We start from the raw sequence: 262,514 nt of genomic DNA, 5'->3' as shown, positions 1-262,514 counted from the left end.
GCATGAATTAAATGGAAAAAGCTAAATCTGATACTCAAACACACAATAACAATGACATCTTCCTACACCAATCAGAACATTTTCTGTGGCTCCAGATTGTGGTCAGGTAAACCATCTTTCTTCATGATTGGTTGCACTTTGATTAGCAGGTGGGTGAAGTCAAAGCCACCATTGCTATAGCTCACCAGGATGAGCTGGCATCCCATATCCCGAAAGCTCATCCTGAAAGCTATTGCAGTGTCCTGAGTCGGCCTCAGACCATCTCCTGCATGTCATTTCCCTGCTTTCCTGTCCTCTGTGCTGTACTATCAGTAAGTATTAAACAGAGAGCAAGGTTTTAAAAGGATGTAAACTTATTGCGGCTGAGTTTTTAATTTGTAATCTTTTTATTTATTTATTTTGGTGGTTTGAACATCAGAAGGCGAGCACCATCTGGTTCCCATATTGAAGCAAAGGCAGGCATCTCTGGAGCTGATATCTGTAAAAATGGAGCACCACTTATACCAAAACAATTTAGATGAATAAAAAGCACTAGGGGACAGGGGGAAAATATGTAAATTTGGCAAACTTTGCCTTTAAGTAAAACGCAAACACATCAATACTTCACTTGAAAAGCTTATGCAAGTAAATACTTCTACACAGAGAGCACTTTCAGCACTTTCTTAGCCACATACTAAACAGGCAAATAGAGGTTAGAGGATATTACATTTCAAGTGAAGTCTTATTCATTTGACCTTGCAGTTTTTCCCCATTTGGGCCATGCGGACAGGTGAAAATCATTTAAAACCTGAACAGACATGAACCTATCCTAAACCCTAAAACCTTATCCCTATAACCTAAACGCTAAATGACCTGCTGGATGCAAGGAGGATTTAAAAAAGGAACAAATGGGAATCGATCAGCTTTACCTGCATATAAACTAATGTGTTTAATATGCGTTATCTTTATTTGCTTTACATGCACACGTGTCCACTTTTCTTCTGTCTACAGTCTTGTGCAGACCTCCACCAGTCTGCTCTCAAAATAACTGCTGATGTTTACTTCTCTGTGTGCCCAAAGGATGGCAGTGCAACACAAAGCAGTGGAGCTGCACCTTTAATAGTCTTCTCTCTCCTGTTTTGGGGCCCCGAGCTTTCATCTGTTGGCTTCAATTTATTTCATCACAGTATACTGCAGCTGATCTAATAGCATGTACGTTTTGTTGTCACCTAAAGGGAATTTCTTGTCATGCTCCAAATTGATGTACCTGTTTGTCGCCTTGGACAGTATTTGTGCTGCACAGTCACAAGCAGTGTGTGAGCAGCATACGGCTCAGTCGATTTCACCGATCAGGCACCGTGAGGTACATTTAAACAGTACGTTATGGATCTATATTTGGAAGGTGTGCTTTATGTACAGCTTAATTTGATTATCACCCAGGGAATATTGAGCCCTTTGATCATTCGACGCCCCGAGGTCACTTTGTGCACAATGGAGCCTGATTTCATCCTGGATACATCCATGTTGTGTTTGTTGGGCTATTCAGCGTCTTTCGTTAGTGTTAGAATACCATCTGATTTTGTAAAGGAATTTCATTACTGTGCCTTGGCATCCTTCCCAAGCCATACCTGAGACATCATCCCAAAGTCTTTTGATATGAGCAGATGGATAGGGGGTCTCTTAAGGGGAGGATGTAATCTCCATAAAGCCCCATGTCCTTCAACCCATCTGATTGTCTTCCTGCACTCACAATCTTATCTTCAGGTCCAAGATGGTTTTAAAGCAATTTGACTTCACTTAAATAAGACAGGAAAACAATTAAGTGATGCTGTTGGGGGGTCTAATTCAATCAGAGGAATTCCTCTCCGATATTGATCAGAGACTATTGATTTTCTCTGACATTTCCTTACTCTTAACTCTGCACTGTGCTTCATTTGAGAGATTTTCCTTTGTATTAACAAGCAGTGTCTTTCATACTCCGCTATCATCAGCTCTGCATCAACTAACGCCAGAATAGCCAACATACTGATCCCCTTATTTTTTTTTCTGGGACACAGACTAAACCAGACTTGTGACTGGCCTCATTATGAAGGTTTGCCACCCCCTGAGAGTGCCCGACCTGACCCCAAAAATTGCCCAATTGGCTTTTTCCATCTGCGCTTATGTGTGGTGATGGGGAACCATGACATTTACATTTGCACCACTCCAATATGATCCCTTGCTCTGCACGAGTTTTCGACACAGACTATAGCTCAAAACCGGTCACAGGATCAAAAGTGTCTCTTGCCTGAAGGAGCCACTGAGTCGATCCTTTCCATTTCTGCACCAAATGGTGTTTTCTCTTTCCTCCTCTCTCTCTCTCTCTCTTCTTCTATCTCTCTCTCTCTCTCACCAGTAACTTGCTGGAACACATTTAGATCCTGAGTAGAACTCCTCAGTGCCCACTCATCACTCTGCGTGGTGTTTGAAGATTACTACGCTCAGAGACATCCTCACTGGGCATCCAGGCAGCTTAGAGGCCAAAATCCATAATCCCTTACCCTTCATGGGAATTCTCCATGCACTTCAACATGCTGAAATACAGCCCCGCTGCAGCAGCCACTCATGGCCGAGGAACTACTGCAGCCAGAGGCCCAGATAGATGGATGACATGTCTCAATGAATGTGGGAGAAGTGGAGGAAGTTAGATTTAAAAATAAGTTATATACCACAGATAGTTCCTTCTCTGAAACACGCCGAGTAAAGGGATCTTTTTTGCAAGGTGTTTTATTTCCAAGATATGCATGCACACAACTTAAGTTGGTCCACATACGCCGCTAACTGTTTTATGCATACCATACCAGCCCAGAAGACATTATTTACTGAAAATATAGGTGCCGTTCTGGGACTCAGCAGTTCCACGGCTTTTCTAGCAGTCGTCTCAATAAAGAATTTCCTCTGAGGCTTTGGTGCCTTATTAAAAAGCGTAAATAAGTGTAGTTCCTTGATTCGGTAATCTGCATGAGCGGGTAATATGTGAAGTTCAGCTGTTGTAGCTGAAGGACCAGTGGGGTTTTCCTCCTCTAGGCTACACGCTAATGCTTTGTTAGTCTGCTGTGCTTAAACCTGTTTATTAGCTTGGGGACTTTGTCTTGCAGCAAACGAGAACAATAAAAGTAATCTCACATTCACATTTGGTATTTTCTCTTTATGAAAGTGTTTCTTTGCTCTGAACCTTTTTCCATTTTCCTTTCTCACCACATAGGTAAAAATATGAGGGAGACGAACAGAGCTGTTCCAGCGTTTTTAAAAATTTTTTATTTAACAAGGCAGGACCAAACCACCAGAAAATTGGTTGAACTCAGTTGTAATGAGTTTAATTGCGGACAGAGCTTGTGCTTCCATGAAAATGAATGACCAACATAATAGTGGCTGCGTTGGAGGACACGATTCAACTACGAGGTCAAGAAGTTAACAAAATGCAGTCTGATTATATCTGTAAATATGTTTTTAATATGTTTTCATACTCTACCGAAATTAGTATTGTTGGTTTTGAATCCTAATGGATAAACTAAGCATAATGAGATGTTTCATTTTAGTTTAATATTTTATGGTTAAATTAGTATTTTTCTACTTGTTTCTTTGTACCCTTACTTTAATACAGGCTCCACAGCTCTAACTAGCTGTGGAGTCGTACTGTGTACGGTGGCAACGAGCCAGAGAGTCCTGTGAGTTAAACCTGTGACCTGCAAAGTGGTCTCTTGTGGATTATTTTAACTGCACGAGGGACGCATGTAAGTGCAAGCTAGTGCTTTCTGCTGTAACATCATATATATATTGTTTTGTGCTTTTAAATGAGCTTTTAGTGCATATTAATTGATAGACTGAGGTGGACAACACTGTTTTCCCAGACAACAGGGATCTGAACACCATCTTCTATACCCTTCATTTTGTTAAGGTTTAAAGTTAGAGGCGTGGCTGCGTTGAGTGACAGGTGCGCCAGGAGCAAACCCCTTAGGTGTCTGTTAGGTCTTACCTCCATTAATTACACTTGCGGAATTAAACCTGTGCGCTGCCTTTGGAGCATTCTTCGTTGAATTACCTGACAAATAATACGGCCTGCAGCACTGATGGTTCAAGAGGTCTTTGCTTTAGCTTTGGTGAGTAAAACGTTACTGTTTTTTTAGTGTGTTAGCTTTAATTAGCTAATATGTGTGCTTTGCCCCTATACAGTCTATGGATGGAGCTGTTAATCACCTGATAACTCAGCACTAAACCCATTCACACATGGTAGTCTTAAGTCTGGCTCCGGAAAACCAATGTTAGCTGAAATGCTAACACAGACGCTTCCAAATTCAGAATCCACAACCAGGGTGTGACGTCAGTGCGCCCGTGCAGTCTTTTATCAACAGCAGGCGCGTGAAACATAATGCCCGGGGGCCACAATCGGCTGGCGAAGAAGCCAATTTGTCCCCAACAGATGTGAAGGAAGGCGTAGTTTTGGACCTTTTTCTGTATTTTCATAAGTTTTACCGCTTTATCTTTAATGATAAATATCTCCCATGTGGCTATTCATGCAATACTACAATAATTAGGTAATAGATAAAAAAAAAAAAAGTGAAATGACAGGAAAGTTCCTTCTTTTGTTTTGGGGTTTTTCTCTTTTGGTTCTGCTATAGAAAATTCTGTGAATTAACTTTGTGTTTTATAATTACAGGACAGTCAATGAGCTGCAGCTAACAGATGTTAATTTAATTTATTACAGCAGCATTTCTTTATCATGTATAGATGAAGTTGAACTTCTTATATTAAGATATCTCTTCGACTAAAGGTGCAAACTTCTTTAGCCTGGGTTTCACTGATCCAGCCCACAGCACGTGCTGATGATAGTTAGTTGAACATCATGTAGCAAGTCTGCACTGCAGCTGTAGTTTTTGTTTAAGGATTAGAGGAAAGCAAAAAAACCCAAAAGACAAATCCTCACCCAGGAAACTTTGAGCATCATTTATTTCATTACTGGAATCTGATAAACCTTTCTGCACCAGTTTTATTATTTATGTAGAAGAAAATGCGTCACATAACAGTTCAAAGCATGCTGGAGTACAATGCAGCGAGGCTCTCGAACATTCTGTGCCACTTTCAAATAATTAATCTCAGCTTTTCTCATTAGCATTATCACTGCTAAGTCAACAGACATATAGACATAGTTTACTGTTCTGTTCTCTCCCGTGTTTGCCTGGTTTCAGAGGTGGGGAATCAGACTATAACAAGCTGACAGGTTTGTCTGATATCATCCTGCTTTTATGGTTTTTCTTTTGAGAAGTAACCTGCACAAATGTGCATGAAACATCTTTTCATCTCACTGAAAATGACACTGATATGCTTTAATTTATCAGCTCCTGCACTTTAATAGCTCAGACGTGTTTCAGCAAGATTTCAGTCGATGTATGAATATAAAATCTATCACACGTCCTTTTTTGGGGAATGATTTTAAAAGTCTCGTCCATCTTTACTGTGTTTTTGATATTTTTAGAAAACCAAAGGCAACATGATAATTAATATCTAGTGTAATCTCACATCACAACGTGAAATAGTAACTGAGAAAACAAGCCTTGAAAAAAGTGGCCACTGTTTTATTTTAACCATAGACAATGTAAAATATGGACAGAATCACTGAGACAGCGGCGACTGGTTTGTGAAGTACGGTTAAGTTAAGTGGTGTTACCACAAGCCACTGACTGTGAATGCTCATTGGCTAAAAACTTGTCAATTTCAAGTACTGGCAAATCCCAGATAATCCTCCTTTTTGATGCTTAGAATGACCATAATTTACAGAATGAACTTCATATTTTATTCAGTGTGATTTGAAATTAGCGACTGAGTTCAGAAACTTAGCAGAAAAGTGTTTAGTGAGGTTCGAGATCAGGGGAATGAGGGGCTGCTTTCTCACAAATATCTTGATAATCAAAATCACAAGGGTCTATGTGATGGCCCTCTGCTGGCCATTACACAGAATGTATATTTATGGCACTATAGTGTTCGCTTTACTTTTCAAGATGAGATACTACATCAGTCTTATACAGGCTATGATTTTAACCCTAACTAAGATCATTATCTACACCTAATCTAAAGCGTAGCTCAAGAGTTGGGAGTTCGCCTTGTAATCAGAAGGTTGCCAGTTTGAGCCCCGGCTCCGACTGTCTCAATTGTTGTGTCCTTGGGCACGACACTTGATCTGTTGCCTACTGCCAGTGTCCGGCAGCCTCGCCTCTGTCAGTGCGCCCCAGGGTGGCTGTTGCTACAATGTAGCTGCCATCACCAGTGTGTGAATGGATGTGTAAAGCGCTTTGGGGTCCTTAGGGACTAGTAAAGCGCTATACAAATACAGACCATTTACCATTTAAACCTAACTAAGTTGGTTTTAGTCCCTAAACCTTTTTTAAGTGTTTTTAAATGCTTAAACCACATTGAGTAGTTTCTAATAATAAGTGTGTGTAAAACACAGTTGAAGTGTAAAAACCTTCCATTTGTTGGATTCAAACCACTAAATATGTTCTTCCATTGCTAACTTACCCAGCCTCCAAACGTGGACTTTTTTTCTTGCTTGTAAAAAATATTCGGTTTCATATTCGTGGACACAAATCAGCACGTGAAACCAGTTAGATGAAAATTTGTGTCCGGGAACACAAATTGATGGATTAAAAGGTGCAAGCGTTTCACGAAGTGACATAAGACAGCGAAGCAATTTTGGACCTCATCTTCTTTCTCCCTTCCGGCTCCTCCATGCATCATAACCTGCCTGCGTGCTAGAGGAGGGGAGGAGATGCTGTGCAGCTGCTGAGTGAGATGCGTGTGTGTTTGACTGTGTTGGGGATTATTAAATTTAGCAGAAAAGATTCAGTGGCTGTAAGAAGCCTAAGGAATAATTCATATTTCAAGAGTGAAAAGGTCAATTTTTGGACATCGGCTGCTGAGGAATGTGGGCGTTCTTACTTCATATAGCGGGGTGGGCGTTTAATCGATTAATTGATGTTATTTATTTTCAGTCAACCTTTTGAAGGCAGTTTGCAAGGACATGCTTCAGACTCATTCGTTTTCCCATAACAGGTTGCTCCAACTTGGACAAAATGCCTGTGTAAATGCCCTTGGTCAGCAACCAGCCGGACTGCTACCCAGCACTACAGGCCCAACCTGTATCAGAGCGCTGCAGCCCTCTCTCTCTCTCTGTCTCTCCTCCCCCCGCTGTTTGGCATGCTCCGTGGCACGGCGTGCTGAGGGCAGATCGTGTCACCGAGCTGGCACCGGCCTGAACTCGTTCAAGGTTACTCTTTGATTTAATGGTGATGCATTTTTTAAAACAGCATCATCCCTCTCTCTCTCGCCACAGCTCCTAGTCCATCTCTGTCACAAACACTGGCTGTGCATCTCACCTTTAGCAGTGGAAGCACCGGGAGAGGTTGTTTAAGATATAAATCAATGGCAAACGAAGCGCGAGCTCCAGAGCAAGCTGGCCCCGGTTGTTGTACCTGCCAGCCTGTTTTAAAGGCAGGACGGTGAAGGAAAATTCTTCTATATATTTAGTCTATGACATGGGAAAATGGTCAACTCATCATGCAGACAGCTTTCTGTATGAGAACTTAAAATGAATGCTGTCTGCAAAGCCTTGAAGGTTTGATACATAACCAGATGCTGTGTAATACCTTTATGGTTTTCTCTTCCCTTCTGGAGATGTAAATGATGGAGAAAATGATCGGTTTGTTCTTTTCATTGTGTCCTGCCCATATAAATAGCGTTACCTATCTCTGTTCTTCAGTGATGTTTTTGACGGGGTGATATTCACCAATCATCACGTCTTCTTGCTGTTGTTTCAGTAAACGTTGCGTATCATAAAAATAGATTTTCAACCAGTTGCTCGTTTCCTCTGAGGGGTAGCTGTTTGTGAATTGTTGGGGGCACACTCGAAAACGTTGACAAGATCAAATACACTTTTAACTTTTCTTCTCTTCTTAACTGAAATTGAATCTAAACTATTCAGGCACGAGAGCATCGGCCTTTGTGCGGTGTGGCAGGCTGTTAGGGATGGAGATGAGCGTTTTTGATAAAGAGAAAAAAGTGATAAATCAGAGGATAGAAACGGGGCATATTCATGAGCTCTGTAATCCTCTTATATCTTGTGTCATTTTGAAAAGCAAACACATCTTTGAGATCAGTACTTGACTGTGTCAGGTTCGATAAACCTCACCTCCACCATCTGAAAAATGTTAACATGATAAGAAACCTGATGAGCAGAAATTTCTGGAGCTCTAATCACTTCACTATAAGACTCTGCAGTCAGAGGAGCACTAATGCAATGCTTTTTAAAAATTTGTAAATAAGTTTTTGATGTATTCCTACAAAGTTTTGCCCCATCCGTCACACTTGCCTACAGACTAGTTGGTGACCCCCTGTCAACCACTGGAGAAAAATATTTTTTCCCTGAGTGGTTGCTGCCAAAGATGGCTACTGCACCATCCTTGCAGAGGTAATCTGCTACTGGCTCGTTCCCTGTAGCTTGCACAAAAGATGTGAAGTCGCCTGCCAACTTGAGCAGCAGTAAAACTGTGAAAAATGTGAGCGAAATCAGAAAGAGGAGACCATTCCCTTCAGGAAGACTTAACAGTGGTTGGTTGATAACTCTCAACACTGCAACCAGAACATTTCAAAAGAAGCAACTTTTATTATTAAGGTGATGGTTTTCCATTCTCAGTTTGCGTCACGCTTGCACCAATCACTACTGCTCGAGAAGCTGGCGAATGTCTGCAGACAAGTCAGTCTTTCATAAAAACTACGAGTAACCATCCTGATCTGCTGGTGAACAAAGTAATTGGTTTTCAGTTCTGTATACACCTTTGTGACCTTTTTCAGCTGTCAGCAATACCGCCAAACAGTTTTTGCATACGTATTTTTCCTTAGTGGTCTATGTGTTACCAGGAGGTGCCAGCTGGTCTCCTGACCTGTGTGACTGGGCCCTAATAAAATAAATGGAGAAAGGGGGAAAAAATGAAACACGTAAAATTTAGGTAAACATATTAATTCATGCTAGTTTTACCTATTTATACTGAGTTATCTCTAAATTTGGGTGTTAGCCATAGACTGTATATAAAAGCCAACACAGAAAAGGTTTGAACCTGCATTTTTTTTTTCTAATGGCCAGCAGAGGGCATCTTCTCTGGTTGCAAAAAGAAGTTAGATTGTGCAGAGGTCATTAGAAAAACGACATCTGGTGAGTTAAAATAACTCGGGAGTCTTATTTGAACACAAAATGAAGCTCACTTTGTGAGGCCTAATTGACAGATAGACGAGAGAAGAGGGCAAGTTTTAAAAATAATGCTAATTAAATTATTAATTTTGGACACAAAGCTCAATTTGAAAGTTTATTGTAATTTGAAAAGTGTTTAGTCTGACAGATCAAATCTTACTAACCTACTGTATGTTTTGTTTTTTGTTTTTTTTAATGACCCGACAGTAAAATAATGAAATGGCAAAACCAACACTGTTGCCTTTGTTGGTAATCTGAGAAGTATAGTTGTGTCTACTTGTTTCATTTAATAAGCTATTGTTGACAAGCTGAAATGGGGAGTGTAAATATTCATGGGACTTTTAATATTTAACCTCAGAGCCTTTGCAGCAAAAAGTTTTGGTATAAAAATTCTGGCACAACTTCACCTGCTTCCAAGGTGCATGAAGAGGATAAAAGAATTCACAAAGCAGGAACTCCAGCAACACTTGAGGGAAGATGAACAACCCTGATGACGGCCACAAGCCGAAACGCGTTGGTCTATTATTAAAGTTGTTCATCTTCCCTCAAGTGTTGCTGGAGTTCCTGCTTTGTGACCTCAGAGCCTTCAGACAGTGTTGTGATAATTATTTCACTTATTTTGTGCTTAAACTTGGATTAGACTTTGATTATCGTGTCTGTAGTTTGTAATGTAAAGGTTTAGCTAGGTCAAAAAATGAACAATCACCGGGTTTGTGTTAATGTTAACGTATTAATAAAATCAGCGTTTCTGTTATTGGAAGGTGCACAGGTAACAGGAAGGAGACTCGAACTGAGAGCTCTGTTTCTAAAGTACATAGATCATGAAATATGTGGACATAAAGTGCATGCCTTCGGTTGTGTTAATTGCATTTTATCCTTTGCGTTGTTATACAATACTGAGTTCATGTAACTTATTCTCCTTACAGCACGCTTGAAATAAAAAAGTCCAACTTGTCACTCTTAATTAGGCATTTTAAGTAAAGCCAGTTAATCAAATTTCAGTAACCTTTAAAGGTTAAATGGGAAGAATAAGTCTTTTTTTTTTGTTTGTTTAATTAATCTACGTTTAACTAATTATTTTATGAATTGTGGATCTGTTTATAAAGCACGAAGCCCCTTTCTGCATATTTGATTGCACATATTTAAATAAATAAAATCTTGATTTTAGTTGCATCTGAACACTTACAGAAAGAGAATCAAGATTTTTGATTATAGTGTGTCTTCAGTGTTATAAATGTGTCAAAACAAGCACCTTGTAGACGCTGTTATCAGCTACAAGATGGTTTTTCAGCTGAAACTAAATGAATATTTGGTTAATTAAATGTAACCGCCCCAAAATAATTGCTACTCTCTGTCCTGCACGCAGATGAAAGGATTAATTGATCTAATTCCTGCTCTCTCAGTTCAGAGGGTCGCTTGACTTGGCGTTGAAGTCAATAAGCACTAAAGGAAAACTGCTGCTCAGTTGATCTCAATAAACACTTTCTTAATGAGTCAACTTACTCGAAAGCTATTTTGAAGTCTTTTTAGTGCAGTATGATGTTCATTTTGTAAATTATGGCCTCGTTTAGACTCAAACAGACAATAAAACGGTATTCTTTGTGACAAGCTCGTGCTTGAGTCACTTTCATATGAGTATGCAGCGCACTTCTCAGTCTAATCCATCCCCTCTCTGTGATTTTCACTTTAAAAGGGAAAAAATTACTAACACAAGAAATGTTATATATGGTTTCTGGGACACGTATAGAAATCTTTGGGACCCCAGTGGAGTGTTTTGATCCAGCTTTTTAATATTACCATTCAAGCTGGTTATTTTCAATATATTTCATATGCATTAAACTCATACTGGCACTCACCTTCCTATAATTTTCATATTAATAATAAAAAAACTAATACTGGGAAAAACAGCTAGTTGGCTTTGATGCTAGTTGATTTTCAAACACAGGTAAACTAAACCCCACAGTGACTGAATCCAATATAAAGATGTCGTAATTCTGTAATACTGATTTTATTTGATTTTATGTATCTTTTTGCATCCACTGTAACATAATGAGAACTTTCCCATCACTCTTTGTGCATGCGAGTGTGAAAATCATGACAATACATGAAAGGAGGGCTTAGCGTTCTGGTTAAGTGTGAAAATGACTCTTGTCTTATCTAATGGGATAAAAGGTTGGAGACTTGGGAGACATTTGGTGTTGAAAGCAGACACCCAGCAGACAGACATTTGAAAGCAGCCTAATTTCTTTCAGATTCATGATGAGCTCAGCGGCATTAGATCATAGATGCGCAAAGAGCAAAATGGGAGAATTAGACAGTCGCTGCTGCTGCTGCTGCTGCTGCTGTCAGCCATTATCCACTGAGGTAAGAATTGACAGGGCTGTGATGCTAACATCCATTAGAGCAATTAACTGCGGCACATAGGTGTCCTGCATTTTAGGTGTGTGAGGTGGTCTATTAAAAGTATTCTAAATTTTTATTCCTTTTCAAAGGAAAAAAAAAAAAAGAAAACAGTATGGCAAATGTATTATAAGCAGTGGGACAGAATTAAATAGAGCGTAAACTTAATTTCATGTTGCCACAATTCATTCGATTCATATGGGCTTAATAGTATTGTTCATTTTCCTGCATATTTAGGGGTGAAGTGTTCGTACCTGGTTATGTCTGGGGGGCATTAATTCTGACTAATGAAATGACTCTATCCTCTGTGGCGTTTTAATCTATTCACTGTGAAAGTAATTGACAAGCCCACAGTATGTGCATTAGGATAGCTCCGGCACCAAAGGACAGCTGTCACTAAAGCAATTAAAATGACAAAGGTTAATTAATTCTCTGCAGTTTTTTACCTGATATGAGACATTCACAATGAATGAGTTTTCATTTTCAGAGGAGTAATAGTGTTTTGAGGAGGGTAATTTATTTGTGGTTTAAAAAAGAAAAACACCAGTCATTGTCTGATGGAGCCTTTAATATGTCAATACCTCACACAAAACTGTGCCCTCAGGACAGCTTCAGCCCCAGATTTGAAATGCATTCTGCAGAAGGACATGATCTGAAATGACAATTGCTTGTTTTTGCCTCTTTTTTTTTTTTTCAAAGCAAGCTCCTTATTGTTTGTCCTGTAGCAACGCAAACAGAATGTGATTTGTTTTTAAATGAGGCGCATGAGGATGTTTTACGCTTTAATTTGAGCAAACGTCTGTAAGTAAGTGGAAGCTCTACATTTTCGCTGCGGTTGGGGGTCAAGCGGAAGAAAAACCGAGACGCAAATAATTACTATGCCAACCACCTCTGACACCACGAGAGCAGAACCCAAGAACTTTCTAATCCACCTAAATGTCAAAGCAACGTTCACAGCCCTCCCTCCATGTGAATCTCCACAGGCTGCCAAAAGGCCAGTGGTTAGTCATCTGTTTACTCCTGCAGCTGCTGGGTGTCATTGGGACTCTGAAGGAGAAATCCCATGATTCTCTCTGCCATTTCTGACAGCTCCCGCCCAGACCACATTAATCAGGGATTGTGGGCGAGCTAGGGGATAGAAGGCAGGCATGGATGGCTCCGGCCCAGCATAGCTGAACCGAGGGAGAAGATCTGGGCCCAAAGATAACTTAGACGTCCAAACACTGCCGCTCTCCAACGCTGTCGGTTTCATTCATACGCACAGAATTCGTTAAACGGACAAAAGAAATGGGCAGATTTGCTTTTCTTGTAAAACAGAGCTTGGAAAAGGACTCAAAACATCTCCTAGTTGTGCATATTGGTGTCTACAAGAGATTAATTCCTGAAAAGCTGCATTCCTTACATTTTAATTATTTAACTCCGCTTTCTCCATCTTCTCTGTTAAATTATTTTTTCACTAAGCTGTAATGAAGGTGTAATCTGTGATCTGAAAATGTTTTTTTTAAAGCTGAAATACAAAGCAGGAAACGGCTTTCATTTCCAAAATGAGGAACATTTGTTACAAATATATATTTATTTAAATCTAAGGACCGTTTTAAATCATTAATGTTCTTATATAAATGAGTAACACAACTCCCTATTTGCAATTACAGATAAGAAATCATCGACTGGTATATAAAAGAAGAATGTAGTCACCAGTACTGTACTAACACTATGTTTTTTCTGTAATGCAACACACTGCTGGATGGAATTCAGTAATCAAATTACATTTAAAACTATACCATTACTTACATTACAAAGGTTCTTCATTTACCTGCACGATGGGCACAGAAAGGAAAAAACTCAAACATGTTCAGTCCTGAACATTTATACCACAATCAGCTGATTTCAGTTAGTATGCAGGGAAAACAGTGAAATGGTCTACAGCTAAAAAGTGGATACGTGGACATTACTTTTGTTTTTACTACATCCATGGACAGTAACGTGAAGGTACAGTGCAGAAAACTGAAGCTATAAAATCTGCACAGACAGCATAGTGACACAAAGGTAGTGTGGAAGAACCTGAGTATATGCCAAACCCAGCTAAGCAGACAGCCTGATCTTCAGCTGAAGCAGTGAAGAGCAGTCAGGCTCGTAGCATTTCAGCCTCCATTTCTCCAGCCTGCACCTGTTAGTAGAATTACTGTGAAATGCCTTTTGAGCTACTTTTTAGTTCAAACATTCTTTGCTGTTGTCTTGTTCATACTTGAACACTAAAAGGAAGATCTCGCATGTGTCCTCTTCAGAGGAGGGATCTGTGTTGGTGTGCAGGATTGTAGTCTGGTAATTATGTACTTGTATTTATATAGCATTCCATCCATCCATCCTTCCATCGCCTGCAATCTCTCCAATGTGTCCTGGGTCTGCTCTGGGCCCTCCTTCAGGTAGCACGTGTCTCAAATGCCTTACCCAGGAGCTGTACTCTAAACTCCACCTGAATGATTGAACTCCTCACCCTACTGCTAGGGTGATGACCTTTTGGAGGAAACTCATTTCTGCTCATTTGCTCAGCTTTCGGTCACTACCCCCAGCTTGTGGCCATAGATGAGGGTAGGAATGTAGATTAGTTGGTAAATTGACAAATTTGCGCTCATTCTTTCTTCACCACAACAGATTTGTGAAGCATCCAAAGCCCTGAGAATGTCTCCCCCACTCGGTCTGTGAATCTCCTAGTCCACTCTCCCCTCACTCAAGAAATGGGATGCTGAGATACTCCTCCTTTGACTCCAATAGGAACCTAGTAGGAGGAACTACAAACTGAGTTTATAAACTGAGTGAGCAGTAAGGTAATTAGATGTGAAACCAGAGGATTTGCCCCCTGCTGGCCATTAGAAAAAATGCAGGTTTATGCACTTTGCATTGCAGCGTTTGTTCGGTAAGAAAAATACAAAATTGAAATTTTTCATCAAATACTTGAACTTGCAATAATGAATTTGCTTTGGTAATTTGGGGGCAACAAAATAATTTGTAGGCAGAAGACTGAAAAAAAACCACCTCGTTGTGTTGATCTGGACTAATTTCTAAATAGAAGAAAATTAGTTTTCATTTGAATCCATTAGGGGTTTAATGGTTCCAAAACAGAGACGGAATTTGTCTTCCTGTCCCCCCAGCTCCTCCATCCGACCCACTGCTCATTAACTTACTAATAGAGGAGTTAATAGAACATAAAGTTCCTATAAAAGTTAAGTGCAGCAACTCGGTGCTTGAATCTAATCTCAAACAAACCAGGACGATTATGTGAAAGTTGTCAGAGAAATTTAAGGATCGCTGGTTAAAGCTGCAATGTTTAAAGGTATCACACACGAGCTTCTTTAAATGAAATAAGTTTAAAATAGTCACAAGCTATGATGTTATGTCCCACACCTATTGCAAAGATATCAGCAGATGTTATGAGCTATTGCTGGCACATCCCATCATGTAATGATCACTGAGTCAATACGGCATCTAGTTTGCCCGAAAGGAAATCTGTAGATGTTTTTGCACATATCAGTGGTGAAAACGTCTTTTGCAGGAAATAGCAGAAAATGGAAAGTCTGTTTGGATTGGTAATAACATGAAATTCCAAAATAACCTGTTGTTAAAGGTTCTACACCTGCTTTGTTCTAGTGTGTGCTACTTTTGCCTTATTGGTATGCATTCAAACACAAATCTGTGTGCTGCAACAGCCATGTGTCGTCTTGTTCCTTACTCTAGGTCTAGTCAATAAAACCTTCCTGTGAAGCTCTTTATTCGAATGGTGAGAGGCTTGGTTATTTACTAAAAAACAGGGCAGGTAACTACCAGTTAAAACTAGGGACTACAACATTGTTGCAGTCCCTAGTATACAAATATACGAGGGACTGCAACTACACAAATATAGTGTATGCAGTTGAGCTCCTGAGACCTGAACTCTTGTTAGGGATTCATCACGTCTGTGTTGAGCAGAATGAAATGTAAGGTTGTGACGTCTGGTTATGAAGATGCAGGGTCTCTGGAGGTTAAGAACCATTTAAACACTGTTTCAATTCTGATTTTTTGTGGAACTTTTACACATGTACAATGACTGACTTTTTTTGCCTTCTTTCTTCGGGACCTTCTTTCTGTGACGCAGCAGCGCTAACCACTGCTCCACCATGCTCCCCTGGTTTGGAGAAACCAAATTAAATTTGTAATCTGTGCTCTATCAAAGCATAATTCTTTCAGACGGACGCCCACTGTAGGATGGAAAGTTACAGGTGATTGTGTGCAACCTGGCCAATCACCTACGTTGTGTATGGTCACTCTGGTGCTTGTTGCGCTCGCCAGCCGAGAAGTCATCACAGTCTATTAATACTGGTTAAAACCATTGATCATTTATAGCAGTTTATGAATAGCACAGGAGTCACTGAAGTCTTCTTCTTAATATGGTACAGCATGTGTTGTCTGTCTGTAGCCATATCCAGTGGCATGTAGCATATGCACATTGCCCATAAATCATAATTTAAACCAACTAGGTTAGTTTTGCCTTCCTTTCGTCTTTACCGCTCACCCTGTAACGCCTGTGTTCTTCTCCCTGTTGAGGTCCTCCTTCTAATGTTGTTGGCACTTGTACTAGTGTAGTATAGAGTGTCATCACTAGTAAATATTTCACCTGTATGCTGATGCTCGAACCTGCTTTAAAAAATACTTGAGCGAGCTGTGACTGTAAAGATGGGGGCAGTAAATTAAGAACAATACGATGAAAAAGCTAGAATGCTCCACGGAGCTGAACGGAAACTGTAGAGAAGAGCTGTCTCAAACACCATTTTATGGGCCATGAGCTTTGGGAGTAATCAACGGCAAATGATCACTGAAAGGAGTTTGGGAAGGAAGTTAGGCGGATAATGTGAGAAGGGGGAAAAAACAGCCCAACACTTCCAAAGCAGATGAATCCTAAACCCGAAAAACCAAATACCTACCCGGTATGTCTCCAGTAGTGTTTGACCCCTTTCACATCGGGCACTTGACCGATGTCAAGTTTAGTTACTGATAAATACTAAACGGAGCATAAGTTATAATACACGTGTAATTGAGGCTGAAACGGTAATTTCTTCAAAACAGTCAGCATCACAATATGTTGCATTTAGCCTCAGATGACATTAGTCAGGGAACAGATCCATCTCTCAGCAGCTCTCACACCGAACACTTTTGTGCCAGACTGTTTACACTTGTAAGATTATATGCATAATGAGGCTGCATTGTCTTGGGAAAGTGCTGCTTTAATTCTCTGAAGCTGAACAAACTGTCCCTGGCACATTTGGGTAGGGGTGGAGAGATATCAAAGTCACTTTATTGAGATGAAAGAACTGGCCCAAACAGCAATCTGACACATTAGTCATTCCTTCTTCTTAGTGACAGAAACATGCTCTCAATTTACGAGTCAGGTGCTTCCAGTGATTTCTGCCAGCCTTGTTCCTCCGCATCATAAATTCCTCTTTATGCTCACTCATCCCAAAGGCAGACCCCTATTCTTCGACCTGCCTTGTCAGAAAATTCGCCCCATGTTGGCATATTGGATGTCATCCAGGCTGCCATTAGCAGTTACTGCGTTGCGTATACCATGGCATACACTGTGAAAGAGCACTGAATTTAAATAGACAGCAGTGATTGTGCCTCTAGGTGCACATTCATACTTTTTTACAGGTTTTCTATCGGCTCTTTAATTCATTCTTTCTGTGGTGTTGACTCTGCAGAGCTCCCACTTATACTGTGTTCATTTTCTCTAAATGCTTCACGTGGAGCCACTGGCTTCCAATCTATGTAATGAAGGTTTAATAGCCAATTGGAACATCCAATATCATTAGCAGCCAGCGTTAGGCTCATCTGAAATTTTCTTCTTTTTTTTTTTTTTGATAACCAGAAGTGCAAGCGTTTGACATGCAGGATGTGTGATTAGCACCTGCTGTTTAATGTATGTCCTGCCTCTTCTGGAGCTGGAAAGCTCTTTTTACCAGTTTTCGCATTTTAATAGTGTTTTTGTTCTGCTTAAGCCTCAAATGCACTTCAGGAAATCTTCCTCTCTACAATTTCCATGTTCTCTTGCATTCTTGTTCTATGATCTATTTTTAAACAAACTTTTGACCTACCTTTTTTCCTATTATCAATCACTTTTCGATACAAATGATTATTCCAGTGTTTACAAATGGTTATTTTTGGTTTCTGCAGGGGCACTATGGCTCACTACTGGCTGCTTGTCATGTCAGTGATGCAAGGAGTCACCAGAAATAAAAGCAATGCTTAAATGTCTAAAACGGAAATGCAGTTCTGAGAAAAAAAGAGAGCAGAGTAATGTTTGGTTATTTTTAAAGAAAAGCACAAAAAATGATCTTCTGTATCTCTGTCATCTTGTGCATCTTGTGCAACTTTTATTTATTCATTGTGACATTTACTTGCTTATGTTTGATCTGATGAGAGCCCTCAATTTGGTGTCATTTACCGAGCGCCATCCACGGCCTTAAAACTGCTAAACACACAACACAGAATTAAAATAGAACATACTTTTTTTCCCGTCTTTGTGTCGTGACTTGGTGAAGATTATTTTTGACAGCTGCAATAACAGGAAAATATAGATGGACGTTATTAAGTTGTTTACCACATTCGGGTTCATGCATGGGACATGGACGAGATTCCAACAACAATATCAGAGAGGTACATTCACTCTAACAATCACACTGCAGAAAACAACACCACTCAAAATATGTTTGATTTTTCCATTATGCCCTCTAATGCATACTGACAGATTCTTCTTATTTGCATTGACATTTACGTGTTTGCAGTGATTACCAGAGACTGATTGGAGGAGACAGAAAGCATGATTGAGACGGAAATACACCATCAACATAAACAACTAAATTAGCAGGAGAAAACACTGATAAAATTGTTCTCTGGTCTTTGTGTGGAATCCACGATATTTACATAAATACAATCAGCATATTTTTATGGTTGGCTTGAGAATTTCCTTTCGATGTAAGCAGCTATGCATATAAGATGAGTATTGCAAGCCTATAAATGCTTCCCTAAATGCTCTCTTAATGACCTCAGGCTAGGTTTGTTCATTGGAGCAATATCAGTCTTGTGACAAGGATAGGTTATTTGTAATAATGCCTGTCGACATCTCAAGTTGGAAATGTCTTGACTCCATTTTCTTTCATATAATCTGACATTGCTCAGGACCCTGTAGCCTATCTCTGTGTCTTTTTTTTTTTCTTTCCCCCCCTTCGTCTGGCCTTGTGATCAACCCGTAGGGAGGTAGGGGGTGTCACTGTGGTAGTTGTAGTCTGGGCACACCTTCTGCACCAGCTTGTAGTCAGTGCTGTAGAAGGTGATGAAGATGCAGATCACTTTGAAGGGTTTGGAGCACAGCCAGGACACGTGGCTCTGGGTCTGCTCCTGAGGGCAGCTCTGCGAGGGGTCGTGGGCACACAGTGAGTTCCTGGTGCCTTTCTCCACCTTTTCGTACTCCACCCTACAGTTGAACAGCTTGGTTTCTTTGGTCTCCAGGGCCGTCTGCTGCTGCTGCTGGTGATGGTGGTGGTACTGCTGGTGCGGCTGGTGGACCTGGAACTCCACAGCCTTGGTGGGAGGAACAAGTCCCACGGAAACGTTGCCCTGACCGGTTGAATTATGTCGAAAGTAGACGCTGAAGGTGCCGTTACCGTGATCCACAATTTTGCCGGTGATGAGGAGGTTCAGCTTCACCGTCTTGATGTTAGAATGGAAATCACCCCAGCCGAACATCTTCTTAAACTTTCCAGTCTTGACGATGGGGCGTCTTTTCGTCCTTGATCGGGGGTCACGGGAGGCTGAGGTGTTGTAAAGCCATTTCCAATGCTCTTGCTTAGAGTAAGAGTCTCCTTCGTCGTAGTTCAGATCCATAGAGGTGAAGTTCTCTTTGCCGTAGAGGCTTTGAGACAGCAGACGGCTAATGGACACGGCCTTGCTGCTTTCATCCCAGTAGGTCTTCACTTTGGATTTTGAGTTATATCTCAAGTCGGAACTTGGAGAGTCAGCGCTCGCAACCTGGAAGATTAAATAAAATGAGTATTAGTTAAAATTTTACACAATGTTACAATGTTACATACTCTAAAGTATGTGATGTTTTGCCTCATAATACTTATATGAATACAGCTGTTGATGTGTTTTGGGGTCACACGTTTTAAATCGACATTGTCAATTGGACAATTATTTCCTTCCAAAGTACATTCCATACCTATAATCAGTTGGGATCTAACACAAAGTGTTGGATAAGCAAAAGAAGTTGGATGGATGGATGTCATTCATCGCTTTTTGATGAATGACTTTTGATGAAAAAGTCATTAGTATAGTGAATCCGATACATTAAAGATGGTGGTCCCCATCTTTAAGAAAGGGGACCGGAGGGTGTGTTCCAACTACAGGGGGATCACACTCCTCAGCCTCCCCGGGAAAGTCTATGCCAGGGTGCTGGAAAGGAGAGTTTGTCCGCTAGTCGAACCTCGGATACAGGAGGAACAATGCGGTTTTCGTCCTGGTCGCGGAACACTGGACCAGCTCTTCATCCTCTCGAGGATACTTGAGGGTGCATGGGAGTTTGCCCAACCAGTCTACATGTGTTTTGTGGACTTGGAGAAGGCATTCGACCGTGTCCCTCGGGGTGTCCTGTGGGAGGTGTTGCGGGAGTATGGGGTGTCTGGCCCATTGCTACGGGCCATTCGATCCCTATACAACCGTTGCAAGAGCTTGGTTCGCATTGCCGGCAATAAGTCGGACTCGTTCCCGGTGGGTGATGGGCTCCGCCAGGGCTGCCCTTTGTCACCGGTTCTGTTCATAATTTTTATGGACAGGATTTCTAGGCGCAGCCAAGTGGCGGAGGGCTTTCACTTTGGTGGCCTCAGAATCTCATCTCTGATTTTTGCGGATGATGTGGTTCTGTTGGCTTCATCGGGTGATGGCCTGCAGCTCGCACTGGAACGGTTCGCAGCCGAGTGTGAAGCAGCAGGAATGAGGATCGGCACCTCCAAATCTGAGGCCATGGTTCTCAGCCGGAAAAGGGTGGAGTGCCCACTCCGGGTCGGGGATGAGTTCCTGCCCCAAGTGGAGGAGTTCAAGTATCTCGGGGTCTTGTTCGCGAGTGATGGGAGAAGGGAGCCGGAGATCGACAGACGGATTGGGGCTGCAGCTGCAGTAATGCAGACGCTGCACCGGTCCGTCGTGGTGAAGAGGGAGCTGAGTGTAAAAGCGAAGCTCTCAATTTACCGGTCGATCTACGTCCCTACCCTCACCTATGGCCACGAGCTGTGGGTAGTGACCGAAAGAACGAGATCGCGGATACAAGCGGCGGAAATGAGCTTCCTCCGAAGGGTGGCTGGCCTCTCCCTTAGAGATAGGGTGAGCAGTTCGGCCATCCGGGAGGGGCTCAGAGTAGAGCCGCTGCTGCTCCACATCGAAAGGAGCCAGCTGAGGTGGTTTGGGCATCTGACAAGGATGCCCCCTGGGCGCCTCCTGGGTGAGGTGTTCCAGGCATGTCCCACCGGGAGGAGGCCCCGGGGCAGACCCAGGACACGCTGGAGAGATTATATCTCTCGGCTGGCCTGGAAACGCCTTGGTATTCCCCTGGATAAGCTGGAGAAGGTGGCTGGGGAGAGGGAGGTCTGGGCCTCTTTGCTTAGGCTGCTGCCCCCGCGACCCGGCCTCGGATAAAGCGGAGGAAGATGGATGGACTTTTGATGAATCATGTAGCTCTGCCTGCAAATGCCAACAATAGACTTGTTCTTCATATCAGAATTTCAGTGGCATCAGGTGAATCTACAGCCTGAGAAAACTCCCAGCTGATAGGCTTTTGCGACACAGCATTAAGCAAATTTTCTTTGCTGAAGTTAAAGTATGTATAACTTGCATGGACGCATATTAAGTTCTTGTAATGGGCCCTTGAGGGTGGCTCCAAAAGCATCTTATTTGCCATAGACTGTAAACCCAACATTAAAAATTTTAAAGCAGGTTTATAGTCTGGTCTAAAAGACTGTTGTTTTCTATGGATAGTTTCCCCCTTTGTATGGATAATAAAATAAAAGGTACTTTCGGCTGCTCTTATTTCCCAAGGGGTTGCTTCAGTGGATGGATCTGCATATTTGATTTGACACAGATTTTAGCTCTTCCTGACCACCCCTCCCATTTATTCGGGACTGGAATTCTGCTCTAGGAATACACCAGTTTGTATCCCTCTTGATATTGCACATACAGGTGGATTAACCAAAAAATGATCTTGATAATTACCAAAACTGGTCTTTTAAGGAAGATGTGGCATAAACCTTACATTGGATGGTGGTCTGATAAACTTGTATTTGTATGATTGTGTATACATGCTCTGAAACTGCACAGTTCTCTACATGTGTGTTTGTCTTTTAAACAACAGAAAATGACAGAAAACATCAGAATCTATATATCAGTTGGAATGTGATGAGTGGAGACTGGCCCATCTTAATTTTTCTGAGCATGCATTTTCCTGTGAATGAAAGGAAATGTGCAAAATTTCAAGCAAGTCAGACTCAGCCCATAGAGATATGTCCATTTAAATTAGACTTTCCTCCCAAAAAGGCACCAGTCATTTTCTGCAAATCCCCCAAAACAACATAGTTTACATTCTAGAGACAAATCCCTCCAGTGGTGGTTGGAGTTATGAATTTCGTCTGTGAGGAGCAAGAGGGAAAATAGTTTGTTGCCATTTTAACCATGACGGCAAAAGTCTGAGACAGTCCCCACTTTAAACAAACCCAATCGAAGTTACAATTTTAATACAAATTAGAATGTTTTCCTAATCTTTCCAAAGCTGACTCTGTCCCTAAACTTTGAAAGATTTATTTTCTGCAGCAACTTGTCAAAGAGTTTTGAAAGGCACCACAAAAAGCATTTATGCATCTTGTTGGAGGGCATGAACAAATGTCAGGTTCGAGGGCTTGTTTAATTACAACTGTCATGTAGGTATAGCACCAGCTGAAGGTAAAATGGCATCTAATTTCACAGAACTGCTGTTGAAATGTGCATGTGTTAGTAAATCGTGTAAATATAAGGAATGGAATTTGTTAATAGGTGGGATATTTTGGGGGAGGTTATCTGACATTTTTATATTCAGAAGTTGGAGAAACCGGTGCAGAAATGATGAAAAAACTTGGTCGGGATGTAGATAAAAACATTTTTTTGTAATTATGTCTCTCTATAACCTGAATTGATACTCTGAGGGAGACATCTGCAGCTATGGTGGACCAGACCAACATCCCTCTACATATTACATTCATTGCCAGTGTTCAGTTGGAATACAGCAATCAGTCGCTGCTGCATATGCACATTTCTTTTAATTATGATTGAAGATTTGTGGTCAGCTGTTTATATAGGCTGCTATTTAATATGGTCTGGTATTTGCACAAGCAGTGATGCAGTTAATTGCAGTGGTGTGGAATTGAAGGGATAAGATATACTTTATTTATCACTGAATTGACTACATTTCTATGTTACCGCAGTCAAAAGGACAAACACAATCACTAAGAAAATAAAAATAATAAAGGTAGAGTAGGAAAAAAAGAATATAAACAGAAATCTGTGTAGTAGCAAAGAGATTAATTTAACAAGATAAAATAAACCTCTAAAATGAAATGAATATGAAATAAAAAGCTGACTATAATAGAAGAAATTGGCTCTATCAAATAAAATATCTCACTAAAAGAAAAGAAAATGAAGCAAAGCAGTACGCTTGTGTTGCATTGTACAGCGTTAAATATATCCTGCTTTCACCGGCTTTGGGCTCATGTTTGATCAGCTCCTGGAAGATTGATATCTACTGTTTGTTCAGCACAGCAGTTGTTATTGTGTTGCTCTAAATTCTTTAACAGTTTGTATTGAAAACAAACGCTCCGAATCAGCCTGGAAGCCGAGTCTTCTGATCACTTTGTGTTTCTTCACTTTGAGATGTTTATTTGGAGAGTTTTTATTCTGCTTTGACTGTTTCTAATTTATTATTTGAACATTAGAGAATAGCCTCTGTGCTTCTATTATATGAAGTAAGTGGACATTCGGTGGTGGTGGAGTTAGATTTTTATGGTAGAAATCACAGATGCTGGGATTAATTGGATTTTAATTTCAGTCCCTAAGTTGTCTTTCAACACTTCTGAAGATAATCACAACACAGTGATTACTACTTCTTTTTTTTTCAATTGTTTTTGTTTTGTCTTGTGTTATAAATCAAGCACAATGCTTTCACCTCTCTCTAAAAGCCAAAACTCGCTCTTAGTTAGTCAGCCAAGATGGCAAAAAGGTTTCTGTAGATGAACCTGTGGAAGGATCATTAGTGGTTTCCTCCAGCTGCCTTTGTTGGGCTTGTACACCTCTGCCAAAAACACCTGCTAGTCTGGACTCACCACTGATTACTGACTGTTAACGTTTAACTTCAGCTCATTACTTCAATACGGCTGCGATTATTTTGTTTATGTCGTGTTTAGACTTTGTTCGTCGTGGATGTGTGATGTACAGTGTCTAAGGCTACGTTCACACTGCAGGCGAAAGCGCATCAAATCCGATTTTTTTGACCCTATGCGTCCCATATCCGATCATGCTATGACAGTGTGAACAGCACAAATCCGATATTTTCAAATCCGACCTGGGTCACTTTCGTATGTGGTACTGAATCCGATACATATCCGATGTCTTTTACGTCACTGACACAAGACAGACGCCAATTATCAGCGTCCGAGAAGACATCGAGAACGCTTCCTGGCCATCCAGTGTAGATGTCAGTGAAACTGTTGGGAAGACACGTTGGAGAAACGTGAACATTTTATTTGTACTGTTTGTTTTTTTTGTACATTTATTTTATTTGTACTGTATAATCAGCAGATTCTGCAGAACTATCCTTTGAAGCAGCGCTCCTCTCTAAAACAGCAATAAGGATAATTATTAGGTTATCTACATTATTATGTAAATAACAAAATAACTTAAAGCAAAAATTGGGAAACGTAAAATCCAAAGTCTTTATATTAAGGGCCATCGGTCAAACAACATTGTTTGTTCTGGGTCTAAACAGAGCGCGTTGTGTGTGACGTCTTCTTTTACGCATGCGGGCCGCTTTGAGCGTTCACACTAGAGAGCGTTTGCTGTCGCATTTTATTTGTAGTGTAGTAAAAAAATCGGATTTGATCAAAAAATCGGAATTGAGCATCAAGACCTGCAGTGTGAACGTAGCCTAAGTGCGGCATAGAGAAGTGTTGGGGTGTAACTGGCAAAAGGCCACCGTGGCTAAAACTTCTGCATTAATAATGAATCCCATTCAGTGTTCACATTCAGGGCAGTTATTCAAATGTGCTCCTGTAACTGTGCAGTGTATGGGCCACAGTATTGCAGCTGATGTATCTATCTTTTAGCATATAAACTGCAAATATTATGTACAATTATTCCTAGTTTACTTTCTATAATAATTGCAAAACCAATACTGCATAAACTTCCTTTAACTCGTAATTTTTGAGCTCTTTATCCACTTAGTTCATGTGACTTATGTTCTGTGTTAGTTGGCCCATATTTAGCTTTAAAAATATGCTTTAAAAAAAGTCTGATAAATGGTAAGTTCATGAAAAATGAACAATTATGATTTCATCCTTAATCAAGCATCCTTACTGCAGCTACTATGAAAGTATTTTATTAAAGGAATATATTAAAATGTTTTATTAAGTATAATCCAGGTTCTCGTAGAGTCGTCCAATATCAGCAGTCTGCCTAGCAACAGCTTCGAGTAGACGTGTTCGTGCTGAGTGCTTGCTAACAAGATCAAAATGAATATCCTTTGCAAATGCAGGAAAACATCAACAAATCTATGCACATTATCCATGTACAAATACGTCTGTCATAAATGGTTTTAACGCTGTGAGAAAGTCTTACAGTGTGTGAAATGTCCTTATCAAGATTAAGGCTATTCCTGTCATACATCGAGACGAATGAAGCGCTTCTCAGGAGCAGGCGTGATGCAACAGCAGACTATTACCTGCTGAATGTACCCTGAATGGATGATTGATGATTCATTCTGTTCTCTCCTCTAACAATCACACAGATGAGAGAGCAAAGATTTCCCGCGCACCCCACAGTGGCTTGTGACAGTGATGTCCAAGCCCCGTCCGAGGAACGTGACAGCAGATCTATCTGGTCGAAGCGTTTACATTTTGTACCTTCACCCACGATCAATACGCTGAAAATAAGGTCTTCTCTCATTCAGAAAGTTCACCGAATGACATTGTTGTAGTGTAAGCTGGAGTTTGTACGGCATTCTCTGAGTAAACTGCAAGTGCTGAGATCTTTCTCTGAAGCTCCTGCTCATTTTATGCACTTGGATTGAGAATGGAGGAGTTTGAAAGGATGGCCTCCAGTTATTTTGAAGAGGCCTCGTTGATGAATGACCTGATGTGAACGAAGCGTTACTGGCATTGTGATCTTTCTGCCTCTCTGAATAAAGGAACGTAGCCAGAGCATTTTTTTTAAAAGCAACATGATACTTCAGAGTCAAATCAATACCTTTATATTGAGCAGAGGTTCAAAGGTAGCTAGACCTTTGCTTCTAGTTAGTTTTAATAAGTATAAAGGGAAAAATGCAAGAACCTTGCAGCAAGATGTTTAGAGTGACAAGGTGAAGAGAAAAATTTGAATTTCAGCAGTTTCCCTGCGCAGTGGGGCAGTTAAACCACATTAATGAACAGCCCTTTTTGTCTTTCATTGCTGGAAACAAAAGTCTGTCAGTGGTGATGCATTGTAAAAAGATAAAGTGAGTGCGAGGATGAGGGAGACTTCCTTTCCAGGATTTATTGGCACCATTATAGTCAAACATAAAGCTCCTTAGGATGTAAAAGTTCAGTGAAATAGTATCTTACAGACTGTCAGCCAGGGAGCTGTAAAGTCTATTATGCCATTACAGTTCAGTCCTTTTTCTTTGGTTTAAGAATATTCTAGGTTTGCTCTTGTTTCAGTTGTTAAGTTTAAAAGCACTGTTTTTTTTTCAAGACTTTCATACTTATTGTTACAAAGGTGGGTTTTCATATTAAGCATGACCAAAGTTTCAGTTGATGAGGTCAGAATATGTCCAGCTAACCCTAGTGAGCCAAAACCTCAATCTTCACACTGCTCTGAACACCAGTGTTACATTTGTTAACCAAAAACTTGTCATCATAGTTTTCAGCAACAAGTTGTTTTTTTTTTCTGACAAAAACATTAATTAATTAAAAACTGATGCATGAGGACAAAAACTATATTGGCACTTGTGCTGACAAATGCAAATAAGAGACGAGATCCAATCAGAACTAAAATTAAGCTGGATAGAAAGGCGGGACCAGTTTGGAAGTGATCTGCTTGTGCAGTGAGGTTGATCCGCACATTTGATCTGCCCCAGGGAAACGGTACAGCCTCTTCTTTTTTCTGTCTTTGTAATCGTACAGGTAGCTCTCATCCTTCCTGTTTTTCGTGAAAATGGGACAAAATGTCAGCGCTCGGGAAGAAGCGAACAGTAGACATATGACACATTTCCCATTTAGAAAATAAGACTCTTGTAAGCCGTGTGGAGAAGCTCTCACGGGTAAAAATATGACAAACTGTCAACTGAATCAACTTTGGAAGTAATCGTGTGATAGTTGGTCGACTAAAACTAAATGAATTCAGATGCCTAAATTATGACTAAAACTTAATGAGATGTTAGTCAAAAGAATTACTAAAACTAGATCAAAATTTGCTGTCAAAATGAGCTCTGCAAAACACTCAGTTAAAGGCAGTTTGTCTACTTAAACCTCTGCATGATGTCCTTGAGAGTGGATTTCTTATACAGCGCAACAGTGACTGTCCACTTTGTCTCCACTGTCAGAAGACTTTTATGCTATGAGGTAAATCATGACCATAAAAACATAATTCTGATTTTAGCAAAAGTCTAAAGTGCATGACATAATTACATAATTACAAAGATACATGATTACTTCTAATGATTTAGGAACTACTCATCCCAATGCCCACTGCAAATCCCAGATTCCACAGTGAATGACTGTCAGCCTTTTTAAGTTTAATCCGTTACTATAGCGTCGGTATGGTTAATAACAGTGTAAGTTTGAATATATATCTACAGTTTGCGATGCATGTGTGGGGGTTACAGTGCTTTGTTCCTCACTGCAACCACCGCTCTTGCAGTTTCAGAAGTTTTGCGCTCACTTAGCAACCCGACATTCATGGGTTTAAACATTTCCATGGTAACAGCGACCTCCACCAATCTGAGACATCACTGTCTGAATTTAAGGTTGCAGGTAGGGTAGTTCTTTTTCCAGAAAAGAATAAAAGACATTTTTATTAAAACAAGGTTCTTATCATATAGACTTGTGATTTCTACAGAAGCACATATTATTATTTCACAATGTTGCACCTCGTAACAGGTCTGCTTTGGATGGTTATAACCTTATGGCTCATAATCAAACTCCCTATGGAGAATGTCTTTTGTTTTTTTTTCCTGGAACCTCAGTGTTGAGCTCTATTTGGTCATTCTGTGTGCACAGAGGTGCTGCCGTTCACATCTAATGTTCAGCAGAGAAAACCAATCAAAATAAAGCTGCCTGAAAGGGAAAGGTGCTAAATCAGCTTGTTTTCAACTATGAATGAACTGGGAGTAAATTATTATTTTCAGCTGAGAAGCACGCAAAGATACTTTAGCAAAGTCCAAGAATAGTAGCATGTATCAGAAATGAGCATAGTAGGTCTGCTTCAGGCTATGCAAGCAGTATGTAAATTTTTACCAGTTCTATGTGGATATGCAGCCTCAGCCATAACAATTAGGGGAACACTGATTGTTAAGTGGCCAGTAATCATTGGCTGATTGGCTCAGTATGTTTTGATGTTATATTTTCCTCCATTTAGAAACCTAAAAGATATACTGTATATACAATTTGAAACCATTTCAAAGTCTTTAAGCTGATCCAACTGTGAAAAACACCACTGAGCTACATGAGAAAACAACACCTTATTTGCAGATACTCTGATATCAAGGCTGAGATGTTTAGAGAGTCGTGTCATCACATGTTTGTTCCCCTTATTTAGCCAGTATCTTGTTTCACAGTGAATTAAATGAGGGGCTGCTCCATAAATGAGCAAAAATAAACAGGAAGTAAATAAGGATTACGTTAGTGCAAGACTTAAAATCATTGGAGCTTTCCCCTCTAAGGAAAACCAGTGACTTGGTTAGACTTGAACCAAGGCCAGTTTAAACATACATTTATTTGAAGATGCTTCCAGTAGTAAAATGAATTAATTGAGTCTAAATGACCTTTGGCCAGTAATCCAAACTGTAAAGCCCATTAATTTTTCTATTCTGAGTTGTTAAAAGACTGTAGTCTCTAATGATCAAATGAAATATCATTTTCAGAGTGCAGTAATTACTGGTGCTTCTCAGTTACTCGGTTTCAGTCTCAGTGGAATCCCAAAACCAGATCAAGGGATATTAGCAAACTGCTTGGTTAAATGCCTGTCTAGCTAATAACTCAAAGTGTGTGTGTGTGTGTGTGTGTGTGCTCGTGCAGCTGCTGCTGCTGCAGCATTTTGAGGAGTAAATGTAAAGAATATTTTCCAAACAATGAAAATCCAAGCGGGTTTAGGATCTTTATCATTTCTTCAACCAGGAAATTAAATTGCACTCAGTGAGTTTTGAAAAGCTTCATGATTTCCTGCAACTTCGTGTTATGAATAATTTTCTAAGAGGATGTGTCACCGGAATCAGATTTTTTTTGAGGGATTTCTTTACTATTTTCTTCCAAGATTATCAAAATTACACAGCGCATCTGAAGTGCGTGCCCAGTCATCGTCAGACCTAATTCCTTGTTGTGGAAACTCTGCTCTGTTGTCACCAGCGTTATGTCTGGTCCCCAAACTGTGACATGCAATTAGCTTTCATCTAAAGCACCTGACAGTCTCTGGATTAGAGCACTCGGAGGCACATTCACAGAGACCCCACTTCACGGATTAGAACCCAACCTGTAATCCAGCCTGGGGAGATTAGGCAGATCAGAGGCAGTCCTGACTAAAGCAACGTTTATATCCAGAACCCCCCGACTGACTGCACCAACACTCGGAGGGCCAAGATTTACCTCTCCTTGGCTTTAAAAACATGCAAGTGAGGCACAAAGGGAGTGTGTGCTAGATGCATGAATGTGCCTGAAAGAGATAGTACAGAGAATAAAGCGCAAAACTAGAAGAAAGAGACAAACAAACATGGCAGCGTAAAGGTCAACAGTCACACTTTGATGGCTTTGGCTTTACCAGATATTGGTTTGTCACTACTGTGTACTGTGAAATATCAAAATGACAAATAACATTGCTCATGACTAAAGATGGGGTTTATTTTGCACTTGTGTTTATTATTAGCAAAGCAGTGGCTCACAACCCTAAAACGACGAGGCAGCCACTTGAGACGCTTGTTTCCAAGTGTGGCCTCAATCAACAGAAGGAACTGATCATCATTTAAATGCAGGACTATCAGATATTACGTGAATGGAAAAACAAAATTAAATCCAAATCTGAAAAAAATCAACATATTTGTCTTCCTTTGTTTAATTTCAGATGTATGCTGTCACCCATTTAGAAGGTCATCACCCCCAATGTGGAAACTACTGGTGCAAAGGACCGCGCCAAAGGTTTTGCAAATCTTAAAGTCTGACATAAAATTAAAGACGTTCATTAGACTGACTTGCAACCAAAATAAGCTTTTATAGAGAAATTATATTAAAGATTAGTTGAATAATAAAATAGTTGAACGTATAATTAGTTCAGCTATTTAAAATCAATTTGTAAATACAACATTTTTAAGAAAAGTAATTTGAAAATCTCACATCAATTTTGTGAAATGCCTTTTTAAAATACCAAAAAACCAAGAAAATATATGTGAATGACATATATGGGTAGTTATCATAAAGATACCCATAACTAATGTTTACAATCTGTGAGACCATTGCTCCCAGTAGTGCTGAGTAACACCATCTACTATTCCTCAAGAAGAGAAAGAGCAGTATTATTTCAAATTAAAATAGTAATAAAACAATAAAAACAATAAACAAAATATTGGAACATTTTGGATAAAAGTATGTTAAATTTACTAAAAACAAATCTTAGACAATCTATAATTTACAAATATCACCAGAAACAGTTTCTAAATATACAATAAATTATTCTGCCTTTAAAAACAAGTTTTAATAATGAAAAATAAAAACAACTAGCAGTGAGACAGAAATATTAAATAACTGTAAAGTATGTAAAAATATATATGTTCACATAATTTAGCATTTATTTATTTCAGATATTTTAATAGGTGACTATTGACTGTCTGTTATATGACTTGTATAGAGTGGGTCCCATATTTTACATTGTCCTCCTCATCAACATCCTGCAAAAACACCAAAGCCAACAATGAACCGATCCCACTGACAAGTCCTCTGTCCACAAACTATGAAAACCCATCCTGCCTCACTGGCTCATTTCTCTCTTCCTTACAATGAACACACACTACAGTTTATTTTGGGCAAACCCCACATACACCATCCCGCTGCTGGAAACAAACACTACATCACCAAATGTGTCAACTTTCAGTTTTTTGAGCGATTCTTTGCGTGGGATTTCTTAATGATAAAAATAATTCAGGATATCAGACGTTATCGTTTAAAGCTCAGTGTTAGTTAGTTAGTTATATAATAATAATTAGTAATGGACTATGATGAACAATTGAATAAATCACATTTTAAAGGTTTGCTGATACATTTTCCAGCAGCACACAAATAAGGGAAGTCGATGGCTAAAAATCTAAAACTGTAGCTGAAAATGGTTGGAAAAGATGTCGATAATTCTGAAAAAGTTATTAAAATATTTTAGTCAAATCTAAAAATAACTGAAACTAAAAATAAGAGATATTGCCTATCAGCAGATTTAACTGTGTACTACAATTTCATAAAGTCTGAGGACTCAGGAGAGTGAAGCTTTGTCTGCAATATCTGTGTAGCGTCTGTGTTTCCCATCATTTAAACCAGTTAAACCCTCCTTGCTTTTCTTCCAAACCCCTTGATGGAGGCTAAAAAAATATTTTAAATATATAAAGGGAAGTCAGTCAAAGCCTTGAGGAAAATCTGCAGTAAAAAAAAAATAATTTGTGAAATATATATTAAATGCAGTGTTTCCATTCAGGGATACTGTATCTTTCAGTCACGTTCAGATGCTTTTATTTCATAGCCCAACTTTTCGTTTTACAGTTTGTCATGCAGGAGCCTCCCACCCCCTCCCCCCCAAACCCCATTTAACTGTCTGTTAATATAATAACCAGATTCGGCATATGAGGCAGAATCCCTCAACAAGATAACGCTAACAGCATCGCTATGCACAAGTCCTTTAGGAAACGACTCTGATTGCCAGATGCAGCATATAGGCAGGCTGTTGGACAACTTAAATGCTATCTACTCTTGGCGAGGCTGTGATAAGGCGCAGGCGTCCGCTCTTTGAAACAGGAAGATAAACAACCCCCCCGTTCCCTCGGGAGCTCGGAGGATATTCTATGGGACTGGACCCCCGAACAGCCGACAAATTCCACCTTTAATAGAACTACCGGAGGAGCCAGATGACTCTGCGGTGGGCTGTACACAAAACCTTGTGAGGAAGAATGAAAGTGTGTGTCAGTTTTCATTTACCTGAATGCTGCGGCTGCTGCTGCGACTGCTGTGCGGGGAGGATTTGTGGGTACGACAGTTCTGGTTTAACAGAGGGAGAATGGAGAGCGGCCGGCCTGATGGCAGACGTGGGTTTCCACTTTGCAATCTTGCTTAGGTGCTGTGAGTTCAGCCGCAACATTAGAGCTGCTGCTTAACAGCGATTTATCATTATTCTATTTTAATAAACAACAAAAAGATGGAATTTATTTTGTACTCATTTGCCTTTTTTATCAAAGGTGTGGTTGTTGTGGTTCACCCTGCCTCAAAACACTAGTTCCTAACCTTAAAACGAACCGGTCCCTACTTGTGATGCATATTTGAATTGTGAGCAGTTCAAGTCGTCTCAGATTTAAATATTTTCTGTGATAAAAGGTAAAAGTACTGAGCATTAGAGAAAAGAAAAGCAAAGACCTGTTGGCCGGGTCACCAACCCAAGATTGGAAAAAAGAAGATCAGGACTGTGATGTAATAATGTTAAAGTCCAGCAGAAAATTACAAGATGATCATGAGTGTTTTTATATAGAGTTGTATTAGAGAACGTCCTTTTTTAAAAAGTTTGGAAAAGGGAGCCCTGCAGCTTTATTTTATTTTAAAATTTAAGGTATTAAAGTGATGCTCTTATGGAGAGAAGCTTAAAATATGAGCAGCTATTAAGGGGTTAGGGTTTGGCTGAAGGACATGTGGATGTTGTAGGATCAGACCTGTGACTTTTCAGGTGTGAGACTAGTCTCTACAAAAGCTTATTTTTAATCTAATTTACAACTTCTAGACGCCATGAATCACAGACAATTCTAACATAAGACTCCCACCAGTTGGTTTATGAAATATCATCTTCCATTTAGAGCCACTTCTCTGTGTTTGACAGTAGACGGGAGAGTACTTTAAGAGTCCTTAGAGTGCTGATGCTGTCTTTGGATTATTTTCCAACTGGGCGCTTGTCGTCATAGTCATTTACAATGAATTTAACTTGTCTCGTCTTGTGAGGTCCCCGCGCAGTTGAGCTGATGGACCAGCTGAGGGCATTTGACGCCCACTAAGAGTTTAGATCTGTTTTCTCCCAGTGATATCAAAGTGTTACCTGAGGGGGGTCAGAGATGATGACAAATCACAAAGTGTGTCAAGACATCACAGGCAGCTGTGGATGGAGTTGAGTCCTATCACTGCAGCACCGCTTTGAGAGGCCAGGGCACAATTATTACCATGACTTCTGAGGAGGATAAATACTGTACGCGGACAGACTGCGGGATTTTGTGGGAAGGGGGGTGGGGGGCAGTTTGAAGAAGAAGGAAGGGGGGGGGGATCTAGCCACCAGTTTTCCAACTTACCCAGAGGAAAAATGCATAATCATATTATTTCACACACGACTTGGTTCAAAGGCGGCCAAAATAAGTTTGTGAGGTTCCCATGGGTCTGTCAATCTGTTGAAGGAGCTGCAGGCAAAAGCTTAGGATGCACCAAGTACGAAACAATTATGATCATCCCATTAAAGCATAGCGAAGCAATTTGGCAGCTCAGTCTGGAAAAAAACACACTCCTGTCAAGTGATGCTATGAGATCAACTCGCACTACCATGATGCTGTTGTACATATATCTCACATAGTTAATGATTGTTTGTCTTTACATCATGACGGGGTGGTGGGAATCCGTGTTTGTTAATGTTGTTGCTTCTGAAATCGATGAATTGTTTTCCTTTAAAGCAGGAAGGGCTCCATAAAGCCAAAAAAAAGTGGGAGGGGTGAAATGATTAGTGCGCTTAGTCAGCTGTGAAATTGAGTTTATGGTTTTCAAGACGGTGAATTCAATTCGATAATGGGTATTAAGTTGTAGAGAATAATTAATAGTAATTGACTTCTTTCCATCACTATGCAAATTAAACACAGATAACACCATGGGAGCTTTTTAAGGCCAGTCAAGTTTGTGGGGATTAAGTTTATGGAGTTTTTGTTAGAGAGAGGAGTGGCTCCTGTTCTGCTTTGATTGCTTTGTTGACAGATTTATCAGCGGGTGAGGGGTTACTGTCTCTTCAAGGATTAAAGGAATTGGGTTGTCACAAACTGTCAAGGCATTGAGTTGGGAGCATTCTGGTATGTTTGCCATAATGGGCTCAGGCTGTTCCCTGCCGTACTGCCAAATATATTCTTATTGGACCACATCTGTAAATGGGAGGAAAAAAAAAGGGGGGGAAATGCAAAGCGAGGATTGAATGAATAGTGCTGAGGGAGAAATATCCAGCGGGACTGTGTGCGGGTGGATTTGTCAAGATGCAGATTTGGATTTGCATAGTTTGTGTTTGTGCTGAGATTGGTTAATTCATCTTGATGTTAATGAGTTAATGCATAGATATGTTAGAAAACTGATCATCCCAGGACTTAAAAACTGTACTAGAAGGCAGATCACATGTGTCTGAAATGACTATATTATTAGATTGGTCACATTATGAGACAGCAACGTGACCTCAAAATGATCAATTCCAGCTTGTTTGATGATTTAAGTGAAACTCACTTGTAGAAATGTCTTTTTATGAAAACTGCAAACATTAATCACAGAGATATTACACAATGTGAGAATTTAAAAGAAGGTCAAATCAAAATATTTAACTCACCAGAGAGATGACTGACAGCAGCACGGCGGCAGTCCACAGACATGTGGTCTTCATGCCTCTTTGTGGAACGTCTCTCCTCATGTCAAACAGTCCTTGATTTTCTCAGCTGCTGCAAACAAACAAACAAATCTCCTTCTGATTGAGCCGTTATCAGCTGCCAAACTTGAGGAGAAATAAAGAGTGAAGAAGACGGTCCAGAGATGCGGGAGAAGAAAGGAGTCTTCTCCAGCTCATTCAGGAAGGGTCAGGTGTCTGCTGTTCAAACGCTTCAAGTGAGTACTGGGGTATTTTCTGACGCAGGGTTCGGAGGCGCTGTGGTGGGAACGGAGGTGTTTGTATATCTGAGTGTGGAGGGATGTTTTATATAGCGCGCTCTGAGGTTCAGAGAGAGAGAGAGTGGGGGGAGTGGATGGGAAGGGACAGAGAGAAAAAATATGGAATGAAGAAGGGGGAGGGAGAGAGGAGACTGGGGGAGAAGAGAAGGAGGTTCACACTTCTGAGAAACAACTTTTAACATCATCAAGGGCTGACATCTAGTGGCAGTCAGCTGCACTGGATTTTCCTTCCTTTCACTGTGAGCAGCAAGCCCAGTGAGATTCAAGAACATAATCCCTCCTCTTGATGTGTTAATGTTGTGCATCCTCTACTCTGACCTGGAATCAAGCATGAAAAACTGCATTTTAACCCTTTGACGCCCAGCGTATTGTATTTGATACAAGTGTTTTTGTGAGTTTTTGAGACTTCTACATCAGCGGTCCTCAACCCCCGGGCCTCGGACCGGTACCGGTCCGTGAGTCGTTTGGTGCCGGGCCGCGAGAGTTGAGGCTCAGGTGTGAAATGTATAGTTTTCAGGGTTTTTATCGGTTTTCAGTGTTATTTTGTTATCGTTTTTATCGTTTACTCGGTTTTCCTTGGTCTTTTCACGTGTGTTATGAATAAATTTTCTTTTTTTCGGTACCGGTACTAGTTTTATTTTGTTGTATTTATCCGCGACACCTTAAAGGCCGGTCTGTGAAAATATTGTCGGGCATAAACCGGTCCGTGGCGCAAAAAAGGTTGGAGACCGCTGTTCTACATCATCAGTGTGACTTTTTTTTTTACCCTCGTAAAATGATATAAATTGCATGACACATTTTTAATGACTAAACTGCAAAAATATGGCTTATGTAGCAAATGTGATGCAAATGAAAACTCATATATATGCAGATTAAAATTTGATATATTTTTATATATTTTCTCTTAAGGTTCAACAAATACTCCATTATCAAAAAATTAAAGATTTCTGGCAGTTATATCATGATTCAGGTTTTAAGGGGTTAACACTGTTGGCGCTCCATAATGGTCAAAATACCAGCCACCTTTATGAACCAGGCATCCCTATGATCATGAAGAAATTATGTTAAATTACGCCTAGGTACTAAATAATGGTTTCCACACACAGTCATTGTAAATGGCCAGAAGGGCCGATGGCGCAATATGGCAGCCTCGCCTCTGTCAGTCTGCCCCAGGGCAGCTGTGGCTACAACTGTAGCTGCCTCCACCAGTATGTGAATGAATAGTGGAATTGTAAAGCGCTTTGAGGGGTCCCGAAAAGCTCTATATAAATGCAATCCATTATTATTATTATTATAAATGTGCTGAGAATAAAACTAATAATATTAATTAGTCTGAACTTGGAGAAAGTTTTGGACTTCAGATTAAAAAAAAGACAAAAGCAGTTGAGATTGAAGCTGGAGAGGCTGAGATATCCTAAGTTTTAATCAGCAGGATGGGTCAGACTCTAAAATAATTAGATCCAGTAAAGCAGCTTGATACAATCTACAGCAGACGCTCTCTGTCCGGGAAATGCCAATGTCTTTGAAACTCCACGCCCCCAGTTTGTAGGACAGGCTATCGGTCAAAAAGTCTTTCTTGCAGCCACAGATGACATCTGTTTGGACCCACACTGAAACCTTATAATTATTCCTACTACACAAGTTACGTTTAAACGTTAACATGCTTGGATTGGAAATGTTTCCACTGGAAGTGGAATGGAACAAACCCACAGTGCTCATTCTGAAGGTGGTAAGAGGCTTCAGTCGGCAGACTTAAACCAAAATCATGCAGATATTTACAGAGTGCTGCAGAGGGCAGATAGGAATACAAAGGGAATTTCATACAAAAATGCTAAAACTTTATTTAATTAAAAGCTTCTTAGCTTCTTGTTAAACCTAACCAAATTCTGTCCCCTGTTACTTACATTAAGATGAAGTGAAACCTTTCCCTCTGTTCACATGGGCTTACTGTAAGAGCAGACAGAGCTATATTTGAATTTACATGATGGTCAAGCTGTCTGTATTGTGTCAAAGAGGTATCAGCTGAAGTTTGAGGCTTGGCTGTACTTTTGAGTAATACCACGTTTGACCTCAAGATGGTGCAGTGAGTCAGAGACTAAAGCATAACTAGTCAGGGTAGCTCCCAGTCTGAGACATGCACTGCATTAGCTCAACATTTGTACAGAATTCCCGTCACTATTACACCTAGAAGATGATCGGAAACGGGTAAGTTAAAAATAAAATGAGCAAATACACACAGAAATACTAGAATAGTTGGAAGTAATTCGTAAATAAATTAAATAAAGAAATAATTCAGATGTAAATAGGAGGAAAAATCTGCCATGTTGTGGTCAAAATCTTTCAGTTAATTTAGCAATTATAAAAAACAAAACAAATAAAAAACAGCTGTTTCAATAATTTAAGCTACTTTTATAAAGACTGCACTTGTGGCTTGTGATGGTGTCATTTGTTGGAATTAATATGTGTAAAGAAAACAGCAAATACAGCACTGTTGTTATTCAAAACTGTTGGGTAACGTTTTCCTTTAATATTTTGAGCAAATGCAGGACACTCTGTATTGCACCAAAAATTTATTAATACGCAAAAATTTATTCCCACTTGAGTAATGTTTGCAATTAGCTCAGCATCCAGCTGTTAAAGAGAGTTACTGAGAGTTTTACACTAACAAATCATTTATGTGTCACCTGTTATTTCAGATTTATGTCGTCACTGAGTACGAACAGGGCTCAGTCTCATCTGACTGCAGCGGAGAAACAGGAAACTTGATTTAACCCGTCTCTGCAGTTGTTGATTTGGACCAGTTTTCTGCCTGATTGCACATTTTCTCCATTTAATGCTTCGTAACTAATATAATGTAGTTTCTCAGAGAACCATGGGAAATGAAAGAGGACGGCTATTAAATTTACAAGCGTAATTTCCATAATTACTTATCTCCATGAAAACATAACACACTGAATGCACATTTTAATTTAAATAAAAGTCTTAGGAAGAAAGTAATAGATTTGAAATTGTAAAACTCTTTATATACTTTTTTATTTCTGGGTTCTGACAGACCTAAGCTTGTGTTTGAGAAATTTCTGTAAGAGTTCATGCTGCAGAAAAACACTGTAACTTAGAAAGTGTGCACTTCTATCATAAAATGCTCAGTTTAATATTAATCTTGTCAGAATCAAAAAATTACAAACTAATTAGATTGACTGCTAAGAATTTAACTAAAACACACAAACAGATTTTGTTTCTTGTTTAAGCCTCAGTTTCGTCCTTTTTTCTACATTTTTTACAGTCTGAACACAATGCACTATATACCATTGTTATTATCCATCTATTATCTTGGTTTACTCAAGCATCACTTTTGATCATGAAATTGTCAAGAAAAACAGTAAAATGTAGCTTTTTGTCAAATAAGAGAAAATACTTTTAATGGACAAAATCCCAGTGAGCTAGTTATGTGTAGTTCGGCCGCGTATATACACGACTATTTGTTATATAAGATCTGATGGAGTAAAGAGAGTCGTACCTCCTCTAAGTGTATTGTAATCCGACTGTCAAAAACAGATTACTGTGTGTTTTAATGTCTTGAGAGGGTAAAATATTTACCTACTTTATGTGCCCCCGTTTCATTTCAGCTCAGTGTAAAGTTCTGTTGTGGTCTCTCTGCTCTCCTCTGTTTCGTTACATTTATGTTCCTGCAACCTACATTCTAGCCACCAGGGGGCAGAATAAAGACATTGGTCCTATAGGAAAATGGCTCAGACCGAAGTTAACAATTCCCTGATGGGTTTATTGTCTCAGTCACTCATTTGAGGTCATGTTCAATAAAACCACAGGTGATCTAAAAGGTCAATGTAGCTGCCATGAAGTCCCTGGATAAGATTTATATGGGCGTCATGTTTTGGTTAGTATGACTACAGATATCTGTGTTTAAGGCCCTAATGAGTAGACTTCACCTTCCAGACTCTGAAACATCCAGGGACTGTAGGAAAATTAGCCTGTATGGCTAAATCTGACACATGAATTTAAGAAGTTTTGTTAATTAATATGCATTATCCCTCTTAAATAAGTATAAACATAAACATACATTCATCTTTTACGCACACAAAGAGGAGCAGAGGAAAGGGGATAGGGTGAGATGACCCACTGTGGTGAGCCCTAACACACTCAGCCTATAGAAAACAACAGGACCCGATATGAGCGACAGAGATCACATACTTGGCAGGATAGTGGTCAGAGATCAAATCTGAGTGTTTTCCTATAGATTTCTATTGGATCTGAAGGCATTTTGCAAAACAGGTATCGCCCCCCAGTGGCCATTAAAAAGAATGCTGGTTTGAGGTACTTGTAGAGTTTTCAGATCTAGAAGCTATGCCTGACTGAAACTCGAGTCTATAACAGTAAAGGTGGCTACATCCATCTGTTTTGTACAGTTTATGCACTGAAATGTGTTGTTTCCATTAGAGTGCTAGCGAACAGGAGATGGCTGTGATGATGGCTCTCTAATACAAAATCCAGCCTCTAACTCCTTTAACGCCAGTTTGAAGTATTTTTATTTGAAGCTTTTCTTCCTTAATGAACATATAAAGAAAGCAATAAAAAAAAAAGACTCCATAACTTTTCTCTTTGTGTGTTTACAACCGTGTCCGCATTTATTTTTAGTATTTCTTCCCATACATATAAACAACCTGTACAAAATGGCCGACTTTTCCGCTTCTTTTTGCTTTCCTTTTTTGTTTGTTTGTCACAACATACAACTTGCATCATGGTAACAACAATCAGCAATATCATACACCCACTTTGCAATATTCAAACTAAACGTTTTCTGTGCAATACAAAATAAATGTACACATACTTTGATTTTTTTTTCTCCAAAAAAATAAAAAAATCGCTGTTATTTACAAATCCAACAAAAAGAAGTAAACATTCTCCACACCAGTTTTGCTTTTACGTTGAACTCAGAAGCGTGTTCTCTTATTATTAACATATTGTATACTTGTTTGTACAGATTGTTTTCTTTTTAATATTTCGTCTTCGTTTCGTGTGACTGAAAACAATAGAGCACCTATAATACTTACTACATGAAAAAGTTTAAAAACTGGTTCGATCCATCTACCTAACCTCGAAAGAAAATTTTGTTGTTTTTCTTTTTTTTTGTCTAAACGTACTGTAGTGTCGACGTTTGCCCCATTCAAGTATTAACCTGTATTAGAGGACTGTTAGTATTCAGTTATCGTCAGTAAGGCAGAAACGACATTTGCATGACATGAATGATTAAAATTTTGCAGTGTCCATTTTTTTTTTTATTACTCACTGCAAAATTTGAGTGTTTGCACATGAGCTGTTGTATGTAAAGAGTTAAAAAAAAAAAGTATTTAAAAAAGAACTTGTAAAGCAGGCGATCAGTTAACACCTGCTGATATCGTAGTTGCATCTGGGCAGAAATAAAGTGATGACACCAGACGAAATCTACAAACCACAAAAGCGACTTTACTACAACCAAAAAGTCTGACGTTTGTGAGAAATAAAATCTATACATATATTTACTTGAGATTCACACCTGTTTTATCGAACGTGACACGTCTAAATGTCCCTTCCTGTCGCTGTTGCTTCCCTTGTAATGTTCTCGTGTTGACTGAAGCTGTTCCTCTGCTTTATGTTTTTGTTTTTTTTTGTCTGTGGAAGAGGCAGTGTTTTATGGCAATAGAAAGTAGAAGTCACATGTGCATATCATGCTGCACTAATATAGTGCAATGTAGTGCCTGAAACAAAGCAAGGGTGGAGGCAAGCAGGCAGGCAGGCAGTAGTTTCCATGAACAACTGATTGCAGGCTACTCCTCCATCAGCATCATACAGATCGGTTTATCCCACAAACACAGGCCTGTGTGCCTCTGAATCAAGCCGGAAAAAAAAGAGAAAGAGAAGTAATGCCTCCCTTTTGTTCAAGACCGTAAAAGAGATTTGAGTCAAAACCCAGTTGAGGATTGAGAAAAAGGAATCCAAACCTTTTTATGGAGATTTTCCTCTCCCTCCTCCTCTTCCCTGCGGTGACTTTTGGCAACGTGCGAACCGTCAGAGCATCCTAAGCCTCCAGCTACTCAGCATTTTTAGGGACAAGCAGAAAAAGCGTGGGGGAAGAGCTGGAGCCTGCGCTGCCATGTTCAAAGACAGCAGGAGAGCTGGTTCTGTCTTCTGCGCCCAGCTTTTCCAGTGTCTCAAACAAGTCTTTCAATACAGAAATACTGGTGTGTAGGGGGCGAAAAAAAGGCATTTCCTTGAACACGCTGGAGGTCATAAAAGCTCTGCAAAAAGAAAATATTCGAGAAAACAAAAGAGGAGTGAATGAAGCTCTACTTGAAATGGTTAAACCCCACCAGTGTCTCTGCTAAGAGGATTTCCCGTCATTTCTGCGCTCCGTGACGTGTCCATTCACGCTGCAAACATCCATGTCGCTCACTGTAATGGCGTGATGAAGTGGGTCTCTGTGACAGGTGAAGTGCTGGGTGAAGCAGCTCGTGGAGGACTACATGTCCGTGTCCCCGTCGTAGGCGAGAGTCAGAGGTTTTAGTCGGTTATTCTGTTGTCTCTGTCTCTGAGGTCTCTTTGGCTTTTTGCTGTATGGAAAGATGAAAACGGGGTCAGAGTGGCACTTGAAACACAGCTCTGCTGTCACTCTAATCATGAAGTGTTTGGGTAAATGCGATGGCAGTTATGAGACACACAATGCAGGTGAGACGATGTCACAAACAGGGGAGGGAAAGTGTTTTGAAAAATGCAAAAGATGTCCATATGAATTGTGTTTTGCTTCCTAATTTTGGGGTTTTAGGGTTTTTTTGATCATCTAAAAAATAGCTGTTCCCAGTTTTAAGCTGATAGTGAACCTTCTCAAGTATCTCTAGTCCACAAATAAATTATCAATACTTAATGTAACGATAACCTTGATCTCTTTTGTTCTGAATCCCATGAAAATGACAAAACCAACGAGACTTCCTAAAAACCATTAAATTATTATTTAAGTCTTAATAAAAACGTTAGCAATTGTTCAAAAGTATTTCTTCACTTAAACTGTGTGTGTGCTTTTTTTTTTTTTTTTTAGACAATCATGGTGATATCTGACATAAGTAATGCTAAAAGTTCTGCAACACAATCAATAAAGAAAAAAAGACCCACACCTGATTAAATGTGGCTAATTTACCCATATAGACAATTTCCTTGGGAACGGCCTTGTTTTGATGACTCCCTGGAAGTCCCACTCTGACCATTAAACTGGGCACTCAAATCACATTTTACTACAAGCCTCATTCACCCAATGGAGTAGCCTGATCTCTTTGGTAGAACGGCTCATCTACCAGATGAGCTGTTCAACCTACTGAGCTACCTCTGCAAGTGTTGTGATTTCCTTAATTTTTGGAGAAAGAGCACTGAGTGGCCGGGAGCCAAATCATAAGATTAAGGCAGTTGGTGAATGTTTGTGGCTAAAATAGTCAGTATGCTGGCCCAGGATAGCATGTATCACAGCTCAGGTGGTTTGCTTGAATGCTTTCGTGCTTTTTTTTTGGGGGGGGGGGACCAGGATCAGATTACTACTGATGAACCTTGAAATGAAATTTAGGTCAGTTTGAAAAAAGCTAGTGAAAAATTGCAGAAGAGCAATTTAAGTTGTCAAAACAGGACTGGCCGATGATGATTTAAAAATGGTCCAGAGTTTAAATCAGGTATGGTTTTATTTATATAATATGGTTCTACTCACTCAATATTTGATTGCACCTCATATTAGGCTTCTGTATTTCAACCATTTCATCACTGGTTCTGATATTTCATGGGATTCAAATTCTGACAGAGCTACAAAAAAACCCTACGAATCAGGTTACCTTAAAAACTAAAAAGCTGTAGAGCCCAGACTACAGTCACTGTACTGGTTAACAGGTTTTACACAAACAGTTTTTTTTGTTGTTGTTGTTTTTGTGAGAAATGAGACTCATACATCTCAGTTTAAAAGCATGAAGAGCTATTAGTGAGTTAATATGCAGAGACGATCACATGCCCGACCTCTTCTACCAGAGAGGGAAAAAGCTTCTAGATGAAGCAAAGACACAAAGCTTTTCTCTGAGCTGTCAGTGCTGCTTAAACATCAGGGTGTGTCAAAGTAATGAGGTGTGTAATATTAGACATTTTCAGAAGCATCTGATATCCCATAGAGAACGGCTTTTGAAATCATTAAAGCCAATATTTAGTTCTGCTGTGTATTCTATCATTTAACTTCTATTGTTAAGATTTTTTTTTAATCTAGTTTTAACCAGAAGAAAAAGTCTAATTAATATTTCCTCCCAAAGCCAGAGTACGAGACATGTACCGAAATGCTTTCTGAAGCACTGGATTTGGTGAGGACAATCAGAGGAACACTCTAGGGAATTTCCTGTGAATAGTTTTTCTGATGAAGAGCTGATAAAGTCGCTGCAGAGTAAACGACAGCAAACGTTCAAGCAAGCAGCAAAAACGTGTTCATCAAACACCTCATCTGTAGTGATGCGTGATCACACTACAGCTCTAGCTGTTTGTTCTTAATAACAAAGAATCTTTTTCAGTTAAACGATTATTTAAAATAAAAAGTAAGAAGGTTAAAAAAAAGTTCATTAAAATTTCCTGATGTTAAAAGTGACGCAGAGCGTGTTTTAGGCCAAATCGAAGCAGAGTCAGAGTCAAAGAAAAGCACCAAAGGTTGATATTAAATTTATTTAACAAAATACTGATTGCTATTTGAACTTCTTATCTTCTTATCCTACTTTATAGATAATGGTCTTTTAAAGTAAAGGAACACAGAGGAACAAAGAGTGTTTATCTTGTAACAATAGTTGATTGGGAAGGAAATAAAGGGCATGTGTTACTATGGTTCCATCTTTGGCCACAAGAGGGCAGCGTGACATCGTCTTATTAAAGCACTTCAGCCTCGTGGAGATCTAAACCTGATTTAAACCTTGCCTGAAGTTAATACTTAAATGTCTCTTTAATGTCATCATCTCAGTCTGCTCATATTCTGCTTGGAGTTTAAACAAGATGATTATTCCCACACATTAACCCTCGTTTAAAAAAAAATTAAATGAGAGAAAAATAATTTTACACGAGCTCTGAGAAGTATGATGAAAGTATATGATGGTGAAGAACATGTCCACTGAAGCAATGTTATTTTTAATGTCATTTTTTAAACATTTGAAGTGTAACTTTTTTAATTTTTAACTTTTTTCCGCTCTGCTAACAAGTATTCACACATCCCACTAAATAAAACGTTTTGTTTTTTTTATATACATCACAGTTTTGTGATGAACACAATCTCTCTAAGTTGAGTTTATGATATGCATGAATAACTTTGTCCTAAAACAAATCAGCTGTAAAATAACTGCATTTATTCAGCAGTGCGGAGACTGCTGAATAAATTTACCCTACAGGAAATTTCTAATTTCCTGTATTTCTGTGAGGAATCAAATATTTTTACTAGTTGAAGTGTTCAGTTTTTCATACAAACATGTAACAAGCTTATGAAACAGGTAGGGATTTAAACCTAACTGTGTATTAAGAAAATTATCTATATTTTTGTCCATGTTTTTATTTGAAGTTGGGTTTTGTTTTGTTTTTTTACTTTTTGAGCCCTTATTTTAGTTTTTACAGTAACTTTATTGTCTGGGTCAGATTTAAAATGAGTTCAGAAAAGCACAATACAGCCATATGGACATCCCAGTCTCATAAACATAGCATTAATGCAGATGTTATTATTTATTTAAGCTGAGTAAAATGTTTTTCACGACTACTTTCAGTTGAGTTTAGTAACAATGGTGACTGTAACAATCGTGGCTTACGTCGCGTGAATGTAGCCGCTGTAACGCTTTTCTTCTTTATTGAAACCCTGATGTGAACAGTTGAACTGAGTGTTTTTAATGTTGCCATCTTGGTGTTTTAAAACTCTATTTTTGACTTTCCAAAATAAGCATCCTATTGTATTCACTAAGACTTGAATCTGGAGCCTTAGAACAAAAAACGAGTGTTTTTCGAGGTCATATAAGAACAGAGCGAAAGGTTTTTCTCCCAAAAAGTTTCAGTTTGTCTCTTTGTACAATCAGAGGAGTCGCCTCCTGCTAGCTGTTAAAAAAGAACGCAGGCTTAAGGCACTTACACCATCACTTCACTTATTTGACCTACAAGCTACGTCCGTCTACACCAAGTCTGTGGGTGGTAGCTGTAATTTTGAACTTTGGTCAGAGCTGACCTTTTCTCTGCAGTTTTTCAGTGTAAGCTGACTGCCTGCTGGCTCTTACTTTTTGTTGAGTACAGACACAGAAGTGGTTTCAAGTTCTTATTCAACCTCTTTACTCTCGAGCTGTCTTTTGGGATTCATGTTTAATATCTCGCTATTAGAGATTAGCTGGACCTGATAAGTATAAACGTCATCATTTAACAGGAAGTCATTATGTTGTTACAGATGTTACGTTCTTTGTTACTAAAAAGTGATGTCATATGGCGATAGTAGGCTTACTTTACAGCATACAACAGGGTAACCTGTCATCAAACACCAATGTTTCGTGGACTCTTTCTTGTCCTAAACAAATGGTTGACATCACTCTGTCATGTATCTTTTAGAGAAACACTATGGTTTGCAATCAGCTGTAATTATAAATTGGCTTTGTGATGTGTGTAGATTTACTTGGAGTGTGTGATTATAATTAAAATGAGGCGGTGGGTAGAGAAAAGGTCAGGGTGACTTAACATCAGTTTGTCTAAGAGCGCTAAAAGATCTCTACGAGAACTGAGAGAAACATATTCTGGGTGGTTTGCCCTCACCTGGACCAGCACCTTCACTGAGCCAGTCAGGCAGGACATGTGACACCTTGACAAAGGTCACAGGGAAAGCTCAGGGACTTGCAGGTACTTATACTGAAGGGTGTGTCGGGGTGGGGGCGAACCCTCCACATCCTCTTTAGCTGCTGCTGCTTTGAGCTAGGTCTTGGCAATCAGGGCAGGTGTAAGTCATCTCGTGTGCATTTTGGCCCATCCACACTGCCGTCCCATTGGCATCAGACTCTTGGGCCTTAAGTGAGCGATGCACCATAGCACAGTAGCTGCTGCTCTCACATGGGAAGGGCATGAAGCAAGCAAAATAAGTAAAGACAAAAAAAACCCAAAACAGGAATGATGTGAGGGAGGGGACGCTTGAACTCAGAGTGGGTGGGGGGTGAAAAATGTTAATAGTTTCATGAATGAGGATGAGGAGGATGATTATAGGGGAGATTAAACTCATCAACTCACCAAGCTAGGTATATCATAGACACTATGAATATGAGGAGCACAAAGGCTCCAGCTGCTACACCATACACCCACATCTTCAGCTTCCCATCTGTGGAGGAGGAAGCTCGTCAGTTTGTCTGTTTACACTTTGACATGGAACCAGAAGCCATTAAAAGGACTCTGTGAAGATTTCTGCAGTACTTTATAACAGTTAGGGACACACTGATCCAACTTTTTCCAGTTCCAATATGATAGAGAGACACTGGCTCAGAGTATCTGCCAAAACAGTATTGATCCTGTGACAAATTAATAAGCTATATTCCTCACTCTAAGGAAGAGACTTGGACTCATTCTTTTATGCGTAAGGGAATTTAATTTAATTTAATAGCCTAAATAAAAAAATAATATTTTTATTCATCATGCACTAGTCTCCCTTCAGCTCGCCGTGAGCGTCATTACTGTGATTTACAGCTGCACCAGCTTCTGCTTTCCAGCTCTGATGTGAGTGCATCACCTCTCATACAAACACGAGCATCCTGAGTGGAGTAAAGCTGACAACTGCCACTTCTTTTTGCTGCTTCCTTTAGAGGTCTCCACAACGGCTCATCTGTCTCCATCTCGCTCTCTCCTTCGCATCCTTTTCTGTCACAGCAGCCCTGCGTCTCCTCTCTCACTACATCCATGAATCTTCTCTATGTTCTTCCTTTTCTCCTCCTGCCCGGCAGCTCTATCTTCAAAATCTTTTGTCCAGTATATCAACTATCCCTCCTCTGCACATGTCCAAACCATCTCAGCCTTTCCTCCTTAACACGTGAAATAATAATAATCTGCTTTACCACACTGTGTTAGATTATTGTATTAATAATAAAAGGCTGCCAATGAGAAGGTGATACAGAAAGCACTGTCGATGTTGGAGCTTTTCAGTCGTGTCAAATCACTCAACCACAGTTTGAGGTGAAATATGTCTAAACTGGTGATGCTTTGCTGTTACTGTTGTAGCTCTCCTGCTAACAGCTGCTGATGTGTGCTGTAGTAATCGCAGACAAACATAGAATTATTGAACAGACTGGCCCACTGTCAACAATACCCGATCCTGCTTTTTGAATTAGGATGAATTAGGACTGATATAACATCCGATTCAAGTATTGGATCAGTGCATCCCTCTAATATCAATAAATAAATAAATCACATAGCTTGTGGTTTACAGTGTAATATCCTGAGAGTCAGGTACTTAACTGGGGGCATAGTGGAAGAGGCAAAAAATACCGGGAATGAGAAACCAGCGGAGCATGTTGTTATCCATAAACGGTGCTCTGTGTATTTTCTCAGGGTGCAGCAGCTTTTGTCAGATGGGCAGCGAAGTGCCAGAGCCTGACGGTTAAATGGGCCAGCCGCTGATTTCACACAAGTGATCTGTGATCATTGCTTACAGACTGCAAAGTGTACTAGTGTCCATTTCCCAAACTACTGTCATGTAAACATGTTGTTTCTTATTTTTTTTGTAATTAGTAGAATGTGTCAGAAATAATGGAGTGGTAATTTACTAACTCTACACGGGGTAGAAATGGACTCAAATAGACTGAAATATTAAATGAAATCTGAATTTTTCCTTTATAGAGACCATGTCTTAAACAGAGCTGGAGCCAAAATAAATCTCAGCACTGTAAGAAAATATTTTCAGCCAGTTTAGTCATTTCATTTAGAATAATAGATATTTTGTCAGATTACGTTTTGTTAAAACTTAAAGAACCCCAGTCGTTTTCTTTCCGAGCTCCTTAGACGAGCACAACTCTGACGTCAGACCAGAAAACCGAAGCTGGCACATACAGGACAAATCAGTGACGCCGTGGGGCATTATGACTGTCAAACACGTACCCATCATCTGTTTTTCTTTTTCCAGCTTACAGTCGTGTTTATGCAATGTCATTAGTACCCTGTAAGTACTCTGTGTGTACTCAGTAAGCATGCGGCACTTGCAGAAAATATTGAAGTGTCGATTTCTCAAACATGCCCGATTGCTTTTCTCTTGTTCCCAAAGTTGACCTGATCACAGTGCAAATCACAAGCTATATAATCTAGTTGCATCTTTATTTATATCTTACTGTAGTGAAGTATAACAGCAAGCATTGTATTGCAAAACAAGCAAGCATATGGAAGATAAACAATGCAAAAGTTACTGTAAGTGATGGTTTGTGGATGTGGAAGTGTTTGCTCCTGAGACACTTTAACTCAATCTGTTCTGTGCTCTCGCATCCTAAATGGTTCTCGCATGCATCATCAGTCACAACGCTCCGTGCAGACGCCGCTCTCAAACGTTAATGTAGCGGAAGTCAAGAGCAGGTAGGAAAGCGTCATCAGTGCATCCAAAAGGACTCGTGTGATATTACATATGTTGGGTTTATTTCATACAAAGCTGCAAGTACAAGCTAACATTAATTCAGCACTGTCAACACTAAATCCGCCCAAACATACTGAAAGTAAAGCACGTCCCGCTGTTGTCATGTGAAAACCTCTCAGCTTTATGTCTTAACTTCACTGCAAGGATTATGTGGAGCTCTGTAGGTTGGAAAAAGTCAGACACTGGACTCGGAAATCTTTTCCCTTCAGCCACGCTAACAGAAACTTGAAACGGAGGAGTTTTTATTATTCTCTGCACATTCTTTACTTTACAGATACATGTCTACCATCACTGTAAGCAAAGGCTTGCTTTGGAAAGGATGCAATAGTTGTGCCTACATTCACTTTTCTGTGGAAAGAAAAGCTTGTAAAGCAGCACTTTAAGTAGTTCCCCAACACATGGCATTTTAAAGATTAAATGGGGGTGCTGTTATGGTTTTTCTTATTTTCTGTCATATCACTGCATGTCAAAGATGGGGGGAGTTTTCATTATTAAAACCAGCTCTGGCTGTGAGCACAGCAGCCTCATACATCTGCTGTTTGTGAGAAGCCGTCAATCAGACGAAAACTGGCTGAAAGTGCAGGTGGCCTAAAAACAGGAACCAGAAAGGTTGTTTTAAGACGGCGGATGAACTGAGGGGCTAGACAGAGGCCATGTATAAGATAAATACGGATCATTTTGACCTGTGAAACATACAAAATTACTCTAGTAGAGTCCAAGAAATACAGTATAGAGGTGCAAATGAGCATTGGAGATGCCTTTTAAAGGTTTTCACTTGACAGCAGCAAAACAATTGTATTCTCCTTGCATTTGTGATGTTTGTTAACACTGACGATAACCTGTAGTTTGGTAAACAGTGATATGAATCTGCATAAGGTGTGATGAGTGTGTGATGGTCTGACCTGGTCCATAGGGCTGCAGGTACCAAGTTCGCCCGTTGCGTCCGGGCTGGATGGTGGTGGGCAGTGTGGGGTTAATGGCACGACTGGTCTTCACATCCCCTTTTTTGTCCCCTGCTGTGGGGATCTCCAGGATGGGGATGGGGGCACACTGGTCCAGCTGCCCAGTGGATGACAGCACTTCTGTGAAGCCTTCCTCGCACATGCAAATACCAGCCTGCAGGGGGCAGCGCAGATTCATATATGATTTAAGCTGGAGTGACAGTACAGTGCTTGGAGGGATGTTAAACAAGCTAACCTGAAAGTGAATTAATTCATGAGGAGTGTTCAGAAGAGTCCTGGCTGGTATGGCAGCATGGCCGACCTGTTACTGTTTGAAGACGGGTTTAACTGCTGCACTGAGGCCACCACGTGTTGACATTTCTCATTCATTTACAGTCAATCAAGATAAAAGCAACCATTTCAGAGCTGTTTGTGACTTGCCGTAGCCTCATTCCCATATACCGTATTTTCTGCTAATGCCTGTTTCCAATTCAGCAGGAACAATAATAGTCTGTGCTGCAGTTTGAGGGCCATTTAAGCATTGCTTTGCACTCAGAGTCACCTGCTGTATGTTCACCGAAACACTTACAGTCACATGTATGACCCCAGGTTGGGCATTAACCCCTTAAATCCAAGTGTGTCATATTTGATGCATTACTTTTTGAGAGCTTCTACATCATCAGTGCTAATCCCCCTCCCCTGAAAAACCTCAATAAATTGCACAATTCATTTTTAAGCAATAATTTAAAAGATGTAGCAAATATGACAACAATTAAGAATCTCACATGCAAATTAATATTTAATTCAAAATGTCAGAAGGTTCAATAAACACTATTTTAATGCCTTGCTCAAAGGCTTTTTAAATGTGGTAAATTAACAAAACTTGTACTGTGGATGTGGATGATTCGCCAACTAGACAATTAAATGTTGCTGCCCTCACTTGTCAGCAACAGAAATACTACTCTGTTAATTATTCATGTTTTTTATTAATGCACACAAAGTAGAGAAAGAGAAAACCTGCAGAGCTCTATAGTATTATAATGTCAACAATGAGCATTTGTATATGAGCTGTGCTGACTAAACTGGCAATGCATAGATGCATTGTGCATGGACGCGTGGAAGGAAAGAAGGCTGCTGTCGTCACTGCTAATGTTAGGTTACGTTGCCAGGTGTAGCTAACGTCATGCATGTGCAGTGTTATGCACAGTGGCATTTGAAATAAGCTGTGATTAATTCCTCTTAAATATACACGTGATTTGTGTACAGACAAAGTTTAACTGCCATTAGATTTTGCTTAAACTGGACTGTTTTCTGATATGTATGGCATCAAACTGGGTATGTTCTTGACTATGTTCGACCCTCAAAGTCCAGTTTATTTGACTGGTGTAACTGGTGCGTACGGGACTGTAGCCTGGCTGGTTTGAAGAGGTGGGCCAGGTCACAGTGAGGTCAGACACTTGCACACCTAGTGCGGTCAGCCAAGTGTGGAAGTCCGATGATTTCTCAACAACTGCAGGCTCTGTGAAATTCGCTCCAGTGTGGCCACATAAAAATCACAACGTTTGAGATGCTTAGACAGACTGTACTCAGGACTCGGATCGTTAAGCGCAGTGTGAGCGCAGGCCAGCAGGAAAGTGGGGACGGGGCACAAGGCAACCAAGCCTAGTGTGAACACAGTCTTTCACTTGGCTAGTCAGATATTTGTCGAGGTGTAATTTCATCGTCGTCTTGGACGCTGCAGTTTGTGACACCACTGAACTGCCTTCTCCACACACAGAGGTGTTTTTGGTATTTAGTATGCCCTCACTCATATTAACAGGGTTACAAAAATATAAGAAACACCCATCAGTGTTATGTAATCCATTCCCACAGCACAACAAACCTTCAGAGTGACCATAAACACCTGTCTGCACAACTGAACATTACTACCACGATGAAGAGAGGATTTACTGTACGACTGTTGTCTTACACTGCATTAGGTTTTAGCTGAGTGTACCTAATAAACTGTGTGAGCGCAGTTTTTTTCACCCTCGTCTGGGGATTGAATGGGTGACCTCAGAAGTCCTGACCCTGCTTCTCATCCGATCGTTTTGACCTGATTATTCAGCGGTTACGTAAGGCGGCTGGCTGTACGAGCTACTACAGCTGGTAACCTGTCTTCATTGCTAGGTCAAGAGTTGTTTCTAAAAGCTATTCAAGCCTGGAAAATAGATCACTCTGTGATTTGCCAGCTGCCGTGTCTGTGAGACAAAAACTTTACATGATTTTGATGAAGTGTAGTTGAATTACACAGTGGAGCAATGGGTTTTACATCTTCCTGCTGCTATCATTTTATTCCCTGCTGCATTCAAATTTAATTCAGTGTGTCACAGTGTTTGCACAGACTACCATTCATCCAGGAAAGCTGTGCTTTAGGGTTTAGGAAAATTGATCTTTTATTTTTGAGTTTATTGTGATATGAGGACAAAATCCACTCACCTCGCTGCAGAAAGACTTTGGCATGAGGCAGGGCGGGTCACAGGAGCTGTTGTCCTCTGGAGGGTTCATTGGAGGACAACCTCCTGTGAAAGAGACACCAGCATGAGATTGAGTACATTTTAATACGATCACACGAGCATAATCGCTTCGTCTCCACGTTTAGAACGTAACACTTGGGGTTATTTCACAGCATGTACTTTCATCTGCAATAATAACTCAGTAAATCCAATGTTTCCAGGTTTATTTTAAAAACAATTTTATGTGTTGATGTGTTAAACGGAGATGAAAAGCTGTACCGGCTTGCCATCGCCCACCACCTTAGATCAATATAGAAATAAGCGCCTAGGTTTTTTTTTTTTCCTTCAGTTATATTTCTGACATTTTGTGTAAATTTTACCTCCTACATAAAATTGCCACCAATGGTTTAGGCTTACAGTTGAGCTTAAGAGCGGCTGCAACCTCCAGTTTCTCACTTTAAAGAAAAATTCAGCTGCTCTATTTATTATTCACACTCCTGTAGGACAGTGTTTTCTGATCTTTTCTAGCTCGAGACCCCTTTAAAGAAGACTAAAGCGTACTTGCAAGTCCTTGACAACAGTTTGATTTCTTAAGCTCAAACATAATGTAATTTTAATGTGTTTTTTCATTTTATTTATAGACGTGAAGTTGAAACAATTCTAATCAGTTGTGTCATTTAATAAGAACACATCCAGGAAGTATGTATAATATAACAACATGGGTATTGAGAAGTTGCAGTTAGTTTTTTATTTATTTTTTTAAGTTTTATGGGATAAAAAAAACACTTGATAATAAAATCATCAGAACAAATAATTATAAATGTGATCATTAGTTGCAGAGACTCCAAAAAGTCAAATGGTGAAAAAATATGACAAAAAAAAAGGGGCAATTGAACCTTCAGCAACTCTGCTGCAGACCTCCAGACTCAAAGTAGAGCAATTATGCTTTTTACCCCCCACTCCATCCATATTTGTATTTTATACTAGAACATTTTTTTACATGACTGTCTGTATAATGGTCATAATAATGCTTATCTCTCCCATACTGCTTCAAAGAGCTTCAAAGCCATCTACTTGTCACTGCTACGCTGATGATACACAGATGTGCTTCTCTGTTGAGACTAACAACCTCAGCAGCCTCGTCTACCTCAGTGAACGATTTGAAAAACATACTAATTGTCACGGTTCTGGGTCTGTTGGACCCAGTATTTTGAGTTTATTATGTTTTGGTTTATTTTTGCATCATGGATTGTTTCTTGTTCTCTTGTTGTGGTTGTGATGATTATTATTAGAGTTTCATGTTTCTGTTATCCATGTTTTAGGAATTGTATTCATGTATAGTTCAGTTCCATGTGTCGTTTTCTGTCTCTCTGTGTTGAGTCCGTGTCTCTGAGTTGTGATTCATGTTTCCTGTTTTATTGTGAAAGTCTTTGTCTTGTTAGTGTGTGCAGCTTGGTCCCCCCCGTCTCGTTAGCTCTGATCTCTCCTAGCTGTGTCTCCCTCCTGTTGCCCATTCCCTCATTACTACCCTGTGTATTTAAGCCCTGTGTTTTCCTGTGCTCGGTGTCGCGTCGTACCCTCAGATCCTGCCTGTGTGTTCCAGTTAGTGTTTTCCTGTTTGGTTTCTGTTTTGTCGGTGCCAGCAATAAAGCTGTGGTTTTCAGTTATATTTCCGTCTCAGAGTCCTGCACTTGGATCCACATCTCCACCTGCCCGCACACAGAGCCCTGACACTAATATTTACTAATGTTTCAAAATTCCTCAATCTCAGTCCTAGCATAACTGAGCTTGTTGAATGAAGTCAATCATGTGATCGGTCTGCTCATCAGAAATGTCAAATCTTCTGCTAAAACAAAACAAACCTTTGTATTATTTTGGCCATTTGAATTTTGCATTCGCTCTTTTTTTCTTTCATCTTAAGCAAAAATCAAAACTTTAATGTTCTCATTTAATCCAAAGGTGAGCACACTTTTGAGGTTGCAACTCCTAAACAGTCCTCCAAAGCCCACCAGGTCAGCTAAATCTGTGCGGTTTGTTATTATTTCTAAAACAAGCTGTTTTCGCTCCTCTCCCTCAGTCAGCTTTCTTCTGATTGTCTGCCCCCTTTAAAAAATGGGGTTCAAACAGCGGGTGGGGGTATTTGCTGCTGCGCTCACAGACAGCAGAAGCAACTGTGTGAAACAAATGTTTGGAGCAGCTTTTTTGGAGTTCCTTACCAGTGACATTGAGTCCATCTGAGCGCTGACACCAGATCAACGGCCGGGTGGAATTTGGGCCAATGCTGCTGAACCATTTGTAGTCGAAACATTCACCTCCTGAAAGCAAAACACAAAAACAGTCAACAACTGTGAAGGCTGTACTGAGTCAGGCAGTGGTGACCATTAATCATGAGAGACACCAGATTAATAAAGCAGCTGCTAAGTTGTGGTTGTATAATAGGCTGCTGACACATAATATGACCGTGTCGTCTCAAAAGGGTCCAGTTCAATGTTTTAATCTTCAGTAAGAGCTTTTGCTTAATGACTTTTTATCAGTGCTATTATGACTTTATCAATATCTCCATCAGTGCAGTAAATGACTGTATTTCCCTGCGGAGTCCTGTGTAACCAATCATCAGTCCAGCCAATTCAGCGGGAGTAAATGAACAATTTAACCTTGAACAAAAGACAGAGCTATTCTCCACAGACGTGGGTACAGTATCGCTGCTCCCGTCAGTGGTACGCCTCTATCTGCCGCCGTACAGGATGAATCCTCTGCGGCTGAGAGGACTTCACCTTTTATGTACTTTACTCTTCTCATTTCTCTCTTTCTTCCTTGCTCCGCTAGAGCTGAAGTCATTTTTCACACGTGTTAAGTTATCATTGAATCACTCACTTCGGCTGGCACTTCCCACCATCTTTTATGAGCAGACTGGAGTTGTACTAACACAGAAACATTTCTCAGGAGAAGCGCAGAAGTTTTTTTTCATCCTTTTTTTTCTGGAGGCAGAAATAATGTCAGTAGTAGTCCCAGATATGAGAATATCTGTAAGAACTGAGAAAGGCGATGGATGATTTTCAGCCATATTAACTGAAAAGAAGAGTAATTACATTCAAGCTTTTTAAACTTTCATATCAAACTGTGCCAATTGCACACATTCACTCTACAGTGGCTGCTAAGCCGCTAAGCGAGGTGCTGTCTATACCTGGCAAAATCACAGCACCATGGTCACTAATAAGAGGGGAAGTTAATGTCATTCAGGTTTGCTGGGGCGTGCTTTCGGCTGCTCCCTTAATTCCCAGCAGGTCACTAAAGCAGATAGATCCACATATTTGATTTGGCACAGATTTACACCCTCCCACTTATTCAGGGTCGGGGACATCACTTGGAGTACCTTCTTGTGACATCCTGAAACTGGGTTTGTGGTCTCCTCCCACTCTTGAATCAGGCTCTTTGGTGTGCAGTGCAAATGTCTTAACTACAAAAGCATCTTTCAAGCTTGCTGGTTGTGGGCCGTATAAACTCTAGTAACACTTTTAAACCAGCATTCATTTTTAATAAATGGATTTTTGTGTTCATAGAACTTTTTTTTACTTCTAATAATGAAATGATAGACTCCAGCACACCTCTGCTAGCCCGAATTGGAAAAGCAGAACAAAAAATGGATGAATATTTTACACTAATTATTGCTAATGGTAGAATTTGTTACTTTGTTTTATCTTTAGTGATATAATTATAGCTTTGCAAATAACACATTTTATAATGAGATAACATTTAGGTGTGCAGGATTAACTTTGGCACATGTGAGGATATTTGAACCCAAATGTTCCCTTAACCCTTTAAGACCTACCATAGAACCAAGTCCGCCAGAGCTTATATTATATTTTTACATGTTGTAGAGTCATTTTTGGGAGCATTTCAATTTGCTATACATCAATACAACCATTACAGCCCAAATTCTAATAATATATATGCATTAAGTGCATAGTAATTACATAAATTGCAAAAAAGTGCAATAAACTACAAAAAAATTGAAAATCGTTTTTGTTTTTTAACATATATTTGTAGTTAGAGAAATTTAAGAGGCTTATCCCTCAAAACTGTAAATACAAAAAAGTTGCACAAAATAGTTTCCCACCACAGGAAATTTATTTTGAGTGTCTTCATAGTTTTATTTTTGAAATACACTAATTTCTATACACTGCAGGAAAAACGAAAATAAATATTATAGTGCAAATTTGCAAAAAAGCAGCATATGCATCAAAATAAACTATTTCCAGCAGTGCAATATGAGTCCTAAGCATCCCAGAAACGACACAGAAAGTCATAAAGTCAAACATAACTTTTAAAAACACCAGTAAAGGCTCATGAGGCCCTGATGGTAAAAAACTACATTTCCGCGAAAATGACGTCACTTTCGGTTTCGGGCAGGTCATGGCGGACATGCGATAGTTCGCGCTGATGGACTAGGAAGTGTTATGAACAGCTGATTGGATCGGCAAAGCGTGTTTCTGGAATATTATGTTTTTGTTGCTGCATGTGCTTTTTATGCAGCGTTTGCAAAGCTTTATGTGGAAGGAAACTGTGACCGAGGACAAGCTGATGGCTTAAGATGTAAGTACAACTCCGGTTTCTTACGTGGTTGCAGAGCTACCGGGATTTAAAAATAGTTACGCAAAACGGAGCGTGCCCGCTCTGACCGGTTTGAAAGGGTTAATGGACCTCAGCAGTTTTTGATGTACAAACTGAACCAATCAGCTGGTGGTGATAGAGCACTATAGCACTGAAATAAAGTATAACGTGTCTAAAAATGCTCGTAGGTGTCTTAAACCCATCATGTACTCTATTTACTTACTGAGATTTTAAACTTTTAAACGTGTCCAAAGTTAAACTTGTAATGAGGACTTTGTGGGATTTAACAAACATAAAAAATGTTTGTTTGGATGCTTAAGCAGAAAAATGTTGCAAATATGGATGTTTCTGCAAATAAGCTGGAATGGCCACAAAATCCCTTATACACGTGTTCAATCAGGCAGCACAAAACAAATCTATATCACCACAGTGTGCACAGTGAGCACCCAACATCATTGTTGCCTATTTATCCATCCATAACCGCTTATCCAGCTAGGATCACGGTGAGCCTGAGTCTATCCCTGCCACTTTGGAAGAAGGTTGCACTCTGGACAGGTCGCTGGTCCATCATGGATACAGATACTTTCTATCTCTGGTACACTAAGAATACCAGAGATATAAAGCCAGGCATTGGCATTGCAGCCAATTTAGAATCACCTATTAAACTAACATGCCCAAAATGAACAAACGATCTCTTTATTGCAAAATTTTACCAGCTTAATGAGATGATGAATTCTTGAGCTACAGCCAAAAGTGAATTTTGCGAGATGAGAATGCCCTTTGATGAGTGATCAATAAATCTACTGAAGAAAATCCTTCTAATAGTTTTGAACATAATGAACGTGTCGATGAGTCTCACATGTTTCTGGTTTCCTGGAGAATAAATGTCTGATTTTTACCTTCTTATAAATTCAGATTCAAGTTGCAAATTTCAAATTTAAATGCCTACAAATGGAGGGACTCGTGTTTCATTAAGGTTTTGCTTTTATGTCTCTGGAGCTGCTGAAAAGCAGTCAGCAGCTTTGTTGCTTTTGTTCTTCAAATGATTGTGATTATTGCATTGAAGTAAAAGTGCTGGTCATTCCGTCATTCTGCGTATACTGGAGACACGAAGCACAGTAAGAATTACTGTAAAACAGAACGACTTTAACAGCAGAACAACAGTGTTGTTTTTGTTTTTCTCAAGCCTGGAGCCTCACATCAAACCTTCCTGTCCCTCCATCCCCAGCCTCTCTTTCTCCATCACCGCCTTCTCCTTCCCTGCCTCCACTCTCTCATCCTCCTCCGCCTCCACTAGTCTTGGCTGGGCCACTCCTCCCCCCGTGCCTTGAGTGAAGCTGTGAAACCAGGTCATGCTAGCGAAGACTGCTGTGGGGCTGTGTACAGTAACGAGGGATGTAAGGGGGAATTACAGTACACTGTGTGTTGAGTTTTGTCGTAGTGATTCACAACGCTGGGTCTAATGGGTGATTAATGCAGCAGAGGGAATCGCAGAGATCACTACTGTAAACGAGCATCTGGGTTTCAAACGTTTGAAAATCTGACTCGAGGAATCCCATCTGGGAGAGCAACAATTGACCCGGCATAATGGGAAAGACAAACAATAGCAGTTAGTGTCTTTTTCTTCTCGATTGTGTATCGGGCATGATAGGGAAGCAGCCCACTGGTTAGCACTGATGCCTCCCAGGGAGGAAAATCTATGTGACTCCTGTGTCAGATCTGTCTTTCCCACAATGTCAGCATGTTGTTGTTCAGTAGGTTTCTTTCCTCTGACAGTCCAAATGCAGAGAGATAGAAGCCTAAACAGCCTGCGGGTATGACTCTGAAAGTAAGTGTCTTTTTGCGTTAACCCTCTGATGCACTGACGTGCTCTCCACTGCCTTCAACCAATCACACCCCGAGACTGACTTCAGTTTACCCTCACCGTAAATATTACGAATATGCGGATAAATAGAAGGAATAAATGCGTCAAAGTTTGGAGCTGCTGGGCTGCAGCAAGCTAATTTGTATTCATAGAAAGTTCACTGTTCAAATAGACTTTGCTTCTGTTAATTTGTCAAACTTTCTGGCCAGGAGAGGTTGAAGCCGTCATGTTTTTCAAAGTGTTCTCCACCTGTGCAGGGCTGAGACTCCCACTCCTGGTCAGGACAGAGCTGCAGGTTTTCAGGCTCCTGGGCCAGCACGGCTCGTGAGCGGACCTGAACCGAGGCGAAGTCGACGCCGGCCTCTTTGGCGCAGATGTTGACGCACGAGCTCCAGTCTGACCACTCCATCAGGTAGCATTCACCTGCAGCAAAGAACAGACGACACGTGTCGCTTTCCTGTGACTGCTTCGCTTTAAAAGGAATTCACCTTAGACTCCATTTAATTAACAGATTATTAAAACAAGCAATGATTCATCAGAAATAAAAAGAATTCCCACTTCCCTTAAAAAACAATTAACTTGTACTGCTTGTGTTTTTATTCTCTGATGTACATTTCTGGCACATTTTAGAGTTAGAAAACTACCTAAACACACAGAGTAATATCATCATTACATCATTCTTCATCTGTGAAAATAAATTCAGATTAACAGATCCATCCATTCGCTTCCGCTTATCCTTTTCAGGGTCGCTGGAGCCTATCCCAGCTGTCATAGGGCGAGAGGCGGGGTACACCCTGGACAGGTCGCCAGTCTGTCGCAGGGCCAACACACAGGGACAGACAACCATTCGCACTCACATTCACTCACACATTCACACCTAGTGGCAATTTGGATTATCCAATTAACCTATCCCCACAAGCTGCATGTCTTTGCACGGTGGGAGGAAGCCGGAGTACCCGGAGGGAACCCACACAAACACGGGGAGAACATGCAAACTCCACACAGAAAGACCCCGGCCTGATGGTGGAATTGAACTCAGGACCTTCTTGCTGTGCAGCAACAGTGCTAACCACCGTGCCACCGTGCTGCGATTAACAGATAAAAATCTGAATTACAAGGTTACATTTATTTACTGCTGACCAGTCAAGTGGTAATTTGCATCCATGGCATTTTAGGCTATGTAAGATAAGATAAGATAATCTTTATTAGTCCCACACGTGGGAAATTTGTTTTGTCACAGCAAGAAGTGGACAGTGCAAAAGTTATGAAGCAAAAATTAGAATACAATAAGAATAAATACAGTACACAACTGTACAGAATAGAATGAAATACTATATACAGTAGAATAAAATAGAATAAAATATACAATAGAATGCAAATGCTATATACAACTGAGTAAAAATACAACGATGCCAGAAAAGATTATTGCACATTAGTGTTATTGCACATTTGTGGATGTGTGTGTTTGATCAGTTAAAGTCTTTGTTCTGGAGTCTGACAGCAGTGGGGAGGAAAGACCTACGAAATCTCTCCGTCCCACACCGTGGGTGCCGCAGTCTCCCACTGAAGGAGCTGCTCAGTGCTGTCAGAGCCTCCTGCATGGGGTGGGAGATGTAATAAATAAAGTGAAGACTCTGGAGAACGACCTGGGGCTACCTTTCCCATCTCAGTGTCTAACCAAATGTAAATGATGTCACAGTCTATGACATCATTCGTTTTGGCAAGAAGTGTTTTTTTTTTTGTGCTTTTATGATAAATTGAACTTTTCGCGACCACAAGAGGCGCCCCCTGCTGGTAATTAAAGGTAATTCTGGTTTAAGGGCCTCACTGGATCTCATCATCATCTTTGATCTGGAAACCATCCCCATCCCTTATGCACAGTCCAAAAAATTAAACCAGTGCAGAGAAACTACTTCCATCTGGCAGCTCATCTCTGTTATGTGGATTTTTTTTAAGTAACTGCCAAATGACCTGTGCAGTATTGCAAGTTATGACCTTGAGCCAAATCTCGAATTGTTTTTTTTCCTGTAAGGCCACGTGCAGGGTCACATCCTCAGGCAGATGGCCCTTTTTGTATATTTTGAGTGAAGAGACTAAAAGGTTACCGTGTTTTTGCTATCTGGGCCCTCGACCTGCCTCAGGCTGAGGCGGACAGGATCAGTAATATCTCAAACTTCAGCTCCAGACTTCACTCCTCACTCCAGTGTTTTGTCTTTCATTAAATGTTTACTATTACTTTAGTTTTTATCTTAACTCTCTTATTGAACCACAACTTATTTTGACTGTAAACGCTATAGAAAAATATCTGCATTGCAGCTTAAGTGTGCGTGTCTGCAGCAGAAATCTGATCCTTCTCTCTGGCAGCACGGAAGCGACGCTTTAGCTATTTATCTCTGGATGATCTGGGTGAGATGTGTGCTGCTAGGATGCATATAGAATATGTATATATATATTTAAATATATCATATGGCAGTCAAGATGCTTTGAAGAGTTTAGTGAGAAGGAAGGCGCGAGTTTGAGATGCAGGGTGGCTTGGTTTTGATCATAGTTGACAACTGCAGCTTATCAAACAGTGGGGGTGAAACAGAACGTGGGTCAAAGGTTGCAGTGCACGAAAGTGTGTGTATTTGTGACTGTGGAGATGCAACCTGCTTAGATTCCCATGCCAGTCTGGGTCTTGCACAAGCAAGTCCTTGAATTTCCTCCCAAATCACACTACAGTACCTCCCTGAACAGAAAACAGGCTGTGCTTTTGATTGCTGTTTGATACTTCAGTGCTCCTGCAGTTTGGCAAAAGAGGCTGGACTGACTTGTTATCTAGGGCACCGTTTCTCAGTGTTTTCCATCTCAGGGACCAGCAGCCATCTGATGAGTGCTTTTTCCCCCTCCCCAAATGGAAAAAAAAATCCCACTAGCGAGAAACACACACCACACTTAGAGTATAAAATTAATTCAAACGGAGATACTTTAAAATTAGTCATGGGTTGAAACAAGGGCTGCATGTTTCTTCCACTGTATTGTAGAGATATTGAATGATGAATGATCAACGACGAGCCAAAATAGACACACAGCACTTTGGAAATGAACTCCACGTTTGTATTTTGTCTCTTGGCAGACATGAGGAACAATAATCCCCCCTTCAGGGACTGCTGACACTGAAAATAACAGATTTATGTTTAAGCTGCACCATGTGAGAATACACTCCTGTTATCTGGCTCAATCGTAAATTGGGGCTTCGGTTTCTCATCTCTTCTTATTGAAATGTTGTAGATTTGCCCTATTTAGCCAAAAGAAATGCTCCTGTTCACTTCTGCGTGCAGCGCGATATGAAGACTGCAGCTTCACAAAATGAAGAGCACTGCTGTGGACGTGGGAGGGACAGCAAACTGTTGAACCTGCAGACCTGATGGACAGATGGAGTCCAGCAGCTGCTGGGCAGAGCACACCTGTCTGCTTTGCTCCACGTTGCAAAGCTACATCAAACCCAGCATCTGACAAGCCTCCATCACCAATCCTCAAAACAACTGATCAGACTCAAGCTTTTGAAGTGATAATCCCATCTGTGAGATTTTTTTTTCTTACAGTGAGGGGTGACATCTTTGGCCCTAAGCTGACATTCTGCTGTTTTTGTGCTGCGGTGCCGAGACATCAGCTGTCAGTCAGAGAGTGGTCAACAGGCTCCTGTGAAGGCTTTTCTCCTCAGAGGTCAAAAATATCCAGCAACAGGCGCTTTATATAGAACGGTTTTATTGCTTGAAAAATATGTTTCAGCTCGTAACCCTCACAAAAATATTACAAAAAACTATTTAAAAGGTAGAAAACTATAAGAAACCCGCCCCCTTTTTTAATTTTATTGGTATACAGATATTTTTTTAACTGTAATGACAGACATAACTGTTTGAAGATGTAGAGGCAGATTTGGTTACATCTCAATCCTCATGTTCAAATTAGAAACAATAACCATGTGACTAGACAGGATTAGCATTTCATCTGAGTTGGTGTTTTTTTTTCCTTTTGTGCCTCCTCATCTCCTCCGTCCTCCTGCCCTGACCTGGAAATCTATCTCGGTCTCAGTGAGAAGACTGAGGAGACAGGGGGGCTCGCCGGAGGAGCTATAACCAGGTGTTTTTTTTCTTTTGTTGCTGTGCTTTCACCTGTGACGCATGAAACAGAAGTGCCACAAAACTGAAATGTGCAAATCACGTCAAGGAGAGTTCGGTATAATCAAACTTTCTAACCTTCACTTCTTTGTGTAAATGTAATAAATAGTAGCACTAAATTTAGGTTTTCGTGACATTGCTATGCTGGTGTGGCTGCTGACATTGTAAATTACAGCAGAAGCACAAAAGGCAGCGAAGCAGCCAGCTCACACATTACATTTACTCGCCGTTGCTTTAAAATGCAAAGCGAGAAACGGAGGACGTACAAATAGGTATACTCGAAATATTACACTTTTATTTATGGTGCAATAAATAAGCACAGCTTGTGCCCTGCAGTGCGTGAGCTGTTGATTCCCCCCCCTATTGTTTTCAACCCAGCACCTTCGCTTTGTTGTTGTGGTTTTGTCTGCATTTTTCTAGTTTCTGTAGTAGAAAAAAATACCTCTTCAGACTTTTATTTACTTCCTGCACCTTGGAAGTAAGTAAAGTTTTGCCAGAAACTATTTGTCTGTTGTCTTACACTTTGTTTTGATGACTCCTTTTGTAGACAAATGGTTACTGCTGCTTATGTTAAATACCCACTTCTATTTACTTCCAGGAAAAGCGCTTCTAGTGCAGCAGGAAAGGACCCACCACTGGTGAGGCCTGGGATACCCAATCTTGGCTTTTAAAACAACACTCTGCAGAAGTGTTTATGTGCTGTATACACCCTAAAGCTGTGTTCTCAGACTGCTCGCAAGGCTATTAGGCGGCCCATGTGTTTAGAATTTATCAGTTTATTTCCATACTGCAAAAATTAGATCACATATTTGGATTTTTTTCTAACAGATAACATATTTGGGACAAAGTTTTGTTTCCTAACATAGCAAAATGTGTACGAGACTGGATTTATTGCTGATTAATAATGTAACCGTTAACACCAACACACCTAAATGTTAATAAAGGTTGATCTCTATTAAGAAACATGGGCAACTTTTCCCTTTTATGGATACTTTATTGTGACAAGTGTGTCACAACAGCAAAGCTCCTAGTTTATGGGTATTTAAGCCCAAGTGATAAAATTCTTTAAACATGCAGAGCGGTGTATACGTTATAAAGGAGAGGGAAGGGAAAGCAAGCTACTCGACTTCAAAATACCCAGTGTGTCTTTTCTGTGCTCTATCAGAACAACTTTGCCACTGGACCTAATTTAAATCAAATTTAAACAAAGTGATTTTAAATTAACCGGTACTGTACACATACAGTAGTCAAAGGAGCTTGCAAAGAAAAGCGTCTGGACTTCTTTAAGTTGCTTGAAGACGTTACATCTCTCATCCGAGAAGCTTCATCAGTTCTAAGGTCAAATGGTGGAGATCCCAGATATAAACCTAGTGGGAGTTTCCCCCCACAGAGGGACAAAAGGACCCCCTGATGATCCTCTAATCGCCTGAGCCAAGGTGTGAAAGCGGGTGTGGGTCCCAATCAGCCAGGGTTTCGGGTGAGCTCATTGTGAAACCTGGCCCTACCTTCCATCCATCCATCCATCTTCATCCGCTTTATCCGGGGCCGGGTCGCGGGGGCAGCAGCCTAAGCAAAGAGGCCCAGACCTCCCTCTCCCCAGCCACCTCCTCCAGCTCATCCGGGGGAACACCAAGGCGTTCCTAGGCCAGCCGAGAGATATAATCTCTCCAGCGTGTCCTGGGTCTGCCCCGGGGCCTCCTCCCGGTGGGACATGCCTGGAACACCTCACCCAGGAGGCGCCCAGGGGGCATCCTTACCAGATGCCCAAACCACCTCAGCTGGCTCCTTTCGATGTGGAGAAGCAGCGGCTCTACTCTGAGCCCCTCCCGGATGGCCGAACTTCTCACCCTATCTCTAAGGGAGATGCCAGCCACCCTTCGGAGGAAGCTCATTTCCGCCGCTTGTATCCGCGATCTCGTCCTTTCGGTCACTACCCACAGCTCGTGGCCATAGGTGAGGGTAGGGACGTAGATCGACCGGTAAATTGAGAGCTTCGCTTTTACACTCAGCTCCCTCTTCACCACGACGGACCGGTGCAGCGTCTGCATTACTGCAGCTGCAGCCCCAATCCGTCTGTCGATCTCCGGCTCCCTTCTCCCATCACTCGCGAACAAGACCCCGAGATACTTGAACTCCTCCACTTGGGGCAGGACCTCATCCCCGACCCGGAGTGGGCACTCCACCCTTTTCCGGCTGAGAACCATGGCCTCAGATTTGGAGGTGCTGATCCTCATTCCCGCTGCTTCACACTCGGCTGCGTACCGCTCCAGTGCGAGCTGGAGGCCCTCACCCGATGAAGCCAACAGAACCACATCATCCGCAAAAATCAGAGATGAGATCCTGAGGCCACCAAAGCGAAAGCCCTCCGCCACTTGGCTGCGCCTAGAAATCCTGTCCATAAAAATTATGAACAGAACCGGTGACAAAGGGCAGCCCTGGCGGAGCCCATCACCCACCGGGAACGAGTCCGACTTATTGCCGGCAATGCGAACCAAGCTCTTGCAACGGTTGTATAGGGATCGAATGGCCCGTAGCAATGGGCCAGACACCCCATACTCCCGCAACACCTCCCACAGGACACCCCGAGGGACACGGTCGAATGCCTTCTCCAAGTCCACAAAACACATGTAGACTGGTTGGGCAAACTCCCATGCACCCTCAAGTATCCTCGAGAGGATGAAGAGCTGGTCCAGTGTTCCGCGACCAGGACGAAAACCGCATTGTTCCTCCTGCATCAGAGGTTCGACTAGCGGACGAACTCTCCTTTCCAGCACCCTGGCATAGACTTTCCCGGGGAGGCTGAGGAGTGTGATCCCCCTGTAGTTGGAACACACCCTCCGGTCCCCCTTCTTAAAGATGGGGACCACCACCCCGGTCTGCCAATCCACGGGTACTGCCCCTGATCTCCACGCAACATTGCAGAGGCGTGTCAGCCAGGACAGCCCTACAACGTCCAGAGCCTTCAGGAACTCGGGGCGGACCTCATCAACACCAGGGGCTCTGCCACCAAGGAGTTGTTTAACTGCCTCAGTGACCTCGCCCCCAGAAATTGGCGGGTCATTCCCCTCATCCCCAGACTCTGCTTCCTCCTTGGAAGACGCGTCAGTGGGATTAAGGAGGTCCTCGAAGTATTCCTTCCACCGCCTGACAATTTTCTCAGTCGACGTCAGCAGCGCTCCGCCAGCACTATACACAGTGCAGGTAGAGCACCGCTTTCCCCTCCTGAGACGCCTGACGGTTTGCCAGAACCTCTTCGAGGCAGTCCGAAAGTCTTTTTCCATGGCCTCTCCGAACTCCTCCCACACCCGAGTTTTTGCTTCAGCCACTGCCCGAGCCGCATTCCGCTTGGCCTGTCGATACCTGTCGGCTGCCTCCGGAGTCCCACAGGCTAACCAAGCCCGATAGGACTCCTTCTTCAGCCTGGTGGCTCCCTTCACCTCTGGTGTCCACCATTTGGTTCGGGGATTACCACCACGGCAGGCACCAACCACCTTGCGGCCGCAGCTCAATGCAGCAGCTTCGGCAATGGAGGCGCTGAACATGGTCCATTCGGACTCAATGTCCCCCGCCTCCCTCGGAATGCTGTTGAAGCTCTGCCGGAGGTGTGCGTTGAAGATCTCGCGGACTGGGGCCTCTGCTAGTCGTTCCCAGCACACCCTCACTACGCGTTTAGGTGCACCAGGTCTGTCCAGCGTCCTCCCCCGCCACCTGATCCAACTCACCACCAGGTGGTGATCAGTTGACAGCTCAGCCCCTCTCTTTACCCGAGTGTCCAGAACATATGGTCGCAGGTCTGGTGATACGATTACAAAATCGATCATCGACCTACGGCCTAGAGCGTCCTGGTGCCACGTGCACTTATGGACACTCTTATGTTCGAACAAGGTGTTCGTTATGGCCAAACTGTGATTAGCACAGAAGTCCAATAACAAAGCACCACTCGGGTTCAGATCAGGGAGGCCGTTCCTCCCAATCACGCCCCTCCAGGTCTCGCTGTCGTTACCCACGTGAGCATTGAAGTCTCCCAGCAGGACAACAGAGTCTCCAGGTGGAGCACCTTCCAGCACCCCCCCCAGGGACTCTAAGAAGGCTGGGTACTCCGAACTGCCACTCGGCGCATAAGCGCAGATGACAGTCAGGACCCGTTCCCCGACCCTAAGGCGCAGGGAACAAACCCTCTCGTCCACCGGGAAAAACCCCAACGTACCGGCAGCAAGCCGAGGGGATATTAGAATACCCACCCCAGCCCGCCGCCTCTCACCAGGGGCAACTCCAGACTGAGACAGAGTCCAGCCCCTCTCCAGGAGACTGGTTCCAGAGCCCAAGCCGTGCGTAGAGGTGAGCCCGACTATATCTAGCCGGTACCTCTCAACCTCACGCACTAACTCAGGCTCCTTCTCCACCAGAGAGGTGACATTCCATGTCCCTATTGCCAGTCTTGGCAGCCGGGGGTCAGTCCGCCAGGGCCTCCGCTCCTGGCCGCCACCCGGCACACAATGCACCCGACCCCTATGGCGCCTCCTGCGGGTGGTGGGCCTGCGGGAGGATGGGCCCATGTCTCCTCTTCGGGCTGTGCCCGGCCGGGCACAGCCCTACCTTATCATGTGAATTCCTGAGGTCAGATGGCCCAGGATGTGAGTGGGCGTTAAGGCGTCTGGGAAGGGATCTCAAAACTGGATTATAGATGGCAGAGAGTTGGTGTCGTAAACCACCGCCTCTGTTCAAAGATGGTCGCTCACAGTGGACATAGATGGCTTCTTTCACTCCTCTTTCAAACCATCTGTCCTCTCTGTCCAAAATGTGAACATTGGCATCCTCGAAAGAGTGACCTTTATCCTTAAGATGCAGATGGACAGCTGAGTCTTGTCCTGTGGAGGTGGCTCCCACTAGGTTTAAATCTGGGACTCTCCACCATTTGACCTTAGAACTGAAGAAGCTTCTCGGATGAGAGGTGAAACGTCTTCAAGTAACTTAAAGAAGTCCAGACGCTTTTCTTTGCAAGCTCCTTTGACTACGATGACCTGGATGACTGAGAACCTTCACAGACATACGCATACAGTAAGCATAAACAAAATTCTCCCTCAGTTTTTGATTGCTGCTAAGCTCCACGACTTCTGCAGATATTTCATTTTAAAAGCCATCCAAGAGAGGAAATGGCAGACCGTGCCCTTTCAACAGCTGGGAAACATTTATGAGAACATCTGTCCAAAAAGTACTAAAGTTCATTGACAGTCACAGTGAACAAAAAAGGGCAAAATGCATCAGACTATAAATACTTAATCAGTGTTTTATGATATAAATAAAAGTGTCAGCGTGATAGGGCATGGCTCTATTGTTACAAGGAAACCTTTAAAAGCTGAGCTCTACATTAGCAGCAACAATCATCAACCATTTATTAAAATGATCAAATCAACAGGAAAATATACTAAATATACATTCACTGGCCACTTTGTTAGGTACACCTGTTCAACTGCTCATTAACACAAATGTTTAATCTACTAGTCACATGGCAGAAGCTCAGTGCATTTGGGCTTGAAGATGTGGCTAAGATGACCTGCTGAAGTTAAAACTGAACATCACTTTGGTGTATCTGAGAAACTGTTGATCTGCTGGGGTATTGCTGCACAACCACTGGAAAATGGTCTGAAAAAGAAACTAACTAGCAAGCTTCAGTTCTCTGGGTGTGAATGGCTTGTTCACATCAGGGGTAAAGACCAGACTAAACACACAGAAGGGCAACAGTAACTCAAACACTTGTCAAAACCAGGGTATGAAGAAGAACATCTCTGAACAAACAACACGGCGAAGCTTGAAGCAGGTCAGCTACAGCAGCAGAGAGTTGTTGTTAACCATGTCCATCCCTTTATGAAGGATTATGTGCAGTGTTATAAAGGGCGCTGTACTCTGCAGCAACTGTGTGATGCTTGCTGAATATATGTCATAAAGAATTAAGGCAGCTCTGAAGGCAAAAAGGAGCAGAACCCAGGTCTCACAAGGTGTACCCAATGAAGTGGCCGGTAAGTGTATATTCCCAGTTCCTTCTTCAGCTAAAGGAAATAAAGCATTATAACTATAAAAAAAACATTGTTTTGTCACTTTAATTAGAAAAACACCACAGAAAAATCAATTTTAATGACTATGCGATGGATTGTGACTTTAAAGCTGGGTGGGCTGAGTCTTTTTTTTTTTTTAAAGGTGGTTAAATCACACCTGACTGCTGGACTCTGCACTAACCAGACAGGAATAAAACATTCAAGGTCCTATGGTAATTATACAAAACCTTGCATCTGTGTGTAGTTTAACATTTCACAGGTTTTGCTTTGTACGGCCGTATATCACATAAATCACAACAGATGTCCAGCACAGCATAAAGACTGTGCAGAGACCTAATCAGTCACCGAAATTAAACAAGTCATCCTGTGCAGGTCGACTGTGGGCTGACACTGCCAGATTTGTGGGGTTGTTACTCGCTGGGGCTACCCATGCTGAAAATGCATGTGCACATGGCACACTAACGAGCGTAGTGTGCAAGCATCCTCCAAAGCTTCAGAGCCTCGGTCTTATTTTTGGTACACTTGGTCTCGCTCTGCTTGATAACTATTATGTTAGGTATGGCTGTCGCAATATCACATTTTCATTACATAATTATCGTGGCCAAAAACATTTAACAATGACTATAAATACTGTTAAATCTTTGTCACACTATCAGTCTAAATAAAGGCTTAACTCTCTTCCTATGCGGTGGTTACAACTTGCATATGAAGTGATAATAAACACCAATACAACAGAGTGAACATACTTTAATTCACTATTACCAATAAAACCAGCACAGACAAATGCCACTGAATGAATGCACACCTAAAACAAAGCACAAACTGCAGTGACTTAAACAGACCATCCACAGACTGAGTCAAAGCGCACATAGTAGTGCATTTTAACCAAAGACTGTATAGAAAAGATGGAACCACTGATTTTTCTGCCCAAATGTTAACAATTTGGCCTCTGCATTGTTGGTGTTTTGGAGTCAAAAGTAACCATATTTGCATGAGGTGATGTTTTAAGTTATCAGCTGACAAGGAAGCAAGCTTGGTGACCTGCATCCAAAAAAATGTGTGTGTGTGTATGACACAGAGACAGCAATCCCTGCTCATTAGCACTACGTAACAACCTTAAAAGTACTTTAATGTCACCCGTCAACTTCCCTTCTTTGACGGGATGTACACACAGAATTCATTTTGTGTTGCACCAATCAACCACTGCTGCTTGTTTAAGTGTTTGCCTATAAATCAAAGAGGTGACAGCCCTAACTTTAACTTTTAGGAGGGAGAGTTATAAAAATAATCCCCCCACATAGTTATAGGAAGGCTACAGAGGCCAAAAAACAATTCTTTTGTCAGGCTCTAAATATACTTTTATACACTGTAAAAGTGGACAGTTATACAGTATTTACACTCCTGGTGTAAATACTAGAAAGAAAGATGACCCTTGTAAATAGGAAAGTGAGTCTAACTATGGCCGTCCTGGCATCAATCAATCAATCTTTATTTATAAAGCACTTTTCATACAGAAATGTAGCACAAAGTGCTTTACATGGTTAAAAGCAGCCCACCCCGCCCTCCAACTCACTCCCCACACTCTCATTAACATAAACGATCATGGATACATACATACCCCCCCCCCCCACACACACACACACACACTTAAAGAGTAAAATTGGGCTGGGCACACATGAGCCAGGTGAGGAAACACTATCACAGGGAGTCGTCTGCACTGGGAGCCGGTCACAGACCGCAGCATCCAGGCTGGGCACACAGCAGGAGGGAGGCAAAGAAGCCCCCCAGCCAGGCTGAGAAGACCCACAGAACCCCAGCAGCCACGGTCGATCACAGCCCCGGTGCAGAGAGCCCCCTCCGAGGAAACACTGGAGATACCCAATAAGGATATATACAGGATAAAAAGATAAAATAAATAAGAATGGGATACAATATAAATATAAATCGAGTAAGAAGATAAAAAATGAATAAGAATAAAATCAATAAATATTAGGTAAAACCTAAATTAATAATATAAATAGAATAACAGGATGGAATAAATAAGCATAAAATAAATAAACGTTAGGTAAAAGCTAAATTAAAAAGGTGGGTCTTGAGCCTGTTCTTAAAAACATGTACGTTCTCTGCGGCCCTGAGCTCGTCGGGCAGGCTGTTCCACAGACGAGGACCATACCACTGAAACGCTGCCTCTCCGAGAGTATGTGTCCTGACTTTAGGAACAATCAAAAGGCCAGTACCAGAGGACCTCAGGGTCCGCGAGGGTTCATATGGTAAAAGAAAATCTGAGCGATAAGAAGGCGGGAGATCGTTAAGACATTTAAAAACCAACAAAAGAACTTTAAAATCGATCCTGAAACACACGGGGAGCCAATGCAGCGATTCTAAAACCGGTGTAATGTGGGCCCGCCCTCTGGTCTTCGTCAGCACACGAGCTGCAGAGTTTTGTAAAAGTTGTAAAGGTGAAATATTCTTTTTGGGGAGACCAGAGAGCAGGGCATTACAGTAATCAATGCGACTGGTAATAAAAGCATGCATCAACATCTCCGTGTTGGCCCGAGAGAGAACAGGGCGGACTCTGGCTATATTTTTTAGATGATAAAATCTAATTTTGGTTACATGTTTAATATGTGGGATAAAACCAAGCTCAGAGTTAAAAATAACACCCAGGTTTTACACTTGTAGCGAAGGACATAGTGAAAATGCCTGTAATTTAGACAAGAGTTTCTCTCTCTGAGCCTTCAGTCTTTTTCCTCCATCTCCTTTCTGCTGCCCTGCAATTTCTTTTGAGTTTTTTGACTCCTTCGTTTCTCCAGGGTGATGCATGTTTTACGTTAATCTTTTTGGTGGTGAGTGGAGCAACGGAGTCAAGGCTTTTCTTCAGTTTGCTGTTAAAATTATTAAAAATAAAATCACAGGGTGCAGGTAAAATCACAGGGGGGCATTCGTCTAAAACCTTGGTAAAATTTGCAGCCACTTCAGAGGTTAGATAGCGAAAGTGGTAAAATGGTCAAATAAAATTTGTTTGGTGGTGTGTTGTTGGTTAAAGATGCAGTCCCACCACCTCTCTTACCACTTCTAATAGAAAAAGAGAAATTAAAATTTGGTGGGGAGGCCTCAGTGAGAAAACCTGGTGCATCTGAATCCAGCCATGTTTCAGTTAAAAATAAACAATAAAGTTTATTAAAATTAAATCATTAATAATAAAAGACTTGTTTAGCAGAGAGCGGACATTTAAAAGTGCCATACTGATCGAGACTGGTGGATTTTTGACAGTAGAGTTCAATGGATGTTGACGTTTTGGAAGGGGCCGGAGGTTATTAATGTTTTTGGAGTTACTGGATTTATGATAATTCTGTTGCTCTCTGTTAGTGATTATGACGGGTATTGTGTTGACTGTGGGAGAGAGCGGTCCGAGTCCAGAGTTTTGTGTATTACTGTTAAAAGTGGAACAAATATAGGAGCTGGGACCAGGGGGACATCAGTCAGTGGCGGACAGATCAGCAGGTAATGTCGGTTTGGGGGACAGGGCCGTGTGCAGAAGTGCTGTACGCCAAATGCCAAATTGGCGGACAGCAAACGCCGTCCCCAGGCGTTGAGGTGGAGCCCGTCTGCCCCAAAAAGATGCCTCCTCTCCCAGAAGGCATCAAAATTGTTAATAAAACCCACACCGTGGGAGACACAGGCGGGGGAAAGCCAGGTGTTAAGGCTGAGCAGCCGACCTCAGCGACACAGCGGGATGGCGAAGGCTAGCGGCCAGAGGAGGAAAGTCCACAGGATCCAGGACATTGAATTTATTCTCCAGTACTACCGCACCAGAGGGTTGAGGGTGCTCACTGGCCTCCTGGCCCCTCTGCAGCCACCGCGCGTCTCGACCACAGTCAATGGCGCTGGTTGGAGTGGAGTGGAGCTGACCAGAGCCTTGGGTCTGGCCCCTAGTTGAAACTAGAGATGGCACGATACCACTTTTTTATGTCCGATGCCGATACTGATAACCTAAATTTGGATATCTGCCGATACCAATATGAATCTGATATAGTGTGTTTTTTAATCAATAAAACTGTTTTTTAATATCTTGTTGCATTTTGTATAAGTTCATACTAAAGTTTAAATAAACAACAACACTAAAGCTATTCTGTTATACCTGTATGTAAAAAATACACTGCACCCAAAATATTTCATAGTTTAGCAATACTGATCAATCTAATAAAGTTAAACCTACTCCATCCTCCCTATTCTGGTATTTTAAAGAGTACTTAGCAGAAATATTAAGCAACCTAACTAATAGGGTTTCAAACTCCCAGCAAAAAAAAAAAAAAAAATAGGGAACCACCCTCCACCCTCCACCTCATGATGCTTAATCGACGTAATCAACTTTAATTTGATGCAGTGTAAAAAAAAAATGCACAGAAATAAATTATTTTTCAAGAATAATTAAATAGATTCAACATCTTTCTTCTACAGAACTGCAGACTGCACAGATGGTATCTTCCCAAAGGAAAAAGTACTATAGCTTACTAGAGTATATTAGACTTAATAGTTACTATATACAGTAATGGACTTCTATACATTTTACATCAGATTAAAACTTTGGGTGTAAGAGTCAGATAATTATTTATTAAAAGCTAGACATTTTAAATGAGAATAAGAAAGAAAAGTATGTCTTTGTGCCCCCTTTTCCCTGTTAATGCCCTATCGGCCCCCCTGCATAACTTTGCTAGATCCTCCCCTGCACAGTTACCAGCGGTCAGCTGCGTAGAAAAAGATCCTGGTGTAGAAATAATATTAAATACATTCTAACAACAGCTTATCAAGCTTAAACGTGCTGCTGTTGTTCAGCCGCTGGTTTTCTCTTTCTGGCGCGAAGTGGGTGATAAACAAACAAGAGAGACAGAGTCGCGACAGAAAAGCCGATCAGCTGATCATTAAGCAGTTTCACGATTGAAGTAGCAGCAAGAAGAGGCAGTTGCTCCAGGTATCGGTTGTTAAGCTTAACGCGGGAATGCTTTACAAACATTCAGAGATGAACTTACACACTTGCTTTACTTCTCTCTGGGATAACTTTCTCGGAGATGAAATGCTGGTTTGGTAGCAACGCTACAAATACACACAGCTGCTCTATCACGTGAGCACACTGCTGCGACGTGCTACGGTTATGAGCCGAGTTACGCCATGTCGCAAGTTTTGTGAGGTGCTTTTTTTATATTTAATGGATCGGATTACATTTTTTTTTATTTCTCTCCGATATCCGATCCAGTAATTTACGTCAGTATCGGACCGATACCGATACGTAATATCGGATCGGTCCATCTCTAGTTGAAACCAGCAGTTCTCGTCCGTGGCAGAAACACCAGCGACGCAAGTTGAGAGCCTGGGTTGACTGTTGGTGGGATCTTGGGACACAACAGCTGGGTGGTGCACTGTGTCGGCTAGCTCAGCGCTAGTAGCGGTAGTTTGAGCTTTGCCAAGGAGGATTGTGTCAAGTTCGCCTTCAGCCCCCTGGATTTGGTATAGCGTGGATATCCTTTGTTCCAGCTCGATCACTTTTTGGCTCAGGTTGATGCAGCTTTCACAACTGGATGCTGAGGTCTGCCAAAAACTGATTGCTCGTATTTAAACTGCTATAAGTAACTTGTTTGGCTATAATATGTGAAACATATGTCAAATGCATCCCTCATGGATGACATAAAGTCATCTTGAGCCACAAACAACATTCGTGTAACAAGGTAGAAGCCACAATCAGTTTGTGGCAGTGACTTTTATATAACCTTTATTTATGCAGTTAAAAAAAAATCTCATTAACATTAAAAATGTCTTTTGTAAGAGTAAGTTGGCCAAGACAATGGCAGGAAATATTACAATAGTTCAGTAAAAATATTTTAAGTGGGGATAAAGGACCGGATTGGTTATAACACAGTTATAAAGATACTTGAAAAACAGATAATTTTTTAATTCTATATACAACCCCTTTGTAAACCCTGTTCACTGAAGTCTATTTACCAACATACGTAAAGATATTACACAGAAAAAACACACAGAAACATTGGAAATCACTTTTTGGCACAACACCGACGACAGCGTCAAAAACAAAAACTGCCACTTTAGCTTACGTTAGCTAGTTGTGGCAGTTGCTAGCATGCGTGCATGCAGTCAGGACGCTCCGACACATCGGATTGTTTATGATATTATCACATGAGAGATACATTTTTCATGTTAAAATAAAGTGATTATGAATACAGGTATAATCACAAAAGCCAAATCTACAGTTTCTATGGTAAATATTACACAAGGCTTCAAAATCCTGAACAATACGTGCAAATGAGCACAACACATGAGTGTGGTCTAATGTTTATAAGCTAAACTGTAAGCCATCTTTGAAAACAGCTGTGTTTTGCTCGAGTTACATTGGAAGGATTTAGTGGGGTTTGCCATTTTGAATTCTTTCCTGAACTAAAACCTTGACAGAATAAGGAGTAAGAATAAACAGTACTGCACTTCGAACTCTTTGCCGTGTGCATCTAATTAGCTCATGGCCTTAAATAGGAGCCACTTGTCACTTCCAAATCATTATTCAGCTAAGTCCATTGTGAGATCAGAGGTTATATTAAAAAAGGCCTGTTGGTCCTGGATGCAATCGAGGTCATGGTATGATTAGTTCCTCTCTCCTGCTCTTTATTGGATTTAGCTAAGTTTACAGCTCCAACCAACATAATCAGGGATAACAATACACTTGGCAAACTCATTTATTTATCATCCAGAGTGCTGCCTTCAAGTAATCAGGGTGTCTACAGGTATAAGCAAGCAATGTAAGACTTTTTAATGCCACTTTAAATTAAATTTCAGACCAAAAGGGCAGTTCGATCGTCAAGCGTTTCCAGGCACCCGCTTTAACCACCAAGAGTAATTGAGGATTTCCAGCTATTTCCCGTTAAACTTGATCTTTCCATTTTTGTCGGCTAATGAACAGGCTGCCTAAGAAGGCATTCGTCTTTATCAAGAGGATGCTTTCTGCCTCAGATCTGTTCTCTCACAATGCCCCACCCTGTATCTACTGTGTATTTAAGTGTGTACAAAGCCACTTTTGTCAGTTGGAGCAGGAGATTTGAGCCCACTAGTGAAGCTCGTGTTGCCCTTAATGCCTCAATAAAGGCCTTATTTGTTTCTCTCTTTTTACTCATGGGTTGAATTTTCCTGACCTTTTATTTTCTGGACTTATTTAACAATTTTAAGCGGCGTACATGAATCAATTCGAGCAGCCTTTGTGTATGAGATGCACCATTTTAGCTGGCTCATGCCTCTGCTGCTGCACCACGTTTCACCCGAGCCTTTCTTACAATCAAAACACAAATACATCTTCAATCTATTCTCCTCTTAATCAGCATCTCCATTCATATGTGAGGTGAATAAATGAATAAAATCTACACGTCTCCGTACAGCAGATTGTTATTCAGTGCAGTCGTATCTTGGCTTGCCATCTTGTCTTTTTATTTCAAGCCCTGAGGATTTTTTGTTATCTCGCCCACACAGATTATTGATTGCACCTTTTTTTTTTTTTTTACTATTATTTTATCTCTCTCACTGTATGTGTGAGTGTGTTCGAATCATTTTTGCTTCTAGGTTTCTTTGCTGTACAAATGGAATCAATTGAATTGTAGGGGTCACAGCTTTCATTTGGATTCTCCTCTCTGTCTATTTCACCGGAAGAGCAGGTGGTCCAAATATTTTGTGCGTTCCACATGAAACAGTTCCTGACGGCTGTGCCTCTGGCTTGGCCGGACACTTCAACACACTAGCAGGGCTTTGCTCTGGGGAGGACTGTGAGCGATCGCCCTTTGACTGTTGTTCTAACGATAACCTCAGCGTGTTTCACTCTTCTCGTGTGCTGCGAGAGGTGAAAAGAAGTAGCTGTGACTTACAGCTTGAGATAGACACCTTGTGAAATTGGAGAAAATGATAGAAACTATGAAGCGAATCGAAACCCACACGTATGCAGAGTAGAGCTGTCATGATTTGAAAAAGCAGAGAAGACAAGAGTGCTGTCTAAGCTGATACAGGCGATGAAATGGAGAACCCAAAAGTAAATGAAACTTCCATAAAAAAGCACAGTTAGACAAAGCTTTGGTCATAATGTAGTCCATTTATTCTGCCTTGAGCTTTGCTGCTGCTTCTCATTTTAGAGGTCATGATAGATGGTGAACTCTGTTAGAGTTTCGAGGTAATGCTGAGACCAAACGCACACGCAAAAGACCAACTTTCAGCACCTCAAATAACAACTGCCAAACTGGCTTTTAAACGTTACAACAAAGCTTGTTTTAATGTGTATTTAAGTGCTCATAATGGCTTCCCTGTAGTATACACCAGACTGCTGAGAAGTGTCGACTGTGCTGTGTATGGAGAGTGACTTGTTGAAGCTGAGAGCAGCGACACAAAACAGTTTCAGTGTCCACATGCGCCACTTTTAAACACTCTGTGCACCGTCTTACAAACACAGCTCCTCTACCATTTTTTAAAAATGCTGATGTCATAATTCCCACCCCTTCTTGACTCTGATTGGTTTGTGAGGAAGAAGTGACATTACATAAATTGTAAAAGCTGAACGCTGAGGGTGTTTTTACACTCGGAGCTATGAGCATTGATCACATTGAGCTTCATAGGATTTGCATAGAAAACTGCTCTGTGGATTAAAGCCTAAAATCACTGCTTTAATAGACAGATAATTAGTAAACACTAGTCTCAAACACCTTCTACAGATGTGATGATGTATGAGCATGTATTTACCTGAACGCTAGATTAACTGACACATCTGTATCAGCATCTTCAGCGCACGACAACCGATCCAAGTACTCAAGTGATGTTGATGTTAGCAACTATTGCTATTTCTAACTCTGTCTCCTGCTAGCAGCATCTGGGGTTGAAGTGCTGAAAACTGCAGCTCCTCTGGTGGCCACTTGAGGCTGACGCAAAAAGTGTAGAGCCCCCGTAGGCTCCTATGTCAAAATGCCCAATTTCACAGATATGAAATTAACATGTTCACAGCATAGCACACCCCTTCATATCAACCATCCAGGTAAAGTTTGGCCTCTAACCGACAGATGTTATTGCTGTCTGCTCGGTCTCACAGCTAGACTAATTCCAGTCATTGAACTGGACCTCCTGTTTGCGGTGTTAGTGCTTTTGGGAGTTATTTTAATGAAACTATCTGAAAAATATTGCAGATTGCTGTGCGGTATAGCCCTTCCAAGAATTTGTGCTCCATTTCTGGTTAGTGAAATTGCTGTTTTATTACTCGGTTAGCACTAATTAGCACTGATAACCGTCTGGTTTAAAGTTGATTACTCCTGGATCCAAAAGAACAACCTAGCAACCATCTAAATGCTAATAAAAAATAAACCCAAAAATCAAGGGGCTCTTTTACATAAAGTCTATAGACTCCTTGTGGGTACTTCATGCCTGATCAGTTTTACTGACAGAGACTGAGGTTAATAGTATCCAGCATATTGCTGCCATAGCTTACTATTACTTTGTGTGGCAAAAAGCTGATTTAGAGGAGCTATTTCATTCACAGAATATTGAAGAAAATTAAAGTAAAGTAAGAGTAAAGTCATAATTGATTTAATTTTTTTCATTAGAGAACTTTTTTTTAATAACAGTGGACTGTGCATCGAATTGCTTCTATTCAGTGTTTGGACTTTCCAAGGTTGCTCATGCAGCCCAAACAACAAATAATTACCACTGAAACCTTGAAGTCAGCATTATTACCTGGACACGGGAGGACACAGCTCTCTTTCAGTCTGATCTGCTTGTCTCCATCGACAGCCACCTCCAGGCTGCTGCACAGCTCCTCGTCCACCAGGCTGCCCTCGCCATCGCTGGAGCCGTCCGACACGAAGCAGGACAGGTTCCTGAAGCGCATGCCGTGTCCACAAACCACATTCTGACAGGACGTAAACACCACAGAAGAAGACAGAAGGTGATGAGTTAACACAGTGAGGGAAACCTGCAGCAATCTAATTAAAAAAATAATAATCACAAACAAAAACACTTTGGAGCATTTAAAACAAGAGGTGGGGCAATATTTTCAATCACATTAAAAGACAACGAAGTGTAAAATAATCTGCACATTTGTAACAGCCACCCTTCTGTGCAGACAGGAAGGGTGGCTGCACAGAAGCCACCCTTCCTGCACAGAAGCCACCAATAAACCTAGTAAATTCAACTTCTGCCATTTGAATTGATGGAAAGATCAACTAAAGTCAAACAAATACAAAAAGTGTTTATGCATCTCAGACATTTTAAGAGAAGAGGAAAAAGCATCCCTGAGCTGAGCTGTAGGATGAAAAGCTGCAGGCATTAAGCTGCACACCTCCAGCTTCTCAGCAAGGCAGCATACCTGACCTGGAAACGTTTTGTTGCTTAGAACAGAATATGTTCTATATATTTGCAATATGTACAGCGGTTTGTATTTTTACAGAAACAAAAGAGAGCACAAATACAAACATGGATGAGTTAAACCTCTACTTTTTAAGCTGTCATTCTGGAAATTGTGTGAACTGTAACAAATGATTAAAGGGGACCATTTTCCACACTCGGATAAAGGCAGAAAATTAAGGTCAGGGATAGCATCTCATGCAGGACTGCACATGTAGACCACTTGTTAAAGTGCCCTTGTGGATTTTATTATGTGGGTAAGACTGGTAGGGCGTTGAAAACACAAAAGCAGTATTGGAAATAACCTTCTATTGGCAGACAGGCAGTAGAGTGTCTGCTGTTCTTGTTTTGAAGTTATTGGGACACTAAAGAGTGGAAGGAATGGAGAAAAAATCCTGGTGGATTAAATGAAGAATTGTTACTGTCCTGTTTTGTTTTACGAGTAGAGATAGAGATCTATTAAAAGGGATTTTAATAGATAAAAGGATAAGGAAGATAAGCTTCCCCATATATTTTCAGTCTCTTTCCTGTGTGGGAGTTAAATTGTCCTTTATATTTGTTCATGAAAGAACAAAATATCTCAAAGGATCATTCTATCTGATACATTTTCTGCTAATATTTGCATTTGCTTAGTTAGCTAATATCATTTGGGAGTCCTCCAGGCTGGGTCCTGAGTTTGATAAGAGGTTACCACCCACAGGATGGTTTGCCTTTTTCTGAAGTGAATGCAGAGTGCATTTAATAAAATGTCGACTGTCTCTGCCTCTCATACAGCCGAGGAAGGCAGAGGTTATGAGCGCTTCCTTTTTGAACATCTTAAGTGAGGGGCAGCAAAGGATGTTAGTAACAGATGACATTACCTGTCTCTGTGTGTCCCCATAAAACCACATTTACTCTTGAAAAGTTTTGCTTTATGTCATAAAGTATTGCACTGGATGCTTTTAATAATCTGACCCGGTGCCACACGATGCAAAGTTGAGTGTACAGGCTGCCAAATTTCTTGGCAAAGGTATTGGTTTACAGTAATGCATCAGCATTAAAAATGCATTAGATTGATTTTTTTTTACTGTCTATCTCTCAAAATAACCGTATGAGTTGGGAAATGATGAGCTTGTTCATCAATACTAAAGACTCTATTATTTTTTATCAGGTTCTTAGACTTCACCCTCCTGAAATCCACCTTCTGGCTCAAACTGTTTTAGAGTATTGATCTCAGCTGTGCCTGAGCTCCATTTCTTGTAGCTGACAGAGGTCGATACAATTATTAATGTTTAATGTACCTGGATTATGGTATAACTTTTATATGTATTGACATACCTCTACCCGACACTCAGACCAGGGGCTGTACTGCCAGCGGTAGCAGGGTCGGACAGGACAGGGTTTCCACTGCTCCATCTGAGAAGGGCACGGTCGGCCGTCGCCCTGAGAAGCCTGAACCACCGACCGCTGTCGCCACATCTTACCTGGAGAGAAAAAAAAAAGGTTAAATTTATCTCTGGCTTTCATCATCATCATCATCATCAACTTTATTTATAAAGCACTTTAAAACAACCACAGCTGACACAAAGTGCTGTACATTGGAACTGTAAAATAAAATTACATGAGATATAAGTAAAAACCAAATAAAAGAAGAGTGAAATCATTAATTAAATAACTACTTCAATTAAAAGAGAAACTAAGTCTCACTGAGGTTAAAAGCCAAGGAATAAAAGTGGGTTTTAAGACGTGATTTAAAAGTGGACAGTGAAGGGGCCTCTCTAACGTGCATGGGCAAATTATTCCATAATTTTGGAGCCACAATAGAGAAGGCCCTGTCCCCTCTGAGCTTCCTCCTGGATCTCGGTACCTCCAGGAGCAGCTGGTCAGCTGACCTGAGAGACCTACAGGGTATGTGGGGATGAAGAAGCTCAGAGAGGTGGATCTGTGGATCTCTCATTAGACTTTTATATAAGCAGGATTTTGTTACTTGTTGATCTAGTGGAAATAGGTTAATGTTGCTCTTGAACCTTTATAAATCTTTACTGAAAGTCTTTTTGTTCTGTGATTTTTTCCTAGAGCATCTCCACACACATAAGCACGTTCAATTCATGATTTTTTTTAAGACTTTCTCCACTTCAAAATGTGTTCCCTACTGTGAAAGAAAACAAGATTATCATTGTTATCCTGAATGGAAAATGAAACCCCTACGGCATACAGCGCAGTTTTTCCTTCTAAAGATGTCCAAGTAATGAGCTTAAATCACCAGGAGTAACGATATTGTTCCAACCATTTAATGTTAATGTTGTGCGCTGACGTTATGCAGAGTTTTGCAGCATCGTCTAAATGTTGCTGCTGTGTACTATCACCAGGGGGCGGTCTCAAAATTATATGGAACCACCTTTAATGTGGGTTACTCGTGCTTGTGTTTGTGCTGTTGTTGTTCCTTTAGCACAGAAAACTATTCACTCTTGATTTTTGGAAGATTTGACAAAGTCAGTGCAGTAACATAATCTTCTCAGTTTTACAACTGCCATGAACAAATGTTTGTGTTCTGGTTTGGATCACTGAAGGCAGGTATGTTTGACTGTGCTTCCACTTATGGTGCACACTGCAAACACTGCTGTCACAGTCACACTGCTGTTTACCATGTCCTATTTCTCTGAGCAGCCCAGGGCCTACTACACATGCTGCAGCGGTGGGCTAACTGGGGTTGGGGTGGCGGTCAGCCTGATTGGGGCAGGACATCCACTGGACCCTTTCCTTCTGGGAAAAACAAAGTTCCTGTCCCTTTACTGTTTTGCTTGACATTGTTTCCCCCTTGAAATGTTTTCAGCAGCAGACAGTATAGGGAAAGTGAGGCTTATAGGGAACCAATCCAAAGTTTAACAATGTCAATAGTATAAAGACGCTACATTATGAAGTAAAGATTTACTTCCTGTGAGAAGTTGAAGCAAAAAAGTCACTTTTACTTGTTTGAGTAGAACTGAAGTTAGCTAAAAACAGGTTCCTGTGTTGGAAACTCTCCACCCCAGCACTGAAATCTGAGCATTTTGTTTTACCAGCATGAGAGAAAATTAATATCAGGAGGGTTTTTCTTTTCCTCAAAGCCTCTGGAGCTCTTGGTTTCTTGATAAAATAATACAATTAATGCAAAGTTCAAAGAGACTTTTTTTCCCTGAACAATAAGCTAAACACAGAAACACATGCAGTGACCATTGTGGTGTACCACACAGCAGTCATCCATTCCTTCTATAAACAGCTCATTTAAATTCATGTGTATGCGTTTGTTTTGAATGTATTAAATTAACCCTACTGCGCACAATAGCACTTCACTTAACAGAGCAGGAGTTTCTAAATGGCATGAAATACTGCACCTTTTTTCCCTTTGCCATCTTGATTGGTTCTTGGTCAACTTGAGTAAAAAGGCTTTTATTCCACATCAATCAGAAAAACCTCTTTAAATAAATCCAATTCATCGCAGAACCCCGGAGACCGTTTGATTTAAGTGCAGAATTGATGCTATGAATTAACTGAAAGACTCGACATAGAAGCCCTTCACACACGTTTCTAAAAGCAACCTTCCTGTCTACCTGCTTTAAACTGCCCACTCTCAACTCTTACAGCCCTCCATTTGTTGCATATTCCACTTACATTTTCACACTGACAATCCAGCAAAGTGCTCACCTCGAAATCCACCTTTACCAACCTACATTGGCTTTCAACACATAAAACAACCAGCGTTCCCACACATTCACACGCAAACTGTACAATTTCATATCCCACTCCAATAAAAAAAACCAACTTCCCCCACACATACACAGATAACACGCACATCAAATAAGGTCCCTGCCTTTGCCCTTTTTTTTTTTTGTAAAAAAACCTTTTTATCTTATTCCTTTTGATTTACCAACTATTGCTGTAGCGCCCTTTCTTCAAAGGGCTCCCTCGGCCCTGAGGAGCAGGAACATATAATGGGACAGAATCAATTGTGTGAACTGCTGGAACAACAACCAGGCAACAGGACGACAAATTTTCTATGGTCATTTGGAAAGACTATGTCAAAGGAAAATTGTTTTTATATAATGTGATCAGCTTCATGAAATGTGCTTTTTTAGGATCACTAAGCAACCAAATGTCTACGTGACTTTTGACATGAACTCTTGTGTGATAAACAACTAACAGCTTCCTCTTTTCTAAGAACATGCAGACTTAGAAAAGGGGAACCTCAGCTCTGAGTTCTTAGAATAACGTTGTTACCTTTGTACACACACACACACACACACACACACACAAACACACACAGATAAGTATAAATAAAGCACGCAGACAGTGATGAGACGCAGGTCGTGCGTCCATGACTGCCCTCGCGAGTGAAAGACAACTGCAGTGTTTGTGTTTTCTAACTCAGGTGTCTCAAGCTGAAGAACTGCGGGGTGATTCTTAGAAATCCCCTGTCAGACTATAACGCAGTAACTTTGACTTAAATAAAGACTCCCTCTGCTTTCTTTGTGGGTGTTTTTCTAGCTAGCTACATTTCCTGCTGCAGTGGGAGCAGCATGTGTACATAACATGTATGTAGCCCACAGTAACAAACAGAAGAAGAAACCTTTTGTTGGAATTAGTACTAATGTGGTTTTTGTTATTTATTTATCGTTAGTTTCTGACCTGGATGGATAATTTAATTTTCAATCAATAGGATTTTGTGTCCCGCCTTTAACTGGTCCCATTTTGGTTATACTGGTAAGGCTGCTTAGTCCCACATCAGCATGCATGTGAAATAACTCCTCCTTGCTCCTAGGTCAGGTTTCTTTTTTAGTTGGAGATTAAAAAAACCCCAAATTAAACAAACTGAGAGTCCACAGACCTTCTGGAAATCCACAGAAGTACGCTGATCTTTTATTGCAATGGGTGTCGAGCCACAGCTCATATGGAGCTCAATCTAATTCCCTAAATGGTGGTAGGACAGACTGTGCAAAACATCCATCCTTTGTTTGGCTAATTTCACACTAATAAACTGCCCTTATAAGCCAGCAGGCCTGAACTGGATAGCACTGACATTTAAAAGACCCCGGTCTGACTTTATTTTACTTTCTTGGTCTCTGTGCATGCACGCCATTTTGATTATTGTCGTTGGTTGTGATACAAAACACAACATTTTAATACAACCAGAACATTGTTCCATCATTTCTGTAGATGTGTCTTCATTGTGGTTACCCATCCTCCTTTTGCAGTTTGGCATCCTCTAGTATTTTTGTCACACACTGGTTACATATAGTTACATTTGGGGACATTAAACATGGCCAGTTTTAAAGCTCAGTGTTTCTACAAGTAATTCCCTGTTTCAGACAGTTTATTCCTCCTGACTCTGTACATCAGTGAGCATACATTTCCTTCACATGGTCACCTCATAAACACTTCTTCTCTTCTGTTTGTGGGAGCCAGTAAATCATAAGAAAGCCCTAAATGGAGGAGGAGAAGCTTAAACGGCTTGTTTCAGATGATGTGTGAGGACCTAGTATGAGATAAATAAGGAATATCTCAAACTCTGCAAGAAAAAAAATCCTCTCCTACAGTTAAATTTGTTTTAAATGCACCACACACATGCACACAATTGACCACACTCCAATATGTGGTCACACCAGCTGTGGGAACAATGAGTTTTTAAGACTACACCTACCAATAAACTTGGCCCACGTTTTGATTTCAAATGCACACCTGTAAAGTTTGGTAAAGCTGCCAAGAGTTTACATAAAACTGCATCCTGCACAGACAGACACACAGATGGATGGGTAGACATAGTACAGTCAACCTACCAAAGTACTAAAAACTGCTTGTTTGGCAGTTCTTGCTACAGTAAAGACGGACTAAGGAGGTAAAAACTATAATAGCTCTGTTATCACAGTTGGATCTTGTTTCAACAGATACATGGTAAGTATAGATAAAGCAACAGGAATGTGAGGTGGTTGGAAATGGTCATTATTTTTTATTTGATAGGACAGTGTAGCACAGACAGAAAAGTGAGGGGAGAGAGGATGAGTGACAGACAGCAAATGGGATACATGGTACCTGGGCCGCCTGCTCTACCAGGTGAATTACAAGGGTGCGTCAGGAGCCCGTGTTTCACCTGTTTTAGCTTTAGTCGTCTGTTGCAAATTCAAGAACCTATGTTTGGCCATTTGCCATGAAGACTGAAGTGCAACTTTACAATCTGGCATCCTCTTTTATAACACGTCTTAAAACATTTATAGACCATCTTAAACGTATATGTGCTTCATTATTTTGCCTGAACTTATTTATCTCGTTTACTTGTTTATGTTGGCATTTGCCTTTACTCCAGTGTAATCTCAGGCACTTGAAAAGAGCAATGGAAGTAAATCAGTAAGATTAATGTGCAATTAATGATGATGCTTAGAAAAGTTGTCTTGTTCGTGAAAGGTTACCGATTTCATACTCCTGGATTTTGATGGCACTGGAAGCTGCTCGGGACAAAAACGTGTGTCTGAAATTCTCACCTTCTAGACCGCAGGTCTGCGAACACTCTGACCAGGCCGACCACTCCGACAGCTGACAGTTGACAGGACACTCGACCACGCAGGAGATGTTCATCTGCCACTTCTTCTCCAAATTCATCTGCAGCACATGTTTCAAACAACACATCATCAAACCATTCACATAACAGACAACCAATCATTACGCTGCAAACTCAATCTGCCATGGTCAGACCCCGACTTGACCTCTCAGTACTGCAACTCCCAGAAGTCTCTGTTCTGGCAAAGGGCAGGCTTCCGGCCAGCTGAATTGGATTATAAAGGCTGCTGTGAAAACCATCCCGACACAGTGCGTTTTTGTGAATGAGCCAGATGATGAAGTGGGCCAAGGGTTAAATAGCTGTGGGGAAGGCTCTGCCACAGCCCGCCGGCTACAATTACATGGAGTTGACACATTATGAATGAATAAAACGCCCAGCCAGAAGCAACGACAACAATCTCTGCATGGGAATATTCTTGAATATTTCATGTTGCTTCGGGCTGAATAGTACTGGAACGGTGCGATAATATATTTTAATGCGTTATGTGATCACGTCATTAAGAAAAGAAATTAGTGCGTCAAACAAAGAAAGTAAAATTGGATTTTTCCAAGAAACAAAAAGGGAAGGTCCAAAAGCAAACACCTGAAGGATTTTCCAGTCTCACCTCTTCACAGAATTTTATATCCACCGATTTGCCATCGCTGCGAACGCAGTCAAGCATCCGGGTTTTGATGCCGCCGCCACAGACAGCGTTTGGACTCAGCTGACACGTACTCCAGTCTGAAGAGAAACAAAACATATTCACAATTTTACTAGTTTTAACACTAAAAGTACCAACACAAATATTGAGAATCACCGCTGAAGACGGCACTGCTCTTTGTGCCTACGAACAGCGATTTGCCATGACCCCCTTTGAAGAAGTCACCTTATACCCAGTGGCATACCTCTTCCTAGTGTTTGGAATGCCCAGTGGCAGTCCTGTTATATAAATACCACCTGCAACGTAAGCTGGATTTTCTTGCATTGTCAAAATGAGGATCTTCAACTTGAAATTCAGAAGTTAAATCTGCCACGAAAGGCAGGCGAGCAGAAGCCAAAAGCCAAAAAACTTGCTTGTAAAACAAGCTGTGAGCTGCCATGTTGGTTCATGTCAAGAAGTTGAATCCAAAGGGTTCTCTTTAGACAGTTCAGGGTGTTAGGAGTGAAGCTCGAAAATGACAGTCTAGTCCTGGAAGAGAAATTTGTATGTGTAACAGTGAGAATGCAGAAGTGCTACAGGATGCTCCTGATCTGATGGCTGTTGATGGTTTGTTCATGGTGAACGGTTACATTTGGGCCTGCTGAATAGCATGCTTGGAGTATTCGACACAATGCAGATTCTAAGGATGGTAGTGATTCTAACACAGGTCCTGATGTTTGTTTGTGCAACTTCATTTTCAATGCTGACTCCAGGCACATTTTTTCTGTGCTGCAGCAACAGCCCGAGAACTTCTTGTACTTTGTAGTGATGCCCAGCACGATGTTTTTTTTAATACTACCAGGATTTATTTTTACACAGTACATGTAGCCTGGGACATAATCGGAAAAGTCGTATAGAGAAACAATCTCGCTTTGTTCCTTTTTCTTTATCGCACTCACAAAATGGAAAATGTCAAGCTTTCGGAGCAACAATGGCTCTCTCACAGAAAGTATAAATAAAACCAGATAATAAGTTGAATAAATATGCAAAGACTTGGCATCTGCTGTGGTTTAAATAACTAATTTAAGTTTGTTTTCTGCAAATAACTGAAAATAAACACTGTTGAATAATCCAGCACAAAGACAGCACTGCAACGTTGCCCTGAACGTTAGGAGTGCAACTCTACAAAAGGCTCACCAACAGCACTGGCAGTAAAACAAAGAGCTGTTCTAAAGCTTCAACAAACAAATCAAGCATGGCATCCAGATCTTTAAGGAAACTGTAAATAAGTTCTGAAATATGATCTGAATAGATATGATTTGCACTGAAAGCATTAAATGTGCTATTTAATTGAACTGAGACTGTGTTCTCCCAAATGTGTCAAAGTTGGATTATTCCATTATGCAAATTCTTCCTAAAGTTGATTACTTTTATTATAGCGTACCACATCAACTTGAATAGTTCTTCTTTGATTCTCAAGTGAATTCTTGAGAAAGTCTTCATTTAAGTCCTCAATTTGTAATTGGAGGCAGCAGGAAACGATCACAGATGCTGCGAATCAACAGTAGCATTTATTTGGAGTTATATTTGTTGACAAAACCACAATTTTTTAAATATCATTTTAGCACAGTTTCTATGGGCTCAAAATGTGGTCATAAATATTTTGTACTTGTAAATCAGGATTTGTATGTGTAAAAAGAATTTGTGTGTGCGTAAAAAAGATTTGTGTGTGGACTTAGCCAAAAAAACCCTGCAAGTTACAAGTACGAATTTTGACCCTATTTTTTCTTCCTTTCATCTGATTGTAACAATGTAACAATCCAATCAGAGAACAGATGGGTTTGGCTGTCGGAGGGGCACTTTTTTGAACTGCAGGTCCTTGAAGGGTAATACAGTTTGAAGCTGGAGGATCTCTATATAAATATCCGATAGCAGTTAGGTCTCCTAACTTTCAGCAGCTGTTGAAAGGATAAAGTTGTGGTATATCAGTGGTTAGAAATACCATTATTACTTTAGGATTAGTTTAACACAAAGTCAGGACTGACCCGGGACCATTGCTGTGAGTCACAGTGCGCAGCCTAAAAGTCCTTTCACATTGGATGCATTGGATGTGCTGCTAATGCTAACTAAAAGCAAAGGATCCAGAATTTGTTGCACTGGCTGCTGAGTTCTGTGGGTTTTTGCAGCAGCTCTACCTGTACTAGATGCACCTGCTCCTTGTCGTTTCTATCTCTGACTTTATGTCCTCTACAAGAGTTTGTTTTTTTTGCTAGTTCTTCAAATGTTCAATAAAAACATCTATGCTAATTCATAACGAAGAAAGCTTTGTAATGAAGACTGTCATTTCCAAAACACTGCCCGCCCCCACCCCGCGGTCCGCAGCGCTGTTGAAAAGGCTGTGGAAGTCCCTGTATTAAACACGTAGACCTGAGCCACAAAAATCACCAAACTCGGACGACCACAGACTGTTTTCCTTTGTGGTGATGAAGGAAAACGCTGGGTTGGCATGTAAAAGGGCATGTATTCCCTTCAAAGACCTGCAGTTCAAAAAAAGCACCCCTCCGACAGCCAAACCCATCTGTTCTCTGATTGGATTGTTACATTTGTGATTGACATGACATTGACCAATCAGATGAAAGGAAGAAAAATAGGGTCAAAATTCGTACTTGTAACTTGCAGGGTTTTTTTTGGCTAAGTCCACACACAAATCTTTTTTACGCACACACAAATTCTTTTTACACATACAAATCCTGATTTACAAGTATAAAATATTTATGACCACATTTTGAGCCCATAAGTTTCATTTTACAAATGACTTAAAGAAAATTCTGGCTGTTTAGTACATTTGCCTGCTAGGTGCTAGCTCTGTGGTTCTGCAGCTTTTCAAAGGCTTTTTTGGCACCAAAAACAGCTGCTCAGTCTGCAAATAAAACCTTGATGTGAGCTCTCTGAGTGCACAAACACAGTTGGAGGCTGGATACCAAAATAATGAGCTGAAAGATGCTAAACGCTCCGAATAACTGAGAGGAACTGCTAAGTTGGGTGATAAGGATGACCACATTTTGTGACATTTTGTGACGGGTTTGTGACAGGAAACAGCGCTTACTTGATTAATGATTATTTAAAATAGTTAATTCTAGCTGTTCTAGATAAATATACAGCATTCTGGATAAATTCCAGTCTGGTTTTCGTAAAGCACACTCTACTGAAACTGCACTTATTACAGTCTCCAGTGACATCCTGATGAATTCTGATGCTCTGTCCTGCTGATGTTGGACCTGACGCCTGCCTTTGATGCTGTTGACCATCACATTTTGCTAGATAGGCTGAGACATTGCGTGGGTATATCAGGGTTTGCTTTGGACTGGTTGACATTTGCCAAACCTTCTATCAGGAACCTTGGTGTAACTTTTGACTCAGCTCTGACTTTGGACACTCATGCTAATTTATTGGTTCGCTCCTGTTTTTATCATTTAAAAAATATTGCTAAGCTGAGTCCCATTGTTTCACGCTCAGAACCAGAAATGGTCATCCATGCATTTGTCTCATCTCGTTTGGATTATTGCAATTCTTTGTTCACTTGTTTAAGTAAAGCCTCTGTGGATCATTTGCAAGTTGTTCAGAACGCTGCTGCAAAGCTTCTCACCAAATCTTCTAAATACTCCCACGTTACACTCCTGCTGATCCAGTTGCACTGGCTCCCCATAAAATTCAGAACCAACTTCAAGATTTTGACTTTGACATTCAGGGCTCTGCATGGACAAGCACCAACCTATATCAGAGATCTTTTACATCAGTACATCCCCAGCAGGTCCCTGAGGTCATGTGATCAGGGCTTGCTGGTCGTCCAGCATACGAGGCTGAAAACCAAAGGTGATAGGGTGTTTGTAACTGTGGCCCCCAGACTCTGGAACTCCCATCCTTTAAGCCTGAGATCTGTGGACTCAGTGGTTTCATTTAAAAAACAGCTAAAAACCTAAAAATCTTTTTAAACTTGATTTTGGTTGATTTTTGTTTTTATGTTTTAGCTTTTCATTCTGTCTTGAAAGATGCTACACAAATAAAACTTTACTTACTTTACTTACTTAATTAATATAGTTATTAAATAGCAGCGTTCACTAATAAGCTATCACGTAAAAGGCAATCCTGGCATCAAGTGCGCTGTGTTTTACAGCATTAAATGACCCTTACAACACAACTGTTATCTGCCTGCTTTGAGAGCACATAACTTTACCACATATCAAATATTTGCCAGCGTTCAGCAGGTTGCAGCTGTTGATTTTACCACCCTGAGTGCGCGCAGAGCTGAAAGGCAGGTGAGAGGGTGTCATGATTTAGATGAGAGCAGGAAGCGAAAAGAAGAGGAGGAAGCATTGAAGTCACAAGAAACCAGCCTTTCACAAGTGTTCTGCCTCTGTACTTGGATGTATTTTCAGTTCAAGCGGGATGATGTGGAGGGGACAAAACACAAGGAGACGCTGTTTAGAAGTGTTCGAATGCCTCAGCTGTCACGAAGTCTTTACACTTCACAGAGAATAAATCCCAAACAGTGAGAAACAACCGTAGTGTGTCTTCGGCTTTTTATGGGGGAGCACACAAAAATGCAGTCGCTTTATGTCGTCTCATTCTTCTCTGAAAGTTGCTTACCTTAGGCTTTTATACAGTACGCTCATACACAGAGTCTCCCAGCAAGGACAAGAACAAGGCTTTTTATATAAAACATCAATTAATTGGTAGATTTTTTGATATGACGTATTGACACAATGTGACACGATCAAGTTAATTACCAGCTCCACTGCTGACACACTAAAATTTCCCAGCCATCAGAGAGCAGAAACTACATAGACCTTTTAGGATACACATGCCAAGCATATAAATGAACCATTTTAAGCTGCCAGATGACTCAGCAGAGCAGTGCGCACGCCTTGTACTTGCCACACTGTAAGTTTGACTTCAGCTCATTACCTTTGTGGCATTACATTCTTCGTCTCCTTCTGCCACCTCTTTAAAAATAATCAGTGTGGCTTTGTTGTATTTCTGGAGTCTTTATAGCTTCTGGCTGTTGAAGATGACTTTTAATAACAGATGCCTGCAAAGAAGTCATTTAAGATTTCTAACGTCTCACTTATATCCAATAAATCTGGCTGCCATCAGTGTCTTTTTATGGCGGCATTGTGTTGTGTGGCCATTTGGTCTGATTTGAGTCGCCTCCTTTGAAAAATAAGCAGAATTTAAAAGCTGCTTCAATACAAATTCAGTCCAATGAATATGAACAGAAAAATCCAAAGATTTAGGAAGCAGAACTTGGCACCCTGAGAAAATTATTTCTGTGAAGGGAAAAAGCAGCATTTTATTCCAGACTTGGGGTTTCACTGCCTTTAAACAACCACAGTGCTGCTTTAAAAAAAAGAAGAAGGAAAAAGAAAAAAACTTGCAACAACGGGGAGGCTGAGGTATCACTCACGAAGAGCGCCGTGCGATGAGCGGCTGTTTTTAGCTGCAGTGAGCTCGTTTGCAAGCTCAACTCGGGAAATTGTGTCTCCTTCTGCTGAGGAGCTTTGTGGCACTCTGGGGACTGGAAACAGGGAGATCGCAACAAGAAAGACTGACAGTAAGAGACAGAGAGAAAGGCAGCAAGAAAAGGAGAGACACGTTGCAGGAAGGAGCAGCTTGGATGATCTCTGCATCGACAATGGAAAAAGAATACCCAATAATAATTTCTGCTCATATATTAAGTACATATACCCCAGGATACCTGCATGCCACTGTGAACTCAGCAGTTGGGATAATATGTCACCTCTTCCACAGAGCAGAGGGAGCAGGAGGGTGGGCTTCCAAACTAAGTGAGTGCCAAACTCTGCTTTTATTCACTTCTATTGAAATTGTTTCTTACAGTTTCCAAAATGAAACATTAATGCATAACCTCAGTGACATGTGAGGTGGAGCTGTGATGTCCCGAGGATTCGAGGGGGAGGCTCGGGTAGGCTGCCAGCTCAAATCTATTTTGGAAATCTTTCTGTTTACAGTTAATCAGAAATGTTTTCTGTTCTAAGCAGTCGCACACAGAGGTGCCACTGAGCAAGGCATTTAACCACAGTGGCCTGCAGCCAACTGGTTTACTTGTACTCTTCCAGGCTTTAATGGTTGTAGCTGCAGAAAAATCAAACATAATGTTTGCCTATTCAACCTCCCTGTGCAAACCGGCGCTAAAGAGATAAACAAGCAACCAACAAATAGCCGGCTTTTAGAGACGAACATTGTGAAGACCAGCTGTGAGCTGGACTAAAAACAGTCCTATTAACGTTACATTGCCATTATACAAGGTTTTGATAAGACCCCGCATGGTCTGCAATTATCCTACTAGAATGAAACAAAAGCGATAAGGATAATGAAAAAAAGAAAATAGATGAGCTGTTTATTGATCGCTCGTCCCGCGAGGGGCTCAATCTGAAATGGATGCTGCATTTTAAGGCTTACATTTAAGGGGCTGATTTTCATGTCACTGATTTGGTTCATATCACTGACAGCAGCCCAAAAATCACACAAGCAGCAGCAGTGCTGCCATTTTCAGGAAATACGTGATGATACAGACTGCCAGGGGGCCACAATCCCCGTGTTAATCATCCTCATCCACTCAGAAATGTAGTGAAATAACACAGACAAACCTAAAAAGGCCAGAATACTTCTTTTTACTTCTCACAGTAAGGAATTGATGATTAATAGCACATCTCTACTATTTTAAGGAACTCCTGCATCACCATGCCACCACGCACTTACATCACCATGGCGTTGTTAAACATTCACATATTAACTGAACATTAACACTGGTTAGATGTATCATCGCCACAGCAACTTCAGGTGTGAGACACCCACCAAAATCCTGAACATGCATGAACATGAATTTTATTTATACAGCGCCAAATGACAACAACAGTTGCCTGTCAGTGCTTTATATTCTAAGGTAAAGACTAAAATAATACTAAGAAAACAGGGTAAACCGCAACAATCAGATGATCCTCTATGAGCAAGTGTTTTGGCAACAGTGGGGAAAAAGAACACCAGGCTCAGGGAGGGGCAGCCATCTGCGTGAGGGGAGGAAGACACAGGAAGTCACAAACCTGCTCTTTGTATGTGGCTTGGAAGGAGTCTAAATAAAAGATACGGAAAAAAAACAGCTATTAGCAGTTCGTCTGGGCTGGCTTTTATAGTCTGGAAGGCTCAAGTGAGCCAGGACCTTCTCCAAGACAATGTGTGGAGCGTCATGCTGTTCTGAGCCATAAAAACATATTGTACAATCACAATACTCAAGGAGCAAACACAACATGACTGCAGCAACTACAACAGAACATTAACAGTCCCAAGAGTCTGTGCCTTTCCTGCCATGAACTGTCTGTAAGACACTTTTCTTTCTCCACCTGATTATTGTCAAAAGACAGCTGCTATAAGCTGATTGTTTCTCGATTAATAACCAGCAAAAGAGCCCTTTGACTTTTATATCAGCACATCCTTTTTGGGGAGATTCAGTGTGCCATTTTAAACCAACCAATGAGTGTGGGTTAGGCTATAAACCTGGGCTTCTTCAACATTTCCTTTTACCTGTGATGTTGTAGAAGTAGTTGAAACAGTTGAGGTTAAGGCTGCAGGGTTCCTTTTCGGTCGTGTCTGGACACTCTCTTCCCACGCTGGGGGGTCGAATGGTGTATGCTGTCCGCACTCGATAGTTACTTCTGATACAGGGCTGGAACAGAGACTTCCCATTAAAAACCTGAGCCATTAGAATGCATAAATGATTAAACAGGCCATATTGTAGCGAGTGATAAGAAGTGAATGGAGGCATATCCTTGACCCGGAACAAAGTCATAGCGTTCCTGCAGCCATGGTGCTCATGTGTTTTGATGATTGAAGGCACTAAATGTGTTAGAATTATTTATGAAGTTATTGGGCCGCGGTTCATTTAAAATGTTAATGTCAAGATGTTCTCCGATGGCTTTCCTACGCCTGGAGGAATGCCTTTAAATAAGACTCATTCTTTCCCAAAATGTGGAATTCGATGTTTTTGTTCCAGCAGGAGTTGACAGAAGGGCTGAAACAGATATTCTGCTGGAATGGTAAATCACCAGACTCTACACGGTCATTGCTCGCAGAGAAGAGAGTTGGGGGAGAAAATGACAGCCTTTTGAATAACTCCATTGCTGGCATGATGAATAAAACATGTGAGAGGCCCTGCTGGTGCCACTGCAGACTCCACGTCGAGACTGGAATTGTGGGAAGATGGTGCGCGTCAAGCACTTTGGGAGAGAATGGGGTGTGATTAACAATGGCCAGGGTGCTGCTGTGAGAACAGCGGGTGAAACCAGAGCAGTTAAAGCGGCTTTTTACCATCAAACGGAGGTGTCGGGCGGAGGAGTTGAACAGGATGTTCTGACACCTTTGGAAGTTTTTGCAAAAAGAATGAACATTGCGTGTGTGCTGCAGCATGTAGGTGTGTGCTGATTGCAGGGGCCGCTGTCTTTTTACAAATCTGAAGTCACCGTGGAATAGGAAACTGTCTCAGCTGTAGACCAATATCAGTTATATTTAATTTACCATAACTTTTTTACAGTGATGTAATTTTTTACAAACTGAATTTGTGGTCTTGTGTAAGACTATTTTTGGTTGTCTGCCAAATCATGTTCACAAATTAGCTGCAATATTTTTAGCCTCAGCTTTTATGTTTGCTGCTACATTACTGCTGAAATATATCCAGGGGTGTGTGTGTGTGTGTGTGTGTGGCTCTACATGCTCCTGAATCTTTATCATAAATCACGTTCCCTCCCTGCTGAATGCACAGTGAGTTCAGTGTAATATAGGTGATATATAAGCCATTTTTCTCCTTCTTCCCAGTTCATATATCTCTTTTATTCCTCCTTGGTGGATGAGAAATAACCTGTTGACAAAGATTCACACACTGCTCACAATGATACAGTGCAGCCACGCTTTGAATTCCTGAACCTCAGAAAAAATTTTCCAACAAGAAAAACATATCAGTGGACTTCACAGAAATCTGACGCTGCCATATCTGCTCTGTGCCAGACAGCTGAGCTGCTGCTTTCTGATGTGGGTTCAGCTCTCACCAGGGTGCAGCGACTCCAGGGGCCCCAGTCGCTGAGGACACAGTCCTCCGGGCAGGGCAGCCGGCTTTCCCTGGCCCCCAAGGGCATCTCCTCCGGGTCGCACAGGTAGTCCTCGACGGACTCAGACGGGCCGTCAATTGTGTTGAGCATGCACCTGTGGGATCGGGCAAGAAACACCCAGAGTTTGACCTTGTTTTAGCAATTCTGCTGTCGTGGTGCAAAGAAAGAAATAGTCAGACAGTGTGTTTTAACTGGACAGGGAGCTGGCAGGTACATGAAGTACCTGACAACCTATGTGCTTCTCACACGGCAAGGTGTATCCCCCAGAGTAGGTGAGGTCAGGTCTATAAAAAAAGTCTAGTTTCACCTTTATTTTAACTTTTATTGTAAGTTTTAACAAAAACATTTTTTACAATAAGTAAAAAGTAAATTGTTTTTTTCAATTAAACCAGAACCTGGATTTCCTCAACGACCTCAGTCGGAATATTTTATTTAAATTGCAGCTCGTTACACCCTAGTAGGCCATTTACAGTATTAATTTCACCTGCTCTAAGGAGGGACAACTCAGCTGAGGTCATTAGCATTTTTACTCACTCTGACTGTACATTAGCCGCTCTAGCAGCTTAATGGACCACCAACAATCATGCTAAGATGCCAGGTTGGTTATTATCAGGACTGTATATGTTGATATCTTTTCAAGCAGAGCTGCTCCCATGTATGTGTGTTTCAATCCACTGTTTTTAAGATGCTTTTGTTTTGAGTAATTCAATCTACTTCATCAGCTGATCAGTACCAGATAATGATTTTACAAAAACAGAAAATGTGCATATGTTTGTGTACTTTAATGGTGTGTCATAGGAACACCAAATATCGAATAACTGAATTAAGAAGAGCAGCATCAATTAGTGGAGTTGTAATTATTTAAACTCTAAAAGACACAAAATAAAATTCAGTCAGTAAAAATAAGATTTTTTAAATCTGCAATGATTTTAACAGGTGTTATGGGTGTGTGGAGCCTCTATGCTATCATTATGTCAAACTCCAGTCCTCGAGAGCTACCGTCCTCCAGCTTTTAGATGCATCTTTGTTCCGACACACTTGAATCAAATGAATGGCTTATTATCAGGCCTTTGTCAAACTTGATGGCATGCTGAAGAGGTAATTCAACCATTTGATTCAGCTATATTGGAGTAGGGATGCATCTAAAAGCTGCAGGACAGTAGCTCTTGAGGACTGGAGTTGGACATCCCTGCATTAAGCTTTGCATAAGTAATGAGAGCCTCATATGAAACAGAGCATCAGTGACAACATATAACACACTGAATAAGTCAGGCATAGAATGAAAGGAGGAGCTGGAAGGTTTGTGGGCTGCAAAGTGGCTTGCATAGCAACCGTAGCCACTCCAGTGCAGCTTAAATAAAAAACCCTATATGAGATTTGCTGTGAAGCACAAACAGCTATCAGTTAATGCTGGCTGCAGCTGATATCTGCTGATCTGCCAGGATTGAGGCTGAGCTTAACTTTGTGGCCTGCCTGAATAAATGCCATGCTCAATTACAATAAAAATGTTTTGGTAAACACTGAAAACAAATAAGCAAAGCCACAATGGCAGGCAATCTGACAAATACCTGACTCTTCTGGTCTGGACACCTTCTCCACAGTTTTCTTTCAAATCCACGTTGCTGACTTTCCACACACTCCACGGCTCGGCCACCCACACGTACTGTTTGCAGTCACTCTGACACGGCACCACCTCATACACCTGAGAAAAATAACAAACACTCTGAAGTTGATAGAGCAGCAAATCAAGTGTAGCAGATTGCAGTTTCTTTTCTAAACTTTTTTGCTGCAGGCAACGTCTCAGAGGCTAACAAATATGATCCTCGTGGTCAAAATGAAAAAAGTCGCCTCTACAAATATATTTCTTTTTTAATATTTCATCTTAGCCATGCAAGTTTGTCAGTTGAGGTTTGCCTAATACACTGTGATTCTTTAGCTCAGCTCTCTGAGGTTTAACTCAGCCAACGAGATTATTTCTGCCCCCAGAGAAGCTTTGCCACTGAGAAATGTCTGCATAAATAAAACTCAAGTCTCCTATAGGACCTTGTTTAGCTACATTCATGACATTGTGAGTGTGTACATTTATCTGTCAGTGACCTACTGACACTGGTGACACTGTGAGTACGTTACAATTAGCTGAGGAGAGCAGCTCTTACCTGGGCCTGTAGCAATGAGTCACATCCAGCGAGCATCGGGTTGGATTAAAAGGAGACAGATGGATTAATGAGCAGATGCCAACTGTTCATACAGTGCAAAACCTATGATTAATGCAACATTCAAGAGTTCATAATCAGAAAAGCCTGTGGCATAAATACCTGTGTGAACTTAGCAGATTCACACACACTGCCAGGTGTACTTGCTGATACTCTAAGGCCTGGAAAGCATTTCATTTGAGCAAATCATAGAACCTTAAGGAATCAACTGGCACATTTGGGGGCATTAATTCAGTGGATGGGATCCATTTATAGCACCCGTTGCTTTTTGCAGTGTCGCTGCTCAGAAAAAAATGACTGCAGCAATAATGAGTGGAAGGTAAGAGAAAGCTCTGCAGACTCAAGTTTATTGTCATAAATAATTAATTTATTTCTTTCTCTCTAGTGCTGGATATGTATAATGTGCAGCATACTTGTAATAACTACAGATATATTGTAGCTCAGCTCATAAATATTAAACAATGGTGAGCTGAAAAGAGCTTCAGCTTTGACTTTAATCTCCTGCTCAGCCAGCTCGCATGTCTTAGCACGTAGATTAGTTTCGCTGTCAGTACCTGGTTGATGTGGTCCAGTTTAGGACACGGCCGACCTCCATTGTAAGGCTTCTCCCGAAGCCATTTGGAGCGAACTTTGACTCCGCTCCCACAGGACTTGCTGCAGCGTGACCAGTTGGACCATTCACTGAGTTTACAGTCTGAAGGGCAGGGGATGATGCACGCCTCTTCAATATAACCTGAAAGGAGGTGAAAAACAGGCGTTTTTGTTGGTTTTTTTATAGCGCAGATTCTACTCTAAGGTTTGTGACCTGTAAACTTAAATGGATGAACACTGTGACCTGAGAGTTAGCTACAGACATCAGAAGAAAATCCAAAACACCGCTGTGCTGCTTTCTCATGCATTTTCAATAAATTATTGGAGCACACAGTATCGTCTCTTACTAATTATTTCATGAGGAAAAAGCATTCACCAGAAAATTGATTCACAAGAAATTTGCTTTGAAATAAAAACCTTTGTTCTTTCTGCCTCCCACCAGCAGGATCTAAGCCTCACAGGTTGGAAATGACTGCTTTAGAGAAAAATACCCAGCGTCCTGGTTGTTGAACCCGTTGTTTTCTTCATCTAGTCAAAGCCACATTTGTTCCATTTTATTTTCTGTCTAACATTTCAATTTTATTTAAAAGGTGTAAAAGCCCTGTAAACTATTAACCAATACTTTTCAAACTAATCTAAATGCATTTATTGATTTTCAGCCAAGTGGAATAAAAACAGGGTCCATATTCAAAGGCCTCATTTTTTTGCTCTATTACTGACAAGTGAAAAGAAAAACCAAAGCAGTCAGTCCATCTTCCCACAGCTCACAGAGTCTTGACACCATCAGCAGGGTGGTGCTTCTTTGGATCTTTCTACATCTCAGTTGTGATCTCCTCTGTTTTGACCTCCACACAGAGGTCAAGTTTCAGTCAAATATGATGAAATATTTCCACACTCCTGGCTTTGTGTATTGAAACTTTCTCTACAGATTTCTTTTCCTTGCTCAGAAACAGTCTGTTTAGTGCATCAAGTACATTTTGTAGGCTTATGCAACAGCACTGGTCTGCAAATCAGTTTAGCCTTTGATTAAGAAAATCAATGAGGTGAATGAGCTGGTAAAGTGGACTGTGTCACCGGATGCTTAAGCGCTTCCTGTTTCTAATGTGAGCTTCTCCAGGCTGCTTTTATTTTCAGTGAGACATGTGGTGCTACGCTGATGATGGGCTTGCTGAGAACACACTTCCCACGATTCAAGAGGAATCCCACACAGGCCAGTCACTCCTCACAAATCAATGTTGTCAAGTGGAGTCGTTTTCGCACTTTTTCTAACCTGGGAAAAGTCTTGCTGTTCCCTTCGCGCTTCACGCTGACATACTGAGCTGCCGGGTACAACAACACCTGACCACTGAGCTCTGTGGGATCTCTGTGCTGTTAGTAATTCTCCATTCTGTCAGATTTTCTGTATTGGTCCAACAACTGAGCAAACAATGTCTCAGGCTCAAAGCCCAAGCTAAGGTTTAGGCTAACACAGCTCAGCTCAGGCAGAGCGGTCTGGTGGTGTGACCATGTGCTGGTAAGAAGACAGAGCCTAGTCTGAGTAATACATTTATATGTTTAGGGCACCAAAACACTGCAGAGGTTTATATTTAAGTTTATCTGTGATGGGCAGAGCCATGGTTAAAAGGACAATCACAACCATCACCTCTGAAATTTGACTGGCCTACACCCTCAAAGACTGCTGTGATAACAGTGCAACCATGGGCAGAAATTACAGAGGGAACAAAAGGGAACGGATGCCCTTTTTTCAGGGAAAACAGTTTTGTCCTCTTCAGTGCATCGTTATAAATATATGATATTGATTATAGTATAATAATATGTATTGAAAGCTCTTGAATGGTTGGGTGGGTCTCACTAGTAGCACCAGGAGAACAATCTGGAATAAAATTAAGTTGAATTAATATGATTTTTCTTTGCCACAAAGTGATGTGTTGATTGATAAATATTGTAGGATTTATGAGGTTATATTTCCAGTGGTGCATGCTAGAAATTTTTTTATTAAATAATTAGCTGCAAGTGCTAAAAATGGACCTGAAACAAAGCTTGTGTGGACGGGAGAAATCTGGGTATGGCATTACTTGGTTTTTGATGCGATGCAAATGCTGACATAAATACAGACTTAGTATTGCTTAAAACAGCTAAGGAACATCCAGACCAGTGCCGCCACAGGCAGTAGCCAAATGGATTGTTAGACTTTAATCACGGGGTTTTAAACTTGGCTCGACTGGAGAGGACAGTTGAAGGGTGATCGTGCCACCCAGTCTGCTGGACCAGAACAGAGCAGTACGTTTTCTTAAAGCTAATAAGATTAGAAAATAAAAGTTTTTTTAATCCAGTCAGAGCTAGAGTTCTGGCAGCACTTTGGCAACAACTACGGTAAATACACAGTGATCTCGTCCATACACATACACACAGTCATGTCTCCATGGAGCTGCATTCGTTTAATAAAGCCCATCTCTAAACTTAACCATAACTATTACTTGCATACTCTGCACTTAGCCTTACCCAAACACTAACGCACATCTTTCCTAAAAATTAAATGATTTATGTAACAGGAACTTGCTTTTAGTCTCCATATGCGACCGTGCAAACAGATTTAGGTCCCCACAACATGAGTAATACCTGTACACACACACACACACACCTTTCCCTTTGGTGTCTCTGAGCCCAGATCAGCATCTCTACATCCACACCTTGCTGAGTAAAGCCTGGCCTCTAAAACAGCTCCATTACCTTCGACCTCCACTTCAGTCCAGTCAGGTCATTCTAAAATCACTCACACTATCACTTGGAGGTTCACCCTGTATAAAAGCCACAGCACCTGTGCCTGCAGTTCACTTGTAATTCAACTGATATAAACTTGTTAGGTGTCTTGTCTCCTCTGCGAAGCCTTTGGGCTGAGGCCAGGAAGGAGATCACTCCTGCTGCCTTTGCAAGTCAACTTAGGTACAGCCAGACACATGCTCTCACTGCAGTCTCCAAAGCAGCCGGAGCTGTAGAAAGCTTCCTTAGCTAGTAAAAACCAAATGATACAGTCTTACTAATCATATGCTTAAATCTCCTTATAATAATTTGTATATGCAACAAACTATCTAAAAGATTAGTCAAGCTTTGTGGAAAGATAAAAAATATTTTGTAGCCTGCAAGAATGTAACAATTAAATTAAAATGACATTAAACTGTACTTTGCCAGTTCAAGAGATTATTTTGCTGAGCGCATGTCTCATTATTTTGTAAGGTCTCAAATTTCACAATGCCTTCTGAGATTAGTGTCTTCATCTGGTCCTGAGTCTAGTGGCATTTTGCATATATAACCACCTGACTGGTTTTTTTTTACTTATCTGGATAGGTAGGTGGTAGGTGGATGTTAGCAAATTACAGATGTGCAGAATGGAACTGACAACACAGCTCCACCCCCCAATCCAAGGACTTCCCTCTATACACAATTACTATCATCACTGTGCAATACTTAGGCTACGTCCACACGTACACGGGTATTTTTGAAAACTGAGATTTTCCGTTTTCGTTTTAAAAAATAATCCCGTCCACACGTAAAGGCAGAAATGAAGGAAAACGCTGCTAGGAACATGCCAAAGCAGCAGGTGGCGATATATTCCTAACCGTGCAGAAATGTTGGCCAATCAGAAGTCTAGAAGCCTCGGTGGGAAAAAGTAAACAAAGCTGGGGCATAGAAGCAGAACCGAGTTGTATGTGTGGAGGGACAGTAACTGTGTGTGTATATGTAAGCATTTAAACACTGCAGAGAGAACAATTAACAGTAATAGTACTGCAGAAATTCATTTCACCGAAACAATAACGTGGCGCACAGTGTGACGTCAAAAAATGCGCACACCTTTGACGCTGCGTTTTCTCCGTTTTTCTCGTCCACGCGTAAATGCAAAAACGGAGTTTTCAAAAATATCCACCCTGGCCGGAGTTTATAAAATCTCCGTTTTCAGTGATCAAAAACGCCGTTTACGTGTGGGCGAAAGGTGCAAACGCATAGAAAAATCTGCGTTTTCAAAAATACCCGGGTACGTGTGGACATAGCCTTAATTTGCATGCAATAACCCACACTGTAAATATATAACACTATTAATTTATTTATTTTTCTGATTTGTCTATTTGTACATTTTATATTTTTGAATACTGTTCATATGTATATAGTGTATATAGAGATGCTCTGTATCCCATTGTACATGTATATAGTGACAATAAAGGCATTCTATTCTATTCTATTCTATTCTTAAAGCTTCAGAGTCCCACTAAAGTTGTTTTCACATTGGTCTGTTCTCAAATGACAAATGCTAAATTAAAAAGTATATGTAGATGCTCAATTAGAAGACAACCATATATGTCTAGATTTACTGAAAGGGCCAATTAGAGCGTTGACACAATTATAAAAAGGTGCAGATGTGAGTGGAAAGTGGTTTAACAGCAACACGCTTGTTCTTTTAAACAGATGCAGTCTTTGTTTCGATAATTGCCAACACAATCAACCAAGAGCAGCACAAATGAGCAGAAGTGACGTGGGTGGGAATACTTCACACGTGCATAGTGTGTTATATTTAACCTAAAAAAGATAATATAGTATAAGCATAGCTTTTATATGTTAATAAGGTTAATGCAGCTGTGCCATGTGGGAAAATATGCACATTGATCTTACATTTCCTGCATGTAGTGTGATGCTGAAAGCATTTACTACAGTCAAAGGGAAGAATCTGACAAACAGCCAGCTGTGACAACAAGAAGGACAGTCGATAAATTTAAAGCTTCTGCAAAATCCTGAATAAGTGACAGGTGACGCATACATCCATAGTTGTCATGCATTTTATAAACTCCACCTCCATTGCTCTAGGTTAAACTCCACCCTGTTGTGTTATGATTTGGGACGGGAATGCTTTAGCACCCAGCTCACGGCTGTGAACTGTCCCCCAAGCTCATTCTAATAACAGCTATCACATTCGTGGTAAGCGTGGACGAGGTAGGATATCGGTTTTCTTCTCATTGTGTAAGTAAAAGATTCATTAAAACATTTAAACATTCTCCTCTCCAACTTCTGCAGTGTGAAAGGAAAACTGCGGCACATACATATGCAATGAGGACAGCCACAAGAGTAACTGAGTCCACATGTTTCCTTTGCTAAATTTTTACTGTGCCTTTTTAATGAGTCACAGCAGTAGCTTTTGCACCAGTGCACACCGTCCCAGGGTGTGCTCACAACTGCAAAGTTAATGAAACTTTTTTTGTAAATTTAACAATTTTTTTTGGTTGTTTTGACAAATATTATAATAATCAATTACAATGAAAACAACAAAAAGAGGAAACTATTCTATTGTAAATATAGCACAGATAGAAAGACACATTAAGTCAAATGCTGCTGGGCTGAAGTGAACACAACGGATAATAACAAGACTTTATCAAAATATGATTTTCTGTTTGCAACACACTAAAGTCCAGGTTATTCATCAGCTAGGCATTTGAAACCATATTTCATCTCCCTGATGGCTGTCCTGCGAGACTTTAGATGCACGTTTTGGCTCTAGGGACCACCCAACATTACTGCCTGTTATGCCCCTCTGCTCCACAATCCTCCTCAAGGTAATAGAGACAGCCTAATCCCTAGATGCTCTGAAAAACAACCGTATACGCTTTAGGCTCAGGTTGGGGCACAGAGGGGAACAACAGCAGTGGCCATTAGGCCAGAAGGACTCGCTGATGTTTTTTACTAAAATGATCAAACATTGACCTTTGTCCTCAAACCTTCAGGAGAAGGTCTTGCCTTTATGACTTCCCCCAATGATTGCATCCCCCCCTCCCCCTTTACCACAGTGCTACAGTGCCGAGCCATCCTGTAATATGATGAGGCCAAGGCCCCATGAGCCATCCCGTAATATTATGAGGTTAAGGCTCCCTGAGCCACCCTGTAATATTAAGTCACAGTGAAGGTCAAAGCATCATGGGTTGTTGATAGCAGCAGAGATAAGAAATATGAGTAACGCTGAGCACATCAGAGATGAGAGATTTTCCCTTCTGTGTCATCATCTTTGGCGTAGTTTAATGTTACTTACCTACACAGCTTTGTGTGTATGGTTTTTTTTTAAGAAGGCTGTTGCTTTTTTGTTTTGTTTTGTTTAAGTTACACCAAACAAATGATCTGCTGTTCAGAAAACGAGAAATTCATACACACAAACACTGTTTGCAATAATTTTCCATCAAAGTGAAGAGTCTAAAGACATGAGTGGTGGCTGAAATTCTAAAACAGGAATGGTCGATTTCTTGACAGGACATAAGAGTGGACAGGAGAGATGAGGAAAGGACGTGCAGGAAATGGCCTGGGGTAGACTCGCCAAAACCAGTAAGTTATGTTGGTCCATGAGAAAAGCCAGGCCTAAAGATCTAGGCCTAAAGTTCAGTCAGCGAGCCCCTTAAAAATCACAGGTCTGCATTCCCCAACTGGTTGGTGAGTGGCTGCTAGAGTGGCAGTTGCTTGCAAAGAAGCGTACGGAGCTGCACCAGAATGTTCCATGCAATTACTATTTCCTAGCAGATTGCTGTGGTCATGTGTAGTTTGCCTGGAAGATGTCAACTTGAGCTGCAGTGAAAAGTGTGTCTTTTCTGTGTTGATTGCGGTGGTAAGGCACAAGAGCCACCTGAAATATCAAAATCTCATAGCAACCAAAGCGGTCAGGATTTTGGTGCAGCATCCCCTTTGTGATATATTTCACCTAGCAACATTAAGCAAACACTCGCCAACATTTTACCCTAGCAACCTGTGGTTTCCAGGTGGTGCCAACTGGTCTCTAAGTCTGAGGCCTTAATATAGTGTTCACTCTCACTGAGTTTTGCTGTTATTTATGGCTGTGTTATTCATTTTCTCCCTCTTTCATCACATGTGTGCTTCAAGTGTGAGAATTGGTCATTTAAACCACTTAAAGCTGCATTTATTCAGGTCATCAACAATATACCTGCCAGGCAGAGATGGGCACTGCCCATACGCGTTACCCGTTACTGTAATCCGATTACTTTTTTCAAGTAACGAGTAAAGTAAGGGATTACTATTGCAAAAACGGTAATTAGATTACCGTTACTTTCCCGTAGGAACGCTGCGTTACTGCGTTACTAAAACCGTGATTTTTTTGCGAGAATGTCTCATGACAGTGACATAAGCAAGTGCAACGTTTGTGAAAACAGCTGTGTACAGAGCAACAATGGATAATATATTGAGTGCGGGAGAGAGTATGAGCGTGCAGCGTTTAAAGCGTGGAAGTACTGACCTTACTTTGAGTTTGATTCCATAAAAAGTGACAAAAACATTAGTGTCCGTTGTGCGTGGGAAGAAAACTTCTTTTTACAGCGAAAAAAATCCCCTAAACTTCCGTAATGGGAAATTCACAGAGAAACTCGCGGATTCTTCCACTGACCGCTGCACACCTGCACCAGGGTAAACCTCCGCCTACCCCACTCCTGCTTTACAGGTGAAAAATAGAGCAAAAGGACCGCTGAGTCTTTGACTTTATTTATTTTCTGCTGTGTTTTACTTGCATCTATTTGAAAGAGTGAGTGTAAACACACAAAAAAAATTATTTTATGTGCTGGAATGTGCAGAAAATAGGTTTAAATATTAAACAAATTTCTTCCAGTAAGAGAATGTTGCATATAATTAATTTCTGCTTGATGCATAAAGTTAAAAGATTAAAACTAATAAAACAAGTTTTAAAAAGAGACTTTTCCATTTGATTACATTTTGTATGATGGATTATGTAGAAAAAGTAGAATTGGGCTGAAAGATCTATCGCTTTATCACCTATTCAGGTTGTAAATCGTGTTTTTAAAAAGTAACTAAGTAACTAAGTAATTAATTACCTTTGAAAATAAGTAACAGTAAAGTAACGGGATTACTATTTGGGGGAAGTAATCAGTAATTAGTAACTGATTACTTTTGTCAACTTGACCAACACTGCTGCCAGGTATGGCGAAGATCAGATGAATGGTTGTTGAAAAAAATGCAAGAAAACACAAATTCCAACAGCAATTGAAAAGATGAAAAGTTTCCAACAGAACAAATAAGCAGAGTGAGTGGTTTAACTTTTGACCCCCTCAGATAAAAGATGAATCTCCAACCTCCAAAGAGAGGATCAAAGGAGTCGGGAAACACCGATGCAATGAAACAAGCCAAAGGATGAGAACTGCTCATCCAAGATTCCCAACAATTCACCTGCCAATTGTGTCCTCTGTTTATTAGAGAACTCCTTTTGTGGTTGACTGGATTATTGCTGAACACTACGAGAATCATGAATCTTTCATTTGGATGCATCTTTTGCTGCTGATTGCTCCATCCCTGCTGTCAAGGTTGACTTTTTAATTGGCCAAAAACATAAGCCTATATAATAAGATATAATATAATAATCCTCACAGGGTTGCTTGCTGTGCCTGTGTCAAAACCTCAGAATAACAGCTTATTGGAAAACAAGTGGTGCTAAAGCAGAGTGAGTGTTATCTTCTCTTATGCAAAATTATTTTCACAGAGGAATAAGACAATCTGAAAAGTGTGCAGAACCACAAAGCTTGAAATAACGTCCACATTTAATGATAACCCCCTTTTTTTCTGGTGATGTCTGTGTAATAAAGAGATAAAGGGAGCACAGTTTGCCTGATCGACATCATAGCCGGGGGCATCGTGTCAGCTGCGGAGTCGTGGAAGGACCACGTCTCCTCCTCCATCAAGATTAAAAGTGATGATGGTAAAGATGGAGAGAATGGCTGAGAAATTGGGAGAGGGAGTTGCAAAGAGAACAGAGGAAGACGGCTGAATGAAGGGAATAAAAGAGATTTAATGATCTCTTTGAGCTTCACATGCACTAATGCCAAGCTTCATGAATGTGTTGTTGTTTTTCTGTGCACCTCAAGGAATATTCCTTTTTTCTTAGCTCAACAACGCTTAAAGATGAATGCATGGGTGCACACGTATGCACTCACAAACATTCACATAGGTGTAAAAATACACAGAATCTGACAAAAGCACACAAACACACAGAGCCCCAGCCTTACCATGCGCTCTTGTCACACCCACACTCAGATTAACTGACGCATATCTGAATCTGTGACTCACACGAGGAGAATAAAACCATGTTTATATATGCACAACACTGATGTATTCATTTGAACATCTCCTGCATTCGATTCCACAGCAATTTCGCAACGAGTTTCTGAGCTGGGATTCTTTGCTTGAAGTATTTTGGATCTAGGATAAAACCTTACAATGAGGGGACAACTGATTCTGACAGGAGTGTGCCAGAAAAAGGCCTCCTTATGTGAAATTCAGTATTCAGAATGAGTCTTTAGCAGCCATGGGAGGGGTTTTCATATGTGCACAAACAAAATCTTTTGCTTCAGATGAATATTTAACAGAACAAAGTTATTCCTGCATCTGCTACATTCCAGTGCACTACAGTAAACTTCTCACCTGAAACCAAGAAGTAAAGTACAAGAAAAGGGAGAAAAGTCTGAGTTTCTACACATCGTGCTCCAACTCAAGACTGAAATCCAGATTTCTGAGAGCTGCCACCAAATTTTAAATGGTATTAAACTGAACTTAACTCCTAAAAAAAATATATATATATATATCCCAGAAAGGTTTCTGTTGCATTGTGTAGACATAAATGGTAGTTGTGGTTAAGTTGTCTAATTCTACAGCAGCACCACTTTTGACAAACAGCATCTCTGCATGGCTGGTTAACCCACAGAAAACAGTGTCTTCGTTATAAATTAGTTTCAATAAAACTAGCCAGAGGAAATCTTCAGGAATTATGAGACATGGCCTGTGTGCATCTGAAATTAACCACAATTGCGGGAGTAGATGGCGTGGCTCCGTCTGGCACAGCATCACCCACAGCTTGTCACCATTACTGTTAGAGATACATTGAGCCAAAACCCCAATTTATGAGTTCTACCCTGGTTTTAAAGCAAGTTAAATAACTAAAGCCATGTAGAACACAACCATTTAACACAACCATCAGTCTGGTATGGTGCAGCCACTAAACAGGACAGGAGCAGACTGCAGCGGACTGTACGGGCAGCAGAAAGGATCATCGGCGCCCCCCTGCCCTCCATCCAGGATCTGTACCTCTCAAGAACCAGGAAACGGGCAGGGAAAATCATCACAGACCCCTCACACCCTGGACACAGACTTTTTGATCTGCTGCCCTCTGGCAGACGGTACAGAAGCCTGCAGACCAGGACCACCCGACATAGGAACAGTTTCTTTCCCCTCGCCATCTCCCTTCTTAACAGTTGACCTGTCACACTGCTCCCACTGCCAGACTGCAACTGCACCTTATGTAAATTCTGTAGTATTCATTCCACCTCATTTCATTCCTGTATTTTATGTATATAAGTTTAGATTAGTTATTTATAGTTGGTTTACACAGCTATGTGTATGTATGTGTAATGTGTGTATATAGACGTGTGTGTGTGTGTGTGTGTGTGTGTGTGTGTGTGTGTGTGTGTGTGATTTACATTGCTGTGCTTGAGAGCCACCATCTACCGGAACCAAATTCCCTGTATGTGTCTGCACATATACTTGGCCAATAAACACGATGCTGATTCTGATTCTGATTTAATGCTGCACTTCCAGCCACTATAATGCACACTCTGTGGAATAAACAGAAAGGTCTTCAGTGTAGCCACACATCGCTGCTACAGGTACAGTATACAAATGTTCAGACTTTTAAAAAATAAAAATACCCATTTAAAGGAGATTTAGGACGAAACTCACAAAATAAACACCTGAAAATGAACAACGTGGTAAAATGAAAGTATATGGTTGAGTTTATGAACATTGCCCAAAGGTGCTACAACTATAAAAAAGCAGTTTATCTAATCAGCCTAGCGCTACTGCTAACCACTTTTAAATATATAAAGACGTCCTAAAAAATGTCAGTTCAGCTATAGAGCCAGTTTTATCCTCAGTAGTTCAGCTGATATTCTAATACTCTATGACGTGATCCGAGTGAAATTTGGGACTCATCCAAATATTTTGAAAGGGTCTAAAAACATACTATATGTAAAATGAACATCTTCCAATTCTTAGGTCTGCCTGGTGAGTGTGTAATACTCTGTCCAGCAGCTAATGAGGAGATATGCCAACAAACTACTATCTATGTAATCTGTACCGCACATTTTCCGAGGTTTTCCTTTACAAAAGGAACAAGCACTGGGACAACACTCCTACACTGACAAACGCCCATGCAAGTGTACCCACCATGACTGTTGCAGCGTGACGTCTCCACCAGCCTGCTGTCCTGATCGTAGCACACCATGGCCTGGTAGCGGTAGCCCTGTCCACATTCCTTGATGTCTCCTTGCACCTTCATTCCTAGGATGCTCTCCACTCTGCCTCCCTCAGGCAGGATGCAGTCTGACCAGTTCCCCACTGGCTGTGCGTTGTACTTATCACAGGGGCAGTACTGCGTCTCACTCAGAGGGTACATTTGTGTGTTCTTGCACTTGTCTTTCTTCTTGCTTCTCCCTGCGGAGTGGAGCAGGATATAGATTAAGAGAATCAAGAGACCTACGTCTGCTGGCATTGACGGATTTCAGCGTGATACTGAGGCTGCTTTCAAGGTCTTGTTTACCCGCTAAAAAAAAAAGACTAGACAACACAGGAGCTGCTGTGCCCCTATGCATGTGGGATACATGATGATAGATTAGGCTTGCCAAATAGTTTCCAGCAGAGTGGGCTCTTACTCAAACAGCTTGATATTTTTTATCCTCACACATGCCGAGCATCGTTAATCACAGATCACTGTGCAAAGAAATACTCTTTTCCTTACAGCAGCTCTCATTAGTAGCTGTTTCCAATGTAAATAAGGAGATGATGTGTGGATGACTGTCCCTCTGATGAGCCGAGGCTTTACCTGCAGTGTTTTTGCCATCAAATTTTCGAGCTGTGGATTCTCAAATTTGTCTTGTGACAGGCGCACAGCTTTGTGTTGTTGACCCTGTCCACAAACATCACAGTGACCAACAGGCAGAAGAAATGAATGCTTCTTCCACCCAGGGATCCAAATGTTACACCAACCACAATTATTTTAGATTTGGTAAAAAAATGACTAAGGCTAAACAGAAATCAACAGGGAGGCAGTCATGATATTAATACAAATGCTTGTGAACCACAGGATAGTGGATAAACCACAAAATTCACACTTTCTCCTTCCTGATTTAAAACTAGAATCAATTAAAGCATGTCTCTAAAAGAGTAATTACCTGACTTATGACTTACTAATGATCCGTCTGCTCTCTTACACATGGGTGAATGGGTCAAAAGGTACTTAAAATTCACATCGCTGGATAACAAAAGCTTCTCAAATCCACTTTCTCACAGTTTCGGGTTGACTTTGTAACCTCTGTGCGCAGTTGTGGAGGTACCTTAATTCTTTACACTATTAGACATGACTGCGATGCACGACGTACCCCCTGGTGACACTGACACGGATCACAAAGGCAGACGTCTTCTCCTAGACTTGTTGCTTTAATTCCACCAGAACATTTAGTTGTCAAAAACTAAACGCACAGATTTTTTTTACCTTGTGTTTCATTTTAAAACTCCTCTGTTGAAGCGCTGCTCAAATCTTCTTGCACTCCTCAAATGTTAAACTCCAATGCAAATAAGTCTGCCTGAAAACGGTTCACAGCAGTGCATTGTTTGTGCTATGCCGCTCTGTCCTCACCTATCAATGACCTCTTTCTGGTGCGGACCCCCACACAGTCAGCTGTGCAAGACGAGAACTTGGACCAGTTGGTCAGCTGGCAGTCATCCTGGCAGGGGAGCTGACAGCGCTGAGTGATGGCAGGCATGGCCTTGGCAAATTTCAGACACTCGCTGATATCGGCCTGCGTCCCGTCCAGCTGGCGGCAGGACACGGCTGGAAGAATGAGAGGAAGTCGGGTCAGAAGACCCCATTAGAACATTAAACATTGTGATTTAATGACTGATTGTTTCAACAGATTGATTGGACGTCGTAACATGAATGGAAAGTTAAAGACATTGTTGAAAGGTGATCAAAAGTTGAATGTTTATAGGAATACTTGTGTAAAAAAAACCATTCAGGTTGAGATGACTAAATACCATTTGTCATGACTGTTACTGTTACAGTTTACTTTACTTTTTTGATACATTTTCCATTTGCAGGACTTCCTCTGAATCTTACTTCACCACAGCATATTTTGATTTTGTAGACAAAACAAAATGTCCTAAAAAGTATTTATTAAAGTATTTAGCTCTACATTCAGCAATTCCAAAATGAGAAACACACTTATATGTTGTATTTGTGCACAATAAAAATATAAACGCAAGGGTCAATCATATTTCATATAGTGTGGTTGCTTCCAGTTCAACCACAGTAGATTTCCCTGCAATGAAGCACGGAAATCTCACTTACGGTAAATGTCTAAATTTTACAGGAAGGAAAAGTTCAGCAAGGTACTCTCAGCTAATCCCTTATTTCCCAAGAGCCTACCACGGCACACGGATCTGCACCTTTGATTTGGTAGAGATTTTACGCCTTTCCTGACACATTCCTCCCATTTATTGAGGCTTGGGACCAACACTCGGAGTACACTAGCTTGTGACTTCCTGAAGCTGGGTTTGTATCTCCTCCCAGTCTCAAACCTGCTCAGTATTTAGGTCAGAAAGCTTGATAACAGTTCAATAATTTAACAACCAGTGTTCCAGTTATTTGTGCATTATGCACACAATATATAAAGTTAAGGTGAGTTGAGTTGCAGAAGGGCTTATAGGCACATTTGGTTTCCTATGGAAAGAAATATCTGCTGTCTGTAGTTTGATGTTATATTTCTACTGCACAGATAAATTGATAGATTTAAACTAAAATACTCAAGCATTTCTCTAAAAAACTAGACAGCAAAAGTGATATTTTTGCCTCATGATATTGCTGCGTTTTAAAAAGGCAATATAGTATATTATACATTTAGCACTTTAATAGAGGTAAAGCTTGACTAATAAAAGATTTTTGTCGGCCAAGAAATATTTAAGGTAGTGAAAACTTCCGATATCACTAACTATGCTAATAGGATTTATATAGATTTATAAATACAAATATTTATATGTATTTATAAACTCTCTCTATATATGTAAACACTATTGGGTTCATTAAATCACCTGAATAACCTTTCAGTTATGTAAGTCACAAGAGCATGTTAGTAACACTGGCACTGCTTGGTTTCTATTTATGGCCACAAGCAGAAAACAAAATGAAACTTAACATTACTCTGAGGCTACAATTCATAAAGAAGATGTCACATTGAAGATTCGCTTAACCAACAAATGATGTTACTTATAAACAAAGATAAATAAACCATTTGGGTCTTGTCCCGGTACACAATAGGCTACAGGAGCCAGGACTTTCCCCTCTAAACTAATTTAATAGTAAATGAAATAAGCTAAATAAACACACACACACACACACACAAAGAAGAAAGGAACTGAGGGGACAGAGCTACTATAGAGCTATACCCCATTTATTTTTTCTGCATTATAAATTTTTTTTCATCATGTCAATATAAAATCTTTAAAAATGATCACCTAATTAAATCAGATATTATTGCTAGTGCGCTAACATTGTCAATTGGCTAGATAGATAGATAGATCTTTATTAATCCCACAGGTAGGTTCCTCCGGGAAATTTAGTTTCCAGTAGCAGAACATAGACAAAAATTTTCTTAGTAAGAAACAGTAAAGGGGACAAAAAAGAATATGAATACAAGTATAAAAATAACATATAGCAGCCAAAATGTCTATTGCTATAGATAAAGCTCTTTCAGAACTACACAACACATCCTACAACCTCTGACAGGCCAAGTAGTTCTTGTGACAAGTGAAATGACTTTGATATGTGAAACCACTGAAGTGCCCCTTTAATTAGGAGTTCTTAACCCACTCGTGAGCACGATGACTTGAAATATAGATTTAAAGGGAGCGGATGAAAAATAGATCAGAACTTTACGATTCAGATTAGCTCTCAAGGGGGGTTTAATAACAATTAAGAAAAGAGCAGACACAAAAGCATCTCTCCTTCAATTGGTTTAAAGCCCAGAAGTCAATTTGTCTTTGACTGCATCATCCTTTCCTTTGTTCTTTCAATAAAGGGTAGTACTTGTGTTGCTGCAATATTTCATTTTCTTGTGATGCAGACATTCTGCAGGGCTGTACCTTCATAGAGAAATCAATCTCTAAGCACATTTTGCTGAACCCCCGTGGGCACCGCTATTGGTTTGGAAAGCCTCCGTCGGCTGGTGTGTTAGGTCAGGTCTTATATTGTTGTGTGTGTGTATGTGTGTGACAGAGTGGCTGTGTTCAGGAAAGAGAAAGAGAACAGCACAAGCCCTCTGTTCTGTGTGTTTAATAATGCCACAGTAGGGTTTTTTCACCCTCTAAGGAAAGCCTCTTTCCAGGTAAACAACACAATACGCTGTCAGGAAACACGGACCAGAAAGGACAGCGTGTCTCATTTGGTCTGAGTCGATGACAAAATGATTTCTGCCATTTGGAAGTGACAGAAGTGTGAAAACCAGTGCAGGAGAGTCTGAACTTCAAGTGTCACATGGCATCAAGTCACAGAGAAGCTGCACAGAATCTGGAAAAATAAGGTCTATAATGGACCTTGAAGCATTTTCATAAACCGATTCTTCTGTCCATTAATGCAAGCTTGCAAAGGCGAGACAGAAAAATAAGCACTAATAATGGCTTTCCATAGGAGCTGGAAATGAAATTGATCATTCTGCGTGACCCCCCTGAAATTGGATTTTTATGAAAGCCTCCTAGGACTCTATAGTGTACCCATTCTCTATAAAATGGCGAGAGGAAATATGCTTTTAAAGAGAGAGAGCCGCAACTCTTTTAAAGTACTTGTCACTTGTGCGTGAAGTCGATATGAACAGGGGTCTGGGCTGTTGTGTGCTATAGGCACGGTGCGGCATCTTCTTCTAAATTTGAGCGAGAGATATTCGATTAAAATTGCATGACAAGAGCCCGAGGTGGAAAAAAAAAGCCAGAAGTGAAACAAGCCAAGCTGTCAAACAAGTCTCAAGAGGAGGATGATAAGGTGTGAGCACATTTCCTTCCCAAACTCTAGAGGATTACAAATAAATAAAAAAATAAAAATAAAAACAACTGGAGGAAAAAAGTAAAAAGAAGAAAAATATCTTTTACTGCTAATGTTTATAGGAGTGTCATCTTCAGTTTGGGCCACGTTGTGTGAGTGGGAGGATTTGATGTGTACTCTAACTAAATTGGCCTATTCTCCAAACGTTGGCACATCCATCTGCTGCTTCATGGCTGGGCTCCAGAGGCTCCGCAATGAGCAAAAATTTAATTTAGGGTGATTAGGAATGGCTCAGGGACGGTGCAGGGGGAAACAGGGGACGGAGAGATTTGTTTCTATACCTCGTGTTTGAAGCCCTGGTCCACAGGTCTCTTGTGCACCCGGAGTGTCCTGTCTGAGAAACCAGGTGACCAGCTGGCACTTCCTCCATTTGTGGGTTTTCCACCTAGAATAAATAAAATAAGTACATACATATAATTGCTACAATAATATTCATTAACACAGCAGCATCTTGTAAAGCACCAGGTCAGAGTCTGAATAGAATAAACTCATTTACAGTAATGCTGTGTTCTGCCCACACAGTATCAGCCCAGTTAAGGCCACATCTGGATGAGGTATTGCATTGGAAATAGAAAGCATGTCCCACTTGACAGCTAACGGTTTTGTCCTGCATGACATGTCATCATGAATGAAAACCAACTCTGCATCTGGAAAACCTCATGACTTTCCAACAGAAAGACAAACATGCTATGAGGTTGACCAAAAGGAGCAATAAGTGCTGCACCAGCTGTCTCGTTGTACAGGCGTAAACATGATAAAATACAACTGAAGCGATGCAGTGTAGCTAGGCAGAACTGTGAAAAGCAAAACAGCCTTTATGATACGCACTGCTTTGGTTGCTATGGTTGGTTTACATTATTTCCGTTAATTATCACCTACTTCTTAATGATTAGCACACCGTGAAAGCACACAGGACTGATCTGGAAACATCACTTGTCGTGTCTCTCAGCACTGAAAAGAAAAAATTGCACATCTAGGAAATGTGTTGTGAAAATAAGAGAAAAGGTCTGCCTGACAAGACAGGTAACAGTGATTTGTGCTGATAAAACAATTACACTAATGAAAAGGCACGATTATGACTCACACAGCCACAGCAGCTGTTCTACAGGTACAAATCTAATCAAGTCTGAGCACAATGAGGCTGAGTGATTTGAGAAAAATATGCCATTTCCAACTTTTCAGATATAGTGCACACATCATTAAATGTTATCTGGTCACTACTTCAAACAAGGAAAATGTACATAACCTATTTTTATTTATTTACTTTTTAAATCTGAACATTTAAATATATTGAAAATAATCCGTTTTGGTTGAAAATAACCATTACATCCGATTGTGGGCCTTGAGGCAACATTTTGGCACTTATATTGGCACCATATAAATGAATCTGAACTGAAAGCCTTACACACAGTGTGCCTGCACGAATAAAAGTGAAATTCATAGACGGATGCAGAGTGGCTGCAGAATAACCAACTTAGAATAACATAGGATTGCTGGATAGCAATTGGCAGTAAAATAAACACTGGTGTTGCTGACTGTGCCGTATGAAAAGAGAAAGTCTAAATAAAGAGTAAAGTATAAAGGGGTCTGTGCTGTTGGTTGAATTTGTATTCTTCACACAGTATCAGGGAAGGGTCTCATTAAACAACCATGCACATACATCCAGAGTCTTGCAACAGGTATGTCTGCTGCCACCACCTAACCATGATGTCACCATCAGAGAGTTAATCTGGAATTACATGAAGAGACAGAAGACAAAGACAGTCTAAACCCACAGAAGACCTGCGGTGCTGCTTCAAAGGAAAAAGGATAGATGCTGATCTTTTGGGGTCTTTTTTGTCTACATATGATGTTTATTCATCAATAACAGCTACTTGCAGCAGCACTTTTGAACTACTTTTAATCCTGCCTTTGCTTTTTGTCTTTTTTGTGTAATGCATTCTTGTATTGACCATGAAATCATGCTTCATCATCACTGTAATATGCACATGCAAAACAAAAAAGCGCATGGCTATTAAATATGAACAAGCTTAAAATATGTTATTGTATTTTGCATAACAACCTCCTTTGCATAGGTCCTGTTATACTCGACTATGTTATCACAAGTGTCAGCTTTTCCGCATATTGTGCAGGCCAATACACAGGAGTGCCCAAACCTACTTCCTTTGTAAGACTTCAAAAGTATGGTAGTGATCAAACATTTATTTTGCAAAATTAGAAATTTTTGGGCAGCACAGATGGAGGACATTTTTCTAAAAAGTCCACCCCTTTTGTCCTCAGACACAGCAATCCAATCTGTCCGTTTCAATTTTACGTAGTACACGCAACAAATAAAAAATGCCTCTCCTCCTCTGATATTGTGTGTCTTTTGGGCTAACGGTTCCTGAACATAAGTTTGCACACAGGGATCTTTGTCTTTTGTTAAAATTGCACTCGACATGACATTTTCAATCTGTGACAGCTGAGATAGGCTCCCCCTCCCCCCGTGACCTTGACGTGGATAACAAGGAGAAAACAAATGGATGAGCTTCTATAATGAAACTCTTCTTTTTGCTTCACAATTTTTCTTTATATCATAAGTCAACCTAACATTTTACACTATATGCAGGTGATAAATTGCTTCTAATTCCCTCAGTATCACAAAGTAATCTGTTCTGGAGAATGAATGACAAGTTGCTTGAATAAAATACCAATTTTAACTCATGACCCCAGAGATGTCAATGTGCAATGTCCCGGTATCTTTTAAGTAAGTTTCTGATCTCGATAATTCTGCTCTGAGGCATTCGACGCTTCCCTTTGCACACACTTGCCTTTATTCACTGCAGAGCCCAATGCTCTAACCAGTGATTGGACTAGAAAACTGACAGTTTCTTTAAATGTCACGTGCTCATCCAGCCTTAAGACAACATATTTTTACTTCTAATCAGAACACGACAGCTCCATTGATCCAAGATTACAATGTACTCACTTCTCTCCAACTATTTATTTTTTAGAATCTAAAACATACTATTTGTTTTTTAACTTCTATTTCCAGCACATTCCACAAAAATGCAGCATGAGCTGTCAAGTGCATCTAAGCCATTTGTTATGTCGCACTCACATCCTGAGTAAGCACAATGTTGCTCATGTCAGCCCATGTTTTTTATAGATATGCCCATAAAAGTCTTTATAACAATATATCTTTTTTTTTTATAAAGACAAAGAAACACCTTAAAGTCAGATATGATAATAAAAACTATGTTAATGATGTTGGCTAATAGTGCTAACATTAGCTTTACAAGCTAAAAAGATGAACAACTTAAAAGCCATAAAAATCTGAAGATTTGTTTGTTTTTAGGGCTTAAAACATTAAAATGAAGTGGGAATGAAGTTTAATCAACGACTTTACCAACCCCTTTCTAACTAGTGATCCAAACACCTTGATACAGTCGATGTATATTCATTGACTGTATTCAAGCCAGTAAAAATCAATTCTGGGTTAAATAAATCAATAAATGATTAAAAAAAAATAAAATAAAATAATTTATGTCCCAGATATGGAGGTATAATAAGAAACAAACAAAATAAATAAAAATGCAAAAATCAAGTAAAAAAAAAAATTGGTTGCACAACAGCTGACAAGAAGAGACTACAGAGGGTCATCAGAACTGCAGAGAAGGTGATCGGCTGTCCACTCCCCTCCCTGGACTTAATTGCCAGCTCAAGATGTCTCTCCAGAGCCAGGGCAATTATAAAGGACCACCTCCATCCTAACCACCACTTCTTCAACATCCTGCCCTCTGGAAAAAGGCTCAGATCCATCAGGTGCAAAACCAACAGACTAAAAAACAGCTTCTTCCGGTGGGCTGTCAGAACTCTTAATGCAAACTAAGAGTGTGTAAAGACTTCCCCAACACATCCACCCTGACACTGCTGTTGATCACCTATGTGCAATATCTCAGTCTTTCCATGTTCTGTGCAATAGTTTTGGCTCATGTGCAATTATGTTGGTCCCAGTCTGTTTCAATGTTTCCTACACATACACCATGTATATAGTTCCACTCACATATGTATACATATGTGAGTGGAATGTGTGCGTGAATGGGTGGATGACTGGATATGTAAAGCGCTTTGGGGTCCTTAGGGACTAGTAAGGCGCTATATAAATACAGGCCATTTACCATATACACGTTTTTTTATTTTATTCTATTTATTTAATTATTTATTTATTTTCCGCCTTCGTTGTATATTGGTTTCTCTTCTTACTTTAGCACCTTTGTGGTTCAGCTACCCAATTTCGCTGTGCAAGAAACTGCACAATGACAATAAAAAGCTCTAAGTCTCTAAACAGGTGAAGTTCAGTTAGGATCTGTAAGCAAACTAACACTTGGGAGTTTTCAAGAGCTGCATATTAAATCATATAAAAGTTACATCGTTGTGAAATAAAACATCAGGTTGTCATAGCTAGAGCGGTTACATGTCTAGTCAAGCATCATAGTCCCTCTTCAGTTATAGTTACATGATGCAAAGTGCTGCATATTTCAATGGCATTTTAAACATGATTTCACTGATAACTTATTAAACACAAAACATGTGTTATAGTTTTGTTTTTTGTTTTTTTAGCTTTTTAAAGGCTCTTAAACTACACACAAACTATTTGTTTGGCCAGTATTTACAGTCATCCATTACAGTGTGCTCAGTTTAGAAACGTTTTTTTCTGTTGTTTAATCAACGAGTCACCAGGACGATACCTGCTCACCACAAAGATAGAATCAAGATGGTTGCAGCACCTTGTCACCATAATAAAGGATAGCACAGCTACATGGCACAGCTCGGTTTATATAACCAGAATATCCAGGTTTCTTTATCACAGAGTAAAACCCTGCTACCACTTATTGCTTTTTTGTCATATTTAATCAAACTGTGTAGACTTTCACCTTTATTTTCACACTTTTTTGAATAACATTTATTAGAAAAATGTAAAGGAAAAAAGTTAAATTGCGGTGGAAAAAAGATTTCCATTTATATTCTAAGATAAACTCTCGGCACCACAGAAAGGTCACAGTCTGAAATTAATAAACTGGATTATTGGATTCCCCCCCCCTAATTTTTCCTGATAAAACAACCTCGTTCTCAGTTTTCATCACTAAACTATTCATTTCTGACCAAAGGCTTTGATTTGAACACAAATTAAAGCCAAAGAGACTGATGAGACTGGCATAGATATCCAATAAGACAAAACACGGACATTATTTTACTTTATCTCATTAGTTAGTCCATAACTTACATTTATTTTGTCTCTCATGGTGGCAAACAAGGAGTTAACAAGAAAGTGTGCACCTATAAATAAACACATGCAGCTGGTATTTTGAGAGGTGGGAGCAGAAAGTCAGACTGACAGCATTTGCAGGTGTAGAGAAAATCTGTATCTTTATATCATAGTTGAATCTTTTGATGTTTGTTAAATATTCTAATAAATTATTAAATAAAAACTTGGCTGTTTGGGCTGTTGGTTTGTATTTTGGCTTTTTAGGGCTGCAAGTGAAAACCATTTAAACACAAAAGTAGAGCATAGAACAAAAAAACAACAACAACAAAAATGTGTGCAATGAGCCTCAAGGTTTAAACATTTTAAAACCCACGGGTACATTGTCCATGTGACAAAACATTCAAACAGCAACAACAGTGTTTGTCGACACCTGAAGGCGGCTGTCGTGCGCTTACCTGAAACCGGGACAGATTTTGGGGACCTCGCAGTCCCTCTCTTCTTCGAGCACCTCTGGACATTCCTGCCCTCCGTTGGATGGCATCTGGATGATAAGACGTTTCCTTGATTGCTTTTTCTTCACAGCAACACCAGCTGAAGGGACGCAGACAATTAATGAATTAAATTAAGAAATATGTATGGAAAAGTGATGAGAAAAATGTCAAAATGATAAGCTGACTGCTCTGTTAATAGTCCTTGAAGAATGGACTCGGAGATTGCAACTGCCAATTCTAATTGGACAGCTAGCGTCAAAAGCGCACACTTGTGATTACTGGGGAGATCAAGCCAACAACGATGATGCGGAAAAATCCCATTAGACCTTGGAACTGACTCAGATTAAATTTATGGTATTTACATGTGTGGCGATGCCCTCGAGTAGTTCATTAAGTTGAAACAAGCCTCTGGATAGCCCTATACCCTGCTTCAAACCTTTCTACGTGGGCGGCGTGTAATTCTCTGCACAAGGTTAAGATATCAACAGCATCAAATTAAAATGCACTGCCACCAGTAAAGCATGCTTAGACCAAAGCGATTTATGCCACCGTGTCACAGGTGGAGGTCATCAAAATACGGATGATAATGATTTTCAGTCGTAAATCAACTTAATGTTTTTGCCACCACTCAACAGCTTGGGCAATGGCCGCCTGACGAAGGTGACTTCATCTGAAAACGTCTTCCTTTCACCGCTTCAAAACAACAACACCGACCACTCTCTGGCAAGCAGACTTGCCAGGCCCACTAACGGAGGTCAGCCCAAATGTTGTCCTACATGCCAGTCTATCAAATTAATGATCTGTAACGAGGCATGAGTGCATGTGTTTATGTGACAGTCATTGTCTTCAGCTCAGTGTAGGCCAACCCAACTCTAGAGTTGTTGCACTTAGTCAATTAAAATTAGCTTCTGTGTTTTCCATTTTGTTATCTTTTATTATTATGTTATTACCGGCATATTATTGTCACCTCTCAACTATGATTGGAAATGTTGTGACTATCCTGAAACCACCAAGGCCTGACTGACTGACTGTTTGGCACAACTTCACCCACTTCCAAGAAAATCTAAAGAGGTCCAGCAACATTTTCAGTATAAAGAACAATTTAATGATTTGACCACTTTATTTCAGCTTGCAGCCTTCATCAGGGCAAAACATATTACAGACCACATTTTAAAAAGCAAAAAAAATAAACAACCAATCACATGTGTTCAACGTGCTCATCCACCAACCAACTATAAAACATAAAACCTGGGTCACACCCTGTTTAGCATTTAAACAGGACAAATCTAAATGAAGGGCAGTGTTTTAAGTTTTCCCCATCAATGTCATATACAACCAGTACAAGTGACACAAAAACAAAAAATAGAATGAATAAAAGTAACATGTATGTAGATGCTTATTATTTAAAAGTACAAGCTAAGAAAATGTAAAAAAAATAAGAGAAAAAAAACATGAGAATGAAATTAAGGATACATCATGAAAATACAATACCATAAATAATTGAAAAATGGTTTAATGGGAAAGTTGTCGGAGAGGACTTAACTTCTTTAGACTTTATGTTCTTCTGTGTGTGCAAAGAAGCAGGGAAGTTGTGCCGGAAACTTTGTTTCTTCAATACTCTTGAATTTTTTAACAGCAGCAACAAAAGTTATCTCTGAGCATGAATCTTTGTCTTTTCCTTCATACCTGCATCACATGTAATTGGACACGTTGCCCAGTCACTGAATGGGGTCATGATACAGTCCTTCTTACAGGGCAGCTGGCATGGTCTCATTGTGCTTGGGCGAGGACCGTCTGGACACCTAAGCAAAAACAAAATCTCTTTATACATTCATCAAAACACGAGAGCAAGAAGTGTCCGTGAAGGTTCTCAGTCATCCAGGTCATCGTAGTCAAAGGAGCTTGCAAAGAAAAGCGTCTGGACTTCTTTAAGTTGCTTGAAGACGTTTCACCTCTCATCCAAGAAGCTTCTTCAGTTCTAAGGTCAAATGGTGGGGAGTCCCAGATTTAAACCTAGTGGGAGTATCCCCCCACAGAGGGACAAAAGGACCCCCTGATGATCCTCTAATCGCTTGAGCCAAGGTGTGGAACTGGGTGTGGGTCCCAATCAGCCAGAGTTTCGGGTGAGCTCGTTGTGAAACCTGGCCCCAACTTATCATGCGAATTCCTGAGGTCAGATGGCCCAGGATGTGAGTGGGCGTTAAGGCGTCTGGGAAGGGATCTCACCCAGTTCCACACCTTGGCTCAGGTGATTAGAGGATCATCACGGGGTCCTTTTGTCCCTCTGTGGGGGGAAACTCCCACTAGGTTTAAATCTGGGACTCTCCACCATTTGACCTTAGAACTGAAGAAGCTTCTCGGATGAAGGTGAAACGTCTTCAAGCAACTTAAAGAAGTCCAGTCTTTGCAAGCTCCTTTGACGAGAGCATGAAGTCTAAACCTAAAAAGTTTTACTCCTAAGAAAATAGTAATTTTGATAAAACCAATGTATCTGACTAAATCTTTAATCTGTGGGTGCTGAGCAAGAACACTTCTTATGGACTCTTTCCCTGCACTGGTTGTGTTACGTTGCCACAGCTCTCTACCAAACGGGCAGAGAAGCAGACGCCCATGTGGACCTTCACGCTCACCCTCCAATTAAATTTATATCACTCAAACCTAAGCACACTCACAGACACCAAGAGTATAATCAAGGGCAGACTCTGTGGCGTGTGGGTTAGAATTTAAACCATTGATTTTCATTATTATCAAAAATCACAACATTTTATAGCAGGGGAATCCTTTAAACTCACTTAATGTGAATCCCTGTGAATAAAAGAAAAGAATTCATTTGCAGTAATCATAGCAGAGCAGTGGTTCTCAAAGAAGGGTCTGGAAGCTTCTGGGAGACAACAGCCACAAGGTCCATAAAAATCATTTAGCTATAAATTATAAAATTGTGCTCTATTATTTAAAAAGGGTTACAAAGAATAAAGGAAGCACTCTTCAGTGAGGCAAATTTTAGTGTTCAAAAAGCTAAATCCAGGAAATATTGCTAAATGTCTCGGGTGTCAGCATAACCCAAGACAAACAACTAAGACACTCTGTTTTCAAGTGGAATTGTATTTTTAGTTTGCTCTTTGATCATAGTGGAGAAAAAACACAAGACAGATGACAGGTGCAAATCTACAGATGGGACCAATTTATACCAAAACAAGCATACTGTGTCCTTTACTCCCACCCACGTTATCTTTGAGCCAACAGAAACTCTGCTTACACAAATCACATTAATGTGTCTCATTGTATTTAGAATGAAAAACTTCAGAATATCAATCGTTTCAGTAGTATCTTGCATTAAAAATTGTATCAGAAATAATATTTATAATTTTGAGAGATCTCTGGAAAATTGGATCCCCTGCAAAAAGTCATTGGCTACAGATAATTGAGTATGCCTGGTACTGTAGACGTAAAGAGAACCGCAGGATGAAGATAAAACAATATACGAATGTTATCACACGATGGTCCCATAAAAATATAACACGGATCTTTCATTAGCACTCATATAAACATCATGCTTTTGTCCAGTGTTTCATTTGGCTTTCTAATAGGGTTTCTTTTCAAAATAAAAGAGCTTTAAAATATATTTTTATTGACTGCGTGCGTGATCACTGCTGCAAAACATGATGGTTTATTTAAGATATCAGAACTTGTAATGAGGGAAAAATTGAACTGGGTAACATTTAGATCTTCATGGCTCTTTTGATCTTTTGGCGAAGCATTTTACAGATATCAAAGGAGTTGCCAAACATGTGATTTTGTGATTTCTGGAATTGAATTTAACATATTTGCAGGCCTATAACCAAAAAATATAGTGTGTAGATTTAGCTGTATTATTTTTACCCCAACTTAAACCCACCCCCTATAGATTTTGGCATTTGTACCTAAAAAGACCAAGCTGACACTTAACCATGACAGTTAAAAATATAAACCATGCACTCACGCTTTAATAAATATCAACTGAGAGGCTTGATGCAGCAATCATCTGGGTAGTGCTCGAATACACAATGTAATTATTCTCGCCTCAATCTAGGGCAATAAAAACCTCTGTAATTACTTTCACTTTATGACTGATGTATGCCATCTGGATGACACATAGGAAAGGGATGGTTGTGTAACCCACCAGAGCATTGTTAGCATCCCAGGTTTGTTTTACAGTAATATATCTCTGTGAGGAAACTTTAACTCACTGAGCTAAAGTCAGCCAACAGGCCTGAGGATAAAACGTCCAGTTTAAATGGATTCAGCTATCAGTGAGTAATAATCCTCGTGGTCAAGCCGAGGTTTTTCAAAACAGAGGTTATGTTTAATCTTCAGGTCCCCTGTGCATAAACGAGACAAAGATAAATAGGTCACGACAAACCTGCTGGAAGACATCTTATCTGATCTCTCGCTGCTCTTGCAGTTGGACGTTATGACTATGTTTCCTCATCCCACTGCTGACTTCTGATCATCTGGGTCAGGTTTAACGCTCTTTTGAATTAGTGTTCTCCACTGGGTGTTTCATACTCGTTAGCATGGTGTTATCAGAGAAATGATAGGGAGCCTCCCTGGCAAAATGTAATATTGCAACAGCAACACAAGGAGAGATTTATTTTTAATACCAATAGACAGAGCTAAATCCCTCTTGAGCGGAACAAATCCTCGGTTGTCTTCATAAAAGTGAATGGTCCCCAGGAAAAAAACAGCTGTGGGGAGGATACATTTATGTCTTCTGTTTTTAACTGATAGCCGGGTCCATAAAGAAGGAAATAAACAGGTGTCTCTCTTGAGAACACTTCAACACGATGGGAAGCTGTTAAGAACTAGTGAACCTGCTCCCGCAAAACAATCTCCACACTCGACCCCAGCATGAACAAGGGTTTTATCATTTTCTCAAGAGCCTGTAGGGATCAACACGTTCTCCATCAAGGGAGACCTGGCACAGAGAAAACACAAGCAGCATAAAGATATCTTCAAGATCTAAATAGAATCAAAGTGTATATAGAAACCAACACCAGCATAATAATCAAGTACTAGATCTCAAACATGTACCAACCCAAATTAATCAATAAAATAAGTACTTCTTATTTGGTTAGGAGGAACTCACCAAAACAAAGTGCTGATTATGACACCATTAAACAAGCACTTAATGTGAAGGTGTGGAAACATTTCTCAAAAAGAAACAGGAGGAAAAAGGGGAGCTGGGAAGGAAGAGGGCTGCAAAGAGGTGCTATGGAAGCTGCACCAACATCCTCCTTGCAGTTGATTTGGCAGCTAGCACTTTGTTGTGGACGGTCATAGCTTGCATGAAAGATGTTGACTTGTCTGCAAACACTGTTCAGAAGGTACATCTTTTACTCTAGAATTACTCTAGAAACAGTCTGCATTTCTGGTTTGTGTTGTACTTTTTACAGTTTCTGTACTGCATGGTGAGTACTGACAGATACGTGGATGTCTTCCATTCAAAGTGTGAGAAGCTGTGGCAAGTTTTTGCTAATTACCAAAGCAATTTCAAGGAGGTTTCAGGGCAGCACTGTAACCAACAACTTCCTGCAACCATTTCCCAACTAACTGCTAGGGAAACATTATTTCTTACCAGAGCTAGAGGGTCGTTATTTGGGCTTGTGTGACTGCAGTCTTAAATAGCATTCCTCATTATGAAATTTGCCAATAGAAAGGTTATGGAACTGATCAGTTGCTCAGTTATTGGTTAACTTGACTTTTGTGGCCTCCCTGAATTCAAGCTATGTTCAAACTAGACGCAGTTTGCAGAAACATAGTGACCAGAGACCATAGAACAGCAATGACATTTTATGACTTCAAGCGACTATGGGAAAAATAACCACTGGCAATGGGAAGAGGGAGAGCAAGAAAATATTTTTCTCAATTTCCAGGCGAGTGGCTAAAGTGATTACCAATTAGAGAGAAGAATACTGTTGATTGATATGTGACCTGGGAGTAACTACATTACAGGGTCACCTAGGCAACTGGGGCCAGGGATGTTTGCAAGCAACCACCCGTCTTTTTCTAAGCAATGGGTGATGAGTGTACCACTTCCAGTGTGTATGCAGTTCAATAGCATGCATGAATTATTGGACTTCTTCTGTTTACTTATTGATTCCTTGAATATGTGTCAAAGACAACCCTCTCTCTATCTCATTTGGGATTTCTTTAATACTGTGACACAAACACAAAAGTCTTAAACAGATGAGATTAAACCTCTGATCTTGTTAAATTCTTCTCATACTCAAAAATGATAAAAGTCAGAGCATGAATTATAGTTTAACCCTTTTGGGATTGTGAAATCTGAAAAAGCCATGATAGTTCTGTTTAAGGTTAAATACTACAACTTAAATACAACTTCAGTTTTGCCTTCGATCGAGGAGAAACACTGTGAATACTAAGAGAGACCTTAGAGGACGAAACAACTCCTTTCTGAATTGCAGACTGCTTGCCTTTTCGATTTCACCTTTTCAGTGTTCCCTTTGGGTCTCAACACACAAACAAGCGAGCGTATGTTCTGGTGAAGGCGGCCTTTACCGGAACAACAATCTTGATTGGTGTTTCAAATGCCTCAAACAACTCGTGTTTACATTTTCCTGTGAGAATGAACTATGGCTGTTGTTTCTCAGAAGCAGGTGGAGTCTGTGATTAAAAAAACGTGCGTTCACATCTCATTTTGAGTCAACACTGAAGGCTTTTTTCAACCAAAACTATGATCTTTTCTAAACTATAACAAAGATGCCCTGCTTCCCCCAGCAAACAAAACCTAAACAAGCAATCACTGCTTCCTGTCAAAACTTGGACAGCACTGCAAACACAACACTCGCATAGAGTACCAGCTCAATTTATAGGACAAATCAGGAAAAGTTACTTTAATCATGTAAAGGCGTATATATGAATATTGTGGGACACATTTTTAGACCATTAAGTGTCTACAAAAGGCACATTGGAACATACAGGACGGACTTTTATCCTGCAGTTACATGAGACGTAACCTTTACAATACTACCCAACTCCAGGTTGAAGTTAGTTCAGGAGATTTAGGCTCTAACTGTAGTTACTTACAAGGTAAGGTAGGTCCACTCGGCATTGCAATTGCATAAATAAGGATTCATTCTTAAGATAGAGAGAGGATGTATACAAATGAATTCAGGGAATGGGATTTAAGTTTGAATTTGGTTCATCTGGTTCTGCCAGATGTTTCCTTCTATTGAAAGCAAGTTTTTCCACCATCGCCTAACGCTTGCTCCTAGTGGACTGTGTGATTGTTGTGGTTTTCTCTCTAATATTGTAGATTCCTTGACTCTCTAGTTTACATTACATGCATGTTTGTGAGTTCTTGTCAGCAAACAGAACTGGTTTGCTTTCCATCTGTGAATAAAATGTTGAGCTCTATTATTTTTCAATTCAGTTTATCAATGTAGTAATCACAAGTGGCCTCTCTGTGATGCAAGGTGAACTCCTAGACTGGTATAAAAGTGGGACTGTGTTTAGGTGTTCGGAGAATCTTAATCAAATGTCAGTGAAAGGTCACTTCTGATAGCCTTCATGTTTGAGATTTCAATTTGTGAGTTTAGAATGACTGGGAGAACACATTTATCTTTTACAATAAAAAATAAAAATGCTCTACATATAGGGCAATGAGTGGACTCATAGCATGTCTCTGTCTGCAGAGAAAACAAACCTGTGTGCCACCCACTCCCAATCCCCTCACTTATGTCTAATTATATTGTAGCCTCGCTAATGGCGGATATTATCCAAATTTAGACAATTAAAATTCAATTAAAATCCAGTTTCCAGAAAGAAAGAACGGGCAATGTTTGTTGGCAAAGCACAACACCAGCCAGAATACTTACAGCACTATGCCTGGCTGGGAGATTCACTCTGTGTGGGTGTGAAATCAAGCTATAATATTGTTATTTATGCATTTTTCTATCATGTGTACATTTTATCATTCCAGTGTGTTTTCTTTCGTTTTTCTCCTGGTGTCATTGTTGTCTTTAATATTCAATTTATTTATCCTTGCTTGTCACGTTGATTTTATTGTTCGTTCGAGGAATAAAATTCTTATTTACTAGGTGCTTGGGGTATAATATCCCAGCCGCACAATTTCCTATTCTAGTCTTTCCTCTTTCTGTGTCTTCACTTGCGTATATCACTGGGGAAATGCTCTTCACTGAAATGAATCCAATAATAGCATCTGGTTTAAACTGACTTGCTGGTTCCAGTCAGTGTCACAAACTCATTATGATGTTTAAACGTAATGATTTGTAGTGAGCCGAAGACATAGCACTGGGAGCTTGTCCCAAAGCACGACATCAAGATGAGCAGCCAGGCTAATGCTCATGTTTTGCTTGCCGCTATTAACGCGATGAGTAATCTGTTCAGCGAGAGGCTGTTTTCAAAAAACGAGCAGATGGTTGAACAGGATGAAGATTCAAAGCAAAGAAATGTCAGTAGCTTTAAGTGTACGCACACAAAAACATGGTCTGGTGGGAAAAGATAAGGCCTAATTAATTTCATTATCAAAACTATGGACAACAAACAAGAACATCATTAGTTTAATTTAGCATAAAAGTAGTGCAGTTCTTCAAGGACCCTTTCACTAGCATCTTATGGCCCTCCGTCTCGAGGGCTTTTAGCTATCTATCATAGTCAGAACCAGAGTAAACACAACCTCCGTTAGAAAACATGGCAGGAAGATGATTGACTGGGCTTAATACAGCTACTGTCCAACATCATAATCATGAATCATTCATTTTCACAAATTCCACAGCATCAATGTGATTATACAAACGCACAGTCGGTGTGTGTCAGCACACACTGTCAGAATCAATAAGCAGACGTTATTGTTTTTTTCCCCTCACACCACAACAGCTTTCTCAATAGGGATGATCGCAGCCCAAGCCCGAGGCACTGACATATTTGTCTCTGTTGTGTCTTTGGGCTTTGACAGTCACTGTTTGTGTATGTGTTGCTTGCGCATGTGCGACTGTGTGTACGAGGGTGACATGCACTCTGTGAGGTTCGCTGCCTGAGACTGTGGGAGGAAGATAGCACAGATCCATCTGTGAATGAGACGGGGCACATCTGCATATGGAGGGTTCGGGCGGCCATGTTTGTTTGTTTTGCTGGGATCCCATGGGTGCACTGATCAAGAGTACCTGCCAGTTACATTGTGCCAGATGAAGACATGTAGAGCAGGAAAAAACACAAACAACAACAACAAAAAAAACATCCGTGTCTACTTACTCCTAGGAAAAAAATGCCAGCGATGAAAACAAGGCCTGGAAACCAGAGCCGTCACAACATTCTGGACAAGGAAAAAGTGGTGTAAAATAACGTGCTTTTATAAAACAGTTAATTTAATCTCGAGGGGTTATTATAAAATAACAAGGGCAGACTACAACAACGTGACAAGTTAAGGGAAAAATTGGATAAATAATTGGAAAAAAAGGAATGCAAATGGCTAAAGGCATGAGAGATTAAAAAAATGTTATGGTCTTTGAAATTTCATCACATCACAACTAGGGATGGGTACCGGTATCCGGTGCCATGATGGCACCAGTTCTGACATAAACGGTAGTAACCAGACCGAAAAGCAGCGCACATTTCGGTGCTTTATTTCGGTGCTTTTTTTTCCTGAGATGTCATACACTTTAGATTCTAGCCAATCATTTTACCTTTCCGAGGACAGTAGGCGGGTCCAGGTACATACATTCCTGGGCTACAGATTAAAAATGCCCAAGGCGAAGCGGTCAAATTCTGTCTTTACTTCACAGCAAAAGATGCAAACTCAGCAGCCTGCAACAAGTGCTTTAAGCTGATACTGTGATACTGTGCAAAGGAGATAACACCTCGAATCTGATGAAACACCTGGCGACGTATAGCATTTTGTTAAAAGCCGAGGAATGCGCCGTATTTGATAGCTTGCTGCGAGACCTCACACCGGGCACATCTATTGCAGGTGGGTTGCCTGTTATCGGACCCGGAGTTAGCAACATCCCCCAAAAACCCGAAGAGGAGAGTCCTGGCCCCTAGCCCTGCCAGTGTAGCAGAAATGATGACGGATGATGATGCAGCAGCAGCCGTTCTTCTCTGCGTGAGTAGCTTAATGTTGTTCGTGTGTAATTTACGTTGAGTAGGCTAACCACGTTATTACATTAATGCATGAAAGGTGAACTAGCAAACACCGTCGTAGTTACATGCGGCTGTCTTCTTGTTTGATGGCAGATACTCCCTTCACCCTGGCCAAAAAGGCTAAAATGACCAAAGAAAAAGAGGGAAACAGCTAAACATGAGAGGTTTTTGGACAAAGTTGGTGTTTTTTCCATTGATTAAGCACTGCTTCCAGCCAAGAGTGATACCATAAATCCCCTATAGCTGCAGAAAAGGCTAACATTGTTATCTTTTTACAAGAAAACAGCTAAACATGAGAGGTTTTTGTTCAAAGTTTGTGTTCTTCATTCTTTAAGCACCGGTTCGAGCACCGTTTAAGCACCGGCACCGTTTCAAAAGTACCAGTTTGGTACTGGTATCGGATAAAACCTAAACGATACCCATCCCTAATCACAACATAAATGAACATATAAGGGAAAATGATGGAGCAATTATTTTTAATTATTAAACAGTTTTCCACCATCGTAAATCAGGCATTCTCTCCAACTGTTTGACTGGCGTGTAGGCTCTATAAAGGGTCACCTTGTAGGCCTTGTAGTGAGTAAATTCCCACTGTACACACTGCTATTGCACGTCTCATGATTCATCACTAGGACACATTGTCACTTATATGTGAAGGGAAATAGAGTTGTGGCTTGATTTGTATCTATGATTATATGGGAGAGAAAATGGTGTCACCTCCTTATCTGAGGGGATTAAATCAGATAAATTAATTCTTTTCAAAGTCAAAAGAAGATTGTTATTTCCACCTGCAGTTATAAGTACGGTATCGCCGTTATTTTGAGTTGTAGAATCTATAACAAGCGTCACTGAAGCTTTTTCTCAGTCCATGTGCTGGGTAAATCACACACTGCTACTAATATGTGTTTTATTAAAAGTAGACCTGATGAATCTTCTCTTGCTGAACTAATCGTTTGATTTATAGAACAAAAAGGTCAGAATTCTTTAAGCAGTGAATGGGAGGCTGTAAGGTGCTTGTACAAGCCCAAGAAAGAATCAGCGTATTAGAAAACCATAATTTGAAGCAACCGGCAACAAGAGAGAAGGAACTCGTGACAATAGATACTATACTGATAGAAAAAAGAACTGAGGTGTGTTGCGGGTTGCCAAGTGGCAGAAGCAAAGTGGCTGTGAGCAGGCTAAAGCAGCTTAAATAATGCATCCAGCAGTATAGCAGTATTTGATATTCGGATGCACTAAAGTACTTTAGCCAGGATTGTAGCTGAGCTTGACTTTTTGGCCTGTCTGAACTGACACTAGGCTTATTTTCTGCATCCCCCCCCCCCACCACACACACACACACACACACACACACACAGTAATGGATTAAAGGATTGTCCGACTAACAGAACAGCAACTGCTCGATTTTCAGTCCACACACTAATGAATGAATCTAACTTTCTCAACTCTACTAACAAGCTGTCTCACTTTAGTCTTTTCCTGTTGTTATCTCAGGGTGGTAAATATGACATAAAGTGTGGAACCATTATAAAAGATCAATTAAGTTATTTTATCTTTGTTTCATTTTTCATGTTTGTCAGAGCACATTTGATGTTTGGATTAGGAGCGGGGTCCTATAAGGTTTGATTGAGAAAAAACAGTCTCCAGAACATTAACAGAAAGAAAAGGTGGTGGTGATGGTGGTGGAGGGTGGGGGCATTTCTCTGTGTGTACTGTAAGTCGTTTTCAGTAAAATACATTGCAAATAAATAAATGAAAACCAGTGAAACTTCATCTCTTGTCACCTCTCTATGCTGTATGTGTCATATCCTTTTTTATTACTGCTGACGTCTGACTAGTGCTCGTTCCAGCTGACTCTGATTGTCTTTGTTAGGTACTTGTCACTTTTCATACAGTTTCTCTTCAAATCTGCAGTGTACAAGTTTGAGTTTGTCTTCTCATCGTGTAACACTTTTGGAGAAGCATCTGATTGTTTCTAAGTTTATACTGGATGATAACAACACCCCACATAAAGAGATAGTCTCTGAAAAAACAATACAACAAGGAACCATGAAAGGCACGGAAGCTGATTACCAAACACATGATTTCTGATAAGATCTTAACGACACGTCTCCTGCCTAAATCTGTCCTCGGGGCGACCGTGGCTCAGGGGGTTGGGAAGCGTATCTGTAACCGGAAGGTCGCCGGTTCGATCATCGGGCTCTCTGTCCTGGTCGTTGTGTCCTTGGGCAAGACACTTCACCTACCGCCTACTGGTGTTGGCCAGAGGGGCCGATGGCGCGATATGGCAGCCTCGCTTCTGTCAGTCTGCTCCAGGGAAGCTGTGGCTACAATCGTAGCTTGCCTCCACCAGTGTGTGAATGCGAGAGTGAATGAATAGTGGCATTGTAAAGCGCTTTGGGTGCCTTGAAAAGCGCTAAATAAATCCAATCCATTATTAGCAAAGCTAATTAGTGATGACCCAGAGAATAAGACAATCCATTACTGTATATCACATGTATGGGGTTGGAAGAAAGAAAGAATAATGCATTACGTTAGCATTAAGCTGCTGCTCAACCTGGTTTAACCTGGATTCAGGCACTAATGTCACCAAATTTCTTAACTTCCTTATTTGTGCTACTGATCACCTTTGTAACTGTGATATGTGATCAGTGGAAGTTCCTATTATATCTGTGCTCTTCCTGAAATATTGAAAAAGTTTCATATGCTTCTTCTTTCTGTTTTGACCAAAAACTCCTGATGCCTTTCCACCCTGTTAATTTTCTTGTGTTTCTTTAGAAACTTGCTTCAGTTAAAGTGTTGATTGCCAGTCTTTATAGCAGAGAATGTGCTGGTTGGTATATGTTAATTGGCAATTGCATTAGAAGAAGCCATCTCGGTGGCAGTGTTTGCCGCAGTAAAGTGCAAAGTCAAAGTAATTTCCGAGTGAAGAGTGAAAGTTGAGGGCAGCATCCAAAACTTTTAAGTGTTCAAGGCTAAGAAAAAGGGCAAAGTTGTGCAGTCACAGAGCCTTTTTCTGCAGTGCAATAAAGCTTGGACCCCTTCCAGTGACTGTGGCTTGAGATAAATCAACCTCAAGACTTTGAACAAGATACCGGTTTAATTATTATAATGTAACAAAAAATGTTCAATGAAATTACAGATGAAATCTCATTATGTTACTCACAAAAAAATTATAATTGAATGAATAAGTAACCAAGTCGGAAAACTATTTTTGTGCAGGAGTGTGGAGGATGAATTTAATAATTTCATAGCCAATAACAGAAACTGCTCTGAAGTCTGGTGCTAGAGCACTGAACACATCTGCGTTGCTTGCCAGATGGCAGCTGAGTGAACAGACTGCGCGGCTGTGGTGGGTATTGTCTTCTTGTATCCTTTGGGCTCTGCGGAGAAACCGCACCTCGCCGATCTCACTGATGTGGCTGAATGATTTTAATCACCCGTTGCAAATCCTTCATATACTGGCAGTGTTGGGAAGGTTACTTTTAAAATGTATTCCATTACAGATTACAGAATACATGCCCCAAAATGTATTCTGTAACGTATTCCGTTACGTTACTCAATGAGAGTAACGTATTCTGAATACTTTGGATTACTTAATATATTATCATGCTGTTTACAACTACATGAATGTACTATTGCTGTGATTTATTACTGTTACTGAAGGTCCGCGGCTCCGAACCGTAGTAAAGGGACCTCTGGCTAATACGGTGGGTTCTGTGTCGGGCTCGTAGCTGAAAATTACCTTTACTTTGTTGTCTGGGTCAAGTTTGCTTGCGAGAGACAGAGAGAGGCGTTGAAAGGCTGCTCCAAAGGAGCTTATTGTTTCGGAGGAAAACACGAACACGGTGTACAGTCGAGTTTTAATAGCTTACTTACAACTGGGCTCGTCAGGCTCTCTTCTTGGCTGCAGTGGTTATTATTATATTTACATGCTTCCAGCTCCCGTTTTTGCTCGATGACAACTCGTAATTTTCGACTCTCCTTTTTCTCCCTCCCTCGCTCACAGACACATATCGAGTATGGCAGTCCATTCTCCCTGCAGCACGGACTACACTGCCCATGATGCTACATTCTGCCTATTAGCTTAGCACAACAACAACAACAACAGGCGCTCTCTCACCCAGGAAACACGCAGAGAGAGAGCGTCACCCTGTAACCATGGCAACCGTAACGCTGCCACCTGGAACAACAGAACGTAGCTGTCAAACAAAACCCAAACAGGCCTGACCCGCCACAATATGAAACAGGGAAGTACCGCCGTGTAATCCATTTATTTCAACAAAGTAACTGTATTCTAAATACCACCTTTTTAAACGGTAACTGTAACGGAATACAGTTACTTATATTTTGTATTTTAAATACGTAACGGCGGTACATGTATTCCGTTACTCCCCAACACTGTATACTGGGCCATCCATATCCCATTCTTTGTGTCTGTGATGGTTCCAGTTAGGGTGCCTTCTACTGTTCCTCTGTAAAAGTTGACAAAAACTACTTCCGAAATTTCCTGGAGTAGTTCTCTTCCATTGAAGCTTTCTTCACCAGAGTGGAGATCTGTGAGGAGTATGGCTTTTTAGTTGTCTTTGCATCCTCTTTACTAAATGAAACAACTGTTTTGTTTTTTTTAACATGACTCTGCACTAGTTTTGATTCAACTTCTTGATTTTAACTCGCATTATTGGTTGTAATATGGTGGACGATGCTGGTGTTTTTTCACCTTAAAGTTCTCTTCATGCCTGCAAGTGCAGTCATGACTGTACAGCATGAACTGGAAGGAACTGAGCACACTGTTAAGGAATAGAGTGGAGGAGGTGTGACTGCCAATTCATACTGTCTGGATTCTGTTTGGGAGGAAGTTCAATATCCAGTTGCAAAGCACGGTATCGAATCCTGGAGTGCAGAGTTTGCCAGTCAGCTTCATGGGGGAGTATTGAATACTGAGCTGAAATTGACAAACAGAATTGTTATGTAGGTGTTTTCATTTTCAAGCTTTTTGAAGACAAGTGGACACAGCACCTTCTGTGGTTCTGTTGGTTCTCAACGTAATCTAGTGAGGGGCGAGGCTGGCACAGAAGAACCACCCTCTCAAAGCACTACTTCAGAATGGGGATCAGTGCTGGAGGGCATTCAGACTACACACTACGCACCTTTGGATAATTGCGCATGTCTTGAAACAGTGACAAAATGATATGCTAAAAATGTTAGTAATAGCGTGTTTTAGTGCATGGCCAGGTTATCAGGCCAAACAGCTTTACTCATATTCATCCTCAGGAGGATTCATCTCACAGCCTCTGTGGATACTGATAGTGGCAGGTCCTCTGGAGGTAGAGTCGACTTTACAGCTGACTCTTTGTTGAGGAGATCAAAGCGAGGGTAATATGCAGCCCATCTGGCAACGTGGGCTCACACATGGTGGGGGCGCTCCTGCTTTTGTAGCCTGTGATGCTCTGAATCGCCTGCCACGTATCCTTGGTGTTGCTGGTGTTGAGATCTCTCTCCAGTGTCTGCTTTGCCTCCTCGCCCATCGAGTACAAAAGCTTGATGCAGGCTATTGTGATGGAGCTCAGTCTCTGTGAAGATGTGGGCGCAACAATCTCTTGTATCCTATTGCTAAGCACACCTGAGACATTTTATTTTCCTAGACGTGAGCTGGAAGGAAGTTGGGTAGAGGAATAGCCTTAGGTCAAGCTTTTCTCTTTTTATTGCACTGCTTGAAGTAATCTTTGCTTTGGCTGATCTGACTGGCTGCCCTGAGAATACCAAGGGCAGAGATCATCTTAAGGTCGGCTAAACTTAATCCAATCCATGCATTTACTCTGCCATCAGTGTATTTCTGTCAAAACTAATCATGAACGTTTTTCGATGAGTGTCTTTTAGAATTAATGATTTTTTTGTGCAATAACTTGAGTGTATTTATTTACCTCATGTAAAATTCTACCTTTACTATGAAAACTCTGAGTTGCAAGTCCTTGACACACATAGGAGTGGGTCTAAATTTGGCACAGAGAAATAGAAAAACATATATATAGATTCTCTTAAAAGCTCAAATCAAATAAGCATTTTGGCTCAGAACCATTTTTCTATACCTAACTTTGAGGATCAATAACATTTGATATACTTAATATTAGTTTTTCAGTATTAAAACTGCACCAATGCACCAAAAACGAGAGAGAATAAAACAAAAATGTGGTCAAATTCAGGGGAGCTACTTTGCATCACACATACATACAGGAGATCAGAAAATGTCTTCAGCACCATGGACAGCATGACACTTCAATGATGAGAGGTGAAAACAGCTAGCGGGAAAAATGGGAAAGGCACAACGACTTTAGGAATTCAGAGCTAGTATGTGGAAAGATTTATACACGGGACTGGGGTTCATGTTATGTGTATTATTAATTGAATTATTTTCACTTATTTTCCACCAAATATCCTGCCACAGATTTGTAAGGTTAACAAAAGTCACCAAGGCTTAGCGTGTGCGTTTCCCGTGTTTCTAGTACGAACCAAGAAGACGTTCTCCAAGAATGCTTTCTAGCAGGAAAGGCTTTCTGCCAGCCCTGAAGGCTAACTTCTTCCATAACCGTGAAAAGCCGTCTCACAATCTGTGGAGAGACTTCTGTTTGACAGCGCTCTCAGTATCTGTCACTCTGTTTTTGCCCCCAGGCAGACAGAAACTCAAGCAGTGATGATGCACACACTTTTTCCGAGGTACAACCCATTAAACACAACTGCTAGTCCCATCCCTTTTAAGAGGCTGCGAGTTGGAGATGGATGCCAAAAATGTTTCATCCAATAATCCCATTATCTAATGGAAAATCTGGTCTTCCTGATAAATTAAAAACAACAAAAACAATTGTGTTTGTGTGCGCTTTTAAGTCCACACAGTACAGGCCATTTACAAATGTTTATTCTGGCTCTTGATTTCAGGTCTCCTTTTTAGTGTTTGTTATGTTGACAAAACACAGCCTCTGTTCTGCAACAGGGGCTGTGTTTTGTCAGCTGCAAATACGTTTTGATCAGATCCATTATGGTCAAAATATGATTATTTCCATCTTCAGTCATTTACAAAAAGTTCTGCACAGTCTGAGATTTCTCACTGCTGAGTAATCCTGACACTCATTTCATCCATCTGATTTTCTCGCATCAGACATTAGCCTGAAGTAGGTCAGGTACAGAAGTAAAAAAAATTTTATACCCACCATATTTTCTCTTTGCCTAACTGGCTGGTCTGAGAAGAATAGGGACAGCTGGCTGCTATGCATAATCCAGTCCTGCCTTTCCTTTTCAGTTTGAATTTTTTCATCAAATTAATCATAAAAATGCTCTTCAAGAAAAGACAAACCAAAATAAAAACACAAACTTGGAAAATACAATGTTTCTGTTTTGTCCACACTCTTATTCTGGTTTTGTAATTTCTCTTTACATAAATGGTTAATGTCTGACAAACATTAACCACCCTCATTCTGTAAGAGACGCCTGTCAATCAGGCCGCTGCTTACTTGATTTAACATTCAACGTATATTTCTCCTGCATTGTTTTTGGCACAGCTGATATTTTCACATTTCTCAGTCTGGTCCCATTACAGTATTCCTTTTTACGTTGGCCTCTGAAATAGTTACTGGAACAACGCCAGTGTATCAAAGACTTTCTTTAGTACCCAAAAAGATCTTCCTGCATTTTAAATGCATTTCCAGAAACCTCAGGTTTGTACAGCCGAAAAACCCCAAAGCAAAACAAAGAAACAGTGAGAATTCTCCCAGCCTCGCTCCTCACCTGCCATGCTGCTGTACAGCTTGAAAAACATGTACTCTTCAACTTCAAACTGTTGAAAAGAAGCTTGCTGCTGTAGCTGGAGTTCCAATTCATTACCAGTGATGATACTCCACATAAAATTCAGGACAGTTTGAAAGAAACTTTCATTTTTGCTCACTGTCAAGTTTAAATGGTCTGACGTGGACTTCCAGGAAGTCAAAAACAAGTATTCTGGAAGCCCCGTGAGACGACACTGAACTTGAGATAAGCTAAGGTTGAATCAAGTAAAGATTTCTGATTTTTATAGACCTGTTCTCACCACAACAGATGGTACAGCTTCCACCTCTCGACAGGTGCTACCTGAATCTGTCTCTCAATCTCGTCTGTGAAGGTTCTCAGTCATTGAGGTCATCGTAGTCAAAGGAGCTTGCAAAGAAAAGCGTCTGGACTTCTTTAAGTTGCTTGAAGACGTTTCACCTCTCATCCGAGAAGCTTCTTCAGTTCTAAGGTCAAATGGTGGAGAGTCCCAGATTTAAACCTAGTGGGAGTATCCCCCCACAGAGGGACAAACAAGGTGTGAAAATGGGTGTGGGTCCCGAATTCCTGAGGTCAGATGGCCCAGGGTGTGAGTGGGCGTTAAGGCGTCTGGGGAGGGATCTCAAAACTGGATTATAGATGGTAGACAGTTGGTGTCGTAAACCACCGCCTCTGTTCATGGATGGTCGCTCACAGTGGACATAGATGGCTTCTTTCACATCCTGGGCCATCTGACCTCAGGAATTTGCATGATAAGGTGGGGCCAGGTTTCACAATGAGCTCACCCGAAACTCTGGCTGATTGGGACCCACACCCAGTTTCACACCTTGGCTCAGGCGATTAGAGGATCATCAGGGGGTCCTTTTGTCCCTCTGTGGGGGGAAACTCCCACTAGGATTAAATCTGGGACTCTCCACCATTTGACCTTAGAACTGAAGAAGCTTCTTGGATGAGAGGTGAAACGTCTTCAAGCAACTTAAAGAAGTCCAGACGCTTTTCTTTGCAAGCTCCTTTGTCTCTCAATCTCCCACTCAAAAATAGAAAAGACCCCCATATAGGCTACTTGAGTTCCACCATTTGGTGTAGCAACTCTTCTCCAGCTGAGATTAGACAACTGAGAATCATGGCCTCAAACATGATGAGTACTCATTTTCATCCCAGCTGCTTCAAAAACAGCTGAAATGTCTTGTCATTGTTTTCCATAATAAGATAAAATAAAATAAAATAAAAAAGGAATTACAGCAACAATAATCCTTTGAGTATATAAAGACTACGAGCATGACAGACCTCCTGTTACATGGGTGTGGATGTGCTTTACTACCTGAAGGACGTTCATTTTCCTTGCGTTTTTTGTTCTAATGGACTCTTGTTTTAAAGCTTGTTACCACACAGAACTCAGCATCACCAAAATAATTCAATTACTAAGTAAGTCACAGAAAAACCAATCTCCACTGAAGGTTGAAAATGTCAAACAACTCTTTGGACTTCTTTAAGGTGCCTGTGTGACTTTCATTATTCAAAACCTCCAACAGGCTCAGCTGAGGTTAGCAGCAATAACCTCCGTCTGAGAGGGTGAGTAGGAGTCCGCTTTCAATATCTTCTTTTCCGTTTCTGCTAGTGACACTATTACATGCTGCTCTTTTGCCCTTGTTGCAAATTACAGTTGATTATATAAGTTATTGAGCAGTAAAAACAAAGATAATGGAAACAAATTGACTGAAACCTCTTTTTGTCAGAGACTCAGAGCCATTACCCTTGACACATTTGCACCTCCCACTCGCCAAGCCACTGAGCCTGTGTTTATCTGTTGCTCCAGCTTTGCCAGGAGTGTAGATTTTATACTACACACGATAAAAGACTTCCAGGATCTTGACCCCTGTTCTGCAGCTTCACTGACTGGGTCAGCTGCTCCAACAGCCACCGCTGAACTGGACATTAATCTTCATTTCATCCTGTGTTGCTCTCCATGAATCACATTTCCCTCGTAACATGCTCAACACGCGCCGACCCTTTAAATAATTGATGTTGCCATCCTCTCCTCAGTGATAACTACGCTTGGGGACTTTCTGGTCCTCGATTATAGCGAGAAACAAAAGGAACTAATTTAACATAAGAGAACACACGTTAAGAGACCTTTTGTTTTTATTTTTGCAGGGCCGAAATCAATTTGCCTTGGATTTATTTTCTGCAAAAGGCAACAAACGCAGATCAACTCCTTTATCTTCTGTTGTCATGTGAATCAGCCAAGCATAACTGACACCAGACTAGAGATGAACTTTTTGGCGGATGTTAAAGTAAACGCTTCTGTGTTTTGAATTCGCCTCATGCGGTGTGGTCTTCAGAGCTAACCACAAACATCTTGTCTCTCATCTCCCCCATGATTAAATTGCCTTAAAGTATCAATCCCATTTAATTACTGTCATTATCATCAATGAGAAATTACCAGCGCCCAAAACGGCAGGGTTAATTAGACTTTCAGGGACAAAGATTATTTATTTATCTGTGGATGCCTGCAAAGGGGAGATAGGAATTGGGAGTTAACTTCACGTAGAGTCTTCTCGGCATCTCGTTATTTCACTTTGCTCCCCACCCACTGCTGTCTCTCTCGTTCATCTCTTGCTTTCTGACTTCTCCTTTGTGTTTTTAATGTCATCGACTTTCAGTCTCAGTTTTGCCATGTACAGTTAACCGTTGACGTCCTTTAAAATAAACAGATACAAATAATTTACTCAATGTCCCGGATACTCCATTACACACCAAAACAAATGCTCGTACATCACTGTTTGACCGAGCATGTAAGATGGGCTTTTTAAAATTTCATTTTCACTGTATTTCTGTGTTCATTAAGCAACAACCCAAAACACAAGGGGTTCTTTAACACATCATTTCACTCATCAAAAGACAAGCAGAGCTCTCGCTGTCGTCGTTTCCTCAAAGCTGCTACAGATTTCACTGATTAGTTTCTTCCTTTTGAATGTGAAAAGTGTCCAAATCAGTCAAATCAGCTGCCATACAGAGCCATTTGAAATGGAAACACACGCCTCCTCTTCTATCTTCGATAGCACATGATTGTGAAATACTGTTCAAAGCAAGTGGATTTTAGGTCTGAGAACTTAGCAATTTTCATCACAACACAGCACTCCAGGAGTTGATTTCACAGTTATATACAGCTACAAATCAGAGAGGCAGGAACTAAGCAATCAGTGTTGTGTAGCAGGATTTAAATGGCTATACGCTGGTTAAACGCCAACATAAACAAGTGCTCAAAGAAAGCAGAAATATAGCTTACTTCTTGGGTGGCACCTGGCCCACATTCACTCGGACACAGATGACCTTGCGAGTCTGCATTCCCATGGAGCAGGGAACCTCGCCGTCACTGTTGGGCTGGACCCCCACAGAAGTGTTGAAGGAGGAGGTGGAGGGGTCTTCAGTGCAAGGGCCCCAGGGCCCCGTCTGCCAGTGGTAAACTGTGCAGGGGTGTTCGTTGCAGTTCCGAACCTCCTGAAGGGCGCTGCTGTTCGGGCAGAGGGCGCCACCTGAGAATCCCAAAACACAGTGAGGACAGCAAATCTAAAAGTGTTCTCATGTGAGGAGGTAAAACAGGAGTAGTCATTCCTGTACTCTGTTTCCACAGCTGATTAAAACACATCATGTAATGCTAATTAAGAGAATCACCCAGCACTATTATATTCACTGTTTTCAGTGTAAAAGTTCAGGTAAAACTACTTTACATGGATTAGGCTAAAATTAGAATTACCAGCCTCAGATCGATATTTGCATACACTCTCAAGCATGAGACAGTCATGGAGCGGTTTCCTCTATGTAGTTATTTTCTAGGATAAATCTGGTCGGGTGATGATGGAGTAAAAAAAAAGGGATCAATTTGGTTTAAAAAAAATGAAAGGTGAAAAGTTATTTTTTAAGCCTGTTACAAAACACTTTACACCTCACATGTAACCGCTGACAGTCAAAAAAAAGAAAAGGTTTTGTTAGTGACGGAAAGTTTTATTCTTGTGGGACCAAACAATATAAAACTTCTAACCCAGTCTCTCATTCAATGTCAGTTTAATATCTAGATCTAGATATCTAAACAGCCTCTAATACCTTGTGACAACCTAATAATCAAAAATCTTTTTCTTGCACCTCGGAGGTGAGAATTGTTGAATAAAAAGCTAGAAGAGAAACTGTAAATGAGCCAGTTTCAAGTCTCAAGAAAGGTGCAAGAATTTGTTTCCCCCGAAGCTAAACGCTGAGGCTTATGTTGGTTGATTTATATGCATCTGCACTTATGGCTCAAAATATCACTGCACCTTTTTTTTTTGCTTGCTTTTCCACCCAATTTTCATTAAAACAGAATAATGCATAATATAGATGTATCTGGCATTTTGTTTTTACTGACAGCACAATCAGTTCTCTTCTCTTGCTGCCTTTGGGTATCAGGGGTTTACTTTAAAGAGGGAGCCTAAACTTTTTATTTTGATTTTACTTTTTCCAAAAAGCCTCCAAAGATAGCCCTGGAAAATGTCTAATGTTTGAATGAGACGTGTATGATTTTTATGTAGATGACCAGAAATGAATAATAGTCCTTAAAAACATCTGTTTAGTTATGAGCAACATCTTACAAAACGCGCTTTGGTGAAAGCTACAAGGCTGAAAAGTTACCATGTTTGCTGGCATGTCGTGGAAAAATAGTGATTTTTTTAAAAACATGTCTTTAAATTACTACATATCTTGGGTTGCCAATGTTAAAAACAACCATTATTTACCAAAAAATACTTGCAGGTCCTACTCTGTTGAATGTTAATGTTACAAATGCTGTTTTGGTCTTTATCAGGGATTATTCAGGATTTAGGTTTTAACCTTTGGTAATTTATTATGTCTACAAGAGGAGTTTAAATGTTTGTGTATACTACTGCAAGACATAAGTCCAGCTTTAATGCACTACTTAAGAGCCACCTCCACGGGACAAGACTCAGCAGTTCATCTGCATCTGAAGGACAAAGGTCAATCTTTCGAGGATGCCAACGTTCACATTTTGGACAGAGAGGACAGATGGTTTGAAAGAGGAGTGAAAGAAGCCATTTACGTCCACTGTGAGCGACCATCTTTGAACAGAGGCGGTGGTTTTCGACACCAACTGTCTGCCATCTATAATCCAGTTTTGAGATCCCTTCCCAGACGCCTTAACGCCCACTCACATCCTGGGCCATCTGACCTCAGGAAATCACATGATAGGGTGGGGCCAGGTTTCACAATGAGCTCACCCGAAACCCTGGCTGATTGGGACCCACACTGGCTTTCACACCTTGGCTCATGTGATTAGGTAGAGGATCATCAGGGGGTCCTTTGTCCCCCTTTGGGGGGATACTCCCACTAGGTTTAAATCTGGGACTCCCCACCAATTGACCCTTAGAACTGAAGAAGCTTCTTGGATGAGAGGTGAAACGTCTTCAAGCAACTCAAAGAAGTCCAGACGCTTTTCTTTCCAAGCTCCTTAGTCCACTACTTTAGTGTTTAATACCTTTAACTATCGCCATCGCTATGCCACCTCTTTGCCCATGTCCCTTTCCTTTCTCTTGTAAGGCAGCAGTAAGTCAGTTGTTGGGTCGATGGGCTGAGAGAGCCATCTCTGTTTCAGAGTAATTGCAGACACTTAGGGCTTTCAGGAAAGATTGAGGGGCATTGCAGCACTGCGAATTCTTCACACCTGTATTTCTCTGCCGGAGTTGAAAGAAAGCCAGCTCCTAAATGAGTGCCGGTGTACACACAGTCGGGTCTGAATCACAGACTGCCAACTCTGACAAATCCCAGCCTAATAGCCACTGAGCATGACTTCCTTTCTGCTGACTGCGCCATGCCACCTTAGCTGACTAACAATGGGGCAATGCTAGACTCGACACTGGCCTGACATGGTATCGCAAATGAGCCTCAGCTGTGGCTGAACAGTGACCTAGAAAATGTTGTTTTGCTGGACAACGGGGGAAATGTGAGGCAGTTTAAAGGAAACATATCTCACATGATGCAGTGACAAATAATGGTGCATATATAGTTTGGTCCATAAATTGCTAGACAAAGAATTCTTGGCTCTGCACACCAACACAGCGGTTTATAAATCAAGTAATATGTGATTTAAGTGCAGACTTTTAGCTTTAATTCAAGGGATTTAGCAAAAACATTGCTGTTAATTGTTTACAGAATCACCACATATGTACAATCAGACTATGTAGAACAATGTCTGTAATCCCTGTAATACTTATAACATGTGATTTAATCACATATTGATTAATTTAAAATCCAGTATTGTGGTGTAGAGAGGCAAAATCATGTCTTTTCCCAAAGATTTATGAACCTAACTGAACGTGGGACATGTCGTTACTGGGTATTTATTAGACAGGTATAGTCAAATGTTGTTTTTTCATAATTTTTTGCGTATTTTCTGACACCTTTCCATCAGTTATTTAAATGCACTCATGTTTGCAAGACAAACTATAATTTGCTGGAGAAACTGCCACTTAGCATGCACCTTGAATGTGATTCAACTGATGACTATAAAACAGTAAGAGCCACTTGGGCTTTCCACAGTCCCACCATAATCACCACAGAATTAAATGTAAGCAGTTATGCTAAATAGGTCATTAATTAAGCTTATTAAAATTAGCACAGAATTCTATGCAAACATTGGTGGATGCATATTATTAGAGCCCCGTGTCCTAAGGTTTGAGCAGTTCTTTAGTTCCAACCATTTTTTCTCAATATTTCATTAATATGTAACACATGGGTTAAAAAAAAATCTGCCAAGGAGCAAATTCTAATCAGATAATCTGCTCTGGGGGGGAAACTTGTGATGGAGAGAAAGCTTCCAGATTTCTGGTATTGTTGTGTGTTCATAAAACTGTGTCACAGTACAGTAGGGGTTTAAAGCTAATCTAAACTACAACTCTACAACTACAGTTTATCCAGTCTGCCTAGAGTCAAACATTTACCATAAAGTTCTGGAAACTTCGGCACCTGTGAAAGACCTTTGATAAATACAAACGTCAGAAATGTTAATGTGGCAGGTGAGGTCTGCTCTGGATGAGCTAATACTACAGCAGAACAACTGAAAAGCGCTAACAGAGTTCAGTCATTTCACACATGGCTAACAAGGCTTGACTGAATTACAACTGGCTGAATAAATTCAAAATCAATTATAAGCTACCCTAAAGCTGTTATGGTAATGTACACATTTTTTAAAGCTCAAAACAAACGAACAATTTTAATTTTTCTGCATGTAGACACATAGCTAGAGGGATACAAGAGCTACCATCAAAATGTGTTTTCAAATGTTACCCTCCATCACAGTGATCCACGCCACAACCATTGCAGTGACTGTGAGGAAAACACACAACCAGATAAAACATTCAGAGACGTGACAAAAAGGACGACAAACAAAACACGGCGGACGCTCTTAGAAATTTAAAACCAGAGAGAGAATAAGCATATGCAGAGAAATGATCTTAGAAAGAGATAAAAAAGTGAGTGTCAGGCGAGGAGACAGACCAACAGAAATAATCACCAGGACAGATAAGCAGACTGTTTGAGATAAGGACAAATGCACATGCAGAGAACTGTGAAATCCAGACATTCGAAGAGTGACAGCAAAGGACGACTTGAAAGGCTGTGACTAAGCCAATATTCAGGCCTCATCTCCATATATTTCCATATACCACGGACAGTCGACTGTTGGCGGGTCCAGACTCACCTTCCCCAGCGTTGTAGGCTAGAATAGAGCGGGTCCTCATCTGCTTGCCCTCAATGGTCTTGCTTGAGCATGTCTGAGAGCAAGTGGACCAGGACGTCCAGTCACTGAGCACACAGTCTCTTGAGCAAGGCACCTCACAGGGCACAGGTTCTGGAGTTGGGTTAGACGTGCAGAGATTTCTATCCACCGTCTCTCCTGAAGCAAAACAGAACACACAACAGGGTCAAAAGCCCATAAATGGTCGCTTGTCGTGAGGCTGGGGTGATCACTTGGTAACCCCAAAAAATAGGATAAGTGTTTTAATCTGCTTATGATGATCACTGATCATAAAATTACGCAACTCTTCTTATAAAGTTATAGAGTTATACTTGGCTGATCTTTCCTTCAAGGCTTTTTGCTTGTGCACATCTGGACCACCTTCAGCATTACAGGTCAATTCAGAGTATATGCACTTCTGCAGTGGGTATCTATCTATCTATACACACAGGCTGAGTCACCTTGATTGAACCTAGTAAGGGTATTCTGTAATAAAACAACATTAGAGTCATTTTCACTCTAATGGGAATCACAAGACATTTCTGTTTGCCAGATCTGATCTATGATTTGATCTATTTGATCATACAGAAACCAGCTGAACAAGTGCTTTAAATAAATTCCAGATGTTATTGGCAATTACAATACATTCAAAACTTCCATTTGTGTGTTTCTAAGTCCCAATGGTCATTTTGTATTATATAACAGGTTTTGTATAACAGGTGGTTCAGTTTATTCGATATGTCTTTCTCAGTATAGCGGAATACTCAGAATCTACCATCTGAAAATTAAAATTGAAACATTTTTAAGGATAAATTTATGACAGGTTCTGCATGCAAACAGTTGTTCATCAAAATGACTCATTATTTCACCTCCATATTACACATGAAACCATAACATTACAGCTATAGCCCCATTAGTATTACTAGGGGTGCAACGATACACAAAATTCACAGTTCGGTTCGATACTTTGGTGTCAGGTTTGATATTTTTTTGATACAAAAAAATGTTCATGCCTTTTTAATTTGTCATTTATTAAAATTATAAATATATATTTTAACTCAAAAGTACAGTTTTTAAGGTTAATGTTACTAAAACAACAAAGTAATAAAAAAAAAAAAATCTATCTGATTGAGAAATCACTCATCTTTGGAAAAGAGAGTTTATTAAAGAGAAATGGCTCTTTCCAAAATAAAAGCTATACTATACGCTTCTTCTGGGCTATATTCTCAGCAGCATATTAAACATATCAGGTCCCCATAAGGAGAATCATGTGCTAACGGCTGTCTAAATGGCTCAGGTAACGTTTGTAGCATGCGTGCTTGTTGTTTTTGTTTGCTTCCACTTGTCTTTGCACTAGGATGCTGTCAGAGTAAATGTGCAGTCATATTCGTTGTGTTTCCACTAGTGCTGTCAGCGTTAATCTCGTTGAAATGACGTTAACGCCACAACACGGCAAATCTCCGTTAACGAGCTACTGCGGATCGCCCTGTGCGTGGGACTGGACGGCGTCAACACGTTAACGAGCAAACTGTGCTAACGCACTAGTTCCCACCAATGTAATTGAGCATTGCGTGCCACATCCGACATACTGTTTTACTTTTGTCCATGACGTGCTTACCTTCCGGGTCATACCTCACATGAAAACCAAAATAGTTCCAAACGCCAGATCTGAATGAGGGTGGGGGAGGTTCAATTTGCCATGTTGCAACAAGCTTAGCTTCTGTCTTGCTAGCTTGCCCTGCGCTCAGTGAATCTGCGTTCGACTACTCCGCCTAGGCTGCACTGTCGAGCGCAGATCCACTAAGCGCTCAACACAGACAGCACCGTCAGAAGGAAAGTTGATGAAATAAATTAAAAATTTTGTATTGTTCATACATATGGGTACCAAACCGAAAGCACTGTATCGAAGTATTGTTGCGCCCCTAAGTATTACCTATGTTTAATTTCAGTTCTCAAGCAGCACATATAACCGTCCTGCTTGAGTTAATAAAGGGAAAACATTCCCAGTTTATCTTACCATCAACATCCCAATTAAATCCTGGTGCTTTGCAGTATATACAGTAATTAAACACCTGTGTTGGCCATTTTATCAAAGAAAATGTCTAAAAGTGAATATATAAAGTGACTCAAAACAAGAACATGATTAAAGTTTAAATAGAAAAATATAAACCAGATAAAGACCTGAAACACAAACACAAGTAATTTTCTGATTTTGCTCTAAAAGTCTGCTTATCATTGTTGAAAAAAATCGGAAAACATTCATTGCAAGAATCTCATTGTTACCCGTTACATTTCAGCACAGAGGCGGAGGGAAGAGCTGAGAAAGTGAACAGCTGTGTGTCTTAATTGATGGCACAATGTCAAGCACACGGCCCACTTTAGATTTTTGAGTCACGCTTGTTCTCTTAAGTGGCAGCATAAACTTGGTTTTGTTTAATTGTTTTTGTGTATACAAAAGGTAATGCGAAGACAAGAAAAGACAAAAGATTTTAAACAAGAAAAGCCCGGAGAGCAGATTGAATCAAATACTGTACATAAGTAGCTTAAAATTTCACAGTTACTGTACTTTACTCATACATTCGAGTCTTATGCATGATCTATTTTGCTGTATGTCTATTCATACATACAGTAAATTCTACTGAGCCCCAAATAAGATATGCTTATTAAACACAATGTATTATTAACAATCACATTTTTGGTTTCAAAAATTTGTGGCTTGTCCCACATATAAGGTCTGCCGTTTTTGGGGCCCAATGTCAGCCTTCAGAGGGATAACTGTGTAAAATGTTACTTTTGTTTTACCTCATAATAATCTAATCTTGCAATCTAACCTATGCAAAAAGACAACTTTGTATTGTAAAACTATGTTAAGTATTAGACTGCGCTGGTTGTGGACACACTCTGTACTACTGCAGTTAGAAAGATAAATAGAGGAGCTCTCCCAGCTCTCTCACTGAATGCTGCTGAGGCTGATTGAGACAGGCAGTAGCTGAGATTATGATTGCAGCCATGCGGTGACATAGCGATCACTGTGGCTGCAGCCACAGCTTTGCTTTGGGTGTTATGATTATGGTTATGAAACATTAGTTTATAATAGTTGGGCGTGCGCAAATTATTAATATGACTGTGCTGCTTGAGAACTGAAATTAAACTTTTTTTTCTAAACTCCTGTGAACTAATGGCAATAAATAATAATAAATCTGATAAAAAGCACACAGGTTGCAACAGTTAAAGAGGGACTATTATTCTTTTCACTGTTTCATCTAATGGGTAAAATATTACTAATGTGGATTCTTAAATTAAACTTAGCCAAAGGTCAAATAATAAATAAATAAATGGACGCATCTGCAACTACTGAGATCGACTTGTTCAAGGCCAATGTTTATGCTCAGTTTTTGAATTTATCAGTGAGAGAAGCATCACATCATCTCATCGACTCATTATCATTATGTCATAGTATCAATATAAAAACTCACAAATGCCAACAAATTCCTGTAGGGAGATTGTTGAAGCTATCTACATGAATGATGGAAAATGTATAAAGACCTCAAAAAAGTTGAGCAATAAATATAGTTGACTTGAGTGGGGATATGGGAGGGGGAAAAGTTTTATCGTGGCTGGTATTGCATAGCATAAAGTTACACTGCAGAAGTCTAAACCACCAAACAGACTGCATATAACAGATGGACAAAGCCACAAAGCTTGAAGCTACAATGTTAGCACTTTGGTAATGGAGCCAGAAGTGATCATGTTCGTACAAGAGGGTGAAGTTAGAAGCAAATTCTAGTAAGCTTGAATCTGTAGTGCACGGGTGCAATCCACAAGTCCAAGAATTTCCCTCACCAAAAATTAAAAACATTTTAAAACAATGGCAAAATCATTTAAATGCCGTGTAACATGAGAGTCATCGGGGTGTATGCTGTTCAAACCTTCTGTTAACGAGGGGCTGCTTATCAGAAGACAGATGACCCAAAGAGAGGGAGGGGGAAATGTGCTAAAATGGTTGTTATAGCAATTCTTATAATAATGACACTAATAGTAACAACAACATTTTAAATGTAGATGTGTCACATCAGCATATTTTCTTTCTGCAGAGAATTTCCCTAATGTGGCAGTGGATTATAACTACACTAATGTTCCATACACTGACATGACAGATGATTATGACTTTTTAAATTGATTAGCTGTAAAATATTCATACTGATGCACTATTGACTGTGGCTCGTCTCCAAACAAAGTGGCACTGAACATGGAAACTGCACATTCACATGGGATTCCCACATTTTTACACAACTATTCATGGTTTATTGATGAGCTGCTGGTATCACGCTTAAGTGGATTAAAATAACCCACACATTTGTCTGGTTTGCTTCATGTGTTGCCATGAACCAGGCGGAGAATATTTTCCTCTTTCGGCAGCACACACACACACACACAAGCAAATGTAAACCTTTCAATGAGTGAATTGAAAATTCAAGCAAAAGAGAAGCTTCACAAGTCAGACTGGGCCTGACTCTGCATTAAGATGTCACTTTGACAGATACGCAGTGAACCAATCATGACTGAACTAAGAAGGCATGAAAATAAGAAGTGACAAGGGACCCCAGCAGTTTTCAGACTCGCACAGAGGAAACATGAATGAACAGAACACCCACTATGAGAGGAACACCTCCATGCTCAGTATGCAGAGAAGAAACAGCTCCCTGTCTAAGTGGGCAGGCAGTCAGCATGGGGAATATCAATAGCCAGTTTCAATAACATTTGTATCGACCTTCGTCTGTTGTCTGGGGCCTGGCTGTGTGGCATTTTCTTTTATGGCTGGGACACACTCCGAGAAAAAATACAGCCAGCGTTGCAGTGAAAAATCTCTGAGGCGAAAAGCAGAGCAAAAATCCAAACAGAACAAATCAATTTTCATCAGATGAGGGAGTGAATGTGAGCGGGGATCAATCAACCAAAGTCATGGTGTGAAAGAACAGTGCGGAGTTTCTGCTGTACTCCGGCCGTACAGGGGAGAGTTTCCAGCAGCCCAGCTTCACTGAGCACCTGCAGCTGATGCATGAAGTGAGATTTGTGGGAGACGTTAGAAGGACAAATCAACTTCTCTAGTGTGGAAAACATGAACAAAGTCACTGCACTGCATCATAAATTCAAGATTTACTGAGTAGATTTGCAACTGAATGAGATTCCCAGAACAACATCACAGTATAACTTTACATGCTGACTAAATAAACGTGCCATATTATTTGATGCACAGCTCACAGCAGCTCAAAAAAAACAAAAAAAAACAAAACCCAACTCAATAGTGTGTTGTAACCAGTGTTGGGGAGTAACGGAATACATGTACCGCCGTTACGTATTTAAAATACAAAATATGAGTAACTGTATTCCGTTACTGTTACCGTTTAAAAAGGTGGTATTTAGAATACAGTTACTTTGTTGAAATAAATGGATTACACGGCGGTACTTCCCTGTTTCATATTGTGGCGGGTCAGGCCTGTTTGGGTTTTGTTTGACAGCTACGTTCTGTTGTTCCAGGTGGCAGCGTTACGGTTGCCATGGTTACAGGGTGACGCTCTCTCTCTCTGCGTGTTTCCTGGGTGAGAGAGGCCTTTTTGTTGTTGTTGTGCTAAGCTAATTGGCAGAATGCTACAGGTATAGCTCTAAAGAATGTAGCATCATGGGCAGTGTAGTCCGTGCTGCAGGGAGAATGGACTGCCATACCCGTTATGTGTCTGTGAGCGAGGGAGGGAGAAAAAGGAAAAGTACGAGCTGTCATCGAGCAAAAACGGGAGCTGGAAGCATGTAAATATAATAATAACCACTGCAGGCAAGAAGAGTGCCTGACGAGCCCAGTTGTAAGTAAGCTATTAAGACTCGACTGTACACCGTGTTCGTGTTTTCCTCCAAAAACAATAAGTTCTGTTGGAGCAGCCTTTCAACTCCTCTCTCTGTCTCATGCAAGCAAAGTTGACCCAGACAACAAAGTAAAGCTAGTTTTCGGCTACGAGCCCGACACAGAACCCACCGTATTAGCCAGAGGTCCCTTTACTACGGTTCGGAGCCGCGGACCTTCAGTAACAGTAATAAATCACAATAGTACATTCATGTAGTTGTAAACAGCATGATAATATATTAAGTAATCCAAAGTATTCAGAATACGTTACTCTCATTGAGTAACGTAACGGAATACGTTACAGAATACATTTTGGGGCATGTATTCTGTAATCTGTAATGGAATACATTTTAAAAGTAACCTTCCCAACACTGGTTGTGACTTATTTTGTCATACATATGTCTGATAGCTGAAGGCAAGAGGAACTCAACAAAGTATCTCTGCTCGGTCACCCTTAATATTAAAGATTTACAGTAATAAAGAGAAGCAGTAAAAATCAGGGAGTAGCAAAGGGCACGAGATACTCTAAGACTCGGGGCTCGAGGATTGATTTGATTTAAAGCGAGTAAGGTTTAATTGTGCGTGCAGAGAGGAAACTGTAATGAGAGAGACGGCAGGAGAGAGGTAGCAACGCTGAACCGAGGAAGCGTTAAAGTAGAAGAGCTTTAACAGGGAGAGGGGGGAAGGGGAGCCAAGGGAGAGCATTCCTCACAAAGACGAATGGCAACTGGGAGTCATGTTGTGGAAATCTCCTCACGTACAGCGCTGTGCTGCAAGAGTTGCAGGGTCGGTGGACAGGTGACCTTGAAAATATAGGATTTTTCATGCAAGGGCAGACCAGCAATTTCTTTTTATTGCAAATCAAGGTGGGTCGAAAACGCAGCAAAATGCAAGGATGCGCAGGGAGCAAGCATCAATGTCAGCCAACAAACACTGTCTGTAAGCAAGAGTGTGGTTAGTTTTTAACAAATGACTCGGCTCATTGTGAAAATGTGGGGCACATTAGGATTAAACATTCCTCGCTCACCGTTGCTGTTGACACATTGGACCTGCACAATCATGGTGCCGGAGCCACACTGCTTCCCATCATCAGGAATACACGGACTCAGACTGATCAGCTGCCAGTCGTAACAAGTGGGCTCGTCACATGGCACCGCCTCCACAAGGTGTGGACAGTTTCCAGGACCTCCCGTTGGCTCGTTCGTAATCTGTCGTTTCCTCAGTTTGAAACCTGCAGTGCAAAGACAGTTATCACAACTGACAAACCTTTGTGCGTATAGCAGGCTTTAGTTTTTTCACACAACCACATACATAAGGGGAAAATAGTCCTAATCTTACTCCACTACATGTTAAAAGTTCAATTTTATTGCATTGTATTTATTTATATCATGTGATATTTTTTTTAAATCATACACATTGTACTTTTTTTTTTTTTAATTGTCTAGTTTCATCTGTCACAGGTGGGTTTGATAGGAGTTGGTTAGCACATGCAATACATGTATATAATTTCCCCTCTAGAGGTTTTCTTTCTTTTTTTAAACTACACTATAAATAATATCACAAATGCTCAGATTTATCTTTAAATCCTTGCATAAATAATCCTCCTTTAAGGTTGGAGACTAATGAATTAAATAGGCTCCACGCTGACCAGCTACACCCCTAAAACAATCGTATATACAGCAAGTATTTCTCTGTAGACCAACTACTTCTCTGTTTAAACTGGGCCTTTCATGTTTTTCCTTACTTTCTGTCATATAAAAACTGTTACAGTGATGGATATTCTAACAAAACATGGTGAACAGTTGAATAAATTACATTTGTGCATATGCAAGTAATCCCTGTGAGCCAAAAGGTCAGTTCTTTGAGCACTCAGTCTTCTTCCTACATCAGTGAGACAAGATATTACTTATATGGTCATCTCTGACTCCCAGCTCCAACCAAATACTGTTAAAACCTTCTGTTCACTGGACTCTGAGAGTGTGCACCAAGTTCCAGTATAACATAAGTAAGCATCTTTTTGAACCATTAATCCACTTGAAAATAGTGCAAAAATAAAATGATTTATACTATTAATTAATTTAATATTATTAATGTAGGATTTTACAAATAGTGAGATCTTACATTACATTTTACTTTACTAAAGTCTGAGCACTTAAATGTTTGTTTGATGGTTCGTTTCTTGATCTGGCTCATCAATAAGAAACCTTCATGATTTCACTTCATTGCTTAAGTTTATACTTATGTGCAAAATTTGCATAAACATTGTTATTCACTCACACTATGAACAAAGACTGCCATATTCTGATGCAACAAAGGGACATTTTCGACTGAAAATGTAATTAGGCTGCTGTAGTTTCCTTAGAAATTGTATGCTTTTTACCTATTTTGTAACAAGATGACCTGCTACTACTGGAGACAATCAGTCATTAAAAATTCAGCGATATTCCCTGAAGCTATGTGGTAAGGTGAAAGCCAATATAAGAATATTTTTTAATGTAAAACGATATAAAGACTGCATATTCATTAAGCACATTCAGGCTCAATCATATTATTCTACAGCATTCTAATTATAACGGCCTCGTACAAAAAGATAACAAACGTGATGGATGGTGTACAAGCAGCGTTTAATACACAGCAGCCACTTTTTTCATTGTTTTGGAGCTATAATTATTAGAAACAATAACAGGGAATAATTTAAGAGGTTCTTGTATTTTCAGCACAAAATACTGAATCGGGTGAGAATTTATCTCGGTGCCAGGAGCACAAGAGGGTGACAGATGACTGACGAATTATTTTTGGCTTGTTTATCTCCTATAATGAAGACTACATGGAGGCGAGAAGGGGGAGTATTTAGGAAAAAACACTGAACAGCCGGTCTTAGATAGTGTCTGTAATTATTTTAAACCAGTGTAACACAACAGCTTTGATAAAGCATAATAATGCGTAAAACGTGACACACTGAGTATAGTACTTAGAGCAGACAGTTTTAGTTGATAATGGCAGCTCATATTAGCTGAAGGCTCAGCTGATACCCTATCTGAGGCCTCAGTCACGCAGGCTTAGAGGCCGCTCGGAGACTCCCTGGCAACTGTTGGTCACCAGGGAAAAATGTGACTGGCGAATCTGCAACCTGCTTTGAAACCCACCTCCATCCCGACTCCTGACTAAATGAACTGACTGGAGGCATTACCTTGCCCTCCAATAACACTGTGAGGAGTCATTTTTGACCAGGACATGTCCTTCAATGCACATATTAAACAAATATGTAGGACTGCTTTCTTCCATTTGCGCAATATTTCTAAAATTAGAAACACCCTGTCTTGGAGTGACACTGAAAAATGACTTCATGTGTTTATTACATCTAGGCTGGACTACTGTAATTCATTATTATCAGGATGTCCTAAAAACTCCCTGACAAACCTTCAGTTGATTCAAAATGCTGCAGCAAGAGTCCTGACAGGGACTAGAAGGAGAAAAAAAGAGAAAAAAATCCTGCTCCTCACATACAAAGTCTTGAACAATTAGGCCCCACCTTATCTTAATGACCTTATAGTACCATATCACCCCATTAGTGCACTTCGTTCTCGAACTGTGGGCTTACTTCTTGTTCCTATAGTATTTAAAAGTAGAATGGGAAGCAGAGTCTTCAGTTTTCAGGCTCCCCTTCTGTGGAACCAGCTTCCAGTATGGAATCGAGAGACAGCGACTCTCTCTATTTTTAAGATTAGGCTTAAAACTGTCCTTTTTGATAAAGCACATAGTTAAGGTTGGATCGGGTGATCCTAAGTCCTCACTCAGTTACTCTGAAATGGGTCTAGGCTGCAGGGTGATTGAAATCCCACTGTCAAAGCGCTTGCTCATAGATGCTCATATAATTGTTGGAGTTTTTCCTCTGTTTTCCTTGTATTAATGTTGGGTCTTTACCTTACAATATAAGGCATTGAGGCAACTGTTGTTTTGATTTGGCACTCTATAAATGGAACTGAATTGAATGTCATAGTGCCGATCTGTTCTGTGCACGCCATGGAGTCTTGCTGCTACTCCCCCAGCTTATGCGTTACATGTATGCAGTTCCACAAACGTAGAACAATTGAGAGGTGCAAAACAGAGCCACAGTGCCAAACGTAATAGAGTGCAGTTAGAAATAGCAATCACCTTTTGACTATAATAGTTTGGACTGAATTACATATTTCAACCATTCAGGTACCTTTCTTTCCAGCCTGATCATCACAGTTTTCAAAGGTGCAGGGCCCCCAGGCACCCCAGGGTGATACCTCACAGTCGATGGGACAGGGGATTTGGCACAGCTGGGATCTGTTGGGGATTGGACCTTCGCACAGCTTGTTTTCCACTGGGCGGGAGGCTGTGCAGATAAACAAAAGGGAAACACACAATAAGCAGCAGATAAAATGAGCCTAATTCTGAGGAATCTTTCTTCTTTAGCAGCATTGAAAGGAGCAGGAACAAGGGACGCAAAAATGCTTATTTGCTTTTATTCCTGGCATAAAATCCCTGCAGAGGGTAGATGAGAGCCACAGTGAAAAAACAAAACATGCCTGTGAAGTAGACACTATTATCCCTTTGTTTTGTTTATCGTCTCCCTGTTAGCATGTCAGAATGATAAATTAGCAATGATTATCTCGTACAACGCCTTGCTAGCAGCATAAAACATTGTGAAGCCCTGCCCACGGACTCTCAACGGAGACATAGGAAGAGGAGGCAACAATACAACACTAAAGGTGTAAGAGAACACGGACAATATCTTGGCTCATGTTTATTCCATGAGGTGTAATTTGGCATCTACTTCTCCTAGTCATGTCATGCTGGATTTCTAAAAAAGCTCTTTCGACGAAACCACTGGTAAATGCGTGCCAGTCTGAACTCTGGGGGGAAGAAAAGAGGAGATGCTATCACCGTGCAAGGAACAGCTCTGTGACAACTGCGCAGAATACATTTCTACACATCTGCATCATGATAAATAAATCTGATGTGTGGAGTTCCTGAAGATACAAAGTTAATGCATTTATTCATGCACAAAATCGTGCAAGTGTCATTTCAAAGTGGATGTTTCTGCTTTCAGAGACATTTTTCTTTTTTTCCCCTTCACCCTTTTGAGCCTCGTGAGACTAGAGGCTGACAGGAAATGAACAAAGAGACTAGGAGAAAGGGGACTTTTGATACAACCCTGACCACACGCAGTATTTAAGGTTTTGCAGCTTAATCGCATATTTTCCATTTGTATTGTTTACACAGTTTTAGCAGAAAGTAATACATTTAATCTGATGCAAAAAGGCAATAGAGAGGTTTCTTTTTCAGGAAAGTAAAACCGACTGCTGACTGTATTTTCCAAACAATGACACCATCAGCATTTAGATTGGTTGCCTTTAAGGTCTGCTTTTATCTTTACAATTCCGGCTCCCTCAGAAAATAAAAGCAAACTGGCAAAACTGGGAAAAAAAAATCACTTTTGCCTGTGGACAAACCGGAGTAACTACATTACGTGAAGAAGAACAGAGAAGATGGTGCGAAAAATGGATCCCTTTTTTTCTGTGTCCATAGAAACTATTGCAAATGACCTCAGTCGGAACAGGGGTGTCAACAGCCCTCACACTGCGTTGGGAGAATTGACTGATGCTTACGTGGTGCCAAACAAGCTGAAGAGGCACTTGGGAACCCAAAGTCCCTTCTCTGAGAGAAAATTTAAAAGAGTGTTGCATGTAAGTTGAGGCAACAACACCATTCACTGGACTGTGGGGAAAAAAAGATGCTTGCAGGTGGCATGCCAGCTGCAAATGTGCTGTCAACAGAGCTTTCAGCTGACTGCGCAACCAAAAGAATAGTTCATTCCTGACATGTCAAATGGCAAAGCCTACAGGTGTTGTTACACCTATGTTTGAAAGACAGATATCCATTACACTGATATCTACTTTGTTTATGGAATAACTATGTAATCAAAACAGAAAATAGAGATCAAAGGTGATCCCACTAAAGCCCTGACTCATGTTGCAGTTAACTTATCTTAGCATAAAGCCTGAAACCAGAGGTAAACAAACTGCTTGGCTCCGTAACACAACATTTTAAGTTTGCTAATTAACACGTTACACCTTGTTGACTGATTGATTGTTGGTTTGCTGAACCAATCAAGTGTTAAAATGGCAATTTGTCTTGATGACATGAGACATAAGCTTTGGAGGTAATGGAGAGAAGCAGGCTAGCTGTTTTTCCCCGTCTCCAACCAGCTGCTGCCTGTAGTTTCATATTTACCAGACAGATATGAGATCGGCCTTCATCTTTTCGTGTAACTTTTAAAGAAAGAAAATAAGTGTGTTGCCTACAATTTGAAATCATCCCTTTAAAGCATGAAGTCAGCAGCACACCAGCTTCATGCTTCCAGGTTTTCCTGATTAGAAGGAGTCTGGCTCACTGAGCAGACAAGTCCAACCCTCTGCCTGAAGCTCCCCATATTGATGGACACTTCTGAACCTCTCGTCCTGCAGCTACACTCAGAAAACCTGCAAAGCTGAGCTTGTAAATCAGATTTCATTCTGCGCAGAATTCTGACTTCAACATTTTTTGAGCTATATGGCTTTAATAAAGATAACGATAAAACGCTGATTCCCAGGAATAATGACAAGTACTGTAAAAGGTACTTCTTCACTACTTGGAAAGATGAACTATTACAGTTATTTTTGTTTAATTTAATAATTGAAACGTGGCCTACACAGGGGGAGATATTTGAATAGTAGCTAAAGGTACTGAATGAATGTTTAAAATAGTGAGCCGACCATTATGAACGGTTGAAACATAATTATGAAAATATGAGCTAAAAGTTGACCAGGTCTGATTTAAGATTTCCTACTTCAAATTGAAAATGTTTTGAGGTGAACTGCGGGGATACAACAGACGAAACTACAAAAACCCTGTTTAACTACATGTTGTTATACACAATACAATATCATAAATGTAAACGATTATACATGAACGTTAATTAACTGTAACAGTGTGGGTGGACTGTGTCTGGTTTTAATGTGAAGCTGTAGGAGAATAAACTGGCACCATCTGTTGTAACAGGAAGTACAGCTATAGTAGATTTTGCCCCTATAAGAAAATCGGCTCTCTGTGAAAACTGATTCTTGGTTGAAAACAAGATGATGAAAAATACATATCAGAAGCTTTTTCTCTACAAAGTCTGAGTATGGATTGATCTCTACTTTTGAAATATTGTAATTAATACCGGAGTGCATTTTTTTAAAAAGAAGATATTTAAGATTCATACAACAATAAAAAAAACTCTTCTTCATGTTGAACCTGAAGCAGTTTATTTCCTGTATCCCAACTGTTCCTACAAGACATCTAAAGCTTAAAGTCTCTCATAGGCAGGAGAGCCAAATCATAAATCCTTCAGAACTGTACAGGGAAAGGCAGAAGGGCCTTTTGAAATGCAAAATGTCTAATTCCTTTTACAAATACACTGAAAGTCAAATACTGAGTTTGCTGAGCCACTGTTAATCCACATCTTATTGGAGAACTACACTCTCTTCAATCTTTTAACATCAGTCCATTTGTGAATACTAAATCGGGGGCTGACAGTGTATCAGCCTCTCTATAAAAGGGAGAAAATATCCTGGAGAATATCCTGACTCTCTGTTAGTCCATTTTGTGGTGTACTCTCCAATGAGTCCATTCCTCTATTGTGCAAAAATGACAACGGTAGAAAAAAATCCCTCTTGCAAGTGCGGCTTACTGTCTGCAGCGGTGGGAAACGTCTTGCTATCCGTATTCCGTTTGTAGTGGAACAAAGTTTGTCTTACAGTTTCTTCAAAGCTTTAATTCTTCTATCCAGTAGGAAACAGAACTTTGGTGTAAAACTAGTCATCCTTTGTTTTACTTGAAAACAACACTAAGAACTGGCAAGAGAGCAAAAGTTTGGGATTGTAACTGCACAACTGGCTCGTGTACACTGAACGTGATTATGATTATCTAAATTATCTAAAGCATTACAGCAGCTGGGACAAACTCTAAGGTGTCATTTCTGTAAAAAGAACAAGGAAGAAGAAAAGCGGAAAAGGAAACAGAAAACAGAAGAGACAGAGAAAGAATAAAAACCAAAGGAAACAACAAAAAAAGGCAAATAAAGGAGGCAAGGAGTGAAGGTAGATGAGGGTAGGATGATGGGAAAGGAAACAAGTGCAAAAAGAGAAGAAACAAAAAGAGAGCAGGAACCATAGATGACAAAAACATAGGACAAAGAAGAAAAGTAAAGACAAAGCAGAGGGTGGAGAAGTGTGAAGAAAAATAAAGAGGAAAGAGGAGAGGAAAGAAGAAAATGAAGATTGACAAAAAAGAAGACAAGAAGAGTTGGTGCAATGAGAAGGGAGACAGATGGAGGAGAAGTTACAAACTAACCAAGAGGTTAGGACAGGAAATGCATGAGGAAAAGCAAAGGAAACATGGCAAAAGGAAATGGAAAAAGCAACCAAAAGGAAAGATGAAAAGGATGAAAGCAATTGGAGGAGGGGAGAAGACAGAAGGGAGGGGTGAGGCAGGCGGGGGACGCATAAATCGGGGAGACGGGCTTTGTGACAGCATGACTAAAAACACCTACCTGTAATCTGGAAGGTGATGGAGAGAAGAGGGGGGACACTAGGCTTCTGCTGTTTTTGGGTCTGACCCGCTGCAATTACAAGGGAGATAGCGCTATTAGCTACGCACACACAGGGGAGACAGAGGCACTATCAAAGAAACAGAGGGAGGGAAACGGCACAACGGAGACAGGCAGAAACGAATGCAACAACAACAGCAGACCTGAGCCTGTTACCTGAGAACCCAAACATGTTCAATTAAATGCAGATCAAATCTTTGGTTTGAGTGGAAAGCATAAAATAATTGCTGTGCATGGTTCATTTCTTCCGACAAGGCCAAATCAGAGGGAAAGCCACGTGGACCCTAGGAGCATGCCATTTTATCAGCTTAGATAAGAAAGTTGACACATGAAAAGAAATGACTTTTTTTTACTTAACGGCAGCAGACTAGGTAATGGAAGTGAAAATAAACATTAGCTGTGATTATGCACTGCGACTTTTTAGTCTGTCTGTGTATTTAAAGGAGCAGTTAAGCAATCGCTGAAATGCTCTTGGCTGTATTTGAAAACAGCAGCAGATCGATTTCACGAGCTACGGAGCTAATTGATGCCTGTTTGCTCACTGTAGACAGGGAAAAAGTTCATTTAAGCTTAATTTATGAGCAACAATAGTTCTCTCAAGGGACTTTATATTGAAAGGTAAAGATCGTACAATATTCTAGAAAGAGCTTAGTGATCAAATCCCCTATAAGCAGGCACTTAATGATCTTATATACATGCATGCTAAGGTATTTCAAGCTGACACATAAATATAAACAACACATTGTTTATTGTGTACAAAAAACAGAAATTAGTCCCTTTAGCGCAAACTGAACAGCAGTTATGCGTTTGACAAACTCAGCCAGATGCAGTGACTCTGCCCAGCTTCCGAGAGTCTTGTCGTCACAGCGGGGTTGCCAGTTTCTGACGCTACACTGTCTGTATACAGACCAAACCCAAAAACTGTCGTTTGATACGATCGCCGCAGGTTGCTGACTGCATCTGCCAGCCCACGCTATAACTGGAAATGCTGCACAGAATTGCTCTGTGAATGCATAAAATGGTGTTTGTCTAGAAATATTTTTAGCAGCTTTCCTTTTCTCCTCTCTGCACTTTTTATGAGAAATTGCGTGGCAGAAGTCGTGTATGTTCATCGCTTTCTTGGGATTCAGATTGATCATTTCTGTCACTTATTTTGGCCTAAATACTTGTTCAGTAAAAAGAAGAACAAATCAATTTAACATGAAAGTCTCTATAAATTTACAAAATTCTGTTTTTACATTCTTATATTGTGAATAAAAAAAAGTCTCATAAACTTAAAAGACATACTGTACTGCAACACGATTCTGGAAAAATGTCTTTTTGGCACAGATTCAACGAGGTGAATATCATATCATATAAATATGTATATATATATATATATATGACACATATGATATATGTGATATCATATAAATATCTTGGGACCATAATCAATGAAAAACTCAACTTTGATCAAAATTGCAAATCCGTTTGTTAAAAGGGTCACCAGCACCTTTATTGTCTTAGGAAACTTGCTCATTTCCACATTGACCAAAAAATTGTAACTTTGTTTTGTCGTTCTTTTATTGAGTCTGTTTTATCCTTTTGTTTGTGGCATGGTTTGGTCAGACCTCTGTCACAGAGAAAAACTCTCTAAATCAGATAGTGAGATGGTCCAGTCGTCTGATAGGTGAGCCACAGTCTTGTTTAGCCTCCCTGTACTCTAAGCAGGTACAGAGGATGGCTTTATCAATCCTTAAAAATGGTTCCCATCCTCTAAGGGGTGAATTTCAGCTTCTTCCCTCAGGACGGAGGTTTCTATTTCCGAGATGCGGGACAAAGCGTTATAAAAATAGCTTTGTCCCCGTTGCTGTCACTGAATTAAATAAGAACTGTTTTTGATTCGAAATATTAAGATTACTATATATGTGCCACAGTGAGGTTTATATCTTTACTAGGTATGTGTGTTTTTAAAGGGATGCCAAATGCTGTCATTTTTTCTCTAAAGCAAAGTTACCTTGACCTTGACCTTGACGAGGTGCTGGAAACATTCTCAGAGATTTTAATCCATTTTGACATGATTACATTGTGCAGTTGCTATAGATTTGTTATGCAGCCAACAAATCTACAGTCAAACTCCCATTCCACAACATCCCAAAGGTGCTCTATTAGACTGAGATCAGGTTCCTGTAAAGCACATTTGAGTACAATTAGCCTTTACATTAAAGAAACCAGTTTGAGATGACTTGAGTTTTGTGACATGATGTGTTATCCTGGTGGAAGCAGCCATCACAAAATGCATACACTGTGGTCATAAAAGGATGAACAAGGTCAGCAACAATACCCAGGTAGTCTTGACTGTTTAAAAGATGCTCAGTTGATACTAAGGGGCCCAAAGTGTGCCAGGTTCTGACCTTTCTTGTTCTTCATTGACAGGTGTGGCATCCAGTGTGGTCTTCTGCTGCTTCAAGGTTCAATGTGTTGTGCATTTAGAGATGTTTAGGTTGCTTTGGAAGACCTCGTTTGTAATGACTTCCCTGACCTCTGACATCAACAAGGCATTTTCTTCCACACAGCTGTGGCTCCCTGGATATTTTCTCTTTTTCGGACCTTTAAACTCTAAAGATGGCTATAGGGGGAAATCCCAGTAGATCAGCTGTGTCTGAAATACTCGGAGCAGGCCATCTGGCGCCAACAACCATGCCATATTCAGAGTCACTTAATTATTGCATTTGCTTTGCTGTCCATTTGAGTGGCTGATTAGAGTGGTTAAGTGCAAGTGCATGTATATAATGTATTTATATTTACAGTTGTAAATGATTTAAACAGCTTATAATAGAAACACTAATGTTTATGATTTATAGCCCTTAGAATTATAATTGTATTCTCAGTGTAAAAAACTTCTACTGCAGACTACTGTAGGCACACTGTAAAATAGCAGTCTTTTCATCGTACCCTTATAAAGACAGTGAGAAGCATAGTCTTTCGAGGAAAAACTGCTTTTATATCTTCTGCCAATCTAATCACCAGTTGCGATTTTATTACCACCTTCAAAATATCTCCATATGCTTCAGCATACCTTAGTTACTGATGCTCAGCTGATATTACTTACTTATGACCCCAGATCAGTATCTGGGGTCAGATCGATGCTTCTCCCCCATAAAGATTACTGTTAAGATTTAGGAGGTAGTAAGCTCATTTCAGATCCAGGCTTGAGGGCATCTTCTGCCCTATAGCACAGTGATATTTATGCATGAGACGGGAGAGAAAGAGAGCTCTGGTTGTAGCAAATATCGCTGAGCCGCTGTCTGCCTCTCTGTCTCAGTGGTGTGCTGTGAGATTACCTCCCAAAAGAGGGAGAAGAAATCCTGCACCAAGAAGATAAGAACTTTGTACATGTTTGTCTGTGTTCACACTTTCTCACATAGAAGACACGCACTTCTCTCTCGCAGCACTCTCAACATGCTTGTGCAGCTTAATCTTTAACAGAGTTTATGAACACCTCAGATGAAATATCGTGCACCTCACAGCCTCTCAATAGACCTAACAGAACTTCATCTGGAAGGTTATACATTATTTCTGTCATTACAGATTATATTTTGAACAGTTTCTGTCGATGGATTTAATCTCGGCTACCTGACTCATTATTCTTTAATTACAGCTGACACGCAGAGAGCCAAAGGACCACCGATCAATTCGACCACTGAAAAATAAAAAGTGCTAAAGCATCTGTGCTGCTATCGCTTCCTTTACAAGTAATTTCCCTTTACTTAATTTAGCATTACCTAAAATAAATTTGACTAATATTGGAACCAGAATGAAATATTGCAAAGCATACATCAGTGTTAGCGCAATCTATCACTGACAAATGAAACAGAACAATCATTTGGTTCAGAATAGTTTTTTAAAGCTTTCCAGCTGCAGGTCTGAAAACAGGAATAAATTATTCTGAAATTTCAACATAACAGTTTTTGTTTGAGTTTTTAATACAGCTTATTTCATTTATTATTATATATTCCAATCAAATTGATAAAAATGGACTGACTATATATATCTAACTTTAGTTGGCTTGCTAACCTAGCTTACAACATTGTCTATTGGGCTAGTAACAATATGCTAATGATACAGTTCTCCAATAACAAACTAGGTCTATTTAAAAATAGTATTTGTGGTACAACCTCTTTTAGTTTATTGGGGTATAAATCTAGTAGAAAATGTATAAATCACTCCTACTCACTGTCATATACTGGGTTGCCTGTGTCGAGCGGGTGGGCGTTGAGGCTTTACGCCACCATGACATGCTTTGCGGCAGGGCTGCCGATGTGCAGTTCTTCTCTTAGCTGCCACACTTGTTGTTGTGCTGTTATAACCCATGCTGGACACATGTTCAATAAAGCAGCATCATAAGAAAGCTACCGAGTGGTCATTCTACACTCACTTCCTCAGGAACTTAGTGAATCAAGTGTTTTAGGCTAGGATCTGGGTGGTACTTAGTAGGGGTATACTCAGCTGTTTCACAGGGCTGTGCAGTCCTGTGATACTACCAAAATACTACCACAATTAAAAGCGGTCAGTACTAGCACCTGAAAAACAATGCCTAGACTTGGTTGTTTCATCCCATTTTTTAAATCCTAATCTTTCCATTTTTCTTTTCATCACTGCTTCTCTTCCATGTGAGCCAGTAGTTTGAGAGGTACGAGTAAATGCTCATATTATTTCTTTTTAACTTCCTCCAGCTGGTTGCAAGAGAAGATCATCTCTCCCTTTTTGACACCAGTTGCAATTGAGCATCTCACTTCCTCCTAAACTTGCTCTCATGTGATCAGTATGGTTGAGCTCCATAAGCTTAGTTTCAACTAATGTCTTTAACACCTTCCTTAAGAGGGCAGCTTTGACTCTAAGCTGGCTTGACGAGTGTCAGAAATGGAGGCCTTTACACTCGTGTCCACTGACAAGTCAAAGCAGGTCACAGGACCAGACAAATCCCTGATATAAAGGGAAAGGCAGCCAGTAAAAGGCTGTATAAAATGTTTACGTGACGAGCTGGCGAGATAGCCACCGTGTGATATCTGAAGACAGAAGATTAAAAGAAAATACTACAACAGCTATTAATAAAAATAAAACATTGTGGCATATATTTGGATGTGAACCGAGTCAACATGTTGGCTGCTGCAAGCACATGATATGCAATTATCTGCTACCAACTCACCAAGGGCCTGCAGCTCTTATACACTGTGTGTGGGGATTGGAGGATGCAAGAGTGTCACGTAACAGTGCTTGATCAAATCTATTTGAGTTACCCTTGAGACTGATTTCTTTCAGGCTGTGTGATGGTGTAGTATCTGATGTATGCAGCTGCAGCTACGCTATAGAGGAAAGATGGTCGACAGCCTCCCGAGATCAATATGTGCTCTTGACAAAATGAGATTTCTTTGACAAATTAACTATATAAGGTTTGTATAATTGAAGAGCAGGCCACAAAAACAACACAACAAAATAAAAACACTTGAAAAAGGTAGCGAGAGACAGAGTAGTGGGTTATTGCTAAAGAGTTCATTTAAATAACTTTAATGCACACAGATTAAACATGCAGTGTAATAAAGCTTGCAAATGTACACCAACTCTACACCTCAGCTTGGTGCATAAAAGAGTGAGCATGTTTCTAATAATCAATTTTTCTAACTGGTTTCAAGTAGATAAACTTAAAAGCCTGGCAGCCTTTACAAATCATGAGCAACAAGTTGGAAGTTTCTGCATGACAGCCACAGTAAATACAGAGTGTACTTATGTTCTCATCCAGTGATCAGATACCAGAACAGAACTGTCATAATACTATGTGGCATAGAGTACAAGCTTTACAACATCATACTTTTCATGGAAATGGAGAGTCATTTACATACAGTAGCACTTCTCTCATCCCACTTACCACTCAAAGTGCTTTACACAACAGGACACATTTACCTTCACATAGTGCTTTATGCTATGCACTCTAAGCACTTTATTGATCCAACACCCACAACTACAGCCAATTTGAAAACAGCCATTAATTAAAAAGGATGTTCTTGAACTGTGGGATGAAATCTCACCAGGCACACCGAAAACATGTAAATTCCAGCCTGAACCTTCTTGCTTACAGTGCCAACCACTGTGTGGTGGTGCAAGGCATTACGCTGCTATTTCAGTATTCCTCTTGTAGTATCCTTAGACTTAAATTGTACTATGAACTATACTCATATTACACTAAAGTACTGTAGACTTTATCTATAAAAACAACCTCTTCAAGCTTCATAAAATGTTAGGACTTCAAGCAACATGATTTCGCTGAGATGAGTTATGGAAGGACTCAAGCTACAAAATGAAACGGAGCTTTAACTGAAATGAAAAAGAAAATTAGAACGTCAGTGATGTAATAACTCACCCACCTCATGGTCCATCACAATTCACAGGTTCTTGTAATGTTTGAAGCACAGAAAGTAAGTTATCCTTTGCTGTCATTTGTTGGCTGTAATGAACAAACTAATGAGAATTAAAATCCACTGAGAAGGCTCCGTTTTATCCAGGGGAATTAATGCTGTTTCATTCAAATCTGACCAGTCTTCTAGAAGGAAAAGTCCCTATTAAAATGACGAATATGACCTTGACCCTGAGGACAGTTTGGTGAAGACCCATGAGGTTAACATTGTATGCATATTTCACTAACATTTGACCAATGCTAGAGTGCTGTGTTTGAGTATTCGCAATTCTTTGGATTTTTTGAGGGAAAGAAGGATGATGGACACCACACCTTTGCATAAGCTCGTAACACTACACAAAAATACAGCATTTTTAGCATTCTGCTGTATTCACAAATAACAATAAATTACAGTACTGTTTAAGATGTCGTATATTTAGTATTCCCATAATTAATGTAGAATAACAGTAAAGTTCTGAAGTCATGTTTGCAATGTTTTAGCAGTATGCAGAGAAAAGCTATGTTACTTGCTATGACTACATATCAAGTCCATGTAGATTTTTAAAAAATGCTTTGAAGAGGATGAAAATGAAGTGAAGGTCCAAATTCACAAGATAAAACCTGCAGAATCTTGAAGAGAAAAGGACCTGATTCTATTAATAAACATACAGAGATGCAGCAATTGCCTCCCATTCTGTGTGAAAGTGACAGAGAAAAATGGAGAAAAATTGAGTTGCTGCTCTGTCAGATGAGTCAGAGGCTGAGCTGTGACACAGACAAACTCTGTGCACCGTCATGGGTTGTTGATTCCAGTATATGTCCGTACAGTTGATTCAGACAACAGACAAAAAAAAAAGGTTGAAAACTGAATGACTTACTGGCCTCAAAGAGGAAACCTTACACATTAATACAAAAACTGGACTTTGACAAGAACATAAAACATGATAAAGAGCATATTTTATTAACAATTTGACTTTTTCTCTGCAGTTCCGAGAGTCCTAATCCAATGTTAGTGATGTCTTCTTTTTCTAAATCCAAAAGCTCACTCTTTGAAAGTCACTGGGACTGTCTTTAAGTAATACAGGAGCACGTCCCACTTCAGAGGCCAAAACAGTCAATCCACCACATCCCACATTATTCAGTAAATCAGTAAGAGTCTTGAGGTTAACACATTCCAGAGTAACTCCTTAGCGCATTCAGGTTCGTATACTTAGATTTGCGTTATTTACCCCTTTTCAGTTACTGTTACATTTTACTGTATTTGTTGTGAAAAAAATCTCCTCCATATTTGTTTTGCTTTCTGTCCTTTATGAGTCGCTACATACTAGCATCAAGTGCAGCTCAGCTGGCAGGATTGCAGAGAAGAAAGCTTTTAGTCTGTGGAGGTGTGCATAATTTTGAATTTGTGGGTGAAGAGGACATGAACAACATCACAGTCAAATCATGTTGTAGCTGGATGATAGTAAGTATCTGACACTTGTAAAGAGATCTACTTCATATTTTAAGAAGCACTTGCTAGGTAAGAAGGTCTGCAACACTGGTGGCCCATTAAGGTGGAGAATCATAGAAGTGCTACAGCTCCAACTTTTATTTCAGCTTAAAAAAAAAAGCTGTGCTGAGAGACATGCTTGTTGCTGGTTGTATGTGAAGAAAAGGCTACCAGTATTAACAAGCTGTGAAATGAGGTAAAGTCACTACATCAGGGGTAGGCAACCTTTCTGATGGCGAGTGCCATTTAAAATTTCCTCAGAGGTCAGTGTGCCATATGATTGCATTAGCAATAAATTTAATAACGCTCTATATGAACAGTTACACATGATTTAGAACCACTTTATAGAATTATATTTGTTTGCAGATGTTGGCAGCTGTCAGCGAATAATTATCAGCTATTTTGAAACAAAAAAAAAAAAAAAGACACTTTTTATCCATAACAGCAAATGAACTGTACAACAGTAAATACAAATGCTATTTATGGTCTCCTCACAACAATGATAAGAAAAATAAACTAAGCCAATATGGCATGTCTGTTAATACAGAGATACACATGTTAATGTGATCTCTGGTCTCCCACTCAGAGACACATGTCTCCGAGCGTCCAGCATTCAGATGGCTACCTGAGGACACTCATGTGAGAGTAAATCTGCTCACACAGATATGTAGAGCCAAATACTGTCAATAAGGCCTCTGAAGACAGTTAAACCTGTCAGGTAGTGATGTCCAGCAGCTCCATGAACACGCACAGCTGTGGATTCCAGCTGCTTCGATGTCGCATTAACTGGCATTACCTCAGCCAGTTAATGCGAGACAAATCTAGCTGCTCATTAAAGATTTCTGGTTTGATCAGAAAATAAAACATTGGTCCATACACCTGAAAGTCCCAAAAATGGATTGTGTCTAAAGTCTACAGCTGTATCCGTGTATTTCCATGGTGCTGATGCTGCGCTGAGCGGAAAGCTCCTGAAGCTTTTGAAGTGTCGGAATGTGGAAAGCTAACAACGTCCCTCTCACCAGTAGGCGAAGTTATTTTTAGTCTGGTAGTTGGGGTTGTTAGTTAAGATACCGTCATTAAGAAGAGGCACAACTAATGTGTCTATGCAAGCTGATTTGTGATGTGCATTCACTGCGTGTTGTGCCCAGGGCTGGACTGTGACAAAAGAAAACAGCCCGGGCATTTTGACTAAAGACCGGCCCCCCAGGTATTAAAGCCATAAAGCCTTTGAATGAAATCAAACGCTGTTGTGACAGTGATGTACAGTCTTGTTGGTAAATGTATGATTGCTATACATTTTACATCAGATGACATCAGATAATTATTTAATAACAGCCAGACATTTTAAATGAGAATAAGAAAGTATTTCTTTGTGCCCCCCTCTCCCTGTTACATTCTGAAGTGGATGAAGCAGACTACACAAACTCTATAAAATAACCAACAAGCACAAGTGGTAACACTTTAACTGTAACTGTAACTGTAATTTTTAATGGCAACAATCATGGTCTCAGGCACTAGGATGAGTCTTTTTGAATGCACTATGAGGACAATTTCGTAAGACATGGTCCCAAAGGACGGTAAGGCTCAGCTCAAGGCTTCACGCTGGGACTTCAGTAATCAGTGTGTGAGGTCACAGTGACCAAGCCCATCTCTTATACCCCACATTTCGAGAGCCACTGAGGTAAGGGAACATTAACATCTCAAAAAACTGTCAGTAGCTCACTGTGACTGAATGAACATAACAAAGAGCAGAAATTCTTCATGATTTTACTGAAAATTGGGATCTTTCACGCAAACTATGGGCAAGCACAGTAATCTGCTAGCAACTATGGCAAGTAACTGGGTGAAATTATGACTAATTTTACTTCCAGCAATCATTTTCTAAATGGCCAGTACCTGATCAATTACAATTAACTCTAGGCTAGCAATGATACAAATCGGGCCCGAAATCAGGTACTGAAGGATGCAACCATCAGCCATCAAATTAGATTACACATTTTAAAATAAATCATACAGTATATGACATCTTGATATCAGGTACTAACTCAAAAGTTAATATACATACACAACAGGGTCTTTAGGAACACTCTTGACTTTACCTTTGTCCTTTTCTCGAAGGTCGTTGAGGTATTTTAGAAGCTCAGCGTTGGCCTGAACACAGTACACTTCTCTCGTCTGTAAGCCTCCTCCACAAAGCCCTGTCAGGTTGCTACGTCGACGGTCTTGTTGGCTCAGCAATGTGTCAACCCGACAGTCGCTCCACTCTGTGGTTCTCCAGGTGTAACTACAGGGTGAACATAGAACATGGAACGATGGGCAACAGTGAGAGAACCAACCATGCGAGTAATGCATGTAATGTAATGCAAAATAAGCATATTTACAATCTTGCAGACATCACTTTACAACATAAATATGCACTTGATGTTTATAACCAATGTTGTCTACACTCCGCAGTTTACTATGCAGCCTTTACAGGGATGTGAAGCATCATTTTATAGCTGTGTCTCTGAAAACCTACTAGATTTTCAGACACATCAGTGTTGGACAACAATAAGTTGCTTAATAAACTGTTGAAATAATGTAAATACATTTTTTGAATGTGGCGAACACTAACATTGCTTGCACTAGCAGCTTTCTTTCTTTCCTGTATTGATCAAGTCAAGAGATTAAACTTTGATACAGCCTGTTTGATAAAGCCTGCTTGTTTACAACTTGTCAGAGAAAGAAAAGAGCGCTGTCCTCTGCAGTCCTCTTTAAAACAAGAGTTAACAGGCATGTAAATTTGTAAATTAATAAGGAATAAAAAAGTTTGTCTAGCTGACCACTGTTTCTGGGGTCAACTCGCAGATGAAGCCACCATTTAATTGTCTAGTCCGCTAGTTGTACACATCCCCAACAGAAACATCCAGGATGGGATTAGGATCACACACAATTATAAATTGATATATGCTAAACCATCTGTGAGAATGCTTTTAATGTTTTAATGTATGGGTGTGTGTAATTTTCTGGAATTAGAATATCCTTACAGTCTCCATCCATTTGTCTTTACTTTGTGTCTGGCACCAGCCCAAGCACTTAGACTAATCTATCTCAATATGCTGTCTCACTTACACACATGTACGCAAATAAACACACAGGCCACCCAGAAGAGCAAATTAGCTGGGTGGTGTGTGTAAAGGGAACTCAGCAGGAAGCGTGTGTTGTCTCATTCAGGTTGAATACCAAACACTTTGGGTTCGCTGTATTTGTGCCCGAGCCTTATATGAATCCCTGCAGTCTTTCTTAACCATGCTATAAATAAGAGGTGGGTATCATCACAACATCACATGCAGTTCTATCCCTGTGAAACATGAGCTCCTGTTGTGTACCATGCTATGAATTCCACATCTACACTTTACTCAGTTTTTTTTTTTAAGTCCCTGCTCACTCCCACCTGTGCTCCCTGCATCTCTTCCCTATCATCAGGAGTGACTCACGTGGCACAGGGTGGTATGGATTCACCCTGAGGTTCACAAGACTCAAACTCCTCCAGGGGTGGGCACTCCGCCCCCTCGCCCACGGGGAACTGGAGCACCTGTCTGGTCCGAGTCCGATTGCCTCTGGGAGATTCAGGGTTCATGCAGGTTTTGGTGCAGGGGCTCCAAATGGTCCAGTCGGTAAGCTTGCAGTCCTTGGGGAGAACGCATGACTGGATGGTCAGTGGAAGGTCCCTTGTTAAGCACATGCTGGGAAAAGATAAAGAGGAATGACATGAAATCTTAGTGATATCATAAGAACATTAATGCAATATAAATTTGGACTGTTGGTTGAAAAGAAAAAAAATTATTTATAGCTCCAACAAAACTACAAATAAAATAGAGAATATGCTACATTTGTAATTGAGCCCTTGAGCCCCAGTCAACCAGCCAACCAACCGACCCCTGATCCAATTATGCTTTCGTAGGATGAATGACGGGGTAAGCCCTGGGTAGGCTATCACCCAGACTCTAAATCCAAATGTTCAAAATAACTACAAAAATTAGTAATCTAAGTAATCTAAATTCACGTTTTTATTTCAGAATAGTTTTAATAAGTTTTAATAACCTGAACTAGTCAAAGGTCCAAAAGTATACAATGTCTATCTATAGTTTACACTATTATTCCCATTATTTCTCTCACGACATGAAAATCATGGAACTGAAATAGCAAATAAACTCATCTCAAATGTGTTCTGGCCTACAGGCTTGTTCAGTTTAGATCAGTTGCTCAGGTTGTGTTTTGTTTATCTTTTTGTTAGTTTGCCGATGCTGTGACTCCATGAGTGCAGAGGGTTACTGTGTCCATAACTGTCAGTGATTCCCACAGACAGAGGTTATAAAATTGTAACTGTCTAAAGTGATAGCATTACAAAAAAATGACGTTAAATTAAATAATAACTGAATTTTCAGAACAGAGACTTCCAGATATTTTTCTTTTTATCACTTAAAAGAAAAAATAGTTAAATTCACTACTTTAAGTAAAATAGCATGTGAATAAATCTGAAAACATTTGGAACCTCTGCATATATTGCAGTGGTTGCTGGTCAAATGGCCATGAACACATGAGCACATGCAACCAAATGCTCAGGCCACTGACTGCTCTAAATGCTCAGTTTGAGACTTTTGGCTCTGTGTGATGCTAATGAGAGACGATAACCCTAATCTCTGGCTGTGCGTGAAGAAGCCCACCCACCTGCTATTCAAGCCTTTTTTTTGCAAGGGGCAACAACTTGTTTCAGAGAGAGGTTGAACTGAGAGGATGTAGGAAGTATAAGATAGAGAATGATTACTTTGAATTGTGCAAAGCTACGCTAGAAGAGTCAAAGGTAAATAGACGGAACTGAAAATGAGTATGTAAGATCCAACTCAAGTGGTTTTTTTCAGAAAAAGAAAGAAAAAGGAAAATTATACGAATTGTGAATGGATGTTATAAGTCAAGAGCAGGGTAAACAGTTTTTGGATATAGGCCAACATATTAGCATACAGATACAGCATTCGTGGTAAGAAAGCCGCTAGAATAGAATAAAATAATCCTTTAATTGTCCCACAAGGGGAAATCTGGGTGTAACAGCAGCAAGAAAGACACATGTACAAACAAACAGTACACAAGACACAGAACAGAAACATACACAATTTTTACATATTTACATGAAGGACAATGGTTACCAAAAAGAGTACTGCACCGTTACTAAATTAAATAAAATTAAATGAAGTTAAGAGGCAAACCCTGATTATAGTGTGAATCGGTTGATAAAACTGTGCAAATTACAGCACTGATGTAAACATCTATGTTTGTTGGGAGCAGTTCAGATTGTACAGTCTGACAGCTGCAGGGAGGAAGGACCTGCAGAAACGCTCCTTCATGCATCGAGGATGCAGCAGTCTGTCACTGAAGGAGCTCTGCAGTTACATATATTAGTCAGAATATAATGTGTTAAAATGTTTTTCTTAATAAAAACTACCAGATATCAGCATTGTTGAAAACTGCCTGTAGATTCACCGACTTAATGAATCCACTTAACATTTCACTATTCTACTTCTTCATCCAAGTCATGCGGTGTACAGCTTGCTGATGCCTCATTACAATGGCACTGAAGTTTTCCGCAAGCTCTCAATTCTATTCTAATGTTAATGTGCCAAGTTGCCTGTTGGCGTAAGACTTTGCATCGACATGTGTGATACCACACATGAAGCTTTGAACCCTCCGCCCTTAACTGTCGTTAGCTTCTCATTAGCATACACACTGCATAATCAGTTTCACATTAAGAGTAAAAAAGCAGTGGTATGGCACGGTGTGTGTCAAGTGTTAAGACAGCAAAAACAACTTCTGATCAATCGCTCACAAACATCTTTTGATCATCTAAACAGTATTTAGACGTAATGAATAACCCGTCCTCTTTGGGTCCCTTCCGAATCATTAGAAATTTGCTCTAACTAAAGCCGACTGCTTTCTGGTACTCGTTCTCGATGTCTTTCCCCTTGAGGCAAAGCAGCTGACGAGCTATTAGTGCTAATTACAGCTCTGCTTCATTTAGAAACCTCTCATTTAGACGTTGCCACCACACTTCACCTCCAGCAACTCAGACTTTTGGTATAAATCAGGAAATGTATGAGCTCAGTTGTGCCGTGTCTTTTTTTCTTTTAACTCCTGTGTCTTCACAGATTAAAACACCTCTGCAGTCTTTGAAGTGCTACTGGAGCGACACTGTGAAAAATCTTAGTTCTGTTTTTCTGCCAAACACGCTCGGTGTGCCGGCTCATCTTGCTTGGGAGGAAAACAATGAGGAATTTAAACAGTGAATGTGGCGCACAGAGGGTGATGGCTCGATTTCCTGTCTCAGATGGAACTTCTTGTGTTTTTAAAAAGCCCCCTAATGCAGCCAGTGACCCATTTTCTCAGCAGCTGGATCCTTTGAGTCGTTGCCGTTTGTTGTGTGCATGCCCGAGCATTTTTGTGGAGATTTCAAAGTTGCGAAAATAAGTCATTATTTCTTCATCTCAGTCATTCAGACAGAATGAGGACACAATCAGATTCTATTTAAATAAGTAAGATGACGTCTGAAAAATGCTCATTCTTAAGCATGTAGGTTTTATACATCTACTTTCAGTAATGGACTCCAACAGACAAGATGCAGGCAGCCAGAAAGTCTGCATACTGTAATTCAACACCTGTACACACTTGTTACTTGAATGTCAAATGACCAAAAAACAAAATTAATGTGGGTCAAAATGATTAAAGCAGTCTTTTTTTAATAAAAGAAAAATATCTGAGGGATAGATGTGGTCTCAAAAAATAAAAAAATAAAATTAGTCGAACCCTGTACGACCTTCCCCATATGGAAAAGAAATAGAAAAAACTTGCATAAGATGTGGCCTACTTCATATAGTGAATCATATAAGGCTTATATGATTTACTCATGAAAGTGGCCACTTTCTCATCCATCCATCCATTCGCTTCCGCTTATCCTTTTCAGGGTCGCGGGGGGCGCTGGAGCCTATCCCAGCTGTCATAGGCCGAGAGGCGGGGTACACCCTGGACAGGTCGCCAGTCAGTCGCAGGGCCAACACACAGAGACAGACAACCATTCGCACTCACTTTCACACCTAGTGGCAATTTGGATTATCCAATTAACCTATCCCCACATGCTGCATGTGTTTGGACGGTGGGAGGAAGCCGGAGTACCCGGAGGGAACCCACGCAAACACGGGGAGAACATGCAAACTCCACACAGAAAGACCCCGGCCTGATGGTGGAATTGAACTCAGGACCTTCTTGCTGTGCGGCAACACTGCTAACCACCGTGCCACCGTGCTGCCCGCCACTTTCTCATTACTCTCATATATTGTTTTAGTAAGTATCCAAAACACACAAGTTTCATTTATATAATTTTTCAGGGGATCTTATATCTGCTTTCACTCTTGTATGCTTTTCATACAAGTTTCACACAAGACAGATACAAACTTTATAAGATTTATATATATCTTTTCCATATGGGTCTGCATCGAATTAAGTAAGAAACAAGCCCAATCAACAGGACAGCAGCACAAGTTATAAGGAAACTGGCCTGTTTAGGATGAGTTTTGGGCAACAGAGAAAGAAGCGACTCGCTGACAGATGTTCATCAAACAAAATTGGAAATGAAGTGAGCAAGATGTTTGGAGAGCACCCGGTCCGCAGATGACTGTTTTTTTTTTTTTTTTTTTGCTGCACTGGGAAGTTTGTTCCACTTTTTTTTTTTCATTTTTTTCCGCAAGTGGCAAAAACAACTATGAATATTTTAGAACAAGAAATAAACAAGTCAAGGATTAATATTTATGTTCCTAAGGGCATGTGAGTTGTTTTCACGGCTCCTTTGAAATATTTGATCCCAGTTAGTGGTGAGAGCTTGGCGCAAACAAAGCATTAATGAATAGATTTAGTACATAATTGATTAAATCTTAGAGTACAAGTGGCGTGTGACTGAAATGTGATATGAATAGAGGCGTGTTCTATTGGCACTGTCACCAAATCCTTCTAAGAGATCAGAGCCGTCGCAAAAGCACAAGTTTGAAGGCAGCAGAGACGACATTTTAACTTAATGTCAGTCAAGGAACAGAAGGCGAGAGGATGGATCCAAAGAAGCTGCTCTTTAAAAGAATAATTGATTACTTTACATTCACTTAGTAAAGACATCAAAGGTTTACACCAATACATGTTACAGAGACTTATTGACACCTGTTTGGCGTTTTACAAGTCTCACAGGTGTAATTTGCAACTTAAACTAAACTGTCCAGACTACATGCACCACATCCTCGGATCTGTAAGATCTTAGTGAGCACAACCTTTGAAGAGTCAATAAAATATACCCTGTTTATAAAATACCAAAGTTAGTACACGAGCAATGAATCTTTGGTTTTTGCTTTCATGCTGAACAACTTCTATATGTAATTTTTGTGTGGCTGATAATGACAGTAAAGTTGTTTTTTGTCATTTGTATTAAGTTAGTCTGTATGTTTTCTGTCTTGGCTATGCAAATAGTGATGGTCAAGCACTTGAATATTGTCAGCAGCTATTTCAGCAAGAAACATTCAGGCAAATAATGGCAGCTGTGGTGAAAGGGTTGTTCCTTTTTTTTGTATGTTTTCACCATGGGCGGCTAGGAAGAAGGTAGAGGTTGGTTGAGTACCAATTTGAAGGTGGTTTGATCCTCTACTCTTCATGTCAAATTATCCTTGGGCAAGATACTAAATCCACGGCTGCCCCCATTGGAGTGTGAGCGGCAAATGTTAGGTTCAAAGTGCTTAGGCATAGAGAAAAAATGTTATTTCATAACAGAAAAGCAAAACTGTGTGCTACTATTTCCACGCGTTCAAAGGTAGGAAGGCATTACGACCACAGTCAGACAGCAGGCTTTCAATAGCCTCTTGGTGGTATTTACATTCGGTGAATGGGCTGTACTTTACTTCCATTCACACATACATTTATGCAGCACTTTTCATACTATACAAACAACCAGTCTGCAATTTGTGAAAAAGATCAGGAGCCTCAGTAGAACATGTAGACTATGAAGGCTACGAGTGTGTTGTTAGTCATTGCTGCTGTCAATCGAAGGTTTCCAGAGTAATTACATTTTTTAAACTAGAAGTTAAAGTTTGGAACTTGAACTTAACTGTTAGATTGGAAAAATCATAAAAACAAATTGTGTAACAATCTAAGTAATTTAATTATTTAATAATAATTTCCTATTATTCTATCCCACATGGGATGCAACAAAATAACAATACAAAAGGTTAAATGCTATTATAACATGCCAGAAATAACTTACCCTTTCACATACTCTAGCAACATTTTAGTCCTTCAATATCTAATATAAAATAACCTCCAAATGCAACTAAATTAACTGAAAAATATAATATATTCCAGTCTGTTTTGATGATAGCCTTCTTTTTACCACTATTTCCAGGATTTTTTTTCTTTTGTGAGGGTGCTTCATAATATGATAATCTGCTGAATCCATTTCATTTTCCTCTTACTTAGCTAGCTGCAGTTCTCACTGAAATAGCCCATTATGCTTGGTAGCATATTGAAAGCTATCCATGGATCATTGTAGATCTATAGCCATGGTACAAAGAAAGCAGTAAGGTTTTAGATATCAGGACATAATAGAAATAATCAGATTCTTAAGGGGCCTTAACAAATTCAACCACAGATAACAACATATTCCTCCATGTCATTATTTATTCACCAACAATTGAGCCAACAGGCAGAAGCAGTGTAAAAGTATATTGAAAATATTGAAATATAATAACAATATAAGTTTTGGCAGTCTGAATCATAACACCATGCCACGAAGGAAAGACATCGCCAATGATTGTGAATGATCTTCAGCAATGATTTTGTTGCTGCCCATCAATCTGGCAAGGATTATAAGACCATTTCTCATTCTTCAATGAGAAAAATTATTCATAAATTCAAAAAATTAAAGGCTGTTTCCAATTTTGGCTGGATTGGATGACCTAGGAAAATTTAACCCAAGGTCGGAGTAGCAATGCTAAGAGAAATAGCGGAAAACCCAAGAGCCACATCTCAGACTCTAAAGGCCTCACTTAGCACGTTATTCATGATGGTGCAACTAGAAAAAGGTGTGTGTCTTATTTGGAAGAGTTGCCAGGAGAAAGCCTCTTCTCTCTAAAAATAACATGGCAGCCTGGCTTAGATTTGTAAAATTGCATCTGAACCAACCACAAGACTTTGCCAACAATGTCTTTGGACTGATCAGACCAATGTGGACATGTTTGGCCATAATGCAGAGTACCATGTGTGAAGAAAACTAAACACTGCATATTAATGCAACCACCTCACACCAACTGTCATACACTGTGGTGGAGGGGTAATGATTTAGGCTATAAAAGAAGCCCACACCAACTCAATGACTTCAATTACTTTGCAGTCATTGAGTCAACTGCAAACTCTATATACTCTTATGTATACTATGAATACTTCTATGTAAAATGTCTCTCACAGCTAAAGTGTGGCAGAAATAGGAAAAAGATCTCAAGCACACAATCAAAATCACAAAAAGGAATAGAATCAAGGTGTTGCAATGGCCCAATCAAAGTTCAGACTGCAATCTGATTGAAATGATTTGGATAAACCATAATAGTGTTGTACATAAATAAATGCCTGCAAACCTCAATGAACTGCAGCAATGCTGTGTACTTTAAGTTATTGCTGCTAAAAGTTAATCATTAGGTGCACTTAGATTCAGACACTGCTTCTGCTTTTTAGCTTAATAGTTAAATACATTTTGAAACAATGTAATATGTCATGTGATGTTATTTATCTGTGGTTGTATTTACCTAATTTTACATCCTGGTAAAGACTAAATATTTTTTATTCATATCCTGACATGTAAATATTAGAACTACGGAAGAGGATTAGGGCCACTGGAAAAAAATTCTGAGAAAAAAGTCAGAATTCTGACTTTAATTCAAAGTCAGAATTCTGACTTTAATCTCAGAATTTCTCAGAATTCAGGAAAAGAAGAAAAAAAAAAAAGACATGCCCACCTTTTTTTCCCCAGTGGCCCTAATCCTCTTCCATATAGAACAGATAGAATATGTACCTTCTCTTTTTAGTTTTTTTTACTTTCTTTTATACCATTATTGTATTTCCAGATTATTTTAGCTGCTGAAAGCCCAAGCTAATCTTGACTTGCAGTATAAACTGTTTCAACTTGCAGTGGAAAACCAACTATATCATATAGCTGTCAAAGTAGTGTTAAGCACTTTGAAGTATAGGTAAATTATGTCCCCACTCAGGATAAAAATAAGTAAGCATTGGAAAAGATGTGTAGACCAGATGGGAAAAACCAGCAAACCACACCTATCATACAACTCTTGTCTTATCCAGGACACAAAACTAGACCGATGGATGCATCGGACTAATTTTGGGGTTCAGTATTTTGCCCAAGGACACTTGTGAAGCAGATCAGCCGGACACCTTCCAGTGACTAGCCACAGTCGCCCAGCTTGGCTTTTTCATTTTGGTACAGCAATGCAATCCTGCAATCTTCCCAGGATACAAAATGTACGCAACTGTAAATGAGCTCATTAGAGATAATGATTCATAATATCAATTAGCCAGTCAGAAAAAAAAGTTTCTCCACAACAGAGTCTGTGGGAGGGACATTAGACTTTAGCACTGCCTAAAATTTACTGGGGAACAATAAGTCTGATGTTTACTTGATGAATGTAAGTTTTGAGAACAGCATACTGCTAGAGTATCTCTGTGGTAATTAATCATGTTAAAAAAGATACCGTGAAAGGTTTCTGTTAGCAATGCCCTTCTATCAAATACGGTGATCTCTAGCAGAGAGGGGAGTAAATGTTTGATGGGCGTTTCAGGCAGGAACTAGAGTGAGTGAGATGGAGCTCAGAGCTATTTGATCTATCTTATTTTGAGTCAGACAGTGTAGCTCACAGCTATAATGTCAGGGCAAAAGATTAGATTCCCCATCAGCTTAGCAGTATAAGTGGAAGCACTCGTACAGTTAAACCATGTATTTTGGGTAAAAGTACCCACTGAAGGTGTAATTTAGTGACCTATTTGAATAGTGATCTGTTTGATGTGGTTCCAATTTTTCACTTTATGATATTGCTTTACAATTACTGACTTCTTTTATCTCCCACTCACAATTGATGTCTCTCAAACCAATTTCTTTATCTATATCTTTAGAGGTTTCTTTTAGTAACTTCACTCTCAAGGCAGGCGTTGCAGATTTGCAACAGTTAAAAACTAACAACCTGATTACCCCACATACATATTTTATGAGTTTTTTTTACTCAGAAGTACCACTGCAGAACTTGGTTGTGCATTAGCAACAAAAAGTTTAATTTGAGCCTGAGAGGGTTAAATCACACATAATGACACTAGATTGTCCACTTGTCTGTTATGTGAGCATGCCGAGTTGTTCTGCAGTTCACTCTTAAGCATAAAAAGATTTCCATTTGCAGTAATTGCCCCGACCCCTACTATGTGCATAATTGGAAACCTGGACGTGGGGAGAGGAGCAGCAACAAGAGACAAGAACAGAACAGAGCAGGAGCATGCATGACAACAGATCTGACACTGATGATGAAACGTTATGAAACAGCACAAAAAGGAGGACCTGGAATGAAGGTGGGTTGCAAAGCAGCTTGGAGCATGCAGCAGGCTAAAGCAGCTTAAATAGAGTGTCTTTATAATAACTGTACCTGAGCCTGGATTGTCTGAACTAAAATATATTAAAATGGAATTAAAAACAATTAGGTTCTTATTTCCAGATAATTATGTTTTGGGTTATAATGCAATATTTTTCACCTCTTTTAAAGCTTTGTTTTCTTCATTGGCGTGTTTATGCCTCCCATCTATCTCTGGGCAAAATATGTGTTTCTTACACAAAATATAAATACTTTAACTATATATCCATACTGATGATTTGTATCCATGAACACACACACGAGTTAGATTACTTTTTTGTGACCATTTCATGTTTTCTAATGAGGCCGAGCTGAGTGGAAAACAAGCAGCACAACACATCAGGAAGAAGCTGAGAAATCGATATTTTCCTGATTTATTTTGGCCATGTCAACAGACCTTCTAACACTTTGGATCTTTAGCATTCATCAGAATGTGGGAGAAAATAGAGGTCCTGTCATTTATATTCCTGATCCTACATCCTATATACATTTTTGGATAGTATGACATGAATTAAAAACAAAGTAGTAGTAGCTAGCATCGTCGTCTCACAGCAAGAAGGTGCTAGGTTTGAATCCACCAGCCAGACCGGGCCTTACTGTGTGGAGTTTGCTTGTTCTCCTTGCGTCTGCTCTCTCTGTGTACCCCACTCATCGGCCAGTAACTATGGAATAGACTCTAGCCCCTGCACAATCCTGAGCTGGAAAGTAAAATGTACGGAGGTAACAAGTTCTGTACTGAGTATTCTGTTTTTTTGTATTGCATATAAACTTTTAAACTAAAAATCATCTTTCAGTTCACCATGTGTCATATATTAAATATAGGGATTCAATACATCTCTCTCTGAGAAGGCAGCTTTGATAGATTGCACCCTCTGGCAGGAAGAGCTACACATTAAAGTCCAATGAAATGCAGAGTGGCAGGGGAGCCATGTTTGGCCTCATGATAGTGTTTGGCTATGATATACACAGCATTCCCTGCTTTATGCTCTGAAAAGCGCTGTCAGAGAGCTCTGTTTGTTTGTCCAGTATAGGCCCATCCACAGCCATAGGGGCCTGTAAGGATATAGATGACTGAGGCTGCACTGCAATTAATGAATGGTTTGTGTAAACTGTGCCTTTAACCTATATCCTTGGCTACCATAACCTTGTTCCTTCGTTTTTTTGCAAGAAAAACATCCTTTTGGTGGCATTTTGAGCAACGCTTTTCATAAAACATCTGATTCGAAACCACAGGGCAAAACACTGAAAATTGCCATATTTCGAAGTACCACACAGATTCATAGTTCAGATTGATCTCGTGTCACAAAAGGAGTTTTTCTTTTCCACTTCCATCTTCAGAAGTTGACATGAAATACATTGTACAGGGAGTTGTGCCTCATTGCTCTGACAGCACAGCAGTGACAAAGACACAGCGGATAAACATCCTCCCCTGCATGTCACTTCATGACAGGGTGAAGAAAAACTTTCAGGAGGACAAATTTGGCTTCATGTTCAGAAATTCACCAGATGACCCTTCTGACAAAAATAAATGGACAAAAATACAAATACATAGAGTAATCAATAGTCAGCAACACAAAGAAAATATGAAAACAGACATATTGATTACATTAGGCAAAAAGCCTGAAAGGCAGGGGAAACATGCTTTAGTTTAAAAATTCAGCAAAAGCATTTGCAGTAATACCTAAGAAAGGAAGCTTAAATTTATGCTGAGGGGGAATAAAAGCGCACACACAAACAAAAAAACCAACAACATACACATTACCACAAAGATATTGCCACTCACTTGCGTCCCACAGTGCTCCCATTCCTATGGATGCAGGTCACCTCCCGATTCTGGTAGCCCACCTGAATGTCCCAGAAGGGACTCTCTTGCCGGTTGAGGCGGTTCCTGGTACGCTTCTTCTGGATAAGCTCCCTAGTCTCGGGATCTTTTACTCCTGCCCTCTCCCGGAGCCCTTGCCCTTTGCCTTTCCTGCGTTTAACTTGGCGAGCTGTCCGAGTTTGCGGGAGGGCACAAGGGTTCCACGGTCCAACCCTGAGACTGTACATGCCCTCTGGACCTGTGCAAGGCCCTGGTTTGCAAGACTGGAACTCAGTCAGGTTGGGACAGGCAGCGCCTCCAAAAAGCGGAGGGACTAGGACACTGCGTACTCTGTTCCTGAGGCCTGTTCCACATGTTTTGGAGCAGGATGTCCATGGCGAGTACTCAGAAACCACACAATCCTGAGGGCAAGGGATCAAACATGCCTGCTCTAGACGAGGCTTGGGTTCAAAGTACTCACAGATGGCATCCTCTGCTGGAGATCCGTCTGACTTGAGTATGCAGCCCACCTCCCGGGTCTGAATGCCCTCTTCGCCTCCACTGCACGTGAACTGCCGTGGGGCCCCAAAGGTCCTTGCTGATACTGGCACGCACTCATTCCAGGCACCCAGTTTCCAGTCATAAAGGTCCTTGTGCCAGTCGCACACACGGAAACAGTTTCTCTGGTTTGAGGGACGCTGTGCCTGGTCGCAGTTGGTGTGAAGTGTTGTCCAGCCATCCACATGGGCACACCAGACTGCCCGGCTTTGGCTGCCACCCAGGCCGCAGTCGCTGCCCATACACCTTCCCCATGGACCTGGGAAACAAATGAACAACCTCAAATCACAATGAAGAAACATAAAACAATGATCCTTTCAGCTTTAAATGACAAGAAAAGCACTCAGGAGCATTGTAAGAAAACTTGTAAGGAAATTCTAAACACAACACATCACAATACGGCTTTGAAGAAGCAGGAAATTATATTAGCAGGAATAAAAGATGCTAGTCAGATGGAGGAAGTGAAACAAAACATCATAATGTCACAGGCTGGACTCGATTGAAAGTGTAGAATAAACAAATAAGCCATATTTATCCTAATAATGATGAATGGAAGGCACTAATGCCACTTCATGTGTACCTTTAAAACAGAAATCCATATGGAAGCATCATTTAATCGAATGCTTGAAACCTAATTCTAAACCAAGACTACTTCATTTTCTTTTTCTCAGCTAAGAAAAAGGCACATAATACATCTTCAAGGATGACACAGTAAATTCACAGACTCTTTTAATATGCCCCTTGATGTAAATGTGCTGAAAAGCTGTCAGCAGCTGAAGTGAGTGCAAAAATGTGTCATATTAAATAAAAATAATCCGCCGCCTTGTTTTTGCACGACGCTTCGGTCAGACACAGCGATTCTTTCTGCATGGTAAAAACTGGGTGGCTGCCATTGAGGCGGGGAGGGATGATTAGGCAACGCAAACACAATGTGCAACAGTAGAGATTATAGGTGATCAAACGCAAGTGTCTGAAAGTTAATTTACGGGGGCAATGAGTTATCTGTGGCATTTATCGAAGTCTATTGGCAACCAGCAGAAATTGGTTGTGCATTAGCAACAAAAAGTTTAATTTGAGCCTGAGAGGGTTAATGGCAGCACAGACTGAACAGACAGTACATAACAGGACAAGAGGAGGGGAGAGGTTGCTGTATATGTGGTTTAAAAATTAAATATACTACCGGTACTGACTCAGGAATACCGACATGTAGCCTCAAATAAAAAGATGTTCTATATTTTTCTTATTGTCTGAAAGTTCAATTACAATGTCAAAATCATGACATGATCTTGTTAAATGATTTGTTGCAGCCTGTTTAGATTAACCTCCTACCATTCATCAGACCCCTGTTTAAAGTTAACATAACACGCTTGGCTGCTCAAAGGTATCTTTTACAAAGTAAAATATGTAAAAGTCTTTATTTGGCAGCTACGGTTACTTCTAGTTTTCTGAAAGTAAGCATTTTTTCTTAAGCATGTGGTTACAACACAAACCAGACCTTATCGCTAAGTGGTTTGCTGGCATGAGGCGAATAACACTGGCCTACAGTCAAAATGCTTTTGATATAAATGTAGTCAGACATGACTAATTTAGGGTTACAGCAACTGAAAATGATGCTTAAAAATGTCAGTCATTATATGCTATTCTCTTAGTTTAAAGATCAAAAGCTATCAATCAAAACCAAAAATGACTTCAATACATTTTGACTGCTGAATGTTGGAGAAAAAAAGGCCCAAATGGGGATATGTGTTGATTTTCAGGTGGCCATTCGTCCTAAAATATGCATCCAATTTTCCATTTTATATCACAACGTACTGTTCTCCTGTGATTGTTAATGATGATACCAACATTTTTTGGATTCTAGATAATTGATGAAACTGACATTTTGCAATGTCACAACGTCCCACCTAGGCTCAACACCCTGACCTGGCTTGGACAGCTCTAAATAAATTCGGAGCAGTTGTTATTTATTTGAACTGATATAAAATAATGCTAACTTTATTTTCTAATGTGATGTTTCATATTAACCTCCTAAGACCCGAACTCTTCTAGGCCCTTGTAGAGCAAAATGTAGTATTTTGGTGTAGACAACCCAAAATGTGATGTCCACATATGTGGACGCTAGGTCCTAGGAGGTTAAGTCTGTTCTATACCGACTGTTTCCCAATTTTTAAGATGTTGCAATTTTATAAATTGTTGGTAACCATAAATAGACACAAGTTTGACAATTTAGTCAAATTGAAATTGAAACACCTTGGTATTTTAATGGTCATATCTGGATTTAGCACATTTTAATCTGCATGCTTAGAGGTTAAATTGATACTGCTGATTCCTTTGCAGAGCATCTGTTAGTGTAATGCTTCAAATCCACAAGGAGCAGAAGTATCTGTCAGCATATCGGAAGTCTAGTAATGTGCTGCTTAAAACAGTCTCCAACAAAAGCACTATTTATTTCTGTTACAAAGGTGTTGCTAAAACCTTTGAGCATTTTAAGTTTTAGCAATTAGCCCCTTTCTACTTATGGATAGTTTAATCGCATCCTTTGACTGATCCTAAGTACTTTTGACCTTAATGGAAAACATCGTGATGAGATGGGAAGGTAAAGGACAACTGAAGGACAGTTTATAGGGACTTAGGTAAAGTAGTGAAATGACGTGCTCAGAGAATCCGGCTGCACTTATAGTAAGTGGATTAATGATATGGTTGATGACACACCATTTTATTGTAGTAAGACTTTACCTAAGATCTTAGTTTGTCTTGTATAACAATATAGACCTTAAAGGGGCTTCATAAAATGGATTTCCTGGACTCTACTAAATTAAACTGTTTAAGAACTGCATGTGCGGGTGGGTATCTGTGTCTGAGATGACCATATTAGGAATATGCCCTCTGAATATGCCTGAAACTGAGTATTTAAAGCAGTTTGAAGGCTGAGCTTTTGTCTCATGGCCTAAACTCATTATTTCAACCTTTGCCATGTTTAAATTAAATACAAGCACGCACTATTGTAATACAGGGTGGGCCATTTATATGGATACACCATAATAAAATGGGAATGGTTGGTGATATTAAAGTCATGTTTGTGGCACATTAGTATATGTGAGGGGGCAAACTCCTCAAGATGGGTGGTGACCATGGTGGCCATTTAGAAGTCGGCCATCTAGAAGTCGGCCATCTTGGATACAACCTTTGTTTTTTCAATAGGAAGAGGGCCATGTGACACATCAAACTTATTGGTAATGTCACAAGAAAAACAATGGTGTGCTCGGTTTCGATGTAACTTTATTCTTTCATGAGTTATTTACAAGTTTCTGACCACTTATAAAATGTGTTCAATGTGCTGCCCATTGTGTTGGATTGTCAATGCAACCCTCTTCTCCCACTCTTCACACACTGATAGCAACACCGCAGGAGAAATGCCAGCACAGGCATCCAGTATCCGTAGTTTCAGGTGCTGCACATCTCGTATCTTCACATCATAGACAATTGCCTTCAGATGACCCCAAAGATAAAAGTCTAAGTCTAAGGGGGTCAGATCCTTTCCAGGAAACTGTTCATCTAGGAATGCTCGGACCTGGCACCCATAATGTGGTGGTGCACCATCTTGCTGGAAAAACTCAGGGAACGTGCCAGCTTCAGTGCATAAAGAGGGAAACACATCATCATGTAGCAATTTCAAATATCCAGTGGCCTTGAGGTTTCCATTGATGAAGAATGGACCCACTATCGATGTACCCCATATACCACACCAAACCATCACTTTTGTTGTTCCAACAGTCTTGGAGGGATCCATCCAATGTGGGTTAGTGTCAGACCAATAGCGGTGGTTTTGTTTGTTAACTTCACCATTCACATAAAAGTTTGCCTCATCACTGAACAAAATCTTCTGTGCGAACTGAGGGTCCTGTTTCAACTTTTGTTTTGCCCATTCTGCAAATTCTGTGCGCCGATCTGCATCATCCTCGTTGAGATGCTGCAGTAGCTGGAGTTTGAAAGGGTGCCATTTGTGAGTAGCTAATATCCGCTGAAGGGATGTTCGACTACTGCCACTCTCCAGTGACATGCGGCGAGTGCTACGCTGTGGGCTCTTGCTGAATGAAGCTAGGACAGCCACTGATGTTTCTTCGTTAGTGACAGTTTTCTTGCGTCCACATTTTGGCAAATCCAACACTGAACCAGTTTCACGAAACTCAGCAAGCAGTTTGCTAACTGTAGCATGGGAGATGGGTGCTCTCGCAGGGTGTCTTGCATTGAAATCTACTGCAATGACCCGGTTACTGCGTTCACCAGATATCAACACAATTTCGATCCGCTCCTCTCGTGTTAACCTCTTCGACATGTCAATGGCTGTGAACTAAGAGAAACTTGTAAATAACTCATGAAAGAATAAAGTTACATCGAAACCGAGCACACCATTGTTTTTTGAAGTTTGAAGTTTGATGTGTCACATGGCCCTCTTCCTATTGAAAAAACAAAAGTTGTATCCAAGATGGCCGACTTCTAAATGGCCACCATGGTCACCACCCATCTTGAGGAGTTTTCCCCCTCACATATACTAATGTGCCACAAACAGGACTTTAATATCACCAACCATTCCCATTTTATTACGGTGTATCCATATAAATGGCCCACCCTGTGGTATAAATATGACAGAAAATAAGGGAAAGTATACATTTAACTACATCTTGAAAAAAAAAACTGAATAAAGAACACAGGGTCTAATTTATGTTTCACCACAAAAAAACTTGGCTGACATTACTAAAACCGTCTTAACCCTGTCAGCCCAACTCAGCTGGTACACCAAGGAGGCTGCAGAACACTCATTAACACATGGGTGGCTGCACTCTGACTGTGTTATCCAAAGGCTATTGATACTACAAAGGAAAAGAAATCAAACTAATTGGGAAACTTCAGTTCAATCCCACATTAACCTCTCAGCTAATTGATTACTATCCGGAGCTGAGCCCCGAGCTGGACTCTTTGCAGGAGACGGGCTGTAAAGGTAAGGGCACCTCTTGCTGACCCAGATCCAGATAAAAATCCTGGCAAGCAACCAGGAGCACAGTTCCAAAAATGGAAGCCTATCATGAAGCTGCCTTGTAGTCTGGTCTTCAGTGTCAGCAGCCAATGTGCCAGACAGGAGTCATCGTGATGAAACATACACAGGAGCCTCTAAGCATATTTGAAATGGCTGGTTTACCTCACACTGTATCAACACGCCATTTAATCAAGTGATCTCTGCCTACTGGGCATCTACAGACTAAGCTCTCGACTCATTTGTAGAACTTGTGGATTTGAGAAGACGAAGTGAAATATATTTAGGATTCCCAGTGATGAATTCTCAGTTCAATTCAATTTAATTTATATAGCACCAAATTACAACTGTTGCATCAAGGTGCTTTACACGGTAATACATGATAAAGACCCTACAATATACAGAAAAAAATGGACAAGCATTTGGTGACAGTGGGAAGGAAAAACTCCCCTTTAACAGGAAGAAAGCTCCGGCAGAATCAGGCCCAGGGAGTAGCAGCCAGCTGGTGTGACTGGTTGGGGTTGATGGGAGGAGAGCGAGAAAACAATAATAACTAATGATGAAATGCAGATTGGTGCATAAACACAAAAGAATCAGTGCATTATGGGAATCCCCCAGCAGCCCAGGCCTATTCCTTTTTGAGTGGTTGAATTTTGATGTGATGTACATTTTTAATCGAATCCAATAATTGAAAAATGTGTACTAGAGTTTTTTGTCTTCACAATACAAACTGACAAAGACAGAGAATATTATCTTGAGAGCTGATATTCAGTTCCAAGCAGAAGAAATAAAATGTATCCAAAACCAAAACTGCAGCAGAATCAGACACATCCCACTCATATCTAATCTATCCCAGACAGAAGTTATCTCCTCTAAGACTGTTCTCTGGCACTGCCCTTCAGCACTCCTCGGGCTTAGTAATGTGGAGTTAAAGAGTGGTTAAAGGTCAAAATGCTTGGCCATATTCAACATGATCTAAGCAGAACAGTGGCAGCCTTGCCTGATGCTGTAGTCTTATGTATCTTCTCAGAAGAGAAAGTTTGCTATGTCTGATCTTTACAGTTGCTTCCATGTTATGTCGCTCTGTTCAGACACAAAGCTGGAGCAAGGCCTTTTTTCTCCAAATGTAAATCAATGTGAATGTCGTGTAGCTTACAGCTAACCTTTCAATAGTGCATGCAGTCTGACAGGTTCATTTAACATTCTGAAAACAAAGTGTGTCTCGCCTCCATTTATCACAAAGTATTCAAAGAATTATCCATTACTATCACTCGGCTGCACATCACACGTTTGACACATATCTGATTAGTAATCTTTTGACACAAAAAACCAGGTGTCATACAAAAAAATACAACCCACATTTGGGCAAGTCATTCAATTGTGTTCCATTTATATGAATTTTCTTCTGGATTTTACTTGATATCAGAAGACAAATACACAAACACAAGCCTGCATATTGATGAAACTTAACAGACGACTATGTTATAAAAGTGCATGTACAGAAGTCCCAGTTTTAGCCAAATATTCTTTTGGCTGCACATTATTATAGCTAATAGTAATGTTATTGATAACCTCATCATGTAAAATTATTCAACTTTAAGTGCTCATGTCATCAATGTGATATTTTGACTCGTGATACAATACACCCCTCAAACAATTTTACCACTGAAAATTGTGAAATACATTTGCCACATGCAATAAAGTACTGGAACAGCTACTAATGCATAATTTTGACACTTGTTGGTAGTTGTTGGATATTAATATAGGCTCAACCACCCACCCCTCATTTATAATATTTGCTTCAGAAAGCAAATTAAAAATTAATGCATGTTTGGGGTAGTGACCTCTGTCAGAGCACTAGTGTTTGAACTACATTGGCTGTCACCACTCCATAGTAAGACATGACCAGCACTTTGAGAAGGTATGAGGGAATGTTGACAGAAGGGTTTTTCAGATGACCTGCAAGATTAATGTATGAGGGGAAGTGCGGTAAGAGCATAATACAGTATAACACAGCAAAATTAATTTAAGCATCATAGGAATGCTCTATGAGGTAAATGTGCTGATGCTGCGAGCCCATTAAAAAGGACCCAAAGGCAGACTAAACAGGAAAAGTGGAAGCTAACAAAAACAAAGCATGAGTTCAAGCTAATAAATACTTACAGGAATCCCAGAAACACGAATTTTTGCACTGAGGTTAAAAAGTCCAAAACAAACACAGAGTAGGGGTGTGATTACCTTTAATAAATCTGAAGATGAACTTGAGGTGGACACAGCCAGGAAAGACAGACTTACAAATATTGGAAGGGAACAAATGGACACAAGGTACGCAAAAAGACAAAGATGGGAAGTAAAACAACCAATAGTGGTAGCACATCTGTCAATCTCCCACTTCACTTTTTCTTTACTGATAAACAGGATGCCGAGATACTTAAACTCAACTTGGGGCAGCAACTTGTCCCTTTTCTAGTTGTGAATCATGGCCTCAGATTTGGAGGCGCTGATTCTCATTCCCACCACTTCGCACTCGGCTGTGAGCATTTTAGTGCAAGCTGGAGGCCACCAACCGAAAAACCTTCCAAAACGAACCAATACTGATGATTCAATGCGTGGGAAGGCAAATCAGAGTCTGCTCTATTGTGGTATTGTCTTTATGGTCTGCCTGTTTATGTGTTATTACATTTTAGCCCATTCTCATTCCTGGGACATCACTTAATGTTGTTTTATCAGAGCTGCTGGAATGGATCTTTTATGGAAAAGGTGTCCTTTGTAAGCAGATTTTGATGCCTATGGTTATTGCATTGTCACATGCTACTCATCATTTTTCAGTGTGCAGTTACTGTTGTGAAGGGGGTATTTTACCTCAAACGACAATCGTTCCATAAGCCTAACCAAGAAGTTTTTATTTTTTTAAGACTTACCAGAAGATCAAAAAAACAAAAAACAAAAAGAAAAATATAAAACACAAAATGCAAACCAGAGTTTAACACACCTGTGATTTAATCCACCACAACCCCACTATAACCGTTAATTACAGGCACTGTAGGACTCTAAACAGGGACAATTAATATTGTCACAGCTGGCGTATAAAGGTACACCTGGTAAGTAGTAAGACGACACAGGTGTTATCTAACTGACTGCATTATAGCACGTCATAGGTTGAATTACTCTCGTTTCCGCTTCTGCTTCTTTTTTTCATAATTCATGACTGAATTGACCATAGAAATTAAATTCCTTCTTTTCAGAGCAACGCAGAAGCCAAGAGCACATTAATATGCAGAGAAATCAGGTACTTTGAAGATGAAAAAAAAATCTGAAAGTCACCAAAAAGAAGGGAAATGATCTACAGGCACTTTTACCTAGCTTCAATCATAATGAAATTATCTATTCCCTGTAATACTCAGGGCCCCAGCAGGTCCCCCGGGAGTCCTCGGGCCTCATAACGGGATCTTTCCTCCGAGCACTATATGTGAAGTGTAATATCCTCACTGTTGGGGTGAGAGTCTGATCTCTGACTGGGCCTCGAGTGTCTATTTAATGAACAGTTTCTTTGTCCCTGCAGGGTCAGCTTCACTAATGAATGGGTCACTGTAACGCTCGCTCTCTTTCTCGCTGCTTGTGTTTGTTTGTTATTTCTCAAATCCACAACTGGGTCCGGCACTCAAAGACAGGACCTTTCTCTCGGCCAGGGTCGAGGTTCATCTCAGGATCATCGCCGCTGACTGGCTGCCGCTTCACTGCGATGTTATAGCCAGTGAATGTGTCTTGACTTCAGAGCTGTCAGTTCTGCTGTCATGTCCAACTATATAAAAAAGGTCAAATAAAATACGAGTTGTTTTGCCACAATCAGCAAAAATTTGGTGTTCTTGAGACATTCGGGGTCAGTGCAGTGTTATATATGTGGAAATTTAGCCACAGCTGAACAATGTCAGACTCCTACAGCAGCAGGAAAGTGTCAGTATGTTGTAGAGTAATAAGAAACAACAGTCTGAAGAGTAAAAGTGAGGTAATGTATCTAAGGGCTGGCTCTCCCACACAATTTCAGTGAAAGAGAATGAATTCAGTCAACTTGTCAGATTAAATCAAATCTCAGAAATATGATTTCACACAGGTCTGATTTTATGGATGACTATATTTATTATATGGCAGGTCATAAATAACCCTTCTTTTAGCATTTTCATAATATTCTAAGGTTTGTTAAAGCGTGGAAGCAAAGTGCTTTTTTCACGATGAAGAGATGGTGTTTTAAGTTTCCTCCTCAGAAATTGATTCATCAGTTCCACAGCAGTACTGCGAGATGTCAGTTTGATTATGTAAGCTCAATTTTTTATTCAAAGCTCCAACGCTGTATATGAAACTACTGTTGTTTGAGTTGCTGGAAAGCTCCTTTCTAAGAGTTCAGCTCTCCATGTTTAGACAGAATTAACCGTATGAACTACAATAAGATAATTGCATGTTTGCATAGCCTTTGGGAGAACTAAGCATTACCACATTGGACTTGCCACGTTGAGTCACATTAGGCTCTGCGCTGCATTTGTTTGCCGAGAGCTACAGAACAAATCTGAACAAGGCAAAGGCCAACTGTGCATTGTTATTGTGTTTAAAGAGCACAGCCAGCTATAAATACTGCCATTTCTTGTTGGGCAAGTCATTATTTAGCACCAGATGGATACCAGCCCTTTAGATCCAAATGGGCCACAATGTGCCTGAAAGGTTATTGTGGAAAAGAGCAAAAGTTAAAGGAGAAAAGAAGAGAACCAAAGGCTAGCCCTTAACATCTGAAGGAATACTTTGAGCAGCTTAGCATTCATGGATGATTGTTAACCGTAGCCTGCCTTCAGTGTGATTGGTGCCCAGGGCTGTGCAGCGCTAAGCCACATTGACTAAAGCTCTCTGCTCACACTTGATCTAAATTTCATTAACTGTAATACCATGATTGTGCTTGCACGGCTTGAAGGAGCTCCTCCGACTCTTTTATTCATTGCGTCCAACAGACGCAGACGTTTCAACAAGTCACACAATATGAAATAAGTCCTCTCAATTTTTATCTGGGCTCCTTTCTGCATGCAGTATCTGCATACTCCATATTACAGCTTAATAAGAGCAACAGGGTGCTACAGTTATTTAATGTGTATATTAATTTTCATTGGTGTTTTGAATTGAAGCTTAAGAATCATGCTAATTTATTTTCATCCTAACACTCAGCCATTATATTTATCTTAATTTTACTTCATATTCACCATCATCAGTTCTGCCAAACAGACAAAGATAAATTAGATAAATGGCTTGATGGTCATCCAAGGTACTGATATCCCAACATTTTCTGTCAAATGGCAAAAACCTCAGTGCATTACTGCATTTGTGTAGAACAGCTCATGCTACTATGATATGTTGGCAGTTTCTTTAGGACTGCATAGTCAGACTGAGGCACTTTTGACAGCCAATCTGGACCTACAATGACTCCTCCTTTTTTTATTACTTTATTACTTGTGCAAAAGTGTCACCACTCCACTAGCATATATCTTGATTCCATCGCCTTAAATAATGTCCACATGTATATAGTGCTGCAGAAACTGTGTACTGTGTATTGCTGCTCTTCTTTAGGTGGTGAGCCCTTTTTATTAAATGATATATGGTTTTATATCACACTTTTATTCTTCTTCTTTTCTACCTGAGCACTCAAAGCCCTTTATAGAACATGCCTCATTCACCAATTCATACTCATTCATACAAGCATATGAATATTTTCCACACCTAGGTGCTTTCTGTGTAACGTTCACACACATCACACCTTGGAGAGCAACTTGGGCTTCGGTATCTTGCCCAGTAATAATTTGGCATTCAGACTGAAGGAGCAATGGATGAAACCAACAGCGTTCCAGTTAATAGATGACTTGCTCTATCTCCTGAGCAACAGCCACCCACTACAGCAGTAAGTTGTGGTGTGCGCCACACAAGAGGAGATTATCCACCTCGCTGTTTATCGCGAGCAGTACCTACATAGAAAATGGACAGTATAGGAAAGTACTTCTTGATCTCAACAAGTTCCAATGCCAAAAAAGCAAAATGATTTTGTTGCTTAGTTTGGAAATACTGTAGATGGGAAGATTTTGTGCCTGGGAGGCACTGACCAACCAACCCATTAACCCCCCAAAAGAAAATAAAAAAAAATAAAAAAATAAAAAAAAATTGCTGATCCCCCTCGGCAAGACTTTCTCATGTTGATAATAATTTCAGCAAGAGGGAGGACACCCTTGAAACATTAACTTGTTATTTAAAACAGATTATTATTGATTTTAAAAACTTATTTGATCTTTATATGTATCTCCTTTAAGTATCAACTGTATCAGCAGAAAAATAACTAGGCATATAATTATTTTCTTTCTCTCTTTTTTGCCATATTTTTTTTTAAAGTAACCTATATTTAAAAACAGAATAATAAAGCTAGAAATTCTGTTTTTGGTGTGCCACCCTGATCTTTTTTAGTGGCCCCCGGATTGCCACCCGTATTAAAAAATTCTGGAGACGCCCCTGATTTCAGGCAGTTCACTTTAATAATTGTTTATACTGTAAATTCTATCATCTGGATATTGCACAGATGAATGCAATTTGTTTTTTAGGGCACAGGATGTGTCCATATATGAGTGAGTACAAAGCTAGGGCTCAATAAATAAACATTTACAGCCTTTTGTGTAATTCAGTAATAATTCGTGGTTTTTACTCGGTCCAGTTAAATGCCTCACAATAACAATCGTTAATTATCAGTTGTTTAGTTGTTATTATCACTGCATCGTATAGGTGAAAAAGGCCTTTTGCTCACTCAAAGATGTGGTAAGCATAAGTTACTGTTTATCTATAAGTCTCTCATTGCCAGGCTGCCATTTTACATCACTGCTACCTGGAGTGGTGCTCGGGGCCATATCTAACTCCTGGCTGCCTGCACGTCGTGCAGGTTTAGAAGAACTGCTTTGAGTTTTTATGCTCCAACCACTTGGAATTGTTGCACCCCGCAATGCACATTAAAAATAAATCTCTGGTAATGTTTGATCAGTTTAAATTTATGATCACGAGCCATTTAGCTTTTGTCTGCACCTCCTTTTAAGCGATTTACGTCTAAATCTTTTACTGAGTTCTTTGCTTAACACATATCTTTTGTTGTTGTGCCTTACATGACAGCAATGTAAATGTAGCCTGGTTCTCAATATTTAAAAAAAAAAAAAAAAAGATCTTTATGTTGTTTTTAATTTATAGTAAAATATGTAGGACGAGAACAACAGCCAAATATTTTCCAGATTCACTCAAATCAAGTATCTTTTTAATTGCAACATTTACATTCATGACGGTGAAGAGCATAATCATGTTTCTAAACATCTGGAGTTTAGCCGCAGCAAAAAAAAAAGACATGACAAAACAGCATAAGCAGCCAAAACTGAGAACTGGATGACTATGTTCTGTTGTTTACAGAGAGTTTGTGTTTTCCTGTTAGCTCATAAACACCCTCAGAGGATGGAAGAGTGACAAGATAAATTAGAGAGAACACGCTCCAATCCTAAAAACACCCACATGCTTGGTGGTGACGATAACGCTACTGGCAACAACAAAGAAGTTCTCCGAATTCTTTGAGTCAAAGGGTCAGGGCCGGGCACCGAGCCAGAGTGAAACACCTGCAGCTTGTAACACTGTACCACCGTTTGTCACCACAACAACAGCGACAAGAAAGTGTCTGACTTCAAATGAGCTTCTTGCTTCACAATTTAGACTGTCAGTGTGTTACACAAACAGTTTCCCACAGCTCTAAGGCAATGGTCTGTGTATGAATCTGTCAGAGAAAATGTCAACACTGTCAGAAGCCAAACTAAAATTAACTCCATGACTTGCCATTATTACACACTTTCTTATTCAGGAACCAACATCGACAAAATACTTCCATTTTCAAGACAAGTAGGGTGAGATAAAAAGAATTACTTTCGCATTGATGGCAATACGGCCGATGTAAGGAAAATCGAGTGAAAAATAAAAGCATGCGCAACATAATTTTGTTCTAATTAAATCTTTACACAAGGCAATCTCAAAACATTAAAAGCATGCTAATTAAAAACTGATTGAAAAAAATGCAATGACTGACTAAGCTTTTTAAATTTAATTTGCTTTTATGAGATGATTAATCATTTCCAAAGCAATAATACCAAAAACAAACTGGTTCTAGCTTTTCAGACTTGCTTTTTCCTGGGTTAAATGACAGTTATGTGTACTGTTTGGGGGTTTTGAACCATTTCGCAGGGTTCTCTGACTTTCTGGGGCTAGGCACCACTTACCAGGAGAAAATGAGAGACCCTCTGAGGGACAGCAGTGGCTAGCACTGCTGTCCCTCAGAGATGGCCCTGGATTCGCTCCTGCTGGCTTCTTCCTGGTATTCCTCCAGGTACTCTGGTTTACTCCCACAGTTCAAAATACATGTTTGTTAGATTAATTGGTGATTCTTTAATTTGCTGTAAGTGTGAATGTGGGCTCGAGTAGTTATATGTCCCTTTGTATCAGGTTTAGTTACATCTGAATTAAATAAATGGTCAAGAAAATGAATGAATACTTCAGACAGGTCAGTTTTAGTGTTTGACAATCATACTAGAGATAAAACCGTTGGAGCAAAAGACACATGTGTGCTTGTTTTGTGACATAAATGCCTCGCTCGAAGATGCTAAAAAGAATAAATCATTGCATGCAGACTAGGTGCCTTGACTGTTTTCTTTTTCTCCATGTAATGCCTTTATCAAGATTTCATGGAGTTTATTTTTGAGATTTCTATTTTCCCCACTTCCCTATTTCTCTCTGCATCTTTTCAATACTGAGGCACTTTTAGACTCACTCAGTGTCTGGTGAAGCACATTTTAATGTTGTGGCACAATATTATGATCTTACCCACTGGCCATGGGTCGTGGATCACTGTGACACTTAAAAGTGTCCAGCATGTTTGTATGCTCGCAGTCTGCAGATACTAAACACGTTTTTATTTTGTCCTCTTTATGTTTGTGCTATTATTGTTCAATAAGCTTAGTCGTAACATATAAAGAAATTATTTCAATCAGAATCAGAATACTTTATTGATCCCTGGGGGAAATTAATTTTTGTTACAGTGCTCCATTATAAACAAACATTAACAAGACAGACAATACGCTAACTAAGAATAGTACAATATATATATATATACATACATACATAAAGTCGCTTATTAATAAATAGCTGAAAAAGAAACGTGTAGCTGTAGCAGTAAACAGTGTGTTAAGTGGATGCGTTGTACAGGGAGATGGCCACAGGCAGGAAAGATTTCCTGTGTCGTTCTGTGGTGCTTTTCGGTACTCTCAGTCTCTCACTGAACGTGCTCCTGTGACTGACCAGCATGTCATGGAGTGGGTGGGAGTTGTTATCCAACATTGTCTTTATCTTGGATAACATCCGCCTCTCCGACACCACCTTGAGGGAGTCCAGCTCCATCCCCACAACATTACTGGCCTTACGGATCAGTTTATCGAGCCTGTTGGCATCTGAGACCCTCAGCCTGCTCCCCCAGCATGCAACAGCATAAAGGATCGCACTGGCCACACGACTCGTAGAAAATCCTGAGCATTTTCTGGCAGATGTTGAAGGACCTCAGTCGCCTCAAACAATATAGACGACTCTGGCCCTTTCTGTAAAGTGCTGTGGTGTTTTTAGCCCAGTCCAGTTTATTGTCAATGTGAACTCCGAGGTATTTATAGTCCTCCACAATGTCAACACTGACCCCCTGGATTGAAACAGGGGTCAAGTGTTTCCTGGTCCTCCTGAAGTCCACTATCAATTCCTTGGTCTTTGCCACGTTGAGCTGCAGATGATTCTGCTCACACCACGTGACAAAGGAGTCGACCACAGCCCGGTAGTCTGTCTCATCATCCCTGCTGATGCATCCAACCACTGCAGAGTCATCAGAAAACTTCACAAAGGTCTCTGTGGAGTGGCTGAAGTCTGTGGTGTAGAGGGTGAAGAGGAAGGGGGAGAAGACAGTCCCCTGTGGTGCCCCTGTGTTGCTGATTACCTTGTCAGACACACACTGTGGGAGACGTACAGATTGTGGTCTTCCTGTCAGGTAATCAAAAATCCAGGACACCAGAGAAGCATCCACCTGCATCGCTGCTAACTTATCACCCAGGAGGGTCGGCCTGATGGTATTGAAAGCACTAGAAAAGTCAAAAAACATGACCCTCATAGTGCTCGCCGGCTGGTCCAGATGGGTGTAGACACGCTTGAGCAGGTAGATGATGGCGTCCTCAGTTCTGAGACGAGGCTGATAAGCGAATTGAAGGGGATCCAGATGTGGTCTTACTATGGGTTACTTTCAAGTTAAGTGAAGCGGAGTGTTAATAAAAACCAAAACTCTCCAGTGCAGCCATTGTGTTTTTTCTTTAAAATTTGATCACTAAACAGCATCCGGCAACATGATGCTGGCTTTTTGGAGGATACCACACAAATCTCCACAGTCTTCTTAAAATTTGGCATTCCCTTTCACAATTCTTTTTTTGTAGATGATTTGCTGATATTCTACAGACTGAAAATCTAATTACCATTGGTCCTTCAGTGGGCTGGTTTCAGTCATTATGCAAATGTACTGTTTATAAGATTGGGGAAACCTGCAGTCAGCTGAGACTGAAGAAGTCACTTGGATGAGTGACGAAACGTTTCTCCCACTGAAAACGCTACGTCCAGATGAACAGAATCAACTTTTGGAGATGTACTTACCTGGATGACTGAGCATGCATCAAGACTTTCCTAGTCTCACTCATCACTCAAAGGGATTTTAAAAAACAAGTCACATTTAAACCATACAGTTTAAGCACCTTGCCTACCTCACATCCATGTCCAATTTAGAATAACCAATAAACCTAACATTCCTGCTCTTATGACTATTGTCGAGTGTGCAGGTACCTCTCCGTGATTGGTGGAACCTTACGGATTGGCTAATGACCTGGAGACAACGTATAAGATGACACCGCCATGGACGGCCAGTCATTCATCCTTGGCTCATCCCAACCGGTAGACTTTGCATTCCCTGTCTAGCCATGTTTGTTTGATACAGGAGCATGTCGGGGTGGACTGCCTTTTTGTTTGACTACAGTTTTCTCATGTTTTTGTTAGTTAGGGAGGTAACTGCTGTTGTTTGGTTTAAGTCTTTTGAGTAGGTACGCTTATTTATCCTTGAGATAGGCTCCTTTTGTTTGTTATTTTGGCATTAGGTCCACCCTGAACTTATAGTCCGCTCCTTTCCTTTGTTTTAAATCCACTCATTGTAAATAAATCACCGTCAAACAGTATTAATTGTGTGATGTGCTGCTTGGGGTCAGATGGATCACCCTTATGTCATGGTCTGGCCACCCCTAGACAGGCCATAAGTGTGGGAGCGAGACGGACACCTGGAGGAAACCCACACATAGACAGGGGGAGTTCACAGATAAAGGGTTTGAACTGGGAAGGTTCTCGGAAAAGACAAAGGTAATCAAATTTAATAACTACTCATACTAAGTGTATAAGTGTACTTTTAAATGTCTCTGTTAGACGTCTCTGTAAAAGCCTCTAGTGTAATGATCAACTATTTTTAAATCCATACATGCAAAGTCATCCATCTTCCATCTGAGAAACTTTGTTAAATGTTCATGTTCACTTATACAGACTCCATCACACATGCTTTCGCTTCCACTCAACTTGATTTACTGCAATAGCCTCTTGACCATCTTAACCCTCTCAGGCTCAAATTAAACTTTTTGTTGCTAATGCACGACCAAGTCCTGCAGTGGTACTTCTGAGTAAAAAAAACTCATAAAATATGTATGTGGGGTAATCAGGTTGTTAGTTTTTAACTGTCGCAAATCAGCAACGCCTGCCTCGAGAGGGTTAATCAGAAATCATTACATAAACTTCCCATTGTAAGATATTTAACACCGGCCAAGAAAAGAGATCGCTTTTAAAGTCCTTCTACTGGCTGCAAATTGGTTTAGAATTGATTTTAAGAGCCTACTCATCACATTTAAAGCACTTCATGGCTTGGACCCAGATTACTTATCAAACATAGTCTGAAGTCCTTAGCACTAACATCACGCATATTCAAATAGCTCAGGTTGTTTTAAAAATTCTGTACTTGCTTGTGTTTTGTAGCAGTGTCTAAATAAGCTTTTTATACAGTCAAAAGAAAACTGACCGAGACCCCAGAGGGTTAAGCTGCTCTTTACAACATTTGTACTGCAGGGCTTTTATATACAACCTTATATCATTTTCATCTGGAAATTCTCATACTGCATTAGTTACAGCAGTAGTTTTTATCCATACTCCTTTTTCTTTCATTGAATCTTGCCACTTTCCCTGCCTTTTCAGGAGTATTTTGTGATTGCCTATTTTCAGAAATGCCTCACAAATAAAAAACCACCAACTTAACCTTCACACACAGACATGGTTATTTCCCGCCTGCTAAAGGATCGACTCAGCACTGAACAATGACTGTGAATGATGAGGCGAGGAGCCACTCAATATGAGCATAAATGTAGAAAAATAGACTGGATGATGACAGCAGGGGTGTGTCATGATTTAGCTTTAAAAAATAGTTTGTTTCCATTTATTTGGCATGTTTTGAAGCCGCTGCTTCTTCCTTTGTGTTGACTCGGCCATTTCATTTTTAATTTGATCATTTTGTTTCTTTTTTAAATTCACATTTTACCGTTGCTTTGTAAGATATCAATGGACAAAACTGTGTACTGTGTGTATGGCAGCAAAATTCGTCACTGCTAATGCTGAATCTAATGGTGGATGGAAATAACGCAGTGGTCTTTAGTAAATATTTAGACATGGGTAGCATCTCATGCTGTGCTTCTGTTGTAAGTACGCAAACTTTGTTTAAAGAAAATGATGTTAAACCATCCTCAACAGAAACAGAGCTGAGGTCTGTCACAGTGTACAGTAATGAGTCTCACTAATGAGCGAGTAGTTTTTCTTTTTAAAAAGTCTTTTACTATACAGGAGATTACTGACGCTATTATGACAGCAGCCTGACTGGCATGTGTCTTCCTGTTCCTTTTATTGTGTATATTTGTATCGCTATTAATACTTCAGATACTTAGATATCCATAGAGCTCCGAGCTGATCTTCCTTGCATACATCTTTTTATAAGCAGCAGCTGAATGCCAAAAAAGGAAAATAGAGACACACAAGCAATAACAATAAAGTCCCCAGAATATTCTTAAAGGTTGTGGCAGGGGGAAAGAACACACCCTGCATTTTAAGCAGACACACTGAAGGGAAAACAGAAAAAACAACAATGGTCACAGTACTGTCACTAGCAGTGGCAACAGTAAATAAGGCGTTCACTGCGGCACAGTGTTTTATCTTTATTTACCAAATGAAGCCTCTTGGTCTGTACTGAGGTGATACACATTTTACAAATACTTTTACAACAAACAGACGTCGACTCCAACTTTAGTCCCTACCACTGGCGCTGAGCAGCTTCCCAGGTCTGCTCTTGTTTACTCGTTGACTCAAATATGAGCTGACAGGCCCACGAATGTCTCCCCTGAAGGGGTGTGATGGTTTGGCAAAGGGTACGGGTTAGGCATAGTGTGTGTGTGTGGGGGGGTGAAGGAAGTTTCAGTGCTGCACAAGGAATGTCAGAGGCTCAGCGAATGTGGCCCATGGATTTAAGCCGCTGGTCTGTGAGATGCTACACTGGCAGGTTTTACAAGAGCAGCAGTGACACACACTGTTCGAGGCATTTAACTAAGAGCAAGAAAACCAGAGGAAGAATGATGAGTACACACAGCGGGGGCGCTTGTTTTCCCAGTGGATGGTATTCTTCTTGCCAGGGTGTGGTATTTCATCTCCTTCTCAACCCCACAAACATGCAATATGTATGCGACTGGTTGCAGCTATTCAAAGACACCCACAACAACAAAAGGATGATGACAAGTTTGTACCACTGAGCCCAAACTAGCTGTCAGCCAGACACCCTCCCTAAACCGAGCTCGCTCCCAATCCGACGATCATTTTACTGTAGTTTGCCCAACCCTGGTGTGCAGGGAGTGGACACAGCATCATAAACACATGAACCCTTTAATGGGATCAAAAACAAAAACCCTGGAAAAAAACTTATGTGCGAATCTTGTAATGTTCGATTTTTGCCGAGGTGGAGAAGCAGGTGCATCCATAATTCATGGAGTGAGTCTAGATTGGATTACAGTGTATGGAGTTGGTTCCAACACCTGTCATCTATAAGGAATAGAGCTTTAACTGAATGGCCTATCATGGAGAAATTGGTATTGATGTATACTTTGTCCCATATGACTGAATATAAATAAATTTTTATTTTTTTTATTTTAATAATAGAAAAGATGCCTGGAGTACTTTTGCACCTTTTGTCCAGAAGAGTGGCCCAAACTATTTCCACCGTGGCCTGGGTGTTTTTGACAGCTGTAGCACTGTCTGCAGCGAGCCCGTTCTCATTCCCGAGGCGCAACATGCCGACGTTTTGTCACGTCCTGCGGCGTTCCTGAGGAACGCGAAAGGAGACCTTCGGCGTTCTTATGGTACGCGGCGGGTTATGGGCGAAATCCAGTGCAATGACGCTCCCGTGGTAATAGACGTTCCAGCCCTGTATTCCAGCCCTAAACCTAACCTTATCCCTAGCCCTAACCATAACCTTTTTCCTGAGGTTAACCAAGACTTTAATGATGTTAAATAGCGTGTTTCTAAGCGATTTGAAGAAAAAGAGCGAACATGTGTAGATTGAGTCCATACGGTTCTCATATTTCCTCATTTTTCCGAGGTCGTCATTTAGGAACGTGGTGGGTAGCCGAAAACGTAATATGTTGACGATTTGTCACCTAGCCTAAAATGTGACGCTTTGGGAGTGAGAACGTGTTGCTGCAGCACATGTAGCAGAGTAGCATCAGTGCTGGGCCCAACATTGGTGTAAAGTCAAGATTAAGATATAACATCTTTAACAATAACACAAAATACAAGCATGGAAAGTTTCCCTTCTAGTGTTTTAGAGTTAACAAACTATCCTGCAAACCAACCAACTAAGCTAGGAACATTTTGCTGGTGTTTCACAAGCGCTGAATCATGTGAAGAATCTAAGACGACAACAGATCTATAATTACTAGTAGAAATCCCCTCACTACTATTATGGAAGTTCAGCGACTGCTAACTATACAGCCTTGATTGTTTACATCTCATGTTTTCCTCACAGGCTGACTTAATGGCTAGTTTGTTAAAATTTCAGTTCTCCATATCATTTAGCTGCTTTCTCAGGTAGGCTCTTGTCCTATGGTTAGATGGACTCCAACAACAACAGTCCTTGCTCTGCTCTGACAAGTTGCTTCCAGCTGGAGGGCCACTCTATAATCAGATCCCGAGGTAAAGAACTGGTTGATAAATTTGTGCATGAAGCTCACGGATGATGCGGAGCAGAACAAGGACTAGCAGCTGCAGTCCACAGTGGTGGAGTTGTTTTGTATCTCCTGAACAAGAGATTCATTATAGAAGTAGTTGATTATATTGCTCAGTAATACATTTGTAAAATTGCTATTTGTTATTTGCAGAGCATAAACGCATAATCGGTATTACTTATTAACTAATTTACAATGGCCTGTGCACCTCCTTTGCACACGTTTTGGCCATGGGTGAAGAAATAATCTAGATAGTCAGCAAGAATCTCTTTTTTGTGCTGTGCCAGAATACTCAGGCATGTACTAGTAACAACTAGTGGTATGCATCCTATAATAAAATATATATATTTTTAGTACATTGGAATATGAGAGGTTTGCTTTCATCGCAAGCTCTGAAATATTACATTTAAAAAATTCAACAGAAATCTGTCTTTCCAGGCACAATGTTCCTGTTTCTCTGGATTATCCACAGACCTCACTCCCAACAGATTCTTAGTGGAAAAACTGCTGACGGAGAAACTCTTATTGCAAAGTGAAGCTGTTGGGAGTTTCATTTATAATTCTTCACTACTGGAAAGGGGAAATCTTTTATACAGAAAGTAAGGTTATGCAAAGCCCATTCGAGACAAGCAAGAAATTCTACGTGTAACACTGACCTTTCAACAATAACATTAATTTAAATAACAGAAGTACCACAGAAAGCTGCAGGATTACTGAATTATACCCATGCAGGTGTTGATCTTAGAGTGTCAATCTGCAGCATTTAAGACTCCCTGGAACATGTATCTACATTTTTTCATCTGGTAGCCCAAATCCGCTTTTGACAAAAATATCCAGCCCTGAGCTTGTAGTAGTTGAATAATCTTTTGTATTTTTGTGGATTAAGCTCGTGCTGTGTGGATTTTCTTGATGGGGATGGAAAAAAAAGAGAATGAATCTGTGAATGAATTTACTCAAGGGTAAAGTGCAAGCAACGTGGAATGAGGCTTTGTGGTTGGGTATTAAGAGCGTGCAGTGCACCTGTTATGAGGTCACAGGTGTGTCTTTCAGTGTATCTGTGCACTGCACTGGCTCTGTGCACGCGTTTGTTCTGAGCAGGTGCTCAGAGGAGTGGTGGCTTTGTGACGTTGCTGTCACTTTATTAAGACAAATTGTTCAATCACATGGCGAGATCTCTCGCCCTCAGGAGTGCCAGCATTGGGGATTAGATTACCACCTCCCACAATGCATCACACTTTACATCACAATCCAATAGGAGAGTGATGCTAGAGGGGGGCTACTCTGTAGCCCTGCCTCTTTAAACAAGGAGATTAAAATTAGCTAGAGGGATGTGCACTGAATCACAACAATGAGAATCTTTGAGATAACACTGTTAGGTATCACCTAATTTAAAAACACTGCATGTAGTGTGCTCTTCAACGATACATCACTGTGAAATTAGTGGCATTTGTGAACTTAAATGCTAGCAAACAGCAAGGCAAATAAAGGCGTTACAGACAGTTGTTCTGTGCTTTATGCTTTGATTTAGATTTTATCGCATCCCTGCTAATAACAGAGAAAAACTGTTCTGTCAGACGGGTAAGGTAGCGTGTAAAGCACATGATGAGAAAATAATGAATCATGACAATATGAATATGCTCACATGGGATATGCGTTGGAACATGACACCAGTGGTAATTATTATTGTTCACTCAAGACTGATATTATGAATGAGCAGCTAACACAAGCTGCTTTAAGTGTACCGGCAATTCCATTATTTCAGTGCTACGCTAAACTACAATGAGATTCAAGTATTCCCAGACAAGCAGTTCATATCAAGCCATGTGTTGGGACTGGAACATTTTCATTTTTCTGCTTCAACAAAGCTTGGAATTACTGAACAATACAATTACAGTCATCCCATAATCCCATTTCAACCACCTATAGTACTATGAAAGACTGTTAGAGTCCAAAGCAGAGAGCGCCGTATAAATAACATAGCCCAGAATAAGAGAATAGAAACTTACTGTGATTTATCAATATAAAGGTAAAATATCTATTGGTAATATAGATATTTTATTTCTTATTGCTCAAGTAAAGCCATGAGCTAAGGTGTCTCGATTTTCCTGTGCAGTATAGTCATAAAGATCCATCTACTATGCTTTTAAAATGGCACCAGTTCTTTCACTTGCACATTTTTTTTTCCAGGTACTTGGCAGGAACGTTGCTCTGAGCACCTTGGAGAGTTTGCCATAGTTCTACTGTGGATTTATGCTGTCTCAATTCCTTCTTTCTCTTCATGTAATCCCAGACTGACTCCGTGTGGAGATCAAAACTCTCTAGGGGCCACACTATCTTTGCAGGGCTCCTTGATCGTCTTGCCTCTGATGATAGTACTTTATGTTTCTGGCTGCATGATTGGGGTTACTGTCATATTGCAAAATCAATCTGGGACCTATCAGATGCTTCTCCGATGGTACTGTGTGATGGAAAAGAATCTAAACATCTATCATGCTTAAAATCAAATGTGCTAGATGTCTGTGCTAGTGATCTGAGAGAAGCTGCACCTGTTTCATTGTTTCAGTGTCAGCGGTTCAGCTCGACTCCTTACATAAGGAGAAAATCTGCAGGTAACCAATATTCCACTGAGGCAGCGTCAGTACTGGTGCAGAGCCAGTTTGGATTTGGTGCCTTTTGAGAACCAACTCACATTTAGGCAACACAGAGTAGCAAATATTTTGCATTATTATGTAGTGGAAGTAATTTCAGCAGAAGGAAAATAGCAAACTGAATCAGTGGGCTGCATCTAAAAAAAATTGTTAAATTATTTGGTGGTTCAACTTATATGGGGCTGTTATTGCCATTTTGAGACCAATATTTTTATAGTGGAACTGTCTGGCCTGGCTCTATATTATGCACGAACACCTGCATTGTACTGGAGGGGGAAAAATTAAAAAACTATAAAGAAAAATGAGGATTTCATTATACAAAACCTGCTTAAAACAATGCCGACGCTTCAGTTAAAAATGGAAAGCTAAACTGGAAAAAACAAAAAAACATCGATCAGATAAGTAACTGTAAGTTGAATTTTAGTGAAGTTAAGCATAATAGCATCAGCCAGGTTGTTACCAACATGAATCACATTCAGTGAAGCGAGTTTTCCTCCATATTTTCCCTCACATCTTCCACCTGAAGTGGCTCTAAAAAACTCTCGCCTTCCAAACTGACTTTCTGTTGTTTTGCTATTTCTATCCAAATGCACACTTTCAAAAAGTCCAAAAAAGAGCTTATTTTAACAAAATGAAGAAACTGTCTATCACAAGAGTCATCAGATACACTTTAGAAGTTCAGAACAAAGAACTAGAACTAGGCCACTGGAACTAGGAAAAAACAAGGTGCTCCATCTGTGAACCTGTATGCGTTTTGACCAACAACACAATGGCAGCACAATCGGCTCTCAGCCACATTTGAAATCATCTACAGAGCCAGTTTTCAAAGCCAGTTAAAAGTAGATCATCCTCCAGCCTGTGAAACACCAGTCCAGATGTTCCTCACAGCAGTAACACATTGGTTTATTTCTGTGCATGAGTGATGGTGTGATTCAAGCAGACAGTGTTTTACTTCCACAGCACATCTACTTGCATGAGCATAAACAAGCAAACAGCCATAAACTGTTGAGTTTTGCAAAACAGTTCATTGTTGCAGATTATGCATCCAGTGAATTTCAGAGCTGGTTCAACGCAGAATACTGAGCTTTCTTTTAGCCAGTCAAGGAATCTGATGATGTGTTTATTCATTAAAGATACTAAAGAGAGAAAATGTCCATATTTAATGTACTAAAGGGGATATTAGGGTTTAGAAAATGTGCATGCTATTATGTGAATATTCTACACAAGACTTATTTGTAGTCTATTGTTTTTTTCAAAATTGTGTGGGCGTAGGAGTGGGAAGGCGACAAAAACATGTTTGAGGCTGAATTTAGACAGAATTAAGAAAAAACGCAGCGCTGTCAGTGAGAGAAAGGCTTTGAAATTTTGTAATTTATTAAAATTCAGAAAATGAACTCAGCTACATGCTTTTGTTTCTGCTAATCAAAGCCCTGGTGATGCAACATAGATGGAAAATTACCCCTTGTCAGTTTGCTAATTCAATTGACGAACAGTGGGGCTTCGTGTTTTACCAATCACCTAAACATACTGGATTTAAGAAAGTAACACTTCTAGCCCAGTTGCTGAAAAACTTATTGAGGTGCAGGCCCACTTTCTAGGGCCTACGGGAGATCCTTCTTGGACTCGGATTGAGCAGCAGTGGGGAGGTGGGAGGTGTTGGACGGAGAACGTAGATATTGAAGCCAAGCTCCGTTCAAGACATGTACACATATGCACACATGCGCACACTCTGACATTCAAACAAACACACGCATGCATGCACAAACACAAGCACACAGCAGGCCAAAGCAGACAGGCTGTGATTGTACCACCACATCGACCCACCGCCTTCTGTTAGCTCTTTTCATGCTTGCCTTTATTTCATGTCACACTGGAGTGTATGATGAAAATACAGAATAAGAAGGTGAAATCAGAGTGAAACCTTTGAATTTCTTAATCATGCCTCCAATTTGCAATCAGAAACATTCCACTTTGTTTCATCTCGGTTGCTTTTGATTATCTTTATTTTTCATTTACTTTGCAAAAACCTTCCAGCCCAACGAACTCCGAATGCAATGGCTTGAATCCCTCACATGGGTAAAATAGGTCACATGTAGCTGACAGCTGCTTTAGATATTAAAAGACAGCTCTGTAATCTTACACACCATGCATACCTCTAGATTTTTTAGTAAATCAAGCCAGTGGACAGATGTCTTCTGTCTGCAGAAAGGAAGTGCAATGACTGGACCGGAGGTGGCAAAAGTACAGAATTTCTTTAGTAAAGTCAGAGTATAGATACTTGTGTTAAAACATACTCCTATAAAAGCTGAATCACTAAACTCTGAACTTCACAGGTTCTTAAATGTACTTAATGTAAGAAAGTAAAAAAGAAGCTCCTTGAAAGACGATTCAAACATCTATTTTTATGCAAAGGTAACTGCACCTTTGCACCTATATTGATATGATAATAAAATAATATTAGTATATAAGAACACAAATGAGATTTAAATTCAGCAACTTAATCTAAGCATCATCATCTTAAATGAATCTACTGTACTTTATGTACCCTAACACTGACCACAAGCACCACAACCACTGTACAACAGTCCAGCACAGTGCTTTGCCACAGCACTGCAAGCTAACCTGTTTTTTCCTGTCAAAAATCTATTTTGATGCAACATTTTTTTAAATGTTGAAGTTTGTATACTTATTGTGTTTTGCAGAATGTTCAACAATATGAAAATACATTATTTTGAACACGTCCTATAATGACCAGCTATGTGATTGAAAAAATAACATTACATGTAGTCTTTAAATCGTTACGTTTATCAAGTGTCACTGAGCAGTCCTTACCTTTAAATATAACCTGTCCTGTCTTTCTTACATCTCGCTCCACCTCTGACTGAAGCTAACGTCATTCTTAGTAGCTGAACCTTTGGCTAGCAAACCCGTGTGCCACAAAATGCACATGCAAACAGTTCGGTGTTTGTTGAGCATCTAGCTAGCTACACAAGAGCATCTCAGCAATATGCAATATACTGTATGTTACCATTTCATGAATTTAAAAATTATACCATTGAAGCTAAAGTAATGAGCTCGTTTTGAAAAAGAGTAGAAAGTACAATTTTTTTTCTTAAATGTAGGGAGTAAAAGTAAAACATCCGAAAAAAAACTGAAGTAAAGTACAGATATGTAAAAAAAAAAAATCTAGCTAAGTACAGTAACAAAGCTACTTCTAGAGAGGACTGGACCTTCGCTGACTCTCATCACCTTTTTCTTCCCTCTAAAACACACAGTATGATTTATTCATTGTGTGGCCTACCGTTAGGCGCAGGTAGCTGCTGATTTCTGGGGTTATTCTTTTATAATGACTTTCTGGGGGCAGTTCACAAAGAGTTAAAGCTGCTGCTTCTGCTCAGCAAAGTAATGAGACATTTCCAGCCATCTCAGCTACCAAATTGACAGCATCACTGACTGGTGGTCCACTGGGAGTTCTTGTTAGGATGTTGAGCTATAATTGCAAGATATGTTGGCCGGGGGGAGGGGGCACATAAAGAGCAAGGGCAGAAGGCATACATATTAGCATCATGAGGCTCAATTGCCAATACCTGTAGTATCTCCTGTGAATGGCTGACCATTTGACTATTCATATGTTGCCATGTCATGTGCATTTATTACTTTTACTCATTTGGAAAAGACAACACAGCTTGCCCTTGATACCAGTGAATAACATGTTCCCTTTATCTCTCTTTGTTGGTTCTGATATTAAATTGGGGAACAGCCATGGGACAAATGATTGATTACTATAAAACCTGTCAAGGCTCCTTCACTCCCCCAGCTGAGTGAAGACTCTCAGAGCCAAGAATAGATCTAAAGACTGACAGCTGCCTTTCCCATAGGACACCAGCCTCTTGCTTGTGCTAATTTGTGCCCATGCCTACGCATGTGGAGGTGTGAGCATATAATACCAGAGAGGTTTGGGCACACTTGTCAGAATCAGTCTGCCCTGATTGAGTGAAAAGAATAGGTTTCTGGTATACCTATTCAGTGTTATGTTTACTATGCGGCATGTGTTTGAGAACACTAACGGTATAGTTGTCCTTGTTCTGATACTCATTTTTACCTATAGGAGATCAGTATGAGATGTGGTCCCGCTATCTTACGGAATGGATTTTCTGTGTGGGATCCCGTAGATAAAGAAATGGCACACAAACAGCTCAATGTCAAGTATGCAACTATAAGAACAAAACCTTTGAATAATTCATAAGAACTGCTGCATGCATTTAGTGTGCCAAGGAACAGGAGTGATGCCCACATCATGGCATTTCTGCAAGATAAAAGAAGCACAGAGTATAGCGCATAGATGGTATTGTCTGCCTTTCACAGAAGAGGTGAATAACTGTCAAACTGTGGATGCACATGAAGGCCTTCTCAAAGATGGGATGAATTTGATGTAGCAGCACCTGAACAATTTTGCCAGATGAAGGTGGATCCAGCAATCCTACTGGGAGCATTAGTGATCAGCAGGAAGCCCTCTCTCAGTCAACTCGATTTACCTCATTTAAAGAAAATCAAGCTGTGCCCGTGCTCACTACATCACAAGTGGATGTAGTGGTTAACCTTTCCAGAGAGGCTATTTCTGTTTTTGAATCTAAGACTGAAACAGCTTAACAGCAGGCAGCAGGCCAGAGCTCCATTTCACATGACACCAGCATGACAAGTGGCATTATACCTAATCAAATCAAGAGGCAGAAATGAACAGGAAGATGCCACCTGGGCTCTGCTGAAATATCCAGAGTGATGACTGGAAATGATGAAGCTGTGATCACAAGCTTCTCCATCCGGAGAACAGCGCCTGGATACCAACTATCCGCTCCTCTGACCCCCCTCCCTCACATCCTTCCCACTTGTTAAGGTTAGATGGGGGAGATTATAGAGCCTCTGAGAGGCGGTTGCTAGGATATTGATGGCAGCCACAGGATAGTCATGGTTCTGGTTATTTCTCACCTGTTTGTATAAAGGTCTCCCCATTCAATTTTCTGGAAAACATTAATGATTTCTCTTATTTTCCTGCCAGCAGCTTAAAATTGTTAAACTGACGCTCACCATGTTGTGATGCATTATAAAATGTGTGTTTATAAGTCACAATGAGTTTGCAAATATACTGCACACCTGAGCACACCTCAGCAAATAGGCAAGAAAGTTATCTTTGAAAGTATAATGCCATGCCAGTTGGGTAGCTGGCTATGGACTGTCTTTTGTTGGCTATTTTAGTAGAAAGTACCATCATATTATTTATTGTTGGCTTACGAAATACCTCATTAGCCAATCACATGGCAGAAACCCACTGCATTTAAGCATGCAGACACAGTTTAAATCACTAAGAAAGTGATTTAGGTGACTTTGAATGTGTCATCGCTGTTGGTGTATTTAAGAAACTGACGATCTACTGAAATGTTTTCACACAGTTAAATGGTAAATGAGCTGTATTTGTATAGCGCTTTACTTAGTCCCTAATGACCCCGAAGCGCTTTACACTACATTCAGTCATTCACCCACACTGGTGATGGCAAGCTACATTGTAGCCACAGCCACCCTGGGGCGCACTGACAGAGGCGAGGCTGCAGACACTGGCGCCACCGGGCCCTCTGACCACCACCAGTAGGCAAACTGCAGCTATCGATAGGGTTTACAGAAAATGGTCCAACAAAGAGAGAATATCCAGTGAGCACTGACATTAGAGGTCAAAGAAGAATGACAAGATTTCTTTGAGCTGTCAAGAAGGTCATAGTAACACAAATGGCCACTTTTTATAAGTAAGGTATAAGAAAGACACACAACACATCAAACTCTGAAGCAGATGGGCTACAGCAGTAGAACCCAATATCGGGTGCCGCTCCTGTCAGCTAAGTACAGGAAAGCAAAGCTACAATTCACCAAAATTGGAGATTAGAAGGTTGAAAATTATCTGGTCTAATGAATCATTATTCATGCAGCTGAGTAACTGCATAAATAACTGCATGTCAGTATTTGTTGTTAACTACTTTTGGCTTCTTAAACCCCCACAGCCCGACTGAGTATTGTTACTGACCATGTTCATACTTTATGCCAGCAGGACAATACAGCATGTCACAAACCATTTTCTTAAACATTACAGTGACATCTCTGTAAGTTCTCCAGATCTGAATTCAAAACACCTTTGTGGATGTGGAGAGTAACGTCATAGATGTGTAGTAACTGTGTGATGATATTTTTTCAATGTGGAACAAAATCTCTTAGGAATGTTTCCAACATCTTGTTAAATCTAACCAATATTTATTGGTATAAATTTCTAACACTTATGAAAGTTTTGGATTTCATCTCTAAAGCCAAACAAAGATCTCCACATGACTCAAATCCTCTGGTGTTCATTTGCAGTTTTCTCCTGATGGTCACATTTCTGTTTGGTCTAAAGAAACTGTCTTTTTTTAACATTCACTGACATCGGCTTTTCTGCTACCACACAAAAATGACATGAAATCTATTGTGGCTGCCAGATACCTAATGTCAGCTTGCTCCAGCTTTGTTTTGCTGTCCTGTGTTAAAATCAATGTCTTTTGTTGACATTAGTGAAGAGTGGGCTCAACTTTTATTCTAACAACACAGAAAGGCAATGGGACGCAACACTCCAGCGTAACCATCACATCCTTTGGATTTTCACAGAAGGTCACATAAAAATCAGTAAACAGGCTTTCAGACAACCACAAAAGTCACATTTTTCACAATGTGTTCACAGAAAAGTTAAATATAAGAAGAGATGCATGAGCATTTAAAACCATAATTAACTCAACATTGTTTTTTAATGTTTTAAAAAAAATCGATGGCCATAATTAACCTTTTAAACACATCAGGCTGTGGCTTGTGGAAAACTGGGAATTATCATATTACTTTAAAGAGCAGATCTTCTAAAAAGCTCCCCGAAGACATAATTTACTCGAGGTAACGGATTGACCAGGGGGCAAATCAATAACAGCAAGAGACTGTTTGTACACTTGAGCAGAAGCATAAATTTCTGTCCAACAACATAAGGTGCCAATGCGGTGTTACTCAGTAGCAGGATTTAGTGTGCTTTCAGAGTTACTCAGCTGCATGAATAATGGGGAAGCTGCCATCACTTCCATATGGCAGCTCCAGCCATGTGCTTGGACACATATGCTTACTGTAAGCCATGGTGAAATGGATTGGCTGCAAACATACTCTAATCATTAATGTTTACTGTCAGTGTGAAAGAAAATAATAAACACTGCCAATGTAAAAAAGGTCAATGCAGCAATAAAGGGGAGCTCAGGAAATGAGTAGACACTTTGCAAAAAAAAAAGGCAATGTAATTTAAGACTAAAATCCATCCTCAAGTATTATGTTGTTGTCATGAATCTGTGTGTTTAATTTCTGCAGTTATGAACTTTTAAGTTTTCCATTTACGCAACTTTAAATCTGTTGATACTGAGAGACACATCCCCACTGTGGATAAATGGTGCAATATTTATGATTTTACTGTCGCCTAAGCTGACAAACTGTAATATACTCTACTGTACTGTATATACTCAGGTTGCAGCGTGACATGTACTGTGGCAAGTACTGAGATTTCTGCCTTTCAAAACTCACTTTCCAGCAAGAACTTTTCATGAAATATTGGGACTTTCGAGTCACTTTTAAACATTTTTGCTGCTCAAACTGTCAACAATTCAGTGCTGGAGGACGGCGCCATGAACGCGCTTCCAGCACTGAGAGACGTTTCATTCTCAAACAGAGAAATATGTATTTTAGCCTTTCAATGATAATATTTTGACATATTCTGTTTCTCTGCACTATGATGACCTATTTATATATACTGTTTCTTTAAATTGCATACTATTAATGAGGTCAGAAGATCTTTACATTCTACCAGTGTTAATACTGAAAAACAGGTCATGCAGATGAGAACGTGTTTTTTTAATCTCTCAGAGGACTTGTCACACCGTCATCTGCTCCCTTTGAAGTGTCTTAGAATCCATTAGAATGCAATAGAAAAGGACAATGTGCTTTCTGTTGAGCGTGAGTTAGCTGTTTTATTAAAAATAGTACATGTTAAATTAATGCCACGAAGCATTAAAAAAAAAAGCAAATGCATGGTTTATTTGCATATTTAACAAATGCCTGAAAGTATGGTTTATAAAAGCATGGCGGGCATAGAAGTTATGGTAAATAACTGAAAAACAAAACAAAACTAACTAAAACAGGTTAAACTAGTTCAGCTGCATAGATAGTTAAGCAACTAATTAAAAAAAGGTTGACGTTGCAGGTTAATGAAAAGTCAAAGGCAACAGCCTCTGTCGGATTTACATGCCCATCAACCCCCATCAACGGAAGTGACCTCCAAATCTTAATTTTCTGTATCACTGCACAAAGGGGACATTGCTTCCTGTATTGGCACTGAACATTGGCGTAGAATTGTTGAAAACGGATGCAACCCCTCCGGGTACTGAACAAAAAAAGATAAGATACACACTGTACAGAAATTCTACGAGAGGAAGGTCTGTTCTAAAAAACAAACCTCATGCAAAAGTTCAACAAGTATATCTTAAACATAACCATTAGTCCAACAATCAGTGATTCATTACAGATATATTCACAGTGGGGGGGGGGGGGGGGGGGGGGGGGAGCAAAGGCATTCCCATCAGCCTATGCAATCAATAAAAGAGCTCACTGAGGAAAAATGACTCTACTTGGAATAATTCTGGTTTTAAACTAGAAAAAAAACTGCAGGTCAACTTAAAGCCCATCTGGCAGCAGTCATTCATGAAAAGGGAAGCAGTAAGGAAAACTATGCCGACGGGGACCACGAAATAGGTAAGGTCCATAAAACAATACAAAACAATACAAAACAATCATATACAAATGACCAAAAGAACAAGATACACAAGACATACAGGAAATGCAAGAAAACCACTGGTAAAACAAATGAACTACATAAACAAGACAATCTACAAACTATAAAGGGAAGATTACATACTAAATAATGGGGGAATGACTTATCAAATGACTAACCGATTGTAGTTTGGAATAGAGAACAGGTGTGAAAGACAACACAGGTGAAATTAATCAGAATAAATTAGCAAGAACAGAAAATTAGCAAAGGCAGTAAAGCTAACAGCAACTGAAAAGCATCACTGTAAATAAAACAGGAAGTAACCAACCATACATCAAAATGCTCCAAAACCACAAATATTACTAATCCACTGCTGCTACCAACTAAACGGGAACAACATATGATAACAAGACCACAGGCACAGTTTTTGGTGCTCTTTTCAAATGTGATCGACAAATTCAGAGTGCATTTCAGTACCAGTCAATTAGAAAGTAACTAGAACTTAGCACGGCATATTGATTGTTACATCTGCACTGTCTGGTTTAAAAAAATCCCCCAATAAATGGCTGAGAAGTGCAGTTCAGTGATGCAAATCTACAAAGATTAGGCAAAAAATGATGCTATTGGCTATAATAACCTACATGTGCACACCAATCAAGGCAGTTGACACCCCTAACTCTAGGCCTCAAAATGATCTAAATAGGTGAAATAATAAAAAGAAATATGCCCTCCAAAATTTGAAATTAGCTAGAGGGACTTTTTGTATCCATCCATTTCATGGCACTTGACTCACTTTTTGAACCATCCTTAGCTGGTCAGGAGAAACTGGAACTTTATGGCACTTCCCTGTTGGCTTCATCATTCATTATTCAGGACCGCAACACGAACAGAGGCTTTGGGAACAAGTTAGGAAATGGTAAAGATAAAAATGAAACAGTAAGGTGCTAATTAATTTAGTTTTAATTATATAGCACCAGATTACATGTACAGCTGTTTAAAGGCACTTTATGTTGCAAGTACCCTACAGTGTTTTGACCAGCATGTCTACAGAAAATATATGAAGCTTAACTGTTTGGTATGTTTTGGTCCAACAAGGTCACTCTTGAGAAGCAGATTTACTCTGGGAAAAGCTACCTGTACAGTGCATGCATTCATCATGTAGCTCATTTGATTTTTCTTGCTAATACCCTGTCTGCTCAGTCTGTGAAATAACAAGAAGTGACATCACAAGGAATATTATTATGTATAAATGAGCCACCCACGGCCTCAGTTTCCTCCATAAATTAGCAGAGAGAAGAGAACAAAGCTTTCAAAGAACAGCAAGAAGATATTAAAATCCTCCCTTTTTACTGCAGTGCGAGAGGAGCTAATGGATGGCTCACAGTAAGCTGCGAAAAGAATATCACTGTCGGAAAGATCAGGTAGAGCAGGAGGTCCAAGGTGAGGGAGAACACACACACAGACGCACGCATACACTGCACACATGCCGACTGCTGTGAACGCATCGGGGGGTGTGAGCTGTAAAAACTGCCACCCTCCATCTGAAGGCGCTGAGATAAATGAGCACACAACTCTCCGTTTCTGCCCTTTGATTTCACTGCTGCACTGCTCCAGGTAAACATCAGAGGAGAGTGAGAGGAGATGGGGCCACTGAGCATGTGATTGCACACAAACACACAATAAATTGTGCCCATACACACTCGCAAAACAAGAACAGAAGGGAGAGAGAGAGAGAGCTTTCGCTTGCATAATTTCCACATGCATGCACATACTTTGTTTCACACACAAATGTACGCACACCTCCAGCATCCATCTGAAGATGAATTGTTTTGTGTGAGCCTCTGATATTTCTTTTCCTAACATGGATCAAAACCCAGAGAAAACAATCAAGGAGGAACACTTGAACTTCTCTTCTATTTGCAGCTTGACATATAATCATCATTAATAAACACAAAAAAATGTTTTTTCCTGGTCCCTGTTTGTCCTCGGAGGAGCGATCAAACAGTTTTCTGTGTAAGCGAAGACAACACAATCGTATTAAACACATACACAGATAATAGCTTCTCTGTAACTGTGAGCGAACAAGCTGCCTGGGGAGCCAATCGATTTTCTCAACTCGAACCGGAAAAGTCTGCGCTTCGACTCATCTAGTGTACACACCTTTTGTCTCCTGCAACCCAGTTGTAACATCTGGATCATAACACAGTGGAGGTTTAATCAGGGCCAAGCATCGGGACAGGAGGAGAGAGTGCGCTGAATCCATTAAATATGGATTAGAGTGGTAATCGCAGGAGAGTGGGACAGGAGGGCAGAAGGGCATGGGAGTACTGCCAGGTGGGTGAACCGGTGTGACATGAAACACAAGAGGGGAAACAGAGAGAGAACATGGGTGTGGCAGCAGTGCCTCATCATGCAGGCTCAGTATTAGCAGTGAGCTAGCTATATGCTAACTTATTGCTCCATCTGTTCGACGGCAAACAAGAGAGCAAAGGAGCAGGCACATAGGCACATGCGAATGAATCTGAGCGCCCACAGCACCAGGAAAGAGTGGGTGTCTGGGATTTGTTTGTTTGTGTCTGCCTGTACATGTAGCCCACGGAGGGCATCCGCTGCGACGACACTTTGCAATCTGGGAATAAATGTAGGTTAATGATGCTGCAGACCAGATGTGTCTCACTCACATGTTGGACACTGAGCAGATGCTGCTGGAAAGCGAATGGCTGCGTGTTTTTACACAAGGAGCTCATTGTGTAATGCCTACGAGTGATAACACAGGACTACTGACCTCCAATTTTCAGGTGAGTCTGAAATTGGAGGTCAGTTGGCTGACTTTTAAGACTGAATTGCATCACATTCATAGTTTGCAGAAGATGTGAAACTCTATGAATAGATTTGCATCTCAAGTTACCAAGAAATTGATTTAGATTTCGGGATGCTTCAGGGTAGTAATGGATGGTAATACTACAAGACTTTTGCCGATGAAATTCATCTAGGATATAAATAAGTCTGTGTTGAAAACAAACAAAGAGGCTGCTTTGGTGTGTGTTAACAAAATGAAAAATTGTTTTAATTACAGTTGAAACAATTACCAAATTGACCGAAAATTAATAGGAACGCGTTTTGATAATAAATCATTAGTTCAGTGGAACTTGTGGCTTTTTTATTATGAGGCTTTGGTTCTTTTCTCTGATGCAGAATGTTTAGCTTGAAAACAAATCAGACAAATTATTGACACTTCAATTAATCATTTATTTCAGATACTAAGTCTCAGATTGATAATAATTAACTGCACATCCACGTAGAGCAGCAGACAGATCCAGATCTACTGACAAAATACGTAAAAACACTTTGTCATATTAACCCCTTTTCAAATGTTACATTTAATTCTACGTGACAAATAGGCCATCTATAAATATTTATCGTCATAGTTTTCTTTTGAAAAAATGAACACTGGTCCACATGTAAGTCTTGCCGCTCTGCAGTCATACTGGCAACACCTCTAGGTAGTTATTTTGAAGCTCCCATTTAAATAAATGGGAACATGGATAAACACAGTTCCACTGGTTAATGGGGCGTGAAACTGCATGTGCTGTATCACTAGTCAAACCATATCGTTGGATGTCAGGGGGTTTACTGTAACTGTCGTCATATTTACATGTTCAAATGGTTTCACCTGTTCCCACCACTCTTTATACATTTTTTTTAGCCTGGGCCTGTTTTTCCATCAATAAAAATATGATTTTCAACCAATGCATTTTTAGTGTGACATCATGAAAAGCAGAGTGTCAGTGAGGCAGGAGCTGTTACGGCTCATGATCCATCACGATCCACAGGTTACACTAACGCGTGAAGCACAGAAAGAAGAAAATTAGGTTTTGCTGTCATTGCATGGTCGATTTGAAAAAAGAAATGAGAATCAAACCCCAGTGAGAAGTCAAAAAGGCTCGCAAACAATGCAAGACAATTTATTTTTGTTTCTCTAGAATCTGACCAGAGGAGTAGTGAGTCATGTGAAAATAGACAGCTTGAATGAAGGAGATCACTGTGTGTACATTTCACTACAATCTGACTCTAGAATGAGGAGCTATTTATGAGAATTGTGAACACACGGGTGGATGACCAAAGTCTTGCCAGAACGAGTCCTACAAGTATACAAATGCCAAAAATCAACAGCATAATGAAGAAGTGGAATTATAGTGAACCTATTATGCTTTTTTAATTTGAAGTTTCCTATATATGTATTATTAATGAACTTGGCTTATTTACAGGGGATTACTGCAGTCCAGAAACTCAGGCTTCAAACTGCTCTAAATGTTCCCTTATAAATTAACTTTTTTTCCTACTCTTGGCTCGGTAGGTTGTCAAAGATATCCTTAATATGGCCGTCTCAGACATAAAGCTGTGGCTCTGATGAAAGCTGGCTTAAAGAGAAGGGTGCTAAAATGGCTTGTTTCAGTCAGTGGATGAGCAAAAATGCGGCACCAAAGCACACTGCAAGATAAATCTGGAGTATTTTGAACAGTAAATAATCCAAAGCCCCTCTAAAAGAATAATATCGAGTTGGAAATGAGCAGTACAAGTCGCCTTTAACACTCGTACTTCATCCGTAACTTTAAATCTATAGTTGACCTGTTTTTCAGTTGGCAAGTTTGACTGTCAAGAAACCTACTTCGTTTGAAATGTGTCTTCGGGTATAGAAGCCAACTCGTAAGAAATTTTCCATATCTGAGAGGTTTCCATATTGGTTTCTGTTGGCTTTGGCGTAGACTATCCTCGTTTGGCCACCAGTGTGTTATGCTTCAAGCAGCGTGCTCGGCAGAGTTGTGTTTTGTAGATGAGACCCTTGACAGAATGTTCTTCACTCCAAAGAGTCACTTTCAAAGACACCCCAGTAGGTGGAGGATCAAAGCAGCTCAATAGCTGCCCTGGACCACCATCTTAAACAACATGTTTTTTTTTTTTTGGAGAATCAAAAACTGCTCTGCAATACTTTCTCCATACTCAGCAACAAGACCGAGAAGAGAAATTTGAAGGAATGACTGGGGAATGTGAGGGTCCGCTTTGATATAGGATTTGGAGAAAACATAAAGTGAAACTATTTTTTTGTCAAGATAAGAGGGAAACAACCCTTTGAACTGCCGTTGCTTGTACTCTTTGGTTGATGTTGCTGTATTTACTTTGCTTGATATCTACAGTGGAAATAAAATCCTAGACAATCTAAACCGAAGTGACAGTGAGACGATCAAACTTGCATGAAACTGTTTTGCCTCAAAGGGCAACATGGCGTCTTTTTAAAGATGTTTGATGGTGGCAGCTTAAAAGTCAGCCCGTCCTTTTGACGAACAGACTTTGACAGACATATCGGGCAATAACGGGGCTAAATCGAACCCGACAGATGGAAATACATTTCAGATGAAATTGAAAAGTGCTCTTCCCTCTTATCCCTAAAGCCGGGTAGGAAAATGCTGCTCGTGGCAATATATGATCAGTGTTAATAAAGAGCGGCGCTCTGACTTGATCAATCATAGCATTTGGCAGCACGGCACACCAAGGGAGGGCTTATTACTTTTCTCCCTTGCTGCTCCATCCTGAGAGGCTGCATTCATTTTCGCAGTGGGTCCCTTTAGTCTGTGCTGCTCTCTTCCTCTTTCACACCCATTCCATCATTGCTATTCTCTCAGGCATTTTCTTTCACTCTTGCCCTATCATATTTCCCTCCTTTCCCTTCATAAACAACAGCATCCCAGAAGAGGTCAGCTCATATGTGAGAGGCCTTAGGGATCCATTCTGTCCAGTGAGCATTATAGTGTCAAGCACCGCCAAAGGTTAATACTGTAAATTTCCTTGCTGTAGACTAAAACCTGTGATAGCCAGTTTAATTTTAGAGGGATGATCATGCAGTTTAGAGAAGGAGATGGCAGCAGGAGAAGCATGACTAGTCTGAATCTTTGTCCTTCCCATCCTCACACATTGTCAGCTCCTTGGTTCTTAACACCTTCTTTCCATAGACCCTATATTCAAATGGGAAAAAAAAAATCCTTAAACAGGTGGGAAAAGGAAGAAATTTCAGGGATAGCAACCGATGATAGATGCAGAGGGAGAGCCAAAGCGTGGCCATGGCCACTGACGATTACTGCAGGATTCACATGGACATGTTTCAGGCTTCAATACGCTCACCTATCAGTCAGATTCAACTACCAGCCAATCAACATACCACTAGCCAACCAAGTCTTAACCTATCATGGTTTCTTCTTTAGTTCAGAATTAAAATGAAGGAGAAGTAGACAGAGGAGGTTGGAAGAGCTGCATGGCTCTGAAGGCATACACCACGTGGTCAAAAGGACTGACCACCTACACATTACACCTACAGGAGCTGTTCAGCCATGGAAACCTGTGCAACGAAGTTCCTGGTGCACAGTTTTTGTGCTGATGTTAATGCCAAAGGAGGATTGGAACTCAGTTTCAAGGTCATCAGGGTGTTGGCAACGGCACCCTGCTCTGTAACTTTATATGGTCTGACACTGCTGTGACTCCTAAACACACTAACAGTTTATTGTGGAAAATATGGAAGTGAAAAAATTTCACAAACCATCTTGTTTCAGTTGTGACATCCCATTACAGTAAGCTCCTTAGCAACCTAATCTTTCAGAAATGTTTGTAAAGGCAGACTGTGTGGCTAGATGGATGATTTCATACACCTGTAGAAATGGGATTGAAAACACTTGTATTCAAAAATTTAGACGTTTGTTCTAAAACTCCTGTTCGTTCCATATAGTGTCTTTTAAGTTTATTATTTAAAAAAAAACAACACACCACATATCAACTTAATCTTCATCAGGGTCTGCCAGACACAATTGCCACATGTACAGAAAACTAAAGCTGTAGCGTTATGGCGCAGGACATCAAGAACACCTAATTAAAGACTATAAATATATGTGTTGCAATATTAACAGGAGTAACCACCACATCAGCCAGACTGAACATCTGTGGGTTCTTTTGAGGTATGAGGCACAAGCTGGAATACAGAAAGCACAAATTAGCATGTTCAGATTTTTAAAAAAAGTGTAAATTGAGTTGTCAGAGATGACAAGGCTGTCCTTTTGTTATTTTCTCTTTTCTTTCCCTAACAACTGGACTTCCATAGTATTTATAATTTGACCTTATCATTATTAATTCAAGTCACCCAGAGTCAGTCCTGTACCAGCAGAGACAGAAGCATGCTATTCTATACTTTTGGGTAATAAAAATACACACAAACAAATAAAACAATTTTCTCTGGATTTTGTTGGAAACAATATAAAATATTAAGGTAAGGGTGCACTTGCTGAGGACAGCAAGGTTAGCGATTGTCTGCATGGCTGTCCACACCGTAATCCACCAAAACATTGAGTTGTAGAGTTCGCAGAAAATCAGTTTCATGCATGTAAACAAACTGGCATGAGCAGATAAATTTGAGGAGTAATTAGGTTAGACAGTCGAAGAAAGGATGGAGATCTGTAATGCTTTTAGCAAAATGGCTTTTCCACTCGGCTAATTTGTGTGTTTACTCTCGGTGAGAGTGGAAAAGAAATGTTTAAAAGGAGTCATGTAAAAAGCATGTCTTTTTGAAAAGAGACTGCACCTGTTTCTATGAATCTCTACAACAGAAGTGTAAAGGGCAAAGTTAAAGAGCTGCAGTCACAATGTCACGTTTGACATGATTTCCAGGTACAAATAATCTTTCTTCTCCTAAGAGAAAATACATTGAGATACCACTAATAGCTAAAACAGTCCAAAACCTTTCACAAAGAAACTGATGAGAATGACTGTTCTCCAAGTGCTTAAATCACACATTCAGACATCAGTGAAAAGATGTTTATGAGTTAGACATCAGCAGTAAACTAACTAGCTGATATCTTAAGAGAACATCCCACTTTCTGGCTGAGATACTTTTGCACAAACAAAACTTATAGAGCAATGCCATAACTTTGGGCTTAAAAAAATGAGATGCTAACCATGCACGAGGAGGGTTGGTGGGTTAGTGAAGTTGAACTAGTTGACTTTAATCTGCCACCCTGTTGCCAGGTACCCTTGTGGTATCTTAGCGCAATGGTAAAACTGTATTCAGAAAAGTCCTGAGCATCCCTAACGTACATCACCTCCACCGTCTGATCAGCAGAGATAGGTGTCACTATGTGGGAAAAAAATATAATAGTAGCAAAAATAAATAACCAAACTGCTCTCGATGACTGAAGGGACAGCATCTACAACACAAGGTAGGCTACAAGGATGCATGCGAGAGACCAGTCAGCGATCCCTTGGCAACCTGTGGTGACTTGGAAAAATGTGTATTTCCCAACGAACTGCTGAGTGATTGCTGAAGGCTGCTGGGTACTTGGTAAAAACATTCGCAAAGAAGGCGCTGAACCAAAAATATCTGTGTAATTGCTTTGGTTGTTAGCAGATTGCTGCAATGTTTGTTAGTTTGCATGACTTTGTAGTGAAACGTGGAAAAGGTGCAACACAAACCAGAAACCAGAGAACCAGAGAACATTTATTACAATCAGCACATTTCAAAAGTCTAAACTTTTACTTCGAAGGCCAGTGGTCTCTGTTTCTGGTTTGTGTCACATTTTTTACCGTAGTTTAACTACCACTCTCTAAATAGTTGGCGAGTTGACAATATGGTGAATACACATTTTCCCCTAGCAACGTATGATTGCCACATGGTCAATGACTAGTCTCTAGGCCTGTGTGACCAGTGCCTTACAAATGAATATGCTGCATGCATGGTTTGAAAAAGGTGCCATCAGGTCCTGAAATGTTAATTGGCTTTGGCTCTGAATCAACTTTTCTAAAGCACTTGAATATTGGTGTCGAGGATATGATGAGCTTTCAGCCTCAGTAACGGCTTGCTGTAAATTAATACTCCTAATAAAAGACTGTAGAGGCTTAAAAATACACTGTATTTTAAAGCTGAATATAAGACTTAGATGTAGTATTATCAAAAGTAACAAACAGTCACATTAATAGTAAATTTACCTACTAAATGTAAACCAGTTTGAGAACAAGATAACGATGTGATTCAACTGAACATATACAGTAACCATAAAAGAGTTGTAGAACATACATTTAAGTACATAAATTATATTATGAACTGAAACTCCAATTACTCATGCATAAATACGCTCGTTTTAACAAACAAACATGTTTAAATGAGTGTTGGCATCTTCATCGCCCTCTGCTACAGCATATTCTACAGTCATAACTGAACACATCTGCTCATATCCCGCCTGAGTTAGTGCTGCTGACAGCTTTCTCTCCAACATTATTCTGAACTGTAAAATTCTTTCAACATTAAACTCTCTTTCATCAGGAGAAGACAGACTGGAAACCTCACACAACCTTCACTGTCAATGCAAGAAAAAGTGTGACATATTCATGGAGCTCCGTGAAACATAAAGAGTGGAGGCGTGGTGATGGACTGGAGATGGTGATTTTGTCTTTGAGTCTGGCAGGCCTGGTTTGTGTCCTGTCACTGGTAGCACAAACCTTAGATGATTATAAATTAGCATCATCATCAGCTTCTCCTAATCTCAACAAACCAGTCCAAAAAAAAATTCAAAGTCTTCTTTTATCTGTAAAAATAAAAGCCAGTATGAGCACTGTCTCCCAGACTGCTTCCTCCTTCAAATGTGAGGAGCAGCACAATAGCTTGTATTCCTAATTTGTGATAAATTATTGAAAGTGTGGAAAACGCTCACTTCATTTTGCTAATTCAGACCCCCAAATCCCCATAAAAGCTTTTTATAGTTGCTCTTGTGATGACTTTATGCTCAATATGGATCGGTGAAATTAAAGTGACCAACGCTTGTGATGCATACAAAAGAGCAACACCACAAGCACACATTTTGTGCCAATCCAAAATCTGGTAATATCTTCTGTCTGTGTCATATTGCTCAGTTGTTTTCTAACCACTAATAAAAACGTATCTATGAGCCACACTGTTGCACTGGATGACAGATTTCTCCATTATGATGAAATATGGCCCTGCATCTTTCACATTGCAGTCCTGCTGTCAAAACTAGAGCAGAAAATAGTAACTAACAAATAGTCAAAGGAGCTTGCAAAGAAAGCGTCTGGACTTCTTTAAGTTGCTTGAAGACGTTTCACCTCTCATCCGAGAGGCTTCTTCAGTTCTAAGGTCAAATGGTGGAGAGTCCCAGATTTAAACCTAGTGGGAGTTTCCCCCCTGATGATCCTCTAATCGCCTGACCCAAGGTGTGAAAATGGGTGTGGGTCCCAATCAGCCAGGGTTTCGGGTGAGCTCATTGTGAAACTTGGCCCCACCTTATCATGCGAATTCCTGAGGTCAGATGGCCCAGGATGTGAGTGGGCGTTAAGGCATCTGGGGAGGGATCTCAAAACTGGATTATAGATGGCAGACAGTTGGTGTCGTAAACCACCGCCTCTGTTCAAAGATGGTCGCTCACAGTGGACATAGATGGCTTCTTTTCACTCCTCTTTCAAACCATCTGTCTCTGTCCAAAATGTGTGAACATTGGCATCCTCGAAAGAGTGACCTTTATCCTTAAGATGCAGATGAACTGCTGAGTCTTGTCCTGTGGAGGTGGCTCTTCTAAGTTGTGCCATGCGCTTGTGAAGTGGCTGTTTGGTCTCTCCAATGTAGAGGTCTGGGCATTCCTCGCTGCACTGTACAGCAAACACCACATTGTTAAGTTTGTGTTTTGGCGTTTTGTCTTTCGGGTGAACCAGTTTCATCAGGGGATCCTTTTGTCCCTCTTTGGGAGGATACTCCCACTAGGTTTAAATCTGGGACTCCCCACCATTTGACCTTAGAACTGAAGAAGCTTCTCGGATGAGAGGTGAAACGTCTTCAAGCAACTTAAAGAAGTCCAGACGCTTTTCTTTGCAAGCTCCTTTGACTACGATGACCTGGATGACTGAGAACCTTCACAGACATAACTAACAAATCCTCTCTTTACTATTGTTTGAGTATTTGCCAAAACCTACCATGACCAGGAGCTTTTTTTTAAAACACATAGCATTTTTATGCATATAACACTAAGTGCCAGGAAACGTCCACAAAACTCCTCAAAGACTGAAATCCCGCTAACAAAAACCAAGGAGGTTTAACCTATAAAGGGACAGTTTATCCCAAAATTTCATTGGTGCCATTTCTCCATCTAAATTGTTTTGAAGTGAGTTTCTTGTTGTAGAGTCAATTAAATATAATGGTAGTAGACTACACTTGCCTCGTGGTACTGAAAGCCAGAAGCAAGTAAACAAACAAATAAATAAAAACAAAGCAAGACAAAAGAAAACCACAGCAGCAGTAACTGTCCTAAAACCATTCCTCAAAAATAACATATTAACCTTGATGCAAGCATGCATGTCTTTGAAGTGTATTTGAGTGATGTCTGTCTCCCTGTGATGTATCCAAGCCCTCCACATGTCACACTTTTAAGTTGATCAATCTTAACCCTTTTTTGAGTTCTGTAAATGCCAACAAGAAGAATTTTTCCTGATAAATCACAGGACAATACTCAAGTTTGATTTTGGGGTGACCTGACCCTTCAAGATGGGAAAAAATGACCACTGGTGACATTATGCATTTCTTGAATTTCCACTGCAGCAAATTTACATTGTGCAGCATAGGATGAGAATTGCAGACAATAAGGCTGCTCTTGCCAGCAGCCAGTATCACAGAAAAAGAGAAGCTGAAGAATTTTTCGGAGAGTCAAAGTGCAGCAGCAGTCGTTTAGCGAGCTGGACGTCTATAATGGTACATATTTGATAACTGCAGACAATCTGTGAAAAACTGAGGAGAAAAAGTAATCTTCCTTCTCTCCCACTGCTTCGCTCAATTTAATTCATCCGTGAATCACACCAACACTACCTCTCCTCCCTCACTGTCTCTCTCCTCCTTCGTTTGCTCCTCATCTGCAGTCTCAAATCGTGTAAACAGCAAAGTGCTGCAGGGTCTTCCGGCTACAGTTTTACTCACTGGGGACCAGACAGTCAACGAGAAAGGCCGTGCAGCATGGACGGGCAGGCTTTAAAGATATTAATCCTGCGTAAATTAACAGTGGACTGAGGGAAGATTTCATCAGAAATGAGCCTCTTTTAAATGGTGCTCATGAAGCGCGGAGACCCATTGCTGCCAGTGATACTTACACCGCTCCCACGCTGGCACTTCCTACTGTGATTTAGATGTCTCACTGGTGGGCTACAGTGTTTTTTTTTTGTGACAGAAGGTTTTGTGAAAAATAAAAGAAGCAGATGTGGAGGATCAATGGAGGGGCGGTTCCACCGGAAAACCGCGTGCCCATTTACGAGGGCACGCATGCCAGTTTAGATTGTCCACAGTCTGACTGGAGGGTTCACCAGCGGGCTACAACAGCAGGACTGACCTACATTTCACTCACACACAGACACACTGGGAGGCACAGAGAAACACACACACACAATTGCCAGTGTTTCTGCTACATTTTTGTGCAGAGTGGAAAAGGCTCTGAAACAACATCTGGATCAACACGGGACACTAAAAATTCCAAGTGAAACCCAGAAATTTGTTCAGGTGTGTCAACTCTTCAGGGCAGAGAGAGCAATTTCAACTATTTAATGGGAAACTCTGGGATACCCACTTCCACACACTTAACAGCAAAGTGAAGACAGGTTCAGACACACAATTTAAACCAAAACCAGGACACTGCTGTGTATATTGTAACAGCGATGGCAGGCTTAGTGAGATACTATGATAAAGGCCATCGTGAGGTATGGTTTTTCCTTGAATTTGTCTTTATTTTATGGTAAACATTTCACCCTTTTACCTGATTTGGTAGCTGCAATTATTTAGGCATTGTTTTTTCACAGTAAACTGTATATATCCAAAATGTTTCCCATGTTAAAACTGCACAATATAATTTCTTTTTTAAAACAAGATTGTATATTTTGCACAAACAACAAGTCACTGTAGCTTTAACAGACATAACCAACACTGGAGTATCTGCAGTTTTTGAGAGCATTCCAAGTCAGGGATGAACAAGCTTTACAGGATTTTACCAGAAGCATTTACAGCAGCAGGGCTGACTCAAAATATGCTAAAATATATGCATAAAGTGTTACAAACTATCTGTGCATTGTTTTCATTTTTGAAAATTTGCAAGTGACAACAAAGAAGGATAAAAGGATGGCAAGGGTAAAAAAGATTCTTCTTTCTAGAAGGTCATGGAAGGCTGTACCAAACTGACATTAATGATGGAGATCACAGTCGTCACAACGTTTTAAATATTATTTTATTTTAAAAATAATTTTAAATGTTGTGTCTACCCAAACTACAGCCAATATGGTTTAACCACTGATTTCGATAAGTTATTACAGGAACTCAAAAAATAGAATCATAAAAACATCTGTTTTAAATGTGACTTTGTGCTTTTTTTGTTTGCTCTCGGTTACACTCTTTTTGAGACATTTTTTTTCACCCGTGGCTTTGGATGATGTCAACAAGAGGAGTTTCCCTAATATGGTCATCTCACCACACCTCACCAACTTCCTATGTACGAAGGGCAGCCAATCAGAAGGAAGATAGCTTACAGGGACATGAAAGGCGAGATGAATATCTTTGACTACACTGACGGCCAGTATATACTAAAAAGACGATTATTTTTCAACTTTTTCAATCAAGCAAAGGTACTTTAGCAGAGTTCAATAAATCTGGAGTTATAATAGAGCATAAAGGTTCCTTTAAAGAGTCAGCTAAAAGCCAAAATGGAGTCTTTCAAGTTCTAAATTTCTGAAATAAGCTTTGCTTATGAGACGCCAGAAAGCACATGAAGGATGAAATACTGTTATTTCTTCTTAGAAAATGTCAGTGCACATAAAAGACAGTGACACGTAAACGCTGCGGGATGCTCCTAAGAGATTCCTTTGTCTTTTGGGGGCTTTTTATTTCTTTGTTTTTATTCGGTATAGCCGCTTTCACGTAAACCAAAAATATAATTTCGTCTGCCATCAATGCCGAAAACTCTGTTTTTCCATCTGTCATATAAAACAATTTAGATTTCAATGAAAATGTTGTTATTCCCACACACACACATTCTAAAAATCACTCCCACATCAAATAACTGCAAAATAACCACATAATTAACTGTGTGACAGTTTAACATTTTCCCATTAAAGAGATGTCAAGACAGGTATGGTCACAGGTAGCAGGGCAGAGGCTTTGACATATACACATACTCATGATATTATCTCTGTTGCTATGACTACAACTGTCAGCAGCTCACAATTGGGGGTAGGGGAGGTCTGTATTTGTGCATGTGTGTGAGTGTGTGTGTGTGTGTGTGTAGTGTTGGAGGGGGCAGCTCAAGACCTGACTGACAGCTGTGACAGCTAAATAATCCTCTAGGTCGTGCTTTCAGAGCGAGAACCACACACACACACACACACACACACACACACACACAATATTCAGTGGGGCAGGTGAAGGAGGCTGGGTTGCTGTGTTTGCTCGGCGGTCGCTGACAGCAGACGAGAACTTCTAATGACACACTGTGCCAGAGAGCTGAAGGTCCTTGTGCATACGGACTGTGTTATTTCTTTATTCATATTTCTCTTGCTGCCCAAGCATAAGACAGAAGCCTGATAACTGCTTGATGTATGGTCCACCAAACTGCATGGGAGCCACTAAATTCTAACTGGCTAACGAAGAGACGGAGACTGTGCTTAATACACCCGGGAGATAAGATATATGCTCTAACAGTCCCAGAGGGAATGTTTAGCCACACTACTCTTTATTGCTCCATCACTGCTAGCTTCATCTTTCTCTTTTCTGCAGGTTAATGGGAAAAGAAATCCATCTGGTAAAGTGATAGCAACGTGTTTACCTCATAACTTTCAATAACAGCTCCAAACTGCAAGAATAAAGAACTCCTGGAGACTCAAATGAAATGCATACTGACAGGGCTGCTAATGAATTAGCAATGTCATTCAAACAGAAGTTGTACTTCCACAGCTGCTACTGATGTGCAGCAGTTATACAGGGAGAAAAACATCAAAGAGGCAATGACACCAATTTATCAACTGAGTAAAATCACTCAAAAAATGCAGCTGTGTGACAGCTTGGCTTTTGTCAACTATAAAACTTAATGTTGTGTTTTTCTCTCTTTCACCACCAGCTCATATATGCAGCACAAAGATCCTCGTTCTCCTGGGCTTGCTGAAAGTCATTCAAGTTAAGCAGAAGGAAAGCAGGTAACCCAGAAAAAATATATTACAATGCTCACTCACAAAACTGAAAAAACAAAACCTCCACTGATTGATGATACCTAAGAGTGAGATCATCAAAGGTTGATTTTTTCATTTAACGGGAAGGTAGCCTGTGTGCCCTACAAAACCTTCTGGCGTGGCTGTAATTTTGAAATTTTTTAGCTCTCACCCAGAGAGCATACCTAAAAGTGAGTGAACGCCTGTAGCAAACTGGCAATTTTTCACTACTTCCAGGAGGAAGCGACCCTATTCTTCCCCTTAGTCTGGGTTTTCAATAAGAGCCTGTTCGGAAAAATGAAGTGGGAGAATGTAAACACAAAGGTGATGGATGCCATTTTCTGTAGATTTGTCTTGCAATTAGTTGAGGTTCAAGTGCTCCAAGGCCCTTGAACTACTTCCAGGCACATTTCTTCCTTTGATGACATGACAAAGATTGCCTTCTGTGGACTTTTGGGATTTCTTTTTTGTTCAGCAATACACAGGTAAGAAAAGATTTTTCAAAAATGATTTGTGTAACTTCCATTCTTCCCTTTGAGTGCCAAAAACAAACAAAGAAAAGGTTTAATTAACTTCTTAACTTCTACCAGGTTACCATCAACCTGTCTAGTCATAGGGTTATGTTTGATTTAGCCACACAGGCTAACTAAAAAAGTCTAATTTTCAGAAACTAGAGAATGTTGCCCTTCAAAAGAAGTCCAATACGCTGATTTTAAACATTACATTTTTCTGTTAATAGTTTTAGTTAAGTGAAAAAGCCATACAAAGCAGTGAATACTACCCAAGCCTAAGCACAGATGTGTCACCGGTGACCGGGGATGCTTGCAATTGCTGCAACTATCACCCATATTTTGGATTTTGGTTGTATTGGTTGGTGAGTGGTATCTGGAATATAAGAGAGGAGATACAATGAGGAGATATACGGTCCTCTTTGTGATTGAGTTGGTTGTCCTGTAGTTAGCATAGCAGATGCCTACTTGTCTGCAGGAACTTGCCAACTGCTCACCAAGCGGTAGTAAAACTGTAAAAAGTGACTGTTTGCCTTCATGCAGCAAAGCACAGATGTTACTTTGAAGTTTTTGCTTTTACCGATTCACTCCACTCGCTGATCATCTGGCGAGTGTTAACAGATAATTTGGTGTCTTCCATGTAACCCACTGGCAACCACAGAAATCTGCTAGTGGCCAAGACATTATAACAACATGTTGTTGGTCTCAAAGGTACAGTTTTATCTTGGTTTAAATCCTCTCTCTCAGAGAGGTTGTTCTCTGTTGCTATGGGGCAACACTTCTCGGCTTCTGCCCCTATTTACTGTGGTGTGCCTCAAGGGTCCGTGCTCGGTCCTGCTCTTTTCTCTTTGTACATGTTGCCGTTGGGATTAATTTTTTAGAAAATACAACATCTCCTTTCACTGTTATGCCGATGATATCCAGATTTATTCACCTTTGAAATCCGATGTGACTGCTTCTTTGCAACCTCTGTTCAACTGTTTGCATGAAGTTAAAATTTGGTTATCACATAATTTTCTTACACTGAACGAGAATAAGACCAAAATCATAGTCTTTGGTAGTCACACTCCGCTAGACCAGTTAGCTGATGCCATAGGCCCTCTCGCTAGCCATCTCTCGCCCACTGTAAGAAACCTCGGAGTGTTCCTGGATGGCTCTTTTAAACTTGAGAAACAGGTGTCCACTGTGGTAAAAAACAGCTTTTACCAGTTGCGTCAGATTTCCAAAGCAAAGCTGTTCCTTCCTTTAAAGGACCTTGAAAAGCTTATCCATGCATTTATTACATCCAGATTGGATGACTGTAACTCCCTCTACTCGGGCCTCCAACACTCCTCTCTTTGCCGGCTTCAGTTAAATCAAAATGCAGCTGCGCGTCTTTTAACAGGTACGAGAATCCATGAACACATAACTCCAATTTTAGCCAAACTACATTGGCTCCCTGTTAAATATCGTATAGATTTTAAAATTATTTTGTTCACTTTTAATATTCTGAATAATTTAGCGCCCAGCTATCTTTCTGAACTACTCCACTTATACAATCCCAACAGAGCACTTAGATCGTCCAACCACAGGCTCCTAGTACAACCTAGGACTCGAATGAAGTCGAGAGGTGACCGGGCCTTTGCATCCGTGGCACCTAGACTGGAATAACCTCCCTGTTCATATTCGTACTGCCGAGTCTATCCAGTCTTTTAAATCACGTCTTAAAACTTATTTTTTTTACTTTGGCTTTTGATTCTGTCTAGTTGGCTGGTCTAGCTTGTTGTGTTGTTACTTATTGTTTGTTGTCCTCTTTTATTGTTTGTTTTAACTGTCTCATGCTTTTACTGACTGTGAAGCACTATGGTCAAAACTGTTGTTTTAATATGTGCTATATAAATAAATTTTGATTTGATTTGATTTGATAAGATTTTTGGTTTTTTCCACTCTTTGCCCTTCATGATGTCACTGAAAGCAGTTAGCCCTAACATGATCAGGGCTCTGTTTATAAGGAGTAGCCAATAAGGAGTAAAGCTGGCTAAAAGACAGCAGAATGGAAGCTAAAACAACTGAGGAGCTACACCGAGGCTTAATGTAAAATAAATAAGGATTAATTTAAAAGGGTACTCATACAAAGCTACTCTAGTTGAGACCAAAAGTAAAAATGTGCAGTTGGAAATTAGCATAGTAAGTTCCTGGTAATGATTCGGCTTAAAGCCAACATGGAATCTTTCAAGTTGTAATTTGCAAAATAAGCTTTACTTATGAGATGTAAGCAAGCGGATTAGGGATGAAATAATTCTGCTTAGAAAATGTCAGAGAGCACATAAAAAGCTGTGACACGCAAACACTGCGGGATGCCCCTAAGAGACGTATAAGCCTGCAGTAAAGTCAGAGGTCGACGTGAATATGTGCCTCGTCGGATCACAGGAGTCTCTAAAGTCTTATAACTGTGTCGTTATAGCAATAGCTGTTTGGCTGCAAGCCATGAGTCATATATGATGCATTCGAGGAGCAGAATGTTTGTATCATTTAAGATTTTTATTTGTATTGTTGGAAAAACCAAAATGAAGAAGGTGGGGATATAACCAGTTTGCACATTAAAAACGTGGTCAACAATTAAGCAATCAGGAGCATTTTGTGTATGATGAGGATGATGAAGGGCACCGTGAAGAACAGCCAGTGGCACTGAGGAGAGAGGTCACACGTGCCATGATGAATTACAGCAACTGAGGTTGTCTTGGCTGCTTGTTCATTAATGACTCCTCTTCGGGGAGTACAGCACAAAAGGACACATCAACGCTACATCAATTCTCATCTGCTCTTTGCAGTGCGTCTGTAGCCTGCTGCGGGTTTCGGATCTAATTGTGCGCTCCCATAATCGAGTACAGCTCGCTAATCTTAAAATGACAAATGCTAATTTGCATATTTTATGGTTGCACTCTAATTTGATCAGAGCACTTAAGAGTGGAGAATGACAGATACGGATTACAAGCATTATCAAAGACTGCATTACTTTAGTATGAAAATGAGACTTGACTATTAAAATTCACACTCAAGTACTCTACAAACAGTGAATACTTCACTCCTCTTTATCTGTTTCTGGGCCATATTTGTAGCATACTGATGGCTTATCATGCGCAGCCCAAACAGAGACTCCCCACCAATGCAATATTGGACTGCAAATGTCTCTGCAAATATCCGATTGGATTCACAACGGTTAGATATAGTTGTAGAATATACCTGTCCAAGTTGCGTTAACTTTCATAAATATTTAATTCATTCATGCAAAATAATTCAGAAGAGCGTGCACATCATCCACCCACTACCCACCAACCTGACCATGATAAATACTACAGAAACTGCAGGTTGGCTCATGGTAACAAAAACGGACACCTCGCTGCACACTATCTGTTGTCTATATTTCAAATTAAAGGTCAGTTTGGGGTCCATTTAATGCACATTGTTGCAAATAAGTACTGTGTGATTTATGTGCACCTTTTAGGTGTATCCTACTGTACATTTCTAGTTGACAGTTTACCTACACTTGTAGTCTCTGTTGCCCAAAAAGAGTAACACACTGCACATCGCTCTTTACTTTTTTTTATTTGAAAGAAACACATTACACCACATTACATTACGTCGATGATTGCATTCATCTAAAATGTCACCATTATAATTATCAGTTAGCAAACATTTCACACACCAACGTATTTGCTCAGATCCTTATAATCTAATAGGGATAATTTCAAGATGATATTTCTTTTAGTAGTCTTTATAAGTATTATCACAAAGATGACCGCAAAGGCTGTGAAAAACAGCCCATTCACAGAAAATAACAACTAAGTATGGGCAGAAATGTTTCCTGTTGAAAGTCATCATTTGTTTTTGTTTTTTTGATTGATGCCCAACATACAATCTGCAACAATATCTTTCTCATGGCTACTTTTGTAGTGTCAGGCTTTTTGGTTTGGAGGTGATGTGTCATTGATGTCATGTTAGAAGAAGTGGTTTGTTGTTTCTACAGTTATTTCTTTACCATCATCACATTCTTATCCCCACTTCTCAAAAGTCACTGTGACATTTTTATTCAAGCTCCTGCAGGAACTGATATTGACCGAGCATACTTGACAACAAAGGATTGTTGTCAAGTCAGCAGCTCCTTAAGGTACCGAAAACTAAGTATAAATTTAAAGGTGATCGTGCTTTTGCTGTAGTTGCTCCAAAGTTGTGGAATGATCTACCTTGGCATGTTAGACAGGCCTCTTCTCTTTCTGAATTTAAAAGTCTTCTTAAAACATATTTATTCGCTGAAGCCTTTGGCATTGATTAGAGGGGTTGACTCAATTTGTTTTAACATGTTTCAATTTATTTTAGTTTTTTAGTTATTTATTTTATCTTATCTTCTCTCATTTTAATTTTCTTTACTTATGCTATTGGCATGTACAGCACTTTGTGAACTCTGGTTTTATGTTAAAGTGCTTTATAAATAAAGGTGGTATGGCAAGTATGCATATAATAGATATCACATCAGTGCAGATAACTGAGAAACTTACACAGTGCAAGCAGCAACATTAGTAACTATAATGTCACTAGTAAATTTGATTACAGTAATGCGTTAATTTGGAACATGTTACACCAAACACCGCTCATTATGGACATGACTGTTTTAGCAATACGACACTTTACATTTTTGGTTTTATCCATAGAAAATTCTTTAATATACAGCACATATCTTTTGAGTTTTCATAATTACGACCCTCTATTTATTTAAGGGAAGCTAACCAAATCCATATGCTCCATTTACTTTTAATGTATATGCTGAACAGTTATTCTCCTGAAGGAAAAAAGGTCAAAGGAATACCTAAAAGCTAGTATTGTGTTGAAATTCATACACTTTAAGTGTTTTTAAACATTTGGCCAAAACTTTGTATTTTTGTTTTAACTTTCCTTCATTTATATTCAAAGTCCATAAGTAGACTGTTAAAAATGTAATGACAGTTTCAGCCACAGCAGGCGTGGAGAATAGAAATATGATGCACGCACAGTAAACTGCTAATCAGGCAACATTTCTTTGTTTATTCATTTAGTCTTCAAAATCCATCTTGAAGTAAGTACATAGAAAATGCCACATTTGAACATTATGAGTAGGAGGAAGTTCTGGATGTAAGGACAGTCCGAGTACATTTATAATCTGGCTTTAAAGGCATAGGAGGGCAGGTCTCCAGTCTTCTGGGTTTGTTATGAAGCGTGTCCCCATGACTTCAGATGTCAGGTGAGTTCATATAGTGAAAGGCGGTTACGGAAGGTATTTTGGTCCTAAAGCCCAGAGAGATTTAAATACGAACAGGAGTAGACTATTTTAAACTCTGTAACACACTGAGAGGCTTGAAACCTGAACTGACCTGATGTTTTCAGGTGACTTTTCTGACGGCACAGATAAAATCATTATTAAAATCATCCAGTCTTCAAGAAATAAAATGCCTTAATACACACAGATAATTTTGGATGTTATCCATATCAGTTGAAGATTTGAGTGTTTTAAAAGACTCTGAATGATTGAACTTCAGTGAGACAATACCGGGAGGTCTCTGCCAGTCCATCCAGGGTACTGTAGTGAGAATAAAGATGACTGAAGTACCATCTAATAGGACTATCACAATATCATATTTTATCAAAAATGAGCACTTTGCTGTCAGATTGCACATTTTCTTGTGGTTCCTGAAGTTTATGAAAGTAGATTCAGTGGCATAGCCTTCAGCTATTGGCCCCTCAAGTTTGGGTTAAGTACAGATACCCTCTTTTAAAACCAATGGGGCTGCATCAAATGACCCTGAACTCCACTATATCTTCAGGCTGCTGGGGAACTTCCTATGATGCACTGAGAACTTCTTCTCCATTCAGCTGTAGTTTTGTCTTTTTCTGCCAGAGGTTTCTTTCTCTCCACTGTTGCCAAATGCTGCTCATAGGGGAATGTCTGATTGTTTACTGTAGGGTCTTCACCTTACAATGTAAAGCACCGTTATTTAGCAAAGACTGTTAATGCGAATTGATGTAAACTGATGTCTGTGTAGCATGTGGGAATTAGCAATGCAAGAAGTGAAACTGAACCTGGCAATATCTGCTCAAAACACAAAGAAACAATCCTTGATTACTGTAGTGTCAATGTCTATAAGCAGTTATTGATGACGGAAATTGTGTTTTATTGCTAATCAATTAAAAAAACAAACAAATGTAAATTAATCAGAAAAATAACCAATCCCCATTGACAACATTTAGACTCTAAGACTCCTGGCCTTTTAAGACAGGTGGTCACTGTCTGCAGATAAAATATTGCCCAGTGCAGCTTTTAGTTCGAGTTGATGCAGGGAAAGTTTCTCTAAACGTACTCTCAATTATTCACCAAGTGACTAACTTGACTAACTTCCACACACACAGGACACGGGATAAAAACTGAAGGGAGACAGCCTCTCTCACAATCTGTCATATGTTCGCTCCGAGCTACATATAACTGGAGGTGTGACCACTAAAGAATTCTGTTCCCAAGTGCAACTGCTAAAACTCGTAAAAAGCTGCCTCGTTCGGCATTGTGCTAAAGAGAAATGCCAACTTTGTCTCTCTGGATTACAAGTGTGGCATTACTGTGCATGTGTGTGTAATGCTTTAAGTGTCTGCCAGAGATCTAGTGCTTGAAGTGACACCCATGAGTGCATGCCCACGCTATACACCCACCACACAATGGGTAGTGAGAGGAAAAAGCTAATGGACAAACAGATGAATAGAGATTTAAATCAATACACGGATGAAGAGCTGGATGATGTTCAAGGGTGTAGTTTTAGTTATGCAACCCTTTAAAAGCAGATAACCTAGTTCATTGAGTTTTTTTAGTGTATCTGTACATACATGCATAAGCTAACTTTGAGAAAATAATGATATTAAACAAGCTTTAGAAGACATGCGAGATAAACTTTAAGATAAATATTTGCCTTATCAAACTTGGCAGGCCACCAAAAGTTGTGTATGCTGCAAAAAAACTAGCGAGAATCATTATGCCTCAGTCACTCGAGAGTTAAAGTAGGACTGTAACCTACTTGTAAGATGTGACTGCACTGAAATTTTTCCCATTTGGCGATCTATCGGTTTGAGTGTGCAACTCTCCCAACCTCTGAGCAACCACATTTGATCACAAGGCAAATGCACAGGTCGCCTGGTGGTGGGAAACCTTGCTCCAAATAATCACAGTCTGATTGCCATCTAATTTAAAATGCAGACATATTGCCATGATGGCACTGCAATCAAACAGAATCAGCCTGCTCTGATCAGCACCTAGTTATAATGGGGACTCAGCTGGTTGCTAACAGGTTGTATTCTAGTTATTTTCCATGGCAGCAAGGCTGCCAAGCAGCTATGTCATTTTGCAGTTATATCGTCATCTAGCAGCAACTGTATCAGTTTCAGATTTATGAGGTTCAGTCTTGACTACGAATGCAAGTAGTTAATGAGAATTTCTGTTTAATATGAATTTTTAAACTCTAGTGCGACAGCAGCATAATTGGTTCCATTTAAATAACAACACAAAATAAAAGTTCTTATTTAAAGTGGCTATACAGCTGCTGAATAAATCCACTGGTGCTTAATGATGTTTGCTGAATATACAGTATCTCCTCAATTCGTCTGAACGACCAGTAACGCTTCTGGTGCACTTTAGGGAAAGTAGCAGATGAGATGTTGTGCTGCCCTTTGTGGTTGCCACATGTGTGATTTTATTGCTCACAATGCAACTAAGCTGAGACCTGGGACAGTGATTTGGGTGTATTATGTGAGTAGCAGCAGGTAGCCTCGAGCACAAATAAGAAATAAGCCACAGAGGTCCAGTGAAGTCCCTTTTCCCCCATTTTTACATTTGCAGGCATCAGCATTATTTTTTGACAGCTGGAGTGACGTCACTTGAGGGGATTTATCACACAATTCCTTCACAACATTTTTTTTTTTTACAGCGCAGAAATGCTTCCAAAAACTGTCTCTTTTTAAGGATCAAACATCGATCCATTCTCTTCCACTCATCCAACTGAAAATCAAACAATTTTTTGGTTCATAGTATATTTGAAAACCTTATTAATTTTAATAGGCTAATAATTGGCTATGGAGAGCAAAACTATTTAGTGCATCAGGCTGTGAGCACGTCGTTTTATGGCATTTACTTTTTAAACCCAAAAGGTGGCGCTATTTAATTCTGTACTTTAGACTTAGTTTATCTCTTTTAATTTAGCAAGCTTAATTGCAAAACATAAATAATTATCCTTTGGTGCCCTGAATGTGACGTCTATGTCACCGTACATTAAAGTTACCTAATATAGAAAGATTTTGCTTTTCTCAGATTTGCTATGTGGCAGATCTTCTCTGTACACACTGTACATGTCTAAGTGGGTGGGTGGGTTGGTAGTGACCACCACCACCAAAACAGTGACAAGTATTCTGTGTACACAATGTATGTCTGCTCTAGGCACGAGGAGGTAGAGAGCCTGTTCAGCCTCCATATTCATATGCGCTCGGCCTTGCCCTGCCTCAGGCCATCTGCTCCCCTCCCTCTAATCCAGGGGCTTGTCACTGGTGATTAGCCGGCCACTCTATCACTCTCTCTGCCCCTTTACCATTATACATTTCTGGCTTATTGTGTTGATACTAATGTTAAAGCACGGTTAGGTGTGCTCTCTCCGGCTAAATTCCTTTCTATGGATATTTGATGCCTACAAATCCTCTACACTTCCTGTCAGCCTCTCCCTCTTGCTCCTTCATTACAAATGCCAGGCATATAATGCTGATGTTAGGGTTTAAATGTGCTTAAGTGATCTCTTACTCTATTTTCTCCTTGTGCATTTTAACCACCTTTTCCAATTTCTCTCTACATGTACACTTTTGTCAGCACTGCGTATTCCCTGGCATTAAAGGGCTGTAAATGCAGATCAATTTCAGGAGCAGTTTCAAGAGAGAAAAAGGCAAACGAGATCAATACAATCAATCAAATGTATTGACAGGTTTACTTCCATCTTGACTTTTAATATCTAGCTGAATTTGTTCTTGAACTGTGCATGTGAGACTAATGAGACCTGCCTAAAGAGACCTGTAAAGAGCAGTAATCAATAGGAATGCAAAGTGAAAAGGACAGGTTTATTAAACATGCAGTCCCTTATCATTGTCCCCTTGAGTTTACATTGTCAAATTAGTATTTTATTTCATTCCGATGCTTTAAAGCCAAGCATGTAACACGTCTCCATGGGTGGTAATGTCAGCCGGTCAACCAGGGCTCTCCGCTGGGGAAAAAATTAACTGTTTGATTGAGTGGAATAAAAGGTGGTATCCCCCTCAAGATAATTTGTAATAACTTGGGTGAACTTTTTATCTAGCACTGGTGTAAAGTTGGATTTTGTAGCAATAATATTTTGTACATGCATTCAACATGACTTTCACAACTCCTCAGGCTGTACCATGAAGCAAGAGAGCCAGCCAAATATGGGAACTTCCTATCTATAATAGTTCCTAGACAGCCTACAAAAAAAGATAGGTGATAAATTAAGACACCAATATTTATAATTACGCCACCATTAATACATTTGATCAATTTTCCTGAAATACACCAATACCAGATCAGATCTCTGTGCTCAGATGGTGAAGGGTCTCTTTAGGTGTTTTCTAAGCAACATTGGCTTTTCCTGATGAGCATCAGTGAGAGATGCAGCAGGGACGTTTTTAAACTTTCAAAAAGACATTAATTAATTTTAACAAATTTAATGAAATATATCATAATCTACTCAATACGTAGTGTCATTGTACTATTGTCTATGTATGACTGTGCAATGAAAACAAAGAATTATCTTATGTTATCTTAATAGATGTGATTCAGTCATTTTTATTTACTGAACGCAAACATGATTTTCGTTTCAGTTGAAATGTTGGAAACACTGAAATGTTTCCAATAAGCTGGTGACAAAATTTGTGTCTCAAATTTAAAAACTTTTAATACCTTATTATGAAATACAGCCTTCTGGTCAATATGTGTTGTAAATTTATGGAGAAAAAAATCCAGAAGAGTTATTTTTTGGAGGTTTTGGTTTCTATTTATTTCATGGCTCTTCCTCCTCATGCCTGCCAAATTTCAAAGTGTTTGTCTTCTGCTGTTTCTCCCATTGCTTGTAAATTCTCTTTTTTTCCAGTAATTACTCGTGTTCTTGGTTATTTTACTTACTGTATTTGTCTGGTTCTCCATAATTTCTTAATTGCTTCCACTAGTTTCTCTTATTTATCAGCACAGAGTCTAAATATAATCTTGTCTCTCTCTTTATCACATTTTTGCGCTCTTTTGTTTGTCCTTTGCACTCCTTACTAGAATTTCTTGTGCTTTTCTTTTAAGATTTTGTTAGATTTTTTTTTTTTTTATCCCATCAGTATTGTGCAATTCTTTTTCTTTAACACCCTTTCAGTTAATTAAAGTTACTCTGGTTATTTGCAGGCTGGAGAGTCTCATTTATCTACAAACATCTAAAAAAACCCCATCATCTCCCTCTGCTGTGAACACAGTTAGTGCTTTAATGTGAGCATGCTTTTGAAAAGCTATGGTACATCATACCTGCTCATCATCTTCACTAGTTTTGTTACTGTGAACGCATTTTATATCCAAGCACTGCTGTGTCTAATTACATCCTCACAGAGCTGCTAACATGGACTGCTCTTGTGTTAATTAATATGGTTTAATCATGGTTTAATCACCCCTCAGCCACAACATTAAACCAGCTGGAAGGTGTAGTGAACAGCGCTGATCATCTCGTTACAACAGAACGTTCTGTCAAGACCCCTTGTCCTAATATTCATGTGGATCTTACTTGAGATCCACCTAAACACAAAGACCAAACAAAACCCCAACAGAAGCCTCCAACTAAAGACGAATGGCTCAAGAAACATGACAAAGAGCCCAAAGGTTTTGAACAAGCCATCAAATAGCCCTGACCCTAATTCAGTTAAGCATCCATGGGCTCCTATGTCTTGACCTCAGTATGTTGCATGTTGGTTGGTGAATCTCTGTCTTAATTTCACGAGCTGAGAATTTTTGCTTCTATGTCAGTGTAGTAAGCCCAGATCTGATGAGCAAGTGGCAAATCCAAATGAGGGACCGCACATGCATATGGCAGCAACCTGTCAGTCAGGATTTACAAAGTAAACTTCAAATTTTGTAATACTTTAAGCAACAACATGGAAAACTCTTTCCCCAAACTAAAAACCTAAAAAACCCCTCCAAATTCAAACATCTGCCCTGTGCTGGCGACCACAGAACATTTCTACATGTCCAAAATATGTACTGTACATGACGAACTGTGGCAGATTGATTACTCCTTCAGCTTATCACGCTAAATGAAAACAGACTAAAACAGACGAGAACGCAGGATTTCCAGATTTCAACAGACAAACAACATCAAAAGCGGGATTGAAGAACACCCTCACAAACAATTACCTGAAGCCATTTTTTCTGTCGCTGTTGCTTAATGCACTCTGAGGAATTACTGCACCATTTTTGCCCGATAAACCCAGAACACATGGTCCAGAAACAAATGGCAAAGCATTCATAAATGTGGTCAAAACTGCATAAGTACAGCCTGGCGTTCAAATGCGGTGCGGTTTTCAAACCAACAACAGAAGCTCAATACACTAATGTAATGTTCCCATTATATTCCGATTTAGTAGCTTTGATATATGACTCTAAACTGCACTGCATATTAAAGCAGTCTGTGTACAGTTCATTACGTGATCTACAGATGAATTATAATCTTTCTGCTGTACAACAGTGAGTGCTTCTCAGACCATCTATGACAGTTCGATATCAGCTTTTTCCACTGGGGAGCAAAACACCCAAACTGCCATGGAAAAGAAAGCTTTTATCTTCAAAAAAATGCGGGGACATGACTACCTCGTGGCTGAGCAATAAATAAATAAATAAAAAACAATAAAAATGGATGGCCAGTGGGGGAGATGAAGGATTAATGACAGAGCTGCTGGATAGACAGGAGGATATTTACTTCCAAGCCACCTACATCTCTTCAGCTTTATTAGAATAGCATCGGGGGAGGCAGCACAGGCTCCTTTCAGGTAAATGTCACTGCTTTCTTCGATGATACTGCAATTCCTCTCAGCCCACTGAAGCTGCCTCGTTGCCTCTTGGGAAGTCAAGGGCCTGTTTTGAATGCCACTCTCTGACCACGAGAGTGCTTGGTTTCCTCAATATGGGTCCGGTTATTTGTTTGTGTTTCAACTTGTGGCTGAGTGGAGATTTAAGTCCTTGTTTGGGAAGAGACACCAAAGGGACACGACCCCATTGTACGAGAAAAACACAAACCTACTATTTTAGGGGAAACTCAAGAAAAACAAGTGGGACGGAAAAAGAAGGGAATATGTTTCTGCTTTGCTGCTCTGTTTAAGTTTACCTGAATTTTAATCAGAATCATTATAATCAAAGAAACAAACTAGTTATGGTTAAATTACAGATATGATTTCGATGTTGGCTCGACGTACTTCTTAACTCATCTGGGCTGCACACTCTTATTGGACTTTTGAGATAGAAAAGGTTTGTGTTGAAGATTGATTACAAGCAAATCATTCCCAATCGAGAGAAGAATGTCAAGCAAAAAAAAAAAAAAAAAAAAAAACATGCTGGGTATATGATTGGGTGGGGACAAGAGCAGAACGACCCCTGTACTGACCGGAGCAAGCATCAGCAAGATCAGACATTAACAGTGATTAAGACAGACACAGCATGAGAGGGAGGAGCAGGGGTGGAGATGGGTTGTGAATCAGTGTGCAGCTTAAATGCCCTGAGTGAGATTTGCCAGTAGGATGCGTGCAAGTGCATCAGCTAAGCCTGCACTGTCAGCCTGTTCTGAGGTCAGCTCATCTGCCAAGACTATGTTCAATTTATAGAGAACATTTTGTTACTTCTTTATAATATGGGGGCGTTTTGATTGGATTATGTGAACAAATGAAATTGCCAACATGATTTTAGCTTAAAATGTTTCCTCTGAACAGTCTGACATGGGACTTTGAGTGAATCACCTGCCAAAAAGATGTGTAAACAATCAGAGACCACAGAGCCAGGATGTTAGCATGTTTGTTGACATGCTCGGAATAAAATGTGACATTGTCAGCTTTTTCCTGACGTTTGGATCAAGCGGTTTATCTGAGGATATTACAAAACTGGAACTATGATTCTGGTTTATGATACTACCATGGCACAACCAAAATTATTACAACTTTTTGCAAGGAACTTGTAATATTCTTGTTTTTCAAATGGATGCCTTGAGGACGGAGACCAGTTTTTTGCCACCATTTGCAATTGGTGGCTGCCGTCAGGCACCAGCTTTGAAGACAGCAACTGATTGCAAGATAAGATGGAGTCAGTCTTCTATTAGTCTGCTATAAGTTTGTGATTGAAGGGGGTCAACTTGACAATTACATGCAATATTTTGTGACAATACAGCAATTAATAGTGATAAAGAAAATTGTAATTGCCATCTGTTTCAAATCTGTTGCTGTAAAATACACAGAAATTCACATTAACTGAATCATACGAAGTCCAGGCTCTATAAACAGTGATGTTGTCTCTGCAGTTTTACCACAAACTGTTTGGTAATCTTGCTTTTATATAAAAATATAACTAGAACGCAGCCACTTGAGTTGGTTGCATTCTCAACTGCAATGAGATGCACTGCACTGATCACTGCAGACTGACTGATTGAGTGCAGCGTGTTAAATCTGTCTGCATGAATAAATTAGTCGGTAACTATTTGCAAACATTTGTCAATCTGTCTGAAAGTTATGTGGAGACATGTTGCATCCCATCATGTATCCAGAGGTTGAGGGTGTTGCATACTCAAACTCTAGAGTGACTGAGCTATTAGCGCCTCACATGAGTATACAGGGAAACCACATCTTTTCAGAGACTGAACTAATATCCACACGCCTTCGACCTCTAGCCTCTGATCCTGTCGCTCTCCGCCACATTCCTTCCAAAAGTCAGTACATCACTGGTTGTTCCTGCATATGAACTGGGACTGGAATGAGTGTTTATTGATGGATACTGTAATATGTTATATGTACTTTGCAACAGTGAGGACATAATAGTTAATAGTTTCACTGCAAAAACTGAGAATGCACACAAGAAAATTTTCATTTTTTTTATCTCACTTTCTAGTCTTTTCATAGCAGCACGTACCACTTTGATATACCAGGTCAAGGCAGATAATCGGAAAGATAACAGTCCTACGCAACATAAATCTATCACTGATCTGCTTACTCAGGACCATGCAAAAAGTACTCTGGTGGTTGAATGACAAAGCACTGCATCTAAAATATGCTGCGAGCCATTTCAATAGGGTGGAATAAAGCAGTGAGAATCCTCTTATCTTACTCTAAATAAAGTTTTTTGGATGAAGTGTAATCTCTAATCCTGCCGTGCCTCCTATATCAGTAATAGCCAAGCCAGTTCTTAGTGTAAGCTCTGCCATTTAGATTAAACAAACTCTGGCATCTCTTTGGCATCTTTCTCCCCTGGATGGATTGGCAATTTCTAAAAGCACAGCAGTCTGGAGCGGAGAGTAGTAGGGTAATATCTCTAAAGCCACAAAAAAGATCAATGTGGGTCAAACGTGACATATTTTGTTGCAAATGCTTTGAGAAAAAAAAAAAAATCAGGTACAATGTCATGGAGTGCTGTTGCTGAGCTCTGTGTCATTTCAATGACAGTAAAGTGCCGATCATTTGAGCCCGAGCTGTGTTCAGTCTTTTTCCACTGAGACTAAACGTAACTTTGAAAAATAGCTTCCATCCTCTTTCAGGCATAAAGATGCTGAGGCCACATGGCTGTTGTTGTTTCCACAAGCTGCTGAGTGCTCATTTTCTGATGGTTGCAGGGCGAGATGCACAACAGACACAATTACCCTCCATTTTCACTCTCACCCAACTGAAAAGGAAAACAAAAACATGGGCATACTGAATTAAAATAAGCCCCACTGGCACACTCTGTAATGAAAAATGAAATTCCCAAGGAAATTATCTTAATTTATATGCATGGCCTAAATTTGTTGCCTGTTGCTAAGGAATTTTAACACTGGCTGGCCAATTATGGACCAGATCCTTGTCTGCCATCAGGTGCTATGCTAATTAGGGTCATTGAGGGTCACGTTGTAATGCACTCGCTAAAATGAGGTGGGAGTCTCCAAGGGATATTCTCATTTGGGATGATGCCAGTCACTTTCCTGCTGTTATCACAGCTACAGCTATTTACTCAGACGTTTGTTTGTTTCCGGCTTAATGAAAAGAAAACTGGTAGATATCATACAGGTACGCAGGTATTAGCCCATAGCTATTTGAGGTAAAGGATTTCCATGGCAGTACAGACACAACAGGCTCTAATTTAGATGTTGGAAAGGTTGTGAGGTTGATGCTGAGGCGAGTTGAGGACATGAATCAATCAAGTATGCCAGTAAAACAGAATAAGAAGTTTAAAATGGAAAAATGTAGCCAAATCCATTGCACATGAATATAAATATAACCTTCCTAAGATGTCAGATGTGTTGCTTTAACAGATGATAAGGCTAGAGGGGAACTGTCTGCTTTTTTAGTGCAAACAGCCTGAAAAAGATCACTGTTCTTTTGTTTCCATTTATCTCAAGGAGTTCCCCTTAAACTAATCTTCTCTTATCTTTGGTTACCACTATCAGTTTGGCTAAAGTATTTTTTTTGTTCTCCATGTAACGCCCTTGACATGCTGTAGTGAACTTGTGAACCTGTCACACCCGCTCTCCCTCAATTTCCTGGATGGCCTCTTCAGTGGGTCCACCATAATAGCAGGTGATTGTGGGAGAGCCAGTAACAACCCTGAGCGAGGATGACATCCTTCACTGCTGGCGGCTCTGTAAAAGGAGGAATGTCTTCAGCTAACAATGGCCTGTCAGCAATAGTTGCCCTGCACCTGTGTCCTGAACAGTGACATGGGCGAGATGTGTTGACACACTGCAGCACGTCACAGAGCAGAAAACCAGAATAATCCCTATTGGATGATACCTTGTTGGACTAAACCTGCATTGGTTCTGGAAACTGACAGGTCATTAGAGAAGCAGGTCGATAGATGCTAGCATTCTCAAGAAAGGTACCTTGTATCAAGTAACTAAAGTAAAAACGAAATTAATATCCAAGTGTTAAAAGGCACTTTGTGTAAGAGAAATAAAAAAGAACAACTTGACTTTAGAAAAGAAAAGATAATTGATAATCTGTCTGTGTTTCTTTCAACAAATTCCTCCTAGACCATCAGGGAATGAGCAACCAAACTTGGCACACAGGTACATCTTAGGCCCCTGAATGTTCTTACCTGACATTACAACATCATGTTGCCTTGCAAACAGCTCGCAAGTAGCTAGTGCCCAAGAGATTTATGCACATTTTATATGTATAACACCTTATAAAAAGGCATCATAGCATTTCTTTTTAACCACATTTAACATTTAATTTAGATCCACAAAATACTGAATTGTATATGATGCAATCACACCTAACAATTGGCTAAAACGGCCTAGTGTTAGCTATTTGTAGCACCCACAATACCTCATAAAAGTACTGTGTCATTTTAATTTCACAATGACATCTTATTTATATTATATTTAAAGCTGAATTATAGATGCCTAGCAACCACTTAGAAATGGGCTATATTATCAGTTTTAGTAATGAACATTTACAACACCCACTTTGTGTTTAACTTTGTTAAATGTCATTAAATCTGCCAGTTTCCCCCCTGCACAAACAAGACATCAAGATGGGCATGTAGTTGTTTTATTATGTACGAAGAGTTCAAAGGGATTTACCAGGTCACTGGTCAGTAAATGGGGATGCAGACCAAAACCCCCTTTGAAGGGAAATTGTAAATGAGTAAAGGGGAAAGCAAACAGATGACAGCTCTGTTAACTGACGTTGTTGATATAAAAATACTGGATCTGGCCAGTGGTGTCCCCCCAGCCTCCAAGTAGACACCCCTATGGTATCAATATCAAAATCCTTGTCTTTCAAGCATCTGTTTTATGAGGTTGCTTAGTTAACAGCTCAGGCAACAAATTTCTAACTGTTGATGCTCTGTGGGGAGCATGTAGAGTAACAGGTGCCAAATCAGTAGCCTGAAGAAGACCTACTGCTGTGCTTTTATGTGTATAAACTTTGTCCAAGCATAAGGTCTCAAAAGAAGCGATCTGTTGCTTAAAATGCAAATTTGAACAAGATTTTTCATTTACTGATTGACTGTATTCACAGACACAAATGGCAAACGACATATAAGAGCAGCTAGTTGAGAGCTTGTGCATGTCTCAGTTGAGTTAACAGGCCTGTGAGGCACATGCTGTGAAGTGTGACTTAACTTGCTGAGGTAAGACGGCAGGTAATTGCGGATTGGCTTGATCAGGATCCAGAGGTGACGTAATCTGGATTCTGGGAAAGATTACGAGCAGCCAATCAGGAAAGGTAGATGGTTGATCAAGAGTGATAAGATCAGGCTGTGAGATCAGACTGATAAAAGAATTAACACCTGCTGGTGTACATTTTAAATTTTCAAAAGGTAAGCTTCACTTCTTCTTTTTGTGCTTTTTATGAAACCGAAGCATTAAAAGCACTAACAAGTCATGATTATCTTGTTACAATGTGATGTCCTTCTGCTAAACTTTGGGTCCTACTGTAGCATTCGTATGGACATTATTTTGATATGTACCACACCAAACCACTAAGGGCAAAGATACTCTGACCATGGCTACCTCTCCAAACAGGACAATGCACCCTGCTACAGCTAACACCACTTAGGAATACATAAAGATCCCAAAAGCATTGACTCCAACATTCCAGATCCTAATCAAACTGAGCATCCATGGGACTCATAGACCTCTATATGAAGGACTGATGTAGCTACAGTGTCAGCACCAGTGTTGGTCAAGTTACTTGAAAAAAGTAATCAGTAACTAATTACTGATTACTTCCCCCCAAAAGTAATCCTGTTACTTTACTGATAACTTATTTTCAAAAGTAATTAGTTACTTAGTTACTTTTTTTAAAAAGATTTATAACCTGAATAGGTAATAAAGCGATAGATCTTTCAGCCCAATTCTACTTTTTCTGCATAATCCATCATATAAAATGTAATCAAATGAAAAAGTCTCTTTTTGAAACTTGTTTTATTAGTTTTAATCTTTTAACTTTACGCATGAAGCAAACATTAAATTATATGCAACATTCTCTGACTGGAAGAAATTTGTTTAACATTTACACCTATTTTCTGCACATTCCAGCACATAAAATGAAATAGTTTTTTGTGTTTACACTCACTCTTTCAAATAAATGCACGTAAAACACAGCAGAAAATAAATAAAATCAAAGACTCAGCGGTGCTGTTGCTCTATTTTCACCTGTATAGCAGGAGTTGGGCAGGCGGAGGTTTGCCCTGGTGCACATGTGTCGTAGTGGTCAGTGGAAAGATCTGGGAGTTTCACATTCCCGTGGTAGTGTACTGTCGGTGCTTGCTCGGAAGTTTAGGGGTTTTTTTCGCTGTAAAAAGAAGTTTTTTTCCCCACGCGGTGAACAACGGACACTAATGTTTTTGTCACTTTTTACAGAATCAAACTCAAAGTAAGGTCAGTACTTCCACGCTTTAAACGCTGCACGCTCATACTCTCTGCCGCACTCGTTATATTATCCATTGTTGATCTGCACACAGCTGTTGCCACGAACATCTCACTCACTTACGTCATTGTCATGAGACACTCTTGCAAAAAAAAAATCACGGTTTTAGTAAAGCAGTAACGCAGCGTGCTTACGGGAGAGTAACAGTAATCTAATTACCTTTTTTGCAATAGCAATACCTTACTTTATTCGTTACTTGAAAAAAGTAATCGGATTACAGTAACTGGTCAGCACCCATTGGTGTGTGAATTCCCACCTTTCCTCATCTTACACTTTGCTTTATCATCTTTTTTGCCATAATTTACAAAATGGGGATCATGTTGTACTGAGGGTTATTTTCCTGTTGACGTCCATACAAGCGGATTTCTTTTGCGACCGCTTTTGCAAACACTTTTGTCGACCAACTGCTTCTCTGATGGCGGCATCCAGCCATGCCACAAAACTGCTGAGGAACAGCTCAAGAAACATGACAATGAGCCACAAAAGCATTATCCCATCTTTCAAACAGCTCAATTCAATTGAGCATCTGTGGGATACGCCAGAATAATCCCAATCCCTGGGGCCCCCACATCAAAACCTACAGGATCCAAAAATTCACCATGCCAAGCACCACAGGACACCCCAGATGTCCCATATCCATACACTGATGCGTCAGAGCTGTTTGCCGGGTTGAGACAGATCACACAATATTAGGCAGGTGGTTTTAATGTTGTGGATAATTGATGCATTTAAGGATCCACTGGAACATTAACATGCATCAGTATCAAACCTCAAAGCCATGTGTAAGGAGCACTTACAGTGAGGCAGATGCTCAAAATATCGAGATACTACAGTATGTAATACTCCACCACCTGTAATTGCCTTGTCCTCAGGCAAACATGGGAGGTCTTGACAGCACAAACCTGGCAACCTTGTTGCTTCAACAACTGAGTCTAATGAAGCACACACACACTAACTGAATCGGGAAGATGCACCTGCTGCGGTGCGTGTTTGTGGAGGCAAGGGTGGGTTGGGGGGGTTTGACATCCTGGTGTTGCCTCGTGACAATAAGTTTCTCTGAGATTTCATCATATTTCATTGTTTTATTGTTTGGGCTGTGGCTCTTAAAAAAAGCAATGCAAAATATGGTCTGAGTGCTAGACAGGGAAACAAAGTGATAAAGATGCAGAGGAAGAAGTGCAGAAGGAGTGCACAGTTGTGAGAAAGCGACAGGGAGAAAAATGGTGTGAAAACAGGATCTGAGACGAAGGCAAACTCCCAGCAAACACTCAGAGGCCCAAGAAAATCTGTGGTATGCCATTATCACCATCATCACTACCATCATCCTCATGGTGGCTATAATCATTTTCTTTTTTCCTTCAGCTATCCTAACGCCACCTGCAGAAATATCACTTGCAATTGCTGGAGGATCCTGTTGTCTCCATCTGCTTCATTTGAATAGTATTCTCCATGAAAAAAGGAAAAAAAAAATCACCAATGAACTGTCTCACCTTCCAAAAGAGATACATCATATTTCCACAGAAGGCAATAAAAGCAATGCAGGCCCAATTCCCCACAGTTTTGAAGACAGGGGCTGTATTTCAGCTAGACTCATCAATATGCAAAACATCAGAGCATTGCTTGCCACAAGAATATTCCCTCCACTGCACACTCTGCAAGTGTGCACAAACATCATGGTATTTTGCGTTTCTTTTCTTAAAAAAAATAAATAAATGACGGGAAAAACAACTTCCATTGGAAAGAAAAAGTATGCAAATCTTGCACAAACATAATCACATTTTGATGAAAAGCACCGGGATCCAAAGCGCTAAATTGCCCTATGTGATTTTAATACTCTGCAGGCAATTGTCAAACCAAAGAGACTCAGAAGAAAGAACACTCCAGGGCTGAAATCAATGCACTACCTTTTATTTGGGAAGAAGTGAACAAACTCCCAACACTGGATTACATTTCAAAGCGCAGAGCCTAGAGCTTTCCAGTTGAGGAGCTTGTATAGTGTGGGAGAAAGGTGCTGTAGCGTGGGAGAGAGGCATAATCATTATGACCTACAGTAGGGTAGATGTAGGTTAAGTTAGTCCCTCTCTCCGCCTGCAGTGCTCGCTCTGCCTTTCTCTTTCTCAAGTCTCTTCCCTGGGCTGTCTTTCCTGGGTTGTTAAATCCCTGCTCCTTTAATCTCCTTACTCAGCTACATCCTCTTTAAAGATGCAGAACCACGGGAGAGACGTGGGATACGTCAACTGGGGACTGGTGCTGAGCAAGGCGGGGCAGGACATGCAGAGTGGCGGCGTTTGAGTTTTTTGAGAGACGACAAAGTTGTACCGGCATTGAGAAAATAAAACTTTTCCAAACGTTGAATGAGAAGAGCACACCTTAAATCTCCTGAGCATCAAACTGGGAAATGAAGCGATCGTCATTTAATTTGTGCCTTAAAGGACGTCCTAGAGACTGCAAAGGTTAATTTTTGCATCTGTTAGTAGTTATCGGTGTGAATGTGTGTGTGTGAATGGGTGGATGACTGGTTGTTTAAAGCGCTTTGGGGTCCTTAGGGACTAGAAAAGCGCTATACAAATACAGGCCATTTACCATTAATCTGAACCTAGGGCACGATATGTACTCTAAAACCTTAGAGTAGTGCTCAGCATCAAGTATGGGGATCTAATTCACCACAGCACTAAATATTTATGTGTCTCTGATAGACATTTCAGTGCAGCTAGATTCAGTGTAGAGAACAAGCACGTGTAAAGATAAGAACTACTGTACCCACTCATCAATCTACAATCTCCTACATGCGTGAGCCTCAAAAGCACACAACGCCCTCATATTCAGAGCTGATTTTGTATCAGCAGCATCAAACCCGTTGCCAACTGCAATAGTGATGCAGTGCCTATCAATCATCTGCATGCTGTAAAACACAACAGCAACATTTCAATAACAGTGCATCACCTGAGACTCAGGGAGAGGAAACTAATCTATTGAAAAATGGATCATAGTTGTCCTGCGTGCCACATGCGATTCAGTACGAAGAAGCGAGATTCTACTGTAGATTTCTGGGTCATTTTTCAAGTGTATGCATCTTTGAAGTTCAGCAGCGTAAACCTCAACGAAGAAAAATTGAAACAGCCAAAGTGTGTCATCTGGAAGCCTTTTAGATCTCTGAAACCCAATAAGTCACGAGAACATTTCTGCACTAGATCTAAGAAGCTTTTATTTCCACCGATGCATGCATAGATTTAAAACGTGCCATAAAACGGTTATCACCCTGTTCACGCCACATTATCCACATATAATGAGTTAGAAAACATTTACGATAAGATCTGACTGATTGTGCTGTTGGCGCAGCTACGGTATGTGACCTCCCACACTCAGAAGCAACACACTAATACATCAGCAGCTATCATAAACACTCCATATGTAAAGCAAAGGATCACATTTAATCTCTAATTAGTGGTTTAGCAGTACCTGTTTCCCAGAAGTAGACAGACTTCCCATCATCTGTCTGTGTGTGAGCCTCCCAGAAACCACACAACAGCAGCAATGCCACCAAATGGTACCAGCTCTCCTCTGTCCTTTTTTGGATGGCCCCTCCTGTACCCCTCCACCCCAGCCCCATGGTCCTCCACAGGATAAAAGTAAATCCACTCAGCTCGGAAGGCAGCGATGATGAAAAACAACAAAAAACTCGCTAGTCCAATAGGCAGAGTGAAGTGTGCTTCAGTTTGAGAGAAGGTGTGTGAGTAAGTGTGCGGGAGTGCAAGAGCGGGAAAAATAATGATGATCTTGTGCACAGTGCTCCTGCAGGAGTTGAGGGTCCAGTACTTGGTGTTGTGAAGGACAGGAGTGTAGTTTTGTTCCCAACTTGGCAGGATGGTCCCAGAGGGAGGCTGTCAGTGACGGGGACTGAGCTGCAGATGGATGGTACAGTCGTCCTCCTCCATCGTATCCGCTTCCTCTGCTGCCGCTGCTGCCTCTGTCCTCTGGCTGTGGAGCAGTGACAGTGGGCGAGTGTCTGCAGTGTTGTACGCCTCCCTCCCTCTCACTTGCTCTCGCTCACTCTCTCTCTTCCACTCCTATTCGCTCACTCATTTGCTCTTCTCCCTCCGCCACCCTGCGCTCGCTCTCTCCTTTTCTACTTCTGGCTTTTTCCTATTTTTCTCCCCTGCCCTCATCTTTTCTCATCTCTCTGCATTACTTTCCCTTTATTTTTACACTCTGCATCTCTAACAAGCTCATTCCTTGTTTTCTCTACCTCAGTTTCTCCTTTTTCTTCCCTTGTTTTCTTTCTCCTGCCTAGGGCACAAGGACAAATACTCCCTCTCCTCCTCCACGTGCAGTGCTGCGAGGCGACTGGAAACCAGCAGGGCTCACACTGGTCCGAGGAGCTCCCATAAGCAGTCCTCCCGGGATCAGAGAGACAAGCTGGGTTTAATGCAGAGCAAGAGTAAGTGGAAGGGGGGAGGGGGGGAGCAAGGAGGAGCAAAACACTAAAGGAGAGTGGAAGCGAGCGCGTGAAAGATGAGGGCGAGGTGATAACTGTGGCCATGTGAAAGGGCTGTGAAAGTGAAATTATAGAACAGATAAGTGGAATTACAGACTTTTATTACCCATTTTGTCAACAACAATTAATGGAAATTACTGGATATATAAACATATTGGCTTTTTAAAAAATATTTGATGTTAGAAATGTTCCGAGCAAGAGGAGGAATTATTATTCCCTTTTTTTCAAATTCATGTAGCGGCCAGAATATGAAGTTTTATTTATTTGTTTTCTGAAGATGGGACATGTAAGTGGGTATTTACAATGAGCAGTTTTATCAGCCATGGCTGAATAGACAAAGAAAAGAGCACCACCATGAGGAATTTCATCAGCAAAAAAAAATCCAGGAAACATCACCTGAAGATACTGTTTGATTCATTTTAATGGCCCCATCCTCTGCTATGTCAGTGGAAGTCAAGGCTGCAATTATAAGTCGCTAACCTCCTGGCTCATAAAGACAAGTCTCACATACAATGTGGTGAGGTTTTACCTTTACAGAGAGGCGGTAGTGTTCATTTCCAGATCCATTCACTTTTTTCACCGTTCAAAATAATCCGTTTATCGTACAGTATCTTGGTGCAACCTCTTAGTTTGTCCTCTCTACAGAATAAGCTGTTTTAACTTATCTTTAGGGCCACCCTCTGTTTTAATCCAAATCTCATCTGATTGGCTGTCCCTGACAAAAATCAGGTTTTAACAGCAGGTTGGTGGGGCCTCTGTGCCCAAAGCCAGAGCTGTATTAAAGATATCCTCTCTGCCCGAGATCAAACAGAGCCAAGACTAAAAAAAGCTGTCTTTAATCGAGCATGTAGAGCAGTCTGAAACCTGAGCGTTTGACTTACAGAGACTACATTTACATAACACTGACCTCATTACTGTGAACTTTGGCCCCGTTTAATACGAGTACCCAGTACCCACTGAGTTGGTTGTCATTTTTTTAGTACATTACTGTACTACCAAGAATTCAATACTTATATTACAGTTACAATTATGTCATTTGTCACATTACAAAGGTTCTTCCATTATACAGAAATAACTGTGGCAGAAGGAAAGCGGTGAAGCAGCTTTTGAGGAACGGACATTACTTTTATTTTATTGCATAAGAGCGCAATAGTAAAGTCCAAGCTGAAGCTAACCAAGAACCCAGAGTGATGTTAAAGCTGAGCACATGCAGACCCCAGCCCAGCAGCCAGAGCTGGATCTTTAACAGGTAACAAAGGCCCCAATGAGCAGTCAGGCTGCAGCCTCCATTTCTACCTGTTCATGTTTCTAAAGTAGAATCACTGCAGCGATTGCTTTGAAGTCTTTGTGCTTTGCGTTGGCGTTGCTGTGTGACACTGTAGCTTAAGGTTTATATTGTTATCTGGTGATTATAAGACATTGCATTTCAGGTCATTTTATTTACTAACGAGGAAGCGATGTAGCAAATTACTTTCACTGCATTACTTGTAAGAAAAGCAATGACCCCAACACTGGTTGTATCATTGTACATATCAGTATAACACACACCTTGAGCACAACTGAGCTCTAAAAATCTGAGCCAGAAAGAACAAGACAAAAACAACAGCAGCCTGCATGTACAAACCAAACATTACATTAATGTACCAAATGTGTGTTTTTAATTTTGTCTTCAAACAAAAAGATCATCTAAGTCAAGAAGAGTAAGCTGCTCCATCTCAGTTTACACAGATAATTATTCATAACTCATTTTCTCTTTACATGTTGTCAAAGTAGAAAAGTAAATGTCTGTGTACCTTTCTGTCTAATGCATTAAACAAGAACAGGGATTAGAGTGGAGGAAGAGGAAGTCTAGTTGGCAAAAATGAAGAGGCAGAATTCATCCGTCGTAGATAATCTTCATCTGCTGTCTCAACCTCTGACAGTTTGACCTGGCTGTGTCAGGACACCTGACTGACAGGCTTTGACCTGAGGACAGCCAACCTGTCATCCTAGTTTTAGCTCGTCTTTACTAGATCGAGGCAGCGGAGGGGGAGCATAAACCTAGTTAGTAGATTCACAAAGAGGCTCCCAGAATCGCTTAGTTCTTAAGCCTGCATTGTTTCCCATTGGAAATAAGGACAGAAAAAGGCAATAAATACAAAAGCAGACGTTAAAAGCCTCCTTTAGAAAACTATTTCTGTTATGTGTATGGCTGTAACATCATTAGACTTTTTAAATTGTTCATGACATCAGTACAAAGAAATGTCACAGAGCAGTGACAATGTCTTTACAGTAAAGCTTATGTAAGGAGGCACCAAACAAGTAACTTTTGAGGGAGGAGTACTGCAGATTTTTCTGGTTATGGAACAGCGATCCACCTCTCACGCAGACATTTCATGGAGAGTTTCTAGGTATTCTGAAACCTATGCATTGTCAAGGATGTCACCAGTTGTAATCTATGGGACACAGCTAATGAAGGCTGATTGGACTTTGTTCTCTCCATTAAAGTATAGATAAAAGATATAAACTATGGAACAGGACAAACTAACGTGATGGTTTTGTTTTATTTACTAGATAAACCAAATGCATATTAATTCAATAAAAATCAAGCTTTCGTTTTTGATGATGCCCAAATACGAGACTATTGAGAGATTTAACAGGGCAGCACACAGTGGAACATAAACAGACTGTGGTGAGAAGTTCATAACCACTCAATGTGAATTTCATGGTAATTTTGGGCTTTTAAAGACTTGTTTGAACTATTTTTTTCCAAGTTTTTTTTTTTTTTTGTTGAAGGGGGCTTGAATGGTTGTAGCATACATCTTTAATGACTTTAACAAACAAGGGTTTTATTTATTTCATTACTTTGTTATTTAATTATTTATTTTTCCACACAGGGTTAAGGGTTATGTACATACGGGTTCAAATATATGCATACACACTTAAATATTTTACCAAGTGATTTTGAAGGTTCTGCTATGTCTTTTTACTTGATAAGGCAAAAGCCTTTTAACTTCTCATTAGTGGTCACGCTCGACAACAACTGGTAGTTTCTAAGAGCGAGTTTGACTGAAATTCACAGTTGGCCACATGGACAAGCCAAATACTGTCAGGAGAAACGTTTTATGGTCATGTGAGACAAAGAGCTTTGTGCTAATGACAAGAGTGACAAATATGGGAAAAAGAAAACTTTTACAAGACTGCATACAGTCCTGCGTCTTAAAACTATGTACAACCTTATGGTGTCCACGTGAATTAAGAAGGTATGTAACAGCCAAGTGCTCCTTATCAAATGCACTTGATAAATTAATCATCTGCAAGCATAAGCACCTCTATAAAAGCAGAGGTTTTGGCAGGTGGTCTTGAGCTTTCAGGTGAGTGTTAACCCAGTCCCACAGTCTTCCTAGGAATGGCTGTCCCAGCAAATTCGCCCTGTGGTCAGACTGTGCAATGCCCAGAGAGACGGGAACAAATAATAATAATAATAATAAAAAAAAATTTTTTAAACCCAGCTCATGTCATCACCTCAGCTATACCCCAGATGCTGCAGGACTCAGTTAGCATGTTAAGTATTAAGGTTCATGACAGTACAATAAGAATAAGCCAGGAGAAAGCCTATTCTCTATAAAAAGAACATGGCAGCACTACTTTGGTATTGTCTGTTCAAAGAACATTGTTCCAAATGTCTTGTGGTTTATTTAGATGCAACTCTCTAAACCTAAGTAGAGAGGTTTGACTATAACACACAGCTCCACATTTGGAGAAAACTAAAAACAGAAAATCAGTCCAAAAACCTCACAGCTGTGATTATGCAGCAAAACAAAATCTTAATTGAAACTCAATGAAACCAGGAATCAGAAACTTAAAACACCAAAACAGCAAATGTATTGAAGCAGGGAGCTAAAACAACAACAACAAATTAATATAAACTACAAGCCAAATAAGTCCATAATAACTGAAGCTAAACATTAGTAGAATGATCATTAACCTCCTAAGACCCGAACTTTTCCACGGCATGCATTTTTCATTTCTCTTTGATATTTGGGCTGATTGGGACCTGATGAATGTAAAAACAAAGAATTACCAGATTTTTTTTTACCTAATTTTTGTTTCTAAGAAAAATGAGAGCCACATATGAGGATATTCATTTAAAATTTAGATTAAACAGTAGCAGTATAATAATAATAATAATAATAATAATAATAATAATAATAATAATAACTTTATTTATAAAGTGCTTTCAAACAAAGTGCTTTACAACTAAAGAGATAAATAAAATAAAAGTGATACATAGCAATACAGGTAAAAGACACAATACAAGTTAAAAACAATAAAAATTTAAAAACTAAAAGCCATAGAATTAAGACATGTAGGATAGGGTGAACAAATGTGTCTTCAACTTAGTTTTAAAAAACTCCACAGAGCATGCCTGCCAAATATCTTGAGGGAGGTTGCCAATCCGTAGGTGAGCAGCAGGACCTTAAAATCTGCTCGAACCTGACAAGGTAGCCAATGCAGAGATCTCAGAACAGGGGTGATGTGCTCAAATTTCCCAGTTCTTGTTAAAATGCGAGCAGCTGCATCTTGCACCATCTGTAGACCTCTAAAACTTTTCTTTTTTCGAAAGAAGAGCATTGCAATATTCAATACGGGAAGACACAAATGCATGGACAAGAACCTCTGCAGTGTCGCTTGACAAAACTTGTCTGATTCTGGCTATGTTCCTCAAATGATGAAAGGCAGTCTTTGTTATCATTTTTACATGAGATTCAAAGGAGAGCACCATGTCGAACCACATACCCAAGTTTTTTTTACCTTGTTCCTGCAATTTATGACACTGTCATCAATTTTCAAGATGAAATTTTGGGACAAATGCTGAAATTTGTGTGGCCCAATGACCATCAACTCTGTCTTATCAGTATTTAGGAGCAAGAAATTATCCGATAACCAGCCCTTAATTGCAGATAAACAACATTCTAGTTTAGAGACTTCAGCACAATTTCCAATGGTTAAAGGAACATAAAGCTGCAGGTCATCAGCGTAACAATGAAAGGTTACATTAAAAGAACATAAAGGAACACCAAGAGGCAGCAGGTACATAGAAAACAGCAATGGTCCAAGTACGGAGCCCTGAGGGACCCCACGCCTCACTGCACAGGTCTCAGAGAGATCATTTTTAAAACTAACAGTCTGTGACCTCCCAAGCAGGTAAGATCTCAGCCATGATAAAACATTTCCTGTAATTCCAATAAAATGTTCAAGCCTATCCAATAAAATGCAGTGATCCACAGTGTCAAACGCAGCACTTAGATCCAGCAGTAATAAAACTGAAGTGCGATCATTGCCTGCATTTACCAGCAGATCATTTACCACTTTGACTAAAGCTGTTTCTGTGGAGTGATTTGGTCTAAAAGCAGACTGAAATGGTTCAAACAGATTGCTTGTCGACAAATGCTCAGTGAGCTGCTTAAAAACCACTTTTTCAAAGATTTTAGATAAAAAAGACAGATGTGAGATGGGTCTATAGTTTGCGACCATGTCAACATCCAGTCCAGGCTTTTTCAAGATCGGCACTAATACAGTAAATAACTAATAAAAATCTGTGTTAAAACCTCTTTCCGATATCAGACAAGAGGGCCACACAATTATGGCCAAAATAATTATCACAGTTATTCTCATCCATTATCCACTGATTTTTTTCGCCTGCAACGTTTTACATACAGCATAGGTGGTGCCATTTATGCACACACACACACACACACACACACACACACACACACACACACAATGTGTTTTTAGACATTTGACCTGTGGTCAGTGGTTTAGGGAGCACTCGATTTTTCTTTTGTTTCACAATTTTAAATTACTTGAATGCAGTTATTTTAAGCTGCAAATATTTTGCCTTTGTTTCTGGCATTAGACAATTACTTTTACAAAGGTTTTCATTCTTTATTGACACTGAAGTTCATACTCTTTGGTTGTTTCTGTGCTTTGTGTTTTTGCTCTTTGACTGTAGTTAACTAGCGTATGGATTTGTATGTGTATGTGCTATTGATTTACGCAACTTATGATGAACTTATGTACTTCTGTCCTTCTTTGCCAGGACACTCTTGTGAAAAGAGATTTTTATTTTTCCTCGTTAAATAAAGGTTAAAAAATGTCTATTAGCATAGCATGCAATTTTAAAATCTTGGTAGGCTAAAATCGTGATCAAGTTTAAAATGGGATTAAATACACAGGTGTAACTGATGGATATGGCTTGCCACCATGGTATAGTCAGCTCAAAGTGGCAAACTGTGGCTAAAAATGAAGCCATGGCATACATTGTAGTTCCACTATGGCCACTCGAGGTCTTTGCTTTGAATATGTTTTATCTATATCATCAGAGCAATAACATAACAAGCTATAAGGTAGAGAGAGTCCATTTTACCAATCTGTCATTTTGGAGTAATTCAGCAATTGGAGTCTGCAAAGCAGGCCTGCTCCGATCAGCCAACAACTCAGCACTCCACCCTCTCACTCAAATATGGTAACATGGTGTTCAAAAAAAAAAAAAAAAAAAAAAAAAAAAAAAAAAGAGTCCAGAAACCTGTGGCTGATGTGTAAGTTCATGGTTATGTCCATCTTTTATATACAGTCTATGGTTGGCTGGTAGCAGGCCTTAGAGGAATGCACATCAGTCTGACTGACAACCAAGAGATGGTGACAAAATCAATAAATAGAGCTTGTATGCACAGACAGGTCTTTGTAAGGCATCCTGCCCCGTAAGCCCTGTGTTATCTTGAAACATGTCAGAAGAAAACATTTCTGCATAGTCACAGACTAAATGTTGCATCCTATGTATAGGTTTTTCTCACAAATAATATCTGGATGTAACAACACTGTAATCAGTATTTAAATTAGCAACTGAAATTTATTAAATACATTTCACAGTTATTCTAACTAATTACAATTAAATTGAGTTTATACTTGAGACTAGTATATAAATAGAACTAGTTGTTGCCCAACACTATTATATCACTTATTTGCGTATAGGATGCATGTAAACTTATATAGCACAACAATTGTTACCTGGTTTAAGAAGAAGTAGTAAAACCTAGTCTGGTCTATTTACCACAAGGAATAATGACACTTGAGCTGTCTGCTCCTGTTTGCCAGATAAGAGCCACAGAAATGTAACATTTCAACCAGGAATTAACTAAATACAATGATTTTCCACATTATGGTCTATGTTTCTTTTTCTCCGTCTGCTTGAGTTAAAGACATTTTTTTCAGTGCATAATAAATGTCAAATCTTAGCAGATAGTGGGACACATGACAGGGAACAATGCAATGACTTTTATTGTACTCAAGTTACATAGAGTAGAGTTTTAGGTGTTTAAAATAAGTTGACAGCATAACAGTAGCCTTCAAAGTGTCAGCTATGACGTAGCCCTTGTCACTGCTATTGCCATTAAATGTCAGCTGTGAGCAGCGCAGTGGAATCAGTCAGCCAGATGGAGAAAAACAGATAAGATGGGGCAGATGTGTGTGAAACTGGCAGGCTGAAAATTCACCACCAGCCACCACCTAAAGGCTGCCAGACTAATCT

General features: G+C 40.2%; 2 protein-coding genes across 2 annotated transcripts; both read right to left on the bottom strand.

Annotated features, from left to right (window-relative positions):
• Nucleotides 1-18,024: 18,024 nt before the first annotated feature.
• LOC102798627 (neurexophilin-1) lies at nt 18,025-35,325 on the bottom strand. Its single transcript, XM_006791837.3, has 2 exons — nt 35,009-35,325; nt 18,025-19,711 (listed from the first exon to the last, which is right to left on the bottom strand). Exons 1-2 carry the CDS (start codon nt 35,087-35,089, stop codon nt 18,926-18,928), a joined length of 867 nt encoding a protein of 288 aa, XP_006791900.1. The 5' UTR covers nt 35,090-35,325; the 3' UTR covers nt 18,025-18,925.
• Nucleotides 35,326-39,962: 4,637 nt separating this feature from the next.
• Nucleotides 39,963-254,424, bottom strand: thsd7ab (thrombospondin, type I, domain containing 7Ab). The gene is made up of 31 exons (XM_087848450.1): nt 253,909-254,424; nt 183,368-184,202; nt 172,324-172,572; nt 170,947-171,131; nt 160,872-160,940; nt 156,474-156,629; nt 153,294-153,497; nt 146,335-146,529; nt 145,923-145,961; nt 145,577-145,612; nt 141,883-142,129; nt 122,325-122,440; nt 120,603-120,738; nt 115,181-115,284; nt 111,447-111,641; nt 109,979-110,245; nt 98,683-98,861; nt 98,072-98,077; nt 97,484-97,617; nt 95,856-96,009; nt 94,339-94,480; nt 86,728-86,843; nt 86,047-86,164; nt 80,873-81,018; nt 78,887-79,061; nt 59,167-59,340; nt 54,659-54,757; nt 52,426-52,508; nt 49,909-50,122; nt 46,630-46,717; nt 39,963-41,948 (listed from the first exon to the last, which is right to left on the bottom strand). The coding sequence occupies exons 1-31, from the start codon at nt 254,057-254,059 to the stop codon at nt 41,858-41,860; spliced, it is 5,103 nt and encodes a 1,700-aa protein (XP_087704576.1). The 5' UTR covers nt 254,060-254,424; the 3' UTR covers nt 39,963-41,857.
• Nucleotides 254,425-262,514: the final 8,090 nt, after the last annotated feature.

The sequence above is a fragment of the Neolamprologus brichardi genome, chromosome 11 (genome assembly GCF_056152115.1).
Source record: "Neolamprologus brichardi isolate AB-2024 chromosome 11, ASM5615211v1, whole genome shotgun sequence".
NCBI classification, from domain to species: Eukaryota; Metazoa; Chordata; class Actinopteri; order Cichliformes; family Cichlidae; genus Neolamprologus; species Neolamprologus brichardi.
The sequence above is the reverse complement of the archived record's forward strand: the minus strand, read 5'-3'. Positions and strand labels throughout refer to the sequence as shown.

Bases quoted from the DNA above. Each gene is read 5' to 3' on its own strand.
- thsd7ab (XM_087848450.1), bottom strand. From the start codon at position 254,059: ATGGGGCTGGGGTGGAGGGGTACAGGAGGGGCCATCCAAAAAAGGACA. The intron at 120,739-122,324 runs GTATGAAGGAAA...GCGTCCCTTCAG, and splicing joins TCCAATTACATGTGATGCAG to CTGGTGTTGCTGTGAAGAAA. The intron at 54,758-59,166 runs GTGGAGAACACT...TTTTGCTTTCAG, and splicing joins GGAGTCTCAGCCCTGCACAG to GAGGTGAATGTTTCGACTAC.
- LOC102798627 (XM_006791837.3), bottom strand. From the start codon at position 35,089: ATGAGGAGAGACGTTCCACAAAGAGGCATGAAGACCACATGTCTGTGG. The intron at 19,712-35,008 runs GTGAGTTAAATA...TTAATCTTCCAG, and splicing joins TGCTGTCAGTCATCTCTCTG to GTTGCGAGCGCTGACTCTCC.